The sequence below is a fragment of the Oreochromis niloticus genome, linkage group LG20 (genome assembly GCF_001858045.2).
Source record: "Oreochromis niloticus isolate F11D_XX linkage group LG20, O_niloticus_UMD_NMBU, whole genome shotgun sequence".
Taxonomy (NCBI): Eukaryota; Metazoa; Chordata; class Actinopteri; order Cichliformes; family Cichlidae; genus Oreochromis; species Oreochromis niloticus.
The window spans coordinates 12,276,244-12,517,033 of NC_031984.2; the positions used below are offsets into that span (position 1 = coordinate 12,276,244).

At 39.8% G+C, this 240,790-nt stretch overlaps 6 protein-coding genes and 1 long non-coding RNA gene across 20 annotated transcripts in view; 4 read left to right on the top strand and 3 right to left on the bottom strand.

Moving 5' to 3' along the window:
* LOC100703230 (specifically androgen-regulated gene protein) overlaps window positions 1-4,944 on the top strand; it is a 7,860-nt gene extending 2,916 nt beyond the window's left edge. For 2 of the 3 annotated variants that reach the window (XM_005448601.4, XM_003438797.5), the window contains 3 exons: window positions 234-418; window positions 2,242-2,404; window positions 2,508-4,944. In XM_005448601.4, coding sequence (XP_005448658.1) covers window positions 368-418; window positions 2,242-2,404; window positions 2,508-4,015 — 1,722 coding nt within the window. In that variant the 5' untranslated portion in view covers window positions 234-367 and the 3' untranslated portion in view covers window positions 4,016-4,944. The remainder of the gene's footprint in view (window positions 1-233; window positions 419-2,241; window positions 2,405-2,507) is intronic. The other variant, XM_005448602.4, reaches the window with a different exon arrangement.
* A 7,558-nt stretch (window positions 4,945-12,502) lies between these two features.
* On the top strand, window positions 12,503-88,409 carry scube3 (signal peptide, CUB domain, EGF-like 3). Of its 2 annotated transcripts, XM_005448605.4 has the most exons (23): window positions 12,503-13,025; window positions 31,169-31,291; window positions 35,809-35,934; window positions 44,444-44,578; window positions 54,086-54,235; window positions 55,687-55,803; window positions 61,521-61,568; window positions 69,087-69,203; window positions 70,683-70,805; window positions 74,798-74,914; window positions 80,495-80,617; window positions 80,768-80,884; window positions 80,979-81,074; window positions 81,219-81,335; window positions 81,482-81,643; window positions 81,756-81,959; window positions 82,766-82,927; window positions 83,020-83,187; window positions 83,273-83,434; window positions 83,520-83,717; window positions 83,805-83,957; window positions 85,752-85,831; window positions 86,118-88,409. In XM_005448605.4, exons 1-23 carry the CDS (start codon window positions 12,926-12,928, stop codon window positions 86,268-86,270), a joined length of 3,051 nt encoding a protein of 1,016 aa, XP_005448662.1. In that variant the 5' UTR covers window positions 12,503-12,925; the 3' UTR covers window positions 86,271-88,409. The 2 variants fall into 2 exon arrangements, with proteins under 2 accessions (XP_005448662.1, XP_005448663.1); XM_005448606.4 differs by lacking the exon at window positions 61,521-61,568.
* A 2-nt stretch (window positions 88,410-88,411) lies between these two features.
* LOC102081683 (complement receptor type 1) lies at window positions 88,412-95,275 on the bottom strand. Of its 2 annotated transcripts, none has more exons than XM_005448604.4 (11): window positions 95,126-95,275; window positions 94,822-95,019; window positions 93,575-93,674; window positions 93,422-93,495; window positions 90,716-90,934; window positions 90,400-90,591; window positions 89,599-89,695; window positions 89,274-89,347; window positions 89,007-89,186; window positions 88,732-88,917; window positions 88,412-88,643 (listed from the first exon to the last, which is right to left on the bottom strand). In XM_005448604.4, exons 1-11 carry the CDS (start codon window positions 95,178-95,180, stop codon window positions 88,621-88,623), a joined length of 1,398 nt encoding a protein of 465 aa, XP_005448661.1. In that variant the 5' UTR covers window positions 95,181-95,275; the 3' UTR covers window positions 88,412-88,620. The 2 variants fall into 2 exon arrangements, with proteins under 2 accessions (XP_005448661.1, XP_005448660.1); XM_005448603.4 differs by having other exon boundaries at window positions 90,400-90,594.
* A 3,175-nt stretch (window positions 95,276-98,450) lies between these two features.
* On the bottom strand, window positions 98,451-115,584 carry LOC100703776 (6-phosphofructo-2-kinase/fructose-2,6-bisphosphatase 2). 6 transcript variants are annotated; one of them, XM_005448608.4, is made up of 17 exons: window positions 115,446-115,584; window positions 114,509-114,641; window positions 113,578-113,703; window positions 113,102-113,198; window positions 112,812-112,878; window positions 112,644-112,718; window positions 112,237-112,293; window positions 112,010-112,134; window positions 111,276-111,483; window positions 109,487-109,633; window positions 109,146-109,250; window positions 108,486-108,615; window positions 105,641-105,703; window positions 105,488-105,552; window positions 102,809-103,009; window positions 101,471-101,528; window positions 98,451-99,904 (listed from the first exon to the last, which is right to left on the bottom strand). In XM_005448608.4, the coding sequence occupies exons 2-16, from the start codon at window positions 114,576-114,578 to the stop codon at window positions 101,475-101,477; spliced, it is 1,590 nt and encodes a 529-aa protein (XP_005448665.1). In that variant the 5' UTR covers window positions 114,579-114,641; window positions 115,446-115,584; the 3' UTR covers window positions 98,451-99,904; window positions 101,471-101,474. The 6 variants fall into 6 exon arrangements, with proteins under 6 accessions (XP_005448665.1, XP_025757409.1, XP_013130953.1 ...); XM_025901624.1 differs by having other exon boundaries at window positions 98,451-99,913; XM_013275499.3 differs by having other exon boundaries at window positions 114,509-114,665; window positions 115,446-115,582.
* On the top strand, window positions 101,536-105,323 carry LOC112843271 (uncharacterized). The gene is made up of 2 exons (XR_003215494.1): window positions 101,536-102,659; window positions 104,449-105,323. It is a non-coding gene; the product is annotated as an uncharacterized LOC112843271 (long non-coding RNA).
* A 5,637-nt stretch (window positions 115,585-121,221) lies between the features above and the next one.
* On the bottom strand, window positions 121,222-219,922 carry dlgap4a (discs, large (Drosophila) homolog-associated protein 4a). Of its 4 annotated transcripts, none has more exons than XM_025901627.1 (12): window positions 219,376-219,922; window positions 144,992-146,269; window positions 144,468-144,703; window positions 144,019-144,096; window positions 143,323-143,470; window positions 141,637-141,856; window positions 127,706-128,148; window positions 127,505-127,602; window positions 126,117-126,550; window positions 124,766-124,857; window positions 124,252-124,395; window positions 121,222-123,781 (listed from the first exon to the last, which is right to left on the bottom strand). In XM_025901627.1, exons 2-12 carry the CDS (start codon window positions 146,198-146,200, stop codon window positions 123,557-123,559), a joined length of 3,327 nt encoding a protein of 1,108 aa, XP_025757412.1. In that variant the 5' UTR covers window positions 146,201-146,269; window positions 219,376-219,922; the 3' UTR covers window positions 121,222-123,556. The 4 variants fall into 4 exon arrangements, with proteins under 4 accessions (XP_025757412.1, XP_025757411.1, XP_005448670.1 ...); XM_025901626.1 differs by having other exon boundaries at window positions 127,706-128,145; window positions 141,637-141,883; XM_005448613.4 differs by having other exon boundaries at window positions 141,637-141,883.
* Window positions 219,923-230,895: 10,973 nt separating this feature from the next.
* On the top strand, window positions 230,896-237,605 carry pcbp2 (poly(rC) binding protein 2). 2 transcript variants are annotated; one of them, XM_003438961.4, is made up of 13 exons: window positions 230,896-231,064; window positions 231,804-231,954; window positions 232,289-232,312; window positions 232,402-232,434; window positions 232,553-232,669; window positions 232,763-232,894; window positions 233,011-233,139; window positions 233,253-233,327; window positions 233,525-233,584; window positions 233,938-234,010; window positions 234,096-234,151; window positions 234,312-234,481; window positions 235,685-237,605. In XM_003438961.4, the coding sequence occupies exons 2-13, from the start codon at window positions 231,886-231,888 to the stop codon at window positions 235,719-235,721; spliced, it is 975 nt and encodes a 324-aa protein (XP_003439009.1). In that variant the 5' UTR covers window positions 230,896-231,064; window positions 231,804-231,885; the 3' UTR covers window positions 235,722-237,605. The 2 variants fall into 2 exon arrangements, with proteins under 2 accessions (XP_003439009.1, XP_005448677.1); XM_005448620.3 differs by having other exon boundaries at window positions 233,525-233,566.
* Window positions 237,606-240,790: the final 3,185 nt, after the last annotated feature.

The following is a 240,790-nucleotide window of genomic DNA, read 5'->3' on the forward strand; positions in this document are numbered from 1 at the left end:
CAGCCATTACATTATGAGGATCATTAAACTATCAGCTGTAATTTATGACCTTAATTTATCACAATAATTGTAAAGATGCTGTTTTGTTTACCAACTAATTCTCTAGCTATATTTAGCCTCAAACTAAGGCTTCATCAGTCAGTTGTCAAAGAAATGAACATTTTCTACTGTGGAGACAGTAGTAACGAATTTCATCTGATTGTAGTTTCATGCTTTTGTCCTTGACATTTCAGATTTTTCCTGAGACAGACTTTCAGTGAGATTTACACAAACGAAACAGGGCCGTGAAGCGCATGTGATGCCCTCATCTTCCTTCATGTGCAATGCCAAAGAGTGACACGTGGCCAGGTGGTGTTCCCGTAGCAATATGGACAGCGCAGGAAGCTCGGACAGTGTAATCAGCATGAACTCTGGCTATGTGAGTGTCGCTGTAGCGCTTTATCTCAGTCATCTGTATCACTGACTCTCTTGTACAGAACAAACACAAACGCTTCTGTCCTCGACTGGAAGAGAGTAAAGAAACAATTGAGATGTGTGAAGTCTGAGAGATGAGAGGAACTGAATTTGTAATTGGTGAAAGGTTCTCATGTTTAGTCAGTGAGAATCCTTCAAAGGGTTTCAGCACATGTTTTCATAAACTAAGTATAAATAATCTGAAGTCCTCAGACACCAGCAGCCACCTGAAATATATTTTTTCCAACAGGCTAATATAGAATAAGAGAAAACTAGAAGATGGATGGGAGTTGTTCCTTTGGATCTGTTTGACCTACTGCATATTCAACACACAGACTACCAGCTGGGTTCCCTGGGGATCCCAAGATTTATTTACTATAAGAAGAAATCATAATAGCAAACGTTATTTCTTCTTGGAGTATTATTAGATATGGTAAAAAAAATGGCAAAGTTGCAATTAATTTGCATATTTTGTACCTGATCTTACAGATTTAATCTACATTATTTCTTAAAAGCTTATTTATCATCCTTTGGTTCTGGTGCCACTGAGTTTAATCGTTATTTGTGCTGAATTTATATGATGAAACCAATTCAGGTTCTTTTTGACTTCAATATAAAATAACTGAAATAAACAGGCAAAAATCAATTGGTATCCCTGAAATGTAATCTGTCCAGTTTGCTCTGGGTCTGCCCTAAGGCCTCCTCCCTGTAGGAGATGCCTGAAACACCTTGTCTCGGAGGTATCCTGGTCAAAGGCCAAACCACCTCAACTGGCTTCTTTTGAGGAAAAGGAGTACTTGTACTCAATGCCCCTCCCAGATAAGCTCCCAACTCTATCTCTACGGGTGAGCGTAGACACCCTTTGGAGGAGACTAGTGAGTCACTACACAGAGTTTCACCCTTTTCTGGCTGAGAACCACGGCCTCAGACTCATAGGTCCTACTTCTCATTCTTCATGCTTCACACTCAGCTGTAAACCACTCCAGTACGAGCTGGAGGCCGCCGGCTGATGTAGCCAAGAGAACCACATCGTCTGCAAAAAGCAGAAATGAGAGCTTGAGACTATATAATTCAACATCCTCTACCTCTTGGCTGTCCTTAGAAATCTTTGACAAAGGACAACCCTGATGGAGTCCAGCACCCACCAGGAACAAGTCTGACTTTTTGCTGCCAATGCAAATCAAGCTGTCACTAGAAACAAGTCAAACTAACGAAGCGAAACACATAATACAGGCAGTTATCATACCTAGTTTGCCTCGTGCTATGCTCCGGGCATGCTGGTATGTGACTGGAGGAGTTTCTGCCTGCCCGTCTTTGTTATTTTCCAGCTGAATGCTGGACATCAGCAGGTGGAGTTTTTCTCGCTATCAGAAGGGTCATTGCTGCTGAGACTGGGGCTTGCAATGTAGCTTTTTATTTGTGGCATGATCAGGGCACAACTCAGCTGTTTCAGGTAGATCTCGTGACACTCTCATTTCTGATAACATCCAGTCTGGGAAGTTCCCTATCCAGCTAATAAATGCAGTAGTGGACTCTTTCTTCTTCTAACATGACCGACAGACTCCTCCCTCCCACCCCCACACCGGCACTGTGTGGTAATTTAAATTAGGGCTTATGACAAACTGAATAAGATGTTATATTTATTAAAACTGTATGGGCAGAATTGGGTATTTTTTAAAAAGCGTTAAGAAATGCAAAACAGTCTTGTGATGTCATGAGAATCAAATTGACAAAGTCATGAAAAATAAACATGATAGGAAAAAATATATAATTTCATTTTTTGTGCAGAGTGAAGACAGCATGGACCACTTATCTGCAGAGGAGAGGGCATGTCTCACGTATCTGGAAGAAACAATCGAAGCGCTGGAGACGCAGGAGGACAGCGGCGTATCGAATGATGAATCACATCATGAGAGTCTGACAGAAAAAGCAGATCAGATGAGAGTAAATGGTATGTGCTGTTGTGTATATTTTCTTGTGTACCTTTATTTGCTTTGCAGATGCACAGTTTGTGCTGCAACAATAACTGTTGTAATTGTGCTTTTCTTAATTAGACATTTCCACTTTGATGCCTAATGGCTCCAAAAGCGACCAGAAATCATTTCTAAGTGATGAAGTGCCCACAGCACCACCTGCATCCACAGCATTAGCCACAGAAGGAAAAACTCAGCTAAATCAAATCTCTGAACCACAAGACAGTCCTCTAATCCCCGAATCTTCTACTCATACCAAAATCCTCTCATCAGCTATGCAGACTGAGATGTCAAGCTCAGCCACAAATGAAGATGCTGATCCTGAGAGTGTCAAAAGTACAATTGTTTGTCCAGGATCATCCACTAACACCTCTGAGACTGATCTGAGTGTAATTCCACCTCCCTTAAACTTTAGGGATGAACCTGACTCTCCTTCACAGCCTGTTAAAGTAAAAGACCTTACTCCATCTGTGGGAATTTCCAGGAAAAAGCCGGGACCAACCTTTGATTTGGAGCAGATTCGTCAGAGGGCCTCTGTCAAGAAAAATTTGACAAGCCCTGTGACCAAGGAGCCTCAAATCAAACCTCCACCTGATGAGTCTCTCAGTCTGCTCACAAGTTCGCAAATTGTTGCTCCATCATCTCCTGAAAGTGCAGAGCCCAAAAGTCCACCTGTTGTGGCCCCAAAGCCTAAAAAGCTTCCCCCCAACATTATTCTGAAATCTCACAAGATGACTAACTCTGATGGAAACTCAGTGCATCCAGCGCTCAACAGCAGTGAACAGCGGCCATTCTTGGATCCTCACAAAGTTCGCATGGAGGCTCTCAGAAAGCTTGGCCTGCTTAAAAGCAGTGAGGAAGAATCGATCCCAAACCAGAGCTCTAAACTTCCTCTCAAAGCCAGAGTGTCTTGGGCAGCTCCATCTTCTTCTTCTCCTCCAATCAGCCCTGCAGCTCCAAATGAACCACCATCATCACAGTCTTATAACCTTCCCCCTGCCTCTGTTACTGTCCAGCCTTTAAACCCTGGTGCTATATTACCATCAAACACTTCTACTGCTCTTACAGTTCTGGATCCTGATATCCTCCCAGCACCTGCTGATTTCAGTGACCCCATCGAGCTTTCTCCTTCAGAAAATCATCCATCTGCTGTCAAAGATGCCACTTCTTTTACCTATCCTGGCCTGGTCAAGCAGCTGACACCACCAAAGGGCAAATCAGCCAGCCTCGGGCGCTCTGAGGTGGGTGTAAGCAGATATACAGCAGGTCAAGACTTCAGTGAGGCCAGTCAGGGCACCAGCATCAATCAGAACCTCAACCAGCTGCGTAACCATCGACCACGCCCCGCCTCTCTTGGGAGTAGGAAAGAGTTCTCAAGTGCTCAAGCAGAGGGTTTGGAGGCAGGTCCTTCCATTACTAAAGAGCCAGCCTCACAGAAGGCCTTGCCTGCCCACACTCCCTTCCATCACTCCAGAGACACTCAGAAACTGCCTCGATCACAAGGTATCAGCGTGCTGATCTGCCCTCGTTCAGAAAATGAAGAGGACCGCCGTGGGGCCCTGAAGAAGCTCGGACTTCTAAGAGATTGAATATGCACCTCATTTATCTGCCAGACTACTTTAAGATGATGTATGTTAAGAAACATACCAGATGTGTTCCATGATACCAGATCTACATGATTAATATGGACAGTTTAAAAAAAAAAAAAAAAAAAAAAAAGCTTTCGGGAAGCAGCTTAACCACATATTTATGCATTTTCATTTTACTGCATTACCAAAACTTGGAATGAAATGACTGTCAAGGACATTATTGAATGTACTTTTTACCTATATTGTACAGCCGTATTTCCAATGTTTTATTTCCCACAGAACTAGCAAGGATATTTTTAATATTCATTAACTGTCACTGTGATATATGTACTTTTGTAAAGTAAATGATGTTGCTTTTACGAGACAATAGCGAGTTATTTAGTCATTTCAGTTTATTTTGTGAAGTAGAAACCTTCTTAATGTCCCTCGCTGTGTGCTTTCAAAGGGTCTCTTTGTACTTCTGCTTTTAGGTACTTCCATGTGTTGCTGTTGTGTTATGTAATTTGATTTTCACTTCCTACAGCCTGTTAGACTTTTTGTCTGGTTTTGTTTCCTTTTACCAAGCACTGGCTAGTACTCAGATTTGTGCATTTACTGTGAACTGCACTGAACCTATTTGCTCTGTAGAGTTTGTATCATAACTAGAAGATGTTGTTGTTGTTGGTTTGTTTTTCTTTCCCCCCCCCCCTTTTTTTTTTAAGTCAATGGAGATGGGGAAGGGATGTCTGGGAACATACCTTACCGTAACTCAAAGCACATAGTCGGTGACCACTGGGTGAGAAGGATCTAAAATGTGTTTTGCATGGCTGAATAATGACGCATAAGCTTGTTACATAGCAGCTACATGTCTGGAGTTAATGGGTCGACAAGTTGCAGGCATTTATTGCGTCTTTTATTTAAACCATAAACTGACTGCTTTCTGAATGTCATTGTTTTGACTCCTTTTTTGTCATTTTTTTTTAAAACACAGATGTGTCTGTCATATCAAATCAAAACTTGAGGCACCAGTTTTGTGGCTCAGCCTCAGCAACTTTATCTGATGTGATGTCGCGTGAACTAGAACAACCTGTTTTTCACCTCCCGGTTCAGCCTTCATGGAACATCTTTGCTGCTCATGATGGCTCATTTACGAGCCGACGGTTTGTCTGAAAAACATTTTATCGCTGCTGCAGGCTTTTTAGACAAATAGAATTGCTCTTTCCTGTAATTTGCCGGTGAGGTCACCTACTTCCGTGAACGCAAGCTCAATTTGAAAAAGTGTTTTATCTGAGCAGCTGTTTACACCAGGGTGCAGAACTACAGAGCTAATAAAGAACAAAGCAGGGACTGGATCAACACATTTGGCTATTTTTGGAACTAAACTTTCCAGACAGTACTGATGGAAAAAAATGAGCAAAATTAAAATTTTCTTGGTGTGTCCAGGCGGATAACAATGACTCATCTTTAACTGTCCAATTAGAAATTAGCAAGGTGAAGGTGCGCTTTTTCTGCATGACTGGATCAGTGCCAATGGCACTCTGTCATTGTTGTAATTCTTTGAGCCCTGCCCTTGATACCAGCCCTTAACTCACTAATCGTTTTGTTCTGTATCCTGATAACGCCTAGGACAGCTTTGCAGCATGATTTTTTTTTTAAAAAAAAAATGCAGCTTCTAATTTGCATTTTCTACACTCAGAATATTTCCATGCTTTTTTGTTTAAAATCTAAAAATATTTTTTTAAGAAAGTAAACCCCTGATCTTCATCTCCCAGTTGCAATTTTTAATATGAGCCGAGTGGAAATTTGAATATTGTTTTTAATATTTTACATCAAGAGATGAAGCACATTTGTTTAATTCAGAGTTGAATAGTACTCACTGTTTTGTTCCAGACACCAAAAAGCTAGTATGTAAAGTATCAGTGGTTTATTTTTGTTTAGCTCAAAGTGAACATCCTCATTCCCTGCAAACCCAAGAGAAGAGAAAGCAGCTACAGTGGGTGCCGTCAGACTGACACAGGCAGCTTTGTGCTGCACTGTGGCGTGTTGGTATGTGAGCTATTTTTCCTTTCCACCTGAGTGCAGCAGACCTGACTGACAAGGACTCAATGACAGCAACTGTCAGCTTTCACATTTGTTCTCCTAGGATCCTGAAACAGCCACTATGAGAAACATACCATAAAATTCTGCCTACAGAGAAAATGAAAACTTTTAATGATTGGTATGAAATGTGACAGAGGTGAACAAGAGTCTACAGAGCGAACACCTGTCCATCATTCTCCAGCAGTAATGTTCAAACCTCGGGGCACAGGAGAGTCGAAGGGGGCAGCGATACGTTTGGCTTGCTTATCAGCACTTTACGATGCTGCAGCAGCAGTGCATGCGACACACAGCTCTATGCTGAAGTACCAAACTTCAGAATGTACAGATATAACTGCACTTTCCAAGGATTTCAGTTACCTATCACAATGTCCATGTGTGCTCTTAAAAAAAACACTCACCTAGCAACTCAATTAAAACGTAATGTAAGCCTAACAACCCAGAGCTTGCTTGAGTATTGTACATTTTTATGATTTCTTCAGCGTGAAAACAATCCTGTGATATTTTTCTGAATATTCATAGGTGCACTGCAGTCAGGGATTCATTCCTACTTTTAATAGAGCAATTTCAGAAAGGTAAACAAATGTAAGGCTTGGTATTCTATCCACAACATTGTAAATGTATGCTTTCAGTTTATATCAAATTATGCAAAGCATAGTTCCAAAATTTGGATGCAAAAAATAAAAAAAGAATGGTAATGTACAAATATGAGTGAAATTTTACAGTATCCATTATTTTATCATCAAAAACTTTCAATATACAATTTTAGAATGTTTATATCACTGTAACACTGAGACAATCTTTGTTTTCTGAAATCCTGGAGGACGTTTTAGCTGTCATAGCAGGAAGTGCACAAGTTTGGTAATGATGGCTGGATCCATTAAACAGAGGATCTACTAGTGTGTGTACATGTGTATACGTATACTAGGGCATTTAATAAAACTGACTCTTCATTAATCATATTTATTCCTTCTGCTCTGACGAGTCAAAACCTCACGTTTGTATTACTTTCTCACTTTGAAACCTGCAGCCACTAGAGTGCAGTCTAGATTCATATGTGGGTAGAACCGCAACCGCTTAGGCTGTATCCATAATGGCAGAGGGCCATATGTTGCTGTTGCACATTTGAATTGGTGCACAGATGCAACTGATTTTTTTCCCCCTTTTATTTCTGTGTCTTATTTTCAAAAACAAAAACTGTGTACAAATAAACTGCACACAGAAAAAGTGCTTAATTAAATATTTCAATTTAAAAGATATGGAGTAAAGTGAAAACAGATCAGTTTCTCTGTGTACCATTCACTTTTGTAATAATGGGTGTCTTTTGTTTATTTGCTTTTTATATGTATCCTTGTAAAGACCTCTAACTGCATTTATGGATGAGATTAGACTATCCCACCAGATAATCTGACGTTATGGCACATCAGTGAGGATTAAAATGCATTTGCTGTAGGCCTAGACCAGAATGAAGTAAGTCTGCATCAAAGGGGGTTTCGCTACCAAAAATGTGAACCAGAAAGTTCAAGTTTTAGTTTCAAGCTTAGTCATTAGAAGCTTGTGTGTGTGTGTGTGTGTGTGTGTGTGTGTATGTACGTGGGAGGAGGATTCAGTTAACCAATTAACTGAGCTATTCAATCTCACTAAACATGCTTTTCTGTGGAAAATTGGACCTGTTGCATCTTAGATGTTTTGTCTTTCTTTGGGGTAACATGGCGGTGCGGTGGTCAGCACTGTCTCTACCATTGCTTCCCGGTTTAGATTGCTTAGGCGCCTGAGGTCTTCTTGTGTGGAGCTGCCTGTTCCCTCTGGGCCTCATTTGATTGCTTTAACTGATTATTTGGCCATAAATATGGATGTGGTTAGATAAGAAGAAAGGATGGACTTTCTTTATACACCTTTGTATAAGGGGAACAAAAACACTTTTGGGGGCAGCTGTAACAATGGGTTTTATCTTTGCAACAACATCCCGTTATCGTTTCTTCTAGGCAAAATGATTCATTCGAAATGATTCATGTCAGAGTATTAGCAAACAGTGGGTGAAATGAATGGGGGTGATTTGCGGGAAGGTTTTACTCATCAACATTTCACACTGACCCTTGAGCCTGGTCCACATGTGTTCTGAATTTAAGGAGCCTTAAATAGTTTAAAGGGGAATTGAAGTTTGATATTTTACCAGTTATACATGGAGTAAAATCTCAAAGGTTTAGTTATATTTTATATTTTATGATGCGTAGATGAGCTAAATCTCCACAAAGCTCCTTGTAGACACTCCCTGGTGTCAGTGGTTGGAGCAGGTAGGCGTAGCTGTTGCACTATCTGGCTAGACAGTGAGCTCATGGGACTTCCCCACCACCCTGGACCTGTTCTGTACTTACCTTCTTGCATAGTGTCTGAAAGTTGTGGCCAAAATCCTCATCCCTTTCTCAGTATATGAGCAGATTATTGAGGATTAGTGAAGACAAAGTGGCAAAGAGCCACTGCTGAGTGTGCTTGGGTTTAAGCATGCCCAGCCCAGTTCTGTGTCATCAAAAGAGTTTACTTAAAATTCATGGTTATTATGGCTCCTCTGTTTGGGTGTGTGTGCTTTCAGATACACACCCAAACTTTCAGATTTGAAAGATGCAGGCATAGAAAGGATTAAATTTAGGACCCTAACAGGACCAAATCTTCCACTCTGTCTCATTTGATCATGATGAGTCCACTTGATTATAGGTATTCACAGACACTCAGACGCACAAGATACAGGACGAGCACCCTCTTGTATCTCCCCTAGTACCCGCACTATGCTCATGCAGCTAACAAGCTGCTTGTATCTTGTTTATCTCCCTGCTGCAACAACAATAAGACTCAGGTAATATCACTAGGACTCTCATTTGAAAGGTAACCAAGCCTTCATGACTCGGGGCCTGACAGCAAGGTGATGATAACTCTCATTAGAAGCTCATTTTCTGTGGTGTGTTGTTACAAATACAACATAGCTTCGCCGTTTACTCTTGTTCGAGGAGAAGTGGTATTCGATAGGGACGAATAAGTCTAGGTCAGGGTGACTATGTGACATCTGTGGTTGTTCTGACTCGATAAGTGTATTTCCTTCTTCACTCTCCCTCTCTTGCTCCCTGTTTTTGCCAGTGACTGAGGCTGTGGTCGGGAGGCATTCCTGGGGCAAGCCCACAGCATTCGCTGGGATGCCTGTACTAAAGTGTGGAACTCAGCAAGCCACTCGGCTCCCCTGTGGTGCTGGCATGGTGAGTACCAAGGCATCCTGCTGGGCCTGTGGTAGTGTTGGTAACCTAGCATAAGAAGGGGGTAAAAAAAAATATATGAAGAAAGCGGAAAAAGTTCTGCGCTCCAAGCTGTGACATATTCACACATAATTCTTTAAGACAATTGGGAGCACAAATGTTGAACTGGAAGAAAGTAAATGAGGAGCTGAGGTGATGTGCCCCTGTGTATGACCATCTGGAAGAACACATTAGGCTCTCTGCAGGGCCTCTAACTGCATAGTTCATTAGCATGCAGCATAGTAAAGGGGTGGCCCACAGTTGCCTCCCAACATGCATCCATGTCGCATTTATCTTACAGAAACAGCTGTTGGAATATTGTCTGACTTTGATATTTTGGAGCCAAAATGTAGGTTTTACCAACACTGTCTAAAAACAACTGGTTGCTGCATATTTTTTGCCCTCTAATTTCTGAGAAGTGGAAATTTTGGAGTTGCAAGGTGAGAACAGCTTGAACAGCTGTTGTTAAATTGTGTTGATGTGGTGTTTCTCCGACAATCATACATTTTTCATATAGTGCCAAACAGCAACTTGCCTCAGATCTTTCAAAGGACATTACAAAAAGATATTGCCTTCAGATAAAAAAAAAAAAAAAAAAATCCAGAGGGAAAATGGTGCTGTTCATTCATTGCAGAACAAGTCGGAGCAAGTTGTGGTCAGCCGCTCTGCAGCAAATCTCTTGAACATGTTGCATAAAGACCGTCTCAGTCTTGGTGAAACACAGCTCAATTGGTCTCATTATCTGTGAAAGATCCTTACAGATCTCTTGACACCTTCTTCTTCTTCACCTTCTCCACTCTCCCACTTTTCTTTACCCAGTATGAAGCCAAAGTCCTTTTTGTGACAAGAATCATAAATTAAACATGGCCTGAGTTTCCCTTGTGTGTCTGTTGTTGTAAAAATAGCTCGGTCTGGTGCTGAGTGTAATGCCTGTGCACAAACCTCTGTCTTTAATGAAGTGTTGCCATGAAAAGTGCACTGATCCACCAGTGTGACTTGTGCATGGGCTCTGTGGCAACCATGTGCTGACTTTCTCCAACTCCCCGTGTGACTCTGAGCTCATTTGGTTATACAAGTGCTCACAATTACCCAGAGATTTGGACACGGGGACATGGGATATTTCCATATCCCTGACGGATGTTATTTTAATTACACTGAACTGCTTGACTTTGAGCTGTGGATTTACATGTTTTTTCTTCTTCTGTGGATGCAAAGAGGGATCCTCAGAAGGTTATTCTGTTGCACTGAATCTCTTAGTAATTGAGGCCCCTAGTCTCTGGTGAAATGTGGGGTAGCATGGGAATCCACACTAAAAGACATTGTTTATGAAATTTCTTGTCTCTGAATCCAAAATAATTAATATTTCACTGGTAATTTTTAAAATAGAGATCGAGATAGACAGAGATAATATACAGTATAATGAGTAATAATCCTCTCTCCTCCTTTCCTGCCCTCAACCCCATCATAATGTGTGTGTCTGCATCATCTGAAGAAAGCAGAGTTGTTATCTGCAATCAGCCTCATTGTGATGCCCTAATTATATTTGATTGAGAAAAAAAATTACACATGGGAGCAGGCGTGATGATTACAGTGTTGGATCTGTTCGCACAGCGAAATGCAAACATAAATGCATCGACACAGCTGGTTAATTTAAGCGATAATGCAGAAGGAGGTAGCAGGTGTGGGGATACAGATGTGTTTCCTTCGCTGCACACTTCATGGAAACAAATGCTTCATATGTCATTGCTGGTGAAATGTGGCACAGTAGCTCAGTGGGTTGTGATAGCGATGATATGAAAAAGGCCTGTTCTGATTCATGTAACTCCTCAAGCCTCATTTCTCTTCAGGTCTTGGGGGTAATGGTGTGCACAGAGTGACTCATGATCTGCAGAAATGGCTGATGGCTGTTCATCTTCAACCCCCGAATTTAACTTCAAAAGTTTTAACATGCTAAAGCTGTCTCATCTTTATTTGGTTCAAGGAAATGCTGCCTTCTAATGTTTTTCCCTCCAACACATGCTTCACAAATACCTCAGTGAATCTCAGTATTACTGATTTCTGTCACTAGACAGGGCTTACTTATTCAAAGCCAGGAGGGGGAAAAATCTCTGAGAGAAATGTGGTTGTTGAGCTAATCTCCTGCAGGAAAAGACAAACTGGTAATGTGGTGTTGGTTAAGGTTTTGGAACCAGATGACTCGAGATATAATTTCTATCCTGTTTTCTCCCAATATACCAGATGATTTTCATAAAGCTTTCACCGATTTTCCTGTAAACAAATACCAATTGTAAGTTATCATACCTGAGGAACTGTTTCATCTCGAACTGTATTTTTAACAGCTGGTGTAGCTTCAACATAATCATCTACGCGGTTTTATTAAAGTCATCTTTTATGAGATTCACAGGTTCTTCATACAGGTCCAGCTCCAGCTTAAAAAAGGACATGAAATTGCTTAAGGCCCTCAATTGACCTTGGAATAAGGATGTTACTCAAGAAAGTCAATCGAAATTTGGAAGAAAAAAAAACATATTCATTTTCCAATTTTCAAAGAAGTTTTGCAATTTTGTCTGTGATGTGAACTTTGAACTCAATTCAGTGCCGAGATGGGATAAAGAATATCAAATAATTTTGTTAAGAGTGTTGAAGAAAATTCAGTGTTTTGGTCTCGATTGGACTATTTCTAAATGCCAACAAGTGCTCTCGGTAAAAACGTTAAACGACAACTATAATCTTGTATCAGCACAGCAGACGAGATCACGTCGATGCTGCACACATGATCCGTAAATAGGCGCTTATTGGTTTGTTTGAGGGACTAGATGGGCTGTACAGTCTGCTGGATAAGAACAAAAATGCAATCTCCGGGCTATTACTTTTTCCATCGGAGTCTTTTATAAATCCATCCGCCCTCTTGTCCCCCCTTTAAGGCAATGATTTTACCACGCTGCCGTGACGGCAACTTTCTTTCTTTTTTCCCCTTTTTTTGCGCAGGTGGCATCAGCCAAGTAACCTGTGAGCCCCACTCTCAGTGCACACGGCAACACTTGTCCACCTTGAGCTCAGCCAACACCTGTGTGTAAATTCCTGCACAACAAAAAAAGAACGAAGCACTGAGAGCCAGTCAGGAAAGAGAAGGAGCAGCAAGAGGAGTCCGGAGCGCAGCACGGACGCTCCTTATTCTCTCCTCCCCCTTCAGACCCCGCCACTGCACTCCATCTCTCCATTTCTCCCTCTTTCCCCCTCTCTCTCCCCTGCTCTCTCTCTCTCTCTCTCTCTCTCTCCCCCTTTCTTAAATTGACATCGGTCTGGCTCGAAACATGATAACAGAAAAGCCTTCCTCCGCTCCGCGTTGTCGGGCTGTCCTCAACCCCGATCACTTGAAACTCAAATGAGCAGGCGTTAAAAGGGGAAAAAAGGATCGCATAGTGTCCTGTCAGGGGGTTCTCACAGGGAATAACAAGAGACCTTTATAGCACACGCACACACACCCTCGTATGTGTTCTTGCGCATCGTAGATCTTAGAAAGTGCTTGTGTTAAACTACAGTGAAAGTTAACATGTATATGCACGCTTTGATACGCGCGAGCCTTGGATTTGTAGGTTTCTGCCTGGTCGCCTTTGTCCAACAGTCAGCTTCAGGAAGTAAAACCACTCAAGGTAAGTTTTTTTGTGCTTTCTTTTCACCTCGAAATACCTCCTATTTTGAGTGAATTGGTTGAATGGCGGGGTGCCTAATTAATAGATTTATTGCATGCCTTTGGAAAGCTCCAAACGTGTACCTAAATAAATGCGTGTTAAAAAAGTTTAAAGTAGAATACTTTGAAATTTAATGAGCAGAAGTGAAGGTTTTTTTGCAGACTTTGATCCATCTATTATTCTCTGTTTGATTCAAGCAGATGCCGTCTGTTGATTCAGCGGCTTATTTTGCAATCATTTGACTGCTTTTCTCTTGTGTCAGTGTGCTCAGTTGCATATATTTGCGTAGACCTGCCAAGACAAATAGTGGAAACATAATAAGGCTTAAATTAAGTTTCGCTGAACGCTCGCTGTTGTCAGAAAAACAGTTGCCTTTGATCTTCAAACGGCATTAGCAGTGCCAACAGTTATGTTTCATTTCTAATCTTGCAGGTAGTTGTGGTGAGGCTACTGGGAGGTATTTGTCACAGTCCAGACAAGTATTTGACACTGGCCTGTAACACACACACACATGGAGGAGTCTCTGTCAGACACTGCAGCTACAGTGTTGTCCTGCCCAGCCGGCTGCCCTCTTGCTCTCTTTTCTTGTGAGAATTTATTCACAGCAGACAGGAACAGTCTGAATCAAAAAGTCTGGCACCTTGCAGGAACAAGGCAGACATGGTGTTATACACTAAATTTCTGATCCACTCAGCCTTCTCCTCAAGGTTTTCATCACCTAATTTTCCCACAATACAAATGCCAAGCCAGAGCTGCCAGAAGTATTTGCATGCAAAGACACATCATGGTTTCTGTGTGAGTGTTGATTGTGGTCGGTGATGTTTTGCACTCACAAAAAGACATCTCTCCGGCGGTCGACAAGGCAAAAAGAGAAAGGGGGTGGGTGACTATTTTGCATCCTGGGTGGTCTGCCCCCACTTGTGGGAAAACTCAATATTTACATTTTGCAATTAGAACTACTTTTTTCTCACTTTATTTTCCACAACATCGATTACACACTTCCTTGTGCTGTGGAATGCTGCTGTATGAGAGCTGGTCTGTAATGGCATGCACCTGTTTGTTGGTCATCGAGTGAAACGCAGTGACCACTTGATGGGTTTCTCCTCCAGTTCCTGTTTATCAGTGCAGCTCTGCAGTGACATATTATTCGCGTTTAGCTCTGTCGCTATTTGTGAGCATTTTTTGTGCTGAAGTGAAAATAAATATTGTTTGGTGTTGGTGGCAACTCTGTGGCACTGTTCACTCTGCAAGCTGGGAACAATTTTGAAAAATGAAGAAACGGAGATGAACAATGACTGAAAAAAAGAGCATAATTTGTCCGCTCAATATTTATTCAACACAGATGTTGTCTTTCATCAGTGTCAGTCTAATCATGGCACTGTGTTTTAGGCATCAGTCATTACTCTGGGGGGAAAAAAAGTGAAAGGGAAGATTTGAGGATGTGGTGGAGAGAATGACAACGAAGGGGGAAAAATGAGACCAGGGGAAATGGGAGAGATTAAATGTGCAGAGAGAAGACGGGGAGAGAGGAGGTTTCTTAGTGAGCGAGCAGCAACAAGCGAGAAAAAGAGAACGAAAAGTGGGGAGCCATAGACGTCATGGCAAATCACTTTCCCTTGAACAGAGTCAGGAGCTCTTTGCTAATGCAGCGGCACCAAGGCAACGGTTGGTGTGGGGCTGACATGCTGCTGTTGCTGGCTGTGTTGGTGTAACCTCTGCTCCGGTGCCTGGGGGTCTAAAGACGCAGGGCTGCCCAAGCAGGGAGGAAGGCCACATGCAGGCCCTGACACACTGTGGGAACCGAGCAGCCTTGGCAATGTGAGGCCCAAGTCATGGGGTGGCTTACCTAGAGGTGCTGCCTGAGTCTACACGATGAGCAAGATGGAAGGGTAGCAGAAATCCCCCAGCTCACTCGCTTGCCCCTTTCCTTTTTCACACAACTCTTGCTTTGTTTGCTTTGTCCTCGCTTCCTTTCCTTTGCACTTAATGAAGTGGCTGTGCTTTTTCTCTGTCACCCAGAAGCAACGACTGCATTACACTGACCATGTCAGAAAGCTGCCTGTCAGCCAGTGTGCTAATTATATTTTTGCAACAACAAAAAAAAGATGTGCACAGCTCCCCTCTGCCCCCTTCGCCCCTTCCTCCCATCCTGTCCAGCCCACTTTTGTTACTTGATGGAAGGTTGAATGTGCTGCAGGTCTGGGTAAGCTTGCAAATGTCAGTGTATGTATATGTATATGTGCAACTGGGACGGAGACAGTATATGGGCTGTGTCAGTGCATGGTAATTTGTACAAGTCTTTGAAACTGTATGTGAAGCCACATGAAAGAACCATTTAAATGGAGCTTTTATTTCTGCCTATCCCTTTGGCCTTGAACTTCTCTTAGAGTTTGCTGTTTAGCAGAAAGGAAAAAGGGGGGGGGAAGACAAGCGGACAGAGACTGTGGCGCTGTCTCCTATGAACGTGGCCAGTCATTTGGCTTGAGCGTTTTGACACCACCGTGGCATTTCTCTTTCATCATCTTCACTCTTATTTCTTAGGCTGCATGGTTTCTGTATTGCCCCAGAGTCCTTACGAGCTCCTGCAGTGGTATTTGTTGGGTGGTTACACTTAGCCCCTCAGAGACTAGATGTGCCTTAAAACAAGTATGCACAAAAGTCCCTATTTGTGTGCCAAGGCGCTGAGCACAATTTTTGGCAAAGTAATTTTTAACAGCCTGCGACTAGACGATGTATTCAGGTCAACTACGAAGAAAAGACTTTTTTTTTCTGTCCTAACTGAGGTTCTTTGTGATTTTTTTTTTTTCTTTTTAAATAAATAAAGGACAGTGGAATATGAGTCACTTGCTGACTAATTTATCAATCGCTAATTTATCCTACCTGCTTATTAGCAAGCCCGGTGAAAGCAGATGAGCTTCTAAGCTTTAAACATCTTCCTTTTCCTAAGCAAAAATACTCCTGTGCTGATAAGAGCCGAGCTTGTCTCAGTCTGTCTTCTCACTCTCTGCAACAGGCATGCAGTGTCAGATAGTTGTGTTCTCATTATGATCAGAGACTCTGAGGCAGGTTGAGCCTCGGGGTAGCCCTCGGTCATTCGCTGATGAGTGGGTGGAGGGGACCAATCCGGCTTCACTGTACCACTCAGCAGACACACTCGCAATGCATCTGCCTGACAAGTGGTGCTCCAATACCACTATACATGTTGTTACAGAGCAGCCGAGAGAGCAGAGAGATTATTATCTTGGCATTACTTGAGTGGTGAAAACTCCTGATAACAATTCTGTCCAAGAGCAATGCAGTATGAATAACAAAATTGACTTTGATCTGTGGGTGAATGTCTATGACTGCGATGAGTGATTTTTAGACTGGATATTAATGATTGCACTTACAAGGCAAAAGTGCTTTCACTTACAAAAATGAGAATCCATTATAGCCGGAGAATCGCTTAAAAACTGGGAACAGATCAGGCTTTTATTGTGTGTAGTTTTTCTAATTCCCTGGTTTTTGTGTGGCCAAGCTGTTGCTTGATACAAACATTTTAATCTCATTTTGGGGGCAAGTAGGCTGCAGAGTGAGTGCCATATTTACAGACACACATAAAGTCAAAGCTGTCTGGCGCAAGCTGCGACCCGAGGTGATTCAGCAGGGCTTCGTTCTGGACAGTTGCTCACTTTCATCCTGGCTGATGGAATATAAAACCAAGACATTTTTCAGTCTGCAACAGAGTGTCAAAGATTCTCGCCTTAAGAAATCTGACTTTCCCTCTCAAGGAGACTTTTTATGTGCTTTTAATCAGTCTGTTTCCCTTGGTAATTATTAAATATAAGGCTACATCCTGAATACTGGTTGGCTTTGCTTAGCACAACGTTGTTGCTCAGCTGTCAGATGATGATGATAATGATTTTTATTTCAGTCATTATTTATAGTTTTTCAACAACCAAAATGTCCATAAAAATAAATAAGTGACATCAATGAAAAATTATATTCCACCTACCTTTTTAAAATATATATTTTCTCCACAGAATATTCTAATCAATAACTCTTTCACCAATTTATACGAGACCAAAGCAAACAAAAGGCAATAAAAAAAAAAAAACCTAAGAGAAAAACAAATGTTGGTAGTGACCACTCCTATACATACATTGATTGATCTTTCTCGGAGACATATCAGTGGGGTTGGGCATCGTTCACGCAGTGGTGCATTTTTCTTTGTCCCGTGTTCTCCTAGAAAATAAATCCATACTTCTTAACTGAAAAATATTGTAATTTGTCACATTTCACAAACCATATCAGCTGCCCTGGTCTCTGTGACAGCGTCTGTTGACATCACCGTTGCAGTGCTGTTTAATATTATAGTATGCAATGTTACGGTCTTATTGGTTGTAGTTATATACCAAGGTGGTGGGCTATCAATCTCACATAATGTGTCTGTTTCCCATAAACAGCATGCATGATAAGAAATGCAGTGCAAAAATGCCAACACGATGAAAATGAGCTCAGTTTCTTTGACAAAACCTGCCCAACTACCTAATTATCTGAAGATGATGTCGATGAAGCTGCCGATGCTGCACTAAAAGTTTCATCATCATCGTCCTTGGATTCACTGTTTCATAATATTTCATAATGTTAGCTCTGGGTCCTTTCAGGTTTTCAGGCTATAGGGTATACTCTTCAGCTTGTAGATGTATATATTTTTTAATATCTGACCAGGAGTTTCCTCAGAATTGATATGCTGCCATGGCCAGCTTTGCATTTTGCAAAGTGAGTATTGCAGAGAGCATTGCCAATGTCTCGGCCGAGTTTTGAAAAGGACAGCTGCACCAAAACCTACTTTCAGCCACTGCTGCCATTGCCCTGTGTATTTGGACTATATGATGAGACTATATGTCTCATCATATAGTCTCGCTCTCATTCCTTATCTGCTCTGGTAAAAAATTTGCCACTGACTTATTATTTGCCATTATAAGAAAAATGTAACAGAACACAATGAAGAAACGGACGTTTGCATCAACAGTTTATCCAGTGGCTCTAACTCTATACCGTAATGTGAGCACTGACTACAGCACAAACCAGATGTGGTGCGACGTGTGGTCAAGTAAAGTTGATATTTGGTGAAATAAGTTGTGTGAAAATTAATAAAAAATCGTGATATACTTTCAAATGATCTGTATTGACAAAAATCCAAGAATTGTTGGTTTTCTTGTTACAAGACACATCTAATTAAATCGAAGGTATCTTAGTTAAATGATCACACCTAGTAACTGCATGTAGTTTCAGTTGGTTGCCTGGAAAACACTTAGAGGAGCTAAAAAAAAAAAAAAAAAAGTAGACTCATTACCTCCAGACATTGGATGTTTTACACATTGTATGTTCTTTTTGTTTTGTTTTGTTTTCCCCATTTATAGACTTGAAACTCATCAAACGATCATTCCCCAAATGATCAAACTACTTCTGGAAATAGTCATTTTGTGGCTGCACAGATTACGATTACGGTAAAAGTATGCTCATAATTTTTGCTTTTAATCCAGTCTGTTCCCACTTATGTTTGTTGAACTGCCTTCTATCGTCATTGCATTTACATGTAGAATATAAATGGTTACTCATTTTTTGCAGATGTTATAGGCAGAATGAATGTCAGGTCACAGCCACACAAAACTATAACCTGTAGACACTGCAGATTCCCTGTTGCTGCCCAGGGGAACCCATCAGCTACTGAAGCCCCTCTGTCAGAGCGCCTTTTCTGCCTTCCTCGAGCAGAAAATCACTTTATCAGCAGCTGGTGAGGCCCTTGTGAGCACCATTTGTCCCCTAATTTCAAATGGTTGCAGGGCTGACAAAGCTATAGATCTCAGGTACAACAGAGGATGGGGGGGAAATGTGGTTGAAATCTCCCAAACTTTTGAGGGTAATGGCTTTGTATGCCACACCAGTGTCCGCTGGTATAAAAGAAACATTCTAACCCTCACACTCAGGAGTACAGAGCGCTGTGCTTGTTTGAGGCTTGTTTATTTATCAAGGCTTTAATTTGAACAATATGTTCCAAATGAGCCCTGTGATGCTTCTCTCAACTGTGGCATTGTGGTTAAAATTAGAAAGCTCTCTCTCCTGCTCCCTATCTCTTCCCCTTGCTCCCTCTCACCCTGTCGCTGGCCTTTGTTCTCTGTGCTGACAACATCCCCGTTGATTTCGGGGGAGGATCGAGTCAGCACTGACGGTATTCTGACCCCCCCGAGTCTTTGACTCACCTCTAGAGCCCCCTTCACAAGTGCTGATGGCTCACTGAGGAACCTCAGTGCCGTCCCTGAGCCAGCTGCAGCAACTCTTAGATCATTAATCCACTAACCTCCCAGAGCCCACATTTGTTTTTCTGTTCCATTACTCACTGATTGGGGACTCGAGGATTCAGGAGAAGATATCAGAGGGCCTGTCATCTCCGTGTCTGTAACTTCTTAAACCATGGCTGACGCTACACTGTCCTTTCTCAGCTTTCACCCTCTTCTGGGTTCCCTCCTGCGACCCCTGAGCTCAATAATGGGGCTGCGTCTGTCTTTGAAAGTTTGGCGGGGTCAGGGAGGGACGTCATTAGGCTGGTCTGCGGTGGTCAGCGTTGTCGAGGGGGGTTGGGGGTCAGAGAGAGCCTTGTTTACAGACTGTGTGTGTTTACATTCCTGATGGTGAGCGCCAGCTTTAGAGACTGCTGGAAGTTAAAGGAAATGCTCTTATTCTGCTTAGTAATGGAAAAATCCAACCCAATACATCAAGGAATCCAAATGAAAAAAAGTTATTTATTTGGTGGGTTCTGGCCAGTGCATTCTGGGTAGAAAGGGGGATGACTTCACTGATGAATGTGAGACTTCCTAAATGAACAGAGGCATGGGAAAAACCATATGACCCTCTGAAGTATTTAGTCACCCCCGGTGAACTCTAGATATAAATTTATTGCAGACCCTGATAGTGTATACTGTTCTTTGTGGCTTAATCATTGCACTATCAATCAAAGAGACATCTAAGATTTTCACTGTCAGTTAATCTATCAGTTATCTCTTCTATTTATCATTCGGTCTATAAAATGTCAACAAATTGCAAAAAAATGCAGAGGAGCTTAATTTGTGTAACCAGTAGTACAAACTCCAAAGACATAGAAGAGGAAGAAAGCAGGAACTGTAAATTCTTTACATTTAAAAGTCAAAATACTCATTTCATTATTTTAGTTTGTTGTTGATTAACTTGCGATTACTCAACTAATCATTGGAGCTTTATAGTGCTTCAGTCCTTTTAGTGTAGTGTTCTTGCTGGTGACACAACAAACCAATATTATAGCCCCAAGAATCTTGACTTGTATTTCCAATTAATTGAGGCCATAGCTGAATAATCACATGTATAAAAAGGACATGGGCAGGTTTTTGATGGGATTTTGCAGTAATTCAGGCGATTGAGCGTAAGGTGGTAGAAATGTTGATTTATATTATGTTTTTCTAAAGTTATATTGCAGGAGTTGCCACACAAAGTGCAGTGCTTCACTGATCAGTAACTGTTCTGATTATGATTTAATTTAAACCAAAAAAAGAAAATAAAGTGAATATGCTAAAAAAAATAACAGGTATGCTGTCATCTATCATTTTGCAAGGTTGCAGTTGAGTAAATATGTGGTGGCTTTAATGAATTGTTGGTGGGTTTTACTGATTACGTTTCAGATTTTTTTGTTTTTAAATTTTGTCTCACAAAGCAGAAATGCCATCTTTTTACATGTGAGGATTTAGAGCTTATCGTGGTAATCTCAAATGTGGGTTTGGACTATTGGCCTGATTTTAAAAACTATGGGTGTCTTTTATTTTAAAAACTTTGTCTGACCTTTTATGACCAGAACAATGCGAAAAAGAGAAAATAACAATGGATCTAAGTAATTAGATGCAGACCCAACTGGAACGGAACAGTTATTAAGAAAATATCTTAATAGGCTTTGAAACTGGCTCTGTGGTGTAGTGGGTAAGACTTTCACTTGGCAAGTAAAAGCTTGACTCAGACCCCCTCTGGGGTTGCATCAGGAAGGTCATCCAGCATGTAGCTCAGCCAAATCAAACATGCGACAAGGGAGCCGCCGAGAGTCGCTTTATCTTAATCGGTTTTGGGCTGAACACGGGTCGCCTTGTTTATTTTCTAATAATTTGATTCAAAAAGTTAATTGTCAGTTACTTTGCTAATCAATTATTCATTCAAATGTTGAAGACTTTCTGTTTTCCCATCTCCTTTAGCACTTTGAAAGTATAGTCGTTACCCTGGTTACTCATTTTCTTTCTGTGGAAAATTTGGTCTTTTTTGTAATTACGTGACTGTAAAATCTTTAATCTGACATCTGATTTGAGATACAGTAGGTGCTGTGACTCGGTGGCCCCTTAAACGCTCGATAGGAGCCCATGGTCAGGATTGAAATGAAGTATATATGTCCAGTGAGTTCCAGCCCACTAAAGTCCACATTTCTGAACTTTTAGCAGTTAATGCCTGCTTCATGGCTTACACAGAGAACCATTCACTTTATCCCTCAGTTTGACAGGAAACAACTAAAAATATCACACTTGTGCTGTAATTGCTATGTTACCATCTTTATAGTTGGTACTGTATCTGGCTAAAGCAACCACCAATGAATGTAATTGCTGTGTGCAGAGTGGAGAGTGTCATGTCAGTTAGCTCTGGCTGCATAAATATAAGGTATACAGCTGGACTAAGTGCCACCCTTCCCGCATATAAAATATCCTACATGAGGCCAAGAAGTCATTAACAGTTGAGGACACATTCCAAGACGGTTGAAAAATCACTTGAAGAGAACAGATTAATTTCTTGTCAGTGAGCTCCTAATGAGATCTGTTACAAGCTCTGCTCATTTATTCAGAGGTGTATGTATGTATTAGACCTCTGACACTTAACAGAGTGTCATGTCAGTCTCTCTCTCTCTCTGTTCTCTCTTAGTATTACTCTATGATTCACTTAATTACTGTAATAAGTGTTTTCCTTCTGGAGGTGGTCCGGAGGTCTGTGAGTCATAGTCTATTAAGGCCACACATGCTAAAGGAAAGACACCAGATGCTTGGCCTATGAACAAAATCACAGAGAAAAGACATTATTTATTCACAAAGCCTGAGCTTGAGCTACCTTGAGAAATGTTTTATAAATGAGACGAGGTGAGTCCACTTGCTCTTTACTCTGCAGTCTCCAGGCTCATCGCTGCGGTTGTCTTTATGTATGCTACGAGGCGCAGACACTCTGAATCGCTCATGAAGGAGCGAACAGATGGAAGAATTACACAGAAAGATTGTGTACGAGTTGCCTTGAGTAGTTGAAATGCTGTAATGAACCCCAAATACATCATACATCGTTTCAGCTGTTGGTGTAATGGAGCTCACCGTGTAGGAGGGTTGTCACGATACTAAAATTTCAAACTCTGTACCGATTGCCCAGAAAAATATTAGATTAGATTAGAACAATGCTGGTTTGTGCAAATGTATTCAGCTACAGCCCTGTGTATTTCCTGTGCTTCTGGTGACTTGGCACCATATTTTCATTGCTGATCAAAAAGTTGGTAGACTGCCACTTTTGCTGTCTAATTTCCGGTAGACTGTTCTCTACTTCAACATGTGACTATAGGAAAAAAATAACACTTGTTAGTCACAAATAATTATCTGGTAAACTAAAATGGGACTAATATAGTTTCCCCTCTAGCTCTCTCATTAACATTATCGTTTTATTATTAGCCATAACCGCCAGCCGCTGCCTTAATGATAATTTAACAGTTGGGGGTGGGTAATTTGGATAATTGCTAATAGTTAAAAGGCTAATGATAACATGTGCGCTGGCCAGGTTAACATTCATGATGGCTGTTTAATACATCAGTGTTGTTGATTTACTGAGCTTTACTGAAGTCATAAAATCGGTCATGAAGGCCATGGTGTGTCTTTAAGATTCATTGCCTTGTTTGTTGTGCTGCTGTTCACCTGTTCAGCTGCTAGTGAGGGGAGGGGCCGTGTGACTCCCTATGTCTAGCTGCTGTTTGAAGTTTTTGTCAGTATGACCAAGTGAAGTTGGTATCAATAAATAAATGCAAATAAATTCCTATCCCAATATGAATTTTTAATATCAACTAGTATCAGAGGATCAATTTTTCTTACCTATGGTAATAACAAGTAAAGAGCGCATTAATTTGGATTAAGAAGGTGAAAAAAGATTGTTAAAGACTTAGAAAAGGAATTAGAATAATTCACATAATACAGGCACACATTAGATTAGATATCTTAAATAATTGGAGGATTACTCACTCTTTACTCACTGTTGTACAAAATGCAGATGGGTTATTTTTGTGCTATTGTGTTATAAAAAAGAAACGCAAGAAAAGCTTTGTTCTTTTGCAAAGAACCAGACTTTAAAAAATGTCCAGGCTCCTAAATGTGGGTTGAAAAGGCCTAAGTTCAAAAACACTAAATTCTACATTTCCCATCATGCAAATCAATGGCAATTTCCATTCAACCCTACCTGCGTCCTGTGTGTTTATCAAACATACCTTTTTCTGTTTCTTAACTGTGATATTCTAATGCCTTTAATATATGGAACAGCCTCTATAACATTAGGAAGTGTAAAAATGGTGTAGTACACCATTACGGGATACAGCAGCACTACAAGGGTCAGTCAGTCTACCCTTATTGTGTTATTATGTGCTCCTAATAGACATAACAGATGGTGAGTGGCCCTGAGCAATATGAAATGAAGTGTCTAGATGTCTAAATAAATTAAGGGTGTTGGACACAGTTCATGTCTTTCATGTTAACACGACTTGGGTGCTGAAACTTATCTTGTAGGTTCTTGTACGTTTTTACCCCCACATTAATCTGAGGCTTCATGATTGGTGGACATAAGCAGGGAGGGACCCGCAGGGTTTTGAAGTTGTGATCACAGTTTCTGAAAGCACAGGATCAGTCAGTGGTCATGATTCCTAAACATTAAGAGTGTGTGAAGGATGAGTGTAAATATCCCGAATGGAAGCAGTGGATATTTTTATTCACAACTTTTTAGAGGTTTGCTGGACAGCCAACACTGTGTCCCTTCATTAGCTGAAGGGAGATCTGGGCAAGAAGGGTGGCGAGATGCTAAATTTTGTGTTAATGTTGACGTCTGCATTTCATCAAAACGATTTCTTTTTTTCGAGGTCGACTTTTTTGCTGCCCCAGCACAACTTCAGTAGCTACAGCTTTTCCAGAGTGCTGTGATGGTGACTCCCAGGTTACAGGAAAGAATCACAAAGCCTTGCATTAGTATGGGAGATGTGCTGTATACAACGTTAAATGTGCACATTGTCCTCTGGTGTTTGGCAGCATTGTTCAGGTCGGATAATGAGCTAAAGAGTCTAGAGGCTGGATTAACACCTTGGGCTCTTTGTCGAGATTTTCCTGAGCATTTTGACACCTTCCAGTATATGTCATAGTGAATACATTTTTGTTTATTTTTTGGAAATTTTGGAAGTAATTTGAAAGGTTGTGGTTCTGTGTGCAACAGTGTGATTCCTTTTTTTGCAAACAAAGCACATCTGTTGCACAGACAATGAGAGTGGAGTGTAAAATGATTCCAACTTCTAAAATGATTATTATTTACATAATTAGAGATTTTGTATTTTTCTCTGAGGTCAAGGGTGTTGATATAATTCTAATCATTTTTCACCCAAATAAGGAAGTAAATACACGTTTCTAGGGGAAAAGCGTGTAAAACACACATCATTCAAAGCGGAGTACTTTTTAAAAATATTTTAAAACATGCCTGGACCCTTTTATTAATACAGAAAATGCACATTTGTGTTTTACAAGTGCAAATCAATGGAGAAGAAATGATTGCTGGTTTTTCCACACCAGTTGCTTTGCTTCACAACAAATAGTTGGCTTGTGAGCTAAACATCATATGGATCATTTACAACGGTGAAGATAAAAGAGGCGTTACAGCCATTCTGACAGCTGCACTGTACCTAAAGTAATTATCCTGACCTTAACCCCATCCTGCTCAACCGCAACCCAAACTATAGTGTAAGTGTGGTTCTAAGATGGATAATTACAATACTTTTCTTTGTAATTATACACAGTATGACAAACACTGTGATCCCAAGAACACATTTTTATGGCATTGAACCCAGCACCCTTCCTCTTCTGGAAGTTCATCGGAAAATGGCTTTGTCAGGAGGAATGTTTTGTTTCTAATCCTTCACCACAAATGTTCAAATATTGCTCCGAAATCATTCTGTCACGAAAACACGGCCGAATATTTTATTACTTTCGCTTATTGAATGCATCTCTCGCTCCATATTTGTGACGATTATTTCACAGTTGGCTGCAGGCGGCACAAGTAAAGCTACACCTCTGGGTGTCCCAGCTCCAATCAGTCTATTTCTGTATTTGAAGGAAAGTTGATGGGTTTGAGGGGGGGGGCGGGCAGGTTTGGGGCAAAGCAAACAGCTAGGGTCTCAATACTCAAAGTCAACATTACCCTATGTTTGAACTACACACCTTCAGCCCTACAATTCTCCCACACACTCGCGCTCTCTCCCCTCTGAGTCTTATTCCTGCTAACACCCCCTTGAGCTGGCCCAGCTAAATACACTGCTTATCCCAGGGCTTTCTAATAAATCAGGGAGGAAAAGCACCTCTGACAAAGTCTCACCTCCACAGCCAGCAGCATTAAGCTGACTGCTTTGACTTAAATATGGAGCCTGCTTTTGGAGTAACTTTCTTAATCACCGCTTCTGAGGACAGGAGCGTGTTTTATCCAGCAAATTGAATACAATTACAGAAAATCCCATTTAATGTACCCCGCAACGTTCCATCATGCCAAAATAAAAAATTCCAAATTGTGCCTTTCTGAGTAAGGGCATGTCACAATCCATGCAGGGATTTAGAAGTCTGACGCATGGTGGGGGTTAGTTTTATTGAGCATGCCATGTAAGCAAGAAATGAAGTGGAATCAGGGAGAGAAAACATGCTTTATTATTGTATGACTTGGTTTCATCCAGAGTAGTCACTGGATTCAATATTCCACAAATGTCAGTGTGTTTGAACACAGACTTGAGCTATTTGTGGCTTTAATATGCTCAAGTGCTTAAACCAGAGGAGAGCTACAAGACAGCAATATTCCAACTGACACATTCCCCAGAGGAAACTGTTTAAACATCTGAGCATTGCCCAACATATCTCTCGTCTTTGGTTTTGTTGTTTTGACTTTGTTTATTCATCCTTGTCTCGAAGCGCCGGCTTCATTCTATGCTGCCTTAACTTGTTCCCAACAAATGTGATTCCTCAACACAAAAGAATGAAAGAACCTCTCAATGAAAAACACAATCTTTTTCATCTTAGGCATGAGTCAATTACCAGGGCGGCATTACTGAACGCCCTGTACATTTTTCTCAAGCCTTCAGAGGATCATCCCCTGGACTGAACCAAAGAGTGTATTGATTCTGACATGTTTATTTCCATGGCAAAGGCAGTGGGGTTTCCAGAGAGACCATCGCATTTAGCTTTTGTTGTCCATGTGTCTGCTGGAAGGCTCCCAGTGACTTTTATGGGTGGGTTTTTAAACATTGCTTTGACAGACATGGGCTATTGTGGGCCAGGATTTCTTAGTTTTGATGTTTATTTCATTTTCTTTAGCTCACAACAAAGAGACAATGGGACTGTGAGAGAGTAATTTAATTAAAACACATTTGTGTTTACTATTTTCTCTGCTTTTCAGCTGAATTCCAACAGTTTGCTAGCTGTTAAGTTAGTTATCTGTTGTTCATTGTCATTGTTTCCCAAATGTTACTGGTACCACAACTCTGTCATGCCTAAAGATGACTAAATTTGTAAGTAATTTTGGCAAAAATATCCATTTCATTTTATTTTTCAACTCATAAATTGCCTGGAGGATTTCGAGTATGGTGCATGTGTTGTATAGTTAGTTTTACAGTTTCAGAAGTTAAGGCTGTTGTATTAAAACCCTAATCACACAGCAAGCTGCTGCCTGTCAGTGTTAGTAAAGACATTATATATCACAACATGGCAGTTATGTAACATTTGAGACACTTATAGCCTAATATCTGCTGCTGCTCTCTCGCACCCAAGTGTAGCCTGGAGAAATAACTGCATCAATTTGAATGCAAATTTGACTTGAGACGAAAGTGTGAGCGTGCAAACCTGTACGCATGTGTGTCCCAAAGTATAAGCCTAAGAGCCGGCAGCATTGCGGACTGGAAAGATAAAGTGAACTGATTCTCCAGATGGGAACATTAATAGGATGACGAAATAAGGGATTCTTTGAGTTTCTGTCATAATGAATATTAATTACCACAAAGATTTGGCACCAGGAAACCTGACAATAGGACAGATAATTTGTTGTGATTAATACCTCGTCTATTGAAAAACGCTTCTTCAAACAGCCTCTTTTGCTCTTACCCTGGAAGACTATCTGTAACGAGAAAGAAGCCAGGCTCCTGGGGAGAATTTATATTGTTCTCACCAAATATAAATCACTGGAGGGTCTTGAGGACCTCCTGCAACTCTAAATGTGTTTGTGGAAACTTGGCAAAATAAGCCACAACTGTCCCAGGTTTCTGTATTCCCCTGCTGAATGGTGCACAGATGCTAAACTCCCCAACAGACCTGTGAAACATGGCACATCATTACAAGAATAATGTTGCTGCTGGAAAACGCTTTTGCTGGTATTTTTTTATTTTCATAGTTGTGTTGATGCTCAGCTTTTATAAGGTTACTGAGCAGATGGTCAGTCTGTTTTGACAATTTTAACATTTTCCACTCTGTTTTATAGCTATAACTTTTTAAATTACCAAACAATTGCCAAATGTTACGCTAACACACAAATATGGTGAGACCTAAACTGCTGGACAGCCAAAATCATGATTTTGTCTTTTTCTGCACAACTTCTCTAAATTAAAGAAATCCCTTGGTCAGATTTTAAGTCCTATTTAAAAATGCAAAGCAAAACATTGTAACGTGTTATTTTTTTGTTTTAGACATAACTTTGGCACTACATAGCTACAACATGTGTATAACATAGATCCAACCATTATATCTGAATGAATTCAGAACTCCACAAAGCAGTTTGTCAGATTATGGTATCTCAAAACAAACTTTGTGATGGCCGGGAAGGCCGATCTATCTGGATGCATTTAAAAGTCCAATTGTAGAAAGTCCTAAAAATTCTTTTTATTTCAGTGAACACTTTTCATGAAATCATGGCCTCAATGGCTCGATTAAAATCTAGTTGAATACCGAATGATGTTCACCTTATACATTATGGTTTCCAGAAAGATGATAAAATGATTCATGATTTAGAGACTGACAAATGACTTTTTAAACTTATCAACTGGAAAAACACCAAAAAACAGATCTTCACAAACCAGTGGGTGACTTCATGGTGGCTAGATTAACTTTTTATATACAGACTATACCTGTAACTAGAGGAAAATATTGGAATACTGGATAGTTGGTTTTGGGAAGCTACACATGGTTGAAACAGGTTGTTGAGGGTAGGAGTTGCTAATGATGCATGATGATCCGACATGTCGCTCAGAGAGCATAATTCCTACCACTCAAAGTCTGTGGCCTAAACAACATTTTCTCTTGGGTTCAGCAAGCAAGAAATCCTTCACAACTCTTTCAATTTAAGTGAGATCTGAATCTCTGAATCTTAATAATACATTCACATAATAGTCTCTTGTTTTAGTCATCTCTGTCCTACAGTTATTGAATTGTGTATCCTCAGGATGCTCATTAAATTACCTTTCATGCTGTTCTGCAATGTTTAAGTAATGACGACCAAGACTAAAATACTGAGCAAACCATGCATATACTACTAAATTATTATGTGTTTTTTCTAAAGTTTACTGAATGCTGTCATTGTGGGCATTTAGCTCAAGGCATGTCTGATTCAGTTCATCATCACAGAATCTATAAAGTCTGAATGAGCCCATGAGAGCAGGTACTTGTCTGGAGAATGGCAAACGGACTGGTAATTTAAACAGTGCTTTTCTACTCTCAGTGAACACTCAGACTACAAACCACAATCGCACACCCTTTTAATGCTATATACACACAGTTGATGGATGCATCAAGGACAGTTTGGGGTTCGGTATCTTGCCCCTGGGCACTTTGACATGCAAAGTGGAGGAGCCAGGAATCAAACCTTGCAATTGGTAGATGACCCACCCTATCTCCTGAGCCACAACCATCCTAAATTTCTAGTTAATTTGTGTTTGTGAGTTTTTTGCCTTGTGCATGCTCTGCACAGTTCTTGCTAAACATTATTTCCAGTTGTGAAAATACCTCTGGTGCAGAGAATCTCCTCATGTGTGCGAGATGTGAGAAAAGGGAAACTTTGGAGAACTCCCAGACTTTATTCTCTAGACATTTTGCAGAGTTTGTGTGTACAAACTCTGTAAAGCTTCAGTCTTATTAAAGCTAAACTTCAGAAACTATGTGCTTGCTTATAGTATTTGAGACTTTTGTTAGTGGTGGTATTACTGCTGTTAGCGATGCTTGCACTATGTTTGCACGGTGAGCATATTGCATTCTGTTTTCTTCTCCACATTTTCCATTCATCTTCCATTTTTGAGAATTCTGCAGTGTCACTGTCCTCCTTTCCAGTGCAGACTTCACATCCTCAGGGAATAGGCAGATATAGCTAAAATGCTAAGCTCAGGGGTTTGGGTTGCAGGTCATTTCCCAGTGGGATCAGCCAGCTCCTGCAGAGGGCTTGTGATAAGAGTGGATATTGGAAGCTATGTAAACCTTGTTAAGCTGCCCTCCCCCTGTGTGAAGGGGGGTAATCCTAAACACCTGGGCTAGTTAACTGGGATTTGGCTGGATTAGGGGCTCCGTGAAGGCCAAACTGATCTTCCTTCTGGTTAAATCCATTTCCATTCTTATCTTTTGCTTTTTCTTCTTTGTAATCCAAACTCTGCTTGGTTGCACAACAGTTAATAGTTTTCTACAGAACAATTTTATCAATGCCAAAAATCAGTTATTCATGCCTGACCAACAAATAAGTGCACCTAGTTTGGTTAAACAAGTCTTTCCAAGCCCAGTTTAAGTACATCTGAAAACTTGCTTTTTAGCTTAGTAAAGGCTGCTGGTCAAAGCTAGGTGTTTGTGTTGTCTACTGACTTAATGATCCCTGATTTCTTCTTAGCATAATTCTGTCAATGACATTAAATGTTTTAATGGGAACTACTGTGCTTCTTCTTCTACTGTCAAAACAGTAAATGCTCAAAATAAATAATGAGGTCAGCATTATATGTATATAATCCCAAGGAGACCAGAATGGTCTTCAGTCTGCTCTGAATGCTTAGTTTCTTACAATGTGTTTTTTCTACTCTTGGATCTGAATGATGCCAGCAAGAGCAGATATTCTACAGGCATGTCGGCTCTGCCTGTGAATGCAGAAGTGTTTGGAAGTGGCAACCAATCAGAAGAAAGTTTGCTTAAAGGGAGATGAGCTAGCTTGGCTTGCTTCAGACAGTGAATGAACATGCACTTAGCCGCCCAGCATAAGATGAATAAGAATTATTTTGAGATGTAAGTCAGCAACACTACTGTACTATATCTTTCTAAAAGCAATGACATGCTCAAAAGCCTCAGTTCCACTTCTCTTTAGTACTAATTCACAAATGTTTACATGCTTATACATTAACATACCCGCTCCTAATCTGCATATTTGCACTGTCTTAGCATGCTGATGTGCTTACATGCAGCCTCAAAGCGCTGCCTTCTTGGCTGTTTTGGGGACATTTGTGGTTCAGTGGCCAGTGCATCCCAGTTGTTTTCAGGCTCTGAGATGAAGTGTTCATTTAAAGGTCACTTGAAGCGCAAATAATGGTTATTTCCCTACCACATGGTTAAAAGTGTCCCCGCCTTTTTTCTAAAGCTGGGTTTTGTATTCATTTTAATTGTTTGTGTCTCTGAGCGTGGCCCATTACATTCAGAAATTGGGGATGTTTTTGTGTGGTATAAATGCAATGCTATCACCAAGAATGTTTTAGCTTCACCATATAATTGCTGTCTCTTGTTATTTTATTTTTTTTCTAGATGTGGACGAATGTGCAGAGGCACTTGATAACTGCAGCATTGACGCCATCTGCCAGAACACCCTGAAGTCATACAAATGTATCTGCAAGTCAGGCTATAAAGGGGATGGCAAACATTGTGAAGGTAAAAGTCTCATTGCATTAATATGTTTATTTTCACCTGTGATTTGGTGCTTGGGGAGGACTTGTACAATACACTGAAGTAAAAGCCATGTTTCCAATGTTAATTTGCTTTACATCTCTGAATGCAAGTCCCTGAGCCAGTGACAGGCGTGATAAGAGCGTATGTCTCAGTTAATATAACTCATTAGCTTTAAGACTTCCCTGAAAATGGAGGCAAGACAAGGGAGAGGGCTGCAAATAGAGGGAAGGTGAAAACCAGGTGCAGAGTGCTCCTTTGTGACAAGATGAAATGAAGCAGTAAATTTCCTACACATGTTAGAGGAGAAAATTAAGATAGCGGCTGAAACGGCAGTCGGAGGCTCTGCCAAGCCGTCAGGGATATTTCCACAGCCGGAGGCAGGCCTTGTAGACTGTCAGACACAAGTCTGTTTTTCTAGCCCTTTTCAATGGGCCCAAAGCCTCCGGATCATTATATCCCACAATTTTTATTACTATTATTACAAAACCGTATTTCAAAGTGCCATTTTTTTCTCTTACTGTTATTATTCTTTCATTTACTTGACCAAGTGCTTTTCATGGCTTTCTGTCCGTAGGTCATAAAAGTTTGCTTTTATTGAATTTATTGTAAAATATGTGCAAGGTTGGGTTTCCATTGAACTCAAGGTTGATAATACTTGTAAAACAAAATTCAAAAGCAGGAGTACAGTGAATTGTATAGCTGCCTCTCCAGTACTTCTTTGCTGCCTGTTGAATGTCATAGTAATTTTTGAGTGCTGCACCAAGTTAGCACCTACTTGTATTAAAAAGGGCACCAGAGGGCATAAAGACAAGAAAAGAGAAGTATTTTTGATGTTTATGTAGTGATCAAACATGCACATGGTGAGTGCAAAGGCCTCGATCCTACTCGTATAAAATCTTGCAGTCAAAAGATCATGCAGGGACGAGTCTGGAATAAACGGGACAAAAGGAAATGTCAGCCAAAAAATTATACAGTTTTATTTTTTTTTTTTTTAAAATTGAAAATTAATGAAATTAGTCTATCACAATAAAAGGCCACTAATAATAACCCCCCAACCTGGCAACCTGCCAGCACTGTAACAATCACCTGATAACTTGCTGTCACCAGTATGACACATACAGGTGGGGGTTTTTTTTTAAAAAAAAAATTTTTATTTTAGCAAATCCACAACAAATAAATACAGTGCAATACAAATCCACAGGGACACTTATTACATGCACAATTGTTTCCCTAAGGAGTCAGTAGTACAGTTCCTTGGAATTGTTAGTCTGCCTGCCTCACACAAAAGGACAAGATAAATGGTAAAGTGGAAAACTGCACCCGGGACAGAAACAACTTCACTTCTTTCCAAGCATCTGCCAAGACAGCATGCTAACGCTAACCTAGCCAAGATCCCAGAGTGAATGGTGGCCCCAGCAGCCAGACCCTTAACTTCAACAGGTAACAACAGATCAGGCTGCAGCCTCCCTTTCTACCCGTTCACCTTTCTACACCAGAATCAATGTGGCAGTCATGGTTTTGTGCTGGGTTTCTTCTGTGCTTTGTGTGGTCAGCTTTGTATTCTATTAAGAGAAAGATTTTAGAAATGTGTGTCCTCATTAGGGATTTGTGTTGGTGTGTGGGGTTGTAGAATCAGGTTTATATTGTTTAATGGTGATTAGGAGACTGCTTTCATGTAACTCTAAAATAGCTGAAACACAATGTAACGACCAGTATAACGAATTACTTTTTCCTGGGCGACTGTGGCTCAGGTGGTAGAGTGAGTTGTCTCCTTATTGGAAGGTTGGTGCATTGATGACATTGACTCCTCCAGTGCGCATGCCAAAGTATCCTTGGGCAAGATACTGAGCCTCCGAGTTGCTCTCATTGCATTGACCAGACTGTGAGTGTGTGAGCAAATGTTAGAAAGGCATACATAAAAAATGTTGCATGACTTTATGTGTGTGATTTATTATTGTGCGATCTACTGTACAATATAAAGCGCCTTGAGGCGACTTTTGTTGTGATTTGGCGCTATATAAATAAAATTGAATTGATTGGCTGACTGAGACTTGCAGTAGAAAGGTGCTTAAGTGAGTTATGTAATTACAGACCTCCATCATCAGTTCCTCTGATAATGTCTCTGATTGGAATAGGTGGTTCTCAATTGATCCAGTTTGTGCATAAAAGACTCAACTCCCTATTATGTGAATGCCTTCAGAATGCCTGAGGCAAAATGTCTGAGTTAATGAAGAAAGTTGATAACCAACATGATACCTGTTATCTCTGACTGAAGTTTTGTTTTTGTTTGTTTTTTTTAAGGCCTCTAACACAAAGACAGCCTGATTGTGTTGAACTTGGCTCGTAGTATTTTACTATTATTTTTTTAGTTAGACTGTGGATGTCAGTGGAACTTAAAACAATATTTCCTGCCCTCCCTTTTAATGGAAAAATCTACTTATCCATTAAAATCAGTAAAGCATATTATCTTATATTGATATATATTGTTTAATGTCCAATAACATGCAGTAAATCGAAAAATAAGCAAATCAAATCGATGTTTTGCGTGACCAGTTTTGGCTTTAAAACAGCACAGCTGGGAGCTTCTGTAGTTTGGCGTCAGAGATTGTTAAGTTCTTGTTACGGGGACTTTTTTCCCAAGCATTGTGGAGAAACCGCCACAGTTCCTCTGTGGATTTAAGCAGTCTGAGTCTCCTTCTTCTGTCTCGATGTAATCCCAGACTGACTCCATGATGCTGAGATAACGACTATGTGGGAATCATACCATATGTCGCAGGACTCCATGATGTTCTTGTCACTGAAGATGTTTTTTTGGGGGTCGATATCTCACACCAATAAACTCATATTAGTCAGATACCTACCTATTAGTCTTGGATAATAAAGGCTTACACAGCACTGTGTAAACTTTCAGGTATTTTAGATGTGAATGGACAAAACTTTGGCGCTGACATGGTCAGATGTGCCCAGCGCTGAATAAAAACTAGTTAGTGGAGGAGAGTCAGAGTTGTATCAACATGTGGTGGGTGTTTCTAGCTCAGACCAGAGTGAAAAAGTGATGGGTGATCGTGTGCTACGATCGGAGAATGACGGAGACGTGTGGAAAGCGAATAAGCAGAGAGCAGGAGAGTCTCTTTGTTTTAGTTCCATCCCTCTGCTGTCAAGTCCAATTAAGCCCTGAGAGAGGCAGTCTGAAGCAGGAGCTGAACAACCAGAATCATTGGTCCTAAATGGGCCAGTAAGTGCGAAATGGAAATACTCTGTGTTCTCATCCACCTTGTCTGGGTCTCCGCAGTATGGGCCCCTCAGCCATCATCATAACCATAAAAGACAACTCCACTTAAACTGTCATAGCAGTCTGCAGTCTCTTTATCTTTCTGCCTCCGTCTCATTTCTGTGTCACATTTCTTTAGTTTTAGCTACTTGAACTGAAGTTAGGTTGGTTTTATTAGTCATAAGATCAATATTAGCATTTTTTTTCAGTATCGACTACCAGTGGGTCACTAAAATCAATGTCTTGTCTGATTTTTATGAAGATCTCTTCCTGGTGACAAACCAGTTTAACTTGCTCTGATAATTTAATAGTTAGGTATGTGTTTTGTATAAATAGCTACATATTTTGCTGCTGACTTTATACTTTAGGTCATGGTAGAAAGGTTTTTAGTGTCTTGGACTGAACAAAAATGGTTTCTGATGCTTTAACATGTTGCCAGAAATAACATTCCATGAGTAAGAATCAATGTCTTGGCAACTGGAAACTGGCAAATTTTAGGATACTTTGTCATAAAAGCTTAGGCTGTTGGGTTTTAATAAAAGGAAAAATATTAGCACACTGTGGCAGATTCCCAAGTTATGTCAGTAGCAGGTGAATCATCCAATTACCACAGCTGATGTCTCTTCCATGTTTAGCTTAAAAGTGCACTTATGAAAGCAGAGGTGGAACAAAACCAGATGACTGGGGCTCTCTAAAAGTTGACCTGATTGCTTAATTGTGTATGTGTTTATTTTAAGGGAATAATTCATCATTTTTTGAACATGCTTTGTTTAATCTGTGCCAAGAATGATAAAAAATAAAGGTTATACACGCGACTGGTTTTGGTTTGACTTTATATATTGGGCTTATTAGAGCTTTATTGTAACGAGTGAGGTTGCTACCAGGAAGTCCTTGATCCAGCATCAGGTGTGGATATTATTCTCTGTAAACCATTTCAGGGAGGTTACAGGTTTAGAAAAATGGTGTGGATTTTATTAATTTGGATCCAGCTTGACCAAAAGTTTCCAATTTTCCAGGCTGTACGCTTAGCTCACCACTTCCTGGCTGTATGTTCACAGTGAATGTACAAATATTAAAGTGATGTCACTCTGCTAAAGTAACCCTCAGCAAAAGAAGACATTTTCGTAGTTCTGAAATGTTGAAATGTTTCTTTAACCGTGCTCATACTTTGTTATAGCTACATTTCTGAAGCACATGTGCCGACATTCACGTTGTCGTCTTTCTGCAGATGTCGACGAGTGTGCAACTGAATACAATGGCGGCTGCGTCCACGAGTGCATCAACATCCCGGGAAATTACAGGTGCACGTGCTATGACGGCTTTCGCTTGGCGCATGATGGGCACAATTGTCTCGGTGAGTGTATATGTGTGAGTATTTGAAGTGTCCTTGTGTGTTGCTTTTTCTCCTACGTGTCACACAATCATGTGGTTAAACACTGTTTCCATAACGGGCTTTTGTCAGAAGAACTTGTATATAATTAACTACATGTGTCAAATTTCAAACTAACCATAATTTAACCCGTGTAGTTGCAGAGATCCTTCACTCTGAATGTTTAATGTCCAAGTATGGATGGTAATATGTCTGTCTCAAGGCCAAACTAGGCTCTTATTAGACAGCTGCTTCAGATATTTTTGCCATTCCCTTGTTCACATAGCAGGTAGTTCCACATGTGCTTTCACAAAAGGAAAATGGAGCCCTTACTTATAATATCTCTGATGAAAAGGAGAGAATTTATGAAGAGTTCGACTCTGAGCTGTGAGCTCTGAGTGAGCCGTCAGCCGACGTGTTTTCCCATGGTTTCATATTTCACCAAAGTGCCATTCATGTTGGCCTCACTGAGGATGTATTACACTTAAAAGGTTATGAAATAAAGGAAAATATAGTTGTCTTTCTGCTGCTGGAGCTGCTAAACATAGACATCATACACCCACCTCCATTCCCTCCTTTCCTCTCGCTCCTTTTACCCCATCCACTCATCCTTCGCTCCTTTTGTTTTGATTTGAAATCCCAAAGTGAGACCTCGCTGCTCCTAAGAAATCATCTCCATCTTGGTTACAGCCTCAGCATGATGCATTTCACTTGATGCTGAAAGCCAGCTAGTCCTGTGAGCTGCTGTGATTTTGTTGTGGAGTAAAGTTAGACGTGACTTGCTACAGCAGAATTCACATTCAGGTGAAGCGATGACAGAAAAATTTATCAGCACTTAACGATTTGCTGTGAAAGAGACTCTGCATGCGGGCACGAAAGGCACCATGCTCGAATCAGCCCCACATTTACTTGATGAACTGCATGTAATGCTGGGATTAAGCTACACTGGAATGGAAAACACTCCCATCTTTAGATCGATAATTAACCTGTCCTGACTTGACGATTCCCTCCTCTTTCCTTCAGTCTTACTGTCTCTCTTTCTCTCTCGCTCTCTGCCTCTTTATCACCCGTGCGCTTGTATTTACCATGTAAAGCCGGGTTATTTTCCAAACCATTTAGTAATGGCATTCAGTTGTGCGTGGATCATTTGGTGTGCCTTGCGTGCAGGTGTGTAATTGTGATACATTGTTTGTGTGGCTGCTGCTGGCGCATCAAACGGAGTTGCGTCCATCGATCCCTTTGATATAATTTGTCATAGTGAAACACACACGATCAAACACAGAGAGAGCTTTCAAGTTTCTTTCTTTTTTTTTTTTATTATTCTGTTGCTTTATTCTGCTGCCATGTTTTATTTTTGTTTTTTCTCGCAAGTGACCCGTTTGTGGGCAGAGACTTCTTTGAAAAGCTTGAGATTTGTATCAGAAATTCTCTTGCATTTCTGTGAACGATCTATCAATTATTAAATGAATAAATATATTTTTTTGATCTCAACATAGCCAAGAGGGTTTGAAGACGGACTGAATTGTGTATATGCAGCTGTCAACTGCAAATCTCAGCTCTTGTCTTGAGACCTTAAAGTACTCTAAAGACTGCTTTTTCTGGAGAATTTAATTCATTCTAATACCCGTGCTCTGCTCTGCTAAGGGAATAATCCTCAGCACAAACAGAGAGCGGAGAGGAAGAGGAATAGCGGAGGTTTCATCTTAAGGCCCCCAGCTTCCTCTTCCAGGTTTAAGCTCCTTTTTGGCCCCTGAGAAAAGATTAGTCCCCTTGGCCCTGGAATGGAGAGCCTAAGCAGCTGGTTCCCAGACGAGGTCAGAGTCTCAGAGCCCTTATAGACCAGATGTGCCCGAGGCCACAGAGGAGGAGACACTCACCTGATCCTCAAAAGTTCACAGTGAGTTTAGAGTCTGAGATCTTTAAGGTGCTCCCTTTGGATTTACCTCATGTTATTCCTCCACAAAGCTCCAGCGAGTTGATTTGAAGTTGGTTTTTTTTTTTCTCCCCATGGTTACAGTGCACTTTAAACTCCCACAGGAGCTTTCAGGTCTCTAAGGTTCTTCTGCAGTCAGTAGGCAATGGTGTGTGTTTGTGTGTGCGAGTGTCACCTCAGGGACACCGGTTAGGCCAGCGCACATGCATCCCTGTCAGCGTCTTCTTTGTTTGCTCTCTGGCGCACGTGCCACAGAGCTCCTTGTAATTGGATGTGTTGGCAGCATAATGACATTGGGCGGTGGCAGAAGGCAGCGGAGCATGAAGCAGAACACTGCCTTGTGCGCCTCACTGGGGACGCTCTGGTTTCTGAGGTCTCCCTCGTCTGCCCTAACCCCACAAAGATGTCAGAAAGTCAGCAAGGTGGAAGCGATGCGATATCACAGCATACTGCTCCTGTCTGTCCTGAGTGAGATGCCACTCTTGTATAATTTACCTCAGAGGGAGCTATTGTACCTTCTCAAAAATCACAGGGAGAATAAGTGAAGCATATAAGAACGCGATTACATCTTTTATAACTGTCACGGCTATTATCTCGCAGAGGTGAGGGAGGGGTGCTTTTTAATCACTGCACCTCTTTCATGGCAGGGCTGTAAAGGATTTCTTGAGTCTGAGGAAAAACAGAGGAATCGGTGTCAATTTAATCCAAAACACACATCCTCTTTACAATGAAAACCAGATGCAGGACCGCTATTAGTTCCCCACTGTAGCACCAGCGTCCCCACATTTATGACTTATGTGTTTTGGTTAAGGTCCTACAGAAACCAAAATGCACTCTTATCTTTGCTAGTTCATTAAACTCTCTTGAGAAGCATAATGCCATGTGTATCTGCAGAAATACTCCTTCCTTAAAACCACAAATGATAACGTTTCACTTCTCTCCAGAGCTAATACACACAAATGATGATATTTCTATTGCTCCCGAGAGAAGGCATGCCACAGTCGCATGCATCCCGAGTGTGACTCACTGGGAGAAACAAAGGCAGGCTTGAAATAGACATTACAGATGTTTGACAGAGCACCATCAAACTGCAAAGGATAACTGTTTGTCATCGTGTTATTTGCTTTTACTCATCATCCTGTTCTGTCAGTCCAGAACATGTTCATCCTTCTTTCTGTAGAATTGATTTTTTTTTTTTTTTTTTTTTCCCCACACACAGCTTAGCATGCTATGTTCCTTTGATTTTTATTGACCAACACTGATTTGGTTTGTATTGATTTGGCAGAGCTCAATTCCCCGGACAATCTATAGGGAAATGAATGCCCTTTTACTTTAACCTTCCCCAAAGACGTAGCTTGAACTGTAACACAAAAACAATGTCATTACAGCCTTGAAAAGAGCTTTTGAAGGGCCCTTTTGAAGTAGCAACTGAGGAAAGGTCGTGTCATTTAACACTGTTTAGTGTTTTGCCATAGTCTGTAATTGTGTAGCGACGTTGTTTTCTGCTGCTTACATAGATGACAGGAAGCGTTTCCATCAAACAAAAGTGTCTGAGTCGTCTCCTGGCTGAACCACATCCCCATCTATGTAATCCTTTGGGATCATACTGCAAGGAAAGCTAATGAAACAGGAGGTTTCAGACTGATGTATTATTGACCAGGTCCTGATGGAAAAAGGTGGTCATCAAAGACCTTCACGCAGATTTGCATTGCAGCCTACTAAATGCTTTCCTTAAGTGCATTGGCCACTCTTCCAGTGCAGTGAGGATAACCTCCAAACCACTGACACTGACATAAAATACTCGACACTAGCTTGGGTTTACTACCACTTTTAACTCCTGAATGTGTAGCAATGAGTCACGGCAATGATTATCTGTTTAACCCCTCAGTCATGAAACCCAGCGGGCATTCAGGACCATACGGATACTTCTTGTGCTTAGCACTAACCCTCCTTGACTTCTTGCTGCAGATGCAAATATCCAGCTTTCTCCCCAGCGAGAAGTCACTTTGCTTTTGTTGTGACACAGACAGATAAGGGCTGGGACGAGAGAGTCTCTCCATAGCTCAGAGGAGCTGGAGTGATGAGCTAAAGGATAGATTTGAGATTGGTGAATTAGCTATCGCCCACTCTCTCTCTCTCCACTCTCAGGATTGTTCAGTCCCATCCACCATGAAATGAACAATTCCAGCTGAGCCCACTGGCAGGGCTCTGGGGGGAAACTCAAGCCTGTGATTGGTCTTAGGGATGTAAGCATGCAGCAGACTGGGAGCCATCAGACATCATGGCAGGGCCTCTTGTCTCCTTGGCATAGCAGTGTCCATCCAAACATTCATCCTGGGGTTTTCTTTTTAAAATACTTCCAGACTTGTTTTGGAGGAGCAGACGAACACCGTTAAGCATGATCTTAGCTCATAGATTTTCATTTAGAAAAGAGCTCGGCGGGTGATTGGATCTGAAATCTAAGTCTGTGCTTTGTTTGCAACAATGGTTACCTGGGAGACGGGTGAAGTCAAAAAGGTTCTGAATTTAATCATTGCTTTATTAGCTTTGTTTATGTAATGGCATAAAAAATCAAATCTTGCTGGCTGATTTAAGAATGAAATGCTATAGTAAACAGAATTATTTCATGTTTGCTTAGCAGATGTGAATCAGTTAGATGTATTGAAACAGTGCGTCGGGAGGACAGGAAGAGCTGGAACTAATAAATTGCTCAGCGCTATAAGCGTTAAAGGTTTCCACCCTGTCATGGTCAAACACATTTCTGGTGATTTAAGAGATAGTGTGCTCTGCAGATGAAAGATCAGGACTTCCTGCATTATATCAATTTAGAAAAACTCAGCTGACAGGTGCCGGAGTACTACTGAATGTGTGCAGCTTCAGCATCTGCGCTTTCAGTTTGTCCTCTCAGACTATGTTCAATACTGGCGTCATGGTCACTGCTAAGTCAAGTGGGTTTATGAATGCGCTGTGCCACTGAAGTCCAGAAGGAACATAGAAAAAGAGGAAATCCTGTAATCCTGTTTGAAATGAGAAGGGATCTTGTTTTAATTGAAGCTGGCTGTGGATGTGCCACTCCTTCCCCACTGATGCTCAGTCAAGCCAAGCTGATTTCTGCTCATCTATGAGAGCAGCAAAGTCTCCTCCTGCAGCCCACCAGCTGTTGCTGCCCATCGCTGCACATGGCCCTGTTTTGCTGCCTTATTAAAAGAGTGCAAGCCAACTCGACTCCTGTGAATGAATTGTGCAAAGAGGCCAACGTCTCTCCATTCATCTCCTTGTCTCTGGTCTTCCTAGACTACAGAGCCATCTCTGTTTGATTCAGATAGAGGCCAAGGACTGGGATGGATACATGGACAGCCTCACAGATAGCAGCATTTTTTTTTTCCACACTCCTCGCGGGAATAAAAAAAAAAAAGTTTTTGTCAGCAATGATGTTCCAAAAGACACTGAACCTTTACAAAACGGAGACGGAAAAACCTATTTCTTCAAAAAAGGGGGTTCAGGGGTTTCTGTAAAGCAACCAACATGTTTACATGGCTTTAAAGCTCTGTGCAAGGCCAAATGTTATATATACAGGCAGAGCTATCTGAGAAACCAATGGACATGGCCTCCGCAAACACAACCAATCTCTTAATCTCTCTCAGTTTGAGCCCTCCTTTCTCCTTCGTCTCCTAAAGTGAAGGAGGGATGGAGCGGAGACATGTCTCATTTTTCAGAAGGAAGGCAGCCCTTTTAACTTGATTAAGACTTTTTTTTTTCCTGCCCTCTCTAGAGAATTTTTAAAAAATGTTTTAAGTCCAAATAACATGAGCACTTCGCCTGGCCATGCCAGAACCCCTTTCCGCTTGGAAATATTTGCTTTGGACGCCAGCCTTGCCCAGCACACAACACAGGCAATTATGGGAGCTATTTAAACAGGAGAGATCTACTGACAGACGACGCCTCATTTGGAAGGATGAAGGAATCAGGAAATTAAACCTTCATTGATGCGCTGATGGTATGGAAGGAGAATTCCCCCAGGTCCTCGGAGGCTGGTTGCATATCTCATGGGCATTTTGCGCATGCATCCAGGACTGTTGTATTTATGTAGCCTTTATATGTCTGAATTTTTGGTAGGGTAGTGTATGTGTGTGTGTGATGAAGGAAGAGGGGAAAAGGGAGGAAACAGAAAAAGAGACTTTTGCATATGTTTGGACAAATTTCTCTGTGAGTTGTGAAAGTTTTTTTTGGTACGTGCTAACAGTTTATCTGCAAAGGCGCAGCTGTAGGTTGCCGGCTGCTTTCGTCAGCTCAAAGGTCTTCTCTCTGTCGCTGCCACTTTCATGATGAAGAGATGAGACCACGAGGTCAACACCAAGCAGCCACACAGTTGAATGAAAGCCTCGCCAAGCTTTTCATAAATTCTCCGTTTTTTTACTCTTGAGTTTAAGCCTAAATGTGAACTTTCCTGTAAAGTTTGTTTTTCTGATAGCTATGCTTCACCTGGTTGCAGAGTAATGTTTTTACCATCAGTCTTAACTGATGTGACACATTGGGGTTTTTTTTTGTTTTTGTTTTGTTTTTTTGTTTTAGCGGAAAGAAGACATTTTTGCTCATGGAATGTGAGGACGGGACAGCACGCTTGGCAAGCTGACGAGGTTCATAAGTGCTACCTGCCACTGACCTACTTATAAACCCCAGAAGTTTCCATCTAGTCAGGTGCCACTTCGTGTTTTTGTACACCAGTGAATCCAAGTCTGTGAGTGGAAATAGAAGAAAAAAGAAAAGTTAAGTTTAATTTCTAGCTCTTCCCGTACTGAGAATTCCCCAGAAAGGAAACTTAATCCAGAGGCCTTCTCAGACTGGACAAATAGACAGTAAATTAGTTTCGCATGACGGTTTATTAAAAAAAAAGGCTTGTATATACAGCAGATTTTTAATGGATTGAGCAGAGGAATGGATAAGGTTCCAGCGTGGTCAGTAGAAAGGGACCAGGACCCCAAATCTCAGAGGGAAAGGAAGAATATGGAGTGTCATCACTACAACTACACCTCAGACACACAGAGGGCAACAGGAGCAAAGCTCTGCTGCACTCCAGGCAAAAATAAGCAGCAAAACATGACATACAAGCTCCGTCATTTCATTTGTGTCACTTTTCATTTGTGTCACTTTTCATTTGTTTCTTTTGTCAAGAAGAACAACGAGCCTGGATGGGAGTTGTATGGCATTCAGAAAGAACAGCTGGAAGAGTACAATTTATTACCAATGAAAGTAAAGTTAGCAACTCCTGCTTGTGGTCAGTTTCTTTCTTTTCGTGAAAAGAAAGAAACTGACACCTTTTGTAAATGCTTCGCTTTCTTATGCCCTTGTGGTGCAGCTCCTCCTCACCTCCCCCAAAGCAAACCCCCCCCCCCCCCCTGCTCTCTACTCTTTCCATCTCTTCTTTTCCTCACCATCCTCCCCCCACCTCATTCCTCCCTTTCTCTGCATTCCTCCCGTCATGGGGCTGACAGACACTCGTCATCAGCAGGTACTCTGGCCCAGGTGGATCAGGTTTCCCAGTTGCCAAGGGATTGTGCTGCATGTGCATTTTTACGGCTTAGTGCCGCACAGTTGGAGGTTTTTAGTGCAACTCTGGTGTGGTGCCATGTCAGATAACCATTATGACAGATTCAAACTCCTCAGCTTAAGACAAACTCTTGTATTACATTTGCACTTAAATGATAACCTCAGGTTTTTTTGAGAGGATTATAAAATTAAAAATTATATATTTTTTAATTAATTCTTAGATAAAATATGAATATATTTTTCAAGCCCTGCTAGTGCTGCATCTTTAGAGATCATTAAAACTGGTACAACGTTCACGATCCCAGCCTATCTCAATGTATTGCTTAACTTTTTTCTTTTTCTACATATGATTTTGAGGTGAATTAAATGTTGTGCTTGTGTTTTTGTCCTCCGCACCCTTATTATCAGGTGAAAATTGAGATTTGTCTAATACTTTGATTAGCACATACTTACAAATTTTTATTCTAACACAGTAAACAAAGGCAGGGAACATGGTAGATATAAAATGCTAACTATCACCATTCTTACATTGTTACCTTTAACAATTTACTAAAAGCATTTCTGTGGTTCAGTTACAGCCACAGAAAGAGAGCTTCAAGTATGGCAAGAGACACTGGTTGGATAATTAGTAAAGCTATATTTGTGATGGAGAATCGTTTTCTGCTGAATGACTATTATGATAAGCCAGAGCTAGTTACAGGGTGACAGTATTACTTCAACCCCTCGAGATAAATGCAAATGTGGGACAGATGAGGCACATGGCTGTAGACTCTTCTTCAGTAAAAAAATACAGTTAAAATCAGACATTTCTGTAATATTTGTTTAGAAACCTTTAATTTTACAGAGTTATACTCTTAAATAGATAATAGTTGTTGACATGCGTATCATCCATGTTTGAGTTTGTTTATTAAATGGGTAATGATTTCCCAGATGACTTGAGACAATCGTTAATCAGTGTAATTTTTGCTCTGTCTTGAAGCACTCTTGTTAATTTTGCTTTGTGTCTCCTGGCAGATGTGGATGAGTGCTCTGAAGGCAACGGCGGATGTCAGCAGATATGCGTCAACATGATGGGCAGCTATGAGTGCCGCTGCAGAGAGGGCTTTCTCCTGAGTGACAACCAGCATACCTGTATCCAAAGGCCAAAAGGTTACACACACACAAACATGTTGTTCAATGTGAAATGATGTATATTACCATATGTGGTGACACCTCGTGTTAAATGCAAATTTAACGTTATTTTTGGATGTTGTTAAGCCTCTTTGTGACACACGATGATGGTGAATTTGAGGCGTTTTCAATCATGAGAAAGGAATCAGTCCTGACAGGTCTAAGTGAAAAAGGGTAAGTCAAAGTCTGAAGGGGGAAGAAGAAGAAGGGATAAATCTCTTTTTGCTTTTTACCCACCCTTTCAAATTGAGCCAATCTAGTGCTTGGCAGCTTTTTAAGGTATCTGTGGTATGAGAGTGGCTTACGGGGGGACTGTGAGCACAGAAAACAATTAAAGGTATAGCCTGAGGCTGACACACCTCTTGTTTATAGAGTGTTCATTCCTGTGGGATGGAGACATGACAGAAGAAGATGAGCCAACCAGCTCTGAGGCTTAGTTACCAAACTTGGGGGCACTGCGGACATACATACATTTATAACACCATAGCTTTGTATCAAACAAAGTAATCCAAATGCTAACCGACTCTCTGTGCAGTTATAGTAAAACTCACAGCAGTGAGTGTTTCTTTGACCTCCAGACTTTATCTTTGGATAGATTAACACAGGCAGTGCTCACACATTGATTTAGCTGTCAGCCCAACAGCTGGTTTGGATACTGTCGGCTTGGGCGTGCTACCAAAGTAGAGAACTAACTCAACTTGAATATAATCTGTGTTGAGCACCCTGTCCCTGTAAAGGGTGACGCACAATTCGCCTACATGTAGTTACACAAAACGCATACCTGTATTCCAGGGGTATTTATCCAGCTGTCTGAGAGATTCCTTAGTTCTGCCAAACTGGGCTGGGTCTGTGTTGGATCTTTTCTCTCGTTTCCTGGGGTTTGCAACAGCACCTTTTATCCAGAAGGTGCAGACAACACGTCCAGCAGGGTCGGTGACCTCCTCGTCCCTGTTCTGTCTCTTGTGAGACGCCTGCTTTTGCTGGGAGTCATTAGATTGTGCTGTTCCTAATTTCCCCGGATGGTGAAATGAGGATCTTGGAAGTCTGGTTTATGAGCTCAGTCTGGCCTAGTGAACTGTCAATGTTTACATTTCATAAACGTAGTGTTTTTTGAGTGAGGTGAAAAGCCGGATCATGTGTTTCAAAGGCCTACTACTATATAGATGCAGAAACAGACGTGTGAGCACCAGTCCGTTCTTGCCCAGCTCTCTCATCTGTTGTGTTTATTCTCCCTCTCTCTTTTGTAAATGCACCTCATTTCTGTCAATCTCCCCTTTTTATATTAATATCATCTTTATTGCTTACAGATGAGACCCATTTGGATCAGGAGATTAAAGCTGCCATAAATCTACAAACTTCCGATAGTGATCAGATAGACGCCTAGTCATTGTTTCATTACTTTTGGAAGACAAAGCGACAGAACAGCTACTCATCTGCTTATTATTACTGCTCTTATTACAACAGTATGTGTCTGTAGGAAAATGCAATTGGTGAGGAAGTGACTTTGCCTTGTTACAGGACAAGAACCCCGCAGAATTTCAGCAAATTTCACCGTGCTCGTTTACAGAAAAATTACACACAAGTGGCTCAGGGAAAAAAAAATGATTGAGAAAATGAAAGCTGATTTAATCACCCAGCCAAGCCAGTTTAAATGCAACCCTCCATCCATTCAGCCAGCCCTTCTCTTAAACAGCAAAGCCTGGGGTGCAGTTTGCTCATGAGCTTTATTGTTCTCATTAAAAAGACATCAGCTTTCCATTTCTTCCATTAATGGGTCAGGTGTTCCCTAGGTAACTTCTACCAGTTTTTCCAAGGACAGCGCAGACCTGGACACTGCACTGCCTTTCGCTACCGGTCTGTTTCCCCTGCTGGTAGCGAGCCCTTGTTAGCAGTGAGCCTGTGCCAATTAGGCAGCAGGGGTCTGCCAGCCTCTCAGCTAATGACAAGGCTGCTGCTGGCCTGTCTCTTATTAGACCTGCCCCTGCCCCCTCAGCAGGAATAACTATGACCAAGTGAAGGCTCCATCGTCTAGCTGTAACAGTTCATTTATTCTCCCCAAACATTTCTTCCAGTCAAGAAATAAAGCTTTTCAAAGGCCAGCCAAGGTGCTTAGTGGTTGATAGGAATGCCATTTAGGTCAAGAGGGCTCCACTGCTCTGCGTTTGATTTATTATCTCTTTTATATAGGAGGATGACAGGGACGTATGTGCGTGAGATGGGATCCAGCACATTGGAATTCAGGAATTTCAGTCTCAGTCAACCCACACATCCATAATTTCAGCCTCATACATTTCTGAATATCCGGTATGGCAATTACCTTAAGTGTGCACTGATGGTTGGTTATGCAAGTCATGTATAGTGCTTTGAGTATTCAGTATATTTATCTTTAGTTCTGAATACAAAAAACAGGATACACGGGATTTGAAAGTTGACTCATCCACTGGTAGGAAATGATTGAGAAACGGTGCAGCTCAAGAAGCAAGTTGAGCCGACACAAGTTAGCAGGGTGATGTAACTTTGAAAAAGAAAATGAGCCTTCTGAATCCAACGTCTTGTCACTGCCAATCAGTGTGATGATATAAATGTGGTTGACTATGCCATGAAAGCTGCAGAGCGGCAACATGGAGTTTGAAAGTTCTGAGTAGTCTGATGATTAGGTTCCAGAGTGTCTAAAGCTCATTGCGCCGAAAAATTTGATTACATGAGCCCCGAGGCTTTACTGTCACCTTTCACTGCTGAAGGAGACTGTAATAGACTGTTGCACTTAAGTCTTCAAAGTGCTCAATCAGAAACAGATGAACATGCATTACCTCCAAGCAGAGTTTGCACTCAAGAAGAAAATGTATCATCCAAAAATTATCTTGTAATGGAAAAGTGATAATTAAAAAAAAAAAAAAAAAAAAAAAATATGGGCCACGTTTACACATTCCATTCCATTTCATGTTCCAACATGATGATCAAATCGGCATTTTCTTATATCATATTAGAAAGAATAACAGCAATTTCTTCTAAAACTGTATCTCACCAGTCACCTGATTGGTGATGTTTTTTTGTCTACAGTAGAGCTTTTCTGTCCAGGAAATGTTTACTTTGCCAGTGCAAACCTCTTCCTATGTTTACAGCTTCCATTAGCTTCTCGGTTTGGCTTTTTCCCTTTGCGCAGCTAATCTCTCTCTCTCACGTTTTCTTTCTCAGATTCAAATAGTTACACAATAATCGTCACACGCACATACAGACTTGCATGCACAGGAAGGCAGGTTAATAATTTCCAGTTTAATTCCGATAGAGGCACATCCTGGCATGTCCTTTTTTAACATTTAGATGCAGATTGTGGTATGTTGACCTCAGAAGCGCTTATGTGCAGGCTAAAACTGCAACACAATAAGGAGTTTTCTGATAAATTTGCTCAAATTCATAATATTTATATTATATTCTCAGTTAGTGTTCCTCCAGTTTGAGACGAGGCACAGAGTCCTTGAACCCTGTTTTATTGCTTTTGTGTTTACATAAATGGATAAAATAACCCAAGTTCCTCGACTGTAATATCCATTTATCAGGCTGTTTCACATTTTAATTTCATGAAGTAATGCGCTGATAAAGGGCCAGTTTCCATTGTTCATGTGATGCGATGCTTCTTATTTAAGATTGCAAAGAGAAATTCTTTATGCATCCATTTGTTTTTGTAAAGGGAAAGTTTGTATGCTTTTAATATATGTTTATGTAACAGTGGTTGTCCCATTGTGCAGAAGCCGACACGGTTCTTTCATGATTGCTCTCGTGGATCTCAGTGGGTCTGCCTGCCTGTCTGTGCATTGGCCACAGAACTGTTTTTACAAGTGCAAAAGTCGCTGCTTCATTGCTCTGCAGCCCAACCGTATAACCAGGCTCTTTTCCTATTCTAGGGAAGTAGAGCAGAGACTTCGAGCTGCACAGATAAAGACATACGGACACTTTTGTGTGTGTGTGTGTGTCTTTCTTTCTGTTCCTTCCCTGTTCGTTCCTTTCTCTTCCTCTGCCTCTTTCCTATAATATCTTCCCACATCTTAGCTATTTGTCCAGACTTTCACAGGACCCATGCCCTTCCTCCCTTCCATCCCCACCCTTTAACAAATATACATCAGTGGCTTGAGCTTCAGCAAATGTTGGCTGCCTTGCCACCGAATTCTCTGAACCTCATTTGAGACGGGCATCCTTTTTCCTCGTGGGTTTGTTGAAGGCCATCTCTAAGCTGGCCAGCCTAGCTCGCTGGTGCGGACTGCCAGAGTGCCAGTGGGGTTTTTCCACTAACATTTGGCTATCATGGGTTTAACCAGAGGGCCAGACTAGGCTCTGCAGAGACAGATGCCTTCTTCAGCTGCCTCTTGCTTTGATTTTGGAGAGAATGGGGCTTTGTAATAACATACTGTATCTCATGCCTTTTGTATCTCCGTATCAAAGAAAGCCTGCAGCCTGGATGTGCTCTGCTGTGTTGTCTGTTCTGCTGGGAGGGTGCCTGGCTCCTTTGGGACTGCACAGTGAGGTGACCTTGATAGAATGGGGGAGGAGTGAAGGGGAGAGTGGCACATCCACAGCAGGTGCTGCACAACTGTGTGTGACACAGATGGGCCGACACTCGCAAATGCGTGTGCCACATGCATACATTATGCAAATACACCTGTGTGTCAATGCATCCACATACCTTAATAGACGTACGCTTACAGGCTCGCACGCACAAGCAGTTTCCTCAATATGTTTTTTCTACAGTAGAAATCGAGATTCTCAAGAGCTTTAATCATATCTAGCACATTCTTGTCTATTTTAGTCTTCTAAAGTCTATAAATGTAACTGTTTTAGGTTATGCTTCTCCTCTTGGTTTTTGTTTTTCATCATGGTAGCTCTCCACGCTTTGTTTTACTCTAGAAACACAATATATTAAGATGTACAACAAGCACTCAAGCAGTGACATATATCAGTCCAGATGTCTGCTATCTTTTTCCATTTTCCGCTTGTTTATGCCTTTAGTGGCTCCTCTCTGGAAAAAAGAGAGTGAAATAAGAAGGCTCAACAAGGCCTCTGAGAGCTGCAGAAAATCAGAAAACCCAAACAGTAGCACTTGGATGGACTCTCTGCTCTTAGAGTCAGTGGGGAAGAGTTACTTCCTTGACCGGCTCACTGGCCTGTCGCTCTGTCTGACCATCTGCGTTGCGGCTCAGCCCAACCCAGTCCGATTCTTTTCCCATTCTCCTTTCCATGCGCTGACATTTTTATCCTCCTATTAAAACTTTTAAGGGCCCATTATCTAAGAGGAAGGAATGTTGCTTTAATAGTGTGGTGGCTCCATCGCTAGGCCCCTTCTTTTCAGTTTGTATCCACCCAGCGCTAGCTCGTTGCTTAACATTCTCCCCAAAAGAGGGAGACCGACTCCCCTCTGATATGTATGACAGCAGCTCAGCACGGACCATGAGCCCTCTTTTCACTGCCCTGGGGCACTCAGAGCAGACTATAAACCCTTGGCATGCTTTCCACTACTTCATCTCCATTGTTTCGGTCTCCCCACTACATGGTTCTCAGGTTTAAGAGGGTTTGCAGCGCTGTGGTGAAGAACTTGTGGCCTCCTTGAATCTTTTGTTTGAAGTTCATAGAAGTTGGCACTTTAGTTGGATTTGTTAAGTGTTATTTTTTTTCGTTTTTTGGCTTAGTTTCTCATGTTGTGTTAAAACTCATATCCTGCTGTCAATAGTTTATGGTTATTTTCTTCATAGGCCAGTTTTATCTCAAAGGAGCTGCAGGCTCCTACAGAGTCCCTAGCTCCTTTGTGTAACATACAGTCCAGTAAAATTGTTTCTGGCAAGATAGAGATGTTTTTAAAAAATGGTACATAAGTCGATTTTTGCAATTTATTAAAGAGCCGGTCTGGGTTATAAGAGGGCAGCAGAAACAGCTTGTTCATTTGTAGCTCGCAAGCTATGGAGTTAACTGCAATGTCTAAGCCAGCAAGCCCCAGGCTTAGAAAATGATTTGAGTGCCAGTCAGTATCTCCACACAGCTATCCATTTAGACTGACCTGTCCAGTGGAGTTTCTATCACCAGTAAATCCTTAGGTACCTTCACTACTCATTGTCCTGAACTGATGGTTTTCAGAAAGGCATCTTTTGGATGTGACCTGCACTTAAAGCTGTGTCCTGCAGGCACTGTGGCTGATCTCACATATTAAGCTGAAGTTCCTCTTATTGACAAACGCACAAAACGAGTGAGACTTTATCCTGGAGGATCATGCGGTTTCTGTTCATTTACTTTAGTGTAAGAATACTGGCAATTAAGCATGATCTCATTGCATGGGAAGCACTATTAAATAAGTGATCTCTTGATGTGTGTCTATGCTGTTGCCGTACTCTTAAAGGCACTGAAAACTGATTTCTTTATCGGCTTCTTGGAATGAGTGATGAGATTGGGACTGGGATTAGAGCTGTAATGGTTCTATAAAACTGTGCTATAGTCAAAATATACTTTTTTATGGCCATGGTTAGAGCCTTAATATATAAATTTTTTTATTTTCTTAGCTTTGATTGTAGCTCGCTCATGAATAAAATAAACCTCAGAATTTTGATTGAATTCCAGTGAAACAGTTTTTTAAGCATGGCAGCTTTCACCAGACATGAACAACTGACAGCTCCAGATAGATTATAATACCATATTATTATATATCTTACACATGTGCATTGTTATTTAAAAAAAAATTTTTTTTAGAGCTATCCCATCCCTGAATATGATCCGACATAATACCATTATCATCATTATTGTTATTATTTTTATTAGTATTATTATTTTCTGCTAATCATAGATCAGAATAAGTTCACATGTTCAGAAAAAAGGGGATGTCACAGGGCTTGGCTAGGGGAAAAACAGGCTCTCTTCGTACAAAAGCAACCTTGTATGAATTAATAATTATAATAATTAGATGTAGGATATGCCTTCTTTTTATAGAGAGTATACATTTACTCCAAATCCCTCGCTATCCCTTCAACATCTGCTGTTGCTCTTAATGTGTAGTTATAGTAATGAACTTAAAGTTTGGTATAGAGGTCACAACCTGTTGTAATAGAAACAACTAGGGTTATTCCATTTTCTTTAATTTTTGTGTTTTCTTTTATACCACAAAAAGGAAGAAAGTGCCTATCCTGAAATATTTCCTGTTTGAGCTTGGGTGAAAACCCATCACATCTTGAGTGTCTCCTGCTCTGTTCCAAGACTTTAGACTCTATTTCCTGTCCAGTTTTCTGCCTATAAAGTGTCCTGTGATAGTTTTTATTACTTTCTACATATAGAGTTATGTTTTATGGCTCAGCACATTGTGTTAGTGGATGATGGCATGTGTGTTTCTTTTTTTTAAGTCGTATTATTTCTCTTCTTCGCTTTCCTGTCCAACTCCATATAAAAGCATGTTTTTCTTTCTGCTTCCCATCATTTAGTAATGATAAAAACTGGAGGCTTTTGGCAGCAAGTTAGAAGAAAGTGCACATGGTGGATGATAGGTGGGTCTAGCCTGGAGAAAAGGGCCATTGTGTCAACACTTTGCCTTTTATTGGTCCTCAGAGAGTCGAAGGCCTAGGTTCTGGCCCCAACCTGACATGTTATTGATGGATGGGTCTGTAGCATTGGGGTAGAGGGGCTGCATAAAAATGAAGGGAGAGTGAAGTGAGGTTTGGGATGCATAATACAACCTTAGTAAATAATCTTTGGTCCATTTGGGAGTAGCTGGAAATTCAATCCTTTGTTAAGTTTATAGCGGTATGTTTCTTGCTCTGGCCTCAGATAGACGCAGTCAAGAAAGGGGACCATTGAATTCCATATCCTACTTAAATATCCACATGACTCACGGGGAAATTTGCAGTGCTTTAAAGCAGCTGCTCTATTGATGCTCATTCATGTTCACTTCGCTCAGTCTTGCCGTGCCCTTTTTCCTTTTGGCTCAGTGTTTGTTCAGCGCTGAGTCTTTGTGCTCCTGGGAAAGCTGTTGTTGCAGTTGGTGTCTGATAGTTCACCCTGTCTGCCAGAACATCAACAGCTCAGACAGGAAAGTCTGAGAGGATTGCATGACCTTGTGACACTTGTTGACAGACTTAAAGTGATGGACAGTATTTAACAAGGAGGTCAGAATTGTCGCTCACATTCACGTTGTCAGCCCCTTGAAGCAAAGAGAGACTCGGAATGGATTCCTGACAACAGCCATGAGTGGAAATGTATAAAATAAGAGGGTACTTCTTTTTGGCAAAACATCTGGAAAACAAAAGGGCATAATCAGGGGAGGTTATTGTGGCAGACAAATGGGTAGTTAGGGACAGAATAATGTAAAAACTTGTTCTGTCAAACTGAGATTGCCTTCTCTTTATAACCCCAGAGGCAGGAACAAGGAGTTTACTATATGACAGCATATAGTTGGCAAGACAACTGAGCCACTACATTTACAGTGTTCAGGAAGAGTGCACAAGGTTATATGTTCTTTACTGGCTGTTGACACTTACATGCACATATGCAAATGCGTCAATATATAGCAAAAAGTTGGCTAATTAAAAAAGTTAGACCTCCAAACACCCTTCAGCGTGACAGCAGATTTAATGAGACATTAATGGAGATGTCTTTTGCTCACTGCCTCCCTGTACGCCAGGAAAGGAAAGGGAAAGGAAAGGAAAGGGATGGAGATCTGTTTGGTTTTTAATGAGCCTGAGAGCTGAGGTTTGTCACTGCATCTGTAGTGGAGGAAAGGTTTCACAACGGATAAGTCGAATATCAGTCGTCTTCTGCAAAGATGTCAGCTTTATGCAGAGAGCACTGCACCATTTGTGTTATAATTTATGACACGAGGGATGGAAATGTATGCTGGGTGTCTGTTGTGCCCGTTCATCAAGCATTTATACATCACACTGAAATGACGCATCATTGTGTGTCACGTTAAGTAAAGCTTTAAATGATGAAAGGCCTTTTTTCAGTGTCTTTTATTTTGTGTTGTATGAGAGGTTTTGTCGTGCTCTTACTGAAGTGCTTGAACCTTGATGACTCATGAAAATGTGCACTGACACCCCTCCTTTAGCGCAATCCCTTTTGATCTCAGTCTCAACAGGGAGAATTTAACCAAGAAGGGTTTTTCATTGTGTTCTTTTCTTTATGGGGGATTACCTCAATTAAAATTACAGGTCTACGGGATCAGCTCCTGCTGGGAGTTTTATCCTTTCTGCAGGCAGCCTCCTTTTTATAGCCTGCATGTTCCAACAAGGGCCTGAATCTTTGTAAAGGGGTAACTGGGCATATCAGTCACCACCAGTAGGCATATGAGGCACTAAAGGGTAGAATGTGTGCAAGGCATCTGAGCAAGGCTTTTCCACCCCACTTATGTCTTCTGTGTTTTCTAATTAAAAGTCAAATTCTTAGTTTAGTCAGTAGTATCTGGCTTTAGAAAAATTGTCTGTTGGGCAGTTGCGATTAAAACTCTGTCTAAAACTTCCTTTGCAGTGCAACCAGATGGCACAAAAAACGAGGGACCCACCTGTATGGACAAGAATCATGGGTGTGCACACATCTGCAGGGAAACGCAGAAGGGTGGCATCTCCTGCGAGTGTCGACCGGGATTCCAGCTCACACGTAACATGAAGGACTGCAAGCGTAAGTGGTCTCAACCTGAAGCGTTTTTAGTTACTCCCTCTATTAAAGCCATACACACACGCACACACGCACAGACAGGGAAACACGTCAGAAGGATGGTTTATAGGTTCCTCATGAAAAGGTGATTGGGGTTGGAAACTAGCCGATTATGGATAATTGCACTCATTCCACAAATGCCTTCCATCAGATTTGAAGTTGGCAACTGACATTTATGTTGCATTACCAAGCCGTGACTAATCTTCGGAATAGTCCTTGTAAAGAAAAACATGTTTATCAGATGAGTAGCAATCATTTACACAACCGGGGCAAGCATGTGGAGGTTACTCGAAGGGGACTGCTCTGACGGACAGTGCACACTTCCTGTTGCTGTGCAACCGAGATCATCCTGTCAGAGCTGGGGCCAGGGCTGATGGGGGATTTGTCTGTGTTTGGATAAGGATTGGAGAAGTGTTATTCTATAGTTTTTCTGTGACAGCCCAGGAAAAGGGCAAAAGGCGCAGGGATGGTAGGGTGCAGACAGGATGGCGGTAGAAGCCTAGGCTCGCTCGTGCTCTTTTTCACTCTGTCATCACAGGTGTGTTAAAAGAGCCAAACTTAACGCTCCCCTCGCCTGAACACAGAAACTTGGACCAGAAATTTTACTTAGTGCCTATGAAATGTCATAATGTGTATAGTGTTTTAATGACTTTAAAGCTTTTGCATATTTTGTAGAATGAATGAAAAGGATTAAAAATCTAATCATTTGACTCACAGCCACTTGCAGTGAATGAGCTCAGCTGCTTGCTCGTTGAGTGTTGGTGAGTTTAAAAACGTGACCTCTGCAACTCCAACCTTCAGTGAAGTCAGGAGGATAAAAAGATTAAGTGGGAGATATGAATTAATTAACCAAGAGGCGGAGTTTATTTAATTAACATGGATTCAGAACCTGAGGTGGGGAATATGGAAATCAATACACGCTCTACCTAGTATTATGTTGCACAGATTTTGACCTTAATCTAAATCCAGGTGTAAATAGCATTGAATAAACAAAGACGATGCTGTTGGATGTCTAGAGGTTGCATTAGTTTTCAGAGCTCTTATTGCGCTGTTATTGTCTTATTGTACAATTTCTGAGGTTAAACGATAATCATGGTAACTCCAAGTGCCGTTCTCGCCTCTGTAATAATTTCAGTTTTCAGCTCACCTCGAGAAACTCCATCGGAAACATTACTCTGTGCACATTTGACAGAGGGCTAAACTGAGCCTGCAGTGTTTACGTCACAGAGCATATGGCCCAGAGAAAGAGTGTGTGTTAGATTGTCCCATCTAAATGTGCATATTTTTTTTTTCATGTCATACCATCTCTCCCTCTCGGTTTCCTCTCTCCTCTCCACACTGACTTTCAAATGAATAACTTAGACTGTGCGTAATCCTCAAAGTACCATTTGTGTTAACTACGTGTCCTTTCCCAGTGACGTGCAACTACGGTAATGGGGGTTGCCAGCACATCTGTGAGGAGACTGACCAGGGCCCTAAGTGTTCTTGCCACATGAAGTTTGTCCTGCACAGCGATGGAAAGACTTGTGTAGGTGAGTCATCTCACCCCGATGCAACTACCAAGGGGAAGAAATAATAGCTTTTGAATGAGAAAATGTAAAATTACAAATGATTAGCTTGGCACCCAATTTCCCACAGCAAATTTAATTAACGTTTGAAATGAGTTTTATGTGATAAAACGCAAGTTGAGAAACAGGCCTCGTTAAAATAACTGTATCCCTGAGCCTTTTCTCTTGATCTGTGACATGCAAGGACAAAAGGCTACCACCCACTGTGCTTTTCCCTCTCCTACTGCTGCTCCAGTAACCTCTCAGCCCCTGCATCTGCCTTGGCTTCTTCTCTTCCTTTTTACTGGACACTGTGCCTTTTCCTCTGTTTTTCTCAGCCATGTCAGACACACACCTTCTATTAGCCCTTGGGTCATTTCCTCCACTGCTTCCCATTGGGGATTAACTCAAACGCCTGACCTAACCTTCCACTGGCATTTATCAGTGTTTGCCTCAGTTGACTTATGTTGAGTAAAAATCATTCAGCTACTCAGGCATATTGAGCTGTTGTGAAGGGCAGTTTTAAATCAGGTGGGAGCTGTGAGTTGCAGAAGAGTCAAAGCGCAGGTCTATGTAAACATGCATCTAGCCTAGCCATGCAGAAATGCACAGATTTTTCATCAGAACATTAAAAACTTGTTCAGGTGTAAATCTGAGACTGACTGCTGCTGCAGAGAGACCTTTTATTTTATCCGCCTATTTAACCAGTGTGTCATTAATAGTTTCTGTTTACAATACAAACCCATTTAGGACAAATTTTTGTAACTGGAGCCTAAGTAATTTGGATGAGACGTATTCCTATGAAGAAAAACATGTTTAGGTTCGCCTGCAGAGCAGACTGGCGAGGCGATTGCTCGGTTTCGGTGGCTGCTAAGTCTGAGAGCCTGGTTTGGGTAGTGGCTGATCATTTCAGTGTTTCTGGATCTCCTTTAATACCGCAGCCCTGATGAGAGCCAGACCCGTGTCAAGGTCTGGTCAGCCAACCTGTCATTATTGCTGTACCGTCCTAGGCCAAGAGGATGCCACAAAGTTGTCCGCAACAAAATTATACGTCTTTACCAGTCTTATTCAAGGCAGAAAAAAATGTACATTTGGTTTGCCAGATTAGGAAGCAGTCAGCCAGTTAAAATCTCTGATTTCCCCCCACAGAGTCTGGAGTTACAGTGGTGGAGAGAGGGCGCAGGGGCGCTTCTTTTGACAAACTCCATAATAGAGAATAAAACCTCAATAAAACAAACACTCTGCATCGTGAACCACAGGCGAGAGAGTGAGTGACAAGAAGGTTGGAAGGCATTCAATGAGGCACTGCTGCTATGCACTATAAGTAACTCTGGGGGGTTTCTAAGACAATAAAAGATTCATAAATAAATTGAATAATACAATCACTTTATCCCTCCAGTGAAAACAAAATGCAAAAAATGCAGCTCTGCTTTTGAACAGAATTTTCAAAGATTTTTTTTTTCAGTATATAAAAGCAAACAATCTGTCTTTGAGCCAGTGGATCAATTTAAATTCTAAATTAATATTACAATATTGTATTGTTTTTAACATCATTGTTCTTAAAGTCAGGAAAAAAGGGCCTACTGGGCTTATTGTGTTTTTACATGTCTGCATGACATGCAGCGATAATACCCTTTCAGCCAACGCATTCAGCAATAGTAAATGATTTATAGAGAGTAGAGGGTATCCATAGAAACAGCACAACGTGAAAATACACGCCTGTTTAGCCTCACTATTGATTGATTTAGTCTCCTCATACTTCATCCAAAAGCAACAGCAAAGCAAATTATTGCAAAGCAGCTTTTGCCTTGTCAGTGGCTTTGTTGTTAGGCAGGTGGGCTCTTTCAGTATGCTTTACCTTCACTCTTTAGTCTATTTTCCCGGGTGTTTCATACGAGTTCTGCACATTTTCATTCATTTTTGTGATGAATCTCCCTCCCTGTGCTTAGTGATGCATTTTGTAATAATGCACCATATGCCTTTCTATTTGGAAGTGTTTGTTCTTTATCCCTCCGCTCTCACCTCTGATGATGCTCTAGCTGAAAATGTTTGTATCAGGAAGGCTGACGGGTGGCACACATCCCCTCTCACTCACACATACACAAACTTTAAAGTCCGATTTTCACAACAGTTCTAGAAAATCCGTTTTCTTCACGGTCTTCGTATCAAGTGAAGTCCAGGTATTGGAAAGGAGCAGCCATCATGTGGAAGCATTCATGATGTTAGCACAGCAAATCATAAACATCCACAAATCGCAGTCAGATGCAGACATGCTCAGGAGTTCAATCATCTGAAGAGTTGTCCACACTACGTAAGACACACGCACACAAAGAGAGTTGAGAGATGCATTTTATAATACAAAGTGAAAGCTATACAAACAACCACACAAACATACAGTACATATCCTGCATGCATGCATCACATGCATGTAAACACATGTAGTATTCAGGCACATGCCCATAACATAAACACATTGCTCTCATTTCGGGTGGTCTGCGGTGTATTCAGACGTGTCTCACTGTGCCCTGTCCTCTGTGCGCTGAGAATCACTGTTTCTGGATGCTGCATGTTGGGATTGGGACACATTGGTGGAACCATGGCTCTAGGGGTGAACTCTGCATGCTTCACAGTGTTACAGTTTGACTTGTGCATCTAACATCTACTTCTTCATCTGGCACCTTAAAAGGGCTGGCTGTGGACTCCAGAGTGACCAATTCAGAGAATACCTGCTTTAATTACAGGGGTGTGCGTGAGTGATTTAACCTAATTCCTGCAGGGATAAGAGTGAAAAATCTTCCTGCAATTTTGGAGTCTCAAACAGCCATTTTCTATTCGGCAATGTGCACCCAGTCCTCCACCCTAGCTATATCATGGGTGAGTGTGCATGGACTGCATACTAAAATGTGTGCCTGTAGTTGAGTGTGAAGTTGAAGCTAAATATACACTCAGACGACTGTAGAAATGGCATTCGCTGAGCAAGTTTTGCTGGAGCAGTTTGTTGAAGTAAAAGCCAGTCAATTAAAAGTCATAATTTGACATAAATTATAGAGGAGATGAAAACAAAAGGACAGTAATGCTTTCTGAAATTATTTTTATTGGCACCACATAAATTATATGGCTAGGCCACTGACAGTGTTTAGAGACTTGACTTAACAGCCTAACAACATTAATTCTGAAATGATCTGACCATAAAAGACCCTATAAAGTGCAGAAATGAATTTGGCTGTCCCTGACTTTCAGCTTGCGGCACTAACCACCACTCGCTGTCTGTCTGTCAAGGCTCACAGTGCTCATACTAACTAGCAAAAGCCTCATCTCACACACAAACGATCCTGCTGCCTTTTCTTTGCGCTGTGTGGAATATGTATTTGCATGAGTGCATGTTGCAAGGTAACACTTTTGCCTTGAAATGTCACCCTTTAATTTAGAGCAAGAACTTTCATTATCAGTTTGTTGACAGGATTTGGAAATGATTAATCTGTTTATTCATTTGTTACCAGCGAGAGTCTGTTTTCTTTTGCAACAGCATAATGTCATTCTCTAATGTCATTATCACCTTCCAGCATAAATGAACATTAATGATTTGTTTAATGCAAGAGAGGTAGTCCCTTATCATCCATGCAATCCACCTTATTCCCTGCTCCATGATGCTTTTCATTAATTTCCGTTATTCATTTCACTGAACTGGTTTCTGTATGAGTTGGTGAGTGTTCTGAAGCCTTCTGGAAATAAATAACGTGTGAGCACAACCTGTCACTCGGTAAATGGGATAATGTGATCATACCTCAGCCTCCTACTACCCAGCGATAGCTGGATGACCTGAAAAAGTGGCCTTGTAGCATTTTTCCGACATGCTGCGGAGATCAGAAACAAGTTGTGCCGTTTGTGGCTGTGCCAACAATCGGGCTAAGCTCAATGTGTGCTGAGGCAACAGTGTGTCAGACCTGAAAAATGAAAAGCATTTATTCAGTAACGGTTTTCATGACCTATGTTTAAAAAAAAAAAAAAAAAAAAAAAAAAAAAAAATCCAAAACAGCCAGCTCTCAGTTGACTTTTCTACTGTGTCTGCTTTCAAATACACAAGATTTTGTTCCACGCCATTAATAAAATATGCCCATCTTTATCGAGGTAAAAACAATCCCCTCCATTAACTGTGCAGCAGGAGAATGGTGGTAAAGGCCATGTCTTCAGGGTGTTCCCCTCCCCCCATCCCTCTGTAAAAAAAGAAAGAAAGAAATAAACACATTTCCCATTAAAGGTGTTAGGCTGTCTTCACACAGTATTTATTTTCCAGTAAGAATGGATTGGGAAACCAAGTTACCATGATGCTGGGAATAAGGTGCAGAGCATCAAATTAGTTCTCGTTTTGCATAGCCAGCTCACTGCTGCTGGCAACTCGTCAAATAATGATGATTTTTCAGGACCCATTTTGGTCACATTTTAAAGGGCATAAATTGAAGCCAGTGACAAAGTGCCATAAGTCTACTTTGTTTCTAATCACCAGCAGGGGGCGACTCATTTGATTGTCCAAATAAATAAACATCATCCTTGACAAAATTCATTTATGAGTTGAGTGGAGTTTTTCCTGATGAGTTTATGGTGATGACAACTGAAATGCCCAGGTGGAGTCTTCCAAAGCAAAACGGATTACTTCAGTCTGGATACATCCATCTTTTATATACAGTCTATGGGACATTTTTTTATAATTTGATTTGATTTTTTTTTTTTTTTTTTTCCTGTAGCTTCTTGGCAATGATTAGGCAATAAACTTGGCTTATAGGTTAGGGTTAACTAACCAAGGTTAGGAAAACATGATGGTTGGTGGTTAAAGGTTAAAATACAGTGTTTTGCAAAATTGCCAAAAGTTCAAAGGCAAACTTTTCCTGTCTGCAAAAAGCATCTCTGCTTCTTGGTTACATCAGTTTTTCATTTTGCAACAGTAACAATGCCAACAGAGCACATTTGCCTGCAGTTTCATGGCGTCTACTTCAGACCAGTTTCAGACAAGAGAGCGTTTTTGTCTGGCCACTCATCAGATTTTGCAATTTAGTCATAAAATATAGGGTTTTTTTGTGACTGAGAGACACGACAGACTAGGCACTGTTCCCTGATCAGTCATGCTTGCAGTTTTTCACAACATGTGTGATGTCATTAGGGAGCAGGGCACAAGCTTGCCGTTTTGGGGAAAGGAATGTAAAAAAAAAAAGTGACGTTTATGACACTGGCTTGTCTGTGGTGTTACACCATTTGGCAGTTCCACCTTGCTACACCAACAACCTAATTCCTCTTTTGCTTCATTATATTTAGTTTTTCAATGACTGGTGAAGATTTCTGTGCTCATATTACAGAAATAACTCAACAGTCATGGAGATTTAAGACACACTATGTGGGATAAAATAATCTTCTGTAGAGTTTGGGCCATAATACAGTTGATACAATGTAGCCTAAACCAGACATAAGAAGGTGAGGAACCTATCGAGGTCTTTCAAATTGCCCTCTGTTTAAAAAAAAAATGACAGAATGACACTCGGTGCATTAAAATGTGACATTAATGGGTCCTAACAAAATGTCAGTATGTGACGAGTCAGGAGTGAGAACTGCTTGGTGTAAGACAAATCCTTTGTGGTTTAAATGTACATAGAACTAAAGTGGTGTTTTAACAATGTGTGTGTGTGTGCATGCGTGTGTGTACGTGCATGCAGGGGAGAGGAGTGTCCAGTCCCAGGCAGCCCCACAGCTGTTCCCTAATGGTAAATATGTGCTCCTCTGACTCCTCTCTCTCTGGGGGTATGTAGGTGTGGTGAATAGTGGAAGCTAACCTAGAAGACACTGATCAGGCCCTTCCCCTTACCACATCGTCCCTTTGACCCTTGACCTAATCACCTTCCTCTCCTTTCTGTGAATGCCCTCTCAATAACACCCACTGCCTGTGTCAAACCACTCCTTTTCAAAACACAGCTGCAAACAGGGAGCCACTGACCAGCAGTACGAGCAAGATACAAAATTATAGAGATACAGAAAGGTGGCTAATATTTGCCACCTTCCAGTATTGTAGCTTTTACTCTGCTATATTTATCTGATGCTTCCATCAACTGATATGCTTATAAGTTATGCGGCGCTACAATCGGGAAATTTCCCCTCTGTAATTCTCAAATGGTTTCATTAAGATGAAAGTTAATAACCGGCAGATTTTCTATTTCCTTTTTATGCCAAAATGAAAATGCATATAATGCTGCTTTTGGGTGAAGCAAAGCATTCTCCATGAAGCAGCATTCTCGATGAAGTGTTAACCATCTAATTATATCTAACCTAATTATATACTATATAATGATAAATCGCACATGGGGACAATTTTTTTTCATTTAATCAGTAACTTAAAGTCTAGAGTACAGAGTTTGGGAAATTCTAACAAGCCTGAAAGGCAATATTTGGTATGATCACATTTATTCTCTGAAGCAAGCCTTCTTTAATTTCTTTAAGTAGTCTTTAAGGATAATTTTCCAGGCTTCGTTATAGATGTTCAAAGCTTTTCTATGGATGTTGGCTGCCTTTTGCTCAGTTTTCTGTCAAGATGATCCCACAATGTTGAGGTCCGGCCTCTAGAGAGGCCAATCCATGATTGATTGTATTCACCTGTGGGTTTTTTTCCCCCTCTCCCGGTTTGCTTTTACTGCATTGGCAGTGTGTTTGGGATCAATGACAGGCTGAAAAATTAAGACAGATGACAGTGTTGCAAGGTGACGCAGCCGCAACCATGACAGAGCCTCCACCATGTTTTAAAGATGGCTGTAGACACTCGCTGTTTTATCTCCTTCTGGGGGGGGGCAAAGATACTATTTGTGTACCTAATTGGACATACATTCAGCCTTTCTCCCTGTTCGCCTTCCTTACGAATGGCTTCTTGACAGTTAGCCTTCCACTGAAACCATTTTTGATGAGGCTTCAGTGAACAGTGGATGGATCAGCTGAAGTGCCAACTGCATCTTGGGTATAGGTGTTTTAAATCCCCCTGTTGGTGCAAAAATACTATTTTACACCTGTCAAACTAAGTTATCTGTGGCATTTTTTAAAAAATAGCAAATTGTATGTTTTTGTGACAGGCTGGTAGTAATAATAAACAATAGCAGCCTAATAATAAATGAAAATACAATGTAAAATTGTGTCTTTGCTAATTTTTCTGTGATGTGTAGACACAACACTGGTTTATTCCTTTGATTGCTTGCCTTTTTATGCTTGAATAATTCATAGGTCGGTGTTTAAGTGGCCTAACAAACAGCCCAAAAAAATTCCTCTGAAAATGGTTAGGTACAAGAACTGGAGTGAGTATGAGTTCAAAAGCAGTCAATCTCCAAAGGCAAACTTTGAAAGACCTTCAGAAAGACTGAAGAACTATTTCTCCATTCACAGTACTGTACCAGCACAAATGCAAGTAGTCTTTTGTAAAACTCCCAAACATCAAGAGCACAGACCAAAGACTTTGTCTTTATTTGTATTTTGATGTGACTGAAATGAGTGAAATTAAGCTTGCACTTTTTCCAAACACTCAGCTTTGGTGTTCCTGAACTCCATCACCACGGCCTATTAGCTCTGGTAAGGGAGCCAATAACGTGTCCATGATTCAGCACTGCTTCATACAAAAGATAAAACACAGAACACCCCCCAACTTGATTTTTCATACACATGTAAACTTGTGTCTAAAATTGCTGAAAATGATCAATTGCAGTGTTTCTTTTTCTACATTGTGGCCAAAAGTAATTTGTTCCACTACATTTGCTGTAAAATGAACAATGGAACACGTGTCGAGGGGAAAGCAGACAATTGGTATTGTACTTTGATAATATCACTAATGCAATTCATCCCAATTTTCGGGATGAGCTGTGTTTTAATACAAATGCAGGCAAGGATGCCAGGAAAAATAAACTCATAAATCTGTGAAGACATATCAAACCTTGATACATCAAAGAGATTTACGATTTAATTACACCATGTAAGAAACTGAGGGAGGAGGCTTGTTCTCAGAGGAGTAGGAGCCCGTTCAAGGTAAGAAGCAAACCAGTAGTGTTTTAAGTTACTAGTTGTTGCTGTTGTATGTACATGAACACCGAGTTCCTCACATTCTCCAATATAACAGTCTGACCTATATTAAGATATTTGTGTCCCAGTTTCAGGGTTCTTTCTTTTTTTGAAATGGAGACATACGCAGCCAGAAACATATTTTTGCATGCTGCTTAAAAGGTTTGTCTCCTAATTTTCTCTGTTACTGTACCACTTTGTGGTTGCAAATCCAGAACTTTCTCGAGACGCCAGAACTTTTACAGCCGTAGTTTTATTTTCTTATTGTGGGCTTTATTTTACTGAGAGAGCGCTCCCCTAATGTGAGAAACCCTGCACCATGTGAGTAACTTTCCTCTGGCTGCATGGTTTTTTGCTTCTTCGTCCACCTGACAATCAGCGATCAACACCAAAGCGGGCTTCGCCTTGTGCGTTTTGCTAAATTCTATCCCCTCATCCTTTGATGTCTTTTGTTTGCAGTCGTCATAAATGTCTGATGACAAGCTGATGTAACTGAAGACGTGCTACAGCTAAAATCATGTGGCTTCTGTTAAAAGCTTGTGTACACTGGCTGAAGCTCTCTGTATGAGATATAATACAGAGGCCCAGCATCAGAGCAAACACCCTGCAGATTATAATGAAGGATATTTAGAAAAGTCAGCCCACTGTTACTGTAATTGCCTCTCCCAGCCCAGTGCACTGTAGATGTGGCTGGTGTGCATCCAAATCACACAAACCGACAAACATACCAGAGTGCGTGTCTCTCCCCTCTCTTCACAAAAACCATAATGTCAAAAATATTTCTTTGCTCTCTTAACACATGATCATTACAGTTTGGTGAAATGGCTGCCTGACTAAGCGTTTTGGAGGCATGTCCTAACAGCGTCCTATCGTCTCGTCTGCCAACAGTCTCTGCTCACACTTTGCAATTATGTGAAGCCACAGTGTTACACGCTCAAGTCTGGGTTGTGACTGGGGTATCGTATCGTGAGCCATCATTCTCCTGCAGAGGATCAGAGGCAGCATCACTCTGATTTACTGACTACAAAGAGTAGACATAATAATGGAAACACATTCAAAAAAAATTCCACCTCAGTCTTAAGAAAAATAAATTGTTATAAAGATTTATAAGAATTCTTTCATTTCATTCTTAGGTTCAGGTTCAGGTTACTTCATTTGTAGTCCTAAGTAAATCTGGCCTGCAGTAAGTGAGTCATCCATCCTTGAGTGCACTTTTTTTTTAAAAAAAACAAACAAAGATGATGGGTAACAGATAAGCATAACTCAACATAAAGAGAGAGATGGAGAAATAATAATGGAGAATTTACGCAGCATCAGGTAGATGGCAAAACCATGATTGTTTTTTTTCTTTCTTCTTCTTCTCCTCTGAATGATGGCTAATTAGAAGCCAGAAACTGAAACTCTATATAAAGGGTGCAAATCATCAAGTAAAATCAAATGAGCCAGCTGCTGTAATCTATCCATACCAGGGTTTGTTGGGTTCAGCTGTGGCTCACCAATAAGCCTGTTAGACCATTTAACAGTTTGACTGAGTGAGTTTCTGTTCTTTAAAGATAAATATCCAAACCACGAGACCAAGGAAAGATGGTTTGGACTCATTAAAAGCATGATAACATGAAATGGTTATTGTTTCGTCAAAGGTTTATCAGAGTTTCTTCAAACATGACAGATGCTGGTGCCCGTTTTAACACATAACTCCACAGTTTGCTTCAAAGTTCAGTTTTTATAAGACTGAATGTATTCCCCTGTCTGTTTCTAAATGGACCTGATCTCTTTTGTACGTACATTTTCTTAAATCAGTGATCATTTCTTTTGACTTAAATGCGTCTAATTGAAGGTAGGATTTGTCTGACCCTTTAACAAACTCATCATGGCTGCTCTCATTATCCCGGGGCGGACTAAAGATAACAGAGCCATCTGCATACTTTAAAATGGTTCTGTTTTCAGACAAGATAAATGATAAAGGTGAAAGCGCACATCCCAGCGGGGAGCCAGTCGAGGAGCAGACCTGATTGGCTGCGCTCGGGTCTGCTCTGCCAGGATAAACTATTGAGACAAGTGGAATAGTCAAAAAGTCAAAAATCTAGCCCATGAGACTGAAAACTGTTTTATAAGCCTTTTGATTAAAATATGAGGCTGAATCTTGTCGACAGAAGAACCTTTCCCTCTAAATGTTTTAGCAGTTAAGTTCAACAGGTTTACCGTGGCATCTTCTATTCCTCTAGATGGCTTCTAAGCAAACAGGGGATCCAGGCACATGCTTGGTCTTCTTTGAAATCTCTGACTTGCCAGAGAGTGATTGGCAAAGCATTCTTCAAGTCCTTCTAAATGATGGAGAGAATTTGGATGAAAAAGCCTAATCTGTTTCTTTATTACCACTCTCATAAAAGTAAACAATTACACCACAATGTTGGAGACGATGCAGGCAAAGGGAATGCCAGTCGTTCACATTTTTTTTTGGTCATGCATAAATCTACAGCCGTTCTGGGATAACATTCTTCTCATTTTTGAGCATGTATTTGGATATTCTTAATCATCCCAGAGTAATGTTTTTGTTTTTGACTGATACTTGCTGTGATTCGAAGGAAGGGTATACATCTCCTCAAAGTTTCGACTGTTGCATGTAAAAGGGCCGTAACAGGAAACTGGTTAAAATGTGAACCTCCGAGGACAGATCAGTGGCTGGACACAGTAGAAGAAATGCATTCCATTGGGAAAAACTGACTCACTCCTTAAGGACTAAAGCAAGAACCCATAGGACAATGTAATCATGGACACAAAGGTATGTCTATAAGTCAAAATCTGCCAAAGGCCTAATTTTTTATAAAAGTCTAACCCTATTAGACCTCAGTATTACTGTATAAACCTTTATTTACTAAAAGGTTTTAGCCCCCTGCTTTTTGCATGTTCCCTTCTCAAAGAAAAAAACAAGTAAATAAAAGCAAAAAAGACAATTATGTTAATTATGTTATGCCTCTTCCTTAAGGGAAAGTTGTTTTTAGACACCATGGTAGACATAAGTGACGGATGGCAGATGGCTTCTTTTTCCTGGTCTCACCAAGTGCTTGCTGAATGGTTTTCTGTAAAATATTGAAAGATCAGTCAGAGTCGGAGAGACTTTATTTATCCCCAAGGGGCAATTAAGATAGATGATACCTTGCAGACCATACATACAATACACAAACATCACATTGGAGAGAGAGATCAGGCTAGGTAGCACTGGGCGGTCAACCGCACGAACAGCGACCTGAACCGAAACAATGGAAAATGCACAACATGAAAAAAGACGAGGAGAAAAGAGAACTCCCCCCAGACTAAGCTCCAACAGGGAGATCAGTTTTCTTGTAAAGTGATCCGAGATGACTAATGTTAGGATTTGGTGCTCTATAAATGGAATTAAATTAAATCTTAAATGTGACTCAGTAATGTCATTTACATAGGAAAAGCAAATACTAATCAAAGTTTGGTATTTTTAGCAGACGTTATTATGTTACTGATCCTTTATGGGCAACACACTGCTGTAAGTCCTGAATGTACTGAAGTGAGCAGTGGTGAGTTTTATTTGTTACATTTTCATCTTTTCAACTCCAAAAGCTTTGACAAAAACACATGTAGGGTTTTGTATTGAGTAGAGGGCTTACTTGAAAAGGATTATAGCAAAATTATTTGTCATCCAAGAAACCCTGTAGCCTACTTCATGTCAGCATACAGTACAGCAACAGGCAGATGTTGAAGCCAGCAAGCAGGCTGAAGAATAGACTATATATAGTCAGGTTTAAATAATGAGTCACAAGTATAGCTAAATGTCAACCATCCTTTATAATGGTGTTTACCATTTAGACCTAGTCATTTCAATGTCAAAAAATTTTTTTTTTTAAACCTTGTTTTTATGGCTTCATCTGAACTGACATTTATTTCGAGCTTGTCCCAGTATATTGATACACCGTGTTTAGCCTTGAGCGATGGCATTCACTGGTGTGTTTTGTGTTTTTCCAAGAAACGGCTGTAAAACACAAAATTACATCACTTTTAGCACCTGTTTTGCTTTGATGCATCGTTCTAGTCTCTAACTGAGATTTTAATTTGAGAGAAGTTTGATTATGGCTGTTGCAGTTTATATTGAGGGAGTTTTTTAATTTTAGAACTGACGAGGGTAAGTGTTTCCCAAAGGGTTGCTTGTTCTTTATTTAGCAAAATAAGAAATAACAGCTACATTCCCTTTTTAGTGCCGTGTGTTAGATGCCATCGTCTTACCAGTGTGAAGTCTTAGACTCTCCCAGCTGTGCTGGGCTGCCAGCCAACATCCCACTGCCCATTAAAGAGAAGTGATGAGATGTGTACATGACTGGTTTCTTTACAGAAAGTTAAAGTGATAGCTGTTGTTTTATTATTTTTTTGTTGTTGTTCTGAAGTGTGTGAGCCCATCTATGAGGATGCCAAAAGTAGTAGGCATCCACTGATCTTGGATGTTAGAGCGACTCTGTCTTGTACGGTTACTTAAAATTAAAGTCTGTGTGAAATTTGTCACTGTCTAGAGAAAAGACCTCAGCTATCCTGTCCTTACTGACTACCTGCCTTTTTCAAATCAGCCTAGCCAACATAGGGACCAGGGAGCTGAAATTGCTTTTTTATCCCCAAAATGCCTGGAAGGTTTTGTCAAAACCAGGAAGGAACTGGTGGTTTCATCCAGATGCGTCTGCAAATGAAAATTCTCCCTTTATAATGGAGAGGAGACATTTCCTACAGTATAAAAGGATTTTTGGAGGTCATAATTTGCTTTTACCAAAGAGAAACAAACGTGCTCACATACCTTTTATGCACATACAGACACAACAAGTGAAGTTGTTCAAGTTCCCATGTTTGGCTGTGTTAGCTATATTTCCTAATGACTTGTCTCCTTTCATTATTGACAAACTCTTTGTTTCTCTGACTGGTAATCTCTTTCATTGGCTGCATTCATTACTGTTTCTATCTTTACTCTCTTTTTTCCTCTCTACCACTCAACACTTGATCAGCATGCTGCTCTTGGCCTGTTCACAAAAGTAATGGTGTATATAATGGTGTTTCTTGTAATTTTTGCAGTTATACCAGTATTCATGTATGCTGTTTCAATTGGAAGAAATAAGTAGGTCACAACTGAATCTACTTTGTATTTTCTGTGGGGTTTGTCTAACTGAATGCGTGTTTCCCTGCAGAGACCTGTGCAGTGAACAATGGCGGCTGTGATAGCACATGTCATGATTCAGTGACAGGAGTCCGCTGCAGCTGTCCTGTTGGCTTCACTCTGCAGCCAGACCGCAAGACTTGCAAAGGTATTCCCACCCATCGCCCATGGATGCAGGCAGCATTCAAGCTGCACCTGTCCAGCTCTCACTAAATTATTCTCCTGCTTGTCATTTTTCCAGCTTCTCTTTCCACATGCAGCCAACAGGAATGATTAAATAGTTATTCACTCCTACCCAAGTTAGAACCCCTTGTAACTTGCCAGTTAGATTTTTCTGTGGAAACCACATTTTCTTTTGCAACTACAGGTTATTTTGCCTGTATCCATACAGGTGTCACAGCTCTATCACCACCTTCTGCTTTTCAACAACATATTTTAAGAAATATTTTGTCATGGCACCAGCTTTCCCGGCAATTTTCTTCTGCACTGCCATCTTTGTGAGTGTTGGCAGAGCATCCTCAACTCAAGCAACCTGCATAATTTTGCTGGGGTGTGTGTGTGCGTGTGCGCGCGTGCGTGCGTGTGTGTGTGTGTGTGTGTGTGTGTGTGTGTGTGTGTGTGTTTTCGTGCAATCTCTAATCCTCTCCGAATCTCATGTGGAATTATAGAGACTTGGGGAAAACAAACATGGGATGTAGGTGAACAAAAACATGTTTCCAGAAAAGCAGGATAGCAGTGTGTCTGCTTTCCGTGGCTTACAGTGTTAGACTAACAACTTTAATAAAAATACATTGGCTTGTATTAGTTTAGTTTGAGAGGAAACAAGAGGAAAATGAACACAGGCAGCACTGGCACAAGAAGACAGACGCTCGCTTCAGGCCAGGCACTTCTGAGGAGTTGAGACAAAGATGAAGCAAGGAAGGGATTATTTAATTCCATCTCTCATGCATTTATTTTAACCAGATGATGAAGACTCCCTCAAGAGACAGATGCCTCATTTGTGATGATGATTCAGAATTAATCAGAGCTGCTGCCAAACTTGCCAAGGCAGAGCACCATCAAAAGCAGGGATCAGCACATGACATATCGATTCAGGATTGGCTACAGAAATAAAGAGCAGAATAATCGGAAGGAGATGGACAATGATGATTTAGAGGCCTTACTGCTTCGGGGCTTTACTGTGTGAGAGCTGCACTCCATTAAAGTCACACGCAAGCTGATTTTTAGCCCATCCGAGGACCAGCAAGGAAATCCCTGAAGCTTATTTCCACAGAAATGACTGTCCTGTTTTGCACTGTTAGTCCAAGTTGCCTCATTTACATACATCTCCAACATACTATTCAGATTTAAGAACTTTTTTAAAGCCATTACTCTGTGTGTGTGTGTGTGTGTGTGTGTGTGTGTGTGTGTGTTTCTTATTAGACCAGAAAACTGATAAATGATGATGTTTCTATTTGTCTCCTGGCTGTGTAAATAGGCCACTCTCTGCTAACACATGTTCAGGTTTTTCCTACTTCCAAGTGACAAAAAAATTACATGCTGTAGGTTTAAGTTCAGCGCTCTCTCGTTTGCAGCTGCGATGAGTGATTTGATGTATCCGCTCCTCGTTATGATTTTCTGTTCACAGACATTGACGAGTGCCGTCTGAACAATGGGGGGTGTGATCATGTGTGTCGAAACACAGTGGGTAGCTTTGAGTGCAGCTGCAAGAAAGGCTACAAGCTGCTAACCAACGAGAGAACTTGTCAAGGTACGTAGCCCATTTCATTGCCATTTGCCACTTAAATAAGCAAACTGTCTCTACTTACTCCTACTCCAAAGCTTCTGCTAAACACTCTTTGTCTCATGGACTGAGATTTTTGCAATAAATGACAACTACGACAAAAGAGCAGTTGCCTCCTGATGCCACAAAAATATGCACTCAGAGATTTCTGTCCTGCAGAGAAGTCAAACCAGGCCTCTCTGGCATGTTTGTCCCTTATATTTAGTGGTAGCCTTTGCTCAGCAGGACCTGGGAGAACTAGCACAGAACAAATAAGAATTTGCAATGGCTGAACACAGGTGTAGGAAATTAGGGGCTCCAACTCTTAAATCTCTGGTTCTTGGATGAATAAAGCCACCACAGAAAAATACGCTGAAAAAAGACAGACAGCCTACAACAATGGAGCCAAATCCAGCCTCTCTCCAAGTGAAAAACAGATGACACGCTATTTTTCCTTTCTTTGTATTTATTGATGTGGTCAATCAATATTCAGCCTGGTACACATCAACGTCATGCAATTGGTTTAGAATTGCTGCACTGAATCACACCACTCTGTAACACAGTACACAAGCATCGTGTGCGTTTGATGAAAACGTACTCTCTGTCGCCGTTCTTTGCAGCCACTCTCTTGTCTCTTTAAATCTATTTTCGGTGGATGCCTTTCTTTCATTATTTGTCGCCAAACAATGCAAAGTTTATTTTGCCAGAATAACACAGATAACTGAGAAAATGCGGTCTGTGCATGTCGGAATGTAAATCACAGCTTGTTTTATGTGGCACCATGCCTTAACCTACTCAGCCATGTGCTGTTTTGGGCCAGGGAGTCAACTTTGGAACAGGGTTGTTCTTGTTTAGCGCTGTGTGTTTTGTCTGGTGAGAAGGGCTGTGATAAAGCTCGCCTCCTGTTGAGTGAGGTATTGCCAGGCTTGCATACTCCACACTATTGAGTCACCTGTCTGCTACTCGTCTTGTCATTCCTATCGTGTTTTCTCATTTTTTGGAAGGGGATCGGGGCGAAATAAAAGCTGAGTGCCTCTTAGTAAAGGTTAAAGTTGATCGTCTTTATTTGCCCCTTTTGTTCATGTTGCTCTTTTGTGCTTGCCTTAGTTTTTTTTTACCCTTCATGTTGGAATGTAGATGTGTGGTTAAAGGGGCATACTGCTTATTTAGTATTACTTCCAGACTCTTGTTTGTCTCGCAAGAGACCTATTTGGGGAAAAAAGAGTGATTAAAATCAAAACAGCTGAGGTCCACAGATCTGTAATTTTAGTCTTTCATGTGGGGTGTGCTCCAAAAGCAAAAAAAATCCTACATAATGCAATAATGCATTTACAAGGGTCATAAGGTTCATATTGTCAGAGTCGTAAAGGTTAATATGACTTCTCTAGCTCTGCAGAAGACTTTGTGCTGTTTTCATCACCTTTGTGTGCAAGATGTGGAGTAGGCCTCTAAATTTTTTGGACATAGCTTGGGGTCTAACAGGTATTACTTTGACTAAACAGCCAGGAGTAATCCTATCATCGAGCTCACTAAAGTGCATATAGAGTATAAATCCTGAAGTGAAAGACTAAGAAGATTAGGTGCACCTGCAGTAAATTTACAGCCATCCTTCTCCTGGTTTTGCTAATAGTTGCTGGTGCCTGGTTGCGTGTCACTGTGTTCTCTGGTATCAGTTACTCTTAGACATTTGCAGTCACCGTGAGGTGTTGAGATGTGTAAACTGAACTCTTGGTTTATCTTGGTTTAAACAGTCGTGGTGTTTCCCTGCTTTCAGTGGACCATGGCCCCTAAGTCAGGATGGGGCATGTCTGCTGAGCCCCTGTCAGCATTCCACCACCCACAACACCCTCCAGAATCTCCTCCTCCTCCTCTTCTTCTCACTCGTAATCCACATGAGGGCACTCAGATGTTCATCAGACCTTGTGTTTTCTCCAGAGGGAACGTCAGTGATGGAGGCCTTATCTGTTCTGGATAAACAATAGTTGCCAATGTTTTCATTGCAGTCGATCTCATTTGCCGTTTTATTTTGAGTAAGGTTCAAGGTTAAAGTGATGTGAGACGGCATAAAGGGAAGTTACTGACAGAAGCTCTGAGTTGCGATTCTCATCTGCATTCAGTGTGACTGCTATCCCCCTGCACGTACATCACCTCATGATGTCGTCTTTGCCCTCCCACTGCATACTTCACCTTAGCTGTCTTGTAAATAAGGGTTGTGGGAGTCCTAGATGCCTTAACACTTATGCTCTGTAGCATGATATCACACAAAACAGTGTAATGATAAGTTGCAGATTGACTTCTGGCGTCACTGGTTGCAGCATATTTTAAGGATAAACTCAGTCACCACGCCTAACTCCTAGAGGGTTTTAGACTTTTCATTTAAAAGTGCGCTTGAGTCGAGTTTATCCTTAACACGCCAAAAACAATCACTTTTGCAATGCCTCTTCCAGCGTGTGCCAACCCACGCTTCACTCATCTATCACTGCTTTTATGAATCTCCAGAGGCCTCCGCAGGAGACAAATGGCAAGAACTGGTATGAGCTTGTTGTAAAAAAAAATTTTTAATACTTGGTTTGTGGTAATTTATTTGAATGTTCTAGAAGATTTGTTTTTGTAAAAGTTGATTGATATAACCAGATAAGCTGCAGCTGATGTCAGCACCAATTATACATTTTGGTGTTTTTCCAGCTTTAAAACATCAGCTTGTACGTTTCCTTCAAAGCTTGTGTACAGCTTTGTAAACTGATATCTTAATAAGCTATTAATCTCAGAACATTTTTATCTTTTGGTTGCTCTTACAACATGCCTGCCAAATATTAACCTCAGTGATCTTCATATGGTTTATCTGTCTAGTTTGGATTATGCCCAGTGCGCAAATGTCAATGTTTTATTTTTATTTTTTCAAAAACCATGCAAGATTTGTGCAGATATTTATCAGTCTGTCTTCCTGCGTTCTTTAAGCCAGCATATCATTTAACCAAACATACTTAATTGCTGTGAAATACCTGTGACCTCTGTTTAATGGCAGCGTGTGCTTCCTCATAACCCAGAGGAGGTTCAGATGTAGCTGATGAAAGCATGATATTCCTGGGAAAGTCCTGAGAAACCTTTGTTTTATTTGCCAAGTTGATCCAGCAAAGTTGTAGCACATCCCCATTTTCCACCAGCATTTGCTGTCTGGGCTTGACAGAGATCATTACTGACATTAAAGGGAGCCTTGATCACAATAAAACCAAATGTCATCAGTCTCCTGTAGCTTCATGTGTCTGTCCTTATGGTCTTTGAGCCCATGACATTTAAGCAACTTATCAGGATCCATGTGTAAGAGAGACAGAGACAGGCAGGAAGGAGCTGATTTGATATAGATTTGCAAGTGAAGCTGACAAGCTGAGAAAACCAGAGACACTGAAAATCCACGTCTTCTTATCTGCACTCATACTGTGATGTGTGTATCTACATGCTATAGCAAAAATTTTCGGATGTTTAAATGCACATTTACATGATGTCAAAGTAACAGACTGACAAGTCATATTCTAGGACTTGTAACGACTCTGGCTCATTTAGCATGCTTAAGATGAAAGAGAAGGAAAGTGTTCCTCAGGTCCTATGTCAGCGTGAAAAACCAACCCAAAGGCTCCTATTATCAGGTAAAGAGTGGGCTTTCTTTTGTCTCCTGCTGTGGCCACTTGTTATTTCAAAACAACTTGGACAATTTCATTTCAGTGCATCGAAATGGAAAACTGCATGACTGCAGGAGGTCAAGCGCTATACCATGCACCAAACAGAAGACGCCTTTCTTGGAAAATACTTTTTTTTTTTTTTTTTTTTGTGACATGTTTTCTGACCCATTGCAATTCTTGACAAACAAGAAACACAATACAGAAGATGAAACGAGGACAGATCCCATTATTATTGGGTTTTTTGTGTGTAATTTGTTGAGCTGTTTGAAAAGTTTATAACAGCATGTCTTTCTATCTACACAGATATTGACGAATGCTCTTTTGACCGTGCCTGTGACCACTTTTGTGTCAACTCTGCCGGAAGTTTCCAATGCCATTGTCATAAGGGCTACGTCCTTTACGGACTGGCACACTGTGGAGGTGAGCCAGCATGTCTGTTTCTTCTTTGCCTTGTCTCCGGGTGTAAATCTCCTGTCTGTCACTCTTCCTGTAGAGCCAGCACTTCTGTGCTAACCTTTCATTTACTGCGCTTATGTTTGGCAGGAAAAAAAAACACTAGAAATACTAGAAAATGTTATTAATTTTAACATGCCTACTGACAGCTTTAATAAACCACTGCTGAGTGATTTTATAGATTTTGCATGACTAATTTCCAAAGTGTTTTATTTCTGCAGTAACTGTTATAAGACTTGCAGGAAGTTTAGCCATAGGCATTGCTGTGTCAGTGACTGAAATGTCTCCACAGCTTTTAGAAGAGCTGGCAAGACATTTTTACAGACACCCATTGTCCCCTGATGATGCATCCTAACAACCTTTGTGATCCTCTGACTTTCCAAGTAATGCCACAGTTTGTGGGTCTGAATGAAATGTTTCAAAATCGTTTATTTATCGTATATTTATAGCCCCCTTAGGATAAATTGTAATAACTTTAGATTTCATTCTGCTTTACCTCTCATGCTACCATCAGCTATGTTTGTCCATTACTTGAACAAATGCCTTTAAACCATATTGTATTCTGACCACTTTCTAGGCTGGACTCTTATAATTTATTATTATCAGTATGTCAGATCATCAGCACTGGAAAGAGATCATCTCCTGGTAAAAACCAGAATTGGATTTAAAATTCATCTCCTCGCATACAAAGTCTTGAACGATCATGCCCTGTCATATCTTAAAGACCTCAGATTATCCTTTGTTCAAAGACTGCAGGCTTATTTGTGGTTTCTAGAGTGTTTGAAAGTAGAATGGGTGGAAGAGCCTTCAGATATTAGGCCTCTCTACTGCAGAAACGGCTCCAGTTTGGATTCGACAGACAGTCCCTCCAGTTTTAAGATTAGACTCATAACTTTCCTTTTAGATAAAGTTTGTAGTTTGGGCTAGATCAGGTGACCCTGAACCATCCCTTAGTTATGCTGCTATATGCTCAGACTGCTGTGGGACGTCTTTTTTTTTTCTTTTCTTTTCTTTTTTCTTTTCTTTTCAGTTTCATTTAAGGCACAAACTAAACTTTTTTTTTAAGTGTCAATGTATAGTTACTGTTAGTGTTTACACAAGCTAAGCTCATTAATCTGGATAACATCCTTAAAAAATAACAACAAAAAAAAGTCCCTGCATGCAGCTGCATTCTTGGGTAAAACTGAAGTGTATTTAAATGCTCACTCTGATGGATTACCTTTCATAAGCCAGGTTTAGACCTCTACAAGTCGATTTTCAAACGGGCTGAAATGAGCTGAAACAGGTGGCTGCCTGGAAGGCAAGAACTCAATCTAAGAACTTACGCTGCACTTGGCAGTCGTATAAAGTGCAGACAATTTGTGCTGTACTTAATGGACTAAAACATGAAATAATATCATGGAGGTTATGGTCCTTCAAGGTGGAGTATGTCCATCAAAAATGGGCAGGTAGTTACTGTACTCTGGTGTAGAACGGATAGGAGAAACAGCCTTTGGTGTCAGAAGGAGGTGTGTGAGGGCACGTCAGATCTGCCAAGAGGCCCGCCAGAGCACATCAGGGTGTTGCCGCGATCCTTTGATGGAGCGTGTATCACCAGTTAGAATCTGCTGCTGTCTCCTGCACCTCGGGGCCTCACAGTAGTTTTGGGAGAGACATAGAGAGACGGCATATGCACTTGAAATACATAGCTTTGAAGTGACTCGTTATGTGTTTTTGTCTGTAGTTTGACAGGTCGACTGATCGGGAATGTTGCAACAGAATTGACTATACTGAGACTAGAGAGTGGTAACTTGTAGATGTTTGTGATCAGGAGGTTTACAAGGTGCAGTTAACCGAAAACTGCATAGGAGTAACAATTTTAAATTTTTTGTGAACCATCTACTTTTTTTTTTTTCCTTTTTTTTTAATGCTTAGTTTCAATGGAGTCAGAGATGTGGTGGCAGTGCTGCTGGGTTGCAATACATTGTAAGGGGTTACTTTTATTTTTATCCACCCACTGTATGTAATTCTGGAATTACATAGTCTGCTGTATTTCAGAAGAGTTTAATAGGTTCACGGGATCCATTCCACACATGGGTAGCTGTATTAGCTGTCAGCTCAAGGAGTAAATGTGCCAGGATTGGATTTGTAAGGCTTTTACTCACATGATGGACTGTGATCAGGCTGCACTGAGCTGCTAAAAGGAAAGAAGATGGTCAGGCGTAAATGACTCTCTATACCATTGTTGAGAGAGCAAGTGATGAATGATTTCCCCTCTTTCTTTTTTTTTTCCCCCCCCTCTTTTTACCGCCACCGCTGTTGGAACTGTTAGATAACCCCAGAGATTTATGGTGATCGCTGCTGTACTTTCTTCGTCCCCAGCCACAACAGTACGAGGTTATGTTATTCCCTCTGTGGTTTATCAGCGGACATTATAGCTGCCAAACAATTCAGAAATCTGAGTTTGGTGTTAAACAATAGACTCACCCTAAACAAACCCAATTAGGTCAGTGACCTGCTGTTAAGCATTGTGCCGAGGCATGTCAACATTCCTCCCAAGTGAGAGTATATCCAGCCATTCTCTCTCTCGGCTAGCAAAACAATCTGCTCGTTTTGCTTATCTGCTTTAAAAAATAGACTCAAACTGCTTGTGACTAAATACTTTTTAAGTATTTTTGAATTTACCTAATTTGATCCAGTCAGCATTTACTGTGGCAGAAAGGCATTCTTATCCTACGAAAAACATGTTTGTACATAGATCTATGAAAAAGATCTCTAAACATCAAACAGGGTTCCAGTTAATACCTAAATACTTAAAGGGGGCCTATTAGGCTTATTTCAGCTCCTTAATTGTATTCCTGGGCTGTAATAGAGCAGCTTTCAATAATTAGAAGTTTTAAATAATCTTGTACTGGGACTTGGTTTAGCCCCTTAGTTCATCCACCCCTCCAGTTTACCCTCTTTTACTAGTCAGCCTCTCTCTAAACCAGTTTTTCTTTTGCTAAACCTGCAAAAAGCAGGTTGTTTACCATATGCAGATCAATATTAGGCAAAAGAGTCATAAACTAAGCATTTGTGGTGCTCTGTATATATGTTAACCTTATGAATGGCATTTGAAATATATGAAAGATATTATTAAATATTACTTGGACACTAAATACCCTGCAAATATTTGTTTTCTTACTTTGTAATAAACTTCCATGTACTCTTTTTAAGGAAATGGGTGGTTTAATCTGACCTGAAAAAACATTTGAGGGAGTAAATGTAAAATTCCAAATGCTTTCAATCTTGGAAAGAAAATGTGGGACACATAATACAAAGGGTTGACATCAATTCATGTAATGAATGCAATCCTAGTATATAAATAATGGGAACGATCATTCAATTCACAAATTCCTTGCAAAACGTAATCTTGTTGGTTACAGTAAGCTGCTTGTTAAAGGCTGGATTCCACTTAAATTCATTCGATTATGGCTGAATGTTGCTGTGTCAGAAAAAATGATTGATTGAACAAGTTAAAACTCAAAAGGTAGTCACACTTTCGAAGCAGTGAAAGTTGCTCTTTAAAAAATAAATCATTACTCATCCTGAATGTGTTACATGAATACAAATTTATCGTAGCTTTGAGGGTTGATTGTTGCATAATGCAGAATAAAATGCCCCTCATAGTTTCTGTTGCTTACAATAAGATACTCATCTAAGCTACAGAATGTGTTTGTGTGGGTTTTTTTTTTTAAAGCTATAAAGAAAGGAACAAATTTTTATCACACTATACAAACAGCGTTGCTGATGTAATGTGGGATCATGCACCATAAGAGCCTTTTTATTCCAAGGACAACTCTTGAATCACCAAATAGTCATTTAAAATCGTGCAAATTACTCATATTATATTCATGCAGCTGTAAAGTGAGAAGTATGTACTGCACAATAAATATGTCTTCAGTTTGAACATTTTCGTTTTTTTTGTTTTTTTTAAACAATTAGTCCTATTTTTTTGTTATTTTTGAACACGTGCTAAATTGCATATTTTCACTTTGGTGTCATGTTTATAGGATGTAGCTGAAATATTTGTAGTGCTTACAATCTTAAAAAATGTGGGGTGTTTTGCTGTTTTTCCTTTTTTTTCATTATTTGTAACATACTATGAAACAAAACTCTTAATGTCCAAAACTAACTGTAACCTAAACTAAAATCAATTTTAATGTAAAAGTAAATCTGACCAACCAATGCCTAAAAATTGCTCTGAGTTGACGTATGATCACCCCTCGACTCCAGTATTTGGATTTATCCGTTGCACGGATGCACGCCAAACCACAAAAAAAGGACAAATTAAAGTGGAACTTTCTTCTTTTTTATTTATTTTTTTTAAAGAAAATAAAAGGAGGGGGTTAGTAATTTATAAATATTTGTCCAATGCAGAAAACACTGCCCAGATTGTGCTTAGGGAAAAGTTCTTCTTAAAAGCAACATGGGTCGGTTGGCGATTAAGCTCACAAAACTGATTACAGTTAAAAGATTTTGGCATTTTTATGAACCCTAAATTTCCGCTACATGATACAAAGCAGTTGCAGAGTCTAAATGTCAGATTGTCTTTTTGTTCTGCCCTTTCCTTTCTTGGCTCGTCTCTACATCGGCTCTGTTAGAGCATGCAAAGCAAAAAAAGATTAAAGCGATCTGGAGAAATGTTAGAATAAGTCTATTTGGTAACATTTCAAATTTGGGAAGAACAAAGAAGTCAAAACAACAGTTGCTGGCAGATGAGCTCTGCTTCCATCAGATTTTCATTAGAGCTCTTTGTCCTTTAAATGAAGTGCTTTGATGCAGAGGATAAGCAGCACATCCCTCACAACATTTTCAAGCAGTTCTGGCTACAGAACAGCAGAGCGCTACTGATGAAGTCATCATCTTCTTCGGGGAGTGCAGTGGCACGCAGACTGTTTGTATTCAGAGTGAATAATTGAATGAGACAAGAAAGAGCATTTCATATCAGCAAGCAAGATCATCAATCACTGCCATTATCTCGGTTTCTTTCCCAGTGCCACTTGTCCGTAGCCTGCCGAATCCTCAGCTCCACTCACTAAACTAATTTTCTGTCTGGCATCGACGGCAGCCAGACTGCATCTGGATCCCGGATGCTGTTAGTGGTTTTAGCTCAGCATGTGTTTGAAAAGTTGATTATAATTTACTGCTTGCCACAAGTCTTTCTCCTTGAAGAGCAGAGAAATTTTGACCATGAAATTGAATGTGGGTGACATCAAAACGAGAAATCACTTCTGTTTACACGCAAACACATTAATCTTTCCAGAGCGTGAGGATGAATGGAGCTGAGCTTACAGGAACTCGTCATTCATAGCCGTGCTGTTTTATAAGAGGCCTGCTTGTCTTTCATGTAATTCAGCAGAATTGACTCCAGATTGTTTTGGACTAATCACATTGGGGTTTTTTAATATTTCTGTTGCCGTATTTGTCAATAAAAATGCTTTTCCCTTTGATATTCTTTGATCTTCTCCTAGGCATGTTCAGCTGTCCACAGGACATTTGTACTTATGTTAACACGTCTCTTCACAGATATCGATGAGTGCAGTATAAATCGAGGAGGTTGTAAATACGGTTGCGTCAACACACTGGGGAGTTATGAGTGTACCTGTCCACCGGGGTACAAGCTGCACTGGAATAAGAAAGACTGTATTGGTATGTAGCAGCACTGCCCCCAAGTGGTTGATTCACTGACATACACTTGAAGCGGGCCTTTTCCACATACTGCTTGTGCAGCCTTTCTCTCTACGCCAGCTTATTGGTGTTAACATTATGTGATACATTGTAGATTGTGTTTTCTCTCAGAGCCTGTGAAATGTCCTCCTGGGCTTGTAGCACCAAAGGCTACACTGACCTGCAGCAAGACTGGCAAGAAAGAGAGCTGCTCTCTTACATGTGCTTCTAAGGCTCACTATCTGGCAGGTATGTCACCAAAATTCAGAGTCCAGTCACAAAGTATCTCAGATCCAAAAGATTAGTTTATGGACTTATTTTATTTTTGTGTGAACTTTTACAGAATCTGATAACAGCTACTCGGTCAGTTGTGGTATCCCCATCCTCAGAGGGAAGTCCCCCACCAGGCTGAACTCCAACAGCAGTCAGAGCTGCATAGGTTTGTCACTCTCAATATTCATATGGTCGCAGAGTTTTCGAGGACCCAACATGTCAATCACAACAGCACAGACAGCTGTCTTTGCAGGGATGGCAGTGTGATGTTTCAGTGTCCTCCTACCCACTGGGCTGTGTTTGTCTGTAGAGGCTCTGGCCCCTCCAGTGAAGCAGACGGCTTCTTTCAAGATCAAAAACGCCAAATGTCACCTGCATCCTAAGCTGCCTGGCCGAACTGAGGACAGAGGACGGACAATGGGACAAGGTCAGTCCTTAACTGGATAGGTTCCTTTACAGATGTGTTGTTTATTTATTTATTTTAATATTGAAAGGTTGACTGCTATATAACAGATCCAAGCAATGTATGCCGGAGCTGCCTTAAAGATATTATGTGATATTGTGTGTCTACAGGAGGAGGGCAGCCCTGCAGCAACTGCCTGGTAACATTTGTCAACCTTAAATGTGACTCCTCCAAGAAAGCTAAAGGTCGACGTGCTCGCAACCCCTCTAACAAAGAAGTAACACGCATTACATTGGAGCTGGAAGCTGAGATCAAACCTACAGATGCTACAGGTTGGACTTGTTTTTTTTTTTTTCCATCCCGAAGGAAAACCTTGATCGACTTAGTTGGTGCTTAAGACATAATTATTTAAAAATTATTGTTTTTTTATGGACTCCAATCCAGGGAGTTGTAATCTCAGCTGCCTGAGACAACGGATGGAGAAGCAGGTTAAAACCTATATCAAGGCCCTGAAGAAGTCCATCAACCAGGAGCGCTTCCTCATCAGAGTTGCCGGTTTGGAATATGAGGTGGCCCAAAAACTTCCACAAGCTGCTCCTATTCAGGAAAACTGTGGTCCAGGCTGGGAGAGGGACAGTGGCCGATGTGGTAAGACCGGAGAGCAGAAATGGTAGTCTTAGATAAGCTAATTTTGCTGCAAGGATGTATTTAGAAACTTAGGATGTACTCACAGTAGCCAATAAATACCACACGTGAACACATCTGAGCTCCAAAGTTCAATTAATTTGACTAGCGGGAGCACTGGGTCATACCTGAGCGTCAAGTCAGGTTAACTCTGTCCTGGGCTGCTTGAACAGGTGGGCCCAGGCGGAGATTGGTTGGACTTTGTTATATTAATTGTGCCCAGTGTTAGTACACCCTAAATGTCAGAATATAACCTTACGAAATGTCGCATTGTGCATCATTGTTTGATAGAGGGTGTGTCTTTAGCTAGTCTTCAGGTGAGGTCTCTACACAACAAAACTAATCAGTCATCACCCAATCAGACCCAGCCACAACCGTAGGAGATCAGCTGATTTAAGTGTCATCCGGTATCGTGTGATGGCTCTACTATAATCCAGCTCTGCATCCAATTAGCAAATGTAATAAAGGACACGCAATTTAAGCTGTTTTAGCCAATTGCTTCTGCCCCTGCAAGCTACTTTGGAACCCACTATCACCTGAGGTGCCAATAACGATAAAACAAAAAAACAAAACTGTGTTAATCTGCTCTGGTTTAGATTAACCACCAGAATTAATAGAAATTATCCCAGATACAAATAACAAATGCATATTTGTGCATATGTATATAGTGCATATTTTATCCATCCATGTTACATATTTACTTAATGAGGAGTTATTATAGCTAAGTGTGTCCTTATCTCTAACTGAAGCCATTGTGGATGTTCTCTCAGTCAGATGTTTGCCAGGCTCTTACTACCACGGTGAGCAGGAACGCTGTGTCCAGTGTCCACCTGGCACTTTCCAGGAGAAAGAGGGGCAGCTGGCCTGTGACCTCTGTCCTGGAAGCGATGGCCATGGGCCTGTGGGCGCACGGAACATCTCCTCCTGTGCAGGTAGCCTTGTTTAAAGTCCCACGGACTATGTTAAACATCCGTTTCTGACTCATTAAAAAGCCTGATCCCTGTGTTGTTCACATCAAATCCAGGCCAGTGTCCAACAGGGTACTACTCCAGCAGTGGATTCAAACCTTGCCTGCCATGTCCTCAGGGCTATTACCAACCAGATTTGGGACGGACCCTGTGCTTTCCCTGTGGGGGAGGACTCAACACCAAGCGGGAAGGGGCCAGCTCCTTCCACGACTGTGAAGTCAAAGGTCAACTTTTTATCTTTGCTGGGGGAAAAAATCAAAATATAAACTTCAAACTTCTTCGCTTAATGTTTTTACTTTTTCCCTGCAGTTGATTGTTCTCCAGGTCATTACTACAACACCACAGTACACCGCTGTATCCGCTGCCCTGTGGGGACCTATCAGACAGAGTTTAAACAAAACTACTGCATCTCCTGTCCTGGAAATACCACCACTGATTTTGATGGTGCCACAAGTGTCTCACAGTGCAAGAGTGAGTATGAAAATTATTGTTTTGTGTTGTTCATTTTTCTCAGACATGGGCTTGAATTTAATTTGATATGTTTGTGTGCGTCTAGACAGGCAATGTGGCGGGGAGATGGGCGAGTTTATGGGTTATATTGAGTCACCTAACTATCCTGGTAATTACCCTGCAAATGTGGAGTGCATTTGGAACATCAACCCACCCAGCAAGCGCAAGATCCTAATTGTTGTGCCAGAGATTTTCTTGCCTTCAGAGGATGAATGTGGAGATGTGCTGGTTATGAGGAAGAACTGTAAGTGGCCCTCTTTCATTAGCTTTCATTGAAATGTAGTAATTTAATCACACTATAAACCTGGTCATTTTTCTTCTTTAACACAAGGGTCAGCTACGTCCATCACCACCTACGAGACATGTCAGACGTACGAGCGGCCCATCGCCTTCACAGCTCGGTCCAGACGTCTCTGGATTAACTTCAAGTCTAATGAGGCTAACAGCGCCAGAGGCTTTCAGATCCCCTATGTTACTTATGATGGTATGAAACATTATCACTTTTCTCACCAGATGGCTTAGATTGTGAACTGTTATGTGTCTAAAATTATTCTGACAGACTTTATTTTGACCTTAAAGGGTTGTTTTATAAAATAAATGAAAGAAAAAACCCCTATCTATATTAGAGGTGGGAATCACCATACATCCCACGATACGATGCTATCACAATACTTAACGCACGATACGATATTATTGCAATTTTTTAAAATATTTTGCGATATTCAGATTCTGTACATAAAGGTAAACTTTATCAATATTCATTTTTATCTAATAACAAAGTCTCACACTCAGTCTTTCTCTCATTTCAGTCAGTTTTATTGTTGACAAACTGAACGGTTTGTATTACAGTCTAGTCCAACTTAACTGAATGCAACCATCTGGTATAATTATAGCTATTCTGAACTATGCAATTTGTGAAAACTATGCAGCCCCTTCAGCGACTGAAGAATTTGAAAGTAAATTAAAATAAAATATTCTTTTACATTAAATAAAAAAGTTTTAAACTTAATTAAAATAAAACATGTCTTAAATTAAAATAAGCAAACTCATGTTTATTGCTGCCATAAAAAAAGTTAAACACATTTGGACAGTGAAGGAATGTCAGGATTCTTGCTCAGAAAAAGGAGCTGATCAACATGCTCTGAAGTCAGAGCATGTTCCAGTCCACAAAAACTTTTTTTGTAACAAAATATCGATTTCTGCTGTCCCTGTATCGATACATTACTAGCAAACAAAATATCACGATACTACACAGTATCGATTTTTTCCCCCACCCCTATCTATATCTAGTGGGATCAGTGTATCCAGGCAGTATTATTTTTAATATATACAAATATCACACTTGTGGTCCGAACAACTGTAAACATAAACGTGGCAGGTGACAGTCTTTTTATTTTTGTCAGTGTAGCTGTGTAAAAACAACACATATTAGCTTTTTTTGCAAAAAGATGGACAACATTTAATTTGAATGATTGGCTAATTATTGTACATGGAAACTAGTGCTGTCAGCGTTAATCTCGTTAAAATGACGTTAACGGCATAACCGCATTAACGTGGCAAATCTCCGTTAGCGCGGATCGCCCGTGCGTGGGGCTGCACGGCGCTAACGCGTTAACGAGCTAACTGCGCTAAGCGTTGACGCCCCTAACGGAGATTTGCTGCATTAATGGGGTTATGGCGTTAACATCATTTTAACAAGAATAATGATGACAGCACTAAAAATGTATCTGTGTATATACGATGCAGTTATTGCCGTCATGACTAAAATGTTATATATTTTGCACCAAAAATAGAGTGCAACTGTGGTGGACATACTATTTAAAAGCTGCAATTAACTGTTACTATTATATATTTGTCATCTGATTTTAAATGGTCGATTATTCAGAAAACCAAAAGTCGTAAAATAGAGGAAAATATAATTTTTTATGATTAACAGTCCAAAATACAAAGGAATGTTACAGAGAGGCTGGAAAACGTGACTGTCTGACAGATTAATCAGTTTGTCTCTGCCACCCTGATGGCTTAGGTGTGTACTAAACACACACCTGCCTATGAATTAAAGAAATAACCCCACCTTTAATGTTACACTGTAATTTCCCTTTACAAATAGGTGACATTAAGTTGAGTCAAAGGGAGTTTTCCAGGATATGAATGAGTTTTTTCGTCATGTTTGTGTTTATTATTTCACCACCTAACTTGTTTTGCATGACCTGTTTTCAGCATGCTATGAGAAAGCAAGCAGTGATTATATTATGTGTTGCTGTTTTTATGAATTCAGAGGACTACGAACAGCTCGTAGAGGACATAGTGCGAGATGGAAGGCTCTACGCCTCTGAAAACCATCAAGAAATCCTCAAGGTTAGCTCAGCCCCTTTTTCTTTTTCCTCTTCCTGCTAACTGTATGCATCATTGGCATCATTCATTGTTGCGAAGGTGATTCATTGAAGAGGAAAGGTGTCGTAAGAATAAACAAAGCTGTTGTTGTGAATCAGGCGATGCGTTAATATTGACGAGATTAATGTTCTCGTACAGCTTAATTTTTTTCCAGTATTTTGCAACACCTTTTGCAATGTGATTAAGACAGTAACTGAGAACTAAAGTGTGTTTCATTAAAGACTTTATACTTGTTGATTTTTCCTCACAGGATAAAAAACTGATAAAGACTCTCTTTGATGTGCTGGCTCACCCACACAACTACTTTAAGTACACCACTCGGGAGTCCAACGAGTTGCTTCCCCGCTCCTTCATCCGTCTCATAAGCAGCAAAGTCTCTGCTTTTCTGCGACCATACAAGTAAAAGCCACACAGCTGCTGACACGCCGGATCGCGACCCTCCCCCCGATATCCCCCTCCATCTTATAGGCCACATCCCGCAACTCTCACAGGACTTAAAAACACGAGACATACTCTTACGTTTACCCTCTTATTTTTTTGTAGGCTTTGACAATAAAACACTATGCAGACCTGAGAAATTTTTCAACACCATTTTTGTTTTAGTTTTTTTTTTCTTTTTTGGTCAGTTACCATTCAGCACAGGTCTGCATTCCTGAGCTCAAACATTTAGTGGGGATATAGAGTATTGTGAGTGGGTTTGGTTTCTATTGTGTTGTGCAATGAAACCACACACACAAAAAAAGAAAACAAACAATAGAAACGCCTATTTCAGACAGTAGGAGTGATGTTTTGTGCGTGCTGTCTGAGCTTGTTATTGTATTTGCTTAAATGAGCTCAACTCCTACCATTAAGTATGACTGTAAGTGTTGTGCAAGTGTTGTGTAACTCTGGTTCCATCTTCAGTGTCTGTGTGCTGTCCTCGAGGAGGAGCAGTTGTAAAATTCACGTCGCAGCTGCGGTCCAGCTCATTCAAAGCCCGACTATATTTGAGCTCTTAGAGCAGTTTCCAAGGGTTTTACTGTTAAAACAGTTATTCTCTGTCTGTTTAGACTGTACCAGCATTTTCCAACCTTCAGATTATTTCTGTTGCTCTTTTCCAAGCCAACTTAAAGCAAATACAAAAAAAAGGGTGGTTAGCTATTTTAGGAACGCGGTGGATGTTATGAAAAAAGTTGTTGGGAGCCACAGAAATGAGATAATGTGATGCTTAGTGGAACATGTCTCAGAGAGAAAGAAATGTCTTTGAGGGACATTATGTTTGCTGCTTCTTTTAAAAGGTCACTTTAATTCTTCAGTCTCATTGTCTTTCTGATGTACGCTACACATTTATAATCTATAGGTTTAAAAACAAAGGGAAGCTTCGAATCTGATATACTATAGTTTCTACACCCAGGAAATTGATATTCTCGCCTTGCCTGTCTGTGGACTACCAGTTTTATAATTTGTTTTTATTTTTTTTATTTTTTTTTTAGTCTTGTAAATAATGAAAATAAATTAGACGAGGGTTGAATTCTTTAATAACGATTTTCTTACACAGGGCCCCCAAAATCAGTTTTTGCCCCTCATGTCTGACCCGCCTAAAGTCCAAAGACACCCAAGACTGCTTAGCTCACATTTTATTCTGTCCTAAAGAAGACAGCTCTTCCAAAGACCTCCCAAGAAAAGGCATGTGTAGTTGTCTTGGGCTCTAGATTTGCAGTCAGTCATTTCCCTTTATTTTAATACAGAGTCCAATGAATGAAAATGAATTGTCGGTTAAAGTGTGACACAAAACTTGTGAAATGTGTTTTGGGTTGTTTTCTTGTTGCGACTCCTTGTATTAAATGTAAGTCATTGTGGGGAGAAGATGTTTAACTTCTAAAATGTAACTACTTTTAGAAAAATGCATTATGTGTGGTGAAATGTAACAAAGGGGTGGCATCTTGGTGAAGTGGTTGGCACTGGCACCCCATGTATTTTAAAACTCAGACTTTAGGAGGACAAAGAAATTGAACATATTGAACTCAAATGCGATGTTGGGCCAAGTAACACACAACTCGTCAGCTATAAAATCCTTACTTTATTATCAGCTTCAGTCATTGATTTATATCTTAAAATCCAATATGCAACTTCTCCATGCGCTCACTTGGCCCACGTTGCCAAAAACTGTCCCATCCCACCTAAATCAGCTCTTTTTTTTTCTCCCCTTTTTGCAACCTGATTTCCTCCCCCCCCCTTTTAATTGTTGCCTTTTAAAATAAGAGTTTGCTATGATGTATCGGAGTTGATAATGATATTTGCACTTGAATTGTTATTGCTCATGTAAAGAAATGTCTGGATTTTGTATTGTCTTTTTAAAATGAATGGAATTGGTGTTCTTATTTTCTTGTAGCTTGTTTGTTCATGAAATGCTCACTCACCGTTTAGTCTAGAGATGATACACATAACATTATCAACTGTAAGGAATAAAAAAAACAAAAAAACAACCTATGTACAGATGTGAATGAAAAGTTTGTACCTGTTCTTGTCCAAACACGTATCAAAATAAACAAACTGTACTTCAGCTTCATTTAAAATATGTTTTAATGTCTGTATAGCAATGTATGATACATTTTTAGGTTATTAGGTATCCCAAATGGCTTAAGTTGATTTTAATAAGTTGCATTTTGGTAAGAATGCAATGTTAGCTTAACTGTTTTCATCCATTGAGTGCTGTTAAATAGTTTTGACAGATAGCGGTGAATATGGAAGTTTAAGGTTTGCAAGCTGGGGAATTAGCCCCACCGGTTGACAAAACCTGGGGAGGGAAAAAAAAGCAATCATAGTTTTAGTGTGTGAACAGTACTTCAGGTTACTCATACCAGGAAAAAGTACTGATTACTTACGTCTGCGTTGACATTTGGGAAGCCCAGGTAACCATCGGCCATCACGTTCACAGTACACAGTACCTGGCCCACTCATGACATAACCCATATTACACTCAATATATATAGTGGCCCTGTACTGAAACCTCTGATTGTGGTTTCCTGTCCAGTAAGCATTAGGCACATTTGGTGATGGACATGTTATTTCTGTGGGAAAAAAAAAGAAAATAATTCAAGTTTAATGAACATTATTCATAAACGCAAAAACTAAAATCTGCTCTGTCAGAATATATGACCTTTGCATTCTGGTGCAGGTGCACTCCATGTCCCATGTTTAGTACACCAAATCTCCCTTTCTCCAACAAGAGTTCCTGCACGACACGAATAGCGAATAACACTCTTGTATGTGTAAGGTTCATCTTGAAGGCCAGTTATTTGTGCGTTGCTCACTTCAGGAGGGTCCTCACACACCACAGCTGCAAGAAATACAATAATTTTAGGACGTTGAGATGCAGGAAAACCAACTGCCATCTAAAGGTGTGGTGTGCGATAGGCAACCTAACCTTCACAAACAGGGTTGCGTCCACTCCAGCCATTATTCATGCAGTGTCTGGTTGCATGTCCCACACGAATGAACCTGAAAGTCAGGAAATGGGTTGCAGAATTCATTTAAAGACCACATCTTTGAAATGATTTCTAAAATTCCACTTCTACATTGGACACAGTGAGTAACTCAATTGTATGTTATGTTACACAATTGTAGAATAACAATTGTGACTCAAGTACAGAAAACATTTTGTGAGTAATAAATGCAGAAGTTCTGGTAACTCCAAAAGGCTGAAAACCCTTTTGTTTCATAGGGAATGCAGGAGGTTTTAAAATTCTTACCCCTCATCACAGACGGCTGTAGCGGTATCTCCAAATTCTACTCCAGTATATACAAACTGTCCATTCTGAATATCTCCAGCTGAGCCACAAAGCTTTCCTTTACAGCCAAAGAACAGAAATAATTTAATATGAGAGTAGTGCTTTTCAAGAATTATTATTATAATGTCCAGCAAGACAAACTATCATCATCATGTGGTGCTGTTTTGGATAACGCATTCATTCATCTCACCATGGATAAGTTTAATTGAGCCTTAAGACTTGGTCAAATGAGATAATGCAGTAATCCTGTCCAATTCAAGGTTACTCTCAGTGGTAACCCAGCCTAGTTTAGAGGGTTTTTTTAAGTATGCAATAGAAATGCAATGTTTTAAGCACTCCCCACAGGGGTGATACCATGGTAAAATGTAAATGCATGGAAAAAAAAAAAAAAAAAAAAAGTAAAGGCAAGAGACTTAAAAATCCATATTAAATGATCCAAATCATTCCACTGTAGGAAAACTTAACTCCAGGTGGTAGAAGTTTGTCCAGGACTCACAGTTTAGTGTTTCCAGGAGGATATTTGAAAACAGACATGGAGTAAATTATTTCTGATTTCTGAAGGGCCACTAAAATCCTCTGATGGACAAGGGTGCAACTTACAATTTAATTGATGAGTGTTATAATAAATACTATTCTCAAATTTTTGTTGTATGTCAACAATAATACTAGCTTGGTCATGGGATATTCTCATTTCTTTTGATGTGTGGAAAAACTAGGATTTATAAAAAGAATTGATCAAATAGAAATATAAAATATACTTACGCTGACACTTAAGCTTCAGTGGTGTCCATTTCCCATTATTACAGAGGCGAGACTTTCTGCCGCCTGCTGCAACGTATCCAACACCACAGTTGTAATAGACCTTTTGCCCAGAAAAGAAAGATGTCTTTGTAATGAACTTGTCAGCAAGGTGGACATTGGAGTTGCGGACAGCTGGTGGCACACCACAGCTACCTGCTGAAAACATTTTCCACAGGGGAAGATATCACTTTAGTTTTAGCAAACTCAGATGAAGGCAATTCATCATAGTGCTAATGCAGCATAAGTGGCGTATCAGGTAAAAATATGAACCCTTTACCGGGTGATGGTTGAATTTTATCATCAGGTATGGGAACACATTGAGGAGGTTGAGGCTTCCACTGGCCACTGGAGTCACATGTGATCTGCTGAGCTCCATTCAGCTGGAAACCCTCACTGCAGGTGAAGGTCAGGTTATCTCCCACCAGGTATGCAGAAACACCTCCAGTTCTCTGCACAGAGTTGGCTACTTCTGGGGTTGGGCAGGTGATACCTCCCTCTGATAGTAAAAATAAGAAAAATGTATTTCATGTCTTAAGTACAAGTGAACAAAGGTTAGAAGAATTTACTAAATCTAAATACTTATTTTAGAAAAACTGGCTATGCAAATACACTCACTGGCCACTTCAGTAGGTATACCTTACTAGTACTGCGTTGAAACCCTTAGCCTTGCTGCTTTAATTCTCTTTTACATAGATTAAGTTAAATGAAACATTTCTCATAGATTTTGGTCCATGTTGACATGATAAGTGTCCCATAGTTACATATCCATGATGTGAATCTCTTGTTCCATCAAATCCCAAAGGAGCTCTGTTTGAGATCTGGTGACCATGAAGGCCATCATGGCCTTCATGGTCAGAAACGATGTTACAATAGGCTGTGGTGTTTAACAATGCCCAACTAGTACTAAGAGGCCCAAAGTGTGTCAAGAAAATATCTCCCACACCATTACATTAACTACAGCCAGAACTGTTGTTACAAGGCAGGTTGGATCCATGCTTTGATGTAGTTTACACCAAAATTCTGACCCTACTATCCGCCCTAATCAGTCTGTCAATCTCTTGCTCCTTTTCCCCCTGTGAACAAGGACCCAAGATACTTAAACTCCTCCAGTTGGGGGAGCAACTCTTCCCTGATCCAGATTAGGCACTCCACCCATTTTCACTGCTTCACACTTGGCTCCGAACTTTTCAGAGCTGGATGACACCACATCATGAACCAACAGAACCTCATCATCTGTAAAAAGCAGAGGAGATCCTGAGGCCACCAAAGTGAAAGCCTTCCACCAATTGGCTCCACCTAGAAATTGTACACAGTTGTACACAGACTGAATAACTCAGCAGCAGGCCAGCACCCGATACTCCTGAAGCATCCGTAACAGGATACTGTGAGGTACGCGAATGAATAGCTTCTCCAAGTCCATAAAAGTACACTGGTTAGACAAACTCCCATGCACCCTTAAATATTGTTGAGAGGATAAAGATCCACTGTTCCACAACCAGGATGAAAACCACATTCCTCCTGCATTTGAGGTTTGACTAATGGATGAACTCTCCTCTCCAGCTCTCTCCTCTTGATATTCCTGGGGAGGCTGAGCGGTGTGATCCTCCTCTAGTTGGAACACAGTCTCCAGTCCTGTTTCACCACCGCCCAAGATTTCCACATGATGATGCTGAGGCATGTCAAACAAGACAGCCCTACAACATCCAGATTCTTTAGAAACTCTGGGTGAACCTCATCTAATGCAGGGGCCTGGCCACCAAGGAGTTGTTTAACTGCCTCAGTGACCTCACCTCTGGTGATGGGTGAACTGTGCCCATCATCCGCAGAATTTTTTTCCTCTACAGAAGACATGTCAATGGGAGGAGGTCCTCTAAGTATTCCTTCTACTGCCCGACTATGCCCTCAGTTGAAGTCAAAAACACCCCACTCCCTCTATACACCATGCGAGTAGAGGGAATGGGGTGCTCCAATGCTTTCCCCTGCTGAATCACATGATAGGTTTTCCAGAGTTGCGCCCCTCCGACAACCAAACCCATCTGTTCCTTGATTGGATTGTTACATTTGTGATTGACATGACATTGACCAATCAGATGAAAGGAAGAAAAATAGGGTCAAAATTCGTACGTGTAACTTGCAGGGTTTTTTTTGGCTAAGTCCACACACAAATCTTTTTTACGCACACACAAATTCTTTTTACACATACAAATCCTGATTTACAAGTACAAAACTGATTTACAAGTACAAAATATTTATGACCACATTTTGAGCCCATAGAAATTCTCATGAGTTGTTTGCAAAAACGAAAAATCACCATCATAATGCGGCTACCCCTTCAGCGCCAGCTGCGGTCACAAGGCTGGAGCTGAACAAAAACTCCCTGATAATGACTGTGCTGAGTCTGTTCCTTCCCATTCCATACAAGGCCACCTGGGTTGGCTGGAAGACTTTACTTAGCCTGGCAGGGCGAAGGACACTGTCTCAGCTGAACTATGGACACGCACACACATACATATACTGATACTGATAAGCACTCACTGACGCATCACCCTCCCTACCCAACGCCACCTCCAACGCTTACCTCCCCTCTGATGTGGACATCGGGTCAGTTGGAGGCGCAGTCGAAGATTGCAGCGGTCCCAGATCAGATGGACACACTGGAACTCTTTCCCATGTTGCTTGTCTGTGTTTATTGTGTTATGGTGTGTTGATATCTGTGCATTCCTGTATTATCCTTTTGTGTTACATATTTCTATGTTTTTTTCCTCGCTACCTGGCCTGACCCGTCTCCCCAATGTGATGTTTGTATTATATGTACGGTCGGCAAGGTCTGTCATCTCGGTTGTGGGCAAAAGACTTGCAACTGACAAATAAAGGCTCTCTCTCAACACTACCACCCACTTAAAGCCACCCCTTACAGTTTCACAACTACTGGGTTTCTATTTACAAGCTAGTTAGAGTACTTCAATGTACCACATCACTGTACCTTCACATGATGGGAATTCACCAGCCCATCCAGACCTTTTGCATATCATGTAGTTCAGCCCTTTCAGAGTGTATCTGTAGATAAGAGATGCAGTCAAACACCACTTGAAAGTCTTATTCTGATGTTTTAGGAGTCCTTCAAAGTAAAACTTACCCCTCACTGCACACAGCATAAACCTTCTCCCCGATGTATGAATTCCCTTCATACTGGAACTCTCCATTGGGCAGATCACCAGCATTGCCACATGATATCTCTGTTAAATACAAGACAGTAAGCGTGTAAATGACACATTACAGTTTAATTTCTAGATGGAAATATAAAAGTACACAACCAAGGCTGCAATTGCTGGAATGTTTTATGGAGGTCTAGAAAAAAAACTGGAACATGTGAAGTTAGAAATTGATTCTGTAGAGGACTTGTCATTTGATGTTTGTCTGAGGTTAAGAAGTCCAGAACTGGTCTTGATACCAGCAATATAAAAGAATTTTAAATCATGAAATGATCATTTATGGTTAAAGAGGCTGCAGATATGAACTGAAAAACACAGTTTATCCTTCAAGCCAAAATATGTGGTTAACTATAAGCCTATTTGTGGGGAAAATGATTCAAAAAGAGCAGAATGATGAATCATGTAAAGTTACATACTTCATGTAAGTTACATACATTTTTCTTCAAAGAATTTTCATCCTCAGTTAATAATCTGACAAAATGTATTTCTCTAGTTTCCTTTTGCTCTGTTAGCACCATCTTGCATCTTGGCAATGATTAAAACCAGTTCCATTTTGATTATGAAGACAGAACTGCATTAATCAGTTTGGTTGTAAAACAGAGGCAATTATATTACAAGTACACCATCTCTTGTAATCTAGTTAAATATTAGTTTGCAGTATGGTTATTTAGACCGGCACGTAACTCTCAAACCAAAGAAAGCCAAAGAGATTATACCCCACATTTTTTTCTAATTCAGAAAGTTTTTGTTTCCATTTTTGTTTCCTTACCTGGGTGATTGAGCGTGCATCAAGACATTTATTTTTCTTAATTATTTAGTAAGTGAAAAAAGTTATTCAAAGTAAATTAAATGACTCTATTTCACTGATTTAGACTTGAAAAAAAAGTGAATGTACCTTTAAGGCTGTAAGAAACGTAACTGTCAATAAATTTCCCAAACACCTGTGTGCATTTTGAATGGCTTTTTTTTTCTTGGTAAAAATTTACTTGTGAATCTATTAAACACCATCCCCAGTAGGGGGTGTTAGCGGGCTTCTGCACTGCTTTAAATCCATTTAAGAAAATTACAGGTCTAAGAATATCTCAGTAAACAGGCTGCTGAGTGAAACAACACGCAAGCGAGTTTTTTTCCACCCCTGAAAACAAATAAATGGTCCATGGCAAATTCTTACTTTCGCATTTTAAAGTCAGTTTGGTCCATTGTCCATCAATACACTGCACAGCCCTGCTGCCTCTAAAAGCAGTGAAGTCGTCTTCACAGCTGTAGTAAACTTTCTCGTTGTGGCTGAATTTCTGTCTCCTGGCATATTTCGTCTCCAGTTTGGTGTTCGGGTATTTCTCTGGCGCTGAACAATCCTGTGATACTTGACCTGTATTTTTGGGAAATCATACCATCAGTTTAATAAATAAATACACAATTTTAAAAAAGACAGATGATAAATGAAAATAATAAATGAACAAATCACTACTATTTACCCGAAGCCGGTGAGGCTAACATGAAAACCAAAATACTCCAACCGACAGTCCTCATGTTGTCTTGCTTGTAGGTTGTCCTTAGAAGCAGATGCCAACAGGAGGATCAAATGAAGCAATTTATAGCGGAAGACTGGGACAGCCCATCAGGAAATGGACATGAAAACATAAAGCTGTACTTTAAAAAAAAGTCCTATAATCTTCATTTTAGTATCTATGATAGCGATGTGCTTGATAGGTAGGCAAAAGTAATTCAATTTAATCCCTAACAGCCCAAATAAAGCTCACATGTAACAATATCTATACATTTTAAGCAGGAGGACAGGTTTATTTTTAGTGAGTAGGTGGTTATTTGCTTATTCATCGTGTAAGATTAAAAAGGGATGAAAGTTCTACGAGGCTTTAGAAACAGAATAAATTTATAATGCGCTTTCATAGCAAAAAAGGATTATTCCAGTATAAGAATGCTATTTAAACTGGTTTAGTTAATTTGGTCCTTTAATATGCCTAAACCACCAGACCAGCACCATATCGTGCCTTTACAATATAATATACGCTATTTTTTGGAATTGAATTTAACTGTATGACCATTTTAATCCTGCAGATTAAGCTTAAGTTTCAGCTGTTTGCCACGTTACAGACTTGACCTTCTTTTATTCTTTGTAATCCATTTCAATGCCGAGGTGATCCAGTCGTGATTTAAGACTTCCAGCAAATGACAGTTCACAGACTGATAAAAGACGTAAGAAAGTATTTTTATGTAAGCACAGCAACCCATAATAACAGGGGAGCCATGACGTAAAGTGTGTGAGAAGAGTGTGGGTGAGCGAAGGAAAATCCGGCAAAGTCATTATTGTAGCAGCAACAACAGATTCCTCGGACAGCCACAAGCAGCCTCTCCCTTTCCAGGTGCAGCAGAGGGTGTCATCATAATCCAGAACAGTTTAACACCAACCAAAACACCACCTTTACAAAATGATCGTATAATGTGTCAACAACAGTTTTCCTAAATGTCCTGGAGATCATCAGGATGATTGATGTTTTTTTCTTTTTTGGGAAAATGTGACATGAACACTTTTTTGTTTTTTTGTTTGTTTGTTTTTTGGTCAGCTGTGGCTTTCACCTTGGAACCTTGCCATTTTGGCCCAGTGTCTTTGTTAGCATTCCATTATGAACTCTGACCTTAACTGAGACAAGTGCCATTTTCATTCCCTAGATGATGTTCTGGGTTTTTTTTTTTTAGCTCCTGGATGAGTCATTTATGAATTAATGAATGCAATCATTAATAATAAGAGTTAATAAATGTAATTGTCATTTAAAAACTGCATTTTTATTTACTTAGTTTATTTAGTCTCATGTGAAATTAAAAGGCTTTGTGTGATGATTTGAAACATGTAAGTGTGACAATATACAAAAAAGGGGCAAATGTTTTCTCAGAGCACTGTATACACTGGCTTAAGTTATAGAAGGAGAGTAAAATTATATTCTAAAATCTGCTAGTTTGGAACATGTTTTAATTATTCCCTCCTGCATAGGGAACCAAAATTAAAAATTTCAGCAACTCTAATAATGGTTATGAAATTCAGGACATGTTACTTAAATGCAGATTGTTTTAAATTCCTGCTGGTGGTGGCAGAGTTGCCACAATAGTTCTGAGTCACTATAACTAACCGTGTATCAGTCACAGTGAGTCAGTTTTGGCATTTGAAATTGCAACTTCTGCAGCAGCTACAATATGATTCTGTGGAAAAGTCTTCGCACATTTCTTTATATTTTGCTTCCAAGATGCCAAACCTTGTAATTTTCTCAAGGGTTCTTTAGGCTGCTTTTTCCACTAATTTTCAGTCCAGTCCTTGTACCGAATTATTTTCAGAGGAATGATTTTTTTTAACACTTGAATAATGTAAGCATACAAAAAAACTAATGATGAACTAATGTTGTGCGTCTATCTTTAGAGGCTTGCTCTTCCACTCCAGCACACAGACACACACGCTCATCGTATTTAATTGTTCAGTTGTTTCAAACTCCTCAGAATGGCATTTTTCTCCTGCTCCAAGTTCTTGATAACCAAACTGCTTTTCCAATATAACATTTAAAATAAGTTACAAATTCACTTTATCTGTTTAACCATTTTTTTGACAACAATACTTTTTAAAGAACAGTAATTATGCGCTACAAGTTGCATCCCACAGTGTATTTGTGATCCTGCTGCAGAAACCTATTGATCCGGAACAAGGGAGTGACATGATTGAGGTGTGTGCTGACACCATGAGTGGAAAAAAGTGAGTCCTCTTTGACATATTTTGTATTTTTCCCCATCTTTTCTGGCTAGATTGAGTGTGTCACTCAAAAAAAGAAGAAAAGTCATTTCAAAGTTTCCTTCCTTGATTTACATAACTACATTAATATTGAATTTCACAGTCCATTACATTCCATAGCGACTATCTGTTTGTGAAAAAACACTAATGCTATCACTGATTTGCAATCCCGTTACCATGAAAATTTTACAAAAAAAATGATCCTTTTTTAAACCATTTTTGAAACTTAAATTGTACTCCAATTATAGAATGGCCCATTTACACCAACAACGTGATTCCCAGAAGAGCTATTAGGACTATTAGAGCTATTAGCCAGATACTTAGCATATCTCAGTATGTCATAAAAAAAAAAAAATCGGGGAAACGGGACAAGTGGAAGACAAAATGAGAAATAACAGACCTTAAAAACAGAAAATAAGAAAAGACAGTATCTGAAAGCCACGTCCTTAAGAAATGAGGAGAAAAATCTAGCTATGATTTTACACAGGACCTAAAAGATGCTTTTGGCCCCTCAGATGATCCATCTTTGTCGAAGCCTCGTCAGGGATGGAAGAGAAGCGGTGAGAAAAGGTTGAGGTAGGCCAAATTACAAGAACTAAGAACTGCACTGAAAATCAGTGGCAACAGGCCTGATGGAGTGATGAATTCTGGGTTCAAATCATCGTCATGTACAACTGAAGTCATGAGAGAGATGCAACAGTGACCCACCATGCAACACCATCTGGATATTTTATTCTAAAATTTTTTTTACCAAGAAAAGTTTTTTTTTAAAGTTGGTGTACATTCCTAATTTTTAAATACCCGTTGGAATATTTTGTCCTGTAATCAGTGCTTTAGTTCTCCAGAGCTTTTTATCTCATTCCAGTCATTCAAGGCCTTATTTAGGCGTCAAAGCAATGTGAGGGTCATTTCTCAGCAGTGCTGCTTTTACTTTCTTTTTTCTTCATGCATTTCCGTGATTTCCTGGTAGTAATCACAAAAAAATACAAATCAGTATCTTAAATCATAAATCAAATAAGTTGGGATTTATTTATTTAAAATAAGAACAAAAACAATTCACAATTCAGAGCTGAATGTGCTGCGCAGAGCTCCTTTTTCTATACAACTCTGAAACAAAACTATTGGATTTACATGTTAGAAAACATTATCATTACAGTAGAAGCAAAACAGACCACGGAGTGAAAATCTGAGTCACAAAAGCAAGATATCAGGTTTGTATCATCCAAATGTTACGTTTCAATCTAAATGTATCTCATTCCCAGATTTAGATTTGTCCTTAGATCACTCCCTCATTCAACTCTGTTGATGCATGCATGTCTCTGGAGTTTAGCAAACAGGAAGGTTACTCCCACTGAGATTGCACAGATTTCTTTGCTGGAATAAAGACTTTATTTCCAAGTCAGTCTTAAATACAAATGACAGTCTGTGTAAAAACAGTGTATAGTTAACTTCGGTAAAATGTATGCAGCTACATTAGCTACAAGTTCATGTTAAGACATTCAAATGCGTCGTCAATTCCATTTCCTTCCATTCAAGGAAACAATTTTGCATATCATATCTTTGATTACCTGGGTCACAGCCTATATTCCTATAAATAAAGGTACTTTCCTAAATGAACCTTTTTCAATCTTGTTGTTCCTGATGGACAGTGAAGGTAACACGACAAAGGCCCTGATTTGCTTTTCCCTATGACTAAAGCATTACAAACCAAAATAACATCCAATGCTGCTGTACAACTAAGCTCTTTGTGTTTAGAAAATCTGCATCAATTTTATGCAGTTCAAAGGTGAGCAGCTTTACATGATCAGTGTCACAATTCCATATCAAAGCTGTTATTTATATGGAAGACAAAACAAAAGAAGAAGTACACATCTCAAGAGAGAAGATCAAATAACTGTCACAGATTAAAGTCGACACGCAGTAGATCCTGCACTTTTTATAGGGCTAGACGAAACATGTCATTAATTTTTACAGCTTATGGCTTCCCCCTGAAAACTAAATCGCACTTCTGCATACCTAAATTGCACCTCACAATACATTTATTGCTACATGCTGTCAGAGGGAGAATGCACATTACTAAGGGACCTTAAAATTAAAAGTGAAACAATCTAAGCACAAAATAAGGCTGTACATGGCTTCCTTCAAGAAAGAAATTCTCTTATACTACATTGAAGAAAAAAGGTTGAGGTATAAATTTCACAATCAGCATATTCGACATCTAATAAAGCACACCATGACTGTAATCTGCAATAGTATATGGAGTGTGCTAGCAACTAATGGATGGTTTTGAGAGTGTCTTTGGTACAAGTGTTTGATTTGTATATTTGAATGGATCACAAAGGCATCATTTATGTACACACAGGCTCTAACTTGCAAGTCCATGCTTAAAATCATAATGACTGAAGCTTTTTGGGTTTCTTTCTGCTGGTCTGTGCTGGTCAGTACTGGACCCGTCGAGAAAAGCCTGGGATAAATGACAAATATGAAGCAATGAGACAACTGTAATACAGTTCACTCACCAGCCACCTTGTTAGGTATACCTGGACAACTGCTAGTTAATGCAAGTATCAGCCAATGGCAGAACTTCTTTGCTTTAAAGAAAGAAAACAAGATCAAGACGACCTGCTGAAGTTCAAACTAAGCAATAGAAAGGGAAAGAAAGGTAATTTAAGTTACTTTGAATGCAGATGGGCTGGTTTGAGTATTTCAGAAACTGCTGATCTCCTGGGTTTTTCCCACACAATGATTTGTAGGCTTTACAGATAATGATTATAAAAAGAAAATACCCAGTGAGCGTCAGTCAGTTCTCTGGGGGGGGGGGGGGGGGGGTATTTTTGATGTCAGGGTTCAGATAATTCCCAGAATGCTTAAAGCTGATAGGAAGGCAAAAGTAATGTAAATAGTGCATATAAGAAATTGGATTTCCAATAGTTTTGTACTATTAACTGGGAGGTTGATAGTTGAAAAGGCTCTTTAATGTCCTCTCATTAAAACACAAGTTAAAAAACTTATAATAATAATCTTTGACACAAATTGTAAAATTGACAAATTACTGTGGTCAACCACAGTTTCCTCCTGTTTTGAACAATCTCCAAAAAAAAGACAGATCAAATTACTCCAGTGTTGGCAGCCTTGCACTGCCTTACTGCTTATTACAAAATCCAGTATACAGTGGTCTTAAATGATCTTCCACCTGCATCCATCTATCCAGCCTTTGCTGCTGTTGCACCAAGGCTCTAGAACAGGGCTAGGCAACTACAGGCCTCAAGTGCTGGTGTCCTGTCGGTTTTAGATGTGTCCTTGATCCAACACAGCTTATTCAGATGGCTAAATTACCTCCTCAACATATTTTGAAGTTCTCCAGAGGCCTGGTAATGAACTAATCATTTGATTCAGGTGTGTTGATCCAGGGGGCCTGGAGTTGCCTACCCCTGCTGTAGAATGACTCCCGAGTGACCATCAACTGTGAATGTCTCTAAATTAAAGTTGAAGACATACTTTTATTGTCAAGCTTTTGGAAAGAGCTGATCTCTGGAACTGTGGTTTGAGAACAGGTTGTTGCTATGTTATTTTATGCAGCTAAATAACCACTTGCTACCATCAAGGTATGCCGAAGAGCATTTCTGAATGCACCATCAGCTAAGAACAGCAAACTGAGGCTATAATTTGCACAGAGTCAACAAAGTTGGACAAAGATCTGCTGTGACATCTGGATGGTAGGGTCAGAACTTGGCGTTAACAACATGAATGCACCTTTGGGATGTGGTGGAAGATTTGCATCACAGATGTGCATTTGACAAATCTGTAGAAACTGTTTGATGCTATCAAGTGAATATAGACCAAAATCTTTGAGGTGTCCATGAATCAAGGAAGTTTTGAAGGCAAAAGGGGTCCAAACAAGTACTAATAAGGTGTAACTAATAAGGTCACCGGTGAGTGTATAGTATTGTAAAGTACAGTACAGAGTATACAGTATATTGATATATGTATAGATGTTCTGTGTAACAAATAAGAGGAAGGTTATGAATACCTTTTTACGCACTTCTGTTTTTAAACTCCACACAGTCGTCTGTTCCATTCAGAGAGTTCTGCAAGAGGGAAAAGCAAGGGAGAGAAAGTAGACTGCTTTAACCAAAACAGGAATGAGCTATTTGTTTTGACTGGCGCTGACTGAACTTGAACTAATATTAAAATCTGAGGTCACAGCTCAGAGTGAGACACTGATTTTCTGTCCTACTACAGCTAAAAGGTCACTTTTTGGGCAACAACACAAGCAAAAACATTGGAGAAAAAAAGTTATATTCATGTATACACATCCAACATCCTTATGAAGGAACATTGCTTGTTGTAAACATCCATGAACATGAAAAACAAACCATCCTCGGTTTGCTTAAGGTGGCCTCTGCCAGCCCAAAACCTTAACACTTAAAGTACATTTGTACAGACAGAATACCTTTATTTAAACCTCGAATCAAATATTTAAGTAAAAAGATAAATAATCCTCCCTCATGCTGTATGGTATGAGAAGAGATGGGCATATGTGTATATGCAGAACAGTGATTGTCCAGACAGTGCATCCCACCTGTGATAAACACATTAGAACAAACTAAAGAACAATCTTGATAGCACTTGATAACATTGTTCAGTTATATTCCAGTAATAACTGATTACCAAAGGTTCTGTTTGTCTAACACTTTTCATAATAAAAAAACAATGAACAAGGTGCTTTGTGATTTTTTTCAGTCATCACCAGCTGTGTCATGTGTCTTCACTGTTTACATTCTCATGCCTGCAAAAAGACAAGCAAGGACGGCCTCCAAATTTGTGCCTACTGAGACTTTTTGTTGTCTCCATTTTTCACATGAACCTTCTTGACTACAAACAAGGCAACACTGTTATTGTCAGTGTCCCATGCAATTCAGTGCCATTTTAGCAGTTCAGAGTAAATGGAGGATAAAATAACACCATTTTTTTACACTGTTACGCTGTTTTTTAATTATTATATTAGCCAAGCCAACTTTGAAGCTAAATTACTACACACGGACATCTCATCATCCATTTTCTGAGCAAAAAATAGTAAATGTTGCTTGAATCACTTAATAATAAGTCACTTATTAAATGTGTTCCAAGACAAGATAAACACAAAGTGAAAAAGTATAAAAGTTTTTATCTTTTTTCATAAACTAATCAAAAGCATGAAGAGTTCTATTACACTTCAGGTTATTCTGATACATTTCTGACTCATCTAACATAATTTGCTGAATTTAGTCTGTTTTAGATATTTATATGAATATATAATATTTATCTGTATATTCAGCCATACCAGCTGACCTATAACCACAGTATCACGTGCGAGACAGGCACTGACCTCACTTTGTACTGTTTCTGACCCTTCAGATGCCTCTGAGAATTGCATGCTGGGTAAAGTAGGGGCCTGGGACATACGAGTATGTGAATGGTTCCCCACACTGTAAAGACGAGGTCGTTTAATCTGGTCTTGGCTGGACAGCGGTGTGAAGCTGTTTCTTCGAAGGAAAGCTGGTAGGATGGCATCTGTTTGGCCTTTATTCTGCTCAGCAAAGAACAAAAAGAGAAAGTGGACTGACTTTTATGTTACAATGACTAAACTTCTCCTTGGTCTAAAATCAGTGCGTTCCATGTTTGGGAAAGACAGCCACTGACACAAACAACCATAAATAGGAAAGCCATTGTCATGTTAGTCTGAGGGGACAGGATATTTCTCACCACAGTTAACAAGAGGTTTCTCAGTAAACGTGTTTATGTGTTAACACCCACTTTCTCTCAGGACTCAGACTTTAAATACTTGTAACTAATCAGCATGAGCTCCACGTGCAGAGAGCAGACATGGACCTCACTGATCAGTGCTACAAGGGAATGTCCTGATATATTTCTTCAAAGTTCAGAACATTTAAGGGAACTCCTTAAATGGAATTTCCCAAAAGCGATAAAGGTGTTTGAGTACATAAACAAGTTTGGATGTATTTCCCCACACAACAGGTGTTTATAAAAGCAGAAACAGAGTTAATAATATACCTCAGACATAACTTACCACAGACTTTCCTGTAGTTTCTATAGCTTGCTGACATTAGTAGAAGAAACACTATCAATTATGAAAGTGTGTATGGTGAAAACAGAGAGTACTAACCAAGCTCTTTGTTAAGCAATTCACCAACTACCTGCTGAACAAGTAAAGAGAAGGCACTGGGGATGATGGGTCACGTGCTTTGAAAAGTAGCACTACCAGATATAACCTTTAAAGGAATCCCTGAGGGAAACAAAGGAAAGGCCAACTAAGAAACACTTAAAAGGAGTCACCAAAGAGCTCCCCTCCACCTGGAACCAACAACAGAAGGACAGGGAGAGGTGGAGGACTTTTTTGCACTGACCTATCTCCCACAAGAGACAATGGCCGTAACGGTACTGGCACAGTGAGGACCAAACACCGGGATTCATTGCACCTGATCAAGAAATAGTCCCACACATTACATTAGAAAAACTGGGACAAAGATTTACGCTTCACCAGCTGTGTCATGTGTCTTCACTGTTTACATTCTCATGCCTGCAAAAAGACAAGCAAGGATGGCCTCCAAATTTGTGCCTACTGAGACTTTTTGTTGTCTCCATTTTTCACATGAACCTTCTTGGCTACAAGCAAGGCAACATTGTTATTGTCAGTGTCCCATGCAATTCAGTGCCATTTTAGCAGTTCAGAGTAAATGGAGGATAAAATAACACCATTTTTTACACTGTTACACTGTTTTTTAATTATTATATTAGCCAAGCCAACTTTGAAGCTAAATTGCTACACATGGACATCTCATCATCCATTTTCTGAGCAAAAATAGTAAATGTTGCTTGAATCACTTAATAATAAGTCACTTATTAAATGTGTTCCAAGACAAGATAAACACAAAGTGAAAAAGTATAAAAGTTTTTATCTTTTTTCATAAACTAATCAAAAGCATGAAGAGTTCTATTACACTTCAGTTTAATTTCTCAATCAACAGGTACACTGGGATTCATTGCACCTGATCAAGAAATAGTCCCACACATTACATTAGAAATACTGGGACAAAGATTTACGCTTCACCAGCTGTGTCATGGGTGAAAACAGCTAACTGCTTTGAGCTGAGAGGAAGAGAACTGTAACTGCAATAACTGCTAGTTACAACCACGATATGCAGAAAAGTGTCTCTGTACGCTTAAGACGTGGAACCTAGAAGCAAATGTACAAATACAGCAGCAGAACACCACACTGGGTGCTAGTCCTGTTAGGGTAGAACAGGAAAACAAGGCTACCATTTGTACAGGGTCACCAAAACTGGACAACACAATATTGCCTGATCTGATGAGTCAGCTTTCCTGCTGTAACATTCAGATGGTAGCAACAGTTCAGGCTGCTGGTGGTGTAATGGTGGGAGGGATACTTTCCTTACTTATTATCAGTCGAGCATTGATTAAACACCATAGTCTCGCTCATTATTGTTGCTGACCATGTTTTGTGGGATGTGGTTGAGCAGTAGACTGAGACCATGCTGATAAATGTGCAGCCACTGTGTGTTGCAATCATGCCAATACAGTCCAAAATCTCTGAGGAATTTTTTCAGTGCCTTGTTGAATTTATGCCACAAAGAATTAAGACAGTTTTTAAGGCTAAAGGGGATCCAACCCGATCCTAGAATGGTATACTAGCAACCAAATAAAGTGGCTCGTGACTGTAAATAACTTAAGATAAACACAGGCTAGCTGTTGTTTCCACTGCTTCCTTTCTAGATATAGTCAGATATGATTGGTATAAATCTTCTTATCTAACTGTTGGATCGAAATTACAAGTGCAATTCTGAAAGGCTTTTCAAGAATGAGGAACAATTATTCCAAAGAATAACTCTTAGCATGGCGCTGGTTAACACAGATGACTGATCTCCATACTATGGACAAACACATGACAAAGAACAGGATGAACGGTTTTACAGAAAACTGACCACATGCTTGGGATACGAAACCTTTAAAAAAGGCAGAAGCTTACTAATGGTCTATCCCTGTGAGTGTTGATAGCCTCCACCCCCAGGTCAAATACATCCACTTTACAACCTAGGAGAGGGAACCAAAATAAATTACAACAGGGCAACAAAAACAAGTGAGGATGTTTAGTTGACTTTACAACAAAGTAGGGACTTACCATAAGCCACAGGGGTGAGTTTTAGGACAGTGTGTAGGGGGCACTTCAAGAAGGGCAGGTCATCTGTGCCAACATGAATAAAAGTGACCAGTGAGATTACTGTGGTTTCACCCAGTCATGCTTTTCATATTCCCCTACATGTTTGTGGAGTTTTCTCTCATGTTTGAAATGGCAGGCCAGCTGTAAAACTTATGCTGCACTTTATGGAGGTACAGTGCATGTTACTGTTAACTCTGCAGTATGTCTCAAGGGTGGGCAGTGCAGTGGGACACGAAGCCAGTCAAAGCAGCACCCACACTTTGGTTTTTGGAGTCAGACTGTGGCTGAGCTTTTAAACCGATCCAGGAGCATTGACCACTTCCTCTGCTGACTGACAGAACCACTTCTGCCCACGCCTAATTATGGTAGTGAGTCTGAACTAATTATTTTCCAAAAGTAATGCTCACGTCACATGATCAAGTACATAAAGAAGCTTTCTGTACATAATGATTTAATCTGTCCCTTTCCGAGTTTTTGATTGCCAATGGCGTTCACATATACGACATTCTTACCTTGTTTGTGCCCAATACTAACAACGTGAGTTTTTCCTGTCCTGTGTTTTTGTTATTTTATTTTCACTCTCATTTATTTTTTCTAACCCTTCTGGAAAACATTTTAGTTATGTCATAATATTTACCTTCATAAATGAAAATATAGCGGGACACTAAAAACACATTTCTATATCACGGGGAGTCCTAATTGTATAACTTGAACTCCTGCTACTGCTGTTGATGGCGTCTGTCTGATCTGTTTATTTTCCAAACACTGAAGAAGACAGCGGCAATCGAGAAGTACGTCAATACAGACGTCACTTACTTACATCACTTTTTACAGACATACCTGAATATCTAAATCTCTGGAGACATAACTCAGTGCATTATCAGGCACATGGTGTTACTTTAAAACCAATCATCTCCTACATGACTTAATAACAGAGTAGTCTGCAAAGAGTGGTGCTCTCCTCACTGCATCACGTTTAGCAGATATTCCTTATGTTAAATATTATTAATCTGGAAACAGTCGGCATTTTTATGTGGCTTTTCCCCCTAAATTCATTAAAAAAATATTCATGCAGAAAAAGTTGATCTGAAAGGTTGTGACTTTGACTCCTCCATGTGGTGGCATTAAAAAGACAATCACAGAATGAAAGTCTAACTAAATGATTGATTGTTTCATTACCATCCACTGTCTAATGTGGTCAAAATATTTATATCAGTGATTCTGCTCTGCCAAATAACATCCACCCTGTTTACTGCACTGGGACACATCTTAATACACAGTATACTGCAGTTAAAGCTGTACTATTCTTAGAGGTTCTTCGCTGCAACTTAGAGCTTATGGTACAGAAAACATGGTGGGTGGACACAACATCCATCTAACAAGCTACTCACCTAAGCCTATGCCTAATCCTGTTACATGAATTAGAGATGCACGTACTAACAGCGCACAGTCGGCTGATGTCTATAAAAGTATAAATTGCACTTTAAGTACTAAAGAATGTGTGATGCAATAGTCTGGCGCCATTTGTGGATGAGATTGAGAATAATAACTCATTTGATTGTGATCGGTTGAAATTGTGCAGCACTTAAAAAGACTTAAAATAAATTTACTACTTATTCTTCAGAAAACACCTCCCGTCAGTTATGTGCGGTTCTCACTGCTCAAACTGCGAGAGCCGTGCCCACAGCAGCACAGTAGCTGAAATAACCCTTTTGCAATATTCAACCACACTACTCTCAACACATAAACCAGATTTATGGTTTCACAAACTCCCACATCATTACATCATTACCACATTTTTGTTGCAGTCACTGGAGTTGGATTGTACACACCTAGCTTGTTTAGTTTGTGTTTCTTTTTTCCACACGTTTTATTACATTAGACTGTAGTCTAAATGATGGTGCGCACATTTGGTTTACATTGTTTTCTCACAGATTAATATAAGTTGCTTTAATTACTTTTTCTGCTTTATGAGCTACCTGGCTTAGTCCTTTCTGGTTAGACCAAAGAGGGGGTTGAGGGTGCGGCTGGCTGAAATACAGAGACCTAATGAGTGAAATGAAACCATCTGTTGTGAGAGCATGGAGGAATTGGGTTTATTTGTTTTGAGTTAGTTACTGTCCCTCTGGTTTCTCCCTTCATAATGGTTTCATCCACTAATATATAGGTTGAGCTGTCTCCCACTTTTTTAAGCAGCAATTTAGAAAAAGGGTTCTGTTTAGATTACCTCTTTTACAGGCCCACTTATTCCTTAAAAATTTGCTGACATGAAATAATTTTTTAGGATATATTGGGGAAAATTAAAATCAGCTTTTTGTAAAGTAATCCTGCACACTCGTGGCCTTTGGCGCTGCTATGCAGCCATTCACACAATGCCAAGTGCATAATCTACAATAAGGAAACAACTGGTAATGTGGAAATGCACATTTCAAGGTCATGACAATACCTAAATTTAGTGCCCCATGTGATATTTCTCCAAATATAAAGACACAAAAATAGTAAGTGCTTTGGAAACTGCTTCTCACCCATTAAAGTTGCACTTGCCTGAGTCATTTAGTGTATTTCTGCTAACTTTGTATTTCTGCTGAGCGCATTGATGCAACTGCTGTTGTGATTTGGCACTATTTAAATACAACTAAACTGCATTGAATGAACGTGTATGAATGAGTGCTTATGAAAGATTTATCTGGGCAAATTTGTTGTGATAATGACAATGCTGGATGAACCAGATCACTCAGGACTCTAAACCTGTAATCTGAGAAGGTGCCTTAGCATGTTTAGCATATCCTATTTCTGAGCATGTCACCTGCGCCTTTGTCCAGGAAATAGGCGAGCAAGCAGCGCATGACAGCCTGATGACAGATGACCAGAACATTGCCCTGTCGCTCCAGCTCCATGATCACTGGCTCCAGCCGCTGAACCAGGTCCTGATAGGACTATGGAGAGAGGAATGTTTACACATAGAGTCAAATGAAAGAGGTCCATTCAGTTTCACATTTTTCAGTTTGTTACATCAAAAAATCTTTGACTAACTATTGCAAGATCTAATTTTGTCATGTGCTTACTGTTATTTTAATTTTCCCTTTTCTTTATTAGTCAGTGTTACTTATGATGAACAGCAACAATATAGCTGACGTGTCTTTATTCTATGCTCCTCTGCAATATGAGCTCATTGTATTTCTATTTATCTCAACATAAAATCTTCTGTTACTCCATACACATAATGATGCATTTGTAGTTAAAAAAGAAGCTATTCTTGCGGCTGACAACATTTTTAACTTCTGTTTTTCTGACTGATGATTCATCCGCAGCCCTCTGGCATTCACATTATGGTAAAAGAATAATGAGAAAAAAAAAAGTAAAAAATAAACTTGAAATTTAAAGCCTGTTGCATAAACTCGACACACTCACAGTGGTAATATAAGGCAGGTCAAACAACACTCCAGGAGAAAATGAAACCTTTTACCTCTCCTCCAGGGTAGCGGTAATGATACTTGTCCTGGTCTCTCATAGCATACTCCTCTGGGTATTTTTCCTCAATCATCTTATAGGTCATTTCTTCACACACTCCCTAAAATACAAAGTAATAAGATCGAGACTTATTATGTTTTCACTGTGTCTGTTTCTATATATGCAGGCAAATACAGTTTCACACATGAAAATGACACATTTATTGTAGTTTTGCCTCTGCAGACATGACAGATGCACAAACGCAAACAATCAAGGAGTCATTAAAGTGCAGACTTTAAGCTGTATTTCAAGAAGTTTAACAAAAGTTTGTATATATACAACTTAAGTAATACCTACAGCATCTATTTCATTGAGAATCTTCCACTGTTCGTAGGGAATACCCAGCTCCTCTGCTGTCTGAATGGTGCGTCTTAGCTGGCTGGTCCAAACTTTCAGGTCCAACAATTTATGCTCTTTCACAAACCTCTTCAGTGCTACTGCAAACTGTCAAACATAGCATATAAAAAAACAAATATGTTTAAGAACTGACTATAACAACTGACTTGTTGTGATTTGGCGCTATATAAATAAAACTGAATTGAATTGAATTGAATTGAACTATATTTTACAGGTTCCAGGAGCAGGACCGTGAGAATCAAAAACCTAACCTGATTTAAAATGTTTAGGCTGCTTTTAGATCACTCTCTGCAAGTTCCATTCTGACAACTTACATGTGTTCTTTAATTTTACAACGATGCCCCTCCTTAAATTCTTCAATTGCCACCTTGTCGTGATGGACAGGTTTGTGCACCACACAAGAAAGGCTAGAAACTAGAGGCTAGAAAAACTGAGTATAAGTGGACCATGTTAAGCAGCTCTATTGCCAAAGCTGAGAGCCACAGAGCTGTGGCTACAAAGTGCACGGCGGTAACCCCTGAACCAGATGATGGACACCAGAGGTGAAGAAGGAGTCAGAGTAGTGAGAGCTTCGTTTGCATTGCATGTAGTAAGTCAGACTCTGTGAAACTTGGACTCCACAATGGCTGCCCTTCATCAATGATTCTGCTCACATTTCTGCTTTTCACAGATGATGTGTTCAGGCAGTGACCTCCAGTGTGCAGTAGGGTGGTTTGCAATGGGTGAAGTGGCTGGGATGAGAATCAGCACCTCCTTAGCTGGAAAAGGGTGGATCAGGAACAACTTACTGCCCCAGGTGGGAGGTATTAAGTATCTCAAGGTCTTGTTCACAAGTCGGTGGAGAGTTAGATTTACTTTGCTGTACCGGTCTATTGTGGTAAAGTGAACTGCAGTCTAAAGTGAACGAAGCTAATTATTGACATTCTTAGCCTCACCCATTGCCACAAGCTCTTGGTAGTGACTGAAATAATGAGTTGCTGGATACCAGTGAGGGTGGCATCTAACAAGCATATCTCCTGGATGGCTTCTAGGTAAGCTGGTTTGCACACTGTCCTACTAGCAAGAGCCCAAGTACATGCTGGAGAGATTATGTGTCTCAGCTGGCTTGGGATCAGATGGAGGGGGTGGTTAGGGAAAGCGAGGTCTGGGCATCTACTTAGATTGCTGTCCTCATAAATCAAATCCAGATAAATGGCAGAAAATGGATGTATGGATGACTTCACAACGGCCTTCACATTTATTTAGAAAACACCCCTTCCTGTCTTCAAATTTTTGTGTCCCGTATCATTATGTGGTGAGAGCTGTACGAACGCACAGTGAAATCTTTTATTTTTTTGCCTACATTAACTTCACTTACAATGTGGCCAGATTTGTCTCCACATCACATAAATAAAAATCAAGGTAAAAGTATTGTTGATACACGGGAGAAGATACAGCACACATCACACAGGTAAAATTAGTCATAATGGGACTTTTTACAGGGTCATCTAAAACTAGCAGTCATGTTGAAAACTGATTTATGAGTTAGACGTCCTTCTCCCAGAACTTTTTGATCACACCGCTTTTTAAAGCTTATTGTTTTGAAGGTGATATTAGCCAGAGCCAAACCACCCATTACCCTGTTTATGCTAAACTAGCCTGCTGGTGTTAATATTAAATTTAAAACATAAATATGGGCATTGTTACCAATCTCATCTAACTCTTTACAAGAAAAAAAAACCTAAAGCACCTCTTTTCCTCTCTCTGACAGTTCAGAGTCTCCCCCTATACGTCCTTCCACATTGTGATGGCTCTCTCCGTGTCGGCAGAGGTAGATGGAGTGGGAGTGGACGTGGATATTCATGAGGTAGTAGACTATCTTACTTTGAATGTAATCCTGCACCCTGTTGACCAAGAAACTACGGCCAACGTTGATGACCTGGATGAAGGACAGGTTCCTGTAAGGCAGAGGAAAAGATAACAATAAGTGAATCACATAAATCTCAGGGCAATAAAACTCAAGGGTTAAGAAGACATATCTTGTACTTGTGGTATAGTGTAAATACACTGGGAAATTCTCTCTCAGTAGCTTGTTAGCAAGGTCATAAGAAGTGAGAAGCAGTAAAAGGATCCACAACTATTCTTGCTTATTCCAGTTAAAAGAACACTGTATGATCTCAGTGAGATCAATAAAAATCTAAAAATATTATCAGTGTAATTATCAAAGACTTTAAACAAACCACTAAACTTCCAAATTTTAAACTAAGTTAGTAGGAGTTCAGAAAGTAATGGCCTCTGAATCACTGCTTTGCACTATAAATGAGCTTCTGTTTCCATCTTCTGGACAACTTCTGCAGTACATGCTCTTTTACATATAATATGTCCTTGACTTTAAACTTCAATGAAAAAAATATTGCCATTTTAAATTAGAGTTTTGCAAAAGTTAAGAGGACTAAACAATACAACTAGTAGGGGTATTCTTACTTGTCGTGTTCGTCTGGATCTAAAGGTTGGTAGGTCACTTTATAACATTCGATTCTCTTCAGAAAATCCTCCATGACGCTTTCTCTGTCCCTCTCAGGATAATCTGGGCTGGACACCTTCACGTCCTTTGTGAAGGAGACATTTACAGTATATCATGAGCTTCATTACTTCAGGGATACAAGCTTGCTGATACATGAAGACAAAAAGCAAGTAAATGTATGATTTACCATAATGTTTTCAGCGATGACATCTGGATCGTCACATACTGATTCAACAAAAAACACCTGAAAAAAGAGAAGTGCATAATTAGGGGGAAAAAGGTGTAATTTTCAATTTTTAAACGACTGCAGCACAAATGAACTACTGTCTGTTGTACAGTTTGAAAAAGGCACTGAAACCAAAACAGTGTTCAGAAAAGAATGTTCAGCCTGTCCAGTCATGAAGATTTGGTAACCTCTGGATGTCTTAAATATCTGAGATATGCTTCTTGGAAACTGGCTGTGAATGAAATTTTTTCCAAGAAAAGACGTGCCAAGAAGAGCCATTGCATGCTTCATTATATTACTGTGATCTGACAACAAAAAGTTGGTTATCAGAAACCGTTTCATTATTCAGTTATAAGTGCAGTTCTAACCTTATATGCATTATCTTTTGCAAAATTAAGGATGAGCTCTCTCCTCTCTCTGGTGGTGTTGGTGGCGTCGAAAACCTGAGAGACAACATGGAGCATTCAGCATAAAACAAACCGTGCTTTAAATGTATTACATAATACAAACAATGTTCAGGGTTTTTGTGTCCTTACAGCAATCTGGCCTCCCTCCTCACTCAGATAGGTCTTCACATCTGTAAGTGCCACTATGGCAAACTTTCTGTGGAAAAATAAGCAGGAAATCAAAGCAATAGCTCATAAATGTTATCATCATCGTGTGATGTGCTGTAATAACTATGCCGCCATTTTGTTAAACAAACACAACGCGGCTCAACAAAGGAATTTGCATGACTGACCTACATCTAAAGGAGCCAGGTGCATTTAGTGACAAGGACTACTTTATGAAAGTAGGTTCGTATATGAATAGGATTTCATTTACTCACTTTCTAATTTCCATTGCCTCTTTATTGTCATGTCTGAAGAAGTCATAGGACTTGTACGACTTTACTGTGTTTCTCCTATACACTCCAAGATTAAAAACTGCAAGGGAACAAACAAACAGTCAGAAAATGACAATAAAACTAAGTGAAAACGATTGCCTCTGCCTAACCAGCTGTATCTGTCAAACCAGTTCTGCTGCATTACGTATACATGAAACATAGGTGAACAACAACAAACAGAGCCATGTGTTTAGAGATGTTGACATATACAACTACAAATTACATAATTTGCCTGAAGATCAAGATTTTTATTAGATGGATATTTTTGCAGTCCTGATGATCATAGACTCCATCATAACCACCCTAACTTTGACTGATCTACAGTTTTATTTTTTTAACCTACATATCCGGTTTTACTAGCTTGATTTCCTGCGAAAAGGTGTCTGACTTTGTGAAACAGGCATTGCCTGATTACTGACCCTTTGTTGGTACTCCAATCCAGTTGAGGTAGCGTGTGAGCTTCTTGGACATATAGGTTTTCCCCCTAGCGGGCAATCCGATCATCACGATCATAGTTGGAGAATTGGTCATGTAGGAAGCCCAAGCTGCAGTTTGCATAAGTACAAAAAAACAAACCAAAACAGATGCACATAACCATAAACTTTAGTTATTAATCATTCAAGGATATTTCAAAACCAACCGCCCCCCTCTAAAATCCACCCTTCAAAATAAAAGGGCAGGTATGCCTACTGTATACAGTGACAGCAAAGAGTGGGAGTGTTCTGTAATAATAAAATGTCACCTCTGCAAAGTTCACTAACTAGTTAACCTTTATTTTACGTAACAATATCGTCATCCCTTTGCTGCAGGTTAATGTTTCTATATCACAGTGTAACCTTGTCTGCTGGAGCATGAAATGGAAACATTTCTAACTGATTTTTTTTCCCCCTTGCTTTTCCATCACTGTTTGTGGAAGACCATTCTCTGGCAAGAACAGACATGACTGGAGTTTCTCACAGCAGATCCCATTAACACTGTGTAGTTAAAGAGATCTGCTGAATTCCTACTAAAGTTGAATTCCTACGTTAGGCCCTGTCCCACATTCCAGATTGAAGATAACCAGATTAAAGTCTGACTGTGAAGTTAAAATTAAGCTCACCTTACAGACATTTTTACTGAGTGTTACTCATTGACAGTCTTACAATCCATCAAAAAGTATTTTTAGTACCTTCCTTTACAAGCACTCTCACACAGTGTATGCATGCTAATAATGCCAGAAGGTGCAGTCATTAATAGTGCTGACATTTAACAATATGTCAAAGTTCATAATAATTCGTTAATAGAGGGTAGATTACACCTCTCTTTTTTATATCGCATCTAAAGAACACAGACAGAAAGGCAACCACTCACAGCACTTCTTCTCATTGGTCCTCGCTAAGCTGTCTGAAGCAGCCACAGGTCTCTGGTGCCTGGCAGCCATGATACGTCTGTTGTGTGCCCTGCTGTCCTGGCACAACTGGTCTTGGTCAGGGAGCACTGGTCACTAGTGAAACATGTCAGACAGCATCTGATGAAGTGGATCCAAACAGTGTGCATGCAGTCAGATCATATGCCCACCATTTTTATATGTATAAGGTGACGCAGGTGACCTCTGAGTTAAAAAAAAATGTTTTATTTTGGAAAACCATTTAAACCAAAACATACAAATGAATTATTTTTTACCCTTGATTCATTTGTTGAATATTTTGTGGTCCTGTCAGGAAAAAAATAGTAGGTATGTTCTAATGTCTTGTTTTGTCCTATTCTGAACCAAACTTCAAAACAAATAATAGTTCAATTTCATTGAATACTAAGAGAACAAGCAAATACACATATTAGAGAAGCTGGAAATATTATAATTGTAGGATTTTTTCATTAATTCAAAAAGACGAATGATTTTCTGCTAAGAATATCTATTCATCAGCTACTTAATGTAGTAACTAACGCACTCAATTGTACTTAAATTCATCCAATACAAAATACATTCTTCTTCTGCCAAATATGCCAGGTATATGACTAGTGAAGCTTGTTCGCTAAAAATCTCAAGCTAGTTAGATTTAATTCAAAACTGCAGACTGATACTCAGCTTTTCTGATATTATCACAGGAAAATTTTGCGGATACAGGATATGCAAAACAGTGAGAGCAGAAGTTTGTATCAGTGTCATCCTGCCAAACAGGTACAGCTCTGGCTGCCCTTGGCCTGTAAAGTTCATCACTTCTACTTTCACTTCAATATTCTGTCGATTAAGAAGGAAAAAAATGGTTGCAGAAAAGCCGCGATAAAGCGAACAAATGTATAAACTTACCAAAAACAAAGCACAACGATTTGTTTCGTTTTATCTTCTTTCTCACAGGGCTGTCATCAGTTGACGTTCAACGACACAGGACACGGTTCCTTTTTCCTCACGAATGTTTTAGCTCCTCCTCCTCGGTTTCTGATACCGGAAGTTCAGTGTCAAGGAAGATTCTTTTCCGGTTACGATTTCCAAAATAAAATATTTCTGGTCCTCTATTTTCCAATAAAGACGTCAACTATTAAATGATCAATCTTTCTTTAAAGGTGATGGCTTGAAAAGTTTTGAATGAATTCTAATAACTTTGTAGAGGTGTAGAGTGGAGTAATGGTAACAATACATCAACATTTGGTCTTCAAGGTCAACTTACTGATTTATTGGTCGAAAAAACTTGAGGTGTGCATTGTCAACATATAAATGGACTGGTTCTTATATAGAACTTTTCTATTCTACATAAGCACTCAAAGCGCTTCAGTCACATCGCGCTCCTTCAGGTTCAATGGATTGATCTGAAACTCAAAGGAATAATAATAACGCAATATAGAGTTATTTAAAACTATGTTTCTAACTGTCCGTGTTTTTTACTAACAACATGTAGGTGCACAGGGAATTATAGATCAAAATTCTAAATTTCATGTTACTTTGGACCTCTGACCTTTTATTCAAGGTCAAACCTTCCTAAAATCTATTTTATCTTTAAAACTATTTTTATAATTCGAATACATTTGTTTGTATTGGCAACATTTATGAAATTATACTAGTATATAGGGATTCTAAATGTCACATTATAGTTTGCATCCAAATATCATGTCACATTTGACCTCTGATCTCATTTTTACATTTCATCTTTGCTTCTTTTAAGTTGACACCAAAATGTGTTGTCTCTTTAAAGAAAATAAGAAGAGACAGCTCTTAAGAAGTAGAAAAATATTTTTAAAAATAAAAGAAAGAGAATTAGCTGCCCACTTAGGTAAACATTTACTGCAGTATAACCAGCTCAAGTTATATTCATGTCCAATCATTTACAAATCGTTACTTATTATTCATTACCCAGTCCTACATAATGATTGTGTAATCAAAGTAAACATTTGTCATGCTACTCTTTCTGATTTTTCCTGCACCACAAACATCTCCAAGTATGTTTAAAAAGAACAAGGAAAACAAAATACCTATAAAAAAATAAAATACTGTTAACTCTTAAAAGTAAATAGTGCCACAAGTGTGACCTGCTTTAGTGGAGGATTACGCTCAAAGTGCTTCCTGTTAAATTTAGTTTTGAAAGTGCTTAATGCCATAATATGCTATGTAAAAAGCATAAAGCTTCAACTTACTCAGTGATCTCCTAATCTTGACTTAATTGAGTGCTTTGCTGTAATTTGTTTACGTTTCACTGTAGAAAAAAACCTGCTGATAATAACTTAAATAAAAGCCTTATTGTTATATTGAAGGAAAGCAATGATAAGCCACTGAGCAAATTATTGTGAGGACTGAAAATATTAATGAGAAAACAAGTGCATAAATATAGATATTATTTACTACAATGTAAAAATAATGCACCGCACTGCATAGGATTAACATTTACAATCCATAATGATAACAGGTCCATAATTGGTTAGGCAAGGACACAATATTTGAAGTTTTGCCTCTGTGCACCACCACAGTGGATTTACCGGTAAATTAAAAAAAAAAAAAATCAACATGTGATTAAAGTGCAGACTTTCAACTTTAATTCATGAGATTTTACAAAAAAATACATTTTATACATAGTTCCTGAATTTAAGAGGTTCAAAAATAACTGGACAATTAAACTGAAAAGCAGTTTCACGATCACATGAGGCCTGTCCTCATGTTATTTCATGACAACTGAAGCAGGCATAATATATGAAATTGTTTCCAAGTGTTGAATTGGCATTGTATAGCTTTTAATTAGAATGTTAATTATGAGGGCCAAAGAGATGTCAGTACAAGTGAGGTAGGCCATCAGACTAAAAGTAGGCAAGTTTATGAGCAGCTAATGCAACAGTCGGGTGCATTATTAAAAAGAAGCAATTCCCAGGCCAATTTTGTAACACCAAAAGGCCTGAAAAACCACAGAAGACAACTAAAATGCACGATGACAGAATTATTTCCTTGGTTAAGAAAAGCAGCTTCATAGCATCTAACCAAGTCAAAAACACTGTCAAGGATGTAGATGTATCATCATGTCAAGGTCTACAATCAAGACCTTACACTCAAAAACATCTAAAAGAGCCTGCACAGGTATAAATAAAAAAAATATCTTTGGACAGATTAAATCAAGGTTAACTTGTACTAGATTAGCAGGAAGAGAAACATATGGCGCTCGTGCTCTGAGATCATGATTTGCGTTATCTGTTCAACATGGTGGAGGCAAGGGTACGTAGGTCACTGATGTTTATTGATGATGTGACTGCTGATAGAAGTGTACAGGGCTATGCTCTCTGCTCAGACTCAGACAAATGCTGCAAAACTGATCAGACAGATTTCAATGCAAATGACTAATGAGTCAAAAAATACTGCAAAAGCAACCCAGGAGTTTCTTAAGGCAAAGAAACAGCATGCTTTTCAGTACATGAAGATAAAACTTAATGCAGAGAGACCTGCAAAAAAGAAAAAAAAAAGCAGCACTTTAAGGCAGCTGCTGTTCTTCCAAGTTCTAAAAACAATCCTCAAAATTGTGTCTGTCCAGTTAATTTTGAGCTTCTGAAAATAGCTTTATTTATTAAACATTTTTATTATTATTATTATTTATTAAACATTTAAACATCTTTAATCCACTGAAGAAAAGAAAGTCTGCACTTCAATCCCATATTGATATTTTGATTCAAAATCCACTGAGGCATTTACTTTGTCCAGCAAATTATGGACCTAACTGTATAGTCTCAAAAGTGGAGCCATATACTAATATTATACTAATAAATACTAACCTATTAGTGTCATGTTGGCCCTGTTGCTGGCCTCGTTAACTGCTATTGCCCTGATGCCAGATAAAATGGCATTTTACCTACGCAGTGGCTAACCTTTAGCTGTTGTGATTTTGGCTGCATAGACTATCATTATAGTTGTTCTGGAGCTGAAAGGCTTTAAAATAGTTCCGTTATTTTGTATAGGAGGTGTAAATGGCAGCAAAAATAAAATAAACACACATAAATATAATGACAGCAACTATCAGCTCATTAAACATTTTTATCATCCCAGAATTTCACGCTTCACTAATTTTGTGTTTAAATGTAATTTATAGTATTTATTAATACTTATCCGTAACACTTGGACATTTTATCATTTTTAAGATGGGAAAATTTTTTACCTTTTTAAATAGTGTTTGAATGTTTCATCTAATGTGTATAATTTTACAATCGTAAGCTTATAGCTGATAGTTTAAAAATATAATTTCCTTATATGTTTTGAGTAACAGCAAAAATTGTGTAAAATGGGAAGGCTATGTCAAAAGTGTCCTTACAGTGCCTAAGAAGATAGCTATTGTACTTGCTGTCCTGGTAGTGATATGTTTTCAGTTTCACTAAGAGTGTTAACAATAAACTAATATAATATGAAGCACATATTATTAATGTACAAAAAGCTGTTGTGGTTATATTTTGGATATAAAATGAGCTGAAAACTTAAATCCAGAAGAGTTGCAAGTGTTCACTGACAGAGAAAGCCTCTAAGAAAACCTCTTCTGCTTTTACTAGAATCTGTGTTTTCAATTATTATCACCCACAACACTCTACTGTAGTTGTAATGTGAGTAATAGGGATCAAATGACAGGAAGTATGAGTGTGATGCAGCACAATGCAACAGGGCCGTAAGAACCTCTTTGCTTTGAGCATGCTTTTGTTTTGGTTGTGTTTTGTAATTGTTATTTTTATTTCCATGTGTTAACAGTTTATGGCAAAAAAGTCTGTTGACACTTTCACATTATGCTTATATGTTGTTGCTTTTTGGAATCTAAATAAGAGCTTGGATGTACCACTGGAACTACAACTACAGTAATGGGAGGATTTTCGATGAAGTTTTGAAGCCTGGCTGCTGGGATTAGCTCTTACTAATCCATGAGAACATTTGTGAGGCTGGCCAGTCTGGTTGTGTGATACGGGGTTGCTCACAGTCTGTGTTCAAATTAATTAGAGCAGTGTTTGATTGGGGTTTATGTCAGGCCAGTTGCTCAACAAACAAACTGACTTGGTTTAGTGTGTCGTGTTTGGTGTGTGCTGTGCTGAAACAGGAAAAAGCCTTTCCCAACACTTAAAACTAAGTTGGACACTATTTGAAACATATTGGATTGTTTTCCATTCATTTTAACTAAAAGACCAAAAAAAAAAAGCCAAAGCAAAAAAGCAGACAAAAGTGACAAATAAAGTAAGAAAAACCCAACGCTTGAACTGAAAAATACTGACGACATACAAAGTACTCCACTGGCACTCTTCTGGAAGATATTCCCCTAAATGGTGTTTTGATGATCACTATTCAGTGACTCCTTGTGTCCCATATATGGAGGCATTGTCAGTGTGGAAGAGGCCACTCCCATTTATATAGAAATGTTTCATCATAGATTAAAGGTAATCTTAGCTATTGTATTGTTTTGCAGTGTGTTTGCCTTCAAGTACACAAGTGGAACAGAACCTTCCTGCCATCAAAAAGGCCCCAGCAGGATGGAAGAGCCTCTGAATCTCTTACAAGAAGGGTTAACGGTTTGTTTCTCTACACGTCTCTTGTCATTGTTGGTGTTATCAGGACAACATGCCTAGATGGACTAAAAAGCTGCAAGAACAACAAATGATAGAATTGTGGTATCTTTTTAAAAACATATATCCAAAGAAAAAAAACATACAGTGAACTTCAAATATGAGTGGCATTCCCATTTAATTCTACAGTTAATTAACACAGAAAAAGTGCCAACTCATTACTCATGGGAATCACAATTCTTTATTCTCTTAAAAGAAACTAGCCTCACAGTGTCTAACTAATACACCATAACATTAAACAACCCTTTGTCTGTAAGATATGTGCTTATTTTGTAAAATAATGGTTGTCAGTACGAGATAATCTGGAACTACATAGTTTTTGCTCATTTTCCTGGCTGGTCTCTGAGAGGACAGATATGTGGCCACAAGGGTGAGGACTGAAGTCAGAATGGGCTTTCTGTCCATTAAGCACAGCCAATGACCCAATTTTTACCCAAAAGATTACCCAAAATGTCTGTGTCTTCAAAAACTTCTAGAAATGTCTTAGCCGAAGAATATTGCCTTGTCCACATGGTGGCTGAATAGCAAATCCACATAATCTGCCTCTAGAGTTGCACCTTCTGGTCATCATGTGTCCATTTTGTAGCCCTTTGAAACTCAGGAAGTACTGGTAAACAAACTGTCTGAAGATCCCTGATCAGGTCTTGCTCACTTAAAAGTTCAGTACACAGGCAAATAAAGGGATCCAGCTCTCAAATGATAGAAGATAAAAAGTAAAGGACTTTCCACCATTTGTCACAGTAATAAACACTTACGTACAGTGCATACCCTGAATGCCTTACACAGATTTAATAGCTTCAGATAATTTGTAAGACCCATTATATGGAATACTGAAAATTCACTGGCAAGGATCTTTGTATATTTTATATGTAAGAAGGCCATGCTTTTAGAGATTACACGGTAACAATAAAAGGTCTACTCTAATGCTTGTGATTTATCTGTGTAATATTAACTTAGCAGCTAATATTACTACCGTTTCATGAATGAGTGCAATAAAAAAAGACAGCAAGAATGATGACAGGACATGTAGCAAAGGGATGTTTAATGATTTCTTTGGACAATGAAATGCACATGTCCATTGTTGATGTAATACAAATAAGAGAATAAGAAATTTGACAACGCAGTGTTGTGTCAGCATTCCCAGCTCAACTTCGTGTCTTTTTGGATGTTAACTAAAAATTCAAAATGGAGCAGAACAAAATGTCTGGAGTGTCATGCAAAGAACTGACCAGTAGGGGGAGAGCCAGTTCTTGCAACACAAAAAAAAAAAAAAAGAAAAAAAAAAGAAAAAAAGGAAAAAAGAAAAAGTGAGTCAACCTACACTACCTACACTTTTGCATGAGTATGTGCTATGCCCTGTTCCACTTATATACCCTTGGCACTTGAGTTTCCATTTAAGAAACTGGAAACATGGAAACTATTCCAGTCCCATAGCCAAAGTGTCATGAGCTTATACAGAGATGAGGCATAGCATATCTGGAGTGAGCAGATGCAAACACAAACGTTTCTGAGAATGCACACACAGGCAACTGAATTCATGAGCAGATTAAATAATAATAACATTAAATAAAATCCTAATAAGATGAAACTAAAAGGTTGATGATCATTGCCACGTTGGCACAATATGAAATCCCTCGCAGCACCATTTATTATTGTAAATTACATAAATCCACGCATATTTAGATTGATCTCATTTCAGATGAATGTCACAAAAATGTGTCAAATGGCATAAAAAAACCAAAAAACCCCCAAAACAAACATTGTACCACAGTTCTTCGTTTTCAAAAGGGGTGGGAGTTCTAGCTGCTAGAAAGGGGAGTAAGGGAATCGTGATTTCAGAGGAGTCAAACTAACCCCTTTTGTTACATCACCGAACCTTACCAAAAAGTCCTTTTCCTTATAGAAGAACACCATGGAGGCCTGGAGTCCTATGGAATATTTGGCAAAGGCTCCAAGATTTTGGCCCAGAGGCTGTATAATAAATATTCCATCCATAGTGGTTTTTACTGTTGAGCTTAAGTGTTCAACCTGAGATTCTTGTCATTTTAAGGAAAGTTAGTTCATAGAAGAACAAGAAAAAAAAAACAAACATTCATCCTTCATGCTAACAAAGTCCTACTGGAAATGTTGATTAAATAACTTAAGACTGGGTACCTACTGCATTGCTTGTTCTAATGATTTTATTATTGCTATGCTATTCCATTTTCTTTCCAGAAGCAAGATAACCCCCACCCTCACACACAAGTCTGGTTGAATGGGAATGCCATATCAAGTGGTGAATGTCTTGGTCCCCCTACATCGCGTGAGGATGTAGTGAAAGTCAGAATGATTAGGATAACAAAAGGTGGGCAAACTTGATCTGAGGTGAATGGAAAGTGCAGTGATCAAGTCAACATGAGCTGCAAACGCATACATTTCATACATTCCACTTTTTCCTCACTGGCTGGGCGATCCTTCCTCATCTCCCTTACCAAAAACTAACCAAAGTAAGACTTTAAGAATGGGTATCCACAGACTGTGTAATGTGCACTGGTGAAAAGGAGAGGAAGATAAATGGGGAGTGAATGATTGCATCAAGTGCTAATATATCATGACAGTAAATGTACTCGATCTATAAAAAACTACCTTGGTACTGAACACTGACCTCTTTCTAACAAATAATCTGGTATACAACATTTACAAAATGAACATTGTAATAGTGTGATATTTATAATATATATGCTACTGCCTTCCTCTGGTTCTCTGCATTTTAAACCTCTGAGTACACTAACGCCATCTTATAATTCTTACACAGTAAAGCGTACACACCACACCCAACGAGTTGCAGCCAAATACAAAGAGAGAGAACAGGAAGACTCTGTGGACAGTGAGTACACCTGCATGTGTGTCCTGAGTGTGTGTGGATGGTCGCTCAGCTCGTAAACCTGGCAGCCGCAACTTGCCGGTAGACTCAGCAGTGAAGGGAGTTTTTAAGAGAGTAAACTTCTGGGATACCAAGATTCTTCAGCTCACAAGGTACAGGATGTCCTTATCGAAGATACTTGCACATTTAAGACAGTCTTGAAATACTTTAGGAGATAATAATAATTATTAGAATATCAATAATAACAATAATAACAATAGTATTTAACATCTGTCAAGGTTACTTCTGTCCCATGGCAGCAGGTTGGTGATCTGCATTTTTCTTGATTATTTGTGATCCCCACATATCTCCTGTGCTGCTATGAGGGATCGGCCTCTGTGCATCCAATATATATATATATATAGATATATATATTTTGTGTGTGTGTCTCAGATTTGTGTTGTGTCAATGAATGTCTGAAGTGCGTTAGGAATTTTTTGATCGGTGCTGGTTTGCTCTCAGAGGCGGGTCTGTGCCTCGGGGACGTAGATTTCGATGCTGTCAGCACTTTCTGTGGCGGAGTTCTGTCGTACTGATGCCGCGCGCTTTGCTGCCATCAACCTTTTTCTGGCTTCTTGCCGCTGCTTGTCTGCAGCAGAGTCTACGCTCTTGTCCTTCTCTGCTGACAGCCGCGGCTTACTCTGCTTCTTTGGCACAGATGATGGAAGCTGCTTGTTTTCATCCTGAAGAAATTATGTCAAGAGGGGAAAAGAGTGAGATATGGTGTGGCACTAGCAAAACACACTTCCAGTAGTGATGATTAAGTGTCATATGTAGTCCATTAAGCATTTAGGAAATAATTTAAAATCCTCCAGGCTTGCATTTACAACTGAAATTTACACTCATTATTGATCAAGCTGTCAATTAAATTAAAATGTCAGAAAATTCTGAAATATCTTCAACTTCCTTTGGCTTAATGAGCCAACTATCCAAAACACAATGGTATCCAAGTTCTAGCCATTTAAAACCGAGAAAAATTCACACTGCTAAGGAGCTGGCACCAGAGAACATTTAGCAGTTTTACTTGAAAAATTACCCCCCAAAAATATTATGCTGATTAACTTTTGGTTGAATGACTAATTATGACAACTCTACCCATGGCACTAATCTAAAAATCTCAAGTGAAACAAAAATGTAAGGTACCCAACATCACCTTCTTTTCAGGAAGCTGCCAGTTGTTGGCTTTAAGTTGGTAGAGCTCATCAAACTTCATACTGATGTCTTCTATCGAGAGCTGTAGCAGATCCCAGAACCCTGCAAGGTCCTGCGATGTTGGTCGTGGGTTGGCATTTATATTCTAGGGAAAGGAAAGCGAGACAGATGAATGGATTTGGACCAATCAGAGAAAATTAGTCACATCCTTACCCACACAAATACTTCCCGGGCAGCCTGCCTTTAAACAAATAGATGAAAATAAAATACATTTGACGCCAATCAACAATTAGAATATTGCAGTCGGACAAGTGAACAATCGTGTAAGATCGGTGTGAAGTTTGCAATTCTGCTTGAAACTTTCCTAATTAACATAAAATAATGAGATCTCACTTTATTTAGGACAAATAATGGAAAACAAATGATCTTTTACAATTGGGCAACAAAAGTAGGACAGCAAACACACACACACACACACACACACACACTCAACAGGACATAATGAAGCCACTCACCAAGTTCTCATTACAGAGCCCTCTGAACTGCTCAAACTTCTGTGATATGAGGAGCTGAGCACTGCCTACTGCACTGCGGATCGTCCCCAAAACTACAAAGACACAAATATGACAAACCCTTAACAAGCAAAGAAACATTTCCAGTTAGAATAAAAAGACACATTAGAAACAAACTTTGAGTTTTAGAGTTAATACATGAGTCTTTTTGCATGTCTGAGTTCAAGTACATAAAAGGTCAAGACGTGAAGGGGTGTGATGCAATGTGTTTACTAACAATTACCATTTAACCTTGCATGACAGTAAATTATTTTGTTACAAGTATTTTATAAACTCTTTCATAGCGTTGACAACAAAAGATTCTTTATTCAGTCATTTTCAGTCAAGTATTTGCATGTAAATGGAAATTCATAATTCAGGTCCACAGAGAGTAGGAGGAATGATCATCTGAAGGAGCCTACACTGCTCATCTGCTTCTTGCTCATTCATATTTAAGGCACTGCAGAGATTGATCTACTTAAGAGCCTGAGTGGTATTTTGGGACATGAAAAAGTGAAATGAGTCTGCAGTGGCTCTGTTATAGCTAAACTAATGCTTACCCTGCTCCCGTCCTCTCTAATAAGCTGTAGTACTGTGAGTCAATGGCAGTAATGACTCTGTCATGCTTTGTCTTTGTGTCCTTAATCAACAGGGATGAGACCTGACCTAGTGTCCTGTCTGTGAACTTCACTAACAGGCACAGCAACTCAATTCTTCTTGGCAATTAACTGAAAGCATATTTTTTCAATTTTTATACAACTGTGGCTCTTTTTTAAAAATATCTTTCTTTGTAGCACGTTAACATCTAACGTTGAAAGATACTCTTGAAATCAACCTAACATGCTTAGTTTTTTAATAATTTCATTTTAATTTTTCATAACTAGTTGAGGATTCAAGCCAAATGTTCAAAATGTAAAAAATAAGTACCAAGTAAATACTGTGCGTAAACACAGCACTTTCTTACATGTATAAACTGACATTCATCTCACATTCTGTGGGATTTATCTGGCCCTGTTTTGCACTTGAATGACAACAGAGATAGTGCTGATCTGCATGGGTGAGTGAGAGGGAGTAAGAGCGACAGAAGCGATAACACCAGTCTGGAAAAGGTCCAACCCCGATTTGCATGTTGCGTGGGAAAATTAAGACAGATTGCAAAGAGATTTGTGATCTGGCCAACAGACAGGCATACAGCATATGTGGCAAAGGGCAAATGAGATTATTATATCTTATCTGAAAACAGGACACATGACAAAAGTAAAATGGGGCCTATGTAAATGTGCTGATAGCCACCTTATCCATTTCTGTCACTTACCCTCCTCTGAGAGCTTGTTGTCTTTGGTCTCCTGCTCCATCTGCTGACACCATCCCTCCATGCGGCCTGTTTCAGCCTGCAGTAGCTTCAGAAACCAGTTGCCGTCTCTGAGACATGCTGGCGTGCTAGGCTGAACAGCATCTCCCTGGCTGCTGCAGTTTCCAGACTCGAGGCTGGGATCTGGAGGCGGCAACGAGGAGGGGTCTAAAGCTGGGTCGAGAGTCTCTGGGGGTGAGATGGATATCCTGGATGGTGCTGAGTTGTGTTTAAGTGGCTGCTGCTCCATGGCTTTGTCCTGTCCGTTCGGCGCAGTATTCACCGTCTGACTGTTGGCGCAGTTGGTTGTGTTGTTTTCTATGGGTGCGGCATCCTTAGGCTCCTGAGGTTCAGTCTCTGTATTTTGTCTGGAGGCCATGCTGCTGTCCCGGCTGAGACTGCAGACACATGCATAAATATCAGCTTCTGACAAACTTCGACAAAAAAGACAATTAAGTGATGGGGGCAAACATGTTTCACAGTAACAGATCTAGGTCAGTGCATTTGACTGACAAGACTGTGGCAGCTGATTGTGCATTATCATTTACTGCAAAGACTCGGAAAGACAGCATTGAGGATGTGACAGTACAGATATTAGCAACAAATCAGGTATACAACATGAAAGCTTATCAGACAACTGGCTTCACAGATAATGAGCAGGAGAAAAAGAGTGGACTGTCAAACAAATGTGATTACGGGAAATTACAGTGCTCTGCAAAAGTTTAAATGGCCTCTTTCTCACTATGTTCAGCTCACTACAGTCAAAACAAGAGTAAAAATCCATCAATCAGAGCGCTATGCTGCTGCCAGGCTGACTGCTGAATGACCTTAGCCACTCACTGCTGTACAGGCTGCAGATGCATGAGCAACAGAGATGAAATAATGAGACAGTAAGTGCATGCAGTTAGGAAGGGAAAAGTACAAGAGCTACAGCACATTAAAACCAGGCCTGACAGTAGAGTTAAAAAAAACAAACACCACCACCAGAATACTATTGTTTTAAAGCCATTAATATAACTATAGCACATATACTAAACACTAAAACACAAACAGCCTATTTAACATTATCCAACCCTCCCCATCTTGTACTGCTAAAACAGATCTGATGTATAATTAGATGTAAAATTAGAAGATGTAGAAATTAACATCTTCTGTCACAAAATCTATTTTCTTTCTTTACTGTGTTTTACAATTATAATTATACTTCTACATCAGATCTACCTCGTAACTTCAGGTTCCAGTGTAGGAATGAAAGCAATTTCCAGTTACCTCATAAATTAGGACATAAATTTACAGCAGAACTCTAAATCAGGCTTAAGCCTAGAAACACTGCAACATGAGTGTATACTTACGGCCTGCCGTTTTCAACTTGAACTCCAATTGACTGAAACTTAAGAGGTGTAGCCAGTGGCAGGGGTTCTTCTCTTGGAACTGGCAGAAGACAATCCACCTGAAAAATGAACAACACAATATATCAGTGAAATGCAACTCTCTGTTTGTCTGTCTGTCTCTGCTTGATTATATCTCCAGCAACAACAAAAAAAGAAACTTACTTGAATTCCAATAGAGGAAAGTTTCCTCTTGGATGCAGTCGGGGGCTGCTCTAGGGTGGTACCACTGCTTAGGGTGTCATTTTGGGACTGAGTAGATGTGGAAGTGGTACTTGTAGCAACAGTAGTGGTTGTGGTGGTGGTAGGTGGGAGGTCACGGGGGGCTGGAACAGGAGGTATGGAGCCTGCAGATGGTGCTGGGGTTGCAGCAGGGACAGGCGCTGGTGGAGGCTGTGTCCCCTTAGCCAGGCTACCCGTGCGTATGCTACAGAGGCTGTCAGAGGAGTTGCTCCGTCCTGACTGGCTGTTGACCTCACTGCCACGGTCCTGCTGGTCAAGGTATATGTCTTGGGCTGACTCGGTGCTGCTCTGCAATGTCACTGAGATGAGGGGCTTGGAGGTGGTACGGGGAGGGACTGGAGGAGGAGCTTTCCTATTGCTGACTGCTGACAAAAAAAGAACAGAAAAAAAGAAAACAAAAAGAACGAAAACAGAGGGCTTAGAAAGGGAATCCTGCACTTTGTCACATAAGACTACTGAAACAAAGCAAGACTAAGCCAGCCCTAAGCTAGCTGGTGTGTACCAAATGCCAAAACATAAAACTATTAACATGGCTATCTGAAAAACAAACGTGTACCTTGCCCTTATTGCTGCCTCTACTGCAATAAGGCCTCTATTGGGCCGTACTAAAAGCTACCTCTATGCTTACAGTAATGTATTTCTGTTGGTGGTTGTGTTCCATTGACGTCAGCCTGTCTCTGGAGATCTTCCTTTACATGCCACACCTCCACAGGCCTTTTGCTCTGGGGACTGTCAGGCAGACAACTCTGCCTTCTCTAGTGATATTCAGCTCAACAGTTCTAGGTCTTATGGATCCAGGAACTGAGGGTAGCAGCCCATTTTTGAGCTTTTGTTTGTGTTTTCATCCCATTTGAAGTACAGATTAGTCAAATAAATAAAGTTATCTTGTTGTATTTTGCATTTTTTTCCCCAGTCATGCTTGACATGTTTCAGTAAATGTATGAATAGAAAGGAAGCAGGAAAACGGAATACAAAACTTGACTGGCTATCTGTGTGTGTGATGTTTTTCTTTTGTCTCCACAGCATAGCAAAAAGGAATCAAACAATTGTATTTTATTCCCCTCCTCCACTTGCTCTGTTCTTTCAACTACCCTCTTTCATTTGTTCTCAATACAGTCAGCTTTGTTAGACCAATCAGCGACACTGGCCTTGTAAACACTATATCGGCAGCAACATACATAGATACATAGAATTTGGTCCATTTCTTATCATCATTTCCTCCTATGGATTTTTGGCTACTAGTTCTTAATTTTTCAAATCAAACAGGATAGAATGGATCAACTAGAAGAGAGAAACTCCACCGACAACTAGCGTTTTCAATGATGTCTTTTTCATTTTACAAACTCAAATCCAATACTCACCAACAATTACTATTTTATAATTAAGTATTTAGTAAGTAAAAACACTGTTTGTCTTTAGCAGAGCACTTCTTTACATAAAGCTTCATATTCTGGCACTCAGAAACCCATGAACCATGCGCTTACAAATTCTTTCAAGGGAAACTGAAATGAGGCCTGAAAGTGGATTACCACTGAACTAAGACAATCTGACTCAGGGTGAAGGAATGGGAACGGTGCCTCTTTTTCTGTCATCAGTCTGAATGCAGGGTTGTGGTGCATGATACAGAATGAACTACAATACAAAAAAAAAGGGGAAAAAAAGCAAGGAACCAGGAAAAACCACAGGCTTTCTACAAGAAATAAGGGGAAGCATGCTATTTAAACAGTGCGATAATCAGCAACATATGCCTCAAAGAGTTGCAAAATACACAGTAGCAAATGCTTCTGCCCACATACAGCATTTACTGACACACATGATGGATGAAATATTTCTTTAAAATTAGCTGACCGAGTAATTTAAAGCTCACCACTTTGAATCAATAATAAAAATGCAGTATTTATTCTACCCGGTAGTGGTTTCAATTTAAATAGCAACCTAACACCCTGTAATTCTGTAGGCACTGCACTCCCATCATCAGCCTGTGACTCACAGAACCAGTAAAGCCCTTATTAAATGCCACAAACATACACAAACATGTCTGTGGATTGGAATCCACCCTATGTGTCGCTCATGCAGCCCTGGCGAGCAGTGTCAAACTCAGAAACCATGCCTTCGTAGGAGCAAAACAGAACATTTATTATTTCCAAAGAAAGGCACTTCTTGTAGTACTCATAGCTTGGATGCATGAAATTCCCAAAGTTAATTGTGTCGTACTACATACAGAGTCACAGCACATGCCTCAGTTGCATTTGCTGGGTGACTGCACTGGGTCTTAACTGCACACTGCAATAAAATTGATCATAAGCCAAATATCTGTCAACACTTAACCACACATGTGCACTTTTCATTAAATTCAACAATAGCCCAATTTATAAGTAACAACAACAAATAGGTTAATGGGCCTTTACAAACATTCAGTCACAGTGAAGGGGGCTGACTGCAGATTGTTTACACCTCTTGCAAGTGGCATAACCTATTTTGCTATCCTTTGGCAATATGTGATATGACAGTTGCCCTCATGCGCCATACTACAGGGGTAGTGCAGCGAAGCGATGGACGAGGTCTGCGATGCCTGAAACATTGGGTGAGGATCAGCTGATAGCCTGATGATGGTTTATCTTTGCTTCCAGAATTTCAGCCAGTGTATGACAAACCAAGAGCCCCTCCAAGTCTAAAAAGCCCTACTGTTCCTATTATCTGTTTTACACATGTAAAAAACAAACAAACAAAAAAAGCTAAAGTAGAAGTTTAAAGAATGCTATAGACTGTTACTTTTTGTTCAAACTAGAAGTTGGACGTAAACTCATAAATGGCCTCCTAAATATCTCAAACTTTGGAACGTGTGCACCTATGAAAAAAAACAAAAAGTAAGCACGAAGCTCTGTGTGGCCAAACTTAGTGCTATGAGAGCGGCGACAGGGAACAAAAACAATAAAACCGCTGGATGGTTAGCTAAACAATGAGCTGAAACTCATAAGTGTCATAAAAACTAGGGGAGTTGCACATTTTACTTACATTTCTCTGTAGATTCATGACGCCAGAAATATATTTCAAGCTGTTTTCAATATTGCATCGAATACATTGTTATAGTAAAACTAATTTTTCATTTAATAGTAGTTTCGATGTACCCACTTTGAAGAGCTTAAAAGCTCAAACATTTCATCTAATGTCTTACTTTTATTATTTCCTATTCTTAGTCTAGCTATTTGAGACATTAAAAGCCACAAAGCTAACAGAATTCAGAAAGCCCATTGCCAGTTTGAAAGGTTATATGGACAGCAGGAGTCTTCAAATCACTTATTTGAGGTGCTCTCTCTTACTCAGAAAACAATTTAGATCAATTCCAATGCTGTCAACACCACTATGATCATCAAACAATTCTTAAATTGCTTCCCTTATGAGAGCTATGCAGTCTCTGACCCATAATATGCTCTGGCTCCATCAGCAGGTCTGTCTGAGTGCTATCAGATGACCACTAATGGGTCCTGAACACCAGCCTAAAACATCCATGTATATGACTGACTATTTTCATAGCTTTGTACGGATACCATTAGAACTGTTTTTTTTTTTTTTTAAATTTACTTTCTTATTTCAATTGAAGATATCTGGTGTGCCAGTTTGGGATTTAAGTTGTGATCACAGCTGATCTCATTTTGAGTTCTGACTTACAGTCTGATGTGTCAATTAGGCTGCTGCAGAGTGAACTTCAAGGGGAGACACTGTGCTTTAACATTAGTTTCTACTGAAGCACCAAGTTCGGTGTACATAAAAGCAACGCACACACCAACCCTCACAAACAATATTGTAGCCTATTGTGAATAAACCTTTCGGGACATGAGCCAAGTATCATGAAAAGAGGTGGAGGCTCTGTCCAAGATTAGCCAGTGTTACTGCACAACAGACAGACAGACTGTGGGAGTCACAGACTGAAAGATTAGAACAGGACACATGCTGAGCATGACTTCTGACAAATAAAAAACAAAACACTGTGCACACATACAGGAAGGCATTTAGAGATTCAAATAAAATGAATTAATTCAAATAAAATAACCATTAAATGCTAAATGGAGCATCTGACCAAAACCAATTACATGTAAGCTGGAAATTAGTTTGAGTTTTATAATACATTTGAATTAGGCATGGGGTATCTGTTGAAATTATGGATATATTTACACGAGGGATTCTGCATCAAAAGGATCTTAGACGTCACAAAAGAGGAGGATATTTGAGTTTGAGTGTGTCTAGGATTAAACCTGTTATTGTTTGAGGTACTCTTTGGAGGCGTGTCAGAGTTTTTAGTTAAACATTACCATAGCAGGATAACAAAGGAATTTCAAATGTTATTTAGAAAGAGAAAGCCTTGGACTCCTTAGACTTTTAAGGTCACAGCAGGTTACTATAATGTTCATGAAAACCAACACTTGGAGTGAAGCCAGTCACCAACAGTTGATCTTTTCCTGCACAGTAGAGCTGAATACAGCCTACTGTAAGGTTTTCATGCAAATTTTAGTTTTTGTATATATTTAAATGACAGGTTGGTTTGCGCTGTAATTTTGCTGGTTTCTACAGCTCCATTATGTGACATGTATTAATTTTGTTACCACAGTTTTAAGAATCGGGTATGGATTACATAGTGCTTTTCCACAACTCTTTAAGAAACAAGGGCAACAGGCTTAAAGGTGTCAGTGAAGACACAGTAAATCACTGGGTAGGGCAGGCAGACTTCATGGGAGAAAACTATCTATTGAGAAGGAAAGGAGGACAGGCAGCCAGCCATTAAACAGACAAAGCTTACATACTGATAGGAAAAGGAAAAGTGCTTACACAAAACACAGATCAACAGACTGCAACATCAAACCAAAAGTACATTATGAAAACAAACAGCTATGGGTTCATTAATACTACAGTTACATGTTCTTCATTATTCTGTCTAGTATTATAACATTAAATGTTTCATATAATTGTCTACAGACAAAAACATGTCCAACTGTCCTACTACTGGAGATCATTTTCTACTGAATTGTCTGACATCTTTAAGGCCATCTGTGGTTCTACATCTGACCTGTTGGAGTAGGTCAACAGTCTGGGTTGGAAGCTAATCAGTTAAATCAAGGACACATGCCACAAGTCTCTGAGGCTACGTCCACACGTACCCGGGTATTTTTGAAAACGCAGATTTTTCTATGCGTTTGCACCTTTCGTCCACACGTAAACGGTGTTTTCAGTCACTGAAAACGGAGATTTCTAAAAACGCCTGCCAGGGTGGATATTTTCGAAAACTCCGTTTTTGCATTTACGTGTGGACGAGAAAAACGGCGAAAACGCAGCGTCAAAGGTGTGCGCCTTTTTTGACGTCACACTGTGCGCCACGTTATTGTTTCGGTGAAATGAATTTCTACAATACTGTTAATTGTACTCTCTGCAGTGTTTAAATCCTTACATATACGCACACAGTTACTGTCCCTCCACACATACGACTCGGTTCTGCTTCTATGCCCCATCTTTGTTTACTATTTCCTACCGAGGCTTCTAGACTTCTGATTGGCCAACATTTCTACACGGTTAGGAATATATCGCCACCTGTTGTTTTGGCATGTTCCTAGCAGCGTTTTCCTTCATTTCTGCGTTTACGTGTGGACGGTAGTGCTGGGCGATATGACGATATATATCGTGTGGACGATAGAAAAGTGTCTATCGTGCCATTTGTCTTCTATCGTTTCTAACCCGAATTTTACAAATTATTAGATAAAATATATCATTAACCCTTTACAAACTGTCGGAGCAGGCACACTCCGTTTTTCTTAACTATTTTTAAATCCCTGTAGAACTGTAACCACATAAGGTAGCGCAATAATGTTTTTTTTGCATATGAAGCCGTAGGAGTTGTACTTACATGTTATTCCATTAGCTTGCCCTAGGTCACGGTTTTCTTCCACATATAGCTTTGCAAAAATTACATAAAAAGCACTTCCAGCAACAAAAACATAATATTCCAGACTTGCAGCAACAAAAACATAATATTCCAGACTTCCAGCAACAAAAACATAATATTCCAGACTTCCAGCAACAAAAACATAATATTCCAGACTTGCAGCAACAAAAACATAATATTCCAGAAACAGGCTTTGCCTATCCGATCAGCTATTCATAACACTTCCTATGTCTGCGCGAACAATCGCATGTCTGCCATTACCTGTCCGAAACCGGAAGTGACGTCATTTTCGCGGAAAATGTAGTTTTTTAAGCTTCAAAGCCTATGTTGGTGTTTTTAAAAGTTATGTTTGACTTTATGCTCTTCTGTATCGTTTCTGGGATGCTTAGAAGTCAAATTACACTGTTGGAAATAGTTTATTTTGATGCATATACTGTGTATTTGCAAATTTCCATTTATTTATTTTCATTTTTCCTGTAGTATATAGAACTTTGTGTATCTCAAAAATAAAACTATGAAGACACTCAAAATAAATTTCTCGTGGTTGGAAACTATTTTGTGCAACTTTTTTGTATTTACAGTTTTGAGGGATAAGACTCTTAAATTTCTCTAACTAAAAATATATGTAAAAAAAAAAAAAAAGATTTTCAATTTTTTGTAGTTTATTGCAGTTTTTTGCAATTTATGTAGTTACTATGGACTTAATGCATACATATTATTAAAATTTGGGCTATAACGGTTGTATTGATGTATAGCATCTTGAAATGCTCCCACAAATGGCGCTACAACATGTAAAATGTAAAGACAGGCTCTGGCGGACTTGGTTCTATGGTAGGTCTTAAAGGGTTAAATAGCCAATATTAGTGTTGTCTTCTCACTATACATACTCTTAACTTTATGTAAGAGAAAATAAAGTATAAAACAATGATATTTTTCACAAAGAAACTCTGTCTTGTGGTTTTGCAACATGGTGCTGCTTTACGTGCACCCGGATTTGCGACATGCTTTACAGTAACTCAAAACAAAGACTGCACCCTTTCCACTCGCTGTTTAAAGACTGCATACTTTCCAGATGACCACAGGTCAGGTGGTATATCGTGATATATATCGTTATCGTGATATAAAATAATTCATATCGTGATAAATATTTTTTCCATATCGCCCAGCACTAGTGGACGGGATTATTTTTTTTAAACGAAAACGGAAAATCTCCGTTTTCAAAAATACCCGTGTACGTGTGGACGTAGCCAGAGATGAGCGCTTTCACAACTCCATAATTTTCACTGCAAAATACAGCACTCTCTTTCAAACTAATAATGACCAATTAAAAACACTGGGTGACACATGAGTGAAGTGGGCCCCTTAGAAATATATTAAACAACCTGAGGTTGATTTGTTTTTCTACACAGAAACACATACATGATTGTCAGTGTCAGTAAATATAGACTAAATTTAGGTCATCAAATTCCGATTGAAAAATCAGACCAACATTACACCCAAGTATACAGTAGAGATATTTTTATTGTCAATTTACAGTCAGTCAATAAGCTATAAGAAAAGTGTATCAAATGCCAACAATACCATGAGTTTGCCTGTATTTTCACACTCAAATACTGAATACTGAGTTTATTATAAACAGAACAGAAAAGCCAGCAAATATTAATATCTGCTACATGAAACTTTATTATTCTTGAAAAAGACAATGATTATTTATTGAAAAGATTCTCCTGATCACCTCAACTACTCATTTAAACTCCAAATATACCAAAAGCAAAGCACACAACTAAAATGTGTCTCAATGTAATACACAAAATATGTCTATCAGCACGCAAAATACAATATAAAGTTAAAATCAACTGTATTTTTTATGAGCTGGTAATTTTGGATTGAACAAAAGTATTTCAACCAATGCGAAAGCAGTTCTCAGATAAATGCATTCCATTAGAGCAGGAAATGGGACTGGCCTTTACTGTAATGTCCAACTGTGTTAACAAATAACTCCACATTCATCATTAGAAAGCCCGTCTGCTGCTGACCTTATTGAGAAGCTACACTTGCTTCGCCATTCAGTCAAGAGATTACCTCATCAATGAGTGTGAGAGGAAGAGTGTGTAATACTGTGGAGAATGACTCATAGTCTGTCCATGATAAAACACAGCCACACCAAGTCTTGTTTAATGTAGTTCTGGATACAGTGAACACACCTTTTTTTCTGAAGCTTCAAAGCCACCGAGTTTAATTACACCTGGTCACATGTTAAGCAGGATTTAAGTTTTTACTTTCTAACTTTACAATGGTAGAGTCAATTTAAACACTAAGGTACTGTTACTGTGTTTCGCTCTAATGTTACAGTGCTTTGTGTGCACATCCTATTTGTTTCAGGGGTCCTAAAAAAAAGCCTAAGCAGAAGTGTCCGATCTGCAAAGTACTACTGAGTGCAGGAAGCTGATAAATTATTGACTGTGCCCCAGGTCTTGAATGAAAAAAGATGGCCCTTTGGACCAAATATAGCCACTTGTGCCAGGTGAGATAAAATCATTTCAAGAAGCTGGATTGTCCAGACAATTACTTGTTCCTTTGACACCACATGCCGTCTAGAAAATAAATATACCGGTACCATTACAAGTGGAGTCGACTTAAAAATTACCTAGTTTCTGTCAACAAAACAACACTTTGAGCTTTAGTACAGCACTCACTTTCTGACCTATGGGGAAACATTTTAAAGTAGACTAATATGATTGTACAAGTGGGTTCAGATAAACGTGAATCATAGCTTTCTTCGTGCCTCTGGACACACATCACTGTCACATGCCCGGGATAAGGGAGAGCCGTTACCTCATCTAACAGCTAATGTTAATCCAAAAGACCACCGGGGAGATAAATTAAATACCCAATGAGCTCAATTTAAAGCACACTGAACCGCTGAGCTTCTTTATCGTTTTAATTAACGATCTGTGACAGTGGATTACGACTTACAACCGTCTCTAATAAAAACTTATTTGGAAATATAAGATCGCTCACCCACACAACCCACTAGCCACTGTTAGCTAATAAACGGGCTGGTTAGCCAAACTAAGCCCGCGCCGGGATGTCCCTAACGGGCTGGTGACGGCTCGGCTACCGTTAGCCTTTGCTGCTAGTCAGTCCAAGGCTTGCCGCGGCGTGCTATCACACAGGGTATTTAACGTTGTGTAATGCTACCCGGAGGCGCTGTATAGTTGATATCAGCGGGGCAACAAAGAGATGGCTTTTCACTCTAAAAACAGGCAGCCAACATTGCTGCTCCTTGCCTCGCTCAAACAGCTTGTATTAGGGTTTCATCCTCTTTCTTCATCCACGTTAGCTAGCTAGTTAACCTACCACACCATTAGCTTACGTTAGCTTGCTGTTGCTAGCGTAGCAAACAGCAGCTGACTGTCAGAACCGTAACGCTCAACCGGGAAAAAGGTGACAAAGACCTTACTGTTAGTGGTGGACTCGGAGAAATCCTTATTTTCTGTTCATTCATGAACGGCGGACGAGATGGACACGGGTGTAGTGCCTGGGAGACACACAACGAACACTGTGAAGAAAAGATTTGTAGTACACGCCCTTGACGACGAGGATTGGAGTCCACGTTTTCTCCGTAACCGATTTCTCTAAACGATTGGACAGAGCCGGACCTCGAACTAATCGAACACGAAGGTGATTGGTTTATGTCTGGGTATTACGTTGTTTATGAATGTGTTCACGGTAGGTGCGCTTCAGTTCGTCTGCGGCGCCGCGGGAACGGACTTAAGTCTAGACATAAAAAAAATAAGCACATATCCAGCATGTGGTGATCTATTGTTACCCCAACAAAGGAGTGAACTGAGCTATTTCCTCCTGTGTGTCCCCCTAATATATATATATATATATATATATATATATATATATGTATATGTATATGTATATGTATATATATATATATATTATTGTAACCAATACAGTTTTAATTAAAAGCTAAAAAAGTTCCTTACCCGGTACAAAATCACACGGAATAATATGTTTTGTAAATTTGAGATATAATGTGCAAAAACATATTATTATATAGCCTTATTCTCCTATTACTATCATGCTATAATGCTGTGATTTTAATTTTAAAAAAACTGCAAGAAACCAGAAAAATTAGTCTTTGAGGCACGAGTACAATATAAATATAGGGTTTTCATATATAAGATTTTAATAGAATTAGGCACATGAAGCAATGAGACATGTGAATTGAGGCATATCAAATAGACACCCTAGACAGAAAACATTTCTAAATTGCTGGGTGGCATGTAGAGCTCAACCAACATTATCAGCTTATATTCATCTTTCACAGATAAATATTGTATCGCTACACAGGTAAAAAGTATTTGACCCACTTCCTGAGTTCTTATTTTTTGTATGATTGTCACAATTTTATGTTTCAGATCATCAGACAAACCGATATTAGACAAAGATAACACAAGCAATCATAAAATACAGTTTTTACATTTATTAAGGGAAAAGAGTTATCCAAACTTACCCGACCTTTCATGAAAAAGGTGACCCAATAAACTGTATAACTGGTTGTGCCACCTTTGGCAGCAGTCAAGCGTTTGCAGTGACTAACAATGAGTCTTTCACATTGCTGTGGAAGAATTTTGGCCCACTTTTCTTTTCAGACTTGTTTTCTTCTTTTTTGTGTTGGTTCTCTTTCAGCATCTTCTGGTAGTGATCAGAATGAATGATTTCACTCTAAAGCAGCAAAGCAGCCCCAGACCATTACACTGCCACTACCATGTTTGACTGTTGGTATGATGTTCTTTTTATGTACTGATACTGTGTTAGTTTTACCCCAGATGTATCAGGAAACAAACCTTCCAACAAATTCAACTTTTGTCTCAAAACTCCACAGAATATTTTCCCAAAAATCTTGGGGATGATCAAGATGTCTTTTTCTTGGCAAATGAGAGAAAGAGCCTTTGTGTTCTTTGGGGTCAGCTGTGGGTTTTTTGTAGCTCTCTGATGGATACCATTTTTGCCCAGTCTCTTTCTTATTGTTGAATCATGAACTCTGAACTTAACTGGGAAAAGTGAGGCCTGCAGTTCCTTAGATGATGTTCTGGGTTCTTTTGTGGCCTGGATGAGTCGCCGATGTGCTCTTGGAGTAATTTTGGTAGGCTGGCCACTCCTGGGAAGGTTCACCATTATTCCAAGCTTGCTCCGATTGTGGATGATGGCTCTCACTGTGTTTGACTGGAGTCCCAAACCCTTAGAAATGGCAATAACATTGTAATCCTTTCTAGTCTGAGAGATGTCAATGACTTTGTTTCTCATCTGTTCCTGAGTTTCTTTAGACTGTAATAATAATAACTGTGGAATGGTGTGTAGTTTTTAAGGTCTTATAAGCTACTTCACTTTGTCATACAGGTTTTATATAAGTGGCGTCTTGGTTCAACAGGTCTGCCAGTAATCAGGCCTGGGTATAGCTAATGAAATTGATGTTAGCTCAAAAAAAATGTGGTTAATCACAGTTAATTAATGACTTAACAAGAGGGGCAATAACTTTTTCACATAGGACCAGGTAGGTTTGGATAGCTCTTTTGCCTTAACAAATGAAATCGTAATTTAAATATTGCATTTTGTATTTTCTCAGGTTATCTTTGTCTAATATTACATTTTGCTTGATGATTGGAAACTTCCAGTGGAACAAGTATATAAAAAATAAGAAATCAGAAATGGGGCAAATACTTTTTCCTGACACTACTGAGATGAAAACTTTTTCTTTACAGAACATAAAGAAGAAAAAAAGATGTTTGTGGTCATTTAGAAAAAAAATGTCACATAGTTTGTTCATCAGAATAGCTCCAGCTTCATTATTCAAGATCTTCATTATTTAAGATTAGATCTCTCTGCAGTACATGAAGCAGAGTAGACAGCTGAGCAGAGGTGATACAGAGTCAAGTTCTGCTCTTAACTTGTTAATTTTTTTTTAAAAATACAATAAGTCCATATAGAGTCCAGCTTTTTCCCATTCGCATATGTACAGAAGCAAAAATCAAATCAGATAAAAATTAATAATCAGAAATTTTAGTCCCTAAAACTTTGATTCACTATTGACCTAAGAAAAATCCACCTACCTCTATGTTGTAGTTGTTAACAAATTTGCCTTACATGTGAAACATCCCTGTCTTGAGACCGAAAAGGGAAATAAAACCAGCCTCAGGAGATCAGAGGCTTGTGTGTCCCTCATGCTGGCCCAGATAAATCGGAGGGTGGCATCAGGGAGGGTGTAAAACTGTGCCAAATCAAACATGCAGACCCATCTTTGTGGTGAATAGCTAAAAGTACCTCTAAAAGTACCTCAGACTATAATTTTGATTTTTAAAATACTCATAAGTATGAATTTATGATTTAACATCAAAGTCATATAGAACTCTTTAGAAGAAAAATACTAACCACACATCACAACTCTGACACTTTTAAGCTACAGGGCAGTTTGTTCAATAATAATAATAATACACAAATATATACACACATGCACCATAAAAACAGAAGTGAAGCTTGATTTACTGCTTGAATTCACTGTAGACACAGTAGATGTTTTTAAGAAGTGTTCAGATTTTCTCTTCTTTACTGCAACAATGCTTGAACTGAATTGTAGGCGAAAAAAATATATAATGTTTTCTTTTCTTATCTGCAAATCTCTCTATCTCTCTAAAACAGCATCTCTAACCTTCACCCTGTCAGCCTGGAGGAGTCATTATTGCGCACTTTTCCCTGAAAACATAACAATAACGTTACACATAAATGAAAAAAGATACAGAAAAAATGTGCCAAGCAAAATGTTCTTGAGTTTAGTTTTCCATCTAATAATGATTATGTGAAAGGTGTTGTACTTCTTCCATCCATTTTCTCAGCGATAAAGAAGATGCAATATCCAGCTGCAGACTGAATATGCTGCAAACTCTTATTGTTAAAGCATGAGCACCTTAATAACAAAAGCCTGTAATCTGGTAGATATGTGTTTATCTATTGCAATAAAACAAGAGGAATACTCTACATAGATCTTTAAAAAGGATCTGCCTCCTGTATTTCTAAACCACAGTCATTTAAGTTTAACACTTAAACCCCATAGGTAAAAAGGTAACACATACACACAAAAATTTATTATAAATTTTACAAAATGGCTGGGATTAGTTGATTTTTTCCCCCCAAAAGTTCTGTGCATCTGCTACCTTTTTACTTTACATTTTTAACAATGGAAAGTAACCTACTATTTATTTGAATTGTACCTATAATAGTTAAGGTGTACAATACTGTCAAGACTATTATAATAGCAGCGCATATGGTGTCTTTTGCATACACTAAATATATACAGTAAAACTGTTACTCGGTGTACTTTTCAAAAACAGTATAGTTTAAACAAGTTGGATTTCAGGAAAGTGGCCTCTTCCTTTAAGGGGCAATTTTCCAGACAATACTCATTTTTGCTATTATGAAGCGGAGTAAATACAGCAGAAATCATCTGACCCTGAACCATGCTTGCTTTAGGCTCATACTTGCCATGATGCACTTTCTTCTACACTCCTCTTTTTTACTCCTGATACATTTACCTTTGTCCTCTCTCCCATAGTTTGACTTTCTTCTTCTCTATGCTCCTTCTCTCTTCTCATCTCCCAAGCCAGTGACCCTAGATGGCTGCCCCTCCTTTAGGCTGGTTTGCTTGCTCACAGGAGATCGTCTGATTGTTGAGGTTTTTTCTCTAATATTGTAGGGTCTTTTCCTTATAGTGTAAAGCACCTTTAGGCCACTGTTTTTGTGAATTGGTGCTATATAAATCAAGTCAAAATGCATTGAATGTCTCGAAGGTAATTTCAAAACTTTGTAATCTTATTGCAATCACTAAGACCACCTTCTTCTCTCGGGTACTCACTGGTGTTGGAGCTGTAGCTATAGCCTGGAGTGGTGGGTGGTGGTGACTCTGAATCCACAGAAGCTGTATCTTCATCCTGGGAGCAGCCTGCTTGGATGGCCCGCAGGTAGCTATGGCTGCGCGACCGGAAGCACGTAGGCGCAGGCAGATCCAGAGCCTCCACAGCCTGCGATTCCCCCTCACAGTACGGTACAGAGTGCCCACAGCCCTGCCCGCATACCTGAAAGAACGTGTGCAGACTCACACGCTAAGGGCAGAGGGCAGACTGATAAACATGCATTAAACAGACCTATGCTTATGATGGAAAAACTGCTCAGATATAAAAATCTTACTAAAGTAAAACCAAAGCATCAACAGCAAATGAAGCCAAAAGAGATGCGGTAAAAATGTCCCTGTGGTTGTGCGAGAGTTTCCTAAAACTGCTTTATACATTCAAGTATTTTATGCAGTGGTTTTCAAACTAGGGCTTGGGTGTCATCCAAAGACTAACAAAACAAATCCGTGGGGTTGTGAGATGAGTGATGGGGTTGGAAATAAATATGTGGAAATTTGAAGTGTGTGGGCAGCAGTCTAAAAGTCTATACTAAGTAATAAAGCTGTAGGATACTTTAAAGAGCGATGGCATTTTTAACATCTGCATTCAGTGGTATAAAAATTGAACACACCTAAAACCTAGAACCAGGTTAATCGTTTTGTGCTTGCCTCAGGGTCAGTATAAAAGTAAATCACAATGCATTGTCTGAGTTGCCTAAAATAGCTTTCACTGTTGCATGGATTTGTGTTGTCACTGCACGATGGGAAAAAGCATCGACATCCGGCAGCAACTGAAATGTTTGATCAAGCGACATAAAAAGAAGCAGAAACAAGCATCAGCAGTTATTTTTATATCTGGCATTTCAGGACCAAACACGAAAGTGTTGTGTTGTGGGTGGCATATAAACAAGAAAAATTAGGCCTGCTCATTCCAAAAGCTGTGCATGAGTACCAAGAAATCCTTTAGGTCCGACTGACTTTACCTCTGGCCTAAATCGAGTCTCTATCATTAATATTAAACATTTCCAAAGATAGTGATGCCATTCCTTCTCTATGAAAGGTATTTTTACCTCCAATCCTGCTGATGAAGATGTACAACAAGCTCCCTCAGGTTTTTACTGAGTCATATCTTCCACTCTGACATTCTGCAAACACTCTGAGGCATCATTTTGATTCGTCAAGTTTATTCCCGACTGGTTTATTCATAAACCATCTCTGCAGTCTTATAGACATTCATTTAAATATTCTCTCACAGTAGCTTCAAAATGTAAAGGTTGTGGCAGTCTATTTTATATACACGTTATACGTTCTCTTTTCTTGGAAGTAGGGTGGGTTCTTGAAGTCAATCAAAATTATGCAATTTTAGAAATTTTAGAAGGTATTTATACTTTAAATATTGCTTCAATTAATCCAGCTTTAAATCTTTCCTTCATTAAATTCATATTTTAACTGTTTTCAAAAGACGATTGTTGGGTTTTTTGCAGTTTGTGATGCAGCGCTTTCGATTATTTTGTACACTGCTTACTTAAATAAAACAGCAAAAACTACTTCCCTGTGGGAACTTATTAATAAAACACCCAATTCAAACAGACTAATTAAAATTATCTTTGTCAATAATAACAACAATAAATAATAAAGAGATCATAGACATACCTGAGTGCCCGAGCCTCTGCCCAGTGTACCAGAGCATTGGCTGAAATCATTGTTCCTGTGGCGTGGAGGGGCCTCTAAAGGACTCACCAGGCAGTCTAAGTTATCAAGGCTCCGATTAGTGGACAGCTCTTTCAGGGACGGCAGGGTGCTGTGGAAGTGAACGTAATAATCAGCCTCTCAGAAGTCAGAGCCTGGAATAAGTAAGGGGCTGTGTTTAATTGATGATATCCAGGAGTAACCTAAACCAGAGAAATGTTCCCCTGGGTTTTTTCAAATTAAAAACGACTGAGATGTGTGGATAGTGATGTGTGCTAGTGCTTAAATAGCAGTACAGAGGAAATAACGATACAAGAGCAAAACTGCTCAATAGAATTTGAGAGATTTGCATTTCAGTTTATTTAAAAAAAAAAAATTCCTCTGTTCTGCCTTGCCAAGTTGGCGCCTGGTGTTAGTGAAAATGTGTGTGCAATAAGCAACAGGGTGTGCTGGAGTGATTTTCATGGAAAGTGAAATCAGGGCTTGAGAAAGTGGGTAAAAGTACTAACACGCCACTCAGGGTACCTGCAAGGTGAAAGATGGAACTGTGGGTGGAGAGGAAAATTACTGGCAGGGTTAGGCAAAAAAAGTGGTGGAAAACAGTGGTAGGATCACTTAGGGTGGGTAGGGCCACACTGCCTGCCTCTAGGTTACACTGACCTCAGATGCTGCATAGAGCACGCACTTTGTAGAGGAGACCACAGATAATCCTCCCGCATGAGAGCGTAGCAACGAGGCCTGTCCGTTTGGATGTAGAGGTAAAACACATGGCAAAAAGTTCACCTACTGCTTTTGCAGCACATAAAAATGGAATGTATATAGTTTCTTGTCCCCTTTCATTAGACTGCATGTTTATCTCCAATGTATATCTTCTATGAGCTTGTTTTGACCAAGTACTTCTGCACATACTGACATTTATTCATGACAGGATGCTGCCACCTGCTGACTACCTTTGGAGGCATGAGAAAAATACCCCTATAGCAAATACCCCTTCAGTGCCTGTTTATATTTTAATGGATGTAATGTAAAAGGGCACAAAATCAACAGTGGCAAAACAATGAGCGTGATAAACAAGGTCATATTTTGACTCACTACACTGTAGGACTCACTTGCGTGGCGTCGGTGGCGGCTGCTGCTCACTCAGTGACTGCTGGGTGGCTTTCATGTAGCTCAGGCGGCGAGCTGCAGATTTGGGCGAAGGTTTGGGGCTTCCCTCTGAGTCATCACTGTCCTCTAAGTCTCCCATAGCTTTGACATAACTGCCACTGCGCATCCTTCGACAAGGGATCTCAGTTCCTTTGGTCCTTCCATGACCCAAAGTTCCTGCCCAGTCGCCCAGGGGGACCTGGATTATGCAAACGAATGCTTTGTTAAAAAACTTTCAAATACAGAATAATACAGTATCCCCGCGTGCATTTCCTAGTTTTTCACAATATGATTGTGAGGATGTGCAGCAATGGCTTAAAAAAGGTGATATGATTGTCACGACTTGTGAGAAACTCTGCAAATGTGACAATAAAGATTCCCGGTGCTCAAACATTAAAAAACAAGACATACACAGAGAAATGATAAACAGATCCATGCAAACTTCCAAAAAATGATGATGGAGATGAATACTCACGAGCCCTCCTACCTGAAGGAACTGTTGTGCCAAGTCTTGGTGGCATGACTTTGATTTAAGCAGGGTCCTGTTGACTGTAGCAGAGCCCTTCTGCAACACCTGCCTAGCCTGGGTAAGTGTGAGAGTGGACCAAGAGCCCCTTTTCACCAGTGTATCGTCCTTGCTTCCCCTAGTTCTTCCTTCCTCTTCCTTGGATCCTACTTGTGTTGCTGGGCATGCCAGAAACTTGAGGTCACTGCTGCTTTTGGAGGTCTTGAGAGTATGTGCAGAAATTGTGTTATAGCCCTGTGGAATATGTCTTGGAGGGGCCTGGCTGTCTGACACCGCTCTGCCAAGAGTCATCATGCTCAGTGGGTTGCGGTAACCTACAGCTATAGTGCCAGCTTTGGTAGTGTCAGTGTCCAGGGCATCATCTGAGCCCCAGAGGCCTAGTGTACTAGGTCTAGGTCTCTGCTTTTGCCCTTCAGTCTTAGCCCTGTCTTTACTTTTGCTCCTGCGGGTTGGTCTACCACTATCCTCACCACTTCCTGTAGACCCAGTCATTCCTCCTGCAGAGCGCCCATTTAAGCTACCCTTGATTGCAGAGTTTTCCAAGGACTGAGACTTGGCAAACAGCTTCTGCACAGAATGCATCAGGTGGCGTATGCGTCCTGGACTCTCACTGCGTTGCTTTGACATACGGCCTCTGTGGAACTGCAGTGTACTGAAGCCATCACGCTGTAGGGGCAGGTGCCTCTCTAGCTGATCCAGTAGGCTGGAAGGTAACCGGTTCATCTTTGCTGCTGCTGCAGACGAGATAGTGGCCGATCCACTGGTGATCATAGGGGCACCAGTCAGGCCCAGACCCAAGCCCATACCCATAGACAAGGATGTGGATAGTGTCCCTGCCCTGCTGCCCTGCCCAACTCCACCACCAGTAGCCATACAGGCCTGGGAGCAGTCAACCTGGTCAGTCTGAGAGGTAAAATGCAGACGAGGGAAAGTGCTGCTGTTGGACATCTGGCTGAAAGGCAGCAAGCAGTCAGGAGTCAAGGTGGTGGGGCTGGTGGGAGGGCACTGGTGGAGATGGGGGTCCAGAGTGCCATAGTGGTTTATAGTAGGGCTCAACAGAAAGGAGCTGTGAGGGTCAGAGGTCAAAGGACACAAAGGCTTCTGGGAACAGCCCGCTGGTTCACACGAGTCAGAAAGGTGACGACTGCGGTTGGCTCCTAACCCTTTCATGGTGGCTGAGGTATTGTCCTTAAAACATGTCTCCAATTAGCGCGGGTCTACTGACCTGCTGGGCCCATTCTGCAATGCAGAAAAATGAAAGACACAGAGAAAACATCTGATTAAACAATGGAAATTCAAGTCTCTGCTGCTGATACTCAGTACATGCAGTCTGTTAATGAAAAGAGCAAATACAAAAATGTAAAGACTTCAGGGCACATTTGTGCCATATTTTTGTTATTTCCATTGATTGACTAGCTTTTCTTTTTTTCTTTTTTCCCCCCTTTTTTAGCTGCCCTTTCTAAAAGTAATGTTTCATTTTCATTTTTAAATGTACAGGTGTTTGTCCCATTCTAGGGATTGCTGACAGTCCACCAAGCCATTTGTGAACAATTTTAAGCTTCATAAAAGCATAGAAGTAACTCTAAATTCCCATATTTAAAGCTAATGACCAAATTAGAGTTGGAGCACATTTAGAAGTGTTAATCCCTCTGTGTCCTTGGATTATCAGAGGAGTAACTGAAAAAAAATGCGTGGTGTATTTCACAGAAGAAACACAACAATGAAAATAATGTGGAAAGGAGATCTACTGTCCTCTACAGCACTGTAAGTTCCCGCATACTGTAAGTTGATTAAAAAAAACACACCACTAGGTGGAGCACCAGTAGCACGTGCCTACATAACAGTGTGTTGCTTGAGGGGAAATTTACACACACATTTTGTATTTGGCTCTTAAAGTACACTTCAAATTGAATATATCAAGCTTTAACGAAGTATGTGTGTATGAAATATTAAAACAATCCTACTATGCGATAGAAAATTTATTGCCATTTAAACGCTCTGAACACTTTATAAGCAGTTTTCCTTCAATCACTGTCTCTATTATTCTGCCGCTGAATACATAAGCGCAATCGAGCCACAAGATTGAAAAAACAAAAGACAGTAAATCACATATTATTCACAGGGAATAGAAGAAGCTATTCAGCTTACTGTATGAATTGTTTCACCAAAGCAGGAAACTAGACAGCCAAGGCCCCAATATAAGACATCATTGTGATGTACAACCTGGAGATACTACACTGACAATGCATAGGAGAACGATTTTGTGACTCATACATGTAAATGAGCTTTATATTTAAGAAGCACCATTTGTCTCCAAAGCAGGAAATAAACCCTCATTTCCACAAATCATTTTTGGTCCTTTGCCATCCTCTCAAATCTACTTACTGTACTAGGAATTGTGATTCTTTCTTTTCTAACTAAAGGGAACAATAAATCTTCCCTAAAGCTCACTAAAAGAAGAATTTTGAGACAAAGCAAATATTTTGCAGTTGCACTTCAGAGGAAACTATATTGGGTACAAGCGGCAATAAAAACAGAGAGCAATCTGAAATAAAACTTCACTCTAATGCCCATGTCACAGCTATAACCAGCAAACTGACAGGGGATGACAGCTCTGATGTGTAGCTAATGGCTGCTTTTTCACTGCCTTTTTGGGGTAACACTAAATCTAATGCAGCCTCCTCGTCAATAATAAACACCACAGTTTCCAGTGCAACAACGATAATTTTAACACAGCACTTCATCATCTATTGCATAAGATGTATCTCTGTCATAAAGTGCCTCGGCAACACATCAGCAGGATGACCATAAGCAGAAAAACAGACACACAATAGAGAGCAAATCAAGGAAAGAGAGATATTTGAGTGCGACTGTCACGTGTGTCTTCTATCACAGGTTTATTCATCCTCAAAGCTCACTATGAAAAGACAGTAATATTGCATCAAGGTTATGAAAACTCATAATTCACAAAGCAGAAATCCATGTTGCATTAAATTCGCTCCAACAGATGCTGTCTGTATCAGAGTGGAGTGACTCACCGATCAGTCAATGGTAAGAGCCCTCTCCCACAGCAAGCATGAAATCTTGCCTGGGAGCTGAATGCAGAATGTTAACTGCACACATTTTCATTTTGCTGTGTTGGTTTGTCACTTCTTACATCTCTCCGACCTCCCATACACAATTTACAGTGAGGGAGCAGCCACTTATCTGAGTCAGTGTTCCTGGACGGGCGCAGCAGTGTGCTGACAAATACACCAGCGTTTTACAACGGCGCAGGCTGCTGTAATTCATCCGCCCGAGCTGACTGTAGCCCCACGTGTTCGCGTCCTGTAGGTGCCACTGCTGACAAACTGACACACACCTACACATGCTGGCACACCGACACACACAGAAACGTGCTAAATCGCCCACCTACCCATCCACTGCACCAACGAAACCCTGTCAAGTGTTGAGCATCACAGGGGAAAGATGAGAAAGAAATACTGTTCACAGTTCATGTAACTCTGTCGCAGGTTCAGTGTATCTGTCTGTCTGTCTGTGAGATGGTGGCCAGAAGGCTACTGCATAATTACAAGGTGAATGAATCCTTAGACTGCAATGAAGATGGCACATTTAAGACCCTGTTTCACATGCTCACACACAACACGGGTGTAGCAGTGACTGGCTGAGCAGAGAATTTTTTCATTCACTGGGTGACGGAAATGTCCTTAACTAGCAGTTCCAGGTACTGTGTTGTCATTCAGTATCTAAGGTGTGACCTGTCAGTGTTATACTAGCTACAGCTGTAGTCTGCTTAGGTGGTGTGGCAGGTGATCTTACAGCTCTTTGAGTATCCTGGTCCCATAAGGGTTTTGGAAGTGAACTATGGAAGGCCACAACCATCATTATATATAATACGAAAAGAGATGTGACACACAGAATGTGTTGTAAATGATAATTGGCTTTAATTGTCAGAATATAAGAGAGTTAGAATTCACTAGCTGGGCCCATGTCCTCATTTTAGGTTTGAAAGCGTTTTAGTAGGTAAAAGTGAATGCTTTGACATGAATTGAGCTGCGGTTTGGGGAAGGCCTCGAAGAAGACTGGCGATGGCTCTCGGGCCTGGCAGATCCCCATGTACTAAATAGAAGTGAAGAAGTTGAAGAATGGAGAACAAGGAGGGAGGGAGGGTGGGGCACGTAAACGAGAATGATCAACTTGCAGAACTGGGGGAACCTATATAGATGACAGCCGGAAGGAGCGTGTTTGGAGGCGTGTTCCTGCTCCTGAAATTCCGATACATAATCTCCAATTGTTGAGAGACAGTATAGTACGGTATTTCTGTATTTGAAAAAACACCTGTAAGTCGTGCATGTTATCTTCCTGAAACCCCAGGTCCTCATATTACATTACATTTTGGCATACTTTGTTAAACTTTATTGTATTACACTGTGAAATAAACTCGTTGTACCCATATGAGGACATGCTTTTCTTTAAAAAACAATTACTTCCCTTTCAAAGATGACATTCAGTTTTTATACTTATCAGGTCCAACTAACCCCAAATAGCTGGGAGAAATTAAAAATAAATCCCAAAGAAGAAAAGAAAAAGTGTGTTGAATGAAAACACAGAATATTATTAAAGAATCTTGCTCAAAAGCAAATAAAGTGACTTGATAAATGTATGGATTTAATGTAAAACTAAAACAAACAATATGCTTAATAAAATAAAAGCTGTCCCTAGTGATTTATACACTGGATATATGTTTGCTAAAAAATGAACATTTATAATTATGTGTAAATAGCTTTTGAGGAAAATCACATTAGAGCTGTTGAGCAGATATATTGCAATTTCTTTACTAGAATATAACAAGAAATTAAATTTGGTTTTAAATTCAGATTCTCAGGCTTAATTTGCTCCTTTTGATGTAAAAAGCATGTCTGAAACCAGCTCAGGCAGTACCCAGCTTCTTGTGCTATTACAGCTGAGATACACTCGAGCCCACCCTCAACGCTGAACTAGATAAGCATTTAAGAAAAAGAATGGGCGGGTGTTTACAGTAATATTATTTACCTTAGGCTACTTCTCAAAACAGAGAAAAAAATCAAGATAAAACAAATCAGTACACTGAAACTGAAATAAAATAGCTAATTTCCTTACATTGTGTGGACAGAATAAATATTCAGTTATGTAAGGAAAATGGTTAAAAATGTCAATTGCTTATGTTAGCATACCAATATGTAAAGACCTAACTATTATATGTATTATCACACAAACAGAACAAAAAGGCCAGCAAATGATCACAACATCTGGAGCTTGAAAGTTTACAATTAATAATTTATTTATGTATTTTCCTAGAACAAATATATTTTAGGGAGTCTTCAATGATTAGTCAATCATTGGCAAGTTCAATGCAATACTCTGGCAAAGACAAAAATGCATAATAATTAATTCAGTTAACAATTAACCGACTGCTCATTTGAAATATAATATGTCCACTCCATTTCCTTCCATCCAGATCGGGGTTGCAAGGTAGCTGAAGCCCATCCCAGCTGCCCCACATGTAGCGGGGCAAATACATCACACCTAAAGTCAACGCAGAATCCCTAATTAAGATAACACAATGTCTTTGGATTATGGGAGAAAACCGTAGCACCAAGACAGAAACCACCCAGGTACAGAGACCACATGCAAACTCTACACATGAAGACACTAACTGACCAGGAGGTTCTACCCAGAGGCTTCTTGTTGTCAACAACAATGCTAAGCAGTGCACCACTGTGCTGAACTCAGGTAAAAAGAATACACTTTGCTCATATTTTTCTTCTGCCGTCTGAAACCCCATTCTCCCTGTGACAAATCACACAGCCAAAAACCTATCGTCTTTTTTATCAGCTAAAGCAGACCCAAGAATCACCACTTATTCTCCCCAGACTGCAATATGCTGCTGAAAAGGTTAAAAGAGCTAAACTGGAGAGACTTTAAAAAGCACTGGGATGTTTCAAGCTCTACAACGTGTAACATTGAGAGTTCATAATGAGCGCTAAAGCTGGCTTCATACTGGGAAATAAAATTGGTTTAGTATTCATGCACAGTGCTGAAAACACACTTAAACTCCTATTATGATAAACTAGATTTCCCTGCTTGCTGAATTTGCAGACAACAATTCCGTTTTATTTTTGGCCACTCGGGTGCTGCAAGAGCAATCTGTAAACACGACATTGACATATTATCACCTTTTAAGCTGATATGTTGAACTTGTTAGCAAACAGTTTCCTGTTTATACAGCCTGCAGACACAGTACAGAGCAACATTATCCTTCATTTGGCGCTGTGCCGCTGGCCACCTGACAAATTTAAGAGCAATATTCGCTCTTCTTAAAGAACAATTTTATCTCAACTAACTCTTGAGGTAAATAGCTGCTAAATGCACAGTTATGATAGCAGCTGGTTGGTAACTGTTTCTGTTTGGTGCTCAGCAGGTATGTATAGTGAGTTGTTTATGAGCAGTGGGAGTGATCCGGGGGGAGCTGCAGACTCAGGTTATAGCTCTGTGTGGCTTAAGCTGCTCCATTCACAGTATACATAATCATTAGACTCAGCACATACTGATTACAGCTGCTTTAAATTCACTAAAGGAGTTTCATTTCAAGTTAGCTCTCTGTTCGAGTTAAAAAAATAAAGCTACAGACTCAAGAAGCCACTTGAGTCATCGAGTAAGTTCAGTTTGAATGCAGTAACACTGTCAGTGGCTCCATTCTCTCATCATGCTAAATATTATAGATAGCCCCCCACACAAGTGTTGATTGTCTGAACTGTTGTACTTGGAGATATATTGAAAAGTGGTTCAAAAGATTTAGATAGAAACATTAATATAACCCATTATATTTTAAATTGTACTCAAAGAAACAGTGACAAACAGTTAACTCTGCACCGTTGGAAGATCCAGGGTTCAGATGTCCTATATAGAAACAGATTCCCATCCTTAAGTGAAATTTTAATCAGTCAGGGCTCCTCTCCGGCTGATTTATTAAAGTATTCCTATTATACTGGCTGTTACTGTATGCTGTGTGCACGCGCGTATATGCGATTTTTTTGAGTTGGCCCTGATACAACATTGCTTTAGCATGCTATTGTGTTGGAAATTTCAAAGCCAGATGACAAACAATAAACAAGCTCAAATATTATCAAGGCTGCAGCTTTGCAAACAGAATAAACGCTCATTGTTGGAAGACGTCAGTGACTTCCCAAATACCTTGCATTAATGTTATTTTCAGAGCAGCTTATCAAGAGAAAAATAAATCACAGTGGAGAAAAAATTAATTTTAGGATCCTTTAGATTATGCATCAGATTTCTCTACCACTAAATTAGAGATGTTTTTGATCATTAGGGAACTCCTGCTCAAACAAAAGGAAACAACTTCAGTTATTTAATATATATATATATATATATATATATATATATATATATAAAATGTATGGGCTGAAGTTTTTTTTTTCTTCTTTGGTAATATTTTGCAGATGCTATATTCAGTAGAAATAAAATAAAAACCTTAAAATACTCAATAATTTCATGTCTATATCAATAAAACAGGATAGGTACTTATACGGCGGGAAAGCAATTAAGCACACACGTAGAATAATTAGTAAATCACTGGGATGTGATGCTAAGCAGTCAGGTGCTGACAACCCCGCATCTACATAAAACCTGTGTTTTCTGTACATGTATACTATAGTCCACCTAAATCACTGACAATAGAACATGATGAATAATAAAAATGCATGAACAAAAAGTATTCTCTTTATTTTCTTTCTTTTTTTTACACTTCCTGCTTCTATATTTTGTAAACCCAACTTCACAAAAGCATGGAAATTCAATAAAATCCTGATAACCAGTGAAAATGTGCCTGTCTCCCTCCACATTTCCACAAGTACAAAGTCCATGTTAACAGTAATAACACTTAAGATGGGCCAACACCATCCGCTATCCCCACTGTCTAGTGAGAATCTACTAATAGCTTGTTGCAGTCGCTAAGTTATGTCATTTGGTGCTTCCTGTGGATAAAGCAACTGTTATTCTCTACTGCCCTGGGAAAGCAAGAACTGAGGATAACAGGACTAATGAGAACAAAAACCTTAAACATTTATCACAATTCTTTTACACATGATGTACATTATACATGCAACTGAGAGGAATTTTTGAAGATTTCAATTTTTCCCTCTCATTAACACATTTCCCCAAACCTATTTGTCAAACTGCCAACACCATCAATCACTGTCATCGGTACAGTGTGATGTTTCGACTCTCTACATTGCTTCACCAATACACAGAAATTCACCAAAAACCAGAACAATATCTCACGGGTTTAAATTTGTACAAAACAACTCAAGTTTAAAAGTGACAGTTGATCTTTTTATGAGGTTTTCAACTATTTCATGGTTAGAGTCATTTAATTTCTGGAATCTCTACTGTATGTTCGACAAATGCACCCATTTATATGTCAATGTGTTCATGGTAACTACACTCACAACAAAAAAGCATTGAAATCTTTTGCTTCTTGCATGACACAAACAGCTTTTATTTATGTTTAAAAAATAGTATTACTCATATTGTCAAACTAGTCCTTTAACATAGTAACACAGCTAGAACACTTCCTGTTTCGTTATACCTTTTCGTTTCTTTCTGAGATTATCAATATAATGTTCTGTAACATAATGCAGATATAAGAGAGCCATTCTGACAGTGTAGCTGTATATAGCCAAAAACACATTAATGTCAAACATCGTTTATAACCTGAGGGGCTGCAACACAGAGGCATTTTTGTCTGGAAGGGATTTAACTGCCAAGTGTTGGTCAATCACATTACAGGAGAAGGCAGAGGTTGCTGAAAGAATCAGCTACACTCAGGAAAATTGTACTTAATGTGATGATAAAATGCAATCATAATACAACTTTATGGTTGACACTGGGCATTTTTAATAACGACTGCCAAAAATGAAGTCATAACAGGTGCAACCTGAAGATCAGATTATTACTTTAGGACTTGCCATGCACTGAGTATGTCATTTACAGTGTGGTAAGACTCTGAGAGAGACAGCTGACAGCTTTGGTACTGCACCCCCTGCGTATTTACAGAAGGTAGAGGTTTTCCAAAGCACCTGCTTATCTCATTCAGTGACTGACAATGTGGATGGCATGCATGCACGCCTTCCAAAATCAGAAAGAATCTTCCTTTCACATTGCTGAACACCAAGGCCGCTGCACTCAAAACATGAAGCCTACTGAAAAATTCAGAGCTCGAAGCATTTGCTGTTCATGGGATTCTCATCAGTGCTTTGCCCATTAAAATGATCCCAAAGCGCTGCTCTCCCTCGTTCACCACTGCACACACTGAAGTGTAATTAGAGTGAGACGTTGCCATTTCCCTTGAGCCATTTACCATCCTCATTGTACTACTTCTGGTTCCCTTCTGCATGTTTTCATTTGGTAACGTCTTGTGCCAGCACTTCAGCACTGCCTCGCCACAAAGATTCACTTCAGTGATTCTGCAAGACTGAACGTCATAGTGCCGGACAGAATAACATTTATGGTGCTCATTTAAAAAAGAGGCAAGCTATACAATGATGTGCAAATCTCTAACAGCACTTGCTGGTAAGGTTGAACTGTGCTTGTGATGATACGAATAAGAGCAAAAGTCAAATTCTGGGTTTGAAAAAAAAAAATATTTTTGTTCTTTTCATGAAAAAGAGCAAGCCTAAGCTGTAGGAGAGCTGTGAACTTTCCTCCCTGTCAAACAGACTTAGACATTACAATGGACTCAGGCGAAACAAGACATAAAGGACCCAATGCTGCACGCATTAACCTCTGCAGTCATGTGCTGTTGTGTCATGCATGCTACGCATGCACAGCCCAATGTCTACATTGTTAAAACACACTATCCATAAATTCAGAATAGAACTTGGGCTCTGGGGAATTATTACATGCTATTGGTTAGTAGCCAGCATGGCGAATGCTCCGCCAGCGCTAGTTTAAAATGCTGTCAAAGCTTTAATAGTCCTGGGGGGCAGGGCTTAGAGAGGAAATTCTTTACTTTGAAAACTGAAAAGGCAGAACACATAGTACTATGTCACAGGAAACACAATGGGTCCGTTTGAGCTTTGTTTGAGTATTAAACTCAAATGTTTAAATCTGCTCTCTGGTCTCACTCTCGGTATAAGTCTGTCTGACTAGCTGGTTTGATTTCTAACCCATTTTCTAACTATTGGGTTTAATTCTGAGCAGGCTGGATTAAATCTATCCATTTGATTGTGAACTCTGAGTGATTATCTTTTCAATACTAGCTGACCTCTAGAGCAGGACTGGATTTTCTTCAATTTAAAGAAGGACGGTGACCTTAAATCATCGGATTTCATGTCCAGTAAAATAAAGATCCTCTTTGTGCCTACGCAGTTCTTCATGGAGTACCGAGGGATTATTTAAAATAGGTTAACCTGGTACCACTGTGGGCATTTGAGCCTAAATAATAATAATAATAGTAATGAAACCCAGTGTGTAATTATTCAACTGCAAAAGGCAAAACATTGCATTGGGGGTTTGCAGTTGCATTACCATAACTTCAGCTATATCTTATTGCAGCCTGGGGTGTCTTATTAAAAAGATTTCCAACAATAGTCCAATGTAAATCATATGGGAGGCAAGCTTAGGCCTGCTGAACATTTCCTAACTGCTCAAATTGGGTAATGTGCTAAAAACAAGTTGAAATTAATATTCTGTTTTGGTTTCCGTAGTGTGGAGGGATTAGAGCATCCAAGAGTATCAGGATTTAGGTTTCAGTGTGTACGGCACATGACCAGAGAGAGCAGTTCAGCTGCAGCAGTCAGGCCTGAGGAGCAGCATATCTGTTCATTAAGAGACACACTTAAACAAGAGCAGAAGCTGTTGTGAGGATTACGCCAAGGTCATATTTAATATGCAAAGATTTTTTTTTTAAATAAAGTGCTGAAAAGTGGTATAATTACAGTGAACATCAAAGCTGTACAGCCAGCAACGAGAGCAATTGGATCAGAAGAATCTCATTTAAAACTATTGGTACAACAGTTTGTTTATGGTAAGAGATTTTACTGATATTACCCTGGACTGGCATTTTAGAATAAAGTTAGAACGTCCTTTTTAAATGTGGAAACCTCAATGAAAATTGAAATATGGCATATCCTAACTTGTCTAATTGTCAGGAGCCAGTATTAGACTACTCCAGCTAAAGAACCACCCTCCCACAAAATAAATTATTGTACTAATAGAAAAATGATAAGCTAAGATATCACTATCACCAAATTTATTGGTAATCCATCTAGTGCGGGATAAACCTTTTCATTGATTTAAAAAGAAAGCAAAAGATTAAATGCTGGATTTATTTTCCGTGGTTAAAAAAAATGTTCATTTAACTGATTTTCTTCCAGGTCCATTTCATGGGGGCAGCAGTCTAAGGGGAGATACGCAGACCTCCTCTAGCTCTTGCGGAGGTATTCAGAAGCATCCCAGAGCAGTAATCTGTAATTCAGCAAAACCTCACTTAGGAGGAGGCGTCCCAGTCAGGTGCTAGAACCACCTCAGGTATTTACTTTTGTACCTCGGGGGTGGTGCTGAAGGACAGACCTCTAGTTTGCCACTTCATCGTGATAGAGGGGGTTTGAATGCCAGTGTGACCCCAAGGTTAACTGAGACTGCATGAGGGGCCAGACTAAGTTGGGATAAAAAAAAACAAACAAACAACCTCTATGAAGACCACACCAAGCTGACCAGAGACGCTCTCCTCGGGGAGCAGCTCAATGCTGAGCTGCAGGTGGGCACAGGGCAAGACAAAAGCTTTCAGAGCCTCTGGTGCTAGCATGGCTAAAATACTGCAAATCTCATTAGAACATTTCCTGAGCACCATACAAACTCAGCCCCTGCCAATAGTGGGTGGATGAAAAAGGCTGTCTTTTTATCAGCTGTGAGAGAAAACAGAAGACCCTTAGGACTACAGCAATTCAGACAGAGAATCATTGGTCACAGGGCCAGCTTAGCAGAGGCTGAGAGGCAGCATCAATGACCAAGGTCACTTGCCTGTACTTGTAGGGATACACACTTTTGTCTTCTGTACCAGATTGATATTTGATAAACGTGGATGAAAAATATTACTTGTTAAATTGTTGGGTGGTGAGGGTAAAAGTGGGCTAAGGCCAGGGCCAAGGCTGTAATGCAGCTATTTTATGTATCTGTCTTTCAATGTACTAGACTAAATTCAAAGTCATAGCTGACAATGAGACAAGTATGCCAGACAGCTTCTGTTTGCTGGCTACCTTAACATAGTATGTAATCCCTGGCTGACCTCCAGGCCCTAGTCTTTTGTTTAGAGATGAAGGGGACTCCTGAATAAAGTTGCCAGACTGAGTGATTTTCATCCGAACTGTTTGACTTAACATATCTGTATGTAAATATGTATATATAAAAATTACAATGATTTCTAAACAGTGCAAAATTTTGTTAAGTGCTTTGAAATAAAGCTGAAAGTTATATCTTGACTAATTCAAAACCCACTGTAGTGGTGTACAGAGGCAAAATCTTTTTAAAAAAACTGGCTCTAACTTTGTATATTTTAGGTTTTCTATCATTCATCACATTCATTAGTTTGCATAAATTCTACCAGTAAAACTGTCATGAGGGTGGGAGAGTATGGCAGCGTAAGACCTGTGAGGCAAACTTGGCAGAATAAAGGAAAGCGTTCATTGAGGCTGATAAAATCAGAAGCAAAGCAAAGTCCAAAATCCAAAGAATACTCAGAATTCCAGAAATAAACAAAGGAAACTAACTGGGACTAATAAAGGAGGAACACAGAACGACACAACAAGACAACACAGGCAAACTGAGCCTACATATTTGCAGATGAGCTAATGAGGGAAGTAGAAACACCTGGGTAACAAGAGACAGCTGAAACTAATGAAATGATGAGACAAGGGGAAGTAAAACCAAATGCACAACATTAGAGACAAGTAACTACCAAAATAAAGCAGGATGTGGGGGGGGGGGCATAACTAAATGGGAAAATGCAGACAGATGAATGAACTTAACAGTTGACACAACAGGATGGGACAAGAAATAAATAAAATAAAAAAATTAATAAATAAAAATTCATACCTTGGCTATTTTTATGGTACATGGGTGGGGGATACTTTTTATCAGTCAAATCTGGTAACACTGCTTCTAGCCCTTCTAGCATATCACACACTCTGAAGCTACCAGTACATGTAGCTGGAGGAATATTGTGGCACAAAGCATGACCTGGAATTTGTCTGATCCCATCAGAACAGATTCTCGGATATCATAAAGCCTGCCCTGTGGACACCCATCAGCAGGCAGTCGGAGCAATGATGATGAACTGGAGGTAGACTGAACACTCTGCCCTGCCAGTGTGGGTATGTCTCACAGATGACGCACTGTAGTTCCATCTTGGGAGAGCGCTGGTTGTACTCCCATATCCTCTGCTGCCATCTCACAGTTGACAAAAGCTCATCACTCAGTGCTCTCCAGCTGGTCTGTGATCCCATGCGTGCTTGACACCAAGGGACACGAAGCTGAGTAAATGTGGATCAACGAAGATGGGAAATGATGGGCAGCATTTAGCCAATGCAGTGTCAGACTAATTTACCCTTGACTACGCTGTCATCTTGGACGGGAGATGAGTGGCTAAGCTTACGGAGCGGGCAAAGTGAAAATAGAACATCATTCTGTGGATTTAGAAGCTATACTTCAAGTTTCTAGCAGCAAGAACTTAAATTTATGTTACACAGCCATTTATTTATTTATTTAGTTTTACATATAAATGTATTCAGAGCTGTGTTTTTCCTGCAGAATTGTAGATTCAAGTTGATAGACACAGCACAGCCGAAAAACAAGCCTGCAAATGTAAATGAAACCATGTCACTCACCAGCTTGGCTCATCTTCATTCCCAGACATGTATACTGTACGCACACAGCTCATGATGTGCTGGCAACCCAGTGAGATTATAGTACAGTACATCTACATATTTAACGTCCGCGATGATGAAAGGAAGAGCTGTTTCATTATGAAAGAAAACGCCGTCCATAATTAAAGCATTAAGAACAGAATAGAAGTGAATAAAGCCATAAAAGAATAAAAGCCTTTCACTTATCTTTTACAAATGGTCAGACAAATTAAATCTGACTGACAGTGAAAATACTTTCTTCTATTGTAACATTTGAAGGTAGCAATGATACATATTTTTAACTGGACGACAAAAACAGCACCTAATAATAAATTCTGAATTTTTAACTTTCACAAACCTGAACTAAAACCAACCAAAACAATTTGATAAGTAAACAACTGTTTTGTTTTTTGTTGAAATAGGACATTTCTTGTCACATTTATACTATCAAACATGCATTAAAGGTTCAAATAAATGATGAGTATCAGTTTGAAATTTGGAACTAACGGCAGTCTCTACTGTTAAATGTCAACCATCAATCTGCCTGACCTCCCTATGCATAATTTGTGGCTGTATTGTCCCTGCATATCACTCCTGCTATACATTTTCTGTATGACTTTATCAGTCTTTTGTCCCACTCTACTCTAAAATGTTGCTTCAGTTCATTTCAGGCATTTGTTTATGTACATGACTCTTAAGGTCCTGCCCAATGACTGTAGATCAGTGACCCTGCCACAATGTCAGGTTGAGGTCTGGAGTTTGTCACACCTTCTTTCTTTTCTTTTTCAGTCATTTTGATGTAGATTTGCTGCTGTGTTTATAATCGTTGTTCTGTTTAATGACCTAATTTTGGTCAAACTTTAGCTGTCAGACACATAGCCTCATATTTGACTCAAGAATACTTTGGTATACAAAATGATGATCAACAGCTTGTGTGCCCAGGTCCAGTGTCTGCAAAAAAAGCCAAAAACATTACTGCTTCACCACCGTGCTTGATATAGCCCTGATCAAAAGTTTAAAACCACTTGAAAAATGGCTTTAAAACAGCCTGTTTCAGTTTAGGTGTTGTTTTCAATAAATTGCATCTTCAAAAAATGTTTTGTCTCACTCCCATTTTTTCTTGTTGCAAGTTGAAGCTCTACTTGGAACCTTGTTAAGATCCAGCAATGCAAAGTATGATTTTTTGCCATTTTTCACGTGGTCTTAAACTTTTGACCAGGACTGTAGTTGGGATGAAATTTTCGGGCTAAAATGACAAAATCTGTTGTGCTGCCACAATCTTTTTAGAGAGAATAGGCAATGAGCCACATTTGCCCTTTTTTTTTTCTTCAAATTTTACTGTTATGAATTTCTTGGAAGATTGAAAACTGTCTTAAATGTTTCTCCACTTGTGAATAATCATTGTCAATACATAATATGAAAATGACGATTCCCCAATTGATGAGCAGCCACAATTACTCCCTTAAGATCATTGCTGATGTCTTTCACCTTTGGCAATATGTTAACACATATCTGAATGCTCCAGAACAGCAAACTGCCTTTTAGAGGTTATCACACTTGTTGATGATCAGTTAATAAAGTTCATTTGGTTAGCAGCACCTAGCTACTACTTACCTTCTCAATAGTTTTTCACACAATGGTTCTGCATTTTGGCTTAATTTGTCTTAAATAAGTGGTTACATGGCATAATATTCTTTGTAGCTCTTCTGAGGTTGTATTTACAGAATTTTAAGACCTGCTAAAGACCAGGTTATTTGACTTTTTTATGCAGAAATTGTGTTTCAGTTATTCTCTAGTCAAGTAAAAACAAACAATTCTGCAAGAGACCAGGAAGTTTAGACTGGCTGTTTCATTGGTGTAGTTTAAAGATGCTAAATGGGACAAAATCACCTGAGATCAGAGCATGTGGAAGACTGCAGTTTAACTCAGTATCAGTAAACTGGAGCTGTCAGGACAGCGTGAAGAATAAGGGTAAGAGGGTTATGACAAGCCAGCTAAAATTAGATTAGTCTTTAGTGCAGATGCCGAGAAATCTGTGGTTCCACATTTTTTAAGGTGTTTATCCAATAAAAGCTTAAATCCAACTGAAATTACATTTAGCCTTCCTCTTTTGTCAAAAATAACATCAAGTGAATATACAAACAGACGAAAGTGGCGTGTGCATATGTTTACAGGCTTTTTGGTGTTCTGTAAGGGAGGAGCTCATATGCTGTCTAGCTTAAAAAGTGACTTGTGCAGAGACTTTTCCAAGAATGTGAATATGAATGTTTATTTAATCGGGAAAAAAATATGTTTATGTTTGCAACTTACACTGCAGCTGTAAAAATGCAGGAAATTCTCTACAGTGATGTTATTCATGAATATGATTTATTACCATAAATACATAAATATTACTTTCGATGTTGAGAAGAACACTGCCCTAGCTAGCAATAGGTCATCATTTTCAGGACTCATTGTAGTGACTGATCACATCTGGCTAATGTTAGTTTTCAGCATTAAAATGCACAAAAAAACAAACAAAAAATTCCAGAATTTTTGAATTGTTCCAATTTTGGGGGGGGGGGGGGGTATTTTTAGTAGTTAAGTCTTAAGTTGCATACTGGAGTGGTAGGTGTTGCTGTTTTGACTGACATGTGTCCCGACACAGGCCGCTGAAGCCTATTGGCATCTGCTAGGCTTCACCTCGGCTAATTGGAATCACTGAACTGGACCTTTCCACTGTGTGTCTGTGAGCTGTTGGTGCCTTTCAGGGCATTTTCATGGATTATCTGACAAATATTATGACCTGCTTTGTAGTGCAGATCATCTCACAAGTCTGTGCTCCAGTCTTTGTGAATGAAATTCTGGTATTTTATGAGCGCTGTGTGTGCTCTGATGCATCCTTACAGTTTAGGGATGCAGGTCTCTAAACAAATTTGTGAAGGTTAGCTGTTAACTTCACTCCACCCTTTCATCCAAATATGTTAAGTTCAGGCTCCAAGAAAAAACAGTATGGCAGCAGACAAAATGATAATCCTAAAGCTTAAAAATATGGACTGCAAAACTAGTGGGTGATGTTATATTGTCTATGTCCATTATCTGTACGGTGTATAGCAAGAACAGCAATGAACTATTTCAGAGGAACGCTAAAATAGCAGCATTTTAGCAGATGACAGTGTTACACTATAAAATATATAATCAATACAGCAAGTGTTGCAGTTGTTTAACCCCCCAAAATGTAGATAGATAGATAGATAGATAGATAGATAGATAGATAGATAGATAGATAGATAGATAGATAGATAGATAGATAGATAGATAGAGGGATTAATAAAGTAAGTAATTTGGTATCTGTAGCTATGCCTCTGTGTGACTGTCTGCTCTAACACATTGGATCACTACTTCCTGCATGATTTGACTGTCTGTATTAGAATAAGGTCGTCAACTACATAAACACACTATTTCAATGACCAAATCAAACAATGTAACCAGAAAAAACATAATAACAATAATTTTTGTGGGAATTTAAGATATGACAGCAGCTGACAAGGCTGCAGACCAAAGCAGAGGACACGTATTTCTGCAGCCAGATAGCCAGATGGCCCAATATGGCAGCTTTTAAAAGACATGCATAAGGGAAGTGAGTCCAGCTCTGTGAGACTGTTTAATGCTGTAGAATAGAGAGTTGACCCAAACACTTCTCCTGGGTTTTATTTGTCTCCCTGAGCATGCTGCTGCCCACAGAGACAGAGCTGTGTGTTACAAATCAGGTGTGTGGAGTGAGCTGCGGGATCACAGCACTTATTCAAACAGCATTGTGTAAATTACTGTCAGCAGACCAGCCATCTGGATGGGCTGACATCAAGTGAATGAAGAAGTTTTGTTTGAACCTTGTGGAGCATGTCTGAGCTGACCATCAGAATCAATAAGTGAGCAGCTATTTTTTTAAATTGCAGTTTCAAATTTCTTTAAGTTTATGTCACAAAAGCCCGAAAAACCACACAGAAGATAATGTAAGTTATGAAGTATCGATTTAGGGTTTGGGATTTTGTTTAATATCTTGATGAGTGTGATCTAAATGCTTTCACGAGTGTCACAACTCAAAGCATAGACATGAAAGCACTCAGCTTTTTATTGTGTTTTGATATACTTTTATTACCCTTCGATGCGCATCTGTTTTATTCTTCAAAAATGATTATTAAAGTTAAACACAACACTTATGAGGAAGACTTATTTACTTCTGTCTCTCTATCATAGCTTGGTGAAAGTCCAGCAAATACTAAGACAAAGCGAAGTGTTATTATGTTTGTGAATTATAACTACTGGTTACTAAACTTTAGTTTATCATTTGAAGGTGTCCAGACTGAGCACAATAAACAGTACCACACTCACACATTTGAATGCTTTTTGTGTATTTTGTGTATTTGTGTATTGACAGAAAGCTGGCATTAAAACACAAAACACGCAGACATTCATTAAGCTCTAATCTGTGTATGATTTCTTTCTGTGTGACTCCATGACTGACGCTGATATCAAATATTCACATCATTGTGCGAGCACAGAATAGAGTATTAACATTCATCTCAGAAGTCTATTACTGATTCTCACATTGTCACCGCCACTAACAGCTATGGGATTGTGCGGTCGAGTCACAATGCTCATGACAACAATGACAAACGCTTGGCTTGTTTTGCGCTCCAAGCATCATATCACCACAAAACAATTCCACCAACACAACTCAGCCTTGACAACAGCATCTTACTTCTCTCTGAACAAAAATAAATTACGAAAAGGTTCCAAATGTGCCGAACATCTTATTTAGCAAACAACGCCAGTAAGAACTTTCCAAATGAGCATCTGAAGCTCCTCTGAGATTGTAGTTTCTCTGAAGGTTATCCATCTGTAGCTACATCTGCGTGCCTTCTGTTCTTCACATAGGAAACTGCATTATGTAGACTCAAAGTACGATCAAAGCTGAAGCTGCAGGTCTGGGTTCAGTATGTGATGGTTGTGATCCCTGGCTTACGTGCATGGTGACAGAGGTTTATGTGGAGCTCCCATTGGCTCTAGGCCTTATTAGACATATTTAAAGCATTAAAATGAGACTTGTTTTCACCACATGTCCACTCATGGTCACTGAACAGTGCTGTGAATGAATCTCTAACATTTCTGTGGGAAATTACTGGCTCCAAATACACTTCTTTCATGTCAAGGTTTTATGTATCAGGACATAAGGAAAAAATATCTGGTCTTCTCTAGGTTCAAAAATGATTAAAATATAGCCTTAGATGAACAACCACATGTACATTTCTACAGATTTATTCTTTATTCAGCAAAAATTGAGACAAAATATAGAAGCAGTATGAGGAAAAATAAGCATGTGCCATGCTTCAATAGTTGTAGAACTGTCAGGGGCTGGGTCTTATACCCAGCACTTTGAGTTATTTTGCGTTTTTTAATTTTTTATGTTATATTGGAAATATGTTAAGTTCTTGTGTTCTTATTATTAGTTAGGTTTTAGTTGAGTTTTAGTCTAGGTTATTTTTCTCTTACCTTTGGTTTAGGTTCATGTTAATGTCTCTCATCATCGTTTTCTCATGTACCTGTTCTGATTCATGTTCACGTCCCCTGTCATACTTTTCATGTTAGTCTTAGCCTATCCCAGTTTAGGTTTTAGTTTAGTTCTATTCTCTGTTTGCCTTTGGCTTTGTTTTGTGTTTATGATATCAGCCACAATAAAGGCTTGCTTTTTGTTATATTTCGTTTTTCTCCCGTGTCTGCGTTTTGGTCCGCACCTCAAGCACACCGGCCTGCCCGGCTGTGACAAGAACAACTTTTAACAACAAAAATTTAAAATAGTCTGTCAGATCATTGTGGACCATTCTTCTTAATAACATTGCCTCATGTTAGTGAGGCTTACTTGCAATTGTTTATGCAAAGCTGTCTTAAGATCTTATGATAGAATTTCATCAAGGTTGATGTCTGGACATTGACTACGTCACTGCAACACCTTAATACTTTTCTTTTCAACTATGCTCATAAATATATTACTTGCACTTCCTGTCCTTGCTCTCTGTCATTTGTTCAAAATGCCCGTGAACCTGTTAACATCAACTATGGATTTTTTTTTTTTTTTGTCTTATAGAGTAGTTCATCAGTTTGCTAGCATTATAAATGATGTTTAGCAAGCCAAAGCAAAAAAGTGGTTCTCAAAAGAGGATGGAGAGAGGAGAGCAGGGTGAGTATACAACCAGGACTTTGGCTTTGATGACATCTGAAAGTTAAAGTTGTGATTGGTGAGTAGTTTGTCTGTGTTTTTGTACAATATGTTATATTGTAATATGTGTGTGTGACATATCTAGAAGTTGGTTCACTGGAAACAGTTGGTGATTATGTGCTTTCTTGGTACAGTGACCCAGTCTAGACAGTCCTTGAGGACTGGAGGTTAATGGGCTTCGCTCTTTTGTTCCATGCTTAGAGACATTACAGTTGCATTTGCATTACTTTAGAAAGGCTAAATCTGTTTTGGGGTTGTGGGAGCATAGTTGAAGAAAATGATGTGAATTTATAGCATAAGTTTAAATAAATGTCTCCACTGAGAGAGAGAGAGAGAGAGAGAGAGAGAGAGAGAGAGAGAGTGAGAGAGATGGTGGTGTAGTCACCCCCCCCAGAGATATCTGCGGTTTGTTCAGCCACAACTTAATAAACCCAAGTCGTGTTTTCTCCTAACTCTTCCAAGCAAGCCACACTGGTTCTGTTTTGTTCTAATTGTGCTGTCATGAACTTTAACCATTAACATACATAGGTGTAACTCTTGGGGTTTGTGCAATTTCTCTGACCTTGCATGGTCTGACCTTGGGGTAAATTTGCTGGGACATTCACTCTGGGGAAGATTGATAACTGTCTTGAATGTTTCCCACTTGTGAATAGTCTTTCTCAGTGTAGGATGATGGACTTCAAATTATTTGGAAATGGCCCTATAACCCTTCCAGATTGATGATGGGCAGCAAGAATTGCTTCTCGAAGACCATTGCTGATGTGTTTCCTCCTTGGCGCCTGAATTCTTTAGACCACTAAACTGCCAAGAGCTCTGCTTTTATAGAGGTGGTTACACTTGCTGATGAATCAAGTGCATTTGATTAGCAGTACCTGGCTGCTGCTTACCCTCTTAATTCCTATGGAATCAATAAAAGAGCACTTAGTTTTTCGCACATTGCTTCTGCATTTCAGATTATGTTGTTTCTGAGGACCAGATTTTTTTTTATTTGTCCTAGAATCGAAAGAGGATGTTCTTTCTGTTTCACATGATTGTATTGACTATGAATGTTGGTGGAGAGGTAGTGTGCAAGCAGACATACAGGTTGATGAAATCCTACAATACATAAGCACTAACATAAAAGGTGCTCTTAGGCTGCAGGGCTAAGTACAGCTATAGAGTCAATTTCATCTCCCGTGAGCAACGTCTTCACTATACAAACAGTCGTGTAAAGTGAAAAAAGTGTTGTGTGATAACCAGATGATATTCCTGCACCGGCCATATAAGAAATAGCCCTGGGAATAAAAAAAGAAAAAAAATCATGGAGATATAAACAGATTTTAAAGTGCTGCTGATGTTTGTAGCCACACTGAGGTCAATAGAAGTCACAATGAATGAACACCCATAATAAACTTGTGTAAATGGACTGAAAGTGTCAATAGCAATTTAAGCAAAAGCCTCACTAATGCTAGTATGATCCTTCAAGGTGGCAAGCAGACAAGTTCATACTGTAAGTAAATTGGCAGAGCGACCTGTACTCCAAGCATTTGTTCAATTGCTTTTTCCTTCGATAAGGAAGTGTTGGAGCGGAGGATGAGTGTAAAACCTCTGACTGATGAACACAGAGCAGGCTGCATTTCTCAGAGTACCCTCTGCTGGAAGGACACTCATTTACCAGATTGATGGGGCGCTTTATTGCCTGCCACCTCTCTTGCTTAGGCTCTCACCATCCCCTCATCTCCTCCCTCCCTCTTATACCTATTTCTCTTTTTATCTCCTCCTCCCTTTCTGCGTGACTCTCTCCCTTTGTCTAGCACACAAACTGTAAATTCACACACGCTCACCTCTCACTATCCTCTGTTCGTGCATGGTCTTCTTATGATTGCTTGGTGGGAGGATGATGAGGCTCTCCCAGAACCTCTTTAACACCTCCACCATCTCACTGGTGTTGAGCCACTGGTCTTTGATCAACAAGCAAGACAGAACACAGGCTCATAGTATCAGTTTGGACAAAGCATGATTTTCAGTATCAGTTTGTGGGTTTCTGACCATTAGTACCATTGGCATGCCCTGTTTTCTAAATCTAATGCACACACAAGAGTGAGCCAAAAGACATTTTGTTGGGGGTTTCATATTTTCCCACTGATTGACAGGTGGTGATTATGCACCCACAAACTTAACAATGCGATAGCAAGGGCATGAAAGATGAGGAATCATGATGTAAATAGCACACACATGGGAAAAGTTTGCCTTCAGGACAAAAAAAGGAGGTTTCATATGCAAATTTTTGATAAGAAATACATTCAGCTTTTGTGTTACACTTTAAAAACAGACTGTTTGTTTTTGAAAATGTCATTAAGTGTAAGCAGGCACCTTTAATCATTTCGTCTACAATCCTTATCACAATTTAAAGTCTGTATGTGAAAATCTAAGATTGTTTCTTAACACATTATATATCTTTGAAACTGTCTGAAAATAGTAAATGGACTGGTTCTTATATAACACTTTCACCTCTACCTGAGCACTCAAAGCACTTTATACAACTTCCCTCATTCACACCCATTCATAAAAGTACTTTTTTTTCTATGTAAGTGCTTTCTATCTAACATTCACACACATTCATATGAGCAACCCGAGGTTAGTATCTTGCCCAAGCATATTTGGCATGTAGACTGGAGCAGCCAGGGATTGAACCACCGGCCTTCTGATTAGTAGTAATAATAATAATAATAATAATAATGGATTGCATTTATATAGCGCTTTTCGAGACCGTCAAAGCGCTTTACAATTCCACTGTTCATTCACTCTCACATTCACACACTGGTGGAGGCAAGCTACAGTTGTAGCCACAGCTGCCCTGGGGCAGACTGACAGAAGAGAGGCTGCCATATCGCGCCATTGGCCCCTCTGGCCATCACCAGTAGGCGGTAGGTGAAGTGTCTTGCCCAAGGACACAACGACCAAGACAGACAGAGCTGGGGATCGAACCGGCAACCTTCCGGTTACAAGATGAGCTTCCCAACCCCCCTGAACCACAGTCACCCCTAGTAAGTGTATGAGATCTGAGTTTTAGTGGCTTATGGAGGGAGACCGCTGAACTGTGTTTGATGCGTTTAATGTTTTTTATATGGGCCAGAATGAACATGTGACCTCTCTCCTAACGCTAATGGTAATCCACAAAAGTAAAAAGACTATACTGCATTAGCGTGAGTGATTCCTATGTCTATTTATTATTATTAATGTCTACAGTTCGACAGCTATAGCTATGCCTCAGTTCCACAAAATTATCTTTCCTGGATGCAAAAATCTAAAGAATAGCTCAGAACGAGAAAGTGAGAGGAGCAAAGTGCTGCACTGGTTAGCGTTGTTACCTCATGGTAAAATGGTTTGAACCTTTTGGTAAGATAAATCCTTTCTGTGTAGACACTGAATGTTCTCCCTGTGCCTACATGGGCTTCTTCCCTTCAGACTGTTAGCTTGTTGGTCAGTAGTGAGTCTAACTTTGTTTATCGGTGTGACTGTTGGTATCTCTTGCTGCCCTTGTGATGGACTGGTGTGCCCATCCTACTGGCCACATTCAGCTAGGAGAGGCTCCTGCATCCTTGAATTAGACAAGCAGTTAGAATAATGAATGGATGGCTGATGAGATGAAGAGCTGCCTTGATGGCGACAAACCACCACCACCCACATCTGCTATGATGCCGTCACTGCCCGTAACCTCCTGTGCTTATGTATAGTTGACAATGCCCTCTATGGTAAGTCCAGAATGAAAAGACAAGGAATTAGTATATGCAGGTTGTTATTTAATGCTAGCAGCTGCCATATTCCACGCCACAGTGTGACTGCATCACAGAAACGATCACAAAGTGACACAAATATCCCATATCAGCTGAAATGATCCAAGCAAGGTTTGCATGTTTAGGGTAGTTCATCTGAGCACCAATGTTAAAGAGCATAAAATGCTCCTACTTGGCATTGAACTTTTTTTTTTCTCATCTAATGCATAAACGTAGTAGCATTTAGTGTGACAAAAATAGAAAATTGGACTTCAAAATTTTATTCATTTAATTTTTTTAAGCTTTTTTTTCTCTACCAACAAATAAAACTTGACAACATTTACACGCACTGTCTGAGAAGTTGGAAATAAATATCTAAAGTAGCCCTCTTTTATGTTCTTTACCAACTCTGAGTACAAATAAAAGTCAAGTGTGCAAAATACAGTTGCAGTGAATGTTAAAGATGCATCAGTGTTTGAAAACTGTTTGATCGACTAAAAAGATATCAGACAATCCATCACTGACAAAATCTTTCATTTAGTTTACATTGTAAATAGGCATCGCCCTTATCCAAAAGGAACGGGAGTTCAGATGGTCAAGAGCCTAAAAACACACAATCAGTCAGAGCAGCTGAACAAAATTGAATATAAAAAAGAAAAGGAAAAGCAAACAAATAAAATATGAAGCTCTGAGAATCCACTGACTGATAGAGGTGCCAATGCATTCTGAGAAACATGACACATGCATACAGATGTTGTCACTGCGAGGGTCTTATTTATGGTCCAGCATGACTATTGCCATCAGACAGATCTCTGGAGCGAGCTCACATGGCAAATGAAATCAGTGATCAGCTGGAAAACTACTGTCTCATGCATAAGTAAAGACCACCTGCGGCGCTTGTGCGCACCTGACGCACACGTAAATGCTGAAGGACTTATTTGTCCAACTTGAAGCACACTTCACACACATATGTGGACTTATTCATATGAGGCTACATGCAGGAAGCAGACCATAAATTTTAGGTGGCATATGGATTTTATCCCCCGTAGAGGAGTGACAGGAAGACGAACACATAGCTTCAGTCGGTGCCGCTGAGCTCGTTGCCCCTGGTTGACCTAAGATATGGGAAGGGGAATAAATGATGAGTGAGTATATTTTTGACCCTGAAGAAGTGCTCTGTAATACAGCATCCATGTACTATCAAGTATTTTACTCCCCTCCCCTTTCTCCGTCTTTCTATCTGCAATACTACAGCGAGTGACTCACCAGCTGCTCTCACATAACAGCGCGATTGTATTCACACTGCCAGGATAAGACAATGCAGGTTTTGTTTTCTTTTTGTTCAGTATGTTTGATGTCAAAAAAAGCACAAGGTAGCAGATGTGAGCTTGTTTTTTAACACGGCCCTCTCTCAGACCCTGGTTATTAAATGAATCACCTGACACAAAGCTAGTTCTAAATTAGTGCTTTTTCACAGCCGGTGAATCTTGCCAGATTTGTACTTCGATGGATGCTGTTCCTGCAGAGGGACCATTAATAGTATTGTGATCAACATCGATTTCCCTCAGGTAATCATCATTTGTCACATTTTAGACATCCGAGGGCTTAATGCGGCATCACAAATGGCTTTCTGATTAATAGGAACAATGCTCAGAGGAGGCAGCAACACAGAGGCCATTCTCATAAGATCTGTGGCACCACTGCTTTACCACTACAACCCCTCTTTGTTTACCGTCAAATATACAGATGGTGTAAAGCGGCTGAGAGCTGTGGCTTAGAGCAGAGATGCTAATTCAGACTGGACAGCAGAGCAGTGGAGGCGTACATATTTGGGATAATAGTTTTGAGAGCTTACACACAACTCTTCCTCATCTGCTTTCTTGCCTTCAGCAGGGTTGAGTCTGAGGCTGTGCTGGTTTCCCTGTTAAACAGTTTGCAGCAAAAATAAAAACCACACATTAATCTCCAGCTTGGGTATATAAGAGAATGAGAAGATAAAATGTCAGAGGGTCGCGGTCTACGCAAACCACCCAAGGCACTAATACTGCTAATGATGACTGGCCTCACCGACCAGTCGCCACGTAAGAATCATGCAAGGGAGCAAAAGCTCACTCAGTTTAACGCCTGTATATATTTATTTTAAAAAGCATGTCAGTAGAGATGCTCAGGGGTTGGGAATCATGGCGTAATTCAGTGCCAGCAATCACAGCTGGTGCTGGGGGTGATGTAGTTCTTTAGGGATAAAAAATATGAATGACTAGATGTTTTAGCAATATATGACCCAACAATCATGCATGCACCGCTTGCCTTATACGCACTGCTGTTTGTAAAAGAGAATGTGCATCTCATTTGTACCTCAAAAATGGTAACTGAAGACAAGCAACTGAAAGTGGCTGCAGGAAAGGCCCGTCCAATCATCTTAGGGGAGGACAGGTAGCATTTGATGATTATGACATCTAAAATTCAGGCAGTCAGTGACTGTAAATGATGTTCATCCAAATGTAAACAATAAGCCTTGTATTAAAAATTATGCCAGTGTGTCCAATTACTTTTGAGCCTCTGAAAATTGGGGACTGTGTATAAAAATTGTTGTAATTCCTAAACAGTTAACGCAATGCTGTTAAATTCTAAAATCACATTTTAATGTGATAGTTGGTGTCATAGTGCAGTGATTCTTTGATACGGGTTACAGTCGTCTACATCATAATATCTGTGTAGCTAAAGAAGAAATGATACCTCTCAGGGGCAAAAAAGAGAGGAATTAATCTATTTATTCACTGCATTGTGATGTCAGCATGGGTATGTTATCATCATTATTCAATTTCAATAATGTGTCAATTTAGTTAATTAACTCTCTGATTAGCTTTCCCCTGCTGTTAGCCGTTTCCCCCGTGAGTTTTCTTCTTCACTGCAATTTGGGGTAAACATGAGTTGCATGGCAGCCATTTCTCACGTTCCACATGTAATTAGACACTGGTTTGTTTGCACAGGTTGACCCCCATCAAGCTACTGCACTACGGCCCACTACAGAGTTTTTCAATCCTTCATCATTAGTCTTGTTTTGATCAGCTCTGATTTTAAAGTGTTTTATTTATTTATTTATTTTTCAGATAAATGTCTGCAACTGTGAAGTAATGATCAGCAATTTTAAGCAGCTGCTCCTTCAGACATTTTTCTAATGTCTCTTCAGATGGAGTAGCCTCAGTTTTAACCATTTTCAGTTTTAATCAGCTGCTAGAAGCTCAGACCAAAAAGTTCTTGTTTTTTAAGCCCTCTTACTGGATTACTCCAAATCTCTGCTTGTCTGTTTGCTGCTTCCTTGACCAGGCAAACTTGGCTCAAAGGTTACATCTTGAGTAGCATCCACAGTGGAAGAGATGGCTAGACCAGAAACCAGAAGTGATATCACCCAAGAAACTGAGAGTGACTAAAGTGACCAATGAGAGCACAGGATACTGATGATTGACATGGCTGGAGTTACGACCAGCAGTCAGCTTCAAAGCAATGGAGGACGAGTGAGTCGTTTTCAGTGTGGGTGTAGCTTTCAGCCCCTGAAGGTTTGTAGCTACATCAGATATTATGATGTCATCATGGTGCCTAGCAGCCAGCCTACCACTGGGCTAAAATGACACATTTCTAACAGCTTATAAAAGCATTGTATCATTTTAATTCAGGACAATCACCTCAGCAATCAGCAACATTTACCACACAGTTTTTTTTAACCCTTGTCAATGTGATTAACTACATCTGATTGCCAATAGCGTGAGCACCTGCACAAACTTGTTTAGTTAATTATAGATGTGGATAGTTGAAATTTTTACCTAATTAGATTGCATTCATGCATCAGTGTAAAGTGCTGACTAATCAGTCAAATCTCTAGCCATTACACTTTCGGGATAAGAAAAACAAAAATAACCTCAGATACCATTATGATAAAGAAACATTGGAGGTATTTGCTGCATAAATATGGTACTTATACAGCAAGAGAAGAGAGTTGTGTGATGTGTTTGAAGTTTGATGGACATTGTGAACAGCAAATGGACTTTATGTGCAGCGAAATATTTGTTCAGAATTAAACTACACTCTGATTAAAAAATTAACACCTTAGCTTCTGAAGAATTTTAAGACTCATTGAAAGACACTTCAACACCTTCACCATCTCACCAAGTCCAAAGGTCAGGAGCCTGGGTAGCTCTATCAAGCCTGGCCTTTCTGACAATCGGCTCAAGGAAATACTCATCCTTAATGAGCACAGATCTCTAATGTTCAGTAGAACCTAAACCTCAGCTTATATGCAGCATCATGTCACATCTTTTCCAGCTGTATTCCATTTGTGCCTTTGGGTTTAGGAGTCAAAGGTTAAAGTGTTGTGTCTTTATTAATCTTAGGGTGACGCTGTGTGTCAGACATAACGTTAATCTTGTAGGATCAATTTCATCTAAGTTAAGGCTTAGATGTTTGTCTTTACCTTGTACTTTACTAGGTTTTAACTCAGGTCAGTCAACGCTCAACTAAAGTGTTAAAAACAGCCCTATGATTGCAGCCAGCAGTCAGAGGAGCCTGCCCTAACTGTGATTAAAGGAAGTACATTATATCCACTTAACAGCACATTCTTTACTTAAATAGATCCACTCATGAGTAATAATGTGTTTATTGATTTTGTATCATTAAATGATAGATTCTCCAGGAGCAGAGGCTCATGATTTAGACTCAGACTCAGCATCACCTACATTTAACCCACTGTCTGAAATTTGTGAAAGTTTCCTGTATGGATGTTTCTGCCATCAAGTGTGATTCATCTATATAATATCGTCTAAAGATTTATGAGTATTACCACATCTCAGATTTCACTGTCACAGTTCTAATGAATCTATTGTAAATGATGAAAGCCTCGGTATAAATCATCACTTCACTTTTCTTCCCACAGTCCAAAAACATGCTTAGACATGCTTAATTTGTGATTCTAAATTGGCTATAGGTGTGGGTGTAACTGGAAGATGGAGAAGGAGTTAAGAAAGTAAATGAATGGAAGTACTTGAAGGAAAATGTTTACATTTTAATATTTAATTCTTTCCAAGAGTTAACACGTATCACAAAGTGTTTCAATCTACCAAAATACTGTCAAACTGAGCATGTGCAAAGCATCTCTTTGCATCACTGTCTGAGACATCAGGTTTAGTATGACGGGTCTGTAACTCTAAACTTGTTACATGTGGATATTTGTAAAGGACCCCTTGCTGGCTATTTTATACACACTGGGTACAGCCTCAGTCACAGCCTGGAGACCAATTGGCAACCCCCTGGCATCCCCTGGGACCCACTGGAAAAATATGTATCCTCCGACTTATTGATTAGTGGTTGTTAGCTGTCACCCGGTGAAGTTGGTCAGAACTGGTGTCTTTGTGACTGCTTTGGTTGTAGTTTGCATGGAAGATGCTGACTTGTCTACAAACACTGCCCGCTACTTGCTGACTAGTAACAATACTGTAACAAGCGCAACACAAACCAGAAGCAGAGATCATTCACGTACGCAGTAAAAGCTGTAACCAGTGACTCCAGCATTGAGCTACAGTTTTTAGAGCCAATCACATCGTTTTTCATGCCTAAACTTAACAAATTAAAAAGTGAGTGCAAGTATTACAATTCAGCGAGTGAAAACAACACAAAATAAAGCATAAAACCCAAAGATGCAAACAGGACCTGATGAAGATGGTGAAAAGTTTACTTGATCATAACATACAAAAATAAGTTTGTGACTTCTTTTACTCATTAACTCGCAGCAGCAGCAGCAGCAGCAGCACCTGACAGAAAAGCAGTACTTGGCGCCCTGGAATGAGAACATATCGGCCAAACAGAACCTCCCCCTGACTTCATTAAACAAAAACTGCCTTTCTGTGAAAATTTTCGTGAACTACTTAATCTAAATTCATTACTTTAGCTGGCCTTCGATGCGGGATGTGCGGCTCTAAAGAGTTTCATTAAAAATATTAATTTCTGCATGCAGCCAAGCTGCAAAAAACAGATATATAAGCTAAAATGGGAAAAGTACTAAAATTTGATTCCTGATGCAATCAACACACAACACACGAAGCAGATGCTCTTTTTAAACTGCTACTGAAAAACTTCTGATGCATTACATTTTAATTAACACATATTACTGCCTGAGTTAAAGCCCAGAATTGAAGAAATATTTCAGTTCTCCTTCAAGATTATATAAAAAATCAAAATAGACTACACATAATTTCATTTTATGTCTTTCAGCTTTCCAGAAAAAAAACACACACTCTACTCCTGGGCAAATATTGGGATCTTCTCACTTTTACAACTGAAAATGAAAACCAAATGTTTAAACATAACATTTGGCACATATATGACATCAAGCTGGTCCAGTATTAATCTTTCAAATGTTTCCTTTTACCAGTCTCTCTTTTGTGTGTAAACAAAAAAAAAAAGAAGCTGAACCATGAGTAACAGGCATGCAATTTACATCTTTAATACCACAAAACCATACTCCACTAAACAGTCACAATAAACACTTTCGTCTGAAAGCTAGTCATTGTCTGCAGAAACTGACGGGATTAAACACAACCACATTAAACTCAGAAGACTTCAGCAAACCTTCTGTCATTGTATATGTATGAATAGACCCTACGGTGCCTACTAACCCTTCATGTGTCTTTTTTTTCCATCTTTTTGCTGAGACATTTTGTCTAGTAGACGGTTGAATCAATGTCTTTCAGCACAGGAGAGGAAAAGAATGAAAAGGGGAAAATAAAGCAGGCAGAAAAAAAAAGAGGCAGGCCGATGGAGAGAAAAGGAGTTTGTGTGAAAGATTTAAAAGGTTGAGACTGAAAATGCATAAAGGCAAAAGAAGGCTTAGCTTCAACACAAAGTCGTTTGGCCATTTTTCTGACAGTCAGGACTTTGAATTGATTTCAAAGAGAGGGATGGAAGCCTTCACCAAAACTCCTTTGAATACATTACGCAAAATAAGTTTGGCTATTTGAATCAGAACGGCTCAGCAGACAGTAGACCAATCCTTGTGTCTACGGCATGAAGCAGGTTAATGTGAGAGCTTCACCCGCCAACTTGTTTCTAAGTCCTGATGGAGAATTAAGGTGCCTTTGGTTTCGGTTGCATCTCAGATATCTAGGACGATATATCCATCAAGTTAACCTACTCACATAAAACCTGTTACAGCACTGAATGTTAAACTTAAACCACTTGTTCTGTTATTGGCAGCTTTTTTAGACCCGTATCAAACAGAGAGAATATCCTTAATGAAGAGTGCTGAGTGATGAGGGAGAAGAGCGAAAACTGCTTTTTTTAGTGAATTAACTGAGCAGCTGCAGAGAGGCTCAGTATAAGATAAATCAAGATTATTTTGAACTATAATTCACGCAGAGGTACACCTAACAGATTTTGAGAATGAAAACATGGAGCTGCAAATCTGGAAATAAAGCTGGTCCACTTTAAAGACACCACCAAAGACCAAGTGCATAACACCGCAGGCAACAAACTGAGTAAAAACACTATGCACAGTGTTGAACTATCATTTAAAAAATAATGTTTAGAGCTCATTTAAATGTCAAATTAAATTTTTTTTTGTTTTTTTTGTTTTAATTAATTAAAAGTAGAACTATGTTTAAAAATTAAAGTACAAGTATTTCCACACAATGTGAAGAGAACTCGAGGGGTTGGGACTAAACAGCTGTAGAGCCTTAAGAAAACCACTTATCAATTAAGCTAATTGGGATACAGGGTTTCCGTTTGCTAGGGAGCCTAAAGATTGGACTCATTGTTATTATCTGGAGTTGCTTTAGTCTATCAGGATTAGGTTCAGCAATGTTATGCACTCAAAAAATGAGATCAGCTGACTATTTGAATATACTGAATTACCAGTTTTTCCCCATCACTGGATTCTTTTCTTCCCTGATGTCAGCCGTATATTTCACATTGACATTATGAAAATTCATGGGGCTCAAGGCTTGTGAAAGAGTGGTTCATGGACCATTTTTACACTAGGATTGGCCACCACAGGGCCCAGACCTCAACCCCAACAAATCAACATCATGGTGAAAAATTATTGCAACTGTGAATGGAAATAAATGTGACATCATGACATTCCATAAGTTTATTGTAATCGTCATCAAAGTAAAAGTGTATATAAAGAGTTTTTTGTGGAATTTCACATAAAAGTATATAGTTTCATTGAAGACGTGAAACAAGATGATTCATACAAGTATGAAAAGTTGCTGTCTATATTGTAAAATACACCATTAAACTATTTAATACAGCGTGAGTAGACAAGCATGAAAGGTTTGCAAAACCTAGGCTACCTATATGCATATGGACCTTTCTACTGGCCCCTGCCTTGTTATTGTCAGATATATGTCATTGTAAACTGACATAGTCTCGTCACATGACAGTGCGCAAGCACAAGAAGTTCATAATATCTGATCGCAACTTCGAGTTTGTTCTTAATGGACTCAAAAAACCTTTTTAAAGAAATAATAGTTTGGAGCTTAGCTCAGGGGTACTATGTAGGGGGTGAGTGCTGTTAAGCATAAAAACGCTGATGCAGTTTAATGAAAGTGTAGCCATGCATGATGTGAAAAGGAGGTAGAAGAGGACACGTTACTGTGACCCCAAGTCTCTGTGTCATACTTTACTTAGCTTAGAAATGCTGTAAAATGTAAATTTAACGTTAAAAAAATATGCAAGAGTAAGACAAAAAACATTTTATAAGTGGGGCCCATTTGCTACCACGGTAACTCAGTATTTTGAGCACGATTACACTAATTATTTAATCTATATTTTATACTATGAGCAACTTACTTACTAGTCAGGATAAATATGCTGAGGTCGTCATGATTTCATTATAAGATTGCAGTAGACTTTTTTCCTGCTAGAAAAGTCCTCCAATTATAAAATCCAGTATTTACTTCAGGTCTCAAACTTCCTACAAAGACAAGGCAAGATGTCCTCACTCATTTCCTCACACTCTCAACCACAATGTCTTCTCAGTTCTTTAGTCTCACATGAATTATTCATAGCAGCAGAGATAAGGAATTATGTAAAAGAAGCAGCACATAAATCTCTGTGGTTAGGAATAGTTAATCAGAGTATCCCTAGGGAAGGTGATAATGCCACACTGTATGCAGTCGGAACGTCTTCTCAAAGTTACTTTTTTGTCTTTGCAGATCACTGTGGGTCTGTGCGACCCTTTATCACCATGAAAAGACGCGGAAAGGAGACGTGCGGGTCACACGTCACTTTCCACGTAGAAATCCATAAACAAACTTAGACCTGTGTGGAAGTTCTGCCCAATGAGGAAATGGGAAGGTGAATTGAAACCAGACTGTGGAATTTAAATGTTAGGTATCGTTATATGTACAATAATCCCTCTACTCACACATAAATTATCTGTCTCTAGTTATTATGTTAAGCATTTTAATATTATCCATCCATTAATTTTCTACTGCTTTCCTTTCCCAAGTCACCTCCTCCAGCTCATCTAGGAGGATACTGAGATCCACGGCTACTCGAGAGACATAAACTATCCTGTTCCTGCCCTCTAAGTTGCACCTGCCCAAAACAACTCACCTTTGGCACCCATAAGGCATCTGGCGAGACGGTCAAACCACATCAGCACGCTTCTTTTTGATCCAGAGAAACAGGTTTTCTACTCTGAGGCCTAGACAGCCTTTGGAGGAAGCTAATTTCTGCCATCACTACCCCACAGCTTTGCCTTCATACTCAGCTCCCTTCACCACAGCACGTACCTCAACCACTGGTACAGTGTGATGCACCAGTCACTCTACCTTTCCCCTGAACCCTGAACAAGCTGGAGATTCTTGAACTCCTTCATTTGAGGCAGTAACTCATCCCTAACCCAAAGTGGCCAATCTTTCTGCTTCCAGCTGAGAGCCATGTCCTAAACCAACCCAGTGCAAGTTGAAGGTAACCAGTGATCCTGGACCACCAAACAGAAATCCTCAACCCCTTGAGTACACCTCAATATTCTATCCATATTTTTTTTTTTACATTTTATTACATGTATTCCTTGTATTTCTTGTCTTTTTGTTTGTTTGTTTGTTTTTTATGGGCCAAGAAAACTTTGGTTTAGCATGTATGGAAAAGTTTGCATTCATTGCTATACTGTAACTATTCTGCATCAAGTACTTAAATTCTAATTTATTCCCTCTCATAATCTCAAAACTCAAACCTACCTATTGTTACTTTTTAAAACCTAGTTTGGTAATACTTAGAGCATGTATACTCCAGACTGTTGCATTAATCAAAGTTTGACTAACTGAAAGAAACTGCCTGCACAATGACCTCTATCCTACTTCTATCTGTTCTGGGAAATATCTGGCCGCAGAAATGGGGTGGATTACGCTGACCTAGTGTGACATGGGTTACTGGAGCAAAGCGAGTGTCAAAATGTGACAAATCTTGCTGAGCCCTCAGTTCCCAAGTCTCCTTTGTCCATTCCCACCTCCATACTAAAGAGCCACTCTGTCAAAAGAGGCAGCGCAGTGGTGAAGGACATGGTGGCTTTCTGCCTGAAATAGCTAAAAGGAGTGCTGCGAGAAATAACCTTATCGTTTTTAGAGGGGAAATAAACATAGTCCCTATAAATATACGACATAATGTGAGCATATCGTGGAGAGAGCAATGGTAGTGACGGTTACAATACTGATATTATCATCCATGAAACCTGGTAGAAACTGTACATCCAACAAAGCCTGGGGAAGTGTAGTGATGAGATGAGACATGTGCGGACTGAAATTGGTGTGAATGGAGATCTGCTGTGACACGTTGGCCCTGATGTGTGAGGCCATTGTGAGCACAGGCCTGTCAGGTCGCAGGCCGAGATGGCTCCTCATTGGACTGGTGTTAATTATGGGGCCAAAGGCTTTGCCAAGACCATTTGTCTTGATGAAAGCACTGGCAAGAAGAGGAAAAACCTTTTTTTGGGGGGAAAGAGAGGAGAAAATGAGAAACTTTCAAACTCCCCACAAAACTGATAATCCCCTCAGTTTGTATACATCTCAAGTTCCACTGTATAAACTATGCTGAGCAGTATTTTCTACACGAACCATTAGATGACAGATACGCACCACACAAGGCTGACGTTCAGCAAGTTAACTTTTTTATAGAAATAAACTACAGGCTGGGAGCCATCTCCGGTTAGTTATCAATTATTCACAGCGCAGGCTTTTTCTTTAGGTTGCCCAAAATAATGACTGTCCAAAATATTCCCCGATAAAAGGACTGAATCAGAATAAGGAAAGTACATCACGTTGCATTGCCCCAAACAGTTATGGTTTTACTTTAAGTGCAAACACTCACCACATGAGTCATCTTAGCTTTCTTTAGGCCTGCTGAAAATGAAACTGGACAGTTTTTCCTTCTTTATAATTCCCCCGGTGGGCAAATGTACATAGTTCACAGAGAAAAGGAGGAAATGCAGAAGGGCCACCGTGTTCCCTTGTCCTCTCATCCTTCAATGGTCGATTGCTTTTGACAAACAGTCCATGTTGAGAAGTGAGTGGTGGGTTAGGGTTGTGTGTTTTCTAGATCACCTGCATCTACCCTTTATGCCCCGTCACCTGTCTCCTGGTTGAGCCTAATGAGCAGCAAAGTCATCTTTCTGGATAATTAAAGCTGTGAGTGCAGACTAACATGTCCTGCAGTGAGAGATGAATGCTCACAGAAGCACGAGTCCGGCTGTATCTGACTTTACTTTCTGTGATCTGTTACAGTTGCACACACTTATAAAAGAGAGCTCTGTTCTAAATCCTCATTGTCTTTGTAAGGAAACTAATTTGCCACTAAAATCTTATTATGTCATGACATTTCATGTTGTAGGTCAGCAATAACAGATTTTTTTTTATTGTACCATGTAGTAAACAATCATGTTAAAAGTCACAGGGTAAAAATACACAAAAAACCCCCATCACTTTTAACCCCCTGGAGTTAGATGGCTCCAACAGAACAGCAGGGATAATTATTATTCTAATTGGGGGCAGGAATATCAATTATGTGGTCCACCACTGAAAGCCTGATGATATGCTGTGGAGTTTAGAATCAGTGTGAATGGTAACACCGCGGCTGTTTCCCTGTTTGCTTTGTTAGGTCGCTGTGACATCAAAGAGGAGATATTCAGGCTTTAACTACATCTCTTTTTTTTTCCCTCACTACAAATAAAACATGTCTGACAACAATCTACCTGAGAGCAGCAGCGGGCGTGCATTCACGCTCACATACAGGCGTACTCTTTATCTTTGCTGCTGCAGCTGCATAAATGCTTCCTCATGTTCCCCTCCTCTTTCATCTCATTGTCTTTCCCTCACCCTCCCCTCACTGTGAGCACAACACAAAATGGGAAAAAAAAGTGCTGACTGTAAAGGGGATGACGCAGTAAACATAGCTGCTCTGAATATCTAAATTAAAAGTGGCCTTGTGTATCGTTTGAATTATTCATAATGGTAAACTGGATCCAGCTGCAACTACAGGGCAAATGATCCCCTCCAAGTTAAAGTTACAGTCTGAAAGATTAGTCTGTTTGACTTGCTAAAGTGTTAAATTATAGTTAATGAACTATAGCCCTAGAAAAGTATGCATGGGTGAAATCAGTTTTGAAAGTGCCTTCCAGGCAGCAACAACACGTCTCCAAAGTGAATGAGATAATTCAATAGCAGGAGCAATAAATGTACAAACAACCCACCACAGTACAAAGCAGAACATAGCACATACAACAATCTTTAAAATAAATGTTTTTAAATGTAAATGCAACATTATAGCTACAGACTGAACAAGCAATTCAGCAACACACCATAACCACAGCATTGAAAGCATAGAAAGAGACGGCATTTAATTATTAAAATAATGGAAGCCATCACCTAACTAAATATCCGGTATTTAGCACATCTTTGAATTGTCTGGTTGAAAGTTTAACAAAGGTAAGGAGTGTTTAAAAGAGTGACTTTACTTTTAGTCCAACCTGTACAGTTAAAACCCATCAAGATTGACTTAAGTGATGCTTTATTAGTTGTGTGAGCAGCAATGCCAGTCAGTTCAGGAGGACATATCGCAAAGCTGCTGGATAGGTCATGAAATCCATAGCTAGATAACGTAAGATGAAAGCCAGTAGGGTTCACTTTATCATCATAGCAACTGATGATGTCATCCCAATGCCCACAAATCTTTTACAGTGGGTGGGTGAAGACCCATCTTGAGCGTTGCACCATCAATGCTAAAGCATGTTCTCACCGGATGTAACGCCTTTCCCAAGGTTTTTACACCTGGAGGCAAAGCAAAGTGCTCAAGTGCCTGGCAGATATATATGGAAACTCATAGTTCTAAAATCAGCGCAAAGCCAGCCTGATGTCCATTCACCTGATATCATTTATAAGAGAAGCTGAGAATATGCCGAGGAAAACACCACCAAGCTACAGCTCCAATCCTGGAGTGTATCCATTGGAGCAGCCCAAGATTGAAAGATGCGGGTAGATGGACAGCAACTTCAACTTGGCCCCTGAAACTGCCATCGCTAGCCTTAGATCAGACATTGTGCTGTGGTTGAACTCACATCATGCTGCCTATTTTGTTGAGTCCACTGTGCCCCATATAAGAAGCTTTTGAGAGGGAGAAACTATGGTATTGTGAACTGGCTGTGAGAGCAAGGCAGCCAGGCTGAAAGGTTCAAATTTGGCCGGTGGAGGTTGGATGCAAGGGATTTGTGGCAACATCTACAGTAAGACTCCACAAAGACCTAGAGATTAAAGGACAAGCATTTCGGCAAACCATCAAAAAAACATCAGAAGCAGCAGAATGTTGCAGTGAGTGGTTGTGGCTGAAAAGAAACTATCACAACTGGGCAAAAAAGCGAGTGGACTAAGCAGACACTGAGAAGGGTTGTTCTGGGACACCGGATCTCACTGCTGAACCTACTGGAGGCGTTGTGGGCCAAGTCAGCAAAATGCTGAGGATGGTATGCGCCCACTTGAAACCCTAATGATATGTCTGTATAACTCCATCACTCTTCAGAGCTGTAGCAGGAATCCACAATCACCTCTGGGGACAGGAATAATGACAGTATTTTTCACTATTTTCCTATTTCCTTTGAAACCTAGAAGAACAGCAGGAGCACTCTTCAACTTAGATTCAGCACATTGGACTTTTAGCAGCATGTCCTGTGTATCACAAACAATCAGTGCTCATATACTAAGCATTTTAGCACTCTTGTGCTTGCATATAGCTAAAAATATCAAGACAGTAAAACTGTCAATATTCACTGTGTCACATTATGGAGTTGTCTATTCAGTCAACTACTAATGATGTGAAATGTACTGTTACTACTACCGGACATATCATCGTGAACACAATTATATATAGCAAAGAAGTCATGCTAATGTTAGCATTATACCTGAGCATGTTAGTGTGTTGGTATTACTTTTTAGCTCAAAACAATGCTGTGACTCAGTAGCCAGAGTCTCTTATAGCATGCCTGCACACTTTTATACAGTCATTCAATTGAACCTCAGGGTAGGGAAGAAAGGTGATTTAAGTCACTTGAACATGACATGGTTAACAGCACCAGATAACAGGAAGAAAACAGTAAATCAAATAACCAATTTTACACCCAAGGTACACAGAAGAACATCTCTGGATGCACAACACATGGAACCTTGAAGATCAGCTAAAGCAACAGTCACAATTTTCATGGACTCACTAAAACTGGACGTCGGAAGACTGGAAAAACATTGACTGGTGTATCCGATATCCCCGTGGTGGTGGTATTCCTGCATCGTAATAATAATGGTGGTCCAGATCAACTTTGCTACTGACTTTGTTAGTGATAGTTTTTAATACCTTTAGCTAACTTCTTGGCTAATGCTAATATAATGCTCAGATAATGTCATTGGTCACCAGCATTATTATGATGATGTAGGAACTACACCAACACGGGGATATTAGAGCAGAACATTAAATGAGTCTCAATTTCTGCTACAACAACAATTTTGGGTAAACAATATGAAAGCATGGACCCACCCTGCATGTATCAATAGTTCAGGCTGCTGCTAGTTGTGTAATCGTGTTCTGAATATTTTCTTGCACACGTTGGGCCCCTTCGTACCAACTGAGCATTATTAAAATGCCACGACCTATCTGAGTATTGTCACTGACCATGTCCATCTATTTACAACCACAGTGTAGCCATCTTTTGATGGCTTCTTCCATCAGGATAATGTGCCATGTCACAAAGCTCATATCACCGAAACTGGATCCTTGAACGTGACAATGAATTCGTTGTACTCATGTACCCTCCGCTGTCACCAGGTCTCCATGCAATAGATTATAAATACACTAAAAAATATGAAAAAGCTTTTTTTTTCCAATGCTGTTTATTAACGCAATTAAGTGCAAGTCGTAACAATCTATATGTTTCCTATGTAGACAGACAGACAACATCACCAATGGCATGATGTCAAACAGAGCAAATTAAAAGCTTTTAGGTGCTTCCTTGGGCTCATTAGCATAAGTACTGCATGGCAGGGACTGTGGCAGCTCTTTAGAAGACCAAGATAACCTCCTGCAATGACAAGCCTTGAACTTCACCTCTTGAAGGGATATGGAAGAGACAGAGGAAGTGATCTCAGCTGCCAACTGAATGAGGGCACCTGGTGCGGGCCATTGTTCTATCAACCCCTCCCGTTGAGCCTTTAAATCTCATCCTCTTCACGAGAGTCACGTCTTCACTTAGATAATGAATTATGGATCCCAGCCTGGATGATATTCAATATTAGATGAACTGCATATCTTCATTTGGTGACAGTGCCACCGCCGCCATAAGGGACAATCCCTTCTCAACAGCATGAACCCAGGTACAGAGGAAAAGCTCATTACTATCAATATTCATGATGGGGGACTTATGCAGTGCGTTTGTGATGTGTGCATGCATGCTGTGTTGCACTCATGCCGTGTAAATACCTTAAACGTGTGTATGTGTGTGTGTGTTTGTGTGAGCATAGAAGATTTACTTGGTTCTAAAGCAGGCATGTTAATCCTGCATGGACTTTCTAAATGGGCAGATAGAAGTCACTATAGTCACTACAGAATGCGCCGGGCTGTTGTTCCTTCTGCCTGAATACACATGAGTGGACAGACTGATCTTTCCTTTGCTCTTTCTGTGCCGAAAAAGACTATGACGCTGAACTCAGACATGTATAGTACATTTATGAGAACACGGGCCTGTAGTCTGTCTGAAGGCTCAGTGGAGCATACAGAAAAAAACATTGTGACGTGTGGCCTTTTACTGCTGAGCTAGTACTATTATTCTCTACTGTCAATGCTGGTCTCACTTCATGACAACACGTGTTTCCATCGTTGCTATATTTGTTGATATATTTAGACCATCAATACTGCGTCTGAAAATAGTTTGGCATTTAAAAGATTACCACTGTGTGGAAAAACACTTCATAACCTGACCTGCATGAAATTAAGTGGCCACGAACCTCAACATTAATGGTCATATACTGAAGAGGGCAATACTATCCACATGACAAAGAAAAGCAGTTACAGGGGCATGCCACCAATTTTGTCTGTCAAAACTTGCAGGGCATTCTCAACCTGTTAATAAAGCATAACTAAAGAAAAATAAAACACATTGTACACTAATATTTAATGATAAAATTAATCACTCAGTCTCTGTCTGTCTGTCTACAAACTCCTCACTCATGATCAGAAGTTGAGCAACCAAAGCTCTGCACTGGTACCCCTGAAGGTTCTTATCCATATCAGATATTATGATGTCATGACATTGCCAGGCAACAACTTGCAGACTAAAATGACTCATTTGTAGCATTTATGCACCCAGTACACCTTATAAAAGCATCGTATCATTTTAATTTCACCACAGTAACATCTAAGCTATACCCACAAAACTTAATTATATCTGATATTTTGTAATGTCATCATGCTGCCCAGCAACCACCAACCAATGGGCAAAATTGACCTAATTGTAGCATTTATGCGCCTAAGGTGCCTTATAAAAGCATGACAACATCAAATATATGATCACAAAACCTAAATTATGCATAATATAGTATGGCATGAACTGACTGCCCCTTAGCATTGCAGGTTTATCTTATATGTTATGTTTAATTAGTCATTCTAAAAGTGTCTTTTTCTTCCACTAAACTAAAACCTCACTGATTTTAACAAAGCCAAACAACACACAAACGTGTGACTGTTTTCATCATCATAACTTTGTTTCATCTAAATCTGTCTTAAGGCGCTAAAGGTCACGATGTTTTGATGTATGCTGCATCTGTTTTGACTGTTCCTTGCTAAAATTTACTGCATAGCTTTTGACTCCCACAGATTTATAGGAGTGCTGGATTGGTCCTTTTAAGAATTAGCTGTCTTCTGTCTCGCTGTGAATGCATGTCTTCTTGTGGGTTTCCTTTTAGAAAGAAAGCCCAGGATGTCTCAGTAAAGTGCAAGAATTGAATGCGCCATATGGTGCATGCCTGAGAGTAGAGTCATTCATTGCATATCCTTAAATGGCACAATGCTTCACAGAAAACAATGCAATGCCAGATAAAAAGGCCAGTAGCAGCAAGACGATAATTGTCTTAACCTCAGTGCACTGGAGAGGAACTCTGTTGCCACGTTCATCTCCCTTGTGGCTGTCTTTGAATTTCAAAACAACACATCACACAGTGTTCTTTGCTTAAGACAAAATGAGATGTTTTAAAAGCACATGGTGTACATCTGGCAACTCCGAGCATCATTTTGGATTCAATTAGAGCGATAATTATCCTAGCATGCAATTGAGTTCTCTCCCAATTCTAATAATATTAATGATATTTGGACCAAATAAGTTAAACATTACAACTTGTGTATCATATGGATGCAGCTCACAATCAAGTTTCCTTTCCTGTAGATCGAACTGCATTACACACACATTTTTCATGCACAGAGCTTATAAATATCAAACATGCCCATGAGCATCCCCAAAGTCACATGCAAACAAAAAAACACAATGCGTACAACCCTTTTAAGTAACAAAGCATTGTCCTTGGATGCTCAGGCAAAGTTTGCTGCAATGTATTTGAGCAGACCTCCTTGCTGTCATGCTGCAGTAGTGCAGTCTACTCATTATCTTGTGTCATGTGACAGCATCTCTGAATCATTTGGCCCTGGGAGCTGAACCAAAAGGGGAAAAAACTCACAGCCGCTGCTAAACCCAGATGACAGGGAAAGCGAGAAATAACAATGCCCTTGTCCCTCCACGGATTACATAAGAAATTCCACTGATGTCAATCATGCACTAATAGGCACCGTCCTCACGAGACTTTTTCTCCGCAGGAAAATAGGTACCATGTAAAACAGTGTGCAAAATGGGTTTGCCAGATGTAAGCATGCATGTCCTGGTTCATGAATGCATGTACAATAACTTCATTTAGTGTCTTCTTTGCAATTTAGACATCCTAACCCTGTCAGTTTATTTTTATCTTCTTTTTTTTGCACACCAGATCGCTTAAACAGACTCTAAAGCTTCAATCAAAGTCTGATAAGCCCAGGATAAATTTCAGCACTGTTCATCTGTCATGAATGAGAAGTTGTTTGCCAAGGGTTAAACAGAGAAAACAGAAAGAGAGAAAAACTATTTGAGAATATAAATATTTTAAAAAATCAGTTTGAAGAGAAAAATCTATCAGTTATTTTATGAATTTTATTTTATCAATATGCTTCAAACCCTCTTTTCCTTCTGTGGCAATATGGAGGCCTTTTTTTTCTATTTTCTATTTGTCTTGGCTACACAGAGTCGAAAGCACACAAACCTTTTCTTACAGTGATTTTTTTTAATTAAAAAAGTTTGAATAATTATTAATTTTTAATGGGATAGGTATGTGGGCATAAAGCAGCCCATTTTCAGGAACATCACTCCTGTGTTCTAATAACAAAATGCATTAATGCAAGCTACTGCTGAAAGACTAAGTGATCACTAGAAAACCCCTTTGCAATTATTTTAGGATACTTTAAAACTATTCCGCTGATCAATAAAGCAAGAAACATCTGCCTTTCTAGGTTTTATTACAGTTTTGAAATGGCCAAAACAATCCTTTGTGCTGGAACTTCAAAAACCTGAATATGGTGTTAGGCAAGCCCCAATGCCTGTTTGGCCACAGACCTTGCAGATCACTTGAATGCAGTCAACATAAACTGATGGGTCAGCTAATACTCTTCTACGCATCCAATTAGAAGATCTTATATAGGTCTTTAGGCTGATTTAGCCTCCAACGGTTTCTGTGTATCTGCAAGCCTCTTTGCAACCCACATTTATCCAGGTCCCTGCTGTGTCTGACTTATACAGTGTCATATCTATTGCCTACTTGGTTTTCCACTGGGGTCTTGCTGCTACTGCCTCTGCTTTTCCATCTATGCACACAGAAATGCAAGGAGAGCTCTGCTACCAAACATAAATTGCAGATGGAAATAACAACCTTCTTTTGACTATAATGCTCCTGACTAGAATGAAAGCTATTCTATGCATGAGACTGTCCCCCCAAAAGCTGAGGATTTTATACAACAATGTGTCCTACAGTTCAAAAGTGTCTCTAAGTAAAACAGAAATAAGACAGCTACATCGGTGGCTCTAGTTTGAAAACCAGATACCTCACAAGTCCCCAACTGGCAGCTTCATTAAATGTTACCTAGAATACACCTGTCTGATCGTCAACACAAGACAGAGGCAGAAGAGAGGATGCTGACCCTCTAGAAAGAGTTGCAAAGAAAGCCATATCTAACTAATATCTAAGGAAAAGACACACGGACACACTGGATAGGTGAAGGCTGGAAAAAGAGAAATTTAAGTTTGAGCTATTTGGTTCAAAAAGAACTCTTGTGAAATGAAAAATACTAAAGGAGTGCCTTATGAAGAACTGTGGAGGAAATGTGACAGTTTAAGGGTACTAGTGAGAGTTATAGTGGTTATCACTCCATTTTGTGATGCTATTCCAAACCCTGTTGATAACACTTGACTGGGGACAGTTTCCTTCTATAACAGGATAATGACCAAAAGCAAACTGGGCAAGAACTACAGAGGGAAGAGGCAATCAGCACTAGTCTGTGTAAAATGGAGTAGCCAGCACAGTCAACAGATCTCAAGCCTATTGAGTTGTTCTGGGGGCAGCTTGAGCGTATGGCACGTCAGAAGCGATTATCAGACCAATCCAATGTGTGGGAGGGGGTTAAAGAAACACGGGGTGAAATGTCTCCAGATTACAAATTAAGAGCTCAAGTGCCAAAGGTCTGAAAAGCTGTGGGTGCAGCAAATGGACAATTCTTTGTGTGAAGATTTAAAGAAGAAAAGAAAATCCAACTTTTTCACTGTCATGACTCTATTTTCTATTCACTTTGCTACTGAGAGTATGTGTTTTCAAGGGAAATATAAAAATTTTTTAGCCCCAGATGTTTTGCTTTAGCTGTATATATTCTCTCAGGAGCATTTTGCTGTGAGGCAACTGTGCTAACCACTGAGCCATCGTGCTTGTCTGGGCCTTTCTGTCTGGAGTTTGCATGTTCTCCCCGTGTTCGCGTAGGTTCTCTCGGGGTACTCTGGCTTCCTCCCACTGTTCGGTAACATGCAGTTAGCGGGGCTAGGTTAAATGCTGATTCTAAATTGTCCATAGGTGTGAAAGTGAGTGTGAGTAAGACATTCACACCATTCACCCGAGACCCTGATAAGGATGAGCGAAAGAGAATGGATGGATAGATATTATATATTGTATATATTTATATATATATATATAACAATATTACCTTTGGTGCTGAATCCTTTTTCCTAATTATATATCTACTGCTAGACAAACAAGATATAAAGAAAAATAATTAATGTGGCCAACTGATGCTATGCTCAAATTGAGTATAGCAGCCTTCTTCTAAAGCAAAAACAATAGCTACTCTAAGTAAAGATGTTTCTGAGTAGATCACAGCTTAATGCACTGCACTGCAATGCAATGCAACAAAAACAATATTCTTCTTTCGCTCTTTGAACAATACAGCTTCTTATCTTTTCCCCTAAATGTTGGACATTTTTCAGAATCGAATTTTGTCATTCTGGCACCGGAAAAGCCACTCTGTGAGATGAAATCGGTTATTTTTACTAAAATGTATTCAAATGGGCAGCAGGAAGCAGGATATACAAAATATATAAAGATCTTTGTCAGTGTGAATGTTAGCGGAAGGGTTTGTAAAAGGTCTGTTTTTCTTTAATTGTGGAGCCCACAAACAAATACTCCAAGAGCAGAACCAAATGGCCATAAAGCAATTTTTCCAACCATCTGCTGTGTTTATCTTCAATTATTTCAGCTATTCTAAAAAGCATGTCTGGGTGATGTCAGTGAAAGCAGACTCAATGAGCCACCATCTGAAGGAGAGAGAGAGAGATGACAGCAGACTGCTAACAGCTTAGTAACATCTAGGCGCTCCACTGGCATCAGTTACAACATGAACAGAAATAGTGTGTATGGCAATAACTTCTGTGGTCAGACAAGGGCAGAAAACAGGAACAGCAACACAAACCAATGAGTCAGGCACTGCAGGTGGTCACGGGAAATGGAAGAATAGTGTGATTGGTTAGCAAAACTTTCAGTAGCCTTTGTCTGGTTTGTAAAAAAAAACATTTAAAAAAAAAAGCATTTCTCTTAAAACTGCCTCTAGTATAACAGCATGAACTAATCAGAGAAGAAGAAGAAGATCCGGTGTTAAAATGGAAGTGCTCTCCAGCAATGCAGCATGAGTCTTAGACTCACCTCTATGCTGGAGGACATTTACAGCTTGCAAAACAAGTCATAATGACTTCCTGCAGGCATGCCATTCATGCCTGGCTTGGGAGAAGCCTCCCCGCGTAGTGAGTGTCAGAGAAAACACTGCTACTGTACATCAGGTGCATTGATGATTGAATCGAGCATGATACCTACACTTGGAGGAGCTGAGCACAATCAATTGCCTCTAATGTTGTCACGGAAACCAGCGGCAGTTTTCCAAAGGTATTTAAATGCACTGTCAGCCCCTGAGCTAATGTACTGTATATATCTGTCAGTTTGTTTGCATGTGTGTTTTTTATGAGCATACAATGGAAATAAACAAAAAGAGACACAGAGCTGAGAGAAGACTGGGAAACTGTGTGTAAAGAGCCAAGCAAATCATGTTTTTTTTTTTAATTATAAATTTAAAACTGTCTTCAATTCAGATGTGTGTTTTGCTTAGTATTGCTTTCACTTCACTTCATCTGCTCAGGATGAAGTACTGCACTGTATCTGCATAGACTGACACTAAAAGGATGTTTCATAGTCATCTGCTAAAGGAGTTTGAAATGCAAGAATTTGTAATACAAAAACTAACTCATAAACCAGTTGTAAAATATGCAGTTCTGATGGTATGATGTAAAAATATAAAGACTCCAGATAGGTGTGAGGGAAAAGCCCATATCAAACACAAATTATTATCAGATAGAGAATACTTACTTTTTATAGATCTCAAAACTGTGACTGGAGAATCTGATTATGTATTTGTACTGAGACTGTCTTCTAAGGAAGAACAGCATCAGCTGCAACAGTGAGGAAATAATGTAGTAGCTATTACAGGGTTATTAAAAGCTTCTCTGCTGGGAGTGGGATGGTTCAATAAACCATCAGACTTTAAAGGAACTGATTGCTAAACATTTCTTCTGCTTAAACAATAGCCAGCATTGTTGTGCCCAGAAATCTAAGCTAAATAAAAAGGAAGTTTATTACTACTTATAACCAAAAATAACCAAAAATAGCATAATCATACTTTACATGCCAAAGAAGCATATGGCACTTTGCAGCATACATAACATTGTGCACATACAATGTCACATCAGTGTGGCTAACATTAACAGTGCTAGCACCAGCAGCCTTCTTTCCCTGCAGGTTAATGGCCAGACACCTTTGCAGAATGTGTTTACACATTGCTCCAGTCGAGTGGTTATCTGGCAGTTTATTGTGACATAGCAAACAACCATAAATTTTCTAGATTAAAGTACTGCAGAACCAGCCTGGTTCATGCAGCTGTTATCTGTCTTTACTTTCCACCTTGCAGGTTTACAACTTCACAGAGAAAGAGAAGGGTGTTCCTGTCTAGTGGTGGGTGGCAATGTAATTAAAACAAAACCCCAACAGTTAACTGGCAATGTAAAGTCATGTGAAAAAGAAAGTTTTCACAAGCCTCTATGAAGTCCTGTGAAAAAATAACTGCAGCCTTATAGGAATTAAGAGGCCAGGTAACATCCGGGAGGTGCTAATTAAATAATTTTGATTAGTTGACCACCTCTATAAAAGCAGAAGTTACATCTCTGAGCCTACAGGCCTCAGTTAGCATGTTAAATATAAACATTTATGGCAGTACAATTAGAAAAAGACTAAACAGGTATAGCTTGTTTGGATATGTTGGCCTCCTCTGTAAAAAGAGCAGTATGGCTTTGGTTGGGAAAACTGTATCTGACCAACCCACAAGACTTTGGAACACTATCCTTTGGACAGATAAGACCAAAGTGGAGATTTTCGTCTATAATGCACAGCTCTACATCCGGTGGAAAACAAAAACAGAATATCACCACAAACACCTATTACCAGCTGTCAAGCATGGTGGTGGAGAGATGAAGATTTGTGCTTGTGTAACCATGAGCTCTGTATAACAAAGTGTTCTGGAATCAAATGTGAGGCCATCTGTCCAACAGCTAATACTTGACGGCCATACAACAGGAGAAAGATCACAGCAGCAAAACAACAACAGAATTGCTGAAAAGAAAAAGAATTAAGGTGTTAAAATGGTCAAGTCAAAGACCCGACTAAAATCCTGCAGCAGGACTTTCACAGGACTGCTTAGAGTCTCCTTTTTGCATGACTGTACATCAATAAAAAATGTAATAAAACAAAACTAAGAAAAATAAATACATTTACCAACTAGTATTTCTGTTACCAACTATCAAGGGCTGCTTTTAAACTTTTAGGCAACTGATGTATACATCCTCAGTATAAACCTCAGTATAAAGCATTAAAAATTGCCTTTGTGTTAGTTCCTGCACCAGTAGACATCTCCAGTAACACATTTTGCTGTGGTTTACACACAGACACAGCTTTACAAGGTGAAAACAGTACCAGACTGGCTCTTATGGCTGGGAATGATGTCATCCTGCCAATAGCAGCATTAGACCATAAACATTTGTCATTGTGGAGGTCATGGACAAGTGACAAAGCCTGTTTTGTCATTTAATTTGGATGGCTTGTTACAGCCTGTTCACTCACTGAGGTTTGAGTAGCACCATATCAGATTCTCTACATACTAAACTAATAATCAGTCAATGCACTGGTGGAGTCAGCTTCCATTATTAAATTCTTCCTGTCAAGTTTCATAGTTTCTTTGAGCATTTTCAAGCTACGGCAAATCATAAAGATCATCTGATTCAACCTTTTTGCTGCAAGGAAATTCAGGTATGCAGTTTGTACCGGATGAGAAAGTCAAACTCTCTATACATTAAAGGTGAGCAACTAGGTGTTACAATGCTACATAAGCCAGTTAAACTGTATGTTTTTCATAATGATGCAGAAAGGATACAGAGGGACATTAATATTGAGCCAAGTCATTTTTCAATGAATTAAGATGTCTAAGTTGTTTTTTGCTGTTGTAAAAATTCCCATATCTAATTAGATCAAATAAAAACTGTGATCTCCGTGCCAGCCTATTACTGCATCTAAAGGATGAGGGTCCATTTATTTAATCTCTGCTGTTCAAAAATATTTCCCTGAAGAGACTAAAAGCTAGCAGAGAATTTATACTTATCAAAAAGTAACCCGCCCACCCATTGTGAGTGTATGGTTCTTTCATGTGTTTTCAATACTTTTTTGGACAAGAGTGGCACAGACACATAAGTGATTATCAGGCTGTTGCTAAGCAGAGACATCATTTGTTGTGGTCTTTTCAGGTGAAATATAAAAATATAAGGTTAAAAGAATGGGAGGCTTATTGGGAACATGGAAAATCTACCTGCTAAACATCAGCATGTTATAACTGTGAGCATGTTATTGCCATGTTATTGTCATTACCACTGCAATGCAACCACATGCTGGATTTGGGGGCTTTCTCGGACAAATTATGCTTTTTTCTTGCGCAGACAGTTTCAGGATAACATTCGATTGCCAGGTTACCTTCGTATCAAAGCGACAGGACTCCTGCACCACTTGGTCCCTCTGCCACACACTGCACTGTGTGTCCTTGTACTAACAACAAATCGCCGTCTGATCAAATGTCTGCCACGGGGCTTCCAGAGGACAACACCCAGGAGACAACTCGAAACATCTTATCGATCTGACAGTAACATCAAGCCTGAAGTTTGACACACCACGTCCGTGACCACAGAGCTACTTGACCAGCAACTGAAATGATAAACAGTAGAGAATTCATCTCCTTGGGGTGCACTCGTCATAAAGCGGTCAACTTTCTACACTAACATTTATGAAACCTCGGTCAAGAGATGGGCCTCCCCCATTAAAAACATTGTTAGTGTCACACATAAACTTTCCACAAGGCAGTCAAAAAGAAAACAAGCTGGCTAAATGCAGCATTATGAATGACCTCTAAAAAGCTTTAAGTTTATTGTATCAGGGTGAGGTGGTTTGCCTGCGTGGGTCGGGATCCATTTCAGGTGAGCCAAGCTCTGGAGTATCAGCTGCAGCCATGCACTTCTCATTACTCTGGTCAGCCCGCTGTGAGCACTCCATCACACACAACCATCAAGCTCCTGTCAGGCCAGCTGCACCAACACACACACACACACACACAGAGGGGAGAAGTGCGGGTAACATAGCTTATCATCAGCCGGAGAGCTGCTGTCAGGCTGAGATCAGCTGCATCAGAGTTAAACTGATGCATAGCCACTGTATTTCCACTTGTTCCCCTCTCACTGCATTGCTGTTTACACAGTGAGTTATAGCTTCAAGAAAGAATAGCAAACACTGATCAGGCAGTGACCGATGCCGTAGTCAACACGAAGCGTCGGTACAATGCAGTCAGTATTACAAAAACTGCAGCAAAGTCTTCATCACAGGAATTACAAATCCGTAAATTGACATTTAATGATCAGTGGAGCAGTGAGTCACATAAATGAGTTCTCCACAGAGACCTACAAATTTATTAAATACATAAAAAAGAGAGACAAGAAGAATTAAAATAATAAAAGAAACCCTGCTGTGATAATCCTGTCTTCTTTTTAAGGGAGCTGTGATATTACCACAATGAATTAGTCCAGAATTAATAATCCACAACATTTCACTTTTCACAAATTTTATATATCATTGTGTTTTTAGCACACAGACTCTGCTGTTCTCCTTTATACTATTATGCAGCTTATTCAACTTATTCTTTTTATTTCCCTGTGTGCAACATTACAGTTTTGGTTCACTCTTAACATGATCTCATCAGTGTCACTTCAAGCCATAACAGCCAGTAGTTTCCAGCCATAAAACCCCACTCCACAATGCTAACCCAGAGGAGCATTTAGCAGCTAAAGAACAAGCAGTGAGTGTAGAGTGAAAACAGCTAAAAGGAAAGCAAATATTGGATTTAGACTCATAAATAAAAATTGCTTCATACCTGCTGGATGCACAAAGAAGCAATGTTTTACTAAGAAGTTCATCTTGCAAATTTTATAAGGGCATAACAGGGTTTACAGAGAATGGTTCAAAAAACACGAAAATATCCTCTCTGGCTGAAAATGCCTTGTTGATGCTTTCAAGTGACAGGAAGCCAACAGTAACTCAAATAAACACTTGTTATGACAAACGTATGCAGAAGAGCATCTCTGAACAACAACATATCAAACATTGAAGCAGATGGTCTGCAGCAATAAAAGATCACACCAGTGCTATCAGTGAAAAACAGGAAACTGAGGCTGCAATTTGGACGGATTCACCAAAACTGGACAATGTTGCCTGGTCTGATGGGTCTTGATTTCTGGTGTAAACAATGTGAAAACGCCCTCCCCTGTACCGATGGTTCAGGCTGCTAGTGCTGGTAATTATGTGGGAGCTATTTTATTTTTGGCACTTTGCACCCCTTAGTACCCACTGAGTATCATTTAAACACCACAACCTACCCGAGTATTGTTGCTGACCGTGTCCATCTCTTTATGACTCACCTTCAAAAGCCTGCTTCCAGCAGAACAACACACCATGTCACAAAGCTCAGATAATCTCAAACTGGTTTCTCAAACATGACACTGTACACCAATAGCATCGATCTGAAACCAACAGGTATCATTTAAATGGGAGGGCAACCACTTATGTTTGCCTACATAATAGCAATGAAACAAAATCCTTCACTATTCACAGTCTGTGTACAGGATATTAATGTTTTTAATGGTTAATGGGTTTACTGTTGACTGTAACATGCACTGAGACAGCATTGTGTATTTAAAAAAGTGAAACCAACAATATTACTGCTAGCACACACAGTTTATGTCATATACATTTTTACATCTTTCAGAGATTTTTTACTGAAATCAACCCAGCCCACTTGCTAAATGACTGAAATATGATATGTTTTATGGTAAACCTCAACTAATCACTATACTGAAGGAATTCAATTAGTTTAGCCCCACTTCTTTTTTTTTTTTACAGGATTTGGCATTATTCCCTGACATTAAGACCACACAAGGGCATTATTGGGGTTTGATGAGCTTAAAGTGAGATTTGATATTGAGGGGATTACAAAATAAAGAATGAGAAATCATTTTACTGCTCTAATAGCAATAATCAAAGAAAAGGAAATAGCTGTGTGCCCAAATCTCAAAGTGGCATTGGCTTAAACCAATAATCTGACAGCTATTGTTACTGTAGTTATGCCACATTTGGTCTGCAGCCATATTTCCAACTCCCTTGTAGAGGATACAGAGAATGGGCCAGTTTTGCTTCTAGTGACTGGATGTGCTTCTGTTTGATTACTTATTAATGTCCTTTTGTGTATTTTTTTTCTAATGTGAAGAAATGCACACCTAAAAACATTCATATGCAAAAACTGAAACAAAATAAAATATAAATGTGGTTGCATTCAGATTCATTATTTAGAGCTGTTGATACAAGGCCCTTCAATTTTGTGGCCCGCCTTTGTTATCAGACATATTGTGTACATTGACTAATGCAGCTCACACCAGCTGGCCTCTTGCACCACTCAAACTAAATATGTTTTCTTCCTGTTCTCATGTTATTAACTCAACTAGACTCACCGGATACCTTGCTAGTAATGGATTGGACCCCCTCACACAATTGCTGCATATCCATGATGAAAATCTCGCCTTCCACCACATCCCATGGGTGCACTGTGGTCATAAATGGATGGACATGGTCAACATCATTACTCAGGAAGCCTGTGGTCTTTAAACAACGCTCAGTTGGTGCTAAGGGACCCAGAGTCTACCAAGAAAATATCCCACAAACCATTACACCACCACCATCACTCGCCTGAACAGTTAATAGAAAGCAGGCCTGATGTTTTTATGTTCATGTTTTTATGTTGTTTACGCCAAAATCTGACCATACCGTCCAAATGTTGCAGCAGAAATCGAGACTCATCAGACCAGACAAATTTTTTCCAGTCTACTGTTTTCCAATTTTGGTGAGCTTGTGTGAACCGTAGGCTCATTTTCCTGCTCTTAGCTGACAAGAATGGCACAGTGTAGTCTTCTGCTGCTCTGGACCATCTGCTTTAAAGTTCAGTGTGTTGCTCTTCTGCATACTTTGGTTGAAACAAGTGGTTATTTGAGTTACTGTTGCCTTTTATTCAGCTCAGAGCAACAGGCCATCCATTATGCTTTCATTTCTGGTTGCAACTAAACATTTTTACCCAGAGAACCATTTACTGCAAACCCTAGAGATGGTTGTTTGAAAAAATCCCAGTAGATCAGCAGCTTCTGAAATAGACCAGCCCATTGGGTACCAACAACCAAACCACTTAAATCAACTCTCTTCCTCATTCTGATGATCGGTTTGAACTTCAGCACATCATCTTGATTGTGTCTACATGTCTAAATGCATTGATTTTCTGTCATGTGATTGGCTAATTAAGATATTTGTAAGTGTATAGTAAGTAAAAGTAAGTAAAATTTATTTATATAGCACTTTTTAAGACAGGAGTCTGTTAAAAAGTGCTTTACAGGGAATATAAAAACAAATCAGACAAAAGAACATACTACACAAGGACAAGAACTTTACCCAAATGCCTGTCTAAATAGATGTTTTCACCTGTTTTTTAAAAGAAGTCACAGAGTCAATGGTGTGTAGAGGCGGAGGTAAACTGTTCCACGGTATTTGTTTTCAAACGGGTCTGTGGGATAGTCAGAAAACCACTATCAGTGGATCTAAGGATCCGTTTTGGAGAGTAAGGGTGAAGAAGGTTGATGATATAAGTTTGGGCCTCTCCTTGTAAAGACATAAAAGTAAGAGTGAGGATTTTAAACTGATATCTCTACCCAACTGGAAGCCAGTGCAAGGACTTTAACAAGGGACATACAGTATTTATTTTTATTGTCCAATGGATTAAATTGACTGGGTTTAATTTGTATGTTTAAATAACACTAATGTTCTTAAGTTGTTGGATATATTTACAGCATACAGAGCAGAAAATTGTGTTTTTCTAGCTTCCAGGGATTGCTTGTTACATCACCACTACCTGGTGATCATCAAAAAACCTGCTGTGAGTCAGCTAGTTAGGCAGTTAGTTTGTAAGATGGTCATGATTCAGGCTTGCGTCTGAGGAAAATTTAAAATTCATGTATATTCTGCAGTGGTTTCTGCTGATGAGCAGATTTGCTGGATGCAGAGGCTGATACATGAAATGATAAAACATGGGATTTTGGGCGGCTGATAAGATAAAAGGGTTACTCAGTTAAGCTGTTCTGACAGTAAATTAATAAAGCAGAGAAACAACATAGCATAAAAATATTTTAGACTGTCAGAGTGAATTAAGCTATAGTCTCAACACAGACTTTTAAAACTATAAAACTGTCTTTCCAAGGTGACTTCTGGTGTTTTACTTAAATTGCAACCGAAAGTTTCACTAGCAGCACAGGAAAGGAGCTGCCCTTCCTCCGTTGACAGTGTCACTGATGGTCTTGGTCAGCTGGGGCTGTGTACCACCAGGATGAGAGCAGCTGTATGTCATTGGAGGAATAAAATAATGTTCACTATTAGCATACCAAACACCAAGCACATAAATAATGCAAAAGTACAGTTGTTTTGTTCAAGGATACATCACTCAGAACCAGGGATCAGCATTTTTGGTGCCAGAGTGTCCTGAGAACACTTTGAAATGTTGAATGAAAATCCTGACCACATTTTGAGCTGGAGGAAAGGCCTTGATCTCAGAACAAGAAAGGCCCAATCAATAGAGGATGTGTCCTAAAATAAATAATTAAAAAAAATAGCTACAGAAACAACTATTATCAGTTCTGGAGAGTTTATTCAGATGTGCGTTTTTCCAACGTGTGGCCTATTAAAGTAAAAGGCTTGCAGGAGCTAAATCAAGGTGCAGATTTACAGATAAAACTGACAGTGCTAACAGTGGCAGAGGTGTCATCCTCTGAAACACTGAACAAATCAAAGATTGTGAAGGACAAAACATTTTTCTTATTTACTGCAAAACAAACATTTTAATGATAGCTACAGACACGTGAAAAAGAAAGTTTTCACTGCACATTTATGCTGTCTTTTGAAAAACTGAGTGCACCATTCCATTGAAATTAAAGGGTAAGTAACAGACACAGTGCTGCCAATCAGATGTACATGCTTAACTGATCACCACAAAGAGTGAACACCTCTATAAAAGCAGACGTTTTGGCAGGTTGCTGGTCCTGAGCATTCATTTGTGTGTTAACACGATGCCATGGAGAAAAGACAATGATCTTAGAAAAGCAATTAATGCTGCACAGCAGTCTGGGAATGGTTATAAGGTCATTTTCAAACAGTCTGAGGTTGTCCATTACATCACAAGTGAAAAACATCCAGGAAAGTTGCAAATCTTCCCAGTAGTGAATGTCCCTGCAAATTCAACACATGATCGTGCAATGTGCAAAGAAACTGCAGAAAACCAAAGAGTTACATCTCAGAGTGTACAGGCCTGAGTTAGCACATTAAATGTTAAAGTTCATGGCAGAACATGACAGCACAGCTTAGGCGTGCAAAGTTTTCTGAATAAAAGACAAGACTTCTGTAACCAAAGAACATTTGGCTTTCTGTCTATAGTGGAAAACCAAACACAGTAAACCAAATGTCAGCAACGTTGGTGGAGGAGTAATGGGCTTGTTTTGAAGGCAGAGGAATCGGGTTCCTGGCAGTGCCTGAGTCAGCTGAACTCCTCTGTATACCAAAGTATTCAGGAGTTTAAAATAATGCCACCTGTTTGACAGCTGAAGTTTGGCTTCAGTGAGAATTTACAATGTAAATCGTCATGAAAATAAAGAAAAACCATTAAAGGAGAAGGTGTGTCCAAACTTTTGACATGTACTGTACATTACACTCATTTACAGCCTCCGTCCTGCACCTTGACAAATTATGCTTAAAAGAACCCAGCACATTAAAATGTGATGCCAAGGGATCCTTACCAGCAATCTGTATCTATAAATTTGGGAGCAAGAGCCACACAGAGACCAAGGACAACATGAACATTTCGCTGAGAAAGGAATGAGCTTGACAAAATGGAAGTGGTGTCGTGGTTTGTGCTGTGGCAGGCAGGATGTAGGACCCAACGGATCTATCAAAATAAAACAGGAAACACACAGACCGAAACTCAGACTCCAGACATGCAAGCTTAATACAGTGACTGGGGAGACATAGGGAACATAGAGACAAGGGTGACTAGACATAAAATGTGGAACACGGGAAAAGCACAGAGCAGACGCGGGAACAGAGATTATACACAGGCTTAAATAAACACTGAGGGAGGAAGAACTAAGATCACTAAGAAATAAAGATAACCAACACCATGAATAACGATAATCAAACGATATTAAACCAAAAACACAAACACTGGGTCACCAGACTCAGTACCAGGACAAATGGGTCTATTTGGTGCTGAGGGAATGAGGAGTGGTTGGGTTTAGCAAAGAGATTGATGTGTGCCTTTCACCATGTTGATTCTCATCAGCAACAAGATTGACAACATAATTTAAATCAATGAATGACTGTCGAGTATATGAACAGAAATTAATTGCTAACACCACCAACGAGCTCCTGCATATATCTCAGCCGCCATCGGTTTCGCTGACATTTCCTCTCACCTGTTCGGCTAAGTTCTGCCTTAAAGGCTTCGCTTTGTGATAAATGAGGCTGTTCTGCCCTGTTTACCCTCAGGAGCTGCTCACTCCTCTAATTTCAAACCCAAGCCTTCCTCATTTTTAAATACATTTTCCATCAGCTGTTTACTTTTTCCCACTCTTCTTGCTTTCCAGTGAGGCATTTCATTTTTGTTTATCAAAACTCACATTTATACTTGGCATGAAATGAAGGAGGAGGGAACGAGTCAAGGAGCCCAAGTCAAATGCTCTTGGTGTCAGAAATGCAGGACAGTTAAAGGGCCAGTTCACCTGAAAAAGTATATTATCTCTAACCTGTCGTGATTTTTATTCATTTCTATTATTCTGCTCAGCTTTAGACATATCAGCTGTAGATATGGTCATCTTCTGAAACCAAAACAAACACCCCCCCCCCCCAGCTGAGCTGTAATGTAAACTAGCTCCAATCTTCTTTAGTCTGGTGGATATAGGCAAAAGAAAGTATTTCCTGCACACATGTTTGTTTGTTAATCTCTTTATTTATTTATCTTAAGAAACTGGGTCATCTTTTTTGGAAAGAGACACTTCTTTTTTTTCCTTTTTTTAAACAATTTTCTTTTCAATTTTTTTTTTTTGCACTTGAAGCACCACAATCAAAATACCATCTCACCATCTGGTTCGATTACACTCAAGAAAAGGAAGACATTTCTACAGCCAATATCTCCAGATCTGGGCAGCTCACACCAAAGCAATCGAGATGAATTACTAGCGCTACAGGCCAGAGGAAAAATATGTGGATTTTACTCTGAGCTGAACTGTCCCTTTAAAAGAAAGGAATGGCTACTAATAAAGGCACAATGACGAAAGAAATTATGCAAAAGGTTATTTGAGAATTAAAAGCTCCCAGAAGAGAGTGAAAAATAAAAGTAGGTAAACAGAAATGTGTGGGAGTGTACCGCAGTCAAAGTGTACAGAATGAAAGGGAGAATATAAGTGATGAGGTGAGGCTGCTGCTCGACAGACCTGTGACAGCTTGATGTATGGGCCTCTTATCTAGCAGGACCAAATGCATTATCAAAAAGACTGAGACAACGTGTCAATATGTCTTACTGTGAGCACATGAGGAGCAAAAGTGTGTGGGGTGGGGGTGTCACTGTCTCTGAGTCATGCCTGGAAAAACTCTCACTCCTGTGGCGTGCGTTACATACAGCAGGTGCGAGGGGAAGCTAAGAAACCATGACGACTGAAATGCAATGTCTTAAAAGTTAGATTTAGTGGGAAATGGCAAAGCACACACAGCAGGACCCCGGTGCAATCACAGCTCAACAAAGCCCAGCATTGTCAACCAATTTATGTAATATTAGCCTACATCAATGGACCTCAAAGTACAGCTCTAATAATAACAAGTTTCATCTCTGGTTTCTGGAAGCGTTTTGAAGCACGGCGGTATGTGAATAGATGAGGTGACGCTGTGAAGGCTAAAAACAGAATATTGTATAATCAGGTGACTTTGTAAAGGCAGTGCACTTTCGTCTCATTGTCACACCGATTGAATGAAGGCCAGGAGTGATGACGAAGCAGCACGGAGTGAGAGGAGGAGAATTTATCCTCTGGGCTTGAGGTGGAACATAGGACAATGGCCATGGGTGCACAGAGAAGGAATACATAAACATCTCTTGGGTAGTTTTTTTACACTTATGCAGTCATCCCTTCCCATCATTCATGATCAATATAAACATCACTTGGATTTAATGGTTTGAACACTGGGACAAGAAAATATAAAAGACTTAAAAGCCCATCATGAAGTCCAAGTCAAGGCTTAAGTCCTCTGGAGGTTTTCAAGCCTGTACTGTAGCCTATATAAAAGACAAACACAGTCACTGTGACATCCCACTGGTTTGTGAACACTCATTTCAAAGCCTTGATTTTGGCATCTTGATTTTTTGGGGCCCAGAATTAACCATATTAGATGAGGAGTGCTAAGTCATGAGTTAAAGCTAGCTTCCCTAGACTTTATGCATGCAACGCAGAACACAGATGGACTGCTAATTTATTAGTTAAGTAATTGAACTAGAATACCTGTCACCCAAACTGACTTCCTGGACATTCTGCTAGTGCAACTCACCACACAGCAAGCTGTGCTATTTGTAAGTATGAGAGAGGTCCAGTTCTGTGAGTTGAATTAGCTGAAGTGAGGCCTTCCAAACAGCTATAGACTACTGTCACCTTTGCTAGTACCCATCTGTCAGTCAAAACGGCTAGATAGCCTATAATGCAAAGTCTTAACAAAAGTAGAACAATTTAAAAAGTGACAGCTAGTAACACAGTAACAATCAAGCAACAGCTAAGCATAAAAAACCCAGAAAATCAGTCAGTTACCAGCACTGTAAAGCTTCCACGTCAAATTGTTCTTTCTATAATCCATAAACAAAGAAAATGGTTGTGTGCAGTGAACTCCTGGAATCTTGTTATCTCCACATAACAGTGTCACGGTCCTGGGTCGGTGACCCAGTGTTTTGAGTTTCTTGTGTCTCTGAGTTTTGTATTATGATCTTAGTTCCCTTTGTTCCCCTAGTTTATTCTTTAGTCTAGTGTCTTAGTTTGGCTTTCTTGTATTCTCTTTAGTTCTCTGAGTATTTAATAGCTGCCCTCTGTGTCTCCTTGTTGTTCTGTGTTTCTTAGTTGCTCTGTCTCCCCTAGTCTAGTTTGCATCTGTGCTACTTCCTGTTTTACTTTGAAGGTCCATGTCTCTTGTGAGTGTTTTCTACTTTGCTCCCTCGTCTCGTCAGTTCTGATTTTTCCCAGCTGTGCTCCCCTTCTGTGTCTCATTCCCCTCGTTACTTCCCAGTGTATTTTAGCCCTGTGTTTCCCTGTGTCAGTGTTGCGTTCTCCCTCATGCTGTGTGTGATTCTCCCCGTGTCTCCTGGTATGCGTTATGATTAGTTTTCCCAGTTTAGTTTTGTATTGGTTGTGATCTGTTTTCCAGCAATAAAGCTGTGCTTTTGAGTTCAAGTTCTGTCCCTGTAAGTTTGCGTTTGGGTCCAATCCCTGCCTGCCACACAGCGAAACATGACAAACAGCCTTGATAAAAACCGTTTGTTATTTTCACAATACCACCGACTGTAGTTGTGATTATGAACAACTCATGCTACCTTTGTAAAGAACCAAGCTGGCTATTTCCTCCTTTTTCCAGTTTGTATGCAAAGATAGGCTAAGCTGAGCTAACCTAACTATCTAGTGGCTGTAGCTTCATATTTAACATACAGACATGAGTAAGGTATATAGTACTTGTTTCTCTCGTTATGACACTTAAAGAGGAAGAAGTGTATTTTCCAACTATTCATAATGGTGTTTAGTCTAACTTCCCATTTGAGTCTTGGGTCCAAATCACTGGGTAAGCTTTCCTCGTAGCCTGCAGCAGCTTTTATAAAGACAAGGGAGAACCTCACCTTTGTGCACAGCTGCTTCGTCCTGGCTTAATGTCACGTGGGGCAATTTCCACATTTCTGTAGGTATTCTCTGTCTTACCATTGCTCATCTTACTCTGGTACCTTTTAAATCTGTGATCTCTGCTTTTATATTTTCTTGGCTCATTTGATTCGTCTTTGCTTGTGCCGCAGAAGTCTCAGTTTCACACATTTCCTACATCCAAAAGCTTACCCTGACTCACAAACATCTGTTTTGTTTCAAGAAAGGTATTGGAAGTGTCATATTTCTTCCCCTCAATGTCAGTTCTGTCCTTGGCCTGTACTGAACATCACCACCTGTGATTTCTCTACACAAGACGAAAGAGCTACAGCCAGAAGTGTCAAAGTAAATAAACAATAAGCCAGGCTGTCAACTACGTAAATCCAAGACGATCTGAAACCTTTTCCAAGAAAAATGAAATAACTGCTACAAATACAGTGCTGTGCAAAGGTTTTGGACACTTTAAATGTTTAGATCCTTTTCTATTATCCAGTACATTCAGTGATGCCTCTAATCAGCCCCAAATTTATTCTGCAGCATGATAAGAAGCCCGATCATACAGTCAGGCTCATAAAGGAATATTTTTATTGACTAGAAGAACACATCCCTGATCACAACATAATCAAGTTAGTCAGGTATCACACCAAGATACAGAAACTGCCACGACAGCCTAAATCCACAGATGAATACTTGATGGGCTGCTTGATGCTTGCAGTACAACCTAAATACAGAAGCTCTGTAGGCTGAATCAGTATCACCAAACAGCCCTTTCCCCAGTCTTACCTCAGCTGTAATTTTTTGTTCTTAAGCAGACTTTATGCTCGCCTTTAGCAATGACAGTGCCTTCTTATATGTTCCCTTTTCTTTATACAGCCATATGAAACATGAATTCCTGTTCTGTACATCCAGGCACAGACATCGCCTTTGACTGAATCATGACATTCAGCTTCTGACGCTCGCCCACATTTCAGTCATCCTTGGGAGGAGACAGAGCTGGCAGCCTCACATCGGCCATCCAGGGACAATGCGGCAGGCAGGCAGGCAGCTCTACTACTGTAGTGGCATGGCAGGTTCAGCTGAAGGAGAGGCGCTGACATCCATACTAATGAGACTACGCAGCGCAGTGACCAAGCGTATGCAGGAGGATCAGGCAGAAACAATCACACAGCTTCCAGAGAGCATTTGAAAAACCCCTTCTCTCCACCATTTAAAGAAGAAAGTTACTTGCTCTCTCCTTCTACATCTCAAACCTCTCAACCTTTGAAACATTTTGACACACTACTGCACACTAACCGTTCACAACAGCCCCAACAAGGACCAAGCGTTGATCTCACGGTGGAAACAGCAACCACTGTTGGTTAATTAGTTTAGGAATATTCTGCAGACTGAGAACAGACTGTCTGCTATATTACAATGTTCAGCTTTACATTTTTAAAATCTCATTACTGACTGCTGAAGTTCAATTTCCATATTTCGTTTTTGTCAAACAAGCTGGATTTGATATAGAGACGAACTGTCGTTGCTTCTACAGCACAACAAACAAGACACAAACTAAGTCAGAATTCAGTTAACGTCATCACTTATTTGATGTATTAAAAGTCTTCTTTGTCAAACGCTGAAGCACATGTACTGAGATCAGGCTCCAAAAACAGTAGTACAGCAATGCAAAGGAACAGATTGTTTATAAATTGTATAAACTGTGTGTCTCAAATGAACTTAATGTCTTGCATTCTACTGCATGAAATGTGATTTTGGAGTTTAAAAACGGTTAATAAATAAAAATGGTAAAATGTTTATATTTATGTGCTGTGTGTGGGTGTAATTGGGTGAATGAGACTTGTAGTAGAAAGCGCTTTAAGTACTCAAATTAATTAGAAAGGAGCTTTCTGAGTATGAGTCCGTTTACCACTTCAGCATGATCATGCAATGATTGGCACTGTGACCTCATAGCAAGATTCAGAATCTTTATTGTTATTGTAGCAATGAGACATTGAACAACGAAAATGAGGCGCAATTTAGTTTTAGTTAACTATAAACTTGATAGGCTCCACCCTCCCTGTCACAAGAAATCGGATGGATGGACCTCTTCCCTCACCATGTGTGTATACACCACTATGCATTTGATCATTAGTTATTATTAATCTCTGGCTCTCTTCCACAGCACGTCTTTCATCCTGTCTCCCTCCTCTCACCCCCAACCGGTCGCAGCAGATGACAGGCCTCCCTGAGCCTGGTTCTGATGAAGGTTTCTTCCTGTTAAAAGGGATTTTTTTCCTTCCCACTGTCACCAAAGTGCTTGCTAAAAGGGGCTCATCAGAAATCCAGAGTCTTTAGCAATGCTCCAGACTCTTTCTACTTATTTTTTTGTTTTCAGCTATTCCTGACCTACCTACAGCAACTGATGCTAGGCCAAATGTGCCAAATCTCATTTGGACCTTTTTTTTTGTCACAGCTGAGTTTACTCAAGTAAAGCATGAGGCAGAAAAGTTGTAGCTATCTGGGATCCCATCTGCTATTTTTTCAAGGCTTCTGTTATAGCCAGGATATCCTTGTGGCAAATAATGGATATGTGGTTCAAGACTTCCTATTCCCTGCGTCGGTCATTGTTTACAAACACAGATATCTACATATATATATATCTATATGCAGATATAGATATAATTAGTTAGATTTTTACTCACAAATACTACAAATGATCACAAATACAAAGAGGGCTAATTGAAAAATTAACGAAATGCTTCCATGACATCAACAAACAATGTGTAAGGACAGCAGGAGACAGGGTTGCTTACTGCTACTGTGTACTCCTATGTGATATACAAATGAAACTAAAGGATGGAGCATTGCATGGAAGGGAAAAGTGATGCATAAGAGTACACAGTAACCTTTGGGAATCCTTGCAACTCTCCACAAGAAATTCATTAGCATATCCAATAGATTAATGGAGTGAGATTGCCTTGTGATGACAGACAGATGTTCTCCAAGCAGGTGGCAAATCCGGGTTCTGACATTAGTCACTTCCTAATGCTCAGCTGTCAGTTCTGTAAGTTTAAGCTACAGAGATGTGCAGCATTCAAGAGGAGGTCTGAGACAACTCCTTTATCCAAGATCTACATCACAGTCGTGCTTCCAGACGGGATCCCCATGGGAAAGACTGATTCTGCCATATATCTCCAAGTCATCCAGGATTTGCCCTCTAGCCTCCTGTGAGGCTCAGGAGCCTCTTGCTGCCCCATTACCTGGCAGTCTCAAGGCGCAGCTGCCTCCCTCCTGCTGTTCTGCTGTTCCTGGTGTTTTACAGTTAGCACGACAGGGATTTAAAACATCGAGCTCAGGGTGACCTGTCCATCAGTTGACGCCCCACATACAAGGATGAAAGTGAAACAAGAGGTCAAGCCATGTTCAAGAAATTTAAGCAACTCAGACAGCCTGCTGTGGCGACTGTGAGTTTTAGATATGCACAAACACAAGACAGCAGAGGAACTGCAGAAGTCAGTTCTTTGCCTGTGTTGTTAATCCTGCCGCAGTGACAGAGCAACACAAGTTTCTCTATGACATCACACATTTTCTCCCTAAATCCAATGAAATTAGTGAAAACACATCACTGCTGTCCATTAGCCCACGATAATCAATTGATAGGCTGCTAATCAAATATGTTTGCTCCAATACTTATCTAGTACATATTGCGCTATACTCTCTATATGAACAGATGGTCATGACATAATGAATATGTAGCGCTATTATGACAAGATCCCACATAACTGTGTTTTAACAATTATTCATGTGACTTGGAGTGCTGCAAGCTTCACTTTGCGCAATGAGTGCGAATGCCCATGAATGCACGATAAATAATATATAGACATCAAACTGACGCAGAGAAACGAGGGCAGCTGTCATATGCGCTAATGCTCTTGTTAAGTTTAATAGTGTGAAGACGTGACCACATTGTCATGCAAATCTCTTGCAGTTCTAAGATAAAACAGGGAACACTAGATATGGTATCAGCTTAGTTTAGGAGGATTTATACCCTTTAAAAATTAAGAAAGGATGGAATACACCAATAATACACTTAAACACTTCCGGGCTGCCATTCATTGGTAGACCTGGGAAAATGCTGCTTCTATTTATATAGGTTTGGTACTGGCAGCGTTGTAACTCGGTACATAGGTGGGATAAATAAACCAGCAGGATTCAATGTAGCAGCACTCTAATACAGCAAAAATGTAGTAGCACACCTCGTGTCATGTGGTAAACCATTCTGTTTAGCTTCAAGGTTATAGTGAGGATGAGTGATCAGAAGTGTGTTTGTATTCAGCAATCCTGGGAGACGTGTTGCATCTATCTGTGAAAAAGGGAGACAGGCTTCAAATTGCCTCACTGCTGAGGATGACACAGCGCACAATCACTCCTTCCAGCTACAGTCAAAGTTTGCGTGAGTGTGTGTGCATGTGTGGGTTGAGGGGATGCAGGTGTGTAATGTCACAAGGTTGAATGTTGTTTTCGACTCTTTGCGGCCTTGACAGCAAACGGGCTGTGCGGGTGCGTTTACGTCTCTCCAGACCCAAAGTAGCTGTAAGTTTTGAAAGTAGTAAACGAAGTGCAGCCAGACACACAGAAACCTGATAAGTAAATGCACAAAAATAATTAAAAGGGATTTTTCATGTTGTTTAACTAAATGAAAGTGATATATTATGTGACTAATTTGTAAAAGAAAATGTATTTAAATGTATTTAGAGAAGCCTAAAGCCAGCTGGTTAATTTTCATCAAAATAAGTAGAAACACATTTCCTCATTATGTTCATAATCACTGAAGTGCTAGCTTATAATGACAAATGTACAAATAAAGTTTCTCTGTGGAGCTTTATATCCTCTAACTCATTTGTTTTCATTTCACCATCTCTGCTCACATTACATCATTTCTCAGCCACAACAGGCAGCTGTTTTCAGCAGAAAGGCTCTGATGAACCTGCCCTGTGGTAAGAATATACAAGTTTCTTACTATGGGTACAAAAAATCCAACGTAGTCTAAAGAAAAGAACATGGACAAATTATGAATACCAGTAACTAGCACATAGGATCTGAGTAAGTCTGAAGTCACAACATGTTCACATCAACCATGTTCACAGCACGTTTAACACCATATACCTTTTCCCTTCGATATCAGCCTATAAAATAAAACAGGATTATTTAATGGCCACCACTGACCTATTCAGGGTTGCTTGTGGGTTTAGGTCTGGTTATAAATCAACCCCTTTTGATGAGATTTTCCCCTATGTCGCGTAGCCAGATAGCAATCCACTGATTTAAAAGGGGCTATCAACTATTTTACCGTAATGCCATGGGCTTTTATACATTTCTGAGACCTCATTACTGTGACTCATTTTTCCCTGAAAACTGAAATAAATTGTCCAATACATGTTTATGTACACCACTTTAATGGTGTGGTGGTGACACAGTAGATGTAAAAATGTTAAATTTTTAAAAAGATCATCATAAATTATCAAACCTATCATTGATTGCTGCCTAAACTGAACACTTATGGAACTCACAATGCAAACAACAGTGTTGTCGCCCCAGTTCTGCACATTATATCGACCATCATCCAGCTACGACTTGCACATGAAGCTAAAAGGCAGAACGGCCTTCATTAAAAAAACATTGCGTCTATGCATTATTTGGTTGGTAGGAACGTTCCACTAAAACATTTTTGGCTAAACAAATTAGCAGAAGGCTCTAATGGGATTTCCAGCTGACAAGGTTGTCACGTGTTTTATTGTTGACCGCTTTGCACTTTGAGTTCTCATATGGCTACTTTTTTCTAACTTTTCTGTTAGATCTCAAGCTGTGGGAGTGGCTTAACGTTATTATTCAAAATCTTGACACCGTGCACAGGCAGGATTAAGCCAAAGCAAAGCCACGGTGTGATTTCCCAGTCTCCAACTTGAGCTTAGTTTAATCTGCATCGCACAAAAGGCTACAGTATTCCTTCCTGAAATCCTTTGCCTAAATGAGAGCGTGTGTGCCAGTGAAAGTGCACACATTACCACTTATGTGGACAGAAAATATTACTGGGAATGATGTAAGGTTTCCTGTCTGGCTTGATGCAGCCTCTGTACCGTCGTGGTGTGGGAATTGCACATTGTGCGCAGCCTCTATGTGAAACTCTTATATGTGTCAGTGTTTTTTGGGGGGTAAATAATTTAACACCATTTGGATATTGTTGGCTGCCTTTGCAGTGGAGACATATTAACATATTAAAGGTCGACGAGCTCCTTGAGAAACAGAATTATAGAATTACAAACCTAATAATGAGAGTGTTTTGGACACAGAAAGACCTCGATTTTGTTTTAAACACCATAACAATCTGTCCTGGTTCGTGTGGGTGGGAATGGCTAATTACAAGAGCATAAAGAAGTTTTGTTTTTTGAATTTATTTGGTCCAGTTTAGAGGGAAAAACAATGTTTTTCTTATGTTTAATGGCTAAAATTAAGAGTATGTGCTCTGACTTAACAGCGATATAATCAACATGCAGTATCTGTATATTCACTATTCAATATTCAATATTCGATATTCAATATCAACTGGAAGTCCCTTTGTATAGCAGCTTTGACTGGTACTGTAGCAGCAGTCTATGATCCCTCCCAGCACTACAACAAGATAACCTACCTAAACAAAGGGAAACTTAACAATATCTACATGTGATCTAGCACAATTAAATCTCCCTGATAACAACCTTATTAGTTAGCCTCTCTTTACATCATGAATTGTGCGGTGGACCAAAAACTGTTCCTGCATCACATTAAAAAGCACTCGGCTGTCAAAAACAGGGTGACCGTGATCATTTACCAGAAGTGTATGTATGAAGCAAGACAACAATCATTTGTGGCATTAGTCCATGAATCGATACACTCTAATCTTCGAAAAAGTGTCATGAAACAGAATGGACAGCCACAATGAGCTGCTAGAAAAGCTGCAGGCAAGAGGCTGCACACCTCCAACTGGTTTCACTGTGTTCAGCTGTTGTGTGGAAAAAAAACTGTACTGTGTGCATGCAAATCATCTGCAAATCTGATCATGTTTGAAATTATTTTATGACCGACTTCTTCGCTTAAACAATGTACTTTATGCTTATTTGGTTGCACTGTACACAAATGTTTCCTTCTTTTGTATTTTTGCCCAGACAGCAGATGAGGAGAGCAGGATGTCAGAACAGAAACAGCACAAAGAATCTCCTACAGACCAAACGCTTCTGAAACGCTCCAAGTGTAATTTGAAATCGTGCAAAGAACGGAACGAACCTTGTCTGAGACGTGACAACACAGACATGCACCCAGTGTACTCTCGGGGTAAGTGTTTGCTGTCACCATAAGTGTCACCACATTCACCAGGACTAAAATGTTCAGGATTCTAACTTAAGAAAAACTTTGCTGCAGAATAGGTGATTTGATGTCTACATTTCACAAAGAATAGAGGCTCCATTTTTCTTCTTATCACTAATAGACCATAAACAAAACAGTTGCAGCTTGGCGTCAGTAATGAATTTTTCATCTCTAGTATCTCGTTGAATAAATTAGAGTCCAGTCGAGTATTTATTTCAGCAAGCATTCTTAATTATTACGTTTCAAAAAAATGCTGCAGAGATCAGTCCTGGTCAGAAGTGTTAATTATCTCTATTCACACTTGGACCCTGATGCTGCATGCATGAAATCAGGGGAAGCCATGCATGCCAGAAGGTCAAAACAATCTTGTGTTGAGGTGATGAGATGCAGTGCTAGCAACACACGTGATAACATGCAATGCCATGTCCATATGGTGCCGAGGGCCAGGGCTGTGACACAAGCACACACCCGGGGTCAGGTCTCGGTTTGAGTGAATGTAATTGGCGGCAAGAGCCAGAAGGCAGGCAACCCATAGTGTTAATCTTCAGAGGGCTTAGATCTGCTCTCTGGCTCCCTATTAAGCTCACTGTCTGTCCACTGTTTTGCAGTAAAATGAATATCTAGGCCCAAACGATTGTATACTAGTAAAGCAAGTTAATGATAGTTCTATCAATTTAACACTGGCTTTAAAGCAAACAAATCTTGCTGCAGGCATTTTAAGGTAGGAGTGGATCTTTCCCTGGATAATGCAACTAACACTTTATCTGCATGCTTGTGTTTGTTTACCACAATGTTGTCCAGCAACACATTAGAGCATGATGAGCATTTGTTATCCCACTGTTCTCTGGAATATGTAAGTGAATTTACGCATTTGGTTTGGACCTGCTGGAGGGTAGCAGGTTTCCAAAAGGCAAAATCTGTTTTGAACACCAGTTTTCTTATGTTTACAAAGAAGTAATTAAAGCCAACTTTTGATTCAAGGGCAGTGGATATTACAATGAATACCCGTGAGCTCAGTCCTCGTCCAAAAAAGTATTTTTACATACACAAAACCACCCACAGACACAATCATCGAGAGCTGCCCCAGAAATGCAAGCGAAGAATGAAGAAATTCTCTTTGTAGTTGCAAAACAAAATATCCCTGAGCTTTGAATGTCACCCTGCATTATTCCTGTAGCGTTCTCTGTCTCCTACAGTATTGCTTCTACCTTTCACACAGAAGACGTCTCTCAATCACGGTTTGTCAATTGTCCTTGTCTGTTAGCTTTTATTTGCATCCAGCTGCAAACTGGTCGTGGAGGAAAAAGCAAAGCAAATGTTTGTTCAACACCAAGAAAACTATTTCTCACATAAATTTTTTTTTTGGTTTAAATGCATACACATTGGCCTGAACAAACAACTGTTCCTGGGATTGTCTCTGCTGTGGACACATGAGACATAATTAATCACCAGGGGACACAGACTCATTAATTGCTGTGTGCTGATAAATTGTCCCTGGTGAAAAACGTTAAGCTTAACATGCAAATTTGTGTCAGAGGATCCATTCAGCGACGCAGCCCAGGCAGGGACTTATTGTAAAATGACACATGCAGGAAGATAACAAGACACTTGTCACGGGCCTACTGTAAAATGGTTATTTCTATTTTGGGGCTCGCAAGAAGCGGAAAGTGTGAGATGTTTCAACTTGAATTTGACGAACGCTGAAAGACAGTTGAAGTATGCCGAGGAAAGAGAGCTTTTTTGGTGCGGTGTAGCTGACTGTTTATCATTTCATTTGATTTGTCCTTGGGGGTTGTTTTTGCCGCGTGAAACAAGCCGCTAAACAGAAGAGGGCAGAAAGGAAGCGAACAGGATAAGAGGGATAAGAGGGTAGGAGATGGGGAGAGGAAAGCAGAGGAGCTATTTGAGCACAGTGACCCGATGGCAGGAAAGGTCACTGACTCAGCAGCACAGAGGACCATCAATGGAGGCAGACTTTAATCACCTCCAGCCGCTTCATCGGCTCCTGTGTGAGATGGACCGAGAGAAGCATTACCAAGGTCATAAACTCTCTCTCTGTTTCGGACATACAGAATGAGATGAGCGACTCTCTTCGGAGCTGAAATCACGCCATCTTTGCTCTTAATTTGAGCCGTCTTTCTCAAGAAATTTGAGAGGGTGATGATGAGACAATAGCTGAACAGATGGAGCACTAAGACACTTCACCAATGATAAGGAGGAAGTGTACACATGGCTGGCTTGAGAGCGCCATTCTTCTGCATGAACCGAAGTTACACCGGTGGCTTGTTGCTATGGTAAATACAAAGAAACAACAGCTCGAAATACTGTATGGGATTTCTTCTCCTGGTCAGACAGCAAACACAACGGGTCTCATTTAAGAACATTTTTGAATTCTTATTTTACCCATGTCTGTTTTTTGTTTTGTTTTTTCAATGATTTTTTTATACTCAAGTTATATTCAATCAAATGATTTCCATCCATCAATCTGACTGTTTTTCTACCCATCAAAATGTTAACAAAAACTCGATTATCTTAACTGTTGATCCAGTTTAGAATCACAGAGGGGGCCTGGAGCCTATCCCAGCTACCTTTGGGTGAGAGGTGAGGTACGTTTTGGACAAGCTGACAGTCTATTGCTGGGCTAACACAGAGAGACAGACAACTATTCACACACAGTCAAACCTACAGCCAATTAAGAATTATCAGTTAAACTAACATGCATGCCTTGGGAATGTGGGAGGAAGCCAGAGTACTGGGAGAGAGTCCAAGTAGGTCCGGGGAGAACATACAGACTTCACACAGAATTCACCTTGAAGATCTCATGAATCCCTGCCTTTTTACTACATAGTATAAGCAAAGATTTCCAAGGAGAGAATATCCATTCTAGCCACTTTCATTGTGGGCCTCAAACTTGTACAAGGACAAAAGATCAGCTTGTGTTTCTAACTGGTCCCACATGCTGAGGATCATCGCTGGTGATAAGAGCTGGATCCAAACTACGGGTTGTCATATATCATGCCATCTACGATAACGCCATATAAATTTTTATGTAAAAAAAATATGATGCCATGTGTTTACGTTCCCCAGCATGCACAAGAGCAGCCAAAAAAAACAAAACAAACTAGAGCTACCTCAACAACCTCCAACAAAATATGAAACTGCTAAATACAATCTTCACTCCCTGTTTAGCAGATTTGCCTCCATGAGACTTCATTCTGTTACTCAAACTGAACAATCATCAATTTGACACACCGGAGAAGCTCACAAAAGTGTAAGGGGACAGAATGGGACCTCTTCTGAGCAATCTAAAAATAGCAGCTGTGTTCAGAACAGTCCAGATGTGAATAAGAAAACAACCTGAAGTAAACATGAGCCAAATGTAAATCAGGTATGGCTGTCAGGTGGAGTGACTGCACTTGGTATAGGTTGCCATGTTGAAATGGACCAATTAAACTAAATTTTTGAAAAGTCTCTCAGTGACTTCATTTTGATGAGGTTACAGCAAACAGATAAGTAACTTTTCACTAAGTTTGTCTTGATTATATAGTTTAAAACAGTATAAATGTAGTCCATTTCTGTGTCTAAACTCCAAATTAATTCATTTCTAGAATTCAGGTCCAGTGAGTGCATTTTGCCTTTACAGGTGTGCCATTACTGACATTAAAAATGTGTAACAAATAGCATCAATAGGCTACCTCAAACGGTAGTTTTATTTACAACAGACATATTAAATTCAGCAAACTATATTGATACCAGTTATAGTACTACATCAGTCAATATAACAGTGCGACATAAAGGCTGGTGAAGCTGCTATACTGTATTTAACTTGTTGTGTCTGTCACCTGACCTTACTCCCACCACATACGGCTGATAATCTAGAGAGAGATGAGAGAGGAGGAAATCCAGCCAAATGGATAACAAAGGAGACAGAATAAGAAAACGTTGTTTTCCTTTGCATTGAAATGCTTTTTAGGCCAATGCTATATGATATTTCTGTCTCTTCTAATGATACAGGTAATGACCAGCATGGCCAATCATATTTCAGGAAACCTTATGAACTGTAAGTAAAAGAGACTGGAGAGAATTATCGGCTCCATTTGCTTCCAGGCTCCCACTGTTTTATGTAGCTCTACAGTGAGGTGAAGCTCACTGTCCACAACTTCATTTTTGATTTACTCCCACCTCTCTCGCAGACAGTTTCAGCAACAGCAGACAACTATTTTCAGGTTAAAAGATTATTTAACATTATTTCTTCTGCAACAGAAAGCTGATGATTAGCAACTAGCTGGCTGCACATTTAGCAGGTTAATAGCTTGATGTTTCTCCTATAAGCTGGTAGAGACCAAAACAGAGAATAAAAAAAATGTTGCTTTGTAATAATAAGGGATTGTATTTATATAGCGCTTTTTGAGACCCTCAGAGCACAAGCTACAGTTGTAGCTACAGCTGCCCTGGGGCAGACTGACATAAGCAAGGCTGCCATATCGCGCCATCAGCCCCTCTGGCCATCACCAGTAGGTGGTAGGTGAAGTGTCTTGCCCAAGGACACAACGACCCCGACAGACAGAGCTGGGGATCGAATCGGCAACCTTCCAGTTATAAGTTGAGCTTCCCAACCCCCTGAACCACAGTCGCCCCATGTCTGTTAAATGTAGTTAGGCCCAGCTTTTATTGCTTGTACTTGACTATTTTGAGTTGGTGTATTGGTCTTTACCTTTATTAACTGAGGAAGTACTCATCAGTATCTCTACATCTACTGTTCGGGGCTTTATTGTGAAAGCTGACCTGAATGACCAGATACTTTTTTGTTCCACTACATTTATCAGATTATTAAAACACAAGCCATGCTGGCGAACAATACAGCTCAGCAGAAATAAATGCCATTAATATTTGTATCTTGTCACACTGTCTCGAGTACAAGTCTGTGATCACGGGTGGACGACTTCCTTCTGGAAAGTTGGTTGGCTGGAGAGTGGAGACAGCAGAAAGAAAAATGTTCCTACAGGAAACTGCTCGCACCAAGATTAGTGGATTTTTTTTGAAATCGTGATTTTTTTTAAGAAAATACCAACATTTCTATGGCGGATATCTCTGATACACATTGAAAAATATAGATGGGAAAAACCACTGCAGGTGACAGAAGAAATATCTGTTTGATTTTGGAGTGACCAACCCCTTTAAGGGGATATTTACCCATTTATGCATCAAACCAATGACTAATTTATTTTATTCTAAAAAGAAGCCATTTGTTTTTTTGACATTTTTACCTTGAAATATATTTTAATTGCAATACTTTTAGTTGTAGGGATGCATATTTCTACACTCCAGCCTGCTCCTTTAACTTGAGTAACAGATTTCAGCACTTCCTCCACCAGTGAATAAATGTAGTGGAGTAAAAAGTACAATGTTTCCTACTGAAATGTGGGTGAGTAGAAATGTTACATAACTTAAAATGGAAGCACTCATGTAGCATACAAGTTGTACTCAAGATTACATGTAACTCCGTGCACTTAAATACATTCTTTCACTAGGAGATACTACAAATATTCATCTTTCAGATTGTTTCAGATTTAAGAAAAATAATAATGCCTGGATAGTTTGCATGACAGCTCTCTAAATATTCACTTAATGGGTTCAGTGTGATGGATTCTGCAACTCTGGCTCCGTTTCTGGATTCCTCTGGGTCCTGGTGTGAAAATACTTTTAATGCCCTGTGTCCTGTTGACGTCACACTGATGTGTGTGATACTGTACGCTATCTTTTCTAATCACTCCCTGCAGTAGCCCTGACTAAGCCGGTTTTTAAAACACCCACCATCCTGGACCGGAGCCAGCTGGGTTTCCTTCAAACTCCGTGGTACAGTATCATCATGGCTGTTGGCTCCCTGGCAGCAGATATGACATTGACACCGCAGTGAGAGGCTACAGTCCACCACCAACAGAGCTGTTTGACACTGGATACCCAGAGATGTCTTGTTTGTACTGCTCAACACTGAGTGTGTATGCTTTTAGTTTTCTGCTTGGAGCAAACAATCCAGTGCACATTTAAAAGTCAGCAAACAGTAAAGTGTGTATTTACCATCCAGCCTATATAGTGATGTGTAAACCTTCCAGCCTGCACAGCACTAGATTGCTTCACAGGCATCCTTCAGTGTGTCATCCACAGATTTGTGGTTCCATTGAGCTGCGGATGAATTATTAATCAGTCTTTCACTAACAAAATGGGCTTTTAATTGTAGAGACCACTGTTCGACAATGACAGCTGAAACACGGGCCTTGATACAAACTGGCTATCGATCATCCCCCACGGACTCATCTGCAGCTTTACAGTAGAAGAGAGCTTGTTTCCGTCCACACAAAAAATTCAGCAGGCAGCTCCTGCTCCCTCCAGAGGACAGGGCCCCTTAGAAATATGTCTTTCACATACTGGATAATAAAAACTGCAATATTTTAGGAGCGAGAATGATGAAACTCTAGGATAGCCTGAGATTTTGCTGCTAGTATGGGGTTTTATTTCCACTCATTAAAGACCAAGAGAAAGAAAAAGCAATGCCACCATATATATATATATATATATGGTTCTGATTAATTCAAAATCTGCAGAGTTAAAAGCTAACAGAGATTCACCTAATTGTTCTCAAAAGACATGCTTTTCCCTTTCCAAACTCTGAATTCAGTGGCTGTTTCTCCCTGCAGGAATGATGAAAGCAAAGATTTGATAACTTTGACAAACACAGATCATGCGCATAAGACTGAAAAGGGGAGAGAAAAAAGATTTCAGGCACCACTATCTTACAGGATAAACCGACTTTGGCTTTGGCAGGCTGAAGCCAGGTAGTCCAGGCATCCTGAGGTGAATAACTGGTACATTCACAATAAATCAAGCTGCTGACATGATACCTACATTGATTTATGTCAAGTTACTTACAGGGCTCTTTGCGCTAAAAACACACTCATATTTCGACAGGTGACAATCGACCTAATCCAAACACCCAAATCAATCGTCAGTTTCAACTCAAGAAGACTGGAATTGTCGATGCAACAATGCAGCCTGATGAGCTCCCATTTGAGCTGTCAGGTTTTTTGTTGTTTCTTTTTTCTTTTTTCTTCACTGAAACCCGCAACGCCCGATGTAAATCCTGAACGTGTCAACAAGCTTACCTTTTTCATTTCACTGTAATCAGCAGCAGAAGGGTGTCGGTCACACAGGAATAGTTATCCAGCTCTTACATGCCGTAATATCACAGTCACCCGGCTGCTTATCTGTCGAGAAGGTAAACAAGGCGATCCTATAACATCGCTAGAAATAAAATAGCCTTTCTTTATCTCTTAGTTGGATTCTATGGCACCATTTCTTTGCGGTCATTGCGTGTCGGTCCTTGCCCACAGCGGCTACAGCGGTGTCTCTCTGACAGCAGCTCGCCGGTTTACTCGGGGATCCATCGCGGCAGGGAAAACGCAGTTTGGAGGCTGCCGGTGATGCTGCAGCAGCAGCGTTCGGTCCGTCGAGACGCGGGATGAGAGAGGTGGGGGTGGGGGCATCCGAGGGCCCACGACAAACCACCCAGCTCCGTAAATGAACTCATCGGACCTGAACTCATGAAATCACGGTTTCATGAGCAAACGGTGGTTGATGAATCATTATGCGCAGAGAGAGGCCACATGAGTGCGTGCGTGCGTTTGGCTGTCTATTCTTTCCGTTTGTGAGGAGTGATGCTCCTTGATGATTCAAGGAGAGAGAAGAGGGAGTTTAAAGGAAAAATTCATTCAAAAAGCAGACCGCAGGCCCGAGCTTTGACTGACATCGAGTTGGTGATGTTATCGGATGACGCTTTTTAAAGTTGGTCAGAAACAGCAGCCACGATCATCCCCATCACTGATTAATCAGCCGATTATTTTCATTTTCCATTCTGATTTGATAAAAGCAAAGGACAAATATCCACATGCGGTAATTTATTAATATCACAAGACAGAAAACAATTGTTTTCAGCCATTAAAAAGAGAAAACAGGGAAAAAATCTTTACTTTTGAGACGCTGGACCCAGAGTTCTTCATAGAAAAGCGACTGAAAGAATAAACTGATTATCAATTAGTCTCAGTTGATCGACTGATTGACTTACAGTTGCTACATCCAAGTTAGATGGATGGGTTCAGTGGCGATTCCAGTCTTTTGGGGACCTCAACAAAAATCACAGTGGGCCCCTCCAACCAGCCTTCCATCGCAGTTTTATTATTACTGGGTCATGTCACTGACGGCAGAGCTGGGCACACTAGGCTGCTCTGCCGTCTAAGTTAATTGATGTTAAACTTCAGCATAAACAAAAGAAGTAGAGTGATGCCACAGTAAGATACTTTAGTCAAGTCTCTCCCACATTTTGGATCAGATGTGCAGCGTTTGGTTATTTACTGTTATGTTTAATCATTATTATCTATGCCACTCACCTCTGTCTCACTTTTTTAATCCTCTTCCTGTTTATTTTCTTTCTTTTCTCACTTCCAGAAGGATAACTCTTCTTCATTTTTATTGGAGTGGCTAACTCAGTGTAAATGAGACTTTAAAGGGCAACACGGGTACAACATGATAAAAGCTGCGTCAGCAAACCATTTTACCCAGCTGTAATTGCATTCGGAGATTACTTAAAAATACCTATACATACATGTGCTATAGAGCTGTTTATATAAATAAGTACAAAGATTCTTAAAGGAGTCAGCTCACTTGCATTGACACACAAACGTGCGCACACGCAGACATATGATCAATAGTTGAATCATATCTAATTTCTCTGTTTCTTGTGAGACTGGTCTCTCTCGGGAACTCTGATATTAAATTATTACTCCACTTTGAAGCTCTTTTTAGCATCTTTCAGCCTATTGTTTGTACTCTCTGGCCTTAATCATGCTGTTTTGGTTCAGTCACACTATTCTCATATTATTATTTCCAGCTTCCAGTATCTGATTTCACCAAAGAAAGACATTAACTCTCATAGTCTGTGCCTTTCTGCATTCATAGTTTCAGTTCACACTGGAAACGACCAGTTTCTCTGGCTATTCTGATAATGCTTACATAAATGTCAGACACTTCTAGCTGTATGAATGCAAAATCCATCTACCATGTTGCCACTCTGCTTTCTGTCTGAGCCATGGTGTTGCCCTCTTTGTTTTGATTCACAAACACAGGCTTATCTTGGGAAATCTCTTATTGTCATTCACTGGACTGGATTATTTTTTAATCCAGATGGTTAGAAAGGTCTTTGGAGACTTTGGAGACACCCTCAGAACAGCTGTAAATTGATTCAAACATGTTAAATAGCTATCCCCAGTGTCAATACATGAAACTGAGTCCTCAGGAGTTCAGGGAGTTCAGAGACACAGAAAGTCCGGATGTATTATAATGTTGCTCTAAAATTGTGTTCACAGATTGTTACCCAGCTATCCAGCAAGCCCACTGTTGTTAACTAAAATCGTTAATGTAATAAACCTTTTTTTTATGTATAGACTGTATGTATGGTGATTTAAGCGGTGAATAACTCTTTGTTTATGATCCTAAATTAAGTGAATTATAATTATATGAAGGTCAGGTTTTAAATATTAATGTCTCTGATTTCGCACATAAAATACGCATGATTATAGTGAAATGCTGGGCAGTCTCTGAATCAGATTTTTGCCTGTGAGATGACCCACCGCTACAGTCTAACTGAAAGATATTAATCTTCATATGTACAGAATGTAACACAAAAAGAACTCATGAAGGTTTCCCGGAGTGAATAATTTCGACACAGATGTTTGTATGCCCAAATGCAAACATTATTAGACACACAGAAGCGCACACATACACAAATACACATAGGTCTGTGCCACAAGCAACTGAAAGAATACGACTAATCTCCAGTTTGAAATCAAACTGACAATGAAAGACAATCTTTCCTCTCCAGAGTAATGCCCAGTAGCAAAAGCATTAAGGATGGCTGATTGGATAAGACCATGACTAATAACTCTGCTTCTGATCCAAGGATGGATATCCAAAGGGGGCACAGAGGCGGCCAGTGGTTGTGTTGTAAACTGAATGCTTTTTTTGTGTGTGTACTTCTTCTTTTTAAGGTATCTGGCAGTAATCCCTCACTTACTGCTTTTTTACTAGTTGGCTGGTTAATTCCCAGTTCAACCATAATGGACTGTAAATTTACCTGCTCAATCATATTTCAGATATTAGTGGAAAACATCTGTTTTTTCTTTGAACACCCACCCAGGATTTGGATCAGTGGCATGTGTACCATCCCACTTATGGACTAAAGCCAATTAAATGGCGACTTGGCCGTGTGTTTGTCATGTCAGTGTGGTTTAATAGGTGAATGTATGACTATGTGAAAACAGGGACAATGTGAGGAGAGAATGAGCATCTCCACCCACCACTGTCCTAAACCCACCATCTCCACAGTCACCAGAGTGGTGCATCCACATTGCATTGCCTTATTATCTCTATGGAAAAGAAGGTATGATGAGCAACTTTTTACAGTTGATTTTGCTGCCAAATAAAATTGCATTTGTTTAAAATAATGATAATAATATTCAAATAATAATATTGTTTTGTTGTCTCTATGAACTCTAAAACAAATTCTAGTTATTATAGTTTTACAGCAATGACCTGTCAAAAAAGTTAGTCCTACTGCACAACATGCCCCGATGTAGAGGGATAATGAGCACAAGGATGGGGTAAATTGAGCCCTCTAGGGGTTAAACAGTCTTGGCATAATTTTGTATTTTGTTAATACCTTTAAGTAAGAAAAGTAATCAAAGGCAAAATACACCCTTTCAAAAATACCATATATCATGTAATAGCATATGTTTGCATCCTGCTGTTCTATATGATACCTACATTTTCATGCTGAACAGCATGTATGTATAATTTCATAACTTTTATGTCATGGAATCTTAAAATGTTCTCCTATGTCTATTATATACACTTCATTGGGGAATTATTACTACATAGTGTCTGGATATTGCATATGTACAGCATTATTTATTAAAATAATGCTGCAGCTGGATAGTGTGGTGGTAAAACTACACACCTTTGGAGCGGGAGTCGCAAGTTTGATTTCCACCCAGTATCCAGTAAGGGTCCTGGCTAGACGCCCCACGCTAAAACAAACCCCTGGAATGGCGCGGCTACGTCTGCAGCCTGTCTGCAGCTCGCACAAAAGCATTTCACTACATGTTGTACTCTGTATGATTGTGTATGTGACAAATAAAGGTTGTTTGTTAAAAAATATTAGACCTATATATACTTTACATATGTGACGTGTATGTTGCTGTTTGTAAATCAATTTTCCTAAACATTTTTAGTGCTGTAGCACTGGAATATGTTGTCATGCATATCTGTGAATAAGTGTTCATCAAACAGGGACACTGCCTGTAATAGTGGTGTTTTTTCTGTAAAGACAAAACCACTCATAAGGAAATAATAATGCAAAAAAAATATTATTTTCCTATTTTTGTATGAATAATAAAACCAAGTGCAGCTATAATAAAGAGTTATGTAGACCCAGATTTTCTTTGCTATAGTAAAAAGAGAGAAACATGTTAGACACTGTTCAGCAGCTTTATTGTTACATTATTTTCTTATTCAATAAAGGTTTTCCCAAAACACTTAAGAGATACATAGACCATGTTTAATTTTTTTACAGTCTGTTACAATAAAGAATTTGTTTGAATAAGAAAGATAATGATGTTAAGCAAAGCATTACCATTCTTTTCTCTTTTTTTCTTCTTTTTTGACATTTTATGTTCCAGACAGAGAGAAAAATGAATTACTTTCACAATCCATTTGCCATTCTTGGTGTGCTTTTTTGGTTGATTTGCTAGTGGAGAAATTTAAACAGAAACCAACCATGCAGTTTTAAGTCTCCTTTTATACTTGATATGTAACAAGATGAAGTTTGTAACTGGCTCTTTTCAGCATTGTAACCCATACAAAATCGTGACACACTTCTGGCAAAGCGAGTGAAACTTGGGATTGTTTTTGCTTTGTCTTGGCCTCCTTGTGTGTACTCAAGCCAGTGAGTAGAGTACGGTATACAGTGACTGTTTTGGAGGAGGGAGAAAGCTGTTCGTCCATCAGCTGCCAAGCTCTGCAGCGAGCTTGATCAGATCAGTCCGCTCCCTCATTCACAATCTGTTTTATGTAACAATCTCTGTATACAGTACTGCTTCTAGGAATAATATATAACAAACTGTCTTTCAGAAAGCCTTGTTTCCAGGTCTGTTTCCGTGAAGTTGGTTAAATAATATACATATAATGTGCTGCGTTCAAAGACAATGGAAGATAAAAGAGGTTGGGACATTAAAAAGGACCTATTAAGCCTTCTTTTCTTTTTTTTCTTAAATATAAGATTAACTTTTTCAATAGTAAATGTTTCTAAACATAATATATTAACAAGTCATTCTTGCGAGGCTTCCCTCAATGCCCAGTTTCAGACAGCTTCTTCTACATCTAGATCTGTATAGCGTCACTAAATAAAGATATCCATAGCATGGTCATGTCAAGTCCACAGCCCTGGCTGTGAGCACAGATGCTCCACTTACCTACTTTTCAAAGCTTCTGTTTGCTAGCAGCAACCAGCCTCTCTGCACTGAATCATTTTTATTTACTTATTATTCTTATTATTAATCGCTGGATCTCTTCCACAGCATGTCTTTTGTTCTGTCTTCCTCCCCTCACCCCAACCAGTTGTGGCAGACGACCGCCCCTCCCTGAGCCTGGTTCTGCTGGAGGTTTCCTCCTGTTAAAAGGGAGTTTTTCCTTCCCACTGTCGCCAAAGTGCTTTGCTCACAGGGGGTCGTCTGATTGTTGGGGTTTTCTCCTGTTGTATTGTTGTATGGTCTACCTGACAATATAAAGCGCTTTGAGGCGACCGTTGTTGTGATTTGGTGCTGTATAAATTGATATCCGTGGGTAAGATCTATGTTTTTAGCCGCCATCAGAGTTTAATATTAACTGGGACATCATAGACAACCGTACTCTTAATGCTCAAAAAGATACAAATGAACTGGAGAAGCATCAAGAAGTAAAATACAATATCTTTGACTGATCTGCGCATTTTATTTATTTTATTTTAAATGCATTTAAAGTAGAACAATAAACATTTCACCACATAAAATTTTGTTTGTCATTCTTTTTTTTTTTTGTACTCACCTAAAAAGCATTAAACCCCCATAGTCTGTCTTAAGTTTCAATACTATGTGTTTCCCTGAATGTACAGAGTCCACAGATCATGCCCGGTGGCATGCATAGCTGGGTTCTTCCTGTGGAGGATTGGCATTAAAATGCAGACTGCTCCTCATGCTCGTGCCCCCAAGATATCACGCCAATTATTTGTCTCAGCAGGGGCAACCTATTTGCGGAAGATTGTCTTAAAATAAGAGTGCGAAGTCACAGCTGCTCTACATCCTTTCTGTTTCCTGACTGGACAGTTTACACGGTCACATGTCACCTCTTGCTGTGACCCTGCAGGGCCATCTAACTTTGGCTGTGGAAAGGTAGTGACGTTGCAGTCACCATACAAGCTCAGGCTTTTGGATCCGTTCACACCCCTGCAGAGAGAATTCAGCCCCACTGTGCAACCCCGCATCTCCAGTTTAGTGAGTTAACAGATCTGTACAACGCGCCTACGGCTCTGTCAAAAATGAATGCCTTGATCACACAGTCGCACCGTGTGCGTCAGGTGTCACAAATCAAAAATGGAAAGACAGGTGTCCTCGCTTTATCAGTTAAATCGTGGTATCATATTCAAAAGACGCCAGGTTTGTCTCCGCTGCTTTTGTTTTCCATCTCTTTTCAAGACCTTTAATTTTTATAACAACAACATTCACTTGCTAATTAGGTGACTAATTGGATACTCGCCTCTCTGGCTTTGAGTGTGTCATCAGGTTTCACACTGTAATCCAGATAATTTGCTTTAATATGTGCAGACAATTTACAGCTGAAGAGAATAAATTGGATTTAGTCTCCCTTTTTATCACTGTAAACAATCACTTTCCACCGTAAAAGATTGCACTGGCATTCCATATGTGCAGTTGCTAAAGTCGAAGGCGTACTACTGACATATGCCACACCACTGAAACACACGCCATTTTAAAAAAGATAAAAAAGATTAATCCAGGTATGAATATCAGAGAAAGGTAATCTAACATTCAGATCATTAAACACAAAGGCAAAGATAGTCTGGATCGCTCGCAGGCAGTGGGATGTCAGGGGCCACTGACGAGAGGATGCTGGGTGGGCGAGTGGCATTTCATCATACAATTCATGTACAATAATCAATGAACACTCACCAGTGGAGGGAAGAGGGACAAGAGAGTGAGAGTGCCAGTGGGCATGTCAGATAAAAGCACTGAAGGAGACACACTGGGTACAAGGGGAGGATGCATTGAATTTGATGGGGGTACCGCAGAGAAAAGTGAGAGAAGTGTAAAAGAGCACAAACTGTGGGAAAGATGCAGAGATTAAAGTAAGCAGATGATTATGTAAGCAATTGTTCGACGGGGGAGACACACATGAAAGGCCAGGGAGACCATGTGCTGATTGGAAAGGCTGAAGAGCTCGCACCTCCTCTCCTCTGTATAATCCGGCTCTCAGTGATTGTGCTTCAGATCAAAGAGACAGGCATTTTTACACTAATTAAACACATTTTTGTCCTCACACAAAAACAGTTGTTTTATGTCTTTCACTTAATGGGTTTTTAAGTTACCCTTTACCTTCCCTTTAGGAAAAGCCAAACAGTGTTAATGTGTTCTGCAGGGGTTTTTGCCTACATCGGATGTTTAACTCGCAGCCAGCGTGTCACAATCTCTGGATAGGAGTAAATCTGGTCAGCCATGGTTCTAATTTAAAAACACCACCAGCCTTGTAAGCCTGGCACCATTCAGACAGCACTACAGATGGCTTCTTAAAGCGAGAGCAAACATCTACTGCCTGGATTCATTTTTGAAATTTCAAAAAACAGGAAACGTTGAGACAAACTGTTTTTTAGAGTAGCAGAGCTCCACTGCATCGAGCGTGGGGGCAATCTATCGACAGCAGAGCGATTTTGAACTCAATAAACTGAGCCAGACTTGATTCATGACTCATGCATGTAAACACAAAGGTGTAAACCACACTGTGTGGGACATCAGAGAATTGGATTTATTAAAGATTAACAAATGAGGAGAATAGAAAGTTGGTTACAGACAATAGCAGGCTATTCTGGCCATTGACTAATTGTATTGTGGGTGCTCTGATGTGCACCAGATTAATGAACATGTGGTGAGTGAGTTCAGGCAGAATACTCTGTCAACCAGACCATGAACACATGGTTATAGGGCTATACTGTTCCATTGTATCTATCTCTTTTGTTTTCCGGCCATATATAGCACTCTACTTTAATAAGAATCACAACTGTGAGGATTTAACTGTACAGCAGTGCCTTTGATTGTATTCTTTTTAATTCAAAAGAAACACTAGCAGACAATTAAGATGCTTGTTTATCCCATCAATCATCTCAACCAAACAACAGACTTGCAGAAAACAAGGCAATCCATCATGAAGCAGAAAGTCATCAATCATATTCTGCGTATAGAAAAAAATATATATGAATGACTGAGGTTCATTATTTTCAGGTCAAGAGGTCAGGCTTTCAAGTCTTCACATTTCATTACATTTTCGTTTTTATTTGTTCTGCTTATGTATGCATGACAACAGAAAAAAAAAATATTCGGTGTATCAACCAAATCCACTGTGACAGGTTTTCAAACATCATCAGACGTAAAAGGATAGACGTATAAGCACCAGACTGATACGCCGAAGAATACATATATATTCCCAGATTGTTAACGACACTTAATGATCTGTCACAGCAAATGCAAATCGCACTATTGATTAGCAGTCCTCTCTTCATAATCAGAAATTTATACTGCAGATGGAGTCAAGTAGTGAGAGATTCACTGCAGTAATATAAATTATTAGTTGATATGTTTATAATTCAGCAACTAAAACATGCAGTTTCTAGCTCCTCTTTTAAATTTAGAGTGCTGACTCATTTCACAAAGGAATTTTGCTCATTTTATATCTCTAACTGGGCAAAATGCCTTTTTCGCATGGCTAAATTTAGTGCTTCTCATTTTTAGGTGGTACAGTCACGACACCTCGGTCAGCTCATCGAGCTATGAATGAGTATTTTTTGAGCAATGCCAGAATGGATGCAGGACTTTGAAGAGAACGGCCACCAGCTACGTTCACAGTGCTATTGTGCCATCTGTTGGATTTACAGACAACTGCGGAGAGTCTTTCAAAACCTCCCGTGGGTCTGTCTCCATCAGTCACCATTTAGAATACACACATTACAGTTAGTTTGCACTGGCCAGGTGTTGACAACATCTGCCTCAACTGAGCCAATAAAGACAAATGAAGGTCAGCAGACGCAATACAGAATATATTTATGTGAATGAGAGGGAGACAGGTGCAGGTTAGGTAGTAGGTCGATGAGTTTAAATATCTGGGGTCTTCTGTCCAAAACAATACACAGTGTACAAGAGAGGTGCAGAAGAGAGCTGGAGGAGCAGGTGAAGACAAGATTCAGGGATGATAGCAGTGAGAGTTTGCAGGATGGTACTGTATCATTGGAAATGATGGTGCTGACAAAAAGAGAGGGGGCCAAGCTGCAGGTGGAAGAGTTGAAGATATACTAGAAATGAGTACGTCAGAGGGACAGCTCAGGATGAGCAGTTTGGAGGCAAAGTTAGAGAGGCAAGGCTGAGACAGTTTGGACATGTGCAGAGGAGGGATGGTGGATATATTGGGTAAAAGATGTTGACTATGGAACTGCCAGGCAAAAGGAAAAAAGGATGACCACAGAGAAGATTTGTGCATGTAGAGAACAAGGACATGCAGAGGGCTGATGGGACAGAAGAGGATGCTTGGAATAGAGTGAGATGAAGGCAAGGGATCCTAACGGGAGTAGCCAATAGACAAAGGGAAATATCTGTTGTTCTGAGTTTCTAACCTCTCCTAAAGCCTGCACTTGGTCAGACTCTGGTTTGGACCAAGAGGCAACCTTCAGAGCTGAAAATGAAGCCAAATGAAAAGCTGCAGTTCCTCTATGTGCCACCGCATAAAGGCAACAAACCCCAGTAGACTCCCAAGTTAAAATATCCAACTTTACAGTACTGAAGGTACATAATTCAAAATATAGTTTTGGCATCTGTGGCTAGTTTCCCCATTTCTTTGATTGGGGGGATTCTTTTTTTAATAACTCATACACCTGCGTAATTGGGTTAGAGATCACCTTTTACAGCTGCGCTGTAAATATGCCACAGTAACCTCTTCTGTAAAGGAAATATAATAATAATAATTCTGCAGTTTAAAATGCTTCCTTCATCCCTTCGCCATCCCTCATAACCCTCATGATATAATGCACGCACAAGGAGGTCTGCAGCTGCTGATTTGTCAGTCACAGTCACACTCACATCTATGTTTGCCTGCTAAAGATAGTCGTATGCAGGCTCGTATGCAGGTGATAAATGAAAGAAAAACTCAGAACCTTTGACAGCAACAGTGAAGATCTGTTTGCTCTGATAAGCTGTCTGGGGCATTTTGCTGGCCTGGTTTGTGTTCACTGCATGCTTGTTCCCGTACAGGGAATGGTTTCTGCAAATCAGTGCAAAGCTCGGAATGATAACCTTCATCCTGTGGTGAAGCTTTTCTATCACAGATGGAGTTGTGCATTTCCTGGATCGCCATTTATATATCACTGAGTGGATCAATAAAGATTAAAAAAAACAAAAACATGTAATCATGTGATGTGGCCTTCAAACTCACAATTTCTCAATCCAGCTGAATCCCTGTTGGAGATTTTGGATCTCCCATAGCTCTCTGCCTTGATCATCAAAATCCCAAACACTAAAATATTTTGTGGAAGAATGTTGTTCACACCTTCAGAAGAGAGACTTTGAGAATCAGTCCTACGGCATTCTGACGAGGTTTCAACTAGTACAGTAGTGGTCAAACTCCTTACTAAGAATGACAACCAGGGATTGCAAATAAATATGTGGTTAAATTACCTGGTTAATATGGTTTCATTTGACAGTTGGTGTGACAGAGGAGGATGACAGGGATAGGGATAAGGTTGCGGCAGATGATCCTCTGTGGTGATCTCACTAAAGGGAGAGACGAAGCAAAGAGGAAGGAGAAAATGAATCCTATATTGTTGTCATTATTACAATTAGTAGGACAAGTAGTATTTCAACTGCTGGCGTGCTGGTGTGAAATTACCAAAGATGGGATAAATAAATTACCAGTAATTACCATATTAGCAAAGATATTACCAGTATCTGCTACTACTACAGCTTTTAGTTGTTATTGTTGTTTTTTTCAGTATTATTTTTGCTTTTGGTTATTAATTTATAGATATTTTGGCAGAAACAATATGAACGCCGAGGATCTTATGGACTTCTTTGTGAATGATAAATGTACACATTGTGAATGTATACAAATAAATAAATAAATGGTATTTGTTGCTGTAGTATAAAATAATTTTTTGCTGTTTTCGTTTTACTTAGTTATATTTTTGTTTTGTACTGTACGGGGTGAATATCACGTCAGTGGGTGGGGCTGACCCAGTTGAGGGGGCGGGGCATTAAAGGGGTCAGAGTTGAACGCGTTTTGTCTTTTGTGCGAAGCAGAGGAGGAGAGTGGAGTCCGATCGAAAAGCGGCGTCGCTTCCCTCTTCCCCAGATCCTTTTAAAACTCCCTCCCGAACCTCTCCCCTTCTACCCTTGCCACCCTACCCACCCCCTGAACACACTTCCAGGGACGGTTCCGGTAAGTCTTCCAGCTTTGTGTGTATGTGTGTTTTTCCCCTTAGAGTGAAGGACAGGGATAACTCAGTGCGGTTCGTAGGCCGCGGGATCCGACTAGTTGCTGGATGCTAACGCTAGCGTGCTGGATGGAAAATCACTGATTTGTATTTTTAGCTTGATGGTGGAGCAGGAGTTAGCTTCGAAATGCTATATTTTTTTTGAGATAGAATAATTAAATCTGTTAGCTCTCAGTCTGTACATGTAGCTAAAAGCGAGTGTTTTGAGTGGAAAAATGTTTTGGTGCAGCTAACTTCCTCTTACCTCGCTTGCGTGACTAGCTGGGATGCTCATTTCAAACAGGATTTGATCCCATAACGTCACGCTGTTAGTTTTCTCTTGCTACCTTGGTTGTGAAGTTAATTTAAAGCTACAGTGATTTTTACATGAGTGTTTTGAGGAGCTTGTCTTTGAGTACAAGAATTAAAGAGATGTCGCCACCGCTACAGAATGCCAGAAAATAGACACGACCGTCGGGAGACAGTGGGTTATTGTGCACAGTGAATGAGTGGACTGGGGCCAGTCTAATGTCAATTACCGAACTGAAACGTCTCTGTCTTTCGACGTGGCTGGAAAACGGCGTTAAAGTCTACAAGATGTGCATTGCCCGCATCGCTTAACTGATTTGCATTGACAGCAGATGGCCTCACACTTTCCACCAACTACGCTTGTCTCTGACTGTTAATTTTTCCACTCTGTTGCAGACGTTCAGCCAGTGACCAAAGACTCACTTTGCTGGCCAGTGTTGAGAGCGCGTGCGAGTGTGTGTTGGATTCAGCTGCAGCAATGGACTCCAGTTTGGTTGAAGGAGGACTTAATGTCACCTTAACCATCAGGCTACTCATGCATGGGAAGGTGAGTGTGACTGCATGCAACTATGGATAGACTTTGAAAAGATATGAAAAGCTGTTATCAAACCCCTTATTGATTGCAGATCAGTTTTTGGTGTGTTCGGTGAAAAAATAGGTCAGCACAGGTTTTTGGGATTATTGTAACTGTTTAAATGGCTGTAAAGGCTTGCATGTGATTCAGGCGTGCAAAAAACCCCAACATTCCAGCACTGATATAAGGTTAGATTGTATAAGCAGCTTAAAGTGTGCATTCATTCCTTAAAATTAATCTAGCTGTAGTAAAAAAGAAAACAGCAAAGTATCGTTTTAACACGCACTTTTGTTGTCATCTTCTGTAGGAGGTTGGAAGCATTATTGGCAAGGTAAGCTGGTTTTACTGCCAGAACGATGCTATCTGTGGCATGTCCCTTGGTGTGTTTTGTAAATATTGTTTTTTATTCTTTATCTACAGAAAGGCGAGTCTGTTAAAAAGATGAGAGAGGAGGTAAGTCTGTCTTTTTCCAACAGTCAGGAAAGAACATGTCAACATTTACTGTGACTCATGCATCATATGACAACAAAGCAACTGATTCAATTTTTGGTTTTTTCCTGTCTCTTTGCAGAGTGGTGCACGTATCAACATCTCAGAGGGGAACTGCCCAGAGAGGATCATAACTCTCGCGGGACCTACCACCTCCATCTTTAAAGCCTTTTCCATGATCATAGAGAAACTGGAGGAGGTTAGAATTGTTTGTTGTATCTTACATTAAAGACGTAGCAGCTACACAAGTGCCACTTTCTAAAGCCTCCTGTTGTATCCGCTTCCCCTGCAGGACATCAGCACTTCGATGACTAACAGTACGGCCACCAGCAAACCACCAGTCACCATGCGCCTCGTTGTACCCGCCAGCCAGTGCGGCTCACTCATTGGCAAAGGTGGCTGCAAGATCAAAGAAATCAGAGAGGTTTGTCTGCTGTATTTTAATCTTCTACAAATTTCAGATCCTGTTGTGGGTTTGTTTATTGTTGTTGGGGTTTTTTTCTCCTAATCTGTGTTGCAACTCTTGCTGTGACTTTGTAGTCTGCAGGAGCTCAGGTACAAGTAGCAGGGGACATGTTACCCAACTCAACAGAGCGTGCCATCACCGTTGCAGGGACTCCACAGTCCATTATTGAGTGTGTCAAGCAGATCTGCATTGTCATGCTTGAGGTACAGATATTGTTTACTGTAATCCTGATTTTTCCGATTTTGTAAATGTGCTCTGGACATTGATACTTTACGTAGTTATTGATAGTTAAAGGTGAATATTTCTGTTTTCCTAGTCTCCACCAAAAGGAGTGACCATCCCATACAGACCCAAACCCTCAGGGTCTCCTGTCATCTTTGCAGGTGGTCAGGTAAAGTAATAAAAGTACTTAAAAGTGTTTTTTTTTTTTTTTTTTTTTTTTTTTTTTTAACTGAGTTTAGTTATGGAAATGGTATTCTAGTAGCATGCCAGGCATTGCTCCTTGTAGCAAGGACAGAGGACTGATGCATATTGGAGTGCGCCATGTCACACTGCCACACCCTCCTAAGTGCTATTCTCTCCTTGCAGGCTTACGCTGTCCAAGGGCAGCACGCCATTCCACAGCCTGATGTAAGTGAAGGGCCCTCTGTAAGTGATCCAATATATTTGCAACTTCGGTCCGGGGAAGCCATACCACCTTCTTATTTCATCCCTCTTGACATTTTTTTTTTTCCCCCTGCTCCCCTTCCCACAGCCACCACTGCTTGAGACACACTTTCCATTTAACAGTTCCAAAGATTATAGATTCAAATCCTAACAGGAATATCTTAAAGCAAAATCATGGATCCCATTTTTCATTTCATGATTTCATGATTTCCACTCATTATCACAACCACCACTTACACAAGGGAAACATTTCAGTCTTAAAGTTTATTTTCAGTGTTTCCTAACACATCCTTGTCTGTGCTCTACGTGTCTTTCCTTTTTTTTTGTTTCAACAGCTCACCAAACTTCACCAGCTGGCCATGCAGCAGAGCCCCTTCCCCATTGCACACAGCAACCAGGGCTTCCAGGGTAGGTGGACTTCCTGTGAGGGGGAATTTGATTGCTGTCTATTTCTGTTAATCCATGCAATCAACTCACTCTCATGTTCTTTCAGCTGGGATGGATGCCTCTGCACAAACTGGCTCTCATGAGCTGACCATTCCAAACGATGTAAGTCATGACTAATGTGACTTTTTTTTTTTTCTTAACAGAGAAACTTGCTGCTTTTCTAAGTAGCTCATTTTGTTTGAATTGGCAACCTTTTATTTTAATTTATTTTGTGGTGGCATTGAAAGTATTGACATAGTGTCACGTAATTCTTCTTCCCCAGCTCATTGGCTGCATCATTGGCCGTCAGGGCGCAAAGATCAATGAGATCCGTCAGATGTCAGGGGCTCAGATCAAGATTGCCAACCCTGTGGAGGGCTCAACTGACAGACAGGTCACCATTACTGGCTCCCACGCCAGTATCAGCCTGGCTGAGTACCTGATCAATGCCCGGTAAGAAAAAAGCCACCGGCTAGTGCAAAACAACAAGAAGATGGCGCTCTCTCACTGTCTGTTTTTAAATTCTGACATTGTGCAGCTGGTCCGTTTTGAAACGCATTAATGGAGATTGAGTTTTCCTACCATTTGTCCACTTGACCAACTAGTATCAATCAGAAGCAATGGATTCCTCACATAAGACGAAACACAAGGAGCGCTTCTTGTTTAATTAGATTACCGAAGATTTATTAGAATTGGACTACTGGCAGTTTTCAACAGTCACTTCATTACCACAGCTCTCGTAATAATTTCATTACCCCCTCTTCCAGCTGTGACAGTGTCCCACTAGAATCTAGGGCTGACAAAATAGGCCAAAAAACTCACACAGGATTTTACCATTCGAACAGCTGTTTGTCCATTATGTGCACAAACAAATGAGATATAAGCGTATGTAGTCTAAAATGTACAAACAAACAAAATCTGTAGCAGATTTGGGTTGATCACTGCCATCACTACCACACAGTTATTGATTGATTCGCTTTCGCCTGACCAACATTTTATTTGCAGTCAGTGTGGCTCCTGTTTATTGTGCTTTCAAGGTTTTTTCCAAACCTAAACATGAGGAAATCTGTATTTTTAGGATTTTTGGGTGTAGGCTGTTGTGAATAGCTGTAGAGGTAACGGTATAAGAAAGCTTCAAAGAACATTGTGACATAACATAGTTTACCTCAGTTTATCAGCCAATAACTGTCCAATTATCCTGCTGTAATTGGTAAACTAAAATCATTTTTTGCACCCCTAATTCTCCAGCAGCAGCATATTTGAATTCTGCAGCTAAGCCTGCTGTACGGATGCAGGGTGATTTGTTTTTGTTCGTTTGTTTGTTTGTTTGTTTGTTTTTAAAGCAGGAAGTGGGGTCACACAGTTCATTATCAGGGCATATGCCACATCAGTTTGCTGGAAGCAGGTGTTGATTTCCTGATAGATGGGCAGTTTGATAATCAAGTGTATTCTGTGGAAAAATCTCATCCTGCTTCACTCAAACTGCCAGTCAAAAGACCTTGTGTAAAACGATAGCAGAAATCTTCCATCTTCACCCGCTCAGATTGTTCTGAGACTTTTTTTTTTTATTAGTTTTCAAATACAGCAACATGTGTGATTTTAAATATGTAAGTTGTTTGTTTTAAACAGTGTTGGATTTTTCTATTTTCTGCTCAGGCTGTCATCTGAAGCTACTGGACTCGCAGCCAACTGACATGGAGGATCTTCATCAGCACCTAACGTAACCCCTCCCCCTACTTTTTACCAAGAGGTCCCTTATTGAACTTAATGCAAAAACCAAGTACTATAAACTCACTGTTTTCTCCTCTGCTTTGGTTAGACACCTACTCAGTTGTAATTACACCATTATCATGATATTGGTATTTTATTTATTTATTATGTTTTTAAATTCCCTTTGCATATAGTTTTTAAGGACTCCTTCTGTTGTATTTTTCCCTCTTATTTTGCTGTATATCTGTATGATCTTCTTGATATACTGTAGGTAAAATTTTAGAAAAATCTGAAAAGGCATAAATAATGTTTTTCTTATGTCAGATTTTTCTTAGAAAATGTAAAAATGAAGAAAAAAACACACAATAACATTATAGATGGACTGTTCTTTCCCTTCCTTTTAAATATCTATTTATTTTTATTTAATACACAGCTCCTCGAATGAGTAGAATTTGTTGGTATTTGCCATCTTCTGTTTGAGGCTGTACTTCCTGAATGAGGCATTGTGGGTTTAACGGGTCTCACTGGGTCTAAGTGATCTCCAGCTGAAGGTGTATGCAGGGAAAACCTTTTAGTCCGAAGGTAATTTACCCCTTGTCTAGTGCGGGTTCAGATGAGAATTTTTTAAGCTACATCATGTCTCACCTCTAATTTGCTGAGTAATTATTTTGTGTCATTCCTGTATTTCCATCCGTTTTATTTCTTGACCAGAGGCCTGCACTACGAAGCGGGATTTGTGGTTAGCGTCATAACGTCAGGTAATCTTGGGATCTGAAGGTTACACAGTGGTTCAGTTCCTTAATGGGGCACATTGCAGTGATAACTTGGACCGCACACATGCATGAGGTAACAGATCAGCATGTATAAAAGCATCAACTGGCCAATCAGTTTTGAGTAATTAACTGGTTTTAGAAGATACTTTTGGGTAGACTGGATCTTATGATGTAAGAGATGGTCTAACCTCAGTAGCATTTTCTGACGAGTGCAGCGTGCATACCGGTTTGAATTATGTTTTTCTGTTCGTGCTTTACATGCTTCCAAGGCTTTTTAATGCCACCAGATTTGCAGCTTGAAACAAAAATGCTAAAATGTCTCATTTGCCATAAAATGACGTCTGAGGAACACATCAGTTTATTGGAATACACATTTGTAATGATAGATCTACTCGTGCCTTAATGATAGGGCAGTGATATTAATGAGCCTATCTTACTCATTTACACAAAGCTTCTACCGGCTTTGGCTGCAGAAACTCGCACATTTGTTTGGGATTATAGTTAAGAATTTTGTGGCTCATTGCTATATTCAAAAAAAGCTTTGACTTACCGCATTGAAATCCAGGCATGATGTCGGTTATAGTCGGACAGTAAGAAGACATCGTAGGTATGCTGAACCTGCTTCGTAGTGCAGGCCCTTGGACTTTGAGCATTGTTGTGTATTGGATTCTGATAAGGGTGGGTGGGCTTTGGTTATGAGGAGTGGGCTTAAATAAGAGGAAAATATATTCTTTTCTCTTAAATTACTAAGACCATGGTGGTGATGATAATAACATTGAAATGTTTGTTTTAAATAGAGAAATATTTTTTTTAACTGCAGGGAGGGGGAATGCTGCAAGGGGCAAAACTACAAGACATATTGGTCTTTAAGTATATTATGCTGAGGTATTAAATTATGATTAATTAGAAGAATTATAGAATTAACACTAGTTTCCAGCTATCTTTTTTGCCTGGGTCAGATTTTATTTTTTATTATTCTTTGCAGGATGAAGAAACTCACGTTTTTGTGCACGTTTTCGAACTATTGTAGATCTGGGTGCAATTAAATTGTTGAAGAAATGAAATGCAGAAATAAAAGATGTGAAATGCTTAAACAGTCCTTTGTTCTTCTATTTCCTTTTTGGTACCATCTCATAAGGATTGAGACTTTTTTCTTTTTTTCTTTTTCTTTTTTTAAATACAAGGCAATCAAGGGGAAAGGGGGTGGATGCGGGGGGGAAGACTTCTGCCTGAAGTCTAGAACCCATGGGCATTACCAAATAATGTGTCATGCCTTGAGAGGCCTTTATTACAGCCACCTTCAGTTGATCCATGTTTGTGGGTCTTTTTACTTTTGAGTCATTGCATAAAGTATACCGTGCTGTGTTCTGAGCAAAGAGCGGAGCCCTGTATGCTACAGAATTCATCCTGCTACTTCTGTCAGCAGTCGCATTATTAATAACCGCTGGTGACCCGGTTCCACTGGGAGCCATTCATGTCATTGCCATAACACTGTCTCCACCTGTTTCTCTTTCCATCATTCTGGTGCAAGATGGTTTCATTTCAGGCTGTTTTGTTTTGTTTTGTTTTGGGTTTTTTCCATCCAAAAGTGTGCTTGCTCTTAGAAGTTTTCTGGCTAAATCGAATCTGCCCTTGCTGTTTTTGAGTATAACAAATGCTTTGCACCTTAATGTGATCTCTTGATTTTTGGCCTTAAATGCCCAATTTTCTTTCAAGCCACTTTTTTTTTTTTTTCTTTTTTTTTCTTGACCAGATATTTGATTTGGCAACTGCTAAAGTTAGTGCCCGTTCTTCTTTTTTGGTTTTGTTTTCTTTCAGCCCGTTAATGGTCGTCTTCCCTTGCACTGAAATAAAAGGCTGAATGAAAATACTGGTCAGTGCTTCCCCTCAGCCTCCCAAGTAGATGCACCTATGGTATCGGTTTCAAAATGCTAGGCGACATCCTTCTTGAGGTCACTGAGATTCAAACTTGTCTGAGATTTTTAGTAGATACTCCCACATATGGCATCAATTTGAAACTCAAACATCACTTCGCTCTTGACTTGTTGCATTACAGTTGCAGTACCCCATCAGCCTTTTAGTTCTGAGGGATAAAAACGGCTCCAATTCTGAAGCGGTTAATGCAATACTTTTGTTAAACCCCTCGAGTCTATACTACATTATGATATAAAATGCACTGTGGTGTACAGAGGCGAAACGCCATTGTCCCATACTTGTGGATCTAACTGTAGATGTTAATGAGCAAATTTGTCATAAATTGACACGGGCACACTTTGGACATGCTCAAAGTGATTGAAAATAGTCTTTTATTTCTTGTTGAGCCATCTTGCGTGATGCAACGACAGCACAAACTGTAGCTATAACATGACCTGTCTTTTAAAACAAACATCACACCCAGCTTTGTTTTTTGTAACCAATACATTATTTATTGTTGCTCATAATATTTTGCTTTTGATATAATTCCTATGTTACAAGTACAATGTGCAATGCTGTATAAAAACAAAACATTTCTATTCAAACCCAAAGGATACTTACTGTTCTACTAGTAACCATCACAGAGAAGTGCTCTATTCTTTATCTGGGTACTTCTGCAGTAATCTTAAAGGGTAAAAGGAACAGATGAGGTTTTTATGAAGCCTGCCAACATCCTGAACAACCGGAGGCCTTTTGGTTCATTACTGCATGGTACTCCACCGATTTCACAAATCAGTCTCTATTTAGGTTTCGTGGATGAGAGCTGCTGCTTTTCGGTTTTCTGCTGCATTTACACATCAAGCAACAAATCAAATTGCTTTCTCTTACAAGTCAAAGATGCACTGGAACCAAATGTCCTGGGTTTGAGTTGGGTGGGGGCTCCCTTTAAAGAGGCAAAAAAAAAATTCACGTCTGTAAGGGTCAGTAATATATTTACCAGTATTTGAAACAGTAATATTGCGTTTTTGATGTGATAAGTCTTATTTATTTTTAATTATATCTATGCATAATATAATCTCTTGTGCACTTTGCAACCAAACCTCAATGGGGTATAGTACAGTATTGTGCAAACTATGCCTGATGAAAGAACGCTAAACAAAGATGAACTAGTTTGAAAGAAGCTACTGTGTGTAATGGATAATTTATTTATTTATTTATTTTAAGTGCGCTGCTTTGTGCGCCAGCATGTTGGACCGCCTAATGAATAGTGAGGTCCGTCACACAGAACGTGCACACACCGGGCTACTATTTCTAGTTTATTTAGTGATCCAACATTAGTTACTTTAGAAGCACCACAAAGCTGAGATTTTTGCCCGTTTTGAACGCCACAAATATCAGCATTTTTTTTTATTACACATGCAGGCGCTATACCGGATTTTGCTCAGTCGTTTGACACACTGGAGTCCTTCCTGACTCTTCATGATGCCGCTTACCGAATGAAAAGAAACTTAGGAGAAATAACAGAAGAGGAAAGCAAATCATATAGCTACTGAAATAAACGGACACTTTATTAAAGTAATAAAGCTTATTATTAGAAACACTAAAAACAAGTGAATGATTGATTTTTGTAGGGGTATTTTTTTCTTTAGTTCTTTCAGATTTACACAGATATGATCCTGTATCATAGATGATTGTCTTGCAATATATTAAGTATTGCAGAATGTCTCGCGATACAACTGGTATTATGATTGTATCTTACGGTAATATACTGTGCGATCCCCACCTCTGGTGCTTAACCATGTGGTCACACCAACAGGCTTAAATCAAACTCTTTATGACTCCTCATTAGGTCAAACGTCGGGAGTTTTCCATGCATGCCTGCACATAGTTACGATTTATTCAGTATGACCTGAATACAGAATCCTGCACTTAAACAAGACACTATCTCAAGGTCGCACTTTTAGTTATCATCAGTTAGGGGTGATAAAGAAAACTACTACATGTAGTCATTCTAATTCTGGTTCAGCAAGTCATGTAGTGGGGTGAACACAGAAGAAGAAATAGCTGCAGAAGGCCAGAAAACTAATTTCAAAGGTATCAGCTGCTAACAAGAACACCTTGCTCTTTGGCCAACTGTTATGTTGCCAAAGGTGGAATATAAGCCTTTAACAACTGAGAAGTAGAAATAGAAAATGATTCGTCTGTTCTAATTACATTTTAAATCTAGTCCGACTCCATTCATTGCGCTACAGTTTGGTGTTAAAACAGTGGATTTCTTTTGCACTTAGCTGCTGAAATGGTTAAAAGCAGGCATTGCTAGCACCAGTAATGTCATAAAATGGTATAGCAGTAATATGTTGCCAGT

What these genes read in the sequence shown, in the direction of transcription:
- scube3 (XM_005448605.4), top strand. Translation starts at nt 12,926, where the DNA reads ATGTATATGCACGCTTTGATACGCGCGAGCCTTGGATTTGTAGGTTTC. An exon ending in CAACGAGAGAACTTGTCAAG is followed by an intron (nt 70,806 to 74,797) that starts GTACGTAGCCCA and finishes CTATCTACACAG; the next exon opens with ATATTGACGAATGCTCTTTT. An exon ending in GCTGGTTATGAGGAAGAACT is followed by an intron (nt 83,718 to 83,804) that starts GTAAGTGGCCCT and finishes CTTTAACACAAG; the next exon opens with GGTCAGCTACGTCCATCACC.
- LOC102081683 (XM_005448603.4), bottom strand. Translation starts at nt 95,180, where the DNA reads ATGAGGACTGTCGGTTGGAGTATTTTGGTTTTCATGTTAGCCTCACCG. An exon ending in ACTGACTTTAAAATGCGAAA is followed by an intron (nt 93,675 to 94,821) that starts GTAAGAATTTGC and finishes TGTATTTAACAG; the next exon opens with AGATATCATGTGGCAATGCT. An exon ending in ACGCAACCCTGTTTGTGAAG is followed by an intron (nt 89,187 to 89,273) that starts GTTAGGTTGCCT and finishes TATTTCTTGCAG; the next exon opens with CTGTGGTGTGTGAGGACCCT.
- LOC100703776 (XM_005448608.4), bottom strand. Translation starts at nt 114,578, where the DNA reads ATGGCTGCCAGGCACCAGAGACCTGTGGCTGCTTCAGACAGCTTAGCG. An exon ending in GATCCAGACGAACACGACAA is followed by an intron (nt 111,484 to 112,009) that starts GTAAGAATACCC and finishes TCTGCCTTACAG; the next exon opens with GAACCTGTCCTTCATCCAGG. An exon ending in CTCACAGGGATAGACCATTA is followed by an intron (nt 103,010 to 105,487) that starts GTAAGCTTCTGC and finishes TTTGCTGAGCAG; the next exon opens with AATAAAGGCCAAACAGATGC.
- dlgap4a (XM_005448613.4), bottom strand. Translation starts at nt 146,200, where the DNA reads ATGAAAGGGTTAGGAGCCAACCGCAGTCGTCACCTTTCTGACTCGTGT. An exon ending in TGCTCTATGCAGCATCTGAG is followed by an intron (nt 143,471 to 144,018) that starts GTCAGTGTAACC and finishes TCACTTCCACAG; the next exon opens with CACCCTGCCGTCCCTGAAAG. An exon ending in CAACAAGCTCTCAGAGGAGG is followed by an intron (nt 124,858 to 126,116) that starts GTAAGTGACAGA and finishes GTGTCTTTGTAG; the next exon opens with TTTTGGGGACGATCCGCAGT.
- pcbp2 (XM_003438961.4), top strand. Translation starts at nt 231,886, where the DNA reads ATGGACTCCAGTTTGGTTGAAGGAGGACTTAATGTCACCTTAACCATC. An exon ending in TTAAAAAGATGAGAGAGGAG is followed by an intron (nt 232,435 to 232,552) that starts GTAAGTCTGTCT and finishes GTCTCTTTGCAG; the next exon opens with AGTGGTGCACGTATCAACAT. An exon ending in TCTGCATTGTCATGCTTGAG is followed by an intron (nt 233,140 to 233,252) that starts GTACAGATATTG and finishes CTGTTTTCCTAG; the next exon opens with TCTCCACCAAAAGGAGTGAC.